Source organism: Crinia signifera, chromosome 11 (assembly GCF_055691185.1).
Source record: "Crinia signifera chromosome 11, ASM5569118v1, whole genome shotgun sequence".
Lineage (NCBI taxonomy): Eukaryota > Metazoa > Chordata > Amphibia > Anura > Myobatrachidae > Crinia > Crinia signifera.
This window is the reverse complement of record NC_139227.1, coordinates 68,270,302-68,540,874: the sequence shown is the minus strand read 5'-3', so window position 1 is coordinate 68,540,874 and position 270,573 is coordinate 68,270,302. Positions and strand designations below refer to the sequence as shown.

Sequence of the window (270,573 nt, the reverse complement as noted above, 5' to 3'; positions counted from 1 at the left end):
CTAGGTGACAGCATGTGTGCCACAGACCGGCGCACTGGCAGCACCCCCGGCCTGACCCCGTAGCACCCCCAGGCCTGCAGCCTGGTAGCACCCCCAGGCGTGAGCCCACAGCCTGGCAGCACCCCCAGGCCTGACCCCGCAGCCTGGCACACTGGCAGCACCATACTCACACAAAGGGGGTGGCCACTACTGTCCCCTTACCCTCACTGAGGAAGGAGATGACCCTGGTGACAGTATGTACAGTGATGTGCAGTAGAAGAGATGCTGGGCTCCTGGAAGTGGCAGGAGGGGCCCCTGTGGGCAGTCACTAGCAGCACACACGTGTCTGCGGTCGGGCCGGGGCTCCCAACAGAAGGCAGGCACACAGCTATATAACCCCCTCCCTGGCCGGTACTCACAGGGCAGCGGACGCTGCGGGTCACACACAGGGATGTAGTGCAGGCCGGATACAACGCTGCTTGCGGGGGATCCCAACTGATCGGACGTGCAGCACGTCCGATCAGTTGATCATACAATCAGTCGAGATTGTATGATTGCATACAATCTCGTTCTGATGTATGGCCTCCATTACTGTGTGAATTGGCTAGGTGGTACTCACTTTAGTACGCTCCGATAACCCCTATTTGTGTATATATATATATATATATATATATATCTCTCAAAGGTCTAAGTAATACCCCTTTTACACCGCCGCAAAACCCCGGGTCTTCTGTGGGTCAGCGGCGGTGTAAATGGGACACGCCATGTCCTTTTACACGGGACTTCTACCCAGGTCCTGACCTGGGTAGAGCACAGCTAGGACCTGGGTAGAGGGTGGTGTAAATGGGTACGCCGGGTCATCCGACAGCGTACCACCCAAGGGGTTACTACTTGCATTAGTAGTTTGTGAATATAATAAAAAGTTAATGAGCAATTGATATGTATCAATATTGTACAAATGTGGATCTCTGGCATTGGTCCCCAGTGTCTTGTAAGGGTCAAAGTACAAATGCCTCCAAATTTACCATCCTTGGTGTAGGTGCGGGCCCACGTGTGGATGGCTGCCCTTTATCAGTCAGAAAACAAGGAAGGATATGCAGCGCTCGGTTAATGATTCACATAATTACATTAAAACATAAATTTATTAAATAAAAAGAAAAACAAATTAGTAAAAATGAAATTAATGTGCAAATATTAAAATCAATGTTGCAGGACCAGATGGATGGGCAGTTATAATGCAATATGCTGGTTCAGGTCTCAGGAATATCACCAACGCGTTTCGCTGTCACTTAAGGAGCATCTGGTCCTGCTGTGACTTTCATCCCCCACCTGGAGCACTTTACATCTCCAAGCACGAACGCACTTTAGAGAGGATCCCTTCATCTTCTGTAGTCCATATTGGACTGGGACACCTCCAGCAGACACTTTGGATTACAAATTGTCTCCAGCTACCACTTCATTTTGGTCTCCACTGGACTCCCCAAGTACCAACATACTTCAGAGAGGATCCCCCCACATTTGTAAATCCCATATTGAACTGGGATACCTCCAACATTTACTTTGGGACACGATTGATTCCAGAGGTTACCATTGGCCTACAAGTGGATTTCACATTGGGAGATTGACTGACCAGAGCAGGTTATATCAATCACAACCAATCAGGTCTCAGTGATACATTGATTTTAATATTTGCACATTAATGTCATTTTTACTAATTAGTTTTTCTTTTTATTTCATAAATTCATGTTTTAATATAATTGTGTGAATCAAGAACCGAGCGCTGCATATCCTTCGTTTTCTGACTGATAAAGGATTTACTCTTAAGGGGTCTGACTAGCCCCTCCTGCAGCTGCTCTGATTGAGTAAACAGCCCTGACAAGCGCTCTATACAGTATTACTGTACATTTTCTCTGGCCTTTATCAGTCAGACTGTCACGACCACCATGTCTGCCACCCATGCCTACCACACTGAGGCGCCATGATGCTGTGAACTCTGCCTGGGCCTTGCTGGACACGCTGCCTGGAGTGTACTGCACACACTTCCTGGTTCTGAAACCTGTCGCCTTCCCTGGCGGTGGCCATCTTGTTGGTTTCTCCAACCAGGCTGCACTACCAATTACCTTCAGCCAATTACAGTGCACCTCTCCTTTTAAATACTGACCAGCTGGGCCAAACAGTCAGTCAGTACAATGATTTCCTTTCCCTAGGCATCTGACTCCCACTCCTGCTGAAAGCGGTGCTGCCTGTCAGCTATCTCCAGACTGAATCCACTCCTGCTCGCCTGCTGTGAAGACCATCCACCTGCAGAACCCTGCTGCCGCCTCTATGGTCCGGACAAGGTTAGCCCCCCAAAGGGGATCACCCTTTCCTCACCTGATGGTTACTTCCACTGCAACTCTCCCTGGTCACAGCTACTCAGGCCTGCTGCAATACTTCCCGGATTCATCCTATCAACCATCCAATCTTCCAAATCTTCCAATCATCCAATCACCCAATCGTGCAATCATCCAATCGTTCAACCATTCAATCATCCAATCTTTCATTCAATCGTTCAATCTTCAATTCAATCATCTCTTCAAGTAAATCCTTCAAATCAACTATTCAAGTGTACGTTTATTCTTCAAATCTACACTTCAAATCATCTTCAGTTTTCAACCTCGTTATCCATCCACTACGAAATTTACAATAAGTTTTATATATCATTGACTCTGGTTATTTCATATCTTCAGTATTACCTTTGTGCCACAGTTCATCTTCTGTATCGCAGTATCTTTATTAAAACTGGTTTTCTTTTATCCAATTGCATCCCTCCCTTCTGTCGTCTATGCAAAAACCTTACATCAAGGCACCTAGCCTCCAATACACTCCAGCTGGTGCTACTGCTAGCGTGACACAGACCTATGGCCACACTGATCACACTGAGGGGCAGATTTATTAAGCTTGGTGAAGTGATAAAGTGTCTTTTTTTTATCACTGGCCAATCAGCTCCAAGCTGTGAAGTTACAGGCTTGGTTTAAAAAAATGACAGGTAGGAGCTGATTGGCCGGTGATAAAAACCAGACACTTTATCACGTCACCGAGCTTAATAAATCTACCCCTGATTTTCTTGTTGTAGCCCTAAAGCGGGACTAAGGATCTGGTTATAACCTATGACGATTGGCCATTTGCTCCCAAACACTGGAAAATGGGAAAAACATTAGTTCAGGCAAATTTTCAACATATCTGCTTGATTTAACCAATTTGGTTGAACTTCCATTTTTTTCCAAAATGTTTTTATTGAGAGTTAGCGTATAAAACACAATACAACAAGAAAAGTGAAGATGAAAATTGGGACAACAATTAGTGATGCTATAATGACTATGATATCTTGACAGCGTATAGTCCTGTGTATGTAAAGCACTAATAAAGTACAATGAAGTTAAATAGTCTCTGTGAGTCTCCTTGGTTGATCCTTGTGGTAGAAAAATTACTCATACACAAGATGTTATATCAGCACGATATCTCTGGGATGTAGATTGCACAGCATATTCTTGTGAGAAAGTGCCCTGTCTACCAAGGGATGTTGATGTGTTCTGATGTAATAGCATAGAAATGTAACATTTTATTTTACTATTAATTCTAACATATATGGACAATAGTTAACCAAACTATACAAAACAAATTAACAGAGAACAAGAGCAACGCATCACCTTCTTTCAGTATCCGGAGGCCATCGGTCCATCCACAGAGAGGCCACTAGCATAGGTTGAGCCAGATATAGGGAAAGGAGTTAGGGTTGGTCAGAGGAGAATGGGGTCGCTATTGGCCAGTAGCTGGTGAGAGTACCACGTGGTGCGGTGAAAACAGTTACGTATTGCTGTTTTAGTTTGAGGGGGTAGGGTCTGTATAAATTTTTCCCAGCATCGAAAGAGAGAAGATGTAAGTTTTTCTTTATGAAGGGAGGTTTCTAGCCAATCCATGGTGAATAAAAATAAAAGCCTTGTCGTGGCCATATCGACGGTGGGGGCGGCAGTGTGAATCCACTGCTGCAGTATGGCTTTCCTGCCCACCGCGGACAGGATCATCACCAGCTTCTTGGTATATTTGGGAATTTGGGGTTGATCAGCTAGACAGCCAAAGAGTGCCCAAGAGATGGTGCATTGGAAAGAGATATTTAATTTTGTTGTGCCATAAGAGCAGAGGTCTCTCCAGAATTTCTGGATGGGTTGACATTCCCAGAAGCAATGCATGAGGCCAGCATTATCTGTAAGACATTTAGGGCACTTAGAGTCTGTTGAAAGACCCATAGCGTGTCTTCTTTTAGGTGTCAAGTATGCTCTATGGAGCATCTTATATGTCATTTCTTGGTATGTACTTGCCGAGATCAGTTTCAGGTTAAGTTGGAATGACCTCACGATTGCCTCCGGGGAGTATGAGGGGATTTCTGTGGCCCATTTGGCAATCTCTGGGATCTCTGTTTCCGGGTCAAGTTCTGTTCAAATACGGGAGTAGATAATGGATGTAGAATATGATGTAGTGCGGTAAAGGGAGTCGAGGGGGTTTGTGAAGTCTTTGGCGTGTAGTTTGGATAGTATGGATCGGAGGTAGTGAGATGCTTGGAAGTATGCAAATCTATGTCTAGGTAGTAGATTATATTTTTGCGAAGCTTCTGCAAATTTGAGTGGGGTATTGGAGGTATCCAGTAGGTTTCGCAGGACCACAATCCCCATCCGTTTCCATTCTATGAAAGGGGATTGAGCCTTCCCATTTTGGAAATCCAAATTTCCTGTTAAGGGTAGGAATAAGGAATGGTAGTGCTGGAGTTTTAGTGATTTCCGAATCTTTTGCCAGGCTTGCACAGTCGAAAGTATAAGTGGATTGTCTTGTGTTAGGGTTCCCAATAGGGAGGGTTTAGCATGTAAAAGGTATGCAAGGGAGTCACCTCCCTCAGGTCCCCCGAAAATAAACTGACGCATAAAGGCAATGAAATTTTGGAAATATTCAACAAATTTTATACAAAACTGTACAGCCAAGATAATATAGATCAGGCCAAAAAAGAGGGATTCTGGGGTTCAGTAGACATACCTGAGATCTCGGACTTACATAGAGAACGTATTAGCGCCCCCATCACTGAAGAAGAGGTCAAGCAAGCCATTGGCATGCTAAAACCCTTAAAAGCGCCGGGTCCAGACGGGTTTTCGGGGGAATTCTATAAGATACTAGGCCCAAAGGTGGGGGAAACGTTAACTAAGGTGTTCAATGCTATCGTTTCTGGTGAGCGGGTGCCATTATATTTTAATTCGGCAGTGGTTAAAGTCCTGCCCAAACCGGGTAGAGACATGGAAGACCCAGGATCATACAGACCGATATCACTACTCAATGTAGACTACAAACTATTGACCAAAATCATGGCGGAGAGGCTAAAATACATCTTGCCAACGGTGATCGACCCGGACCAAACGGGATTTATATGCGGCAGACACTCCGCAATAAATGTCCGCAAGGTATTAGCAGTGATTCAGGGGGTAAAGGGAGGGGAGAACCCAGGTGACCAGGCGATTATATCTATGGATGCTGAAAAGGCGTTTGATTTGGTCACCTGGGATCATCTATTTGAAACACTTCACCGTTTTAAGTTTCCATCACCATTTGTAGATCTTCTTAAAAATTTGTACTGGCACCCGCGCACCCAGATAGCTTGCAACGGATACCTTTCTGCCCCTTTTGAGATACAAAGGGGAACCAGACAGGGATGCCCCCTGTCACCCCTCTTGTTTGCGCTGGCACTAGAGCCATTGGCTATCGCATTAAGGAAATGTCAAGGATACAAAGGAATAAGAGTAGGGGATACAGAGGCAAAGATTTGTCTTTTTGCTGATGATATGCTCTTGTTTGCTTCTGACCTAGAAACATCCATGCCAGCGATAATAAAGGTAATCAAATCCTTCGGATCATTTGCGGGATATACAGTAAATGTGAGTAAGTCCGAGATCTTATGGATAGGGAAACGGGGACCACCTCAGGGGATGCCCTCGACCCTCAGTCAATTTAGGGTTACTACAGAATCTATCAAATACCTAGGAATCCAGATACCGGGAGACTTGTCCAAATTATATCAGTTAAACTTTACCCCTATTGTTGACAAAATTATAAATATACTAGGCAACTGGAATAATGTACCCTTATCTATGATGGGTAGAGCGGCTGCCTTACAATCCATAATATTCCCCAAAATCTCTTATTGTATCCAGATGCTGCCTATAAAACTAACAGGGAAAGACATGGTCAGATTAAATAAAAGTTTCTTTCAGTTCCTGTGGCAGGGAAAGAAGCCACGTATGGCAAGACATAAGACATTTATCAGAAAGTCTGAGGGGGGGTTGGGGATCCCAAATATTGCGGCATTCACCCAGTCAGTATTTCTACGCTACATCCTGGACTGGCTGTTGAACAGTCAGTTATATACACACAAGGCTCTGGAGGGGGAGCTGGTAGCCCCACATGCTCTAGCAGCACTGATACATATGCCAAAGAACTTACTTCCTTCAGGGGCCCTGAATAACATAATGTTTGCTGATACCTTTAGAGTTTGGGTTGATATTAACAAGAAATTAAAAAGAAAACACACTGTCACAAAATTCGCCCCATTGATGGGCAACCCAGTTTTCCCTGCTGGAATTGCTTCTGCAGGTTATCGCAGATGGGCAGAAAAAGGAATAATATCTATCAAAGACGTATTTGATCCTGGGGGAAAAGTAATGTCTTTTCAAGATCTTAAAGATAAATACACGATACCCAACAGTGACATGTTTATGTATTTCCAAGTGCGCCACTTTGCGCAATCACTACCACCCCCCATGTTGAATCCCGAACTTCCAGATATTCTACACTCGATATTTGTACTCAGCACAACAGGACCGTTCAGATTAAAATATATATATAGTGACCTTTTGCCGGCAATGCCGGAAAATATTTGGACCAAGGCAGTCACAGCATGGCAAAAAGATATACCGAGTATTGTGGAAGCTAAGACCTTTATGAAACCGATGGAAAAGACCCTTAAAATACTTAAATCTGCCCAATTGCAAGAAGTTCACATTAAGACCCTGCATAGGGCCTATATTTCCCAGGCGCAGAGGAAACATTTCGTGCCAGGAGAATCGGGAAGGTGTCTGAAATGCAAGGGCATGGGGGCGGACTTCTTTCATAGTATGTGGGATTGTGGACGCATCAGGAAATTTTGGGACAAGGTGATGGGATTCATAAATGGAATATGTCATTTACAATTGACCAAAGACCCTCTGGCAATGCTATGCACAGACTTTACAAACTGGAACCTGCAGGGCAGGAAAACCGAACTTAGGCCCTTTCTCACTCTGGTGGTAACGGTAGCCCGGAAAACGATACTAAGGAGTTGGACGGTGCCCTCTCCACCATTTTTACATTCAGTAAAGCAAAGTTTACTAGACATCCTTCACCTAGACAGGCGATCCACAATCCCACATATAGAGCAGGGAGTCAAAGGATTTATGCGTAAATGGGGGGTATACATAGAGTCACTGGATGGGGAAACCCAACGACGTATTTATTCTTTATATGAAGGCACAACATGGTATTTAATTAGATCTCTTAGCAGAGAATAAATTGCACTCAGGACCTGAAGTGGGGGGGGGGGGGAGGAAGGGAAGGGGTAGGGTGGGAGGGAAGGGAGGTTAAGTTGGGGAAATTAATCAAGGGTATGTTGTTCTACACATATTTGTAGGTCATGATATGTTTTGTGAAAAGAATACAGAAGACACCGAACAACATATCTTGTTAAAATGTCATGTTTTATTTATGTCCATTGTGCTCGTATGTGAAGAGACAGTATATTTCGAGTATATGATGTACATATGCAAAGCGAGATCTTTACTGTTAACAGTTTGTTATTTACCTGTGCTCCGACAAAACCAAATAAAAATGTTTTGGAAAAAAAAAAAAAAAGGTATGCCAGGGAGTAGGGGGGGCAGAGCTGGGAATCCAGTGCTACATCTGTGTAGATAACCGAAGACCGCACCCAGTCCAAGGCATAGCGTGCGAGACAAGCTAGACTGTATTGTTTAATATCGGGAAGGTTAAGACCCCCTCTGGAGGGCATTTGTGATAGTTTCTTATAGCTGATTCTCGGGCGTTTTCTATGCCAGATAAAGCGCGAGATAGCAGTTTTTAGGGATGTTAAGTCCTGTTTGGTTACTAAAAGAGGGGTCATTTGTAGGACATATAATAGTTTAGGGAAGCTTGCCATTTTTACCAAGTTACATCGGCCTAACAGGTTCAGCGGTAGGTCTTGCCATAAGGTGAGTTCTGTTTGTATTTTATGCAAGATGGGGGTGATGTTGTGAGAGTACAGATCCCGGGGGCGCGGAGTGAGACCAATGCCTAGAAAGGTTATTTTAGATGTCGCCCATTTGAAGGGGAAGGCAATGTTCAGCTGTGATTTTACTTTATCAGATATGGCTAGGGCTTCAGATTTATCAAGATTGATTGAAAATCCGGCAAAGGAGGAGAAGCTTTGGATGGTGGATATTAATGTGGGAATGTCGCGATTTGGGTTGGACAAAAAGATGAGCAGATCGTCCGCAAAAGCTACAACTCTTAGTTCTCTGTTGCCTATTGATATGCCAGAGTAATTTCTCAATTGGGTGATCACTCTAAGAAGAGGTTCCAGTGCCAAATTAAAGAGAAGCGGGGAGAGGGGGCATCCTTGTCTCGTACCCCTTTCCAATTGGAAAGGAGACGAGAGCATATTATTAACCAGCACTTGTGCAGTGGGGGTATTGTATAGAGTTGAAATAAGTCTACAGAATACGTCGCCAAAGCCTTGATGTTGCAGTACTCTAGCTAGATGAGGCCAGGCTATCTTGTCAAACGCTTTTTCTGCGTCCAAGTTGACAATGATGTTGCTATTGTTATCTTCCCCATGGAGGTATGTGTGTGAGATTGCGGCAAGTGCTGCTCGGATCCCCTGCACAGATTGTCTACCTTTAATAAATCCTAGTTGTGCCGATGAAATCAATCGTGTCATGTGCTTCTGCAGTCTATTGGCCATGAGTTTGGTCAGGATCTTAAGATCCTGATTGAGGAGTGAGATAGGGCGGTACGAACTAGTTAGGGAGGGATCTTTGCCGGGTTTCGCAATTACGATGATTTTGGCTTCATTGAATCTAATGGGAGCTAGGCCAGTAGAGAGAATATGGTTGTATAATTTAGTCAGTGTGGGTACTAGTTCCGCGCTAAGCATTTTATAAAACTCTGGGCCATATCCATCAGGGCCAGGACTTTTGCCATTGGGGAGCATTTTGATAGTTTCAGTGAGTTCTACTTCAGAGATCGGACTATCTATATAATCTTTTTCCTCCTGGGTTAACGTTGGCAAATTGGCCCTCTGTAGAAAAGAGGAACCTTCCAACTCGTCATCGGCATCAGCCTCATATAGGGTCTTGTAGTAAGACATAAATTCTTCGCATATTTCTGTAGGGCTGGTGATGATTCTGTCGGGATTATTTATGGCGCTAACCCAGGTTTTAGCCTGTTGTCCTTTGGCCAGGTTCGCCAACAGTCTACCCGATTTGTTCCCCCATCGGTGAAATTTATTCTTTTGATAGTTTGAACTTCCATTTTTGACCATTCTACAGAGTTTGAAAGCAAATGGTCAATTGCTATTGGCTCCCATATATTGCTATTCATATTTTAATTCCAACCAGATAGATAGTCTGGCAGATAATGACATATACCCAGCATTAGATTTAGAAAAGGTTGTTGCTAGGGAATACGTATGCAGGATGCTAGCAGCCAGAAGACCGTCAGCGGCACCCTAATAATGAAAATGCATAAAGGGGCTGAGTAACTGTACTTACACCCCCCCTCTCTTTCAGCCTAATCCTATCCCTTTCCCAGTAGTGCCTAACCCTAGCCGACCCCCCAAATTACCAGCATACTTATGGTTGACATTATGGTGTCTGGGTTCTGGCCTATAGTCCGGATTCTGACGCTGGTGTTTCTACGTTGGCATCCCAATTGCCAGGATGGCGACTGCATCCTGTAGTAAGTCCCACTTGGGAATGGTAAATATTCTGGGGTAAATTTACTAAAAATAGGAATTTTATTGAAGATGGGATGTTTCCCATAGCAACCATGTAGATTATATCTATTATCTTATAGAAGGTGCTAAATAAGTAGAATCTAGTTGCTATGGGCAACATTCCATCTTCAATAGAACTCCCATTTAATGTAATTTACCCCTCTGTCTCTTAATACCCCTTTCAGACATACTACCATCGATTTTAGTCCCGGTTCAAACCCGAGTTTTTAAAAATCCCTGGTCCATTGCAGGTGCGCAGGACCCGGGATTTTAGAGGACTAAAATCCCGGGTAGACCCTTTCAGACATACCCTAGTCCCTGGATTGCGCACGTGAAAAATCCCGGGATTTTGCCGTATGTCTGAAAGGGGTATCAAGCGCTATGTCCAGATGGAAACGTGAGCAATATGTCTGGGTGTGCCGTTTGCCAAGATGAGGACGCGCGAGTGTCTCACACGCTTGTGCATCCATTTCCATGAATGGGGCGTGCAAGTGTCTCACATGCACCCGTGTCCCCTCCTCAGCATGCCTTGGTGAATAGTGTGCAGGGAACAGTATATATAAAGGCGCCTCCATCTGTACTGTACAGGGCCGGATTAGGGGCCTAATGGGCCTGGAGCTGGAAATGTTTTTGGGCCTATTATGAGTGGAGGAGGTGAGGCCAATGCCATGTAGGCATGTAGAACACTATAAGCCCCAGTGTCTCCCTACATATATAAAAGTACAAAAAATGGGCCATGAATAATTTAATAATAAACACATATAAAACAATAAAAATATTAAAAAGGGATTCTCAATTAATGAATACTTCTCTACTGCGGTATTAATGTCATGTAGCAAGTGAATTTATCCACAACTTTGAGATACAATGGTGGAAAATTTGGGCAAGTGAGTTCAATAATTACCCAGTATGGAGTGGGAGCAGTAATAAAGGTAGTCCTAAGCAGGAGGTGATATTACCCCTGGCAACGTGACTCCATGAGGCTGCTTAGCAAAATATCCTCGCAGATATAAGATGCAGATGATCAATGGAGAGGGGGTGATGAACGTTCTCCTGAGTGGATAAGAAGCTGGTCCGGATCTTGTGCACAATGTAGGTGCCACTCCGTATCTAAGTGTCAGTGATGATATAATGGTGGCTCAAGGTGTTGGCAAAACCCAAGTCTTCCTCAGGATAATGGGGTTTATTATTAAATTATTATTTATTCATCCAACCAACCAACCAAGCACATGGTATGTCTTCAGTGAACACTAGCGAAATTCTATCAGACCGATTCCGTCATTACTGCTGGGCTGCAAAGCTTTGGAACCCAGCGATCATGCAAACGCCGTCCGGCCAGAGTTCCCCCCTGCACCTGTGCACAGCTGTGAATGCAGTCATAGTTGTGCACACAGGAGGAAATTCCCATTCACTCACCATGGACTGGATTTCCCCGTTCACAGCAATGGCCGTGGGGTGAAGGAGGCCACTGCTGACATCAGCGGCCATCGCTACCAACGGCCAGGTGCCGCTTGTGTTTTCCAGGACAATCCCAGAAAATGTTGGCGTGCCGACCCAAAAATGGCTGACGGCTGTCAATCACCTTGCGAATGACACAAAGGGAGCCAATAATAATAAATAAAAACTTCAAAAGACAAAACTGTGCTGTGGAAAATGTTTATGTAAATTAACCCTAAAAGGTTCCCATTGCTTTGTGCGCATTCTGTCATTTCTGCTTAGATGTTCTCCAGTAAACTTTCTGCTTAATAAGTCTGAATCCCTCTATTACTATCCCCAGATTGTAAGCTTGCTAGTAGGGACTTGCTGCCCATACAGTACTTGCTGACTTTTAAGGTCTCCCGAGGGGCCACTTCAGGTGTGGGGCAGTGCTCTCACGTCACTAGCCCTTGCTGCAAAAATGCAGTTATTTGCAGGTCAGCGAGGAAGAGGTGGGGCTAAAATTATGGTTTTTTTATCATTTATCCCCATTTCCTTCAATAGGATGTGGAAGGCACGCATGTATTATATAACCCTCAGAAGTACTCATGTATTATATAGCTTCACTTCTGGACTTGCAACTTGGTGGGACTGCTATGCTATTACTGGTGCCTGTCCTTGTGTTTCCCTCCTAGATTGTAAGCTTGCAGCAAGGCCCTCCAACCTCTATGTCTGTCAGTTTTACCGTTTGTTCTTTCAGTGTTGTCATCAGGTGTAAAGCACAAAGTAATCTTGTGTGTGTGTGTGTGTGTGTGTGTGTGTGTGTGGGGGGGGGGGGGGGGGGGGTGGGCTAAGGGTGCAAATAGTATAACTTAGCACCGCCCCTTCCTCGAAGAACTGTGAATTATGGGATTTGCATTACTGGGGGGGCGAAGCTTGATGACGTATATATCAAGCCCCGCCCCCAAAGTGCTGCTAACAGTCTCCTCTCTGGTCTTCTCCTGGAGAGGAGTTTTTAAAAGTAGGCAACCTTGCCTATATGTCCAGGGCAACCGAGAGGTATGGCGGCCCCGGTAAAAAATTTTAAAATTGCAGGAGTTGTGGCCACCCCCCCCCCCGCGATTGGGCCACGCCCCCCGAACATTTAGAGGGTGAAAACACACTTTAAAGTCAAGGGGGGAGTGTTATTGTCACCCCCTCTGTACTGTACCTACAGCATGTGCATTGCTGACAGCAGGCTCAGCATAAGCTCTCATGCTGTTAGTGAGACACATGCTGAGCCTGCATGCTTTAGATGTGTGCTGCTGCCCGGAAGAGATGGAGGGGGGAAAGTGGGTGGGTTGGACCAAGGCCCCCGCCAGGCCCTTCCAGCAAGCCTGGGCCCGGGCAATTAGTACCCACTCCCCCCCCAGCGACCCTGTATTGGTCTGCCTGTTATTGCTCAGTATTGTCTTAGTACTGTTTGTTCCCAATTGTAAACAGAATATGCTGCTGGCACTATATAAGTAATTATAGTATGGTAATTATAAATACTACGGTACTCTTTACTTAGAAGGGCGCCCATCATGGCCATCTCGGGCATTGAATGCACTAAAAAATCGGGTGCGATGCGACCGACGAGATGCCCGAGATTTCCCATAGGGAACAATGTTAAATGTCTCAATTGACCCGATTTTCCTGTTCAATGCCTCAATTGACCCAATTTTTCCATAGGAAACAATGTTAAATGGGCCACAGAGGCCAAATAGGCACCCTGAAGTGTATAAAAGCCACCCGAATTGTTAACGCCACCCCACGATCAACGTCAACCCGAAGCGTGGCGAGCGCAGCGAGCCCGCGAGGGGCGGCGGTACGCGTCCTACGACCTTTTCATACCCCCACTATCCACGTCGGCGTGGAGTTGAGAATAGAAAGTGTGGCGAGCGCAGCGAGGAGAGCGCAGCGAGCCCCGCGAGGGGACGCGGATACCTTCACAGGTATCCGCGTCCCCTCGCGGGCTTCACAGCTGTCCGCGTGCGCTCGCCACGCTTCGGGCTCGGTGGCTCGCTGCGCTCGCCACAATATTCTATTCTCGACTCCACGCCGACGTGGATAGTGGGGGTATGAAAAGGTCGTAGGACGCGTACCGCTGCGCTCGCCACGCTTGGGTTCACGTTGATCGTGGGGTGGCGTTAACAATTCGGGTGGCCATTATACACTTCAGGGTGCCTATTTGGCCTCTGTGGCCCATTTAACATTGTTTCCTATGGAAAAATCGGGTCAATTGAGGCATTGAACAGGAAAATTGGGTCAATTGAGACATTTAACATTGTTCCCTATGGGAAATCTCGGGCATCTCGTCGGTCGCATCGCACCTGATTTTTTAGTGCATTCAATGCCCGAGATGCCCGAGATTTTTTACTAACGATGCCCACGATCAAAATCGTGGGCGCCGTTCTAAGTAAAGAGTACCAATACTACTACTACTACTACTAATATTAGTGTTGGTATCTCTGCATTTGTCCACCTTACGCTCCCAACTTTTGTTAATCAACCACACATATATACTGTATGTATAAACATATACTACCTTAGTGCAGTTTTCAGTTCGTGGCTCCAGTGCACTGTGAGTATACCCTTTTCAGACATACCACCCTGGGTTTTAAACCCGGTACAAACCTGTGTTTTTTAAAATCCCTGGTGAATTGCAGGTGCGCAGAACCCGGGATTTTAGTTAACTAAAATCCCGGGAATAGCCTTTCAGATATACGCTAGTCCTGGGATAATGCGTGTGCACATGAAAAAAACAATTTTTTTTTTGTGTACAGTATATCTGAAAGAGGTATTACTGTCACCAGCTGTCCCAGTAAGCTGCTCTCTAGGAACCCCCTCTCAGCATCTAGGTCAAAGCATGCCTTGGTATGATTCAGAAGTAATGAGAGAGACACTGCAAATCCAGACATGTCTATGGGAAACAGTCTGTGTGTCCTCCAGGACAGGAAAGTAGATACTAGTGTATCTATAAGGGCAGGGCAGCCGAGAGGATTGGAATGCTGGGCCCCGGTAACATTTTTGGGTGCATGACCTAAGTGTGGGAGGTGTGGCCACCTGCCACACTTAGGCCACACCCCCAAAATGTTTAGAGGAGGGTGAAAGAAAACTCTAAAAACTCTAAACTCAGCAGCATCACACACCTACAGCATGTGCTGTGCTGACAGTAGGCTCAGCATGAGCTCACACGCAATCAGCACAGCACATGCTGTAGAAGTGTGTGCTGCTGTTGCTATCTGGGAGGGACGGAGGGGGAAGGGAGGGGTCGGACCAGAGCGATGAGCTTTAGAGAGGTGGCGTTCCTCCACAGTAATGTTTGAGAATGCATCTCAAACATTACTGTGGAGGAACGCCACCTCTCTAAAGCCAGTCTGTTGTGGGAGTAGACTCTTGAGCTTCAGATATTCCAGAGTTTTGGAGGAACGCCACCCCTACATAACAATTGGAGGAAGCAAATAAGAGGACGGAACCACAAGTTATATGGGATCAGTACTTTTGGGCCCAAAAGGAAGGGACAATGTACTAATTGAGGTGATATAAGAACCTTCTGTTTTTAATAAAAATTTTCGTTACTTGTTTCCTAGCACGGCGCCCCCGACTTTGATCGAAGCACTCCTGTTAATTTAACGGGAATATCGCATCGCACACCACTAAGTACGGTATGCGATGGGCGCCATGCTAGGAAACAAGTACCCATTTTTCTTTTCTCACTACCCTGGATGCAGCATGTTTATCTTTTTCAAATATTCCAGGCTCAACGTTTTGAGCTTCAATTTTATCCTTAATTGTACTCAAATACCTTTTAATGAAATTTGATTAGGTACTTGTTTCCTAGCACGGCCACACCGATTTACATCGGGGTGGTCGTGTTGGAAAAATCGGGTCGATCGCATGCGATTTGGTCGCATGCGATGCGATCGACGCGACTGACCGATTTTCGACCAGATTTTTTCATTGAATGAAATGGAAATAGGGTCCCTGGGACCCGATTTTACATTGGATTCAATGTAAAATATTCCCAACCCCCCCCAAATTTAACGGCGTAAACCACCACCCCACGATAGACGCCAACCCGAAGCGTGGCGAGCGCAGCGAGCCCGCGAGGGGCGGCGGTGCGCGTCCTCCGACCTTTTCATTCCCCTACTATCCATGTCGGCGTGGAGTTGAAAATAGAATAGTGTGGCGAGCGCAGCGAGCCACCGAGCCCGAAGCGTGGCGAGCGCAGCGAGCCCCGCGAGGGGACGCGTATACCTGTGAAGTTATACGCGTCCGCTCGCCACGCTTCGGGCTCGGTGGCTCGCCACACTATTCTATTCTCAACTCCACGTCGACGTGGATAGTAGGGGAATGAAAAGGTCGTAGGACGCGCACCGCCGCCCCTCGCGGGCTCGCTGCGCTCGCCACGCTTCGGGTTGGCGTCTATTGTGGGGTGACGACTGGGACATCTATAATGTGAAATGGGTCATATTGGCCCATTTCACATTTTCTCACGATTTCAATGTTAAAAAATATTTTAACATTGAAGCCTATGGAAAAATCGGGGGCATCGCGTCGGGACCAATGTTAATGGTCCCGACCGACGCGATGCCCCCGATATTTTACCTTTCCCGACACGATTTCAATGTTAAAATATTTTTTAACATTGAAGCCTATGTAAAAATCGGGGGCATCGCGTCGGTCGCGTTGGGACCAATGTTAATGGTCCCGACCGACGTGATGCCCCCGATATTGTGTCCTAGCCGGCAAAATGGACCTGATTTCAAAGGAAATCGGGTCCATCGTATGGATCGTGTACCTTAACTTAAAGGTACACGATCCATAAGATTGTGGCCGTGCTAGGAAACAAGTACCTTTGATTATTTTATGTATTAATAAATGCACACCCTATTATTATTTTAACAATACAAAGTTTATTATTTAAATATTTAGCGCAACCACACCCCCATTCTTTTCTGTGTGTCTTCCAGGCTGTGACAGCGGACTTCTTTGCCCCATTCACGAGTGGCCCCTCGTACCTCAGTCCTCCGACTAAAATGTCTGGAGCATTTATAAATAAGAAATCCATGTTACAGAACACCCATGAAAATACATGATGGCCAAGGCTCTATGGGCACTATGTAATAGCCTGTGGGGTGCTGGCTATTTGGGAATTTCTGTTAGCCTGCCCATATTTTTAAAGCAGCAATCATTTACAAATCAAAAATTACCTTGTCTTGCTTATTCAGCATAATGGAAAGGCCGGCCCTGGAATTAGTACACAGACTATATGTACACAATCATCAGTAGGGACAATGAGACCTAGTACACATATAGGCCATTGTTCTGGTTCACTCTCAGATGCAAATTCCTTCTCAAATGGACAAAACCATGTGAACTGCAGGGGGGGGGGGGCAGATGTAACATGTGCAGAGAGAATTAGATTTGGGTGAGTTATTTTGTTTCTGTGCAGGGAAAATACTGACTGCTTTATTTTTACACATGCGATATAGATCTCACTTTGAAGAAAAACCCGACCCAATCTAATTCTATCTGCACATGTTATATTTGCCCCCCTTGCAGTGCACATGGTTTTGTCCATTTGAGAAAGAATTTGCCTCTGAGAGTGAACCAGAATAAGGGCCATAGAATGTACATAATAGACAGTAGGTAGAATTAAACATACTACACTTATAGGGTGTATTCATTCCGACTGTCGGAACGTCTCGATCTGGGTCCATTTTCACTCTGTTCGACAGATACTCGACAGGGGGAATTCAATATTCTGTCAAGTGTCGAAAAGTGGTCGCGTCGGCGAAAAATGGACGTGGATTGTCGAGAAACAGCCATGAATTCGACAATCCACAGGTATTTTAGACAAAACAGATCGGACATGTTTTAAAATGAGATCTGTTTTGTCGAAATCCTTCTTCAATGCTGTCGGAAAAAGCAGCATTGAATAGTTGGCAGTGGCTATTTCCCCTGTCCAAAATAACGGCCGAAATCAAAACCCTTGATATATTTAAAGTTTCTATCATGTCCACCCTTTCCCTTCTTTGCTCTAAACTATACATATTAAAGCGGGAAAGGGAAGGGGGGGCAGTAGCCACGCAGGGGGGGGGGGGGGGGGGTTCTGAGTACCCAAAAACCCACCAGGAGTCTAAGGGCCCTATACTTAAAGCTGAGGGTCCCCTCTTTCCATGGATACAAGAATTTAAAAAAATCGGCCCTTGGGAACTGGAGATATCTGAATTCAAAGCAGTGGTCCCCATCCAAGCCTGTTAATTGTTATTCCCAGTCAGATATTTCAGGTTCTGTCTGACATAGAGTTTTTCTGAGGGTATATTCCAAAACCTGGGACTCTCCCCTTTTTATGGACACTAGTAGCTTGTCTCTACTTTTCCCAGAACCAGAGATATCAGCCTTCCAGCAGCTGGTTACTGCTCCAGCTCCATACACCTGGTATGTAGTTTTATATGCTCGTTGGCAAATTGCTCAATTGCGGGGCTTGACTGTGACGTCATTAAGCCCCGTCCCCATTACGGGAAATAGGAGACATGACTGATCTCCATGGAGGGGGCGGGGCTAAAATGACACGATTGTGCCATTTTAGCTCCGCCCCCTCCTCTGAGACCCCCGTATTGCGGAAGTTACCCTTCCGGGGGGCCGGGAGGGGGACCCGATTTTCGGAAGACTCCCGGGAATTCCGGGAGGGTCGGCAACCCTGGGTTAAAAAAAAAGTCTCCTCTCTGCTCTTTACTTCCTGCCTGTGCCTGGTGAGATCACAAGGGAGATAGCCTATCACCCTCTGTGACCTGCTCATGACTTGTAAATACCGTTTCAGAGCCATTCACACTACAAATGGATTGGCTCTGAAACGGGTAGGACACTGCTTTTAACCCGTTTTGAATTACTGGTATTTTAAAACCAGTAAATTCTCTGGACCTTTCACATTACAGCTAGAAACATTTTAAACCCATTTAAAAATCGGCAATATACTGTACCGTGTTTTAGCTGTAATGTGAAAGGGGTAATAGTGTGCCCGCTCGCCATGCTTCAGGCACACTATTATATTCTCCCTCTATGTCCACTTGGATACTAGAGAATGAAAAAAACACATGTTTTGGAAAAAATATGACAAACTCATGTTGTCCTTTCCCATGCGGACCTATGGTATGGGCCGACCTTCTTACCATGTTGACCTAAGGTATGAACACATTCTTCATGCGTTGACCAAAATCTGAGATTTCTGCTGATACTTCATTTCAGATGATACTAAATATTAGTGGTTAACCCCTGAAAACAGGTTTCTTCAGGGAATTAGCTACAAAGTCCTGTTGGAGAAAGTGCGCTATACAAATAAGATTATTATTATTATTGTCATAAGCGTAGATGCATTTGAAATGTGAACATGGCATAGTTGGTACTTGTGCAGGCTTAGTTCCTACAAATGAACAAGATACCCTGCTCAACTGAGCCAGACCAGAATATCTAACATTTGTTCAGGAAATAAATTCATTCCTTTTTAGGTCAATTCTATTGAAAAAAATATATTCTTGAAAACAGGAAATAAATTATGCAACACTGCCATCTTGTGGTTACAGAAGAGAGGTACCATTACTATAGAAAATACTATATGGAAACCTTTAGGATTCATCACCTACATTTCTTTCTTTCTTTATTAAGTAACAGTTTCTTATATAGGACAGTAAAAATGATGTTGCACTTTACAATTAGACACCCAGATAAAACAAAACTGGGTAATAACAAATAGTAATAGAGGCAGAAAGGCCCTGCTCGCAAACTTACAATCCAAATAGTGCCACCCTATTGGGTCCACACACAGAGAAAAATGTGTTGTGACTTTGGGGTCTATTAATCAATAATCGTATACTTAATGCATATTGACCCCTTGAGTGGTGGGTTTTGCTGGGGCAGGGCAGAGAGGTGATACACCAGAGAGAGTGCATGATGCAGGCACCACTGGCGCACACCTTCACATTGGATTGGTGGTTAAATAAGAAAATTGCATTGCAGTATGCGATTATTCCACCAGAATTTACAGTATGACAGAGCACCTGAAATGACAGGGGCTCCAAAAGTAGCTTCTCCCTTCGATGTGCCTGAAGTGGTAGTCGAACTCCTGCACATGTGTGGCCTATTGACCATGCATGGGTGGTTGCCATTACTGGCTAATTTTGTGATCTATAGCTTAAATGTTACAATGGCTTTATACTATTTTCAGATGTTGTGAGCTGCGGGGTGCATTCTGGGGATTCGAAGCTTAGTAAGTCTTGCAGCACTGCATCCCCAATGGACATCGATGGGGGCTGCAGCTGCTATTGGGAATGGGAGGGAAAGCAAAAGATATTGCATATAACAGCTGAGGTCCCTCTGTCATACATTTAGGTGATATATCTGTGGCTATCCCCTGAATCTGGGAGAACCCTCTGCCATCTGATATTGCGATCTGTACAAACAGCATTATTGGTGGGGTCCAATATGGCAGCATAGCATCCCTCAAATGTGTAATATTCTCCATTTCATTCTAATGTCCCCACCTTGCCATAGCAGGTAGACCACTGCTTCCCCTCACGGATATTAGACTTCACCTCATATCAGTCATTCTGTCCCAACACCAGCTGTAAGATGGTGGGGCTGGCAGAACAGTGTTAGACATTGAGGTGCGTAATTCAGCCTCTAATGGGCACATCAGCAAATTAAATTCATTGCCAACTTGTCAAGGTGTACGATGGCAACATTATGTTATGGACAGGAATATTGCACTGCCTTTGATAACGGCAGGATAAATGTTCAAGATGAGCAGCAATCTGGCTGGCCAAACACATCCACCACAGATGACACTACCTCTTTCAGTTCGAGTTCCGCAAGACTTGGTTCTAGGTCCTCTGCTTTTCTCAATCTATACCTCATCTCTTGGCAAACTAATCAGCTCTTTTGGATTTCAGCATCATCTGTATGCGGATGATACTCAGCTCTACCTATCCTCCCCGGACTTGTCCCCATCTGTATTGGGCTGTGTCTCTGAATGCCTTTCTGCTGTTTTGTCCTGGATATCATCTCGCCACCTCAAACTGAATTATATTTCCACCAATAAATAGTAGTTACCAACCAGATATCTCTATCGCTGTTGAGAAGATGACAATCACTCTCACCACTCAAGCTCGCTGCCTAGGTGTCATTCTTGACTCTAAACTTTCCTTTGTTCCCCACATTCAATCGGTCACAAAATCATGCCACATGCACCTAAAAACACATATTAAAAAGTAGTCCGTACCTTACACAAGACACTGCTAAATCTCTAATCCACGCTCTCATCATCTCACGCATTGATTATTGCAATAGTCCCCTTATTGGCCTTCCCCAATACAGACTCTCATCACTACAGTCCATAATGAATGTAGCTGCACGGCTAATCTTCCTAGCCAGGTGTTTATCGTCTGCAAAGCTACTCTGTCAGTCACTTCATTGGTTTCCTGTATTCTACCGTATTCGATACAAAATTATTTTACTCACACAAAAAAGCCATAAACCAAACTACACCAACCTCTCTTCTCTCAAAATATCTTCCAATCCGACCTTTTCACTCCTCATAAGATCTATGTCTCATCTATTATTCGCTCGCATTCCCGATTGCAGGACAGGCTGCCGCAACTCTGTGGAATGCCCTCCCAAGCACAAAAAGACTCTCCTCCAGTCTCCAAACCTGCAAGTGCTCCCTGAAAACTCACCTCTACAGGCAAGGTATTATCAAATGCCAGAACCAGCCACTTAGCCTTCATATATCGTTGCTATCCAATCACAACCCACTGCACAGTCCACACATTTTCCCTCCTCTTGACCCATGGCCAAACTGCTGGGCCATCGCATCATACAGCACGCCATGAACCTTTGCATTCTGGTGGAATTAATGCCCATTTACCTGTAGATTGTAAGCTTGCGAACAGGGCCCTCATACCTTTGACCGCCTGTAAATACCCAGTTTGTTGTATCAGTGTCTCCTATTGTAAAGCGCAATGTAATATGCTGCGCTATATAATAAACTTAATAAATACATTTTTCACTGAAGGCCTGATTTAGGAAGACAAAGATAAATGTGAGTTAGTGATATTGTTGAATAACTGATCGTCTCGGTGGGTACAACATTGCTCATAAGCAACTGGGCTACAGGAAAGCGTGTTCACACTAGGTACCAAAGCAACTCACAGAAGTTCACAAACCCAATTGGATGGGATTGTCTCCTGTGTTCTGGGAGTACAGTTTCTACAGTGTATTGTTACAAGCGATGAAACGTGGGTACTGGGGATGAAGCAAGTACCCATGACATGGAAACACACATCGTCGCCACCTTTTTTTTTTTTTTATAATATTTTATTAGTTTTATAATACGTACAAATACATTTCACATACATTTCAACCAATACAGCAATCATATTACATTATCGCATTTTATCAGGCGTATATCCGTGTCTAGCCCATAAGTACCTTTAGGCTAAACAGTTTGTACCTATGTCTTCGCCATGACTAGATTGCTTAATGGTTAACATCTTATACATAACAAACTACACATTACATAACACCCCAGCTTGCCCAGCTATAGATTTCTTCCCCTACGTCCTAACTTGTTCTGCATGCTCTTTCTTATCGCATGTATTAAGCACTGCCTTTGGACAGCTCTACGACTCATTACCTATACCGAACATACTGCTATCTACCCCTGAGATCGATCCAAAACTGCCGCTCCTACTACCCTAACTAATGCCCCATGGTTATGACAAATTAGTTTGGCTTTCTGTGGGAAACTTCCGAACCTATTCCCCTGACTAATACCCTTTAAGGTTGTAACGTGTTATTTTGGCCTCCAGTAGGTCATATTTGCCAACTCCATCGCTGATGGATTATCTCTTCACATTGTAAATACTGAGTGTGATGTGTTGTTTGTGTTTGTGAAATTATTTATTCTTCTAACTACACTTACTACGTGAGATTTGTGTTATCCCTAACCCCTTACCTTCTCTATTCCTTTCTTATTCTACCTCTTCTTTATTAATAATTTGTGCCCTCTACTGGTTATCTGTATTGCTTTGTGTACCTTAACCCTTCCCCCCCCCCCCTTTTTTTTTTTTTTTTTTTTTAATTTTATTATTATATTGTTTTAAGTAATAAATTGTGCATTTACTTCCATTGGTTTATCTAGGTCTAATAGACTATTTTAGTGTCGGGCTCCCTTACCCCATGTGCCCCAAATCTTTTCATACTTGCATATAGTGTTCCTGTGCATGTATATGTATCTTTCATGTGAAGCCGTATAATCCACCAGCGATTCCCACTTCTTATATTCTGGACCTACATCGGCCAGCCAAGTCCTTGCAATCATTACTTTCGCTAGGGCACACATATTTAAGATCAATGCTTTTGTATATCTACTTATACCACTACTCATAAATATGCCCAACAGGCAGCATTTGACTGATAGCCACTCTTCATTGATGCCCATATCACTCATTGTTTGCTTAACCTTGACCCAAAACTCCTGGACATACGGGCATTCCCAGATCAAATGGTAAAATGTTCCCTGGGTGATTTTACATTTTGGGCATTTATCCGAGGTTCTTCCTCCGAACTTTATTAACCTTAATGGCGTTAGATATGACCGATGCAGCACATACATTTGCACTTGCTGCACTCTAATTGAGTTTGTTGCCTTCGCAACAGCTGCCATCGCCTCGGTCCATTCCTCTATCCCCATCAGGCCCAAATCTCCCTCCCATTTTTTTCTCGTCTCATCCATCTCCCCCACTTTTGACTGCAGCAGCATATTATATAGTTTGGATGTTAGTTTCCGTTTATTATTCTCTCTCAGCATTTTCTTAATTGGGGAGTCCCCGAACACCGGCGGGTGTTCCTTAAATTGTACCTCCATCAAACTTCTTAACTGGAGATATCTAATGGCATAGCCCCTGGGAACAGAGAACTCTTCTTGCAGTTGACTATATGATTTCATCTTGCTATTGTCATAGATTTGGCACAGCCTGGTTATCCCCAATTTTCCCCAGGCCTGGGATATTTGCTGTTCTCTCGTTTCCCTAGTTCCCCGGGGTATGTCCAATGGATACTCCATATCTAACGCCGTAAATTCCATAATCTTATTCGCTTCCCTCCATATTTTCACTGCTTGAGTGAGTATCGTCGCCACCTTTAAAGACATTCAAAACAAGTTCATCAACAAAGAAGGTCATGGCAACCACATTTTGGGACAAGGACACGGCTGTGATTGCTACACTGTGTCATTGAGCCAGTTGTGGAGGGCAATCCATCGAAAACTACCTGGGTTGTTCCAAATTGGCATCTTTTCGCTGCACATAAATAATGCCAGGCCTCACTCTTTGCACATTAAAGAAGCACCTTGGTGGAAGGGTATGGGCAACCGACTGTAAAGTTCCACAAGCTGTCATACCCTGGTCTCACTGTGAACGGGAATCCCTGTGACATTCAGCATAAAAAAAAAAAAAAGGAAAAACTCACGTCAGCCATGTGACCATCGACCACACCCCCGTTGCTCTAATGCTGGCGTCTAACTTCTGTTACTGTCAATCTAGACGCGGTCGACTATCTCTAGGCACCTAGACAGGATCGACTAAGGGTGGGCAACCATAACATGTTCAATCTAGCCAGCTTCGACCCACTATAACATAACCCTCCAAACTGTATTAATTTAGATATTTTAGTCCCTCCGGCTGTTTGTCATGTAGGCCGTGCACCATTTAATTTTAAATTTCTTTGGAAATTGTTAAATATCCTTCTTGTGGACATCAGAACTGAACACCACACTCTAGATGAAGCCGTACCAATGACCTATACAGTGACATACAGATGGAGCCAGCGTTGTCTTTGCAGGGGATGGCAGCAGAATCGCCAGCCGCCATCCCCCACCAGCAGCCATCTGCTCTGAGAAAGGGGACGCGCGCACACGAGATGCGCGCACGTCCCCTTCCGACTGCGCTTCTCCCGGGTCCCCGCCGCCTCCCCTAACCCTGTCCGTCTCCCTGAAGCGGAGACGGACAGGGTTCCCGTCGCCCGGAAACTGAGACGCACGCGCGTCTCAGTCAGATGGACGCCGGGCTGCTGTCGGATCGCCAGCGGAGACAGTCTGGTGATTCGCCAGCAAGAGGGAGCCTGGCTCCATCTGTACATCTTTCTTTTACCATTGCCCACCATTAAGTCACCTGAAATAGTGGCTCCTAGATCTCTTTCCTCCACTGTAGTTACCAGTACAGTGCTATTAATACGATATTTTCCCCTTGATCTAAGACACTGAAGTGCATCATTTACCATTTTCTGGCGTGTCTACCCTGTTGCATACCTCTGTGTCACCTGCAAAATATTCATACTTCCCCTTCAATACCATTTGCAAGGTCACCAATAAAGATATTAAAAAGCACTGGTCCAAGTACTGATCCCTGGGGTAATCCATTGGTGACATTACCCTCCTGTGAATGCACTCCATTTACTACAACACTCTTGTTTTCTCTTCTGCAACCAAATTCTTAACGTTTCAAGTGAGCCTGATGCCCAGTACTATGACTAGTACCTGTAATGGGCATGTGCAGTAAGGGGCCTGCATCGCCAGACCAGCTATACACTTCAAGTGATGGACAGTCTGCAGCCATTTGGGGACAGCAACAGCAGCCTTTTCACAAAACGGAGAGGTTATGTTAAGACAAGATCATTCAATGTGAGTCACTGATTGTGTTGTAAGGGATCCAATGTTACATCCTCATATGCAGCACTAGATCACAAATGCCTGCAGGAGGTGTCTACTTATAACATACTTCTCCTTCTGTTTTCCATATCTGTGCATCACGGATACTTCCAAGTAAGCAGCAGCGATGCACTCTGTCCAATACTGAACTGGGACCAGTGTGCAATGTGGGACTGTTAAAAGTCTTACTAAAATCTAGATAAGCTAGATCAAGCATGTCCAAAGTCAGGCACAGGGGCCAATTGCGGCCCGTGCTGTAATTTCAAGCGGCCCGCAGCCTCCAGCTGGAAGCGGGCAGAGCATCAGATGTGGCAAGCACAGGACACTAAAGGTGGGGCCCCGGCGAGCACGCCTTTACCTTGCTGTCTGCTGCAGTGAGGAGGTGCCAGCCGCCACAGTCAGATGTGTTTGGCGTCCTACCCCTGCTGCTGCAATTGTATACCACCCTATTCCATAATCACAGTGACAGCAGTGTTTTGGGAGTGGGGCAGCAAGGGGGAAGCTTGCTCCTGTAACATGCAGAGCGGAGGAGGGTAGCAGCGGGAGCCCAAGCATCTCCTGTCCTCGCAGTGCCTGCTTTGCCTCTCCTTTCTCTGGCTCACACAAGGGGCTGGGAAACATACAGAGAAGGGAGGGGGCAGAGTGGGGGACATACAGTGAATTGAGGCAGTGATGGCCATTAATAGAAGGGGGCAGGCTGGGGGGCAGAGTGAATGGGTGCACAGTGGGGATCATACAGTGAATGGGGGACAAACAGTGAAGGAGGGGCAGGCTGGGGGACATAGAGTGATGAATGGGGGCAAAGTGGGGGACCATTCTGATGTGATTAATGGTTCAAAGAATGTGAGGCTGAATGGTCGGCCCCCACACATTTACACTTGACCAAATCTGGCCCTCGTCGAAAAAAGTTGGGACACCTCTGAGCTAGATGTATTACGCCCCCCATTTATCACTTTAGCTACCCAGTCAAAAAAAAAAAGTCAATAAGTAATCGAAGATGACTGGCCTATCATTCAGTCTAGAATTGCTAAAGCCTCCATTAGTGTGGTTATCAAAGAGACAAACTGTAAGGTCTACACATGATGGTACCTAGTCCCACCTCGATTACATGCTATATTTCCCTCGGCATCTGACCTATGTCGGAGGAACTGTGGCCAGGTTGGCACATTTTACCACAATTGGTGGGCATGCCCGATAATTGAAACCTTTTGATCTGCAGTATGGTCACTGCTAACTCGACTGCTTGGTACGCCTGTCTCACCATCAGTTGCTACAGCATTACCGATTGCCCCAATCCCGTATGTCAGCAAACTCCAGGATACGCTCATTGTCCATATCTATAATGCGGCCAAATCCCTGATCGCCAGACATTGGAAATGTACAGAGGTGCCGTCCATGACAGTCCCAAATTAATTTTGTATCTTCGGTGGAATACATCACATGTCTACAAAGTGATTCCGTTTCTACCTTCCACAAAATATGGTCCTCTTATTATAACTTCAACTCCTCCTCCCTCCCTGGACTCTGCTAATTACTTTTGTGTTATTGATGATTATTTTTTATTTTTCCTTCTGTGGTTTTGCTTTTCTTACATTTATGCCATCTTTTTTGTATCATTTTATCAGAAAAGGTTTAATCTCTATTACTCTTGTTTGTTTATTCTCAAGACCAGCTATATTTGATGATATAGTTCTCTGTACTTTGAATGGTTTACTAGTGTAAAATTGTTTTATTTTTTTCTCTGCATAAGATTAAAAAAAAGAAAGAATGATTTACATGATTTCTCTCACCCTTCCCAAGTAAAGCCATGCTGTTTGGTATCCTGCAAATTGCAGGGGGTTGAGATATTCTACAAGTCTTAGGAGTGTTCCGATATTTTTCCATACTACTGATGCAAGGCTCACTGGTCAGGCATCTATACTACTGATGCAAGGCTCACTGGTCAGGCATCCATACTACTGATGCAAGGCTCACTGGTCAGGCATCCATACTACTGATGCAAGGCTCACTGGTCAGGCATCCATACTACTGATGCAAGGCTCACTGGTCAGGCATCCATACTACTGATGCAAGGCTCACTGATCAGGCATCCATACTACTGATGCAAGGCTCAGTGGTCAGGCATCCATACTACTGATGTAAGGCTCACTGGTCAGGCATCCATACTACTGATGTAAGGCTCACTGGTCTGGCATCCATACTACTGATGTAAGGCTCACTGGTCAGCAGCAGCTTGCCTTTCTTGCTACTACTTTTGTGTAGTGGGACTACATTCACACTTACATTCTAGCATCAGAATCAGCTTTATTGGCCAGGTATACTTGCGTATACTCACATAGGGGACAGAGTGTGGGCTACTTCTGTACTCATAACTAATGCTGAGAACTGCAGGTTTTGACAGTGCCTGTATTATAGGATATCAGTAGATATCCTACAGTACAGTCAATTGTTCTGGTGTTTGTCCACTGAGGGAAGTGTGCTGTGCCTGTAACGACACATTTTGTGGCAAAAAAGAAGCACAAATGCTATAATAGTCTCATGCTATATGGCAAAAAGGGCTGTTTGGTGTGACTGCAGCAGAGATGTATGAGGACACATTCGCAGGATGGCAATTGTTTTTTTAAAGTGAAGGGTCCCTGAGACACATATTATTTGCTCAGCATGAGGACTACACAAAATAATTATTTCACAGTAACTCATTCCCACCCCAGCCAGTCATCATTACACAATGATTTCCTACGAGAACACTATTAGTGGGTTTGGTACTTATATGTTAGTTGGGCGCCCACTAAGCTATTTGCTTAGTTTTCCGTGTCCCCTCACGGGGATCGCTACGCTTCGGGCTCGCCACACTATATAAAATCAACACCATGCCGACATGGATAGTGGGGGTATGAGCGTACTAACTACAGTGGGCGCCCAATTAACAGAAGTACCATGGGTTTTTATTCTGTGTCCATATGTTGCATTTACCCTGAAAGTCAGAGCATCAGTTTATAGTCATTTCATTTTAATTATTGAGAGCGATAATAATTTAGTAGTGTATAGATATAAGCAAGTCCACAACATACTCGCTGATCTCTGAGAACCCCTGAAAACAGGCATGCTGAGGAGGCCAGCAGAGTGGAGGCAGACTATACAAGCAACTTATTATACTATCCATAAGCAAATTAATATATGTATGGAAATCATAGCTCTTTCCTAAGCGATCTATCTAGATCACTTAGAAATGAAGCACAAATCGGTCCATGCGTACAGGCCATAACGATACACAGTCCCACGTGTCGCCATCACAGCTGATATTTAGTGCATACACTACATACCTAGTCAAAGCGCCAGGGCTAGATCCCTTAGCACACAATTGTCCTGTGTGTATGCCCCCTGATATTATCTAGGTTGAGCATTATGAAAATAAGAAACATGTAATGTTTGGGACTGTGGCTCATGCTGTGTGATGTATGGATCTGCAGTTATACCGCTGATTGTATCGAACATACAGTTTGCCCTAAATGCTGGACAAACCACTTATCACTGTGTACCGGAGACAAGGCTTATAGCACGGTTATCAATCTGTCATCTTTTATTGCAGATTAGACATTGAAAGCGAACAACCAACATTGTTAACAACTATTTTTAAAGGAAAACTTTCACTGTTGTCCCCAAAGATCATAACATTTATTGATTTAACTATTAACGCTTCTAGAACCTGTATTTAAAAAAAAAAAAAAAAGCCTTCTGGCTTCATTTCTTGAGATTTTACGTGTAATAATTGTACTTTCAGGTTAGCTTTAAACAAAACCATGAAACAGATGGGCTGCATCTAGAACATATGACACAGCTGTTCTAAAGGTCTTGATTCAGGTTTGTTAGCATAGCAAAATCCCACAACTGGGCAAAACCATGTGCACTGCAGGTGGGGTAGATGTAACATGTGCAGAGAAAGTTAGATTTAGATGGGGTGTGTTCAAACTGAAATCTTTATTGCAGTGTAAAAATAAAGCAGCCAGTATTTACCCGGCACAGAGACAAACTAAAAACACACAAATTAAATATGTCTGCAATGGATTCAGTACGAAATCCCGGCGGTCGAAATACCAATGCCGGAATCCAGACCGCCGAAATGCCGACAAGGGGGGGCCGTGGATCGCCCCCCCTTGTTGGCTCGCTGCCCTCGGCACACTATTTTATTCTCCCTCTAGAGAAAGAGGGAGAAAGTGCCGGCATTGCAGCGGTCGGGATTCCGGCATCGGTATTTCGACTCCATCCGTTTGCAAGTTACATCTGCCCCACCTGCAGTGCAACATAGCTTTGCTCAGTTGTGTGCTTAATTTGCTTTGCTAATAAAGGTGAAATAGGCACTAGTCAGTCAGTTACATCAATTTGTTGCAACTGTGAGTGCAATAGAAATATTTACCATACACTAATTTACATAGCATACTTAACAGAACATCAGAGCTAAATATGCACTAATATGTCTGTTCTAGCTCACTTATAAAACAATATTATGGGGAGTGAAGTCTATCAGCAATATGTTCCAATTGTTACAGGTGGGAGATACCAATTGAAATTGCATGGAGCTCCATGTAACTGGAGAGGTGCCCAACAGTTGCTGGTGTATGGGTGTCAGCAACTGTTTAAAGAAGGAGCTGCACGGATACTTACAGCCATATCGAATACAGAAGTGGCTGTAACAAAAGTCACCCACTGCAACTACATCCAGTTCTGAATCACATTTTTTTTTTTTCCTCTCTTTTTTTTCATATGGGGTAAAATGTAATAGCCTGTGAGAAGCAGGTGCTACGGAACTTCGTGCGAAGCTGCCCGGATTTTTAAAGCAGCACTAGTTTTCATGGCAAAACCAACCCTGTTTGCCATGCAAATGATTGCTGCTTTAAAATTCTGGCCAGACTCGCACAGAGTTCAGCACCACCAGCTGCTCGCAGGCTATTTAGATCTACCCAAAGTCTGGTTATATGATGAATGTGTATTTTAATTTAAATGACACAGAAACATATATGCACATTTCCGTTGGAATAATATAGGCAGTTGTGTGCTACTGTACAGCATTACGGGAACCTCCCAGAGAGCAGTCCGAGGTGGTCATAATACGAATCTGCAAGAGCAGCCTGAGGCGGTTATAATTGGAACCGCCCAGAGAGCAGCCCGAGGTGGTCATAATACGAATCTGCAAGAGCAGCCTGAGGCAGTTATAATTGGAACCTCCCAGAGAGCAGCCCGAGGCGGTCAATGTTGCGATGTAAAACACTGTGAACAATCCCCATGTATTTGGCCGGGTCTCCCTCTCGAGCGAAATCTCTGCTAAATGTCCCCTTTTCTGCCCGAAATACAAATCTCTGGGGGAAAGGACCATTTTCTCTAACAAATTCCCAGACACTCAGGAGAAGCAAGCGGACCTCATATGGTGCAAGGAGGGAGAGCATCTCATGCATGTTTGTGAGTGCTGGTGGAAGCAGCTGTCCCTCGCCCATGCAGGACACTAACTCACAAGAAGCCATCAGATGCCATGTTGAATCTACAGAGGACATTTCACGGGATGCCTCCCAGTGTGCCAACAGTGTAGCAAGAAGACCTCTGAGCAGCACCGAACAATAGCAGAGGGCAGGACGACCCTGTGCCACAAGATGGAGGAGTTGGAAAAGTAAAGGATTTTTACGGAAGCAGCTATAGATGAGTAAGTCTCTTTGTACTGTGGTGCGCGCATGCTCTTCAGGAGGCCACGCCAACTCACTGTTGGTCACATCAGGGCACGCACATTCAGTTATGGTTACTGCCAGTGTCTTGGCTGCCTCAGGGTCTAATGTAGCCAGCTGTCCATCACCATCATCTTTTCTGGCACAGCAGCAGCAGCATAATAGAGAAAGCAGGCTTTGAGTGTTTTCTGCACATTCTTCCTGCCCGCTCTGTGTGCTTTTCTCTTCTGGTTTTAGCCCTGATCCAATTACTCCTGCATGGAAAACAGACCACACACTTCCTGAAAAGTCTACAGTAGAGCCAAGATGGCTGTTATTCTCCAGAAGCGAAGCCGCCACTCCATCTAATTTTTCAGACACAGCAACGGAGCTTTGCCCTCCAAATAGTCCTGCATTTCCTTGATGCAGAGCCCCTTCCACTAGCTGGTGCAGCACTGCTTTCCTACCAGCAGAAGATACTTTGCAGAGCTGCACGAGTAGCCAGGAGGCATTGCTTATCCCCGAACTGCTGCGTATGTGCATTGACCGAAACAGTAGGTAAGAGGATGAGCGGATAAGGAGGTGGAGCTGGGCTGGGGGTAAAGACGGTGGCAAGGGACAGCAGCACAGAAGTAGACAGGCAGCCTCGCTCACTCCACGGTTGCTGTGTAGTAGCAGATGACCAAAATCGGATAAGTGTTCAGATAGCGCCGCCCCTACTTCCCTCCCCATCCCCCCTTCTTCACTCTGAACCACTAGTGCTAGATTTTGGAGAAGCTGAAGTGCTCGCTGGTCTGTAAGGGAGCCTGCATGAATCTGAGCTACACATCGGGCTACAGCTGCTTGAGCTAAACCTTGCATAGAGGATGAGAGGACAGCATGAAGTTGGACTGCTAGGCCAAGCTCCTCAGAACTCTTAGCCAGGGTGAGTAAAAGGCACAGTGCTTCTGGGGCACATGAGGGGCTGCTATATATACATAACAGGCCCAGTAGTTGATGAAGCCATAGGTGGCGTTTCCTTTCTAAACGCAGCATTTCGGCGCACAGCTCTTTCAGATTTCCTCTCATGGCATCCAAGAAAGGCACAGCTCGCGGTTGGGCATCAGAAGGTCCTCTCACCCCTGTCCGTCCGTACACTTGTTTCTGAAAACTGAGTAGCATAAGCCTCACAATGCGGTCACAGGCTTCCCTCACAGTGTCATGCACTGCTAGGCCTGGTGTGGTTATGACAGAAGCAGGCATCGCTGTATCCAGAAGAAATCGCAGGAGCCGTGGGGCGCCTGTGGAAGTCTGGCATGCCAGATGCACGCACAAGTTCAGCATGTTCTCCAGTTCTTCTCTAGGAAGCGTAGAACAGTGCTGCTGCAGTTGGGCTAATGTGGAGGGCTTCAAAGAATCCACCAAGTCTTGGCAAACAGTCCCCAACAAGGATGGAGATAGAGCAGCAAGTTGCAAGAGATAAGGCAGTGTCGCCCTCTGCTGCTTGCTCCCAGGCCGCAAGCTTTCATGAAACATCCTAAGGATCTCCTGACGAATGCTGTTTCCGTGCCGTGAGCTTAAATGCCCTAGAATGCCCACTACCGAGCCTAACTTTGGCACTCGCTTCTCAGGCGTCTCGGCAGGTGAGCTGTGTGCACAGAAATCCTTCAGGCCACAAGACAACACTCTGCTAATTATGGTGCTTGGAAAAGAATTCCCAATGTGAGCGACCACCCAGTCAAAGTGTGGAGAGTGTTGTACTGACGTATCTAGCAAAGCATCCACACAGGCATCTGGGCAGCTGTCAATCATAGTAGACAGACAATGTGTATAGATGTCCATAAGAACGCGTGTAGCACCACAGGACATCCATAGTTGCAACAGTTCATTAAGGCTTGCAGAGTGTGGCATTCCCTGTCTGTTTGCATGTTTGCTGCTCAACTGCCCCATAAGCTCAATAGACCAGCTAGAGATGAGAGGTGCCCAAGCAGTAGGGTTCAGCCTAATAAACTCCTCTAGCACCTTCTGCACTTCCTGTGTCACTTCATCCAGGCCAGGAGTGGATGGGGGTGGCGGTCCCCGGTGTTGAGAGGATGAGGACTGTGGGAGGGAATCTTGAGAGCCTCTTTCACTTAAGAAAGAAGAGACGCTGTCATGAAAAACAGAGCGCAGGTGTTCCAGTACAGCATGGCGTGCAGGAGGAAGGCAGCGCAATAGTAACAAGGAACAGCGAGCATGATCGCGAGGGCTTAATTTCTGTCCGTGCTGGGGATCTGAGCCGCTTAAGAATGACTTGATCTGAAGGGAGAGCTCCTGTGGGCTGTGATAGGAAAAACAGGGAACCAAGAAAGTGGTTATTAACTGGAGTAGTCTTAAATCATGGTAACATTTGTATACAGTACAGGTCGGGTCTCCCTTATCCGTGTATTCCAAAAACGGAAATATTCCGAAAACCGTGGTTTTTCAGAATATTTGGAGTTCTCCCCACCCCTTTTTTTCATACTTACCTCGTCCCCCATGTCCACGGCAGCCTCCGGGATCCTCTTCAGCGGCATCTCCGGTCCCATGGGTGCATTGCGCGAGTGCACTGGTGATGTCACCGGCGCAAAACACCCCTGGTACTGTAGATGCCACTGAAGGGGACCCTGAAGGCCGCCGGGGGACACTGTGGATTTTGGGGGACCATTGGGGCACCCCCAGGGGACCAGGTAAGTATGGAAAAAAATATATATTCCAAAATCGAAAAAATACCCTTATCCAAAATGTTTGTGGTCCCGAGCACTTCAGATAAGGGATACTCAACCTGTAGTTTAATATAATCCTGATTCAACAAAAGTGCGTGATACCAATGTAGCTATTTATAAATCAGCAAATAAACAGGTTACTTGGCTTTAGATATATATGATTGAAAAAAAGCCATTCACCACATAGGTTGGTATCCAATTAGCTGCAGTAATTTTCTGTAGCTAATGGTTTGGCACAGGGCTATTCAATTACGAGGCACTTATCAGGGATAACGCTTTGGGTTATCTCAGTTACCCGAAGCATAATCTGCGATAAGCAGCTGTCTGTGCCGCGAAAACACATGGGATGGAGAACTGGATCTCATTTGTTATCAGTCATGCGCCTTTTCTTATTTTATTAAACAGTTTAAAATTGAATAGCGTGATAATGACCATCGGTCAAATTTTGCACTATAAGGGCATTTATATTGGTCAAGGGTCGTCCCTAATAGGATACTGCCCATAACTGCATAACAAACAAATATTGGTACTTATGTAGTATCTGGGCTGCCGATTTCTAAATCGGGTCGAATCGGGCACATCGCATCGCATGCGACCATCGATGCGATGCGATGACCCGATTTTTCCATAGGAATCAATGTTAAAATGGACTGAGTCCATTTTAACATGGAATTCAATGGGAAAAAGGGGTCCTTTTCATACCCCTACTATCCAAGTGGGCATGGAGTTGGATATAAACCTGTGGCGAGCGTAGCGAGCCACCGAGCCCGAAGCGTGGCGAGCGTAGCGAGCCCCGCGAGGGGACACAGAATACCGGCCCCTCGCGGGGCTCGCCTCGCTACGCTCGCCACAGGTTTATATCCAACTTCATGCCCACTTGGATAGTAGGGGTATGAAAAGGACCCCTTTTTCCCATTGAATTCCATGTTAAAATGGACTCAGTCCATTTTAACATTGATTCCTATGGAAAAATCGGGTCATCGCATCCGATGGTCGCATGCGATGCGATGCGATATCGCATCGCATCGCATCTGATTGTATGCCTTAACTTAAGGCATACAATCAAAAAATCGGCAGCCCAGATACTACATAAGTACCCAAATATTAAATGGAAGAAATTAGCAAAATTTTCTTAATAAATTTTTTGGGGGGGAAATTATGCACTTTAAGAGACATTGACATCTTAGCAGATATTGAAAAAGAAGTAGAAAAACCTTTACGCTAAGAAGGGAACATTTATTAAATCATTGGATACAATTACACTATATCATGGAAAGGTTTCAAAAATACCACATGGTATTTACACAGACAACTAGCCAGTAATAAAGACTGATTATAAAAGATGGGATGCGGTCAATTTGCCGGCGGTCGGGATCCCGGCGTTCAGAATCCCGAAACTTTCTCCCTCCGTGGGTGTCCACGACACCCATAGAGGGAGAATAAAATAGCGTGCCGAGCGTAGCGAGGCACCGGGCCCGCTGCTGGGCGAGCGCAGCGAGCCCGCAAGGGGGGGCGATCCACGTCCCCCCCATGTCGGGATTTCGGCGGTCGGGATTCCAGTGTCGGGATTCCGACCGCCGGGATTACGTATCGGATCCTAAAAGACTACTAGATAGATAATCAGGTAGGATTGTTATATCTCAGATTTTAAATATGATCATCTGTGTATGTGTGTGTATGCATTCGCATATACCCCAAAATTTAGACACCATGGACCTAATCTTTAATTCTTTGAATATTTAATTCTTGTTCAATTTCTGTATTTGATTTGTATTTAACTTTTTGACAGCTACTAGCTATAAACGAAGAAAATCACACAATAGCTGGGTATATGAATATATTTTACACAGGTTTAATATGAAATCCTTCTTTTATTTATTTTATACCCTAAATCAGGCATTCCCAACCACGGTCCTCAAGGCACACCAACAGTGCAGGTTTTAGTGATATCCAGGCTTCAGCACAGATGGATTAATCAGAATCCCTCAGATACTAAATAAGTCACCTGTGCTCAAGCCTGGATATCTACAAAACCTGCACTGTTGGTGTGACTTGAGGACCGTGGTTGGGAATGCTTGCCCTAAATGGAAGATTTACTATGTCTAGTATGAGCTCCCATGTATATTTCTTTGGAAAATCTAATAAAATTAAAAAAAAAAAAACTGGCTAATAATATGTAAATTGTAATTAGTGGATAATCTTATCTGAAACAGAAAACTCCATCAGAGGTGGAAAGGTGCAAGTACAGTAAACCTAGTCCCAACAAACTACATACCTGGGACTAGCGTTCATGCCTCTGCTCATTAAGGGGGTCATTCAGGTTCATTTGCAAAAACAAACTCCTTCTTTAATGGAAAAACCATGTTGCACTGCAGGTGGGGCAGATGTAACATGTGCAGAGAGAGTTACATTTGGGTAGGGTGTGTTCAAACTGAAATCTAAATGACAGTGTAAACAAAAAGCAGACATTATTTACTCTACACAGAAACAAAATAACTCAAATAACCCAAATGTAACTCTCTGCACATGTTACATCAGCCCCACCTGCAGTGCACATGGTTTTGTCCATTAAAGAAGGAGTTTGCTTTTGCAAACCAACCTGAATCACCCCTAACTCTGGTCAACTATGCTTTCTACACCAAAATCACGCTGCCAGCAATCAGGTTTAAGAGTGATCAGTGGTAGTGGGTACCTGGGACTTGCCAGGTATGCCATATAATGCAACAAATCTACTTTTTAGTTTTGGGTAAAATGATCCTGAGTAACTACAATCCACAATTTGAGATTTAAAGTTAGGCCCTGTGTTTGGCAACTAGATAAAGTTTTACCTTTAATCACACTAAGGCAGGGCTGGGCAACACCGGCCCTCCAGATGTTAATGAACTACACATCCCAGGATGCTTTGCATTAGTTTTGCTATGTGGCCATACTGAAACTGATGCAAGGCATGCTGGGATGTGTAGTTCATCAACATCTGGAGGGCCGGTGTTGCCCAGCCCTGCACTAAGGGATCAACTCAATTAGGAAAGATAAAAAAATGCATTTTGTGACAGAAAGTTGAATGAGGAAGTGTACTGTTGCCAGTGCTCCAATGGCGTCACCCCAGCATTCCTTTCCCCACCACCACCTATTTGAATGGACTCCTAAATAAAATATTTTGAGTACTTTACTATAACCCCTGCAGTAGTAAATATGATCCCTAGAATTATAATATAGAAAGTACAATACCTGAGCTGGGGACTGACCCCCGGTGGCTGGGAAGAAATCATGAGGACAGGTTTCACAAAGAAACTGGGTCATATAGAAGCATCACCTGAGGTAACAAAAAAAGAATACACAATAAAATTGTTCATTCGACTACACGGTGAATATATTCCAAGGACAGTCTGATATCTTATACCCCGTTCACATCGCACTTTTAAAACGGTGTATTGCCGTTTTTTTTTCCATTTTAAAACGTTTAAGGCTGCAATGTGAAAGTGCCAGAGTTGATTTACCGGTTAAAATTAACCGGTATTTCAACACGGTTAAAAAGCAGAGTCCTACACGTTTTAAAGCCGTTTTTTTGGCAGTTTGAACAGCTCTATTTCAATGGCTTGGGGGTTAAACGGGTTGAATGTTTGAATGGTATTAAATGATTTTTAAAACGGTTTTCACCTGCAATGTGAAAGGTCTCAAGGCTCAGACCCGTTTTAAAGTCCCATTTAAGAATACCGTGTCATTACCCATTTCTGCAATGTGAAAGCAGTATAAGGCTGGTTTCACACACTCCGGCTGCTGCCGGACGGTCAAATCCCGCACGGCCAGGGAGCCGTGCCGCACACATTAGTTGTGAATGGACACTATTGTGTCCATTCACACGGGACGGCCACGGCCCGGCCGCACGGTTGCAGCTGGATCCCACCACTGGAAGGGACGGCTGCCGGGCTGTGGCCATCCCCTCCATGATAAACTACTGTTTGCGGCACGGCTCCCTGGCCGTGCGGGATTTCACCATCCGGCAGGAGCCAGAGTGTGTGAAACCAACCTACGAGTCGCAGAATGAGAGCCGCTGTATATAAATACAAGTGTCCTACCAGACTGGTAATACACTCTACTACAGATATTATATATTGGGGACACAGCACACTGATGGGAATAATCCCAATACTCTTCATATGAATGAGAGTGGGCAATATACACCGAATAAAGCTGCACCAAGATCTTTGGATTACGGTATATTCTGGAACTTGTAGTTCCACAACAAATAATAGTCAAGTTACACTAACCTACCGCATTTTTTCCACATAAAAACACTATTAAGTCCATTTGTCGATATTTAAATATGCAATTCGATCTGAGTGCATTATTATTGCCCAAAATTGCATTGCAATATGAGATTCTTAAGGTGCCCATACATGGTATAATTATGGTATGCAATTTTGACTAGACATCTAGTACAAAAAGTATGTATGTGCAGCATTGTGATGTGCGAGAGAGTACGCATCGCACCTGTTAAATTGTACCATGTATGGGCACCTGTACAGAGGGATGTTTGATGGAGCATTCACAGGTACAAGCCAGTTACTGCACGTTCTCTCAGTGCTGACCAGATGACCGCACATGCATGGCGGTTATTGCCGGGGAAGTTCCCAAGAAAATCCTCTGGCAGCTTAATCTGCTTTGAGTAGCCCACAGGCCTAAGTGGGCAAAAGATTTTGTAATAGCTGAATTTCCTGGCGATCCACATGTTTTTGCCAAACTGCCGGCAAAATGGCTCATGTTTTTTGTGTCATTTTACGCCAATGACTTTTCGCTCAAAAAATAAGTGGAAAGGCAGTAGCGAAAAATGCCTTAAATAGCAGAGAAAACTTCTGCAATTGAATAGTTGGGGGGTCTGATTTTTCCTGCTTATGTGTAAAGTGAACTAATTGAATACCCCCAAAATTCCATAAATATAACATTTTGCTCAAATGCATTAACTTGAACTGTATATTAAACAGCTTTAATGCATTTAATGCATCATGGGTCTTCAAACTGCGGCACTCCAGATGTTGTGAAACTACAAATCCCAGCATGCCTTGCCACAGTTTTGCTATAAGGGAGTGTTAAAACGGTGGCAAGGCATGCTGGGATTTGTAGTTTCACAACATCTGGAGGGCCACAGTTTGTAGACCCATGCTTTAAGTCTTCTATACAATGACCATCCCTAATGAGGGGGACCACCCCTGACATGCTTCAATGTGGTCAGAAAAGGCTGCAGTGCATAGATGTGTGCCAATATTTCCGACTGTCAGAAATATCAGGATACATTGAATAACCCCCTAAATGTTGCCATTTTCACCTCCCAGGAAAGAACCCTGTCTTTCAAGATGCCAATGATCCCAACACTTTTGTATGGTACACACCAGGACGATCTGAGTTCAATTCATCGACAATGAACTCAGTTGACCGTTTGGATGAAAAAAAGGGCAGAATCGTACCTGTTTTCAGTACGATTCCTGATCACATGGGCGCCCACGCCAGTCGTAGGGGCGGATTGAGATTTTACCTGCTGCAGTAAGGATTTGTCAATCTTCCTTTGACTGGGTGCAGATCGTGCATTCCAATCCATCGTGCTATTTCAAAAGGAAATAGTTTCAACATTGTCGCATGATCGTCCTGGTGTGTACCCAGCAGTAGTCTACGCAATAGGTGTGGATGTAAATTACTACAGTGTATAGGCATACCGTCAATAGGTTGACAATAAGCATTTAAGTTTTATGTTTCAATGTCGAAAATGAACCACCAATTAGTGTAATGCGTTCACTCGCCATGCTTCGGGTATGGTGCCTTGCTGCTGTTAAAACAGAAATGAAAGCATCAATAATTCTATGCTTTTATTACACTTTGTTTTCTTAAATACTGTTATTATTGCTGCAGATGGCATTAGCTTGTTGCACAAGGTACTAGTCACGGCGGATGAGGCCTACCCTTTGCGATAAGCAGGTGTTTGTCAGAAGCAGCAACCATTTTGTCAATTATGACTGGCATAAAAACATTATAAAATAACTGAAGATTCAGAACAGTGCTGGAAAAGTGATATCTTATAGAAAATTGTTTTTGGTTTTATAAGTTTAAGAATGCAATGTTGACATTATAGTGGAGCAAGGAAAGCCAGCTAGTCTCTACAAGATGAGAAAACATTTGATAAGGCCACGCATGCGTAGACCCCAAGGCCACTGAATCTTTCCCTAGTAACAAGTAAGGTGGGTGTTGGGTGAATGATGACATCATGATTGAAAGCAAAGCTTGCCAATAAGACTCAATGCTTCCGAGTAATTAATTAATGTGACTAAGGTTTAAACATCAGGAGTTAGAGCAGGAAGGGGCAGGCAGTTGAGGAAGAATAGGCAAGCACAGGGGCTAGAGGTAGCTATGAAGGAGGTTTAATGGCTGATCACGGTCCTTGATAGGTTTCCATTTTGATTTGATTTAGAATTATTGTTTAAGTATTAGCTAATCAATTTCATGTTTCTTGTGTTAGTCTGCATTTGCAATACCTGTAATAAAGCTATTTTTTTCAAGTAAAGCTTTGTCATACATTTTTTATAAGTTTGTGTTAGTGTGCAATTATTTCAGCGTTTGCCGTTATATTTAAGGGTTAATGAGTACTTATATATAAGTATGCGTTATCACTGCCATCTGCAAACTTTACTATTGCCAATCATAAAAGGTGTGTGTGTGTGTGTGGGGGGGGGGGGGTTATACTGAGCTAAATAAAAGGTGTGCAGTGAATTTCAATTAATACATTTAATATACAGCACATTATAAAAAATAAAGACAAAATATGGTAATTAAAAAGGTGTGCAATGGCCCTGAGTATAGTCAACCTTGACTCACGGTGGATGGTATTGTAAGTGTCTGTTCCAATAGTGTCCCTCTTTATTCTCTCCGTCCTCCTCTCCCTGGCAGCCACACCGGATAGGACACCCCCCAGCCTGTCAGGTTCCATTTTTTGCACATTGTGTTGCACAGTGTACAGGACAATGATGCCGCAGAGCACTCAAGACATACCTCCCAACATGACCCTCTCCAGGAGGGACAAAATGCTGTGATCCTGGACTTTCCTCTTAATTTATAATTGCCATCACCTGTTTAGAACAGGTTAATTGATCAGAAAGCTGTCTCCGCACAGGTGATGGCAGTCATAAATGAAGAGGATAGTCCAGGAACAGAGCATTCTGTCCCTCCTGGAGAGGGTCATGTTGGGAGGTATGTCAATACCCTGCTTATTTGTGCTGCTTGCTTGTAGGGAATGGAATGAATAGGAAAGCTAGCACTGACATTTTTGTATGTGGTTACTGCTACAGTCACAAACCATCAGTAACTCCTACTAGTATCACCATCAGCAGCCACTGGTATACTGGGGACTATGTAAAAACCGGACCGAACTACACTCCGGACCGCCGGACAGGACATCAAAATCTGCAGTCCGGAGCTTGTAGGGTCCGGTCCGGGGGGTGTCCTGTCCGGGGGGTGTCTTGTCCGGGGGGGTCCCTGTGATAGCTATCACCAGGGACATGGGGGAGGGGAGATTACAGCCTCCCCGTGTGGTCCGGACCGTCCGGCTTTTGCTACATGCCCGGACCATACAGGGAGGCTTTATTCTCCCCCTCCTCCACTACCTAGTGACAGGTGTGACAGGCAGCCCCCCGGACAGGACACCCCCCGGACCGGACTACAAGCTCCAAAATGCAGAGTTTGATGTCCGGTCCGGGGGTTTTGTCCTGGTCCGGTTTTCACCCATACCCCTGGTACTGCAATGATACATGGCTTAATATGGCTAGTGATGTTTGTGCTACTGTATATGCCCAAAGCATTTGCTGATCTTATACACAGCTCCCCACAGTATGTCATCGCTAAGAAAAAAGCCAAAACTAGGATAAAGCGGTCCCCATGGGGCAATGTACCCTACAGTACAGGTGTTGCCAAGTAAAGGAGCATGTACAGGGCTCTATGTCGCCGCAGAGACAGTTGCTTAGTACTGTAGAGTATCCACATTCCCTGAGCAAAGCACAGAGCCCTGCCCACCCGATGGCCATGCTGAATGTAAGATATATATATCTACCTATACACCGGACCCTCTCTCTCACCTCCTCCTACTCGCTTGCACCGCCATCTTGGATCCGCTCTGACCTACGACCCTGCCTAAGCTACACCACTGGCTGACAGCTGCAGCGCTAGCAAATGAGGAAGAGAGAGAAACCCGAGACTGTGATTGGCTCAGAAGCTGAGGGGCCGGAAATCTTCGGATGAGCCGTGACGTCAGGAAGGCATGTGCTCAGCCTCAGCTGCATTTTGTATTGTGAGACACCAGTCCAGCAGTCAGTGTGTGCGTGTATAGGGTGTAAAATACACAGAGCAGAGTGCTGGTTATCGATGGACATCGTAATCGAAAAACACAAACCATCAATGTTTTCTTTTTACAATATGTTTAATGATGTTACAATGATACAGACCCCAGTTTCATTCCCAACCAGCCATGCTGCAGATCTTTGAGCATGCTCAAAAAGAGCTTATTTGCACATACATAAATCATGATTTATTTTTTTGTATAAAATTATTTTGATGCAATGGTCAGTTACCTTCATATCAAAAGATTTGATGGCATTGGCAAAGACCCAGCCATCATTTGATGGTGGGCATCTGACGTGGAGAAGTTTCCCATGGCAACCACTCAGCTGCACTTTATAATTTTAGAGTATGCAAATTATAAATGTTACTTCAATGATGATTGGTTGTCAATGGCAACGTCTCCACTGGCACATTTCTTCACTCTTATCACTGCTTCATACATTTACCCCTATGTATTGGGGACGGACACCGGAAGCCCACAATCAAATGATGGCACCACCGGATCAAAAGAATTCAATAGAAAAAAAAAAATCTGATTGGCCCATGTGGAAACATCTTCAGTGTGGCCACACATGTAGAGAAGTACTGCACCGTGGCTGATTAACGGGTGTGACCGTTGTAAGTAACACCATCAAAATGTTTACCATTCAATGGTGACAAACATTGGAATGCCGTACTGCACTGTTCTCCTCTCGGGTGCCGGACGGCTCCCCGACAGTCGGGATTCCGACAGTCAAAAGAATGTGGTTTGTACTGGCGCTGGTTGTTTAAGACAAAGAAACAATATAGGACGGTATATAATTAATTGTTTGTTTACTGATGAATTATAAAAATAGATAACATATAATCAATACATACATATACAGATACAAATTAATTCACATTTAGTATTTACTTTAAAAAAAGACTATTGGTGAATGGGCTCAGTCTTATCCACCAATGGGTGATATAAATTTGATTAAAAAGTCATATAGCAGTCGGAATCCCGACTGCTCCCTCGTGGGGGTCCACGACCCCCATAGAGGGAGAATAAAATAGGTGGCGAGCCCAGCTAGCCACCGTGCCCGCAGCGTGGCGAGCGCAGCGAGCCCGCAAGGGGCTTCATTGCGCTCCCCACGCTGTGCAGTCGGGATTCCGACGTCTGACTAATGACTGTCGGAATCCCGACTGTCGGGCTACTATACCACACCCCTCCTCTCTCCCTCTGCAGGGTCACTATTCTGCCTGCTTCCAGGTTCAAGCTACAAGCTGTCCTCTTCTCCCATTACTCTCTGGGCTGCAGCTTGTGGAAGCCTGCAGCTTCCACAAGCAAAGGAGGTTTTCCTCTGAGCAGCATTGGCTGCAATTAAAATCTCTTTGGGGGCACAAGAGTACACCAGGGGGTGGACTGCCACATATCTGTGTATGGAGAAATGCACTGTGTCTGTGTAACCCAGATGCTGGCTGAGGACTCATTCTGGAGTAGGGTGGCCAATCCCGGGATCGGGATCGGCGGGATCCCGGGATTTGGCCCCAAAATGTCCGGGATTTCAATCCCGGGATTGGAGTATCCAATCCCGGGATTTCGGGATTAGACTGCGCACGCGCAGTCTAATGCCGAGCAGCTTCTGAGCACCCGCTCAGAAGCTGCCCGGCTGTTCCCGACCCCGGCGTGCGGCCTGCGCAGCGTGACCTCTGACTGTCACGCTGCGCAGGCCACAGCAGCCTATCACAGGTGACTGCTTCCGGCCGCACTGACCTCCCCTCCTGCAAGCTTCACCGTCCGCAGCGCTATGTGCCCCACTCCAGCCCGCCTATGTAAGGTAATCTGCGGGGCTGCAGCAGGCACCCCCCGCAGCGCTGCTCTGTCCACCCGCCCGCCCATGTCGATGCCCGCCCGCCCACCCCCCATGTCGATGCCCGCCCACCCCTTGTCGATGCCCGCCCGCCCATGTCCACCCCCCCGCCATGTCGATTAAACGGGTGGACAGGGCATGTTTTTCTTTTAGGGATGCCAATCCCGGGATCCCGAGAATCCCGGGATTGAGCATTTTTCAATCCTGAAATCCGGGATTGAAAAAATGCCCCAGGATTGGCATCCCTATTCTGGAGTCAAGTTTGCTACACATTTCATTTATTAAGTCTGTGTGCACCGCAGCTAAATCGTTCTGTGTCAGCTTAAGTGTCTGATATTATGGCCAAAGGCTAGTGGGCTCATTTGTTTTAAGGTGCATAAACATGGAACGATTTGGCAAACGATCCAATTTCATTAACGATTTCCTCAGAACTCCTGGACAAATGATTTGGTGTCAAATAGTGAACAATTGTACAAAAGATTACACGTCAACAATCTATCTTTAACAATAGTGGAGGGAAGTGGGAGCCAATCAACTTTTACCAAATCGTTTATCGTGCATACACATGAAACGATTTGAACACATTGCAAAATATTGGTCTATGATCTTTCTGCATGCATGAAAGGTCATAGACCTCTCTTAACAAGCGGCGGGTACGTGCATCGACATTAATATCATTCATCCACACGGAACGATTGGTCGTTCTGACCGATTGGGAATGCCCACATTGTATGCACCTTTAGCTTTTACAATAAATGTAAAAAAAAATAGTTCTTATGTCCAATGTGCAGGGTTACCGGCAGATATGTACATGACAAATAGATTCCATTCTGACACCCTGTTTTGTTAGCTCAGGAACTATGCCCTTGTGCTTTGTCTCATAGAAAGTGGAATTTCTATATACAGTTGTCTTCAAAATTATTCAACCCCCACTGAAATTGAATGTTTTGGCCAGTTTGACATTGATTTTGATCATTCAGTCATCTTGCTTACATTTACATGAAAGAGGCACTTGTAGGTCAGAGAAATATAAACTTAAGTTTATAATGAAATAACCACAAATGTCTTTTCTGTGCTCACATCATTATTAGTTTTTATTCAACCCCCAAGTGACATTCAATCTTAGTACTTAGTACAACATCCTTTTACAGTTATAACAGCTTTTAAACAAGTGTCTTGCAGCGATCTACGGGTATCTTCGCCCATTCTTCATGGGCAAAAGCCTCCAGTTCAGTCAAATTCTTAGGCTTGCGCACTGCAACTGCTTTCTTTAAGTCCCACCAGAGGTTCTCAATCGGATTTAAGTCTGGTGACTGCGATGGCCACTCCAAAATGTTCCAGCCTTTCCTCTGCAACCATGCTCTAGTGGACTTGGAGGTATGCTTGGGATCATTGTCCTGTTGAAAGGTCCAACGTCTCCCAAGCCTCAGGTGTGTGACGGACTGCATCACATTTTTATCCAATATCTCCTGGTACTGAAGAGAATTCATGGTACCTTGTACACGCTGAAGCTTCCCTGTACCTGCAGAAGCAAAACAGCCCCAAAGCATAATTGACCCTCCGCCATGCTTCACAGTAGGCAAGAAGTTCTTTTCGTCATATGCCTTGTTCTTCCTCCTCCAAACATAGCGTTGATCCATGGGCCCAAACAGTTCTAATTTTGTTTCATCAGTCCACAGAACACTATCCCACAACTTTTGTGGTTTGCCCACATGACTTTTGGCATACTGCAGTCGACTCTTCTTATTCTTGGGAGACAGCAAGGGGGTGCGCCTGGGGGTTCTGGCATGGAGACCTTCATTACGCAGTGTGCGCCTTATTGTCTGAGCTGAAACTTCTATACCCACATCTGACAAATCTTTTTTCAGTTCCTCAGCAGTCACACGGGGACTTTTATCCACTCTACGCTTCAGGTAGCGCACAGCAGTCGAAGTCAGGATCTTCTTTCTTCCACGACCAGGTAGCATTTCAATAGTGCCCTTTGCCTTGAATTTGCGAATGATGCTTCCTATGGTGTCTCTTGGTATGTTTAACTTCTTTGCAATCTTCTTATAGCCATTGCCCTTCCTGTGAAGACAAATCACCTCTTCTCTTGTCTTCCTGGACCATTCTCTTGACTTCACCATGTTTGTAACCACACCAGTAAATGTCTAGAAGGAGCTGAGTATCACAGTCATTTTAAAGCTGCCTAATTGGTGCTTATTATGCTTGATTGGTGCTCGGTGACATCCACAGGTGTTTTCAATACCTAATTGAAAACACCAGAATTAACCTCTCTTCTTCAGAGTGGTAGTCTTTAAGGGGTTGAATAATTGTGGCAATGAAGAAACCACAAAATACACATTTACTACTGTGTTATATAAACAATTGATGTCAGTTTAGTTGCATTTGGTTCTTTAAAACGTCCTTGTAGGATTTCATTCTGAATACAATTCCAAATGTACACTATAGTCCCTAAACCCCTTTACAGCATTGGGGGTTGAATAATTTTAAACACAACTGTAGATCTATATTTTCATGTTCAGTAACCACAATAGCAGTGTGAGAAATATAAATGTCATGGTGTTCTTCTTGCTCAGGTATGGCATCTTGTGGAGTTGTAATACTGTATACTATTAAATTCGACATATATTGGGTCAACCACTGATGGTCAACACATGAAAAAGCTTGACTGTGTCAACATTTGGGACAAAACAAAAAAGGAAAAATCCATATCAACCTTTTGACTGTCGACCTTCCCAAAGTCGACCTAATGATTGTCGACCTTTTGACCCCATTGAGCTTTTTCATGTGTCAACTTAAGGCCTGTCGATCTTCAGTGGTCGACCCAATGTATGTCGACCTTAATTTAGTCAACCAATGACCCATACCTGTGGAGTCATTAATTATGCAAATCGAATACCAAATAAGTAGTAATTGGTGACCAGTGGAGGCAGGGCCTGTCGGAGCAGCATGATCCAAGGCTTTTGCATGCAGCCCACAGATGTTAGACAGTTTTATTTTTATCTGCATGTTAGATTTCAGTTGAACCCACCCCACCCAAATCTCTCTGCTACATTTTCCCCACCTGAAGTGCAACAGGGTTTTGCCCATTTGTGTGGTATTTTTTTTGCTTTGCTAACAGCTGAATCAGGTCCTCTCTCAGTATGTTGGATGTTATAATAATTTCCTGGCATTTTGGCCTGAATGCACTTGATATGCGAAGAGTGAATACCATTTGTCCCTATGCCTGTTAATTATATTTAATTTTAAAATTGAATAGTTGGGTCACGTCCTAGTTTGTCTTTAGGCAGAAATGGTCTTTCTCTTTCACTCATCCCGGTGACACAGCTCAACCTTGGGATGTAGGAGGGGTCCGAAGGAGCCAGGCACCTATGCTAAAGTCTTGAGAGGCAGGCTCCTCCCTTCTGCATCCCAGGAATCTTCAGTTGGTTTTAGGTGCCCACTGGAGTGGGTGCTATGCTTAAGGGCTGCTGGAGCAGCCACAAAGAGAGATAGCTAGGGTGTTTTTTTTTTTTTATTAATTAATTTTACACTTAGTTAGACAGGCACAGTGTAATTTTACACTAGTTAGACAGGCACAGTGTGAGTATTCTTTGGGAATCCTCACACTGACAGCGCAGCAGGGGCTGACAGAAGCACGTCCTGTCAGCTTCCTGTGCACTGAGAATAAGGGGAATGTGTGGAAGAGATAGCATGGGATCAGACAGATGAGGATGTCTCTGTCCCTGGTGTGGATGATTTGATCATCGTAGTTAGACAAGCCTTAAATTTATCTGAGGGAGACAAGGCCACTCAACTAGAAGTGTTTAAGAGACAGTGCAGGTATGCAGTCACCTTTTCTTTAGATTGTGTACCAAAAGAAATGAGCAGACACTACTGTGTATACTCTTGGGAGCGCTTGGTGGAGTTGTTACCTCAATTAGGAGCAGCTGCTTGGGTGGGGAGGGTCAGTCCCCATGCAATATAGAAACAAAAACAACACAAAAAGCGCCGCTGACAATCAAAGATGAGTGAATCAGATTTCAAAAAGTTATAACAATTTATTAAAAAACAATTATTAAAAATTCATGTCAAGGCCTTGACAAAGCTGACGTTTGGACAGCGAAACGCGTTGGCCATCTGACACCAGATCCTGGACAAACACTTTGGAGGTTTTACTTGCTCAATCGTCTGACCACCATCCTTCCCTAACAATATTGGAAGTCTACGGCTCAATTCAACTACCCACCTGGATACCTGGCCACGAGGTTGAAGGTAGGCTCACATAACATCAGCCACTCCCTCGGTGAGCCCACAGGAATACAAATCGCCGTTTCTCTGGACTCCATCACAATCTTTGGGACTACCATATAGTGTGGACAGTGCGGGTTTCTTCCATCCTCCACCCTGGATGGGGATATTCATATACACGTGAGATCTGGTCACCTTATATTGATTTTAAATTCAATGTTCATGTGCATCCATTCAATTTGCATTAACGCAAGATCTATTCATATGTTATGAAAATGCTGCAAGGGAAGAGGGAGTCAAGATGGCTTCCAAGGTGTCTGCCACTTCAGTGACGGCCAGGCGGGCCTTATGGCTAAAATCTTGGGATGCTGAAAATGATTCTAAAAAATCTCTGGAGGCGCTGGACTTTAAAGGGGAATTTCTCTTTGGTTCTGAGTTGGAAGCAGTCATAAAACAGGCTACGAGGGGGGGGGGGGGGGGGGTAAAAGTACTTTCTTACCCTTGTCTGCTAATAAACAGGGTTCTTCCAGGTTCGCTGCTTATCTCCAGTCCTTTCATCCCTCCTTTAGAGGGGGTGCTTTTTCCAGAGGTTCGTCAGGAAGAGGGAGATTCAGCGCTGGGAAAGATAGAGATCCCAGATCCCGTTTTGGTGCCTTTTCAAGGAAGCAGGCTGCCAAAAACGAGAAGCACTCCGCATGACGGGCTGGAGGCTCCCTGCTCTGGAGCCAAAGTAGGGGGTCGCCTTTTGCAGCATCGGAGGCGTGGGCCCTGTCAAATCAGGATCTCTGGGTTCTCAACGTAGTTTCCCAGGGATACAGGATCAACCTGAGAGGGACTCCTCCAAGGAGATTTCTTCCAATGTCTTTGCCCCAGGAGGCTCGCTTGAGACGAGCCCTTTTGGGGGAGGCGAGATCTCTCCTCAAAAAGGGTGTGGCGGTACCAGTACGAGAGAGGAAAGAAAGGAGGGGTTTTACTCCATTCTGTTCTTAGTGCCCAAGCCGGATCAGTCTTTCCGTTCCATTCTAAACTTGAAAGCCCTAAACCTTCATTTATGGGTGGATCACTTCAAAATTGAGTCTTTGATGTCAGTACTCCTAAGCTTGGAACCAGGAGAATTCCTGGAGTCCATAGATATTTAAGATGCCTGTTTGCATGTTCCTATTTGCGAAGAACATCAATCTTTGCTGCGTTTCGCAATAGGCGATCTGCACCTTCAGTTTCGGGCTCTACCCTTTGGGCTGGCAACGGCTCTAAGGGTGTTTACGAATATCATGGCAGTAATGGCTGCTGCTCTCAGGCTTCAGGGAATTGTGATAATTCCATATTTGGACGAACTACTGTTCAAAGCAGAGTCGGCAGAACAATTGCAGAGGAATCTGACAATAGCTATTGAGTTTTTGCAAAGCCATGGATAGATTCTGAATTTACAGAAATACAATCTTGGTCCCACACAAAGAATAACATTTTTGGGAGTACTCCTAGACAGTCATCTGCACAGAGTATTCCTTACGGAGACAAAAGCCAGGGACATTTGCCTGCTAGTTCGGACCATTTTTCACTCACAAGGCCCATCGGTGTGGCTTTGCTCGAGACTCCTGGGCAAAATGATGGCGACGTTCGAAACGCTGCAGTATGCCAGATTCCACTCCAGGCTGTTCCAATGGAACATTCTGGCGTGTTTGCCGGGGAATCCCAAAACCATGAAGACAGAGAGGGTTCTCCTGACAACAGACACAAGGACTTCCTTACTGTGGTGGACCGATGTGGAGTCTCTCCAAATGGGGCGCTCTCTCCCGTCGTGGGAGTGGCTGGTGGTTACCACTGATGCCAGTCTCAGGCTGGGGAGCTGTAGTCCTGAGCTCACGGTTTCATGGCCTGTGGTCCAGGGAGGAAGCTTCTCTGCAGCTCAATGTCCTAAAACTGAGGGCGGTTTGGAATGTCCTAGTACAAGCGGAGAGAATGTTGAAGGGTTTACCCATCCGCATTTAATCGGACAACGCCACGACTGTGGCTTACTTGAACCATCAAGGGGGTACTCGCAGCAAGATGGCAATGGCAGAGGTCACCAAGATTTTCAATGTTCCCGCCTTGTCTGCTGTATTTATTCCAGGAGTTTGGAATGTGGAAGCGGACTTCTTCAGCAGAGAGAATCTCCTGGAAGGAGAATGGGCCTTACATCCAGAAGTTTTCCAGGAAATAGTGGTTCTTTGGGGAATGCCAGACTTGGATTTGATGGCGTCCAGACACAAATACCAAGTGTCCAGGTTTTGTGCCAGGACCAGTGACCCGTTAGCGTGGGCGGTGGATGCCATGACAATATCTTGGGATTTCAGGATGGCTCATGTGTTCCCTCCGTCTCCTATGATTGCTCTGGTGCTCAAGCGGAACACAGAGAGCTTGTGTCATTCTGATTGCTCCGGACTGGCCAAAGAGATCCTGGTATTTGAACATTCTGAGATTGTCGACACAGTCGTGGCGACTACCGCTCAGAACAGATCTTCTCAGACAAGGTCCGACACCAGGACCTTCCTCGCTTCAATTTGACGGCGTGGCTCTTGAAACCTGCATTTTGAAGAAAGGATTTTCAGAGGAGGTGATTCATACCATGATTAGTGCGAGGAAACCTGTTTCCGCTGCTAATTATTACAGGGTGTGGAAAACAAACATTACATGGTGCGAGAGACAAAAAGTCCACACGAACAGGTTTAAGGTTTCCAGGTTTATTAGATTTTTTTACAAGATAGATTTGCTTCTGGGCTGAGTCTTCAGTCTCTGAAAGTACAGTTGTCAGCTTTATCTATATTTTTTCAGAAAAAAAGTGGCTTTATTGCCTGAGGTTCAGACTTTTTTACAGGGGGTTACTCGGCTGAAACCTCCCTATAAACAACAAGTGGTTTCTTCTTTTCATTTGAATCAGGAAATTGTTATTCTGGTGTTCACAATAAGGACAAATTAAAAAATTTGGATGTGGTTTGCGCATCTATGTGGACAGAGTGAAAGATGTTCGTAAATCGGATCTTTTACTGGTTTTGTATGATGTCCATAAAAGAGGGTGGCCGGCTTCTAAGCAGACCATTGCTCGGTGGTTGAGGTTGGTCATTGCTTATGCTTACACTAAAGTGGGTAGACCAGTACCTTCCAGAATCAATGCTCATACCACCAGGTCGGTTGCTACCTCTTGGGTGGTGCGCCATGGGGCTTCGGCAGACCAAGTATGTAGGTCTGCCACTTGGTCCTCTGTTCACAAAATTCTACAGGTTCCATGAGTTCGCGTCGGAGGATGCATCGTTTGGGCGAGCAGTGATGAGAACTGCAAACCTGAGCATACCTTCCCAAAGGACCGGCTCTTGAACGTCCCAACTTTGAGCTGTGTCACCGGGATGAGTGAAAGAGAAAAAGGGATTTTTGTAAGAATTTACCGTTCGAATCCCTTTCTCTGATCTCATCCCGGTGACACAGAGATCCCTCCCTTTACGCTCAGTAAGTAATACCGTTTCATGTGTTGTCATGTTTAATGGTTATGTAAGTTGATTGTGCATATTAATATGTTCAGGTGTTGTACTGAATTAATGTATCCTAGTGTGCTTTAGAAGTTGAACTGAAGATTACTGGGATGCAGAAGGGAGGAGCCTGCCTCTCAAGACTTTAGCATGGTTGCCTGGCTCCTTTGGACCCCTCCTACATCCCAAGGTTGAGCTGTGTCACCGGGATGAGATCAGAGAAAGGGATTAGAATGGTAAGTTCTTACAAAAATCCCTTTTTGCCTTTTAGTCCTTTTCCTGCAAAAACATTTTTTTTAGGGAGATGTGTGATGCATTTCTGTGCACAGGCTGAATTGGGTCTGGCACTGGTGTGAATACTTTCTAGCTCCATGTTTGGGGAAGGAAAAAAATGGATGTAGGGTGGGAGTTATTGCTGTAATAGCTTCTGCTGGAGTAGTGATCCGACCTGCAACCTAGCACTCACCATCGACTTCTGGCAAAGACCATGTGGACACATAAGCTACATCTTGCAGAGACCAGAAAATCTGGCCTCTTCTCTCCCCCTAATTGGCGGCTATACACCCCCATTTTGGGAAACAGAGGCTGTTTCTTCCCCTTCCACGCCCCACAAACAACCGCAGGCTATGCATCACTGATGCGTCTGCAACCTGTCTGCTCCTTACATTGCAGGATCAATTTGTGCATGCGCCAAAAGGTTTAAAAGTACACAAAGCCGTTCCAACCACATCTGAATAATGCCCATAGAAGAAAAAAAAACTATACCAGAGACTGCTCCTCTTGTGCAGCAATCTCCAAAGTCACCGCTGTCCTCCAGCATTGGTAGTTAAAATACGAGGAAGTGAGCAGTGAATCCCTGATAGTGGCTCTCAAACGTCCTTTTTTCTCAAATGGACAAAACCATGCTGCATTGCAGGTGGGGCAAATGTAACATGTGCAAAATCGATTAGAAAGTTAGTCTGAATTGCACAGCCACATTCGATGCTGATGTGCGCCCCAATTTAGTCAGTATTGAATAGAAAAATAGACTGTGCAGGCAAGTCTACCTTGGCTATCTTGACCTGTAGAATATATTTGGCCTAGGACAGGGTATACACACGGAGCAATCCATGCTCCTTTTCCAAGTGATCTAGTCAGATCACTTGGAAAAGGGGCCCTAATCGCCTCCTGTGTGTATTCCCTTTAAATCTAAAGTACACCTAAGTGCAGTTAGCCAAAATTTAATCGAACCTAAATCTAACTGTGTCCACACCTTTAGATTTGGTTGAGTAATTTTGTTTCTGTGCAGGGTAAATACTGGCTGCTTTATTTTTACACTGCAATTTAGATTTCAGTTTGAACCCACCCAAATCTAAAAGGCCCATACAGACCAGCTGATTTTGAGCTCAATTCGCCAAGAGTGTATGGGCTGTTTTACAGTCCCAGTGAACCAATTTCCACAGTCTCCTACTGTGGAAAGTGGATCCCCTCCAGGGCAAATCGCTGGACCGGATGAAAATCGCTGTGTGTATATACACATTATATTATTGGCCAGCATTTTTCACATCATCGCTCAGCATACACACTGGGCAAACACATATGTATGCTCTCTGCACATGTTACATCTGCCCTACCAGTATTGCAACAGGTTTTGTCCATTACATAAAAAAGGTGCTTCGTGATCAGGTCTGAATTAGCCCATGGGTCTTCCAGGAGCACTAACAGTTGAGGTTTTGAGGATATCCATGCTTACACACAGGTGACTTATTTAGTAACTCAGTTTTATTATACCATCTGTGCTCAAGCATTGAAATCTTTAAAACCTGGACTGCGAGTTTGGGAAACCCTGCCCCTTGTGATGCATTTTAAAAGCATATCTGAAGATTTAACAGGGATGCAGTTGAAATCCCGGCGGTCGAAATCCCAGCACTTTCTCCCTCTGCGACACCCATAGAGGGAGAATAAATTAGTGTGCCGAGCACAGCGAGCCCGCAAGGGGGGGGGGGGGCGCGGCGATCCACGCCCCCCCCCCCGGTCGGGATTCCGGCGTCGGGATTTTGACCGCCGGAATTTCAAACCAATCCCATTTAACATGCTTACAAAATGCATTCCAAGGAAAGTCTCTCCTTGCTGGATGTATCCAAAAGCTTCTTCTCCTTCAATGCTTATTTTGAAAGTGCAGAAAGTTCTGGAGTGTGAGAAATGACATATGCAGCTCATATCACATGGCCTGAAATAACAATTCTGGTTCTCGATGACAATCTGGCTTGTTTACATTGCAGTGTCTCAGAACTGTTGCATTCCCTGCATACGCTTAAAGGGTACATAAAACTGTAAAATATTTCATGCCTTCCCATGATCTATCACAGGAGTAGGGGACATGTGGCACTCCAGTTATAGTGGAACTATACATCCCTGCACGCCCTGCCACAGTTTTAGTATGTCCAAATAGCAAAATGCTCAACAGCAGCTTGAGTGCCTACCAGGTTGCCTACCACTGACATATAGCAAAAGCGAAGTCTGGATGGGAATGTCATTTTATAAATGGTGTATAACATTTGATTCACCATAGTGGAAAAGCTGTATGTGAAGTGGATTAGAAAAATTGGTGTAAAGTAGAACATTGACAGTAGTTTTCTGCTTTGTGTGATATGTAAGCAGTACTATAAGCACAACGTTTTATAGAAGCATTTCCAAATAAGGCTGGTGCTGTATATGAAGATCTCAACTGATTTATTTTCCCTTGCGATACATATGCAGTTTGGGTAGTGGGGGCAACAGTCTGTGTGATCCTCATAAGAAGATGTCTCTGGGATTTTCCTTCGTGTTGGTCTTGGATTCTTGGGTGTCCTCTGTTTTTGGTTGGGTTACATAATTAAGATTTGGGTGCAGTTTTATTTTCTGGCAACAATTATGACCGCGGAAGGCACCAGACCTGCAGAAAGGACAAGTAGTTAGAGACTGGAGTAACAGAAAACAGCTTGTATTTGTAGCCTCTGCCAACTGTATATCCCTGTCATAGCACATATACACACAGCGGTACCCTATTAGGGAAGGTCAAAATACCAACAGTCATTATCCTGACATGGCCAAAATACCAACATTTAAAATGTCCACAGGTCAAAAAGTCAACATGAGTTTTTTCATGATTTTTTTTCCTTTGAACTGAATTGTTCATACTTTCCAATCCCACTGGACGAGGAGGGGGGGATATAATAGTGTGCCAAGCCAGCGAGGCACCATGCCCGAAGCATGGCGAGTGCAGCGAGTACACTTATATGGTTGTCCATGTTGAACTATGTTGACATAGGCACCCAAAAAAGTCTACTTTTTGACCTGTCGTCATTTTAAATGTCGGAATTTTGACCATCAGCCAATAGCGGCTGGAATTTTGACTATAGGTAAATCATTCTGAACCCTCCTACTAGCCGGAGGGTAATAGGCTCACCCTGATAATCTGTCGCTTGCCATGTCTTATTAGGGATATTTTTTGCAGGCAGAGAAATGTCCTGTATGCCTAGATGTGAACCCGCTCATAAGGGATTTGTGAATGTTGCTAGTGACTAAAGTAGTGAATTTCAACTTTTTTACCTTGTGGCATACTAAATAAGATTTAAAAATTGCCAAGGCACACCATGAGATAAACACAGGGAAAAAAATTGGCCCCTACAGGAAAAAAAAAAAGCCTATTGGCCCCCATGTCAAAAACAAAACAATACAGTTTTAACCATCAAAAAAAAAAATCTGGCAATGTGCTCAGATTAGAAGCAGCCTAGGAAACATGCTACTCTTAAGGCAGAAATCTGGTAACTAAAGGCAAAAGCCTATGCTAATCCCCATAGTGTTGAATATATTATTAGACATGGTATATTAATTAATAAACCCTTAAGCAAAGTGGATAAATGATCATACAGGTTGAGTATCCCTTATCCAAAATGCTCGGGACCAGGAGAATTTTGGATAACGGATTATTCCGTATTTCGGAATATTTTAATATTTCAATGATGTATTTTGAAGTATCTTGCATTTATGCTGTATAAACACATAATATACACACAAATATATTTTATTACCACATAAAATACACACAAATATATTTTAATTGTTCAAAAAACAAGGTTTCAAAACGTGAAACAAAATGTGTGTACTATCTCAGCACTGAATTTGAATGCCAAGCAATCATTGTCTTGCACATATATAGTGCCAGTTACATATCATGTCCCCAGTGATGCTGTTACAAATGTCCCCAGTGAGTTTTTAGCAAAAAAAAATAATTTTTTCACTTTCTGGAATGTCCGTATTTCGGAATAATTCGGATAACGGATATTCGGATACGGGATACTCGACCTGTATCTACCATAACCCCATTTGGAACACTGGGGAATGATAAAATAAAAAAAGATAGACACTCACCAAGTTCTTGCAGTGGCTTCTCCATGTCCTCTTCTGTGAAGACACGTCGAGGGAAGGTGGTCAGGAGGTTAAAGGGTCCTTCCGGGCCTCCAGGCCAATTAAGTTCCACATACAAGCGGACAGCAGCCAGCTGCTCTCGAGCACGAAATGTTTGAGATAGCGATGTTCCATCAAGTAGGCGCACCTGACCGTAAAGAAGAACATAACTCATGCATCTTAATGTTTCATCAGTCCAGTACCTCACATGCTGGGTACTGGAAGCAACAAACGCTACAGTTAACACTGGAGTGTGTAGGTCTGTAAAACGGGCACCCACCAAACAATTCACCCAAAAATTGTAATAAAGACCAAAGTGTTCTAGTTATAGAAAAAACAATTAGGTTTATTCATGCAATATGAATAACATTTCTTTTAAATGCACCCTACTTCTAGGCCATCTGTTTTTGGACTATACACTCAAAGAGATGGGATCAAAAACAAACAAGGTTTTCCACCCATAAATATTTCCAATTTGCGTACTATAACCTTGCACATAATTGGAATATCCTCTTACAGATACTCTCAGTGAATTTGGGCACCCAAAGGATTAAATTCTATATAAATGGGATGAAAGCAGACCATTTGATTTCTTCAAAAACACTATTCAAGATGAATAGACATTTTCAATACTATTGAAGCCATGATCTTAAAAACTGCTGTTCCTGTGCAATTGCATGGCTTTATTCAGATGCCTTGCTGGTAAAAGCACTGTATCCACTCTTGGCTAGTTCCAACTTTGGTTTAATCAACTATACGGGCTGGGTTGGCTAAGAGTTCTCAGCAGTTGGATCCGGACTGTCAGAATACCGACATCAGTAAGTATTTTTACCCTAGCCCTAACTCAGCCTCCCACAGCCTAAACCCCCCTCTTGCAGCCTAACCCTAACTACTACCCACCCCCATATCCTACGACCTAACCCTAACTGCCTCCCTAGTGCTTAACCCCAAGGCCAGTATTTACATCTAGGATTGTGATGTCATTATTCTGACTGTCAGGATCCTGACCACACCCATCACTATCACACTGTGACAGAGTGAAGAAAAGGTGCTGCAGAACTCTCATGATAGCTATTATACCATGGCAGTACTCCAGAAAGGAACACTTACAACTCTGATAACTCATTCCATTATGTCCCTCCTGTACACATCAGTAATTAAAACCAGTACATTAAAATACAAATTATATATTTAGATTTCATAGTACACAGCAATCTTAAAAATTAAGGTTGTAGGTGTGGTAAGGTGCATTTGTATCCCATCCCCTCTAAGCGCATTAGACTCACTGCTTCACCGCAAATAGTCAGAACAGACTGTAAACATTTTTGCTACTTGCCTCATGTTGAACTTTCTTAACTGTACACTTTTTTTTTTTTACTTATTGGTTTTAATCACAAAACATCACACACACCTACAATATAGGGTTATCTCTTTTTTTAACCTAATCCAAAGTCAGTCCAAAATCTGAAACACAGTTTGAGGTATTTTTGTTATGTATCCCATTGTATGCCCTGGCTGCCAAACGCAAGCTAGCCTGCCTGTATCTCTGACCCCATTGCCTGCTGTATGAGCTCCTGTGCCGTCTCCCTCTCTGGCTTCCTACGGTAGTCACTGTCCCTGTGGTCCACAATTGCTGTCCTAGCACTCTGCATGGTACTGTACTTGCTGCAGTCTGAACCTTCCTGGCCTCTGGGTCCTGTGCTGTCCCCCTCTTCATGCCTCCGGTAGTCACTGTCTCTGTGGTCCACAATTTCTGCCCTAGCACTCTGCATGGTACTGTACTTGCTGCAGTCTGAACCTTCCAGGCCTCTGGGTCCTGTGCTGTCCCCCTCTTCATGCCTCCGGTAGTCACTGTAACTGTGGTCCACAATTTCTGCCCTAGCACTCTGCATGGTACTGTACTTGCTGCAGTCTGAACCTTTCTGGCCTCTGGGTCCTGTGCTGGCCCCCCTATCTGGATGCCTCCAGTAGCCACTATCCCTGTGGTCCACAATTTCTGCCCTAGCACTCTGCATGGTACTGTACTTGCTGCAGTCTGAACCTTCCTGGCCTCTGGGTCCTGTGCTGTCCCCCTCTTCATGCCTCCGGTAGTCACTGTCCCTGTGGTCCACAATTGCTGCCCTAGCACTCTGCATGGTACTGTACTTGCTGCAGTCTGAACCTTCCTGGCCTCTGGGTCCTGTGCTGGTCCCCATTCACAGCATTACCACTTAAAGTTCCAGGGGCTGAGGGGAGGGAGGCAGCGTGCCAGAGGCCCTGACTAGAGGGAGAGCCAGTGTGGGTGGTGGTGATGGCAGGGGTGGAAGAGTCAGTGAGGCCGGGGAGAGTCAGTGAGGCCGGGGGAGAGTCTGTGGGGCCTGGAGCCAGAGTTGGGCCCTCTCTGGGAGAGGTAGTACCTGCTCCCATGGGGGCCGCCGCTGGGTTTGCAATATAGTAATGTTATATCCTAGATCTGATGTAGATTCAATTTGGTTTTAGCTAAAGGCCACTAATCTACTCCCTTCTATAGATATAGCTTTAGTGGGATTAAGGTTTAGGGGATCCAGGTATTTTCTAAATTGGGGTTAGGTTATACAGGGTGGGGGGTTATGAGGAGGTTTACTTTGGGCAAGTCTTGGGGGGTTGATTTGCTTTGGGTTTTGGTTTTCTTTTTCGATAGACTGCAGTACTTCTTGACACATGATTCGGTGCAATGTTATTTTATCTACCTTTACTATTAGTAGCTTAACGACACTTTAATGTACAGATGATCCTTACTCCAACCTGAATGGCGCCTTCAGGTGATGGATGGTTTGTTACTCTCCTGTTGTAGAGGTATTAAATGTATCCATATTTGTACTTTCTTTTCACTTCATGTAGTTGCATATTATGATGGAAGGCTTTGCACCATTTGGTATGATAAGTTTATCTTATACTATGTATGTTCATGTAAAACGTAATAAAAAATACTCAATTAAAAAACTATATAATGGACACGGTGGGCAATATTCCTTCGTACAAACGCCCTTGTGAATGGATTCCCAAATTATATTTATTTCAACATCTGTCTGTACTGTCCACTAGGGAGAAAGTACTAGGTCCAGAGGCAGCTGAGAGCCACCTAATAAATATGAGATGTGTCTTTTATTGACACAATGGCAACCTGATTTTCTGAATGTAAGCACATACACAAATCCTCACACATGGATTTACCTGTATACGACACTGATCATACTCTTTCTTAGTGGGTGGCTCCTGTATGGGTGACGATGGGGAGGGTGTAGAAGCTGGAACGGGCGATTCTGCTGGAGGAGAGATTGGCTCAGATGCTGCTCCCCCAAACTGAAAGCAAGATGAAACACACCTTATATGAAAAATGTTCTGGAAATATAAAGAACTGAAAACATTTCTACATGAGGGAAATAATTCCACTAGTCAGCTGTGAGAACTGGCATGCCTCTTTGTTTTAGGCAGGTGAGGCAAATGCAGACTATGGTGGTGATTCAGGTTGGCTCGCATTTGGCCGAATTCGGCCCGGGGAATGATGTTTCAGGTCTGCGAATCCGCTCCGGCGAAAATAAGCATGTGCAGGCTGTGCAAACTCCTTCAGCGAGTGTCACACGCGCCGAGGCGTTAGCACAGGGAGGGGGGGCGGACATTGGCCTAGAGCAGAACAACGCCCTGCATTTTTGGGCATCCCCATGAAAGTGCAGGGCGGTCCCCTGGGGACACAGGTGGGCCAATACTTGGTTGCCGACCATCAAATAATTTTTCTCCGGTACACTCGCATGTGAGTGGAAGGGGGCGTGGGTTCGTTTGCCCGGCAGGCGGCGTCTAACTGCTCAGTAAGCTGCGAATTTACGCTGCTTAACAGCCAACATGAATCACCCCCTATGCTCTTCTTTGAAATGAAGACATGAAGCCATAAGCATAAAATCTGTTTATGGAAAGGGGGAAAGCTTATATTCTGTGTACAGGCTGGCTGCCTCTTTTTCTTCTGTCTGTCATTTTGCTGATGTTCCAACTAGACTCTCCCCAGTAGAAATCTGAATTGTAAGAGGATTATACCATGATAATGAATGACAGGAGGAGTTCAGAGGAAAGACAGATTATTAACAAACTTAAACAAAAGGCGGTTTACGCCAGGGTACATTCTGTAACCAGATAAATAATAGCTGTACTGGACAGTTAATAAAATGTTGGGTACTTGTATACCTTCACGACTCCCATAGCATGCCATATGTAGTGGCATGCGATGCGATTTTTTCGGGGTTTTTATGCATTTGTTGGAAAAATCGCATGCCATGGCATCGCATGCCATGGCATGCAATTTTGATCACAAATGCATCCAAATGCATTTAAATTAGTAGCAAACATGTTAAATGCACCCCAAATGTCTTTTTTCACACTGTACCACCCCCACTATCAACGCCAACCCGAAGCGTGGCGAGCGCAGCGAGCCCGCGAGGGGCGGCGGTAAGCGTCCTACGACCTTTTCATACCCCACTATCCACGTCGGCGTGGAGTTGAGAATAGAAAGTGTGGCGAGCGCAGCGAACCACCGAGCCCGAAGCGTGGCGAGCGGACGCGGATACCTTCACAGGTATCCGTGTCCCCTCGCGGGATTCACAGCTATCCGTGTCCGCTCGCCACGCTTCGGGCTTCGTGGCTCGCTGCGCTCGCCACACTTTCTATTCTCGTCTCCACGCCGACGTGGATAGTGGGGGTATGAAAAGGTCGTAGGACGCGTACCGCCGCCGCTCGCCACGCTTCGGGTTGACGTTCATAGTAGGGGTGGTACAGTGACAAATGACCTTTGGGGTGCATTTAACATGATTTTAACACATGTCAATGATTTCTGTGAAAAATGGCATCGCATGCGATTTTTTCCTATACGATGCCCATCGTGGGAGCCGTGATACTACACAAGTACCATATGTTGTTATGCATTAATCGACTTGGGTACGTTATGTTACACTAAAGATCCCCCATACACTGGGTCTGACTTGTCTTTAGGACAAGTCGGACCAGTTTGCCCGGCAGCTCCCCGGGAGGCTGCTTATGATTTGGCAATTGATGTGCCAAATTATACATGCAATAAATCACATGCGATTTATTGCATGTATATCCCTGGGGAGCTGGAGGGGGGAGGGCAGCGGAGTCCCTCTGCGGCGCTGGTCAGCGGGTCCAGAAGATGGGAACTGAGTAAGTAGTGCTATTCGCCAAACTGCGGCACGGGAAGCGCTGCTGAATTTGAAAACACTGGCCGGACGCAAATTGGCTGAGTATAGCGCTACTCACTCATCCGCCAGAACCGCTGACCAGAGCCGCAGGGCGTCAGAACACCGCTGCCCGCCCCACGCCGCTGCCCGCCCCCCAACCAGCTGGCTGGACCCCGCCCCCGCGTCGGAGGTCCCAGGATGGGTGGTCGGAAGGCCAGCAGGTCCGACCACCTCCTCGGGTCCAATGCGCACTGGATCACGCATCGGACCTAAGGGGACACCAAACCGAGCCGATTTGGGCTAATTTCACGGCCCGATTGGTCGCAATCGGACAAAATCGGCTTGGTGTATGGGCAACCTTTAGGGTTAAATTTACTAAAGTGTGAGTGTTTAGAAGTGTGAGATGTTTCCCATAGCAACTAATCAGCATTGGCTGTGTTGCTATGGGCAACATCTCTCACTTTCAAAAACTCACACTTGTAAATTAACCCCTAAGTCTACTGACATGGCAATGCTGATGCTGGGATGCCAAGAAGAGGGTTATATGGGTCTTCTACCCTTAAACATGCTGCTTAATGGGATGAATAACCTTATATGAAATGACACTTCTAAAATGCTGAAAGTACCATTAACCCTTTGAGGGCAACATCTCTGTGAAAGATGTACAAAATATCCACTTATAATGCCAGCGCCGCTCTCACATTTGTTATAAAAATTCAAATAAAACATGTGTAAAAAGGGGGCGTGGCCTGGCTGCTTAAGGAGCAGGACGTGCATTACTTGAGCTCCTGCTTGGCTGCGACCGAATCTGCGCTAAATCTTCTACCCCAGAAGCCATCCAGACTCCATACCCCATATTCCAGCTAGGGGGGACCCTAAGAAGGGAGTGGGAAAAGCCGCGGAGTCGGGGGACCTCTCTGAGAGGTCCCCGCGGATTGCGGCCTAGTACCCCCTTGGAGCAGGGGACTCGCGTGATCCTGCCGTCCATCGGAGCCACGAAAGACGAGAGGAGACCTCCAGGAGACCTGCTGATCGCCTCCTACCCAGTGGGGGGGACTCTTGGACCGGCGTCACCCGGGACACAAGCGGCAGACCCGGCTAAGAGCTTGTTGTGTTTGGACTGATCTGAAGTAAAACAGTACAGGAACTTTATGGTACTCTGATATGATGTGACAGGAGCCGTGGAGGCCACACGCTTAAGGGCCCACTCTCAAAAGCTTCATTCAAGCACGAAAATGCTCCAGGAATAACCATGCTGCTTTAACAGGCCACTAGGGGGAGGCCATGCGTGAAACTGCCCATCAGTTATGACTTAGCTGAAGGAATATTACCACATGATCTACCAGTCCCGACACACATGACTAAACGTCGCCACAACAAACCTAAAGGAAGACCCCCTTCGGGATCAACACAAGCTCAAGCTTTTTGTTCTTTGTTTGGTGCCTCAACTCGTGACTCCCTCCCATCTACGCCGTGTCCACGCTCTCCTCCTTCACGACCAGAAGATCAAATCCTACAGAATCCCCCTCTCACAGCGCCATCAGAAGAGAGAGACATGGCCTCGCAAGATCTGACCTCCATACTCTCCAAACTCAAGGAGATCCCCACACGGCAAGAGATACAAGAAGACCTCCGATCCTCTGAAAAGAGGATCCAGGAGTCTATGCAGACTCAAATTGCCTCTATTAAGACAGATTTCAAACACCTGGCAAATCGAGTAGTACTACTAGAAGAACAAGCGGAAGAGGTAGATACTCGGATGTCAGATATTCACGACTTGGTGTCTCGGCAATCGAGGGCCCTGACTGAAATGGGCCGTAGGTTAGATGATATGGACAATCGCGGGAGGAGGAATAACCTAAGGATTAGAGGTATTCCAGAAGACATCCTACCTCAAAACATTGAGAGCGCCCTGTCCAAGATCTTCAAAAACCTCATAGAGGCAGACGCAGAGCACCAAATAGTCTTCGATAGAGCACACAGAGCCCTAAGACCCAAAGGAACTCCAACTGAGAAACCAAGGGACGTAATCTGTAGACTACACTATTTCCAAGAAAAGGAGGGGATCTTGAGGGCGGCGCGACTTTCACCGGGTCTTACTTTCAATGGCCACGATATCCAGATCTATCAGGATCTATCATGGACAACCCTACAACAAAGGCGCTTACTACGCCCCCTCACGGACGATCTTAAGAAGAAAAATATTAAGTTCAGATGGGGGTTCCCTATAAGTATACAAGTTGTCCATAAGGGCAAAACATGTATCTTACAGGAGCCCGAGGGGGTGGACTCTTTTTGCAATGCCCTGGACATACAGCCTCCAGTGCTGGCTAACTGGCTGGACCCGATGGAACTGTCGACCAGATCAAGACCACACAAGGAACACTGGCAAGAGGTACACCACGGCAAGAAAAAGAAACCCAGCAACCCTCAGCCCGTGGCGACGAGCGGCGGGATGAGGGACCAGCTACAGAGCCAGCAGAATATGCCGGGGACCTCTTCTCCCAACGCGTAACTATGTGCTAACCACAAGAGAGATTCTCTATTCTAATATAGAGTCAAATAATTTACCTGGGTAAACAAGGGTGCCCACTCTAGAAATGTTTCTCTTGTAACTATATGACTATGTTGGAAGAGGTTTGTGGCGATCTGGGCTGGCAGTGATGCACATGATCAGATGAGGTCTGTGGCCTTATAGTACCTGGTGGTTGGATCCCCCCAGTACTTACCCTACTGGGCTTTAAAACCTACAACAGATGATAATGTTATAAAGAGCCGTAACCGGCTTTTCCATATTACTTGTAGTTTGTGCGTCCTGGCCGGCCCGGATGAAGCTTTTAGCATTGATACTAATATAGGCTAATGTTACATAAATCTACTTGTTTTGTTGGTGGAACTTATAATAGAGTATTTAGTGTTGAGACTAAGGTATTCAATTGTTTCAATGTTTTATTACCTTATTTTATGCTTTATACGACAGGTGGTTCACCCTGCCCTCCCCCACACCCCCTACGCTCTGCTGTAGATCCGTAGCCCATGAGACGACACAGGTCCCTCATGGCTAGAAATGCAGAGTTACACATACTCAAAGTTCTGGTTTATTGCTTACGCAATATTAACTTTCCTTTAACAGTTACAGTTTTTCCCCATGTACTTACCCTCCCCACTTCTTCCCCTATTCCCATCCCTTGGCTGGGGGGCCTAGGAAAACTGACATGCTTCAAGATCAAAACATGGTGGTTAACCTAAAGATAATATCGTTAAACACGAGAGGTCTCAACATTCCTGAAAAAAGATCGAAAATATTACACTTAATGTATACTGAAAAAGCGGATGTTATATTTCTTCAGGAGACACATTTTAAAGGTGACACAGCTCCTAGATTGTATTCTAGACACTACCCGGTAGGATATTTCAACAACTTCTCCGAATCCAAGGCTAAGGGTGTTGCCATATTGTTCTCTAAGAATATTCATCTCTCCGATGTCACAGAGTATCAGATAGGAAATGGTAGAGGACTGTTGGTTAAGGCCACTATTTCCAATCAGGTTTTCTCATTTCCTAATCTCTATTTACCAAATAAAGGCCAGATACGCTTCATGAAAGAGGCCATGGAGCTAGTAGAAGATAGGTTGGGGGGGGTTGTGGTGGCCGGGGGGGATTTCAATTGGGCCATTGATCCTGCGATGGACTCCACCGCATCCGCCAATAATACCTCTCAAAAAGACATAAGACGTTTTAAATCCATATTACATGATTTCCAATTGATAGATACTTGGAGACTATTACACCCTAAGGATAAGGACTTTACCTTCTACTCACATCCACATAAATCGTACACTAGAATAGATTACTTATGTGTGGGCCATAGCTCGCTAGAAATGATTACAGAAGCATCAATAGGGCAGATGGTGGTATCTGACCACGCGCCCATTACCTTATCCTTATCAATACAGAGTTCTCCCACTCGACAGTGGAACTGGAAATTTAATGAACAGTTTTTGAGGGATGACGATTGTAGGAAACAGCTTGGGGATGCTATAAGGGATTACCTTGAGACAAATGTGACTGAAGGGGTGTCACCAGTTACAATTTGGGAGGCACATAAGTGCGTAATACGTGGAAAATGCATTCAACTAGGTTCATGGCTGAAAAAAAAGAAAGCTGAATGTAAGACAGCCTTATTGACCAAGATAAGATCCCTAGAATTGGTACATAAATCCTCTCTGACATCTGACACCTTATTGGAACTACAGGAGGCCCGTCTGGCTCTGAATAGCCTACTTAATGAGAGCACACGTAGGGCGTTTAGAAAGCGTTTAGAAAGTGGTAATAGACCTGGTAAACAGTTGGCAAGGGCTTTAAGGGCACAGAGGACTTTGACCTATATAAAAGAAATGAAAGATACTGAGGGTCAGATACACTCAAGTAACTCGCAAATCGCACAGATATTTCATAAGTACTATACTGCCCTATACAACCTAACCAAAGATGACTATCCGGGAGAAAGATTAAATTTAGAAAGGGACATACGGGAATACCTATCAGAAATCCAATATCCTGTTCTACCAACAGATTTAACAGCCTCGCTTAATGAACCATTCACAGAGGAAGAACTAAAATTAGTGTTAAAAAGTACCCCATCGGGAAAGAGCCCAGGGCCAGATGGCTTCCCGGTGACTTATTATAAAGCTTTTCAAGAGAAGCTCATCCCCCTCTTCCTGCAGGCTTGCAACATGATATCCAAAGAGCAACCCTTGTCACCTCAATCTCTTGCTGCCCATATTACGGTATTACCAAAGGAGGGGAAGGATCCTTCACTTCCTGCAAGCTACCGCCCCATCTCCCTACTTAACATAGACACCAAGTTATTCGCGAAACTATTGGCGAATCGTCTGGCAGCCCTAGTTCCCTTGGTGGTACACGAAGATCAAGTAGGCTTTGTGAGGGGTAGGGAGGCGAGGGAAAATACTATAAGAGTCTTTGACATAATAGCACACGCCCAGGCAACTCGCACCCCAGTCATGTTCCTATCCACCGACGCTGAAAAAGCGTTTGATAGAGTGGATTGGAAATTTATGGAAATGACCTTAAGGCATATAGGATTAAACGGCCAGTTCTTACAAAAGATCTTAGCGCTATATGATTCCCCTACAGCACAAATAAGGATAAATGGTACGCTATCGCCTCCAGTTTCTATCTCGAATGGGACGAGACAGGGTTGCCCCTTATCGCCCCTAATATACGTACTATGTATGGAAGCCCTGGCTAGGGCAATTAGGAAGAATTCCAATATAAAGGGCCTAAGGGTAGGGAAGACCGATCACAGATTAGCTCTATTTGCTGATGATCTCTTAGCGATAGTCTCGAATCCAGTAGTATCCCTACCGAATATTATGGGGGAGTTCTCCAGATATGGAATATTATCTAATTTCAAGATAAACTATTCAAAGTCCACTGCATTAAATATATCCCTCTCTAGCCACATTGTTGACTCTCTCAAGCCTAGTTTCCCCTTTCATTGGGCCTCTTCTCATATTAAATACCTAGGTATACAAATACCAAACTCCTTGCCATCTGCCTTTGCTCTTAACTACACTCCTCTGCTCCGGACTATGCGCCGTGAATTAGCTCAATGGGCAACACAGAAATTCTCTTGGTTGGGGAGGATGAATATTATTAAAATGAATATTCTCCCTAGATTCTTGTACCTCTTTCAGGCAATCCCTTTGAGGATTCCGGCGCAATACATCGGGGAAGCACAGAGAGTTATAAGCCAATTTGTCTGGGGCGGCAAGAAACCTAGATTTAAGCACTCATATTTATATTATAACAGGGACAAAGGGGGACAACGTCTGCCTATGTTGTTAGCATACTATCAGGCTGCAGCCGTGCACAGAGTACTGAATTGGTCAAGGGTAGATGTTAATCCTAAGCAATGGATAGAATTAGAAATGTATTCTTCCTCAGCGAACCTACATCTTATCCCCTGGTTAGCAACAATCCCCCCAATTAGGCATCCCACAATTGAGCCCACCTTGACTCTATGGAAAAATCTTGGGTTCAAGCTGGGCCTCTCGTCCACGAATACCCTAATGTTGCCATTCATCGAGAACCAAGACTTCCTACCTGGAATCTCTGGACCGCAGGCAAATAGATGGAAACAGCGGGGTCTTACTAGAATAATTCATTTACTGTCGGGCGGGAAAATCATTGCTTTTACAGACTTGATGACAGAAAAGAAACTGGTTCAATCAGATGCTTGGTTTTATTTTCAAATAAGACATTTTATACACTCAAAGAGGCCAGAGGTTACCCTAAAAAAAGCTCCTACGCAATTTGAAAAGATATGCTCATGGGCCTCTGAGCCTACACATGCCCTCTCAGCAATATATAAATTACTGATACAGGGCCATTTTCCGGATATCCCTGCCTTTTGTGAGAAATGGAATGGGGACCTAACTCATAGGGGCATAATAATAGACTGGGAGAAACACTTTGAGGTAATGGCAAGATTTCGACGAGTCTTGAGGTAATAGACACCCAATATAAACTTTTAACCAGATGGTACAGGTGTCCAGATTTTCTTCACAAAATTTATCCATCGGTATCTCACTTATGTTGGAGATGCGACAATTCAAGGGGCACCTTGATTCATATTTGGTGGGACTGTGACAAGCTTAGACCCTTTTGGGGCAAAGTTATACAACTTTCCTCAATAATATTAGGTTACCAAGTTCCAGAGGGTCCCGACTTTTGGCTTCTCTCACACTCCAAAATCCCGTTATATAAATACAAAAAATCCCTTCTAAAACACCTGAATAATGCCGCCAGAGCAGTAGTTCCGACACACTGGAGGGATACGAAACCACCAACAATAGGGGAGTGGTTCAGCAGAATCGATTTCTATTGCTCCATGGAAGACATATATTATGATGCTCTAGATAAACAAACCGATTACATGTCGACATGGTTACAGTGGATTGATTTTAAAACATCAGTAAAATATAAAGAACAGGTAAATTCTGACCCCTCTACCGGAAATCAGGGGGATGTAAGATGCTCCTAATTCTGAGATCACACATTCAGGTGACCCTATGCTCAAGATACACTTGGGATGACCTCACAAGTTGAGACAGATTATGGCACCCCCGACCACCATCACACTCCTTTCTTCCATCCCTTCCCATGGGAATTACCATTTGGCCCCTTTACTCTCCCACCCCTCTCCCCTGTTGTGTTAATTTGTTCCCTCCCCAATCCCTCTAGACATACGAATCCTCTCATTTAATCACCATTGTACTGCGGTTGGAGAATCCTATCCGTTAGGCCTAATATATCAGCATTGAATGAGCAGTATACTTCTTTATACTATGAGGATAGGTTGTAGTGCGAAGGATGGTTAGAGACACATTGAGGCTAAAATGAGAATGTTGTTAAGAAATCTGATACACTTGCCTAATGGATCTATGTACTTATCTAATCGCTTGTAGGATCGTATTGTCTGTATATGTGATTTTGTATTTGTTTTTTCACTTGAAAAATTTAAATAAAGAATATATAAAAAAAAAAAAACATGTGTAAAAAAATAAAAAATACTAAAAAAAGGATTACATTTCCTATATAAGGTAAACATTACAGGTCATTACGATAAGTAAAAATGTTCGTTTGGCAATTTTCACACAGATTTTGACTAATTCACTTGGCACACAAAGGGTTAAACTTGTATCGGGATCCTGTGGCCAGCATTATTATGCTGAGCTGACATACTCACTGGGGACATAGTGAGTGCTGACATGCTAACCACATCCCTATTCATATCTTACTATTTCCATTAACAAAATATGAAAAACAACGAGCAGCAATTTTATGCACACCAGGCTGTTTAGCCTTATGGGCCCTACTCACAGAGCGATATTCAGCCACTTTCTGAGAGATGTTACATAATCGCTCAGAAAGTGGCTGACTATCGCTGTGTGTGTGTAGCCCACACAGCGACAGGGAGTCATGGCCCCGCGATACAAAACATGGTTGCTCAGAAGGCCCACACATCTCTGCATGTGTGGTGACCTTCTGAGCTATCGGCAGCCGGAAGCCGCCTGGAGCCCCCATGACGCTGCCCCTCGAGACACCGGAGTTGCCTCCTACCGACGGGTGAGCGCATGGAGTGGGAGCACCCAGAGTCCCTCCCGGCACCCCAACACCGCTGAGTGACCACTGGGAGCAGTGGAGTTCTGGCAGTGATGGCTCCGGTGCGCCGGGTGAGCCGAAAGAGCACTCCCCGGGCAGTGCATGGCTGTCCTGGTACATGGGGCAGAAGGACATGATGCTGCAGGGCATCTTTGAGATTGGTAAGAAGAGCTGTGATGTGCTGCTGACCACCATCCGCCTGCTGTGGAGCCCCATCTGCCCCAAGAGCCCAGTTGAGGAGGGGAAGGGGGGGTGTCTTGGCTGCTCTCACACCTGATGAGTCTGAGTCACTGGGACAGTGAGTCCCAAACTCTAGGACTGCCCAGGTTTGCAGGATGTCCAAGATTGAGCGCATGTGGTTCATACCAACACACTGAGGTACTAATATGTGCTGAAGTATGGCTATCCTGCAAACCTGGATGGTTTACCAGACTTGGGGGAACAATTATCAAAGCTATGTGCCACCCAATCAGCTTCTCTAGCTCAATGATATAAGCAGATTGGTTGGTACGCTATCTCTCTTGAGGTTTGAAACATCTACCCCCTATGTCCTAAATTCATGCTAGTGCCAAACTTGGTTTTCTTCAGGACACACCAACTGTCCAAGTTTTACAGCTGTCCATGCTAGAGCCCAGTACAAGTAGTACATCAGTAGTATGTGTGCTCTAGCATGGCAGTTAAAACCTGGACTGTTAGGGTGCCTTGGGAACAGAAGTTGTGAACAATTTCTCTAGGGCATTGGTAGGCAATGGGCAGTACACCAGCTGCTGTGGAATTACATATTCCGCCATACCCTGCCACCGTTTTGCTGTCAGGACATGCTGGGATGTGTAGTTCCACTGCAGCCGGAATGAAGGACATTGTTTACCCTTAATTTATGGTATAGGGGGACCCCTATACCACCAAGATTTATATGTTTGGGGGGATGGACACATTATATCGCCGACATTTATATATGGGGGAGGGGGGGTACTGTATCACCAACTTTTATTTATTGGGGGGGGGGGGGGGGGGATGGAACACCCACACACAAACACACAAACTATTGCACCAATATTAGGTCACACTTTGTCATATGATACTCACCCAGGCTTTATTCCAACCCATTATTTAGATGCTGAATGTCCCATTATGAATGTCTGCGTGTGTGGGCCCTCTACTCCCATACATATGGAACATCTGGCCAAATACATAATCTCCATGGATAGCACTCACCCTTCTTGCTCTGTCTGCTTTATCACGTGCAATTTTCTCTCTAACGCGTTCTCTGTAAAGAAGGATAAAAGGCATTTACAGCCACATATATAACTGCACCCCAGAAGCAGCACTTCCTACCAGTCCCGTCCCCCCCCCCCCCCCAAAAAAAAATTACCTGGAGAAAGAAAATGCCATTTACTGAACAGACAACTGCTGTTTCACTCGGCCTCTTCTAGGCCAGCATGAGGAATTTCGATGCCTCCCCATGGTGGATGGATGTTATGTGATGTATGTCGACAGTGTCTATATAGAGGGTTTGTGGTACACTAATTGGGGTAATAAGAGATTGAAAAACTGTGCATGTGCCGCATTCTAATGCTCATGATCAATTAGCGAAAGATTATCGTAAATCTGGCCATACATCTACAGATTGTCAAATCTGACTGGTTGGAACAAAAGCCTGGTAATATCTGAATGACAGTTTTGGCACTTTTTCAACATTTCAAAGCAAATGGTCAACTGTCATTCGCTCTCATCTAGCGATGGCCATCGTTGCCTTTGCCATCAATGGCAAAAGTGCAACTGACCATCGATAGTGTCAAAATATGCAATGGATGACCATAGATGTTTTTACATATCGATGGTCATCCATTTTGTTTGATTGACTGGTCTGTGGGCCAATCAAAATGCGAGGGCGGGGCTTGGCGGGTGCCGGGGGCAGAGCTATGCTCTGTGTCCCGGGACTTTGGGGGAAAAAGCAAAAACAAAGCTATTCGTTTAAGCTTGACATCGATGGTGGGAAACCATCTGGTTCTCCCCATCGATGGCAACACTATTCGACATCGGTCATAAACCATCAATGATTTATAATCATCGATAGTTGATGGCCATCCCTACTCTCATCCATCACCAGGTTTTTGCCAGTGTTTAGAGGTAAAACATTGCATTTCCTGGAGGTGTTTGTGAAAACGCAGGCGTGACCAGGCATATTAGCAGTTGGTCACTGACCACTTCCAACCTGGTTCTTGAGCAGATTAGTGAAAGCCCTAGACTGGCGCAGATGGAAAGAAGGACTTTGAAGTTTTGATTTCTGCAAATGAATATTTGCAATGCATTCGCAATTTGCAAGGGGCATTTTTTCTTTCTGTCTGGGCGGCGGATTTCTGCTCACAGCCCACTGCAAATTCTGTGATCCAGGCTGAATTAGGCCCATAGTGCACTGTGTCAGAAAGCTCTGTCTCAGTTGCTGGACTTGGGACCAAACCAGAACCTATTACATTGCAGCGGATGTCTGTGTAAGATCAATGCTGAGGATCAGCAAGGGGACATTAGATGTAGGAGTTTTGTCTGCCATCATGGCAATAGAGAGAATGCTGCTGAATCTTGGTGGACATTTTTACACCAGCTGTTTTCTCCTAAATTTGCACATTTATGCTGATTATAACCCACCTGGCCAACCGTTCCTCCTGCTTCTCCTTTCTCCTCTCTTCGGCTGCTTTTTGCATCTCTTGTTCTTGTAGTTTCTGTTTGATTGCGGCCAACTCTTGTCCTTGTTTCCGTCTCTGTTTCTCTAGCTCTATTCTTTCTCGTTTTTCACGTTCTTCGCGTTCTTGTTGCTTTTGCGCTATCAGTTCCATCATTCTGTTAATATACAGTCCTAGAGATTAATTCCAATAATCTGACTCAAATATCCTTGCAACATTGTCTATTGACAATCATTTTTTTACGCTGTTTTAGCATTTCACCTCTGATTTAAACCTCTGCATTAAACTACTAAAATATTAGGTCTCTGTATAACTATCCCCTCACATAACATGGTACACCACTGAAATTATCAAGCGGATGTTACATACGTTCTATTCAGGGATTACAGCGTGTGTATTCTGTCCATCAGTGCTATAAACACTGATTATAGTATGGCACTCACCTTTTTGTCTGCTTTTCTTTCTCCTCCTCGGTTAAGGGTTGTCTTCCTTTAATAATGGAGACACAAGTGTTATATTATACAAATAAATATAATTATCAGGAAGTTCATGGACCAACAGGTATAGAAGACAGCAAGAAAGGCTTATTATGTATCATACAGTATGTATGCCACACCTTGAAATCTGTTATCATTTTAGGGGGTGAAAAGAGAGCGCTATAGTGATTTTTTCGAGTGACACCTGTGGAAATAAAATATGTTAGTAAAATAATGTTTATACTCCTTTTGGAGGATATAGGGTGGGAGAGGAAGAGAAATTTGCGCTGACCCTACTTGCCCTAACCTTACAGACGCAGCGGTATTCTTCAGCGCAATGCTGTCCGCTGGATGGAATCTTCTGTAATGGCTTCGGTCCCGGGACGCGGCTTGGTGACGTCAGCGGTTGGCGTATCGGTACTTCGGGTAGCGGCAAGATAGCTTCTCCTCTCCTTAAGTCTCCAATGCGTTTCATGCCACGATGGGCACTTTGTCAAATGTAAGATATAGGGGGGTATTCAATCTTTGTCGTGCACCCGCAGCCATCTCCCGACGGGGGAGATGTCTGCGGGGCCCTATTCAATGCTGTCTTCCCTGACAGCATTGAACAGGGGTTTTGCGCAGAACGAGCCTGACAGCACAAGCTGTCGGGCTCGTTCTGCCGAGAAAAGCCGGAAATAGGCGAGCTCCTGGCCGGAGCTCGTCTATTTTCATCATCAACTCGCGGCCACGCCCCCTTCTCGCCGCTCGGCGGCCGGGACATTGAATCCCGACTGCCGAGCTCCAGGAGAGCAAAACGAGAACGGGACAGGGGCACGGCTGTCGAGCTTGCTTGACAGCCGTTCCCCTGACATTGAATACCCCCCATAGAGAGGGGAATCCAAAAAATTGCACTAATTTGTGGCCCCCAGAAATGGGCTATTACCCCGATTTTAGCCTGATGCCCATTATCGGGTTATCTATTCATAGCCCATTTTTTAAATCTACATCTACATGGGATACATTTCTGGACCCATGTATTATCGTGGCAAAATGGTTCTCCTAGGGCTGGTTATCAGGGATTACATTTCAATTGCTTTAGCTATAACCTAAGCGGGGAGGCATTGGGTAATTCAGAACTTGAAAAGGACCTAGGAGTCCAAATAGATAACAAACTGGGGTGTAGTGCTCAATGTCATATAGCAACAAATAAGGCCAACCGGATACTAGCATGTATAAAAACGAAGATTTTGTTCTTTTAGAAGAAAACTTTTTTTTACAGTAAGGGCAGCCAAGGTATGGAACTCTCTTCCTGGAGAGGTGGTGTCGGCAGACACGATAAATACGTTTAAAATAAGGCTGGACAAACATCTATTGGATAAAAACATACAGGGGTACAAGTAATAATCATAACCTGTCCTTAAATATATCAGTATACACTACGTATAACAAGGGATGAAGCTAATACACCAAGGTTGAACTGGATGGACGTGAGTCTTTATTCAGCCTTAAATACTATGTAACTACGTGGAGCAGAATCCCCATATGTGCAGGCTATCGAGAATAATTGGTTAGCCCCCGGGAGATCCACTAGCTACGGTAATCCTCCATATTCAGATGTTCAATATCAATGGAAGGATGAGTGGCTGTACTGATGTGAGGGTTTTAGGTGGGTAAGTTTTTATCCAAATAATGATTATAGATTTTCAGGCTGCTGAAAGCTACTGCTGATTGGTTAGATCTTGCTTTCTGTACTTCTAATTTGCCTGAAAATCAAGTAATGATTGCTATTGATAAAAATATAGGTACTTGTGTAGTTTCACGGTGGCAGTTACGTAGTCAGCGTAGTGTCCCTGTCAGCATCGCAGTCAGCATAGTCAGCGTCCCTGTCAGCATTGTGTTCCCGCAGCCAGCGTAGTCAGCTTGTGTCTGCGACCGGGTGTACGTTTGTGCCTAACTGGAGCTTACGCAGTTAGCGTAGTCAGTCTGTGTTACGCAGTTAGCGTAGTCAGGCAGTGTTGTGTTGGCGCTTATTACATTGTGTGGTAACCATTGACCATTTTTAACCTGCCTGACATGTGTGAATGTGTTCCTGAAACACCCCACTATCCACGTCAGTCCAAAGTGTGGCGAGTTGACGCAGTATGCGTCCTCCCGACCTGTTCATACCCCCACTATCCACTTCGGCGTGGAGTTGATTTTATAAAGTGTGGCGAGCGCAGAAAGCCACCTAGCCCGAAGCATGGCGAAGCAGGGACGCATGCGACCCATCACAACGGATCGCATGTGTCCCTGCCACCGGGAAGGAACCGGTGGCTCGCAGGGTATCAGGTGTCCGTACACTGCAGCGAGACAACGCAACAGTGTATGAGCACCTATACACTTGTGTCATCAACAGCAGATTGGATTTCTTGTCTCGAAAAATCACTTTCAATCTAACAAAACTTGTGTTGTTTAGACAGTCAATTTTAGCCCATAGTGCTCACCCAGATGAGGGATAACAGTAGGCAGAGAGATTATTAATACTGTGTCATAGGTATCTGCTCTATGAACATACAGCAGTATAAAGTGAAGGTCAGATTACAGTACCAGTTCATGCACTACCTTCTGGTATGTGGCTCTTATCCAGGGTTACACAACTGCTTTTATGAATAGAAAGCATGTTCTAGTGCCAGGATCAGTATTGGGTAATACAGCATTTTCAGGTCTATTGTTCCATATGGTATTCATTGGAAAAACATCCCCAGAAAATGCTCATCTGGACCACTTCGCTATAGGAGTGGTTTAATAATCATGCAATAAATGAATGAAAACTGAGAATAATAAAACAAATATAAATTTTGCACAGAAAAACGATGACATCCTACAGCTCACACAGTGGAGCAAATTAAAAAATAGTGTGTTGCATGGCTATGAAGTCAGAGATGATTTGGGGGTGGGGAGTCAGAAGAAATGTACCAATTCTAGATTCAAATAATAGCTTATCGTCTAAATATCAGCAATGGCATTAACATGTGTGCTGCTGGTGGTACAGGTACTCTGTCCCTCAATTAGTACCGCAGTCACTTTGATTTATCCATTTGGGGTGAGTAAATACTATGCAATATTTTAAAGGTTAGGTACTTATGTAGTATCTGGGCTGCCGATTTTGTGATTGTATGCCTTACCTTAAGGCATACAATCAGATGCGATGCGATTCGATACGATGTTGCATAGGATTCAATGTTAAGAAGGTCCTGTTCATTTCCCCACTATCCAAGTGGGCATAGAGTTGATTTTATATAGCGTGGCGAGCGCAGCGAGCCACCGAGCCCGAAGCGTGGCGAGCGAAGCGAGCCCCGCGAGGGGACGCATATTTCTTAAAAAGTATTCTGTGTCCCCTCGCGGGGCTCGCTACGCTCGCCACGCTTCGGGCTCGGTGGCTCGCTACGCTCGCCACAGGTTTATATCCAACTCCATGCCCACTTGGATAGTGGGGAAAGGAAAAGGACCCCTTTTTCCCATTGAATTCTATGTTAAAATGGACTCAGACCATTTTAACATTGAATCCTATGGAAAAATCTTGACCATCGCATCGCATACGATTTGGTCGCATGCGATGCGATACGATGCGATGCGATCCGATCCGATTTCTAAATCGGCAGCCCAGATACTACATAAGTACCAAATGTTATTGCTCATTTGGGTTCTTCTGAGCCCAGTGTTTGCTATGAACAATGCCTGCTGCGGAGGGACAATAATGATCCCCCCTGTCATCTGTCCATGCATCTCAATTTGAAAAAACAGTAATTGACTGCATGTACGATGACATCACTGAACGATATCATTAACAATATCGTTCAGTGTGTATGCACCGCCGATACGATGGTGTGAATGATGGTGGCATAAAAAGATGCACCAATCAAAATTATAGTATGCACAACACTAAAAGTGTCTCAGTCCTTGCACAATCTGTGTTTGCATAAACTCGTAGATGGGCGTTCGCCAATACATGCTTCGGAGTTAAAGGTTTGGTGTACTGACCGCACAGCCCTGGTTGCACAATGGGGGTAACAATTCTGTGAGCTAATGGGGGTCACAATTCTGTGAGCTAAACAATTATTTATGAAACGTACAATTCATAATTCGTTAAAAAAAAAACGAAACAAACAAAAAAACACTTTGTGCCGATATGGTCCAAAAATGTATTCACTGATGTTTTAAATTAATATAGTTTGATGAATAATTGTTACCTAAATATTGCGTGGGCAGCCATTTTGTCAGTCAATTTAAGACTCAGATTACAGTCCACAAATTCATTAGGAACCAGAGCCTTGTGATACTGCATTCTAGGAGGTGGCAGAGATTAGCAATTTTCAGTTTATTGAAGCTGATAAAATGCAACTCATTTTATGATTGTCACTCATGTGATCAGGTATCTCAGTGATGTCACTGGTTCCTAGTGTCACTCAGTGATGTCACTGGTTCCATAGGCTACTTTCTTGTGATTATCAGAGAACTCAAATATGGCTGCAATATGTACAAGTGAATCATGAATTTACAGTTCTGACCTCCATTTGTGTCCATTTCTTGCGGATCCTCTCCACTGGCTGCATCACTAGGAACCGATACAATTGGCTCATCTAAGTCAGGGTCATCTTCATGTTCCATTAGCCTAAAACAACCACAATAAGATGGCATCATGTACAAGAACTTCCTTTAATATGCACACACAGTTTATCCTGCTTACCAGTCCATGGCTGACTCTATTCCTTGATTTCCAGTAGCAGCAACTGCCTTTTCTCTATTAGAACAAAAAATAAAATAAAACAGATGGCATCAAGGCTTATTAGGAAATAGTATGTTGTAAATGGCGGGATATAGAAAATGTGCTATAAGTAATAACAATTACTGCAATCCATGAAATGTATCAATAGTAAGCTATGAGTTGCAGCACATTCTTCCAAGACCAAAAAGTACTTGTTGGGAATAGACTATGGGCCCAAATCAGAACTGTTTGCTAGGTGGGGTTTGATCACAGCCTAGCAAACAGGTAAACCCCCAAACCCCCCACCCCCAGAGGGAAACCCTGCATTTGCATGTGAGGGGATGTGTACGCTTACACATCCCCTCGCATGGTGCACGACTGAAAAGTCATTCAATGGTCAAACGAAAAACGGGCAGACCTTTATTTCCACCGGAGATGGATGAAAAGGGGTTGGGCACTGATGTCAGCCACCCCCCTTAAACAAGCATAGACTCATCCTCCAGTCATTTTCATGGAGACACCCTCCCCTCACAGTGCGAACGCCTCGTGAGTTTGAATTTAAAGAAACTCAGGGAGCCCGAGGTGTGCACCCACCACCAGTGCTGTGCCTTAACACGTGCATAGGGGGTTGAGCGATCGATGGACCTTCTCCCAAATAAGAAGGGCCCCATTTTTCCCCTAACCCCTCTCAGCCATAAGGCCAAAGAGGGGGAAAAAAGGGATCGGTGGGTCCTCTTCGCCAAAGCTTAGAGAGACCTGCTTTCCTCAACCCGCAGAAGGGTTAGGACGGTGGGTCCTCTGCACCCAAAGGTTTGGAGAGACCCACTTTAGGCTTCCCTCCGCCTTGTGGCCTGGGGTCACCCTCAAGGGGACCGAAGCTCTCCCCAAAAGGATGAGAGCTTCGGTACATTGGGGAATGGTAGGCCCATAAGGGTCAACCACACAACCCAAAAAAAGCGTGACACACTACAGAAAACGTGTGATACTCGCCAAATGCATTCGTACAGGGGGTCTGCAAATGTGCATACCCCTACCATCGGAAACGGGGACAAATTTGGCCCTGTAACACTAAATATGAAGAACAAATAAGTCATGATGCATACAATATATTTTGAAATGCTGAATTGGCAAAACCCCAGTGAGCCAACTACAAATGTAATCCCACACTAGGGTAAAACACAGATCACATTTATAGGTGTGTGAACATTTGGTAGGAATATTACAATGGTAGATGGCCATGGTTAGGGTGTGAAACACAGTGGGAGAATACCATGAAGAGATCTAGAGAGATATTAAAAAGTTTAGACATTACGCTCTGGTTTGGGAAAATCCCATCTCTATGAGGCTATCCAGCGCTGAACACTGCGACATTTCTGTAGGAAGAGAAGACAGACATTATTATTATTATTATAATTTTATTTATAAGGCGCCACAAGTGTTTCGCAGCGCCGTACAAAGGAACAATACAGGGAGACAAAACTTGGCATAACATTGAATAAATAACAAAAATACAGTACAAATAAAGAGCACCACAGTTCAATACACATTACAGCTTAAATGTAAGTAGTGAGGACCCAATCAACATACAACTAGAGGCTTGAGGCCAATGATGGAGAGGAGTATGAAGATGGTCACTGAGTGTTGGAGTAAAGGAGAGCTGTGAGTGAAATGTGAAGAGAAGTGGGCTTTGACAACAGGAGGGAAGAGGGCCCTACTCGGAGGAGCTTACAATCTAGTAGGAAGGGGAGACAGACAGATTACAAGAGGTGCAAGCGAGGGGGTGGTGGTTAGATAGCAGGATGTAAACAGGCAAGGGGTCGGAGAACCAGCTGGTTTATGCAGTGGAAGGGTACGCTTTGATGAATAGGTGAGTTTTCAGTGCCCGTTTGAAGCTTTGCAAGGTCGGGGAGAGTCTAATGGAGCGAGGGAGTGCGTTCCACTGAAGGGGTGCAGCACGGGCAAAGTCCTGTACTCTAGCATGGGAAGCAGTGATCAGGGTGGAGGAGAGATGACAGTAGTCAGCTGACCGTAGAGGGCGGGAGGGTGTATGAATGGAGATGAGGTTAGAGATATATGGAGCAATGGAATTAGAGATGGCCCTGTATGTGAGTGTGAGGTGTTTGAAGAGGATTCTGTAGGGGAATGGAAGCCAGTGCAGATTTTGTTGAAGGGGAGTAGCAGAGTTAGAGCGGCGGGAGAGGAAGATAAGCCTGGCTGCAGCATTGAGGACAGATTGGAGAGGAGCTAGTTGGGATTGAGCGAGGCCAGTGAGAAGAGCATTACAGTAGTCGAGCCGTGAGATGACCAATGAGTGGATGATCAGCTTAGTTGCACTCTGTGAGAGAAAGGGCCTGATGCGAGCAATGTTGCGTAACTGGAACCGGCAAGAATGGGCCAGGGCTTGGATGTGGGGTGCAAAGGAGAGGGAGGAGTCAAGAGTGACACCCAGGCAGCGGAGTTGGGGAACAGGGGAGATAAAGACATAGTGATTGGGATATAACCGCACATACTTTCTCCCGGGTAGAGAAGTCATGGAACATTTATTTTATTGCTATGACAATATTTGTATTTAGGGACTCATTCAGACATGACCGCTAATTAGAGACTTTGCAAATTGAGCGATAATTGAATGATTGTGCATGCATACTGTTTGCATCGTGCATGTGCGATGGTAATAATGACAGAAAATGCATATAGATAGTAAACATAATCCTCTTGCAGAGGCTTTCCCTTTCACCTCGCAGTACACTGCAAATTCTCACATTAGCGGTGAAGTCTGAATCAGGCCCTTAGTGTATTGGTTTGGACTGTTTAACCTGCAATTACTTGGTGTCTGTTAGTTAATCTGCTCACATTGCCATTCATTAAGCAGCCGAGGGACACTGGTTTGGGCAGGACATAGAAGTCTGGGTCTTGCAGTGCACCCTGACAGGGGAACTAAACGTAAACCACAGGGAGGTGCAAAATCAGCACAGGAAGCTCTATACGATGCTCACACACACAGAAATGGCCACTGTCTCTCACTGGAGGAGACCAACACAAGGACCCTGCTTGGCACACACTCAGAAGATACATAGCCCAGCAATCCTGTGAGCGCGCATGTACTTAAACCCGGGTTACGTTACGTTAAATACACAGTCTAGTAATAACAAAGCGCAAAGTGAATTATTGCAGTGAGAGCACATCTATGTACAACACATGCAGCAGTGTGCGCGGCTATGAGGACGTAAGCGCAGTATACAATGCCCACACACTAAATTATATATGTCTATAGATATATCTATATATATAGATATATATAAAGAGATAGATGTGTGTGCAGTGACGTCACGTGATCTCACTTACCGGCGGCTCTGGAATATCACGTGACACAGCACGCTGGGAGGGGTGGAAGTGAGCACTTCCGGTGTACGAAAGGCCGGATGGGACAATCACGGCTGAATGTGTTGCGGGGAGCGGTTGCCGTAGAGACGTCACTGTGCGCGTCACTCGCTTACATAGAGTGCGTTATCATGGCATTCGCCTCATTTATCTTTCTCTAAAGTTTTCCATTTGTCGTTTTACCCCAGTAGCAGATTGGTAGCACAGTGAGCAGTGATTAATATGTTAATGACGTTATTATTGTTATTATTATTAGCCTTGCAGAAATGATGTTCTTAATGTGTAATAAGAACGTACATGAAGTAGGCATGGTCGTCAGTAGTTCATGGTTGTCGATATTATGTTACAGTTCTGATGGTGGTTTAATTCCACCCAATGCTGGGATTGCAATGATTACCACACGCACATGGGATGTGCGTCCAGGGGGATTTTTTGTGTGCTTGATCGGGGGATATGGAACAAGCCTAAAGCTGGGTACACATATATACAATCGTCGGGCCGTTCTTCCAATCTGGGGGCAAACGGCCGTTCGATTGTATAGGTGTGTACGCTGTCCCAATTGCTGCTGTGCGATCGATAAACGGCCAAAAACGCTCTTGGCCGTCCACGGTCGGTCGGTCGAAGGTTCTTTGCTGCTTTATATTTCATCCGACAGGACGGCTCCATATCGGAACAAAAGTGAAGTGTGTACGCATGTTCGATCGATATGCTTGACAGTTTGACAAAGCACGGTGGTATGCTGCATTATGAGAGACCCTGTAACCCTTTGCCTGCTGTTTTAACTAATGTGTGTTTAATGCCTCACTGCCCAACACTTTAGAGGCATCACTTTAAGACATTAATCAATGTTGAAGTTTTAATAGAGTGTGCTGGAAGCTCTTTGCAGGGCACCATAACACACTATTAAAACTTCAACATTGATTAATGTCTTAAAGTGATGCCTCTAAAGTGTTGGGCAGTGAGGCATTAAACACACATTAGTTAAAACAGCAGGCAAAGGGTTACAGGGTCTCTCATATACTTCTTCTTGCGATTGTTTGGACGGGAGTACATCGGACGTCGCAAGTAAAATTGTACATATGTGTACGCGCAGAACGGTCGTATGTTTTGGACGGCCGAACGTGTATTCGGTCGATCGAACGGTCGCAAGAAAAATGAAATTGTACATATGTGTACCCAGCTTAAAGCGTGACGTTAGATGCCTATAGCAACAAATCGGCTCCTAAATATATTTTATATCATGAGCAATGAATATCCCCAAATCCTCTGACATGCTATTTCTTATGCTATTTCTCATGCTAGCTGACATGCTATTACATACCATAGGTTCCCCCTGTGGATGCCGTTCCTCTGTAACCCCTGCATACTTAGGCTTACAAATAATTCCCTATAAACAGGGACATTCCTGAATTATGCAGGTTCTGTGACTGGTTCAAACCATGTGAAATTTGTTCTTGAATTCAGCCAGCCACAGAACTATAAGTATCCTGGTTTAAGCCTGTACTTACCTACCATCCTGGAAAGTCAAGGCAGCTTTTGAATTTGCAGGGAGTTTCCCGAGCCCATGGAAAACTGAATTAACGTTTTAGTGAAGTGAGCAGGAAGGGGAGCATAATTCTATAAATGCATGTGAAGAGACAATTTTGTGACATTAGACCTAATGACCAGAGGTATCCCTGAATCTGCTAAATCTCTCCTTTTGGTCTCTGCGTAGGTAAGTATGACCCCATGTTAAGGGGGCATTGCACAATTGGGCTGCTGGAATTGGCCCTTTATCAATGGCATGTAGTCATTACATACAAACTTTTCAATATTTTATCCATCAGTGATCAATTAGTGTGCATGGTTGGGGGACACAAGAAGTTTGGGCATGCACAAAGGAGTTCTTTTGCTGGAACTTGGCATCAGAAGAGAAGGCAGCAGCCATTGGATTAAGATCTAAAAAAAGCATGCATTAGTTGGCAACCATCCCAATCCCAGCATTGGATGGAAAAAACATCTCAATCCAATCCCTTTTTCAAGTGGGTTAATAATAATATTACTACTTCATGACCTTAGACATTGACAAAGCTCTATTACCTGCCAACGTGTACCAGTAGTCTGTGTTATAGTTGTACCATGCCAAATCACCCTTATAGATAATGCACCTGGGGTTTTTTAATTTGCTAAATCGCTGTAAAATTTTGTCTTATGCTGTGCCAAAGGCCCAAGATTGTAATTTCTTAAAACCTCCACCATAATGTTAGAATGTGTTTGCATTGCTTCTCAATGACAGCAATGAAAAGGTGTTGTTGTTTGAAACACACCGCTCCTGACTTGATAGCTTTTGTGGGTTGATGAATTCCACATCCACTCCTGAGATTTAGCACCTACTATGCATATCTTTTTTGTGTTCTGTGTGTTTGTTGTACTGTTTCTTTGTATGTGTTGTGTATATCTGTCCAATGTTTAAGTGTGTCAGGTGCGCTACGTATATATATATATATATGTTTATAGTGTGCTGTGTGTGTGTGTACAATGTGTGATGTGTGGTATATGCAGGGCTATTTTTCAGCAGGCTCCAGCAGGAACTGAGGCCCTTATTCTAGTTCACTCTTTCTAACAAAATATTTCTTAGATGGACAAAACCATGTGCACTGCAGGTGTAAAACCCCACCCAAATCTAATTATCTCTGCACAAGTAACACCTGCCTCACTTGCAGTGCACATGGTTTTGTCCATCTAAGAAATATTTTGTCAGAGTGAACTAGAATAATGGCCTCCGTTCCTGCTGGAGCCTGCTAAAAAATAACCCTGGGTATATGTATATTTCTTCTTAATGTATGATTGGCGTCATCTGTTTTGAACAAGTTAATTAAAAAGAAAGGGGTTGAACTTCCGGTTCCTGTAGCATGGTGTAGGCTGCAGGGAGAACGATACCCTCCCTCCAATAAAATTATATCAGCCCTCTTGGATATGGCCTACCGTCTAAAATATGCCAGACCCTAAGCAGCTCTGCTGTAGAGGCCGGCTGGAAGGATGCTAGAAACTGATATGCACGACTTTATAGGTGTCTGGGCAGCTGAGCGAGTGGAACCCGGCGTACGGGGAATACAGCCATACCGGGATTGCAGAGCTGCCTATAGTGTGACCCGGAAGCTGTGTCGTTGCCCTGCGACTAGCGTGGTGGAGTTAAAGGCGTGGCAGCTGGTGTAGTCGTGTGCCTCCATTCCCGGGACGGAGCCTCTGGTCTCCCGACCTTTGGAGCGACGCTGTGACACAATAGCAAAAAAACAGTTTCCAAATAACAGTGCGCGATTATAAACACAGTGCAGCTTAATTAATCATCACCAAATAGGTATATATCCAAGAAGATACCTGAGATTACAGATAGAGATAAAAGGGTGGTGTGAAAAATAAATAGCGCTCAGTGTTTAACCATAGTAATATAAATATCACCAATTTATTGTAGGAATATGACCAATTTTCTATGCACTTTAGTTCCAGCAGATCTGAAGCTGAACCTGCAAATACAGACCCCCCTTTTCCACACAGATGTGTGTTCAAGGGGTGACAGAGGAATACGAAAATAGTGCAAATTATCCTTTTTTAAAAGATATTTAATGAAAAAGGTTCACACTTACAATATGTAGACTAATATAAAAGCATGGTATGTTCCACAATGGCATAAAACAGCAGGGTCCAGATGGAAGTAAGCGGATCCAAAGGTAAGTCCAGAAAACCCGTCCGGAACAGGGAACCAGAAGCACCAGGGGGACACCGAACCGACAGCTGTTCTCCTCCAGGGAACCGTCCACGTCAAAACACTCAACGCGTTTCAGGATTTTCCTTCGTCAGGACAATCCTGAAACGCGTTGAGCGTTTTGACGTGGACGGTTCCCTGGAGGAGAACAGCTGTCGGTTCAGTGCGGTGTCCCCCTGGTGCTTCTGGTTCCCTGTTCCGGACGGGTTTTCTGGACTTGCCTTTGGATCCGCTTACTTCCATCTGGACCCTGCTGTTTTATGCCATTGTGGAACATACCATGCTTTTATATTAGTCTACATATTGTAAGTGTAGACCTTTTTCATTAAATATCTTTTAAAAAAGGATAATTTGCACTATTTTCGTATTCCTCTGTCACCCCTTGAACACACATCTGTGTGGAAAAGGGGGGTCTGTATTTGCAGGTTCAGCTTCAGATCTGCTGGAACTAAAGTGCATAGAAAATTGGTGATATTCCTACCATAAATTGGTTATATCCATTTCTTTATTTTACTATGGTTAAACACCGAGCACTATTTATTTATCACACCACCCTTTTGTCTCTATCGATGCTGTGACAGGCAGAATTGCGGCCCCGCAGCAGAAGAGTGCCCGGTCTGGGAAGAGGCGAGATGAATCAGCTGACGATGTGTCCCGCATAGAGTCTGCAGCCGGCGCGGCAAGATATAGGTCATGGCAGATTGCCAAGAACCATGATCCCACACACCTAGTCCCCCTGGTCCACTGTGCCCCCCCTGAGACACTTGGAGAAAGTAAGGATGTCCCGGCAGTAAAGACCTTCTGCCCCCTCTTCTCAGCTGAGGCTGGGGACGACGAGAGGAGCACCTTTTGGATACTCTGGGGAATGGCAGCCGGTAATCACCAGACGCTGACTCCCGGTAGGAAAAAAGATCTCTTATATCTGTGGCTTCTACTCTGGAATTACTAATGGAGCTCCCTTGTTACATGTTTGCTGTATCACCTGGGGGTACAGGTGGGATTGGGAAGCCAGTGCAAGCCAATCATAGGATGCTGACAGTAAAAATCTGTACATTCCCCTATAAGCATAAGTGAAGTGCTGCCAGCACTTAGAGGCACGTTGAAGCAGCTATATGTGGAACAGTGCACCCAGATTATAAAGATATTGTTTTACCTTACTAAAGTAGTGCGACTTGTGTCCAGGCTATGAAGCTGAATGAAATGCAAGACTGTCTGCAAGGTGTATTTAAGCCAGCATTTCTCCCTGCTTGCCCAGGCCAAGACTGAGACTAAACTGTGAACCCGGTAAAATCTTTAAATTGCTCCCAGTTTGTAAGGGGCATAAAATGTATACCACAGATTTGAGAGCCCTGCTTGATTGATTGGAGCAACTTGATCTCCCTCGAATAGAGAAGAAGGGAGTGAGTGAGACACCTCAGAGACCATAGAACCGTGAGGGGGCCATACGTGCTCTATCTTTTTTTTTTGCCTTGCTGCCATCCTCTAATATTCTCCCTTGGCAAATATAATTAAACTATTGAGTGGAAAGATCAATACCTTTGGGCAAAGAATATAAATATTAATCAGCTTAGCTGCTGACGCATGGAGAAATTTCTCTCACCAACTATGCCATCAACATCCCAAAAGGTGCGTGCGGAACGCATACGTCAGACAGCAAATAATGCTGCAGCTACTGCCAATCCTAGTAAAGCAGCAAGGAAATCTGGTTCCTTTAGCAATAATAGTAGCCAAGAAGAGGGCCCTTCCATAACCCCAACGCAAGATAGAGCCGGGGAAGAGTATCAAGCAATGGTGCAAGTAATTAAGCAAACTCTGGAAACCTTACTACAGACCCAGGCGGAAGTTATGAAACAGGCAGTAGATTAAATAAAAGGCCAGATAAAACAGGTCACTGATCATGTGCAAGAAACAGAACAAAAAGTTGGAGAAATATTCCAGGATACAGCTCTTTTACAAAAGCAGATGGCGGAAATGCAGAAAGCCCACCATCAGATATCCTTAAAGCTAGAGGAGATCGAAAATAGGTCTAGAAGGAATAACCTCCGACTGATAGGACTGCCTGAAACTTTGAGAGGCCCCCCACTTTACCACTTTTTGCGGAATACTCTGCCAGAGCTGCTAAATATCCAAGCAAGCTGTTTGTTTAGACCTAGTAATTTAAAGAGCCCATAGACTGGACAAACTCAGGGATGGAGATCCCGGTAAACATCGCCCAAGACCGATAATTTTCAGATGCCTAAACTTCCTTCATAAGGAAGCAATTTGGACAGCATCGCGGGGAAAACATGATCTAAAATGGCAAGAAAATCATACTCTTATATTTCAGGACTATTCCTCTGAGGTGTCAAGGGCCAGAAGGGAATTCAGTCCGATTTGTACAGAGTTAATAAAAGCTGGAAGAAAATTTACACTTATATATCCAGCTCGCCTTCGGCTCTTTGATGGAGAAAAATATAAGAGAAGGAAAAGAAAAAAAATAAAGGGAAAAGAGAGGGGTATACATAGCAGAGAGAAAGGAAATGTCTTTTTGGTAGGGCCTTGTCGTTATGACTGCAAGAAAATGGAGGGATAAGGTTAAAAGCTTTACCTCCTTAGGACGAGGGTGAGCTAGCGAGGAGGAAAGCAAGTTCATCTGTGCTAAGTCTTTCCTCGCTCCTCTTCCTTCGCCCTAAGGAAGTCTTCTTTTGAAAATTGTATGTATTGAGAGGGAAAACCCCTAGTCGCCTAAATGGCTACGTGGGGGACCCCATCTTATTACTGTTTAAATGTTGTTATTGTGATTCCCTGTGTCTTTGTAATCCTTATGTGTATTCCCCCCCCTTACCCGGTTAGGAAACAAAGAAACCAGAGACGAAATACATTTAAAAAAAAAAAATCAGATATGCCGGATCTTAAATTTGCTACATGGAATGTAGGGAATAAACTCCCCAGAAAAAAAGGAAAAAGGTCCTGACATATCTGAATAAGCTACATGTAGAGAGAGCCTACTTACAAGAAACACATTTAACCGAAAAATAAATTGGGAAGTTAAATATGATGAGGAGAAAGGTGATAGCAGCTGCTCCTTTTTACTCAAAAGCAAGAGGTGTAGCAATATTGATCGCGTCCCACCTAAGTAAATTCAGTGATCAAAGACAAAGAAGGAAGATACGTTGTAGTAGATATATGTATAGAAAAACTTAGATATGTACTGTGTTCCCTATATGCTCCCAATTTCTTCAATAATATTTTTTTTCCTGAAGGTAGTAGCAGTGCTTAGACCATTTGTTACATGTAATCTTATAATCAATGGAGATTTTAATTTGGTATCCTCTAATTACATGGATAGGAATGCACAAAATCTAAAAAGACCCTCTCTCCCTAGATTTGGAGTAAAATGGCTCTGTGAGCAATTCAAGTTGGTAGAATTGACTATATATTATGTTCTGACTCCTATTTTCAAAAATGCTAGTAACAGAAATTGAACCGATAGTAATATCGGATCACGCATTGGTAGGGACAAAATTATCAGTAACACAAGATAAAGGCCCTTATAGACAATGGAGATTTCCAATTCATTTGGCTAAATCAAGTAAATTCAGGGAACAACTTAAATCTTACTGGGTAGACTATAAAGAAAACAATAAATTACAGGCTAATGCAGCCCACACACGCGCCGATGCCGGCGGTGCGATGCTGTACGATGGGGTGCGCGCTCCCGCGGCACCTCATCGTACAGTACAAAAAGTATGTGCTGCACATACTTTTTGTACTAGCTTTTTCTAGCACAGCATCGCATCGCATCGCATGCACATCGTATGCACAAGGCATACAATGCGATGCTGTGTGTGCTAGTTAAGCCCACAACGCACGCTGGAATCGGTGCGTGTGTGGGCTGCATAAGGAAGATCCCCAAAATTTCTGGCAGGCAGCCAAGGCCGTTATAAGGGGAGCAGTAATGGCATATGAGGCACAGCTGAAGAGAGTATTTAGAACCACATATAGGGAAGTTCAACAAACTCTCACAGACACCTATCAAAGGTTTAACTTAAACCCCAGTCCACAAACAAAACTAGATTTTGCAGTAGCAAAGCAACAATTCGAGAATAATTTACAATTAATAGGAGACCGCTACATATTTCGAAAGGACTTCAGATTCCACAAGTTAGGGAATAGGGCAGGCAGAATATTGTCAAGTCTGCTTAGAATTCCATACTCACCAAAAATAATATCAGGACTAATGGGACAGGATGGAATAAAAACAAATAATAAAGAAATAGTAGAAATATTTAGCTCATTCTACGGAAAAGTATACACAGAGGTAACCCCTGATAGTGCAGCTAAAAGCTCCTTCTGTAATAAAATAAACTTATCCCAGATTTCTCAAGAACTTACTGAAAAAATGTGCTCTTCCCATAAGTACAGAAGTTCAGACAGCCTTAAATACACTTAAATTAAATAAGGCACCCGGCCCAGATGGATTTGCGGGAGAATTATATAGGTTTCTAAATAATGATATCTTAGAATGTCTCACGAGGTTCTTTAATTCAATATTAAAGTTACCACAATATTTTAATGCAGCCCTGATAAGGGTGCTACCCAAAAAAGGTAAAGATCCAATTTTACCTGGATCATATCGTCCAATTTCATTGTTAAACGTGGACTACAAAATTTTCCCAAAAATTCTCTCAGAATAAAAACGTATCTACGAAGCTTGATAAATAAAGATCAAACAGGATTTATCTGGGGGAGGCATTAAACCTGTAACATCAGGAAGGTCATGGCGGTGGCACAGTGGCTAGAGCAAACACAGAATAATAAGTCAAATATATTAATGGCTATAGATGCTGAGATAGCATTTGATATGCTTTCATAGGACCACCTTATGGAGACCTTAAAAAGATTCGGCTTTCCAGAGGCGTTCTGGGAAATCTTGAAGGCGACCAGATCTTATGCAACTGATATTTATCAGATCCCATTAAAATATCTAGAGGGACAAGACCGGGCTGCCCTCTGTCCCCTCTATTGTTTGCCCTGGCGATTGAGCCACTAGCCATGGCCTTGAGATCTAATAGGGACTACCATGGTATAAATTGTATAAACATGAACTTAAAATCTCATTGTTTGCCATGAATGGAATAATCTTCTGTTATCTCTCTTGGGCCGTGCTGCAGTAATAAAATCCAGTAATTTTCCCTAAGCTGTCCTATCTGATTCAGATGCTGCCTATGAGGATCTCGAATGGGGATATTCAAAATTGTAACAGGGCCTTCTCGAAATTCTTATGGACAGGGAAAAAACAAGAATTGCTTTAAACAAATTACAGCTGAAACGAGGAGAAGGTGGATTAGCAATTCCAAATATAGAACTGTTTTCTTTAGATACATATCAGATTGGATATTACGGAAATCGATATATACAAATTTTGAACTAGAGGAAACCTTAGTGGCACTATATGCATTAAGCAAATTATTACATACTCCAAAGAACTTGGTTCCAACTATCGTAAAATCTAATAAGCTATTTGCACCTGCCCATTTAGCATTGGTAAGGATACATAAATACCTGCAAAGCTCATACACCAGATCTAAATATATATCAATCTGTAAAAAACCCTCTTTTCATACCAGCCATGGAAAATGTAATGTTTAAAGAGTGAGGGAGGAAGGGCGTCATGGATATCTAAGATGTGTATGACTCAGGGGGTGCAATTTACACATTCACGCATTGACAGAAAAATATAACTTGGGGAATGTACAATTTTACATGTATTTACAATTAAGGCACTATACTCTACTGCAGGCTTTCCCAACCACGGTCCTCAAGGCACACCAACAGTGCAGGTTTTCTAGATATCCAGGCTTGAGCACAGGTGACTTAAATAGAATCTCAGGGATTCTGATTAAACCATCTGTGCTGAAGCCTGAATATCACTAAAACCTGCACTGTTGGTCTGGTTAGGAATGCCTGCTCTACTGCAATCACCACTTATAATAATTCCATTAAATGAATGAAAGTAAGAAAATAGAGACTCTGGTACTTATGTAATATCTGGGCTCCCGTTTTTCTTATGAGACCGCGGGGCTCGCTGCGCTCGCCACACTATATAAAATCAACTCCATACGTAGTTGGATAGTAGGGGTATGAAAAAATGGGGTGCATTTAACATGGGAGCCCAGATAATACAGAAGTACAGAGACTATTTTAAAAATGAATATTCCTTATAAACCTAAATTTCTATATTGGGACTTGTTCCCTCGTAATACTCAAAAATGATGGGCTTCACAGCTCTTGGTTAAGCGATTTCCCGGATGAAATCCTATTACCAAATATATTTGCACAAATAGGAAAAACACAAAAAATATTGCCCTCTGCAATGTTGCAAGAGGTTCACTTTCGTATGGTTCATAGAGCATATATTTCACAGGGTCAACGTGAGCACATGGTATTAGAACAGGGGTGTCAAACTCAAATTCATCGGGGGCCGCATCAGCAGTTTGGTCACCCTCAAAGGGCCGGTTGTATCTGTAGGACTATGTGTCCACTCTTTATTATCATAATAGTGTCCTTCATACAAGTATGTCCCAAATAATACCACTGTAACTCAGCAGTAGCATTTCCCTCCTGCTATTGCTGTGAACTGCAGTGCATTAGGGCACACGCTGCCTGCACAGGGGGGCAGCACTCAGTCTTAGGGCATATGTCCTGCTTATTATCATGGGACACAGCAATTAATGATGGGCTGCAATGTGCCAGTGCGCACACACACACACACATAGGCAGAGAGTTTGACACTTACCCGCTCTGATGTGTCCACTGCAGTCTGAGCTGCTTCACCACCAAGGACACAGCTGCGCTCTCACACAGGCACATTTCCCCCTCCCTCCTGTGAGTAGCGCTCCTCGCACTATCTATCCAGGAGTGGGGGGCAGCGTGCTCCCGGTCACTGTGCAGTGCACTCTCAGCAGTAAGTGACCTGGAGCGCACAGCAGCAGCAGCACCATTCACCACGACGGACCTGCTCTTTCCTCTCTCTGGCTCCTATACAGCAGGTGGGAGCGGAGGAGGGGTTGACGACCGGCGGCACTGCGCTAGAGGGCAGACATTCTCTGGCTTGTAGGCTGCCGCACATACGCTGAAGAGGCGGCTTTCTTGTTTAAAAAAAAAATCGAGAATAAAAGGTGAAGGCTGGCGGCGGCTGCGCGGGCCACATGAAGAGGTCTGGCGGGCCGGATTTGGCCCGCGGGCCTTGTGTTTGACACCCCTGTTTTAGAAGGAAAGGGCACATGCCCCAAATGTAAGACATCCAACGCACTTTTCAAGCACAATTTTTGAGACTGTATTAATATTTATAATTTAATTATTGGGATAAGGTGGTACATTTTATCAAACACACATTTGGAATACTTAAGACCACTATGCATTAGAACTGAGAAAGTTTTATTCGTCTTGATGAGAATTGAAAAATCCCTTGATTATAAAATGTACTTAAGTTTCCTTTCCCCCTTTCCTATTGTGTCTGTACTGTTTGTCTTATGTCTGTCTTAATGTTATGTTGTTGCATGGATATCTGAAGTATATCCATATATATGTATCTATGTCAATTTAGACATATAAATCTGCGAATAGCTATAAATACAAGAAGACTAGAACAAGAACGTTAATAAGGGTAATTTCCCATACTCTTGACGTACCTGCAGAGAATATGTCTTTCTTAAGTTTCATATGCTGTATATGTATGTGAAATATTCAATACAAATTTAATAAAAAGCGCACACATATTCCGCAGTGCTTAGGTGTTTCATTACAGGTGACTGAAACCATAAATTAAGAGGGAAGTTCAGAAGCAGAGCATTCTGTCCATCCTCGAGACGGACACGTTTGGAGGTATGGGATACAGAACAGAGGTGGCTGATAAATAACACCTCTTTCACACTCACATTAATATATTGGGTTACTGCACGTGAACGTGCAATGTGAAAGCACCCAGTGAAAATATGCCGGGTCAAGTGAACTGGAATTTCAACACAGGGTTCAACATGGCTGGCGGTATAGTGTGAACAGGAAAGCTAGGTAGATGCGAACTGGCACCTGTTCACACCATAGGAAGTGCCAGTGCTTGGAGATTATCTTTTGCTGCATTCTCCACACCTTCTACTCTATTAAGCATAATTCCTGGTCCAATCCCAAAAAATAAGTAGCTGGGGAAAATCACCCACTATTTCCTATTTTTGCAATCACTTTCCTTCACATATTATGCAGGTATAGGAAACTGCTGCTCAGTGGCAATAGTCTCCCTTTACCCACCACAGCCCATCGCACAGCAGTGTGTACTAGATGTCATGACACTGCTGTGTACTGGGTGTCGCCACACTGCAGAGTGGGCAGCGTAAGCACCAACGTTACCTGTCAGGGCATGTCTCTATCACTAAGCCAGCATTGGCTGGCAGTGTCCATTGGTTGGGGTCACTCTGCAGCCAGCTCCCAGAAATGGGCACTTCCATGTTGCTGAAGTCACGCAATTGAACTTCAGCTAATCTGGTTTCATCATTGCGATCAGCTGTCTGCATCAGCCAATTGCTTGGTTCTCATTGCTATTTAAGGGGACTCCAAGAACTCCCGAATGCCTCAACAACATTTGCTACCTGTGCCTGATGTCTGTGCTCTGTAGTGTGTATCCTTTATTATTTTGGTCACATTGTGTTCTATATAGCCGGCCTAGTTCTTTGTGCCTTCTTCTGGTAATTTTAGTTCTCATCCGGTATCCCTGGTCCAGTGCTCCCTGTCTCCATCCGGTATCTCCTATCCAGTACTCAGTGTCTGCATCAGGGATCCCTGGTCCAGTACTCCATGTCTGCATCCGGTATCCCTGGTCCAGTACTCCATGTCTCCATCCGGTATCCCTGGTTCAGTGCTATGTGTCTCCATTCGGTACCCCTGGTTCAGTGCTATGTGTCTCCATTCGGTACCCCCGGTTCAGTGCTCTGTGTCTCCATTCGGTATCCCCGGTTCAGTGCTCTTTGTCTCCAACTAGTATTCCCGTTCCAGCGAAAGTTCTATGCCGATTGCTTCCCAGCAGTATATTCCTGACTACAACCTAGGGCAGGGGTAGCCAACTCCAGTCCTCGAGAGCTACCAACAGTTCACGTTTTCCAGCTCACCTCGTAGGTACAAAGGTGCACTCATTACTGACTAACACATTTTAAAAGATCCACAGGTGGAGCTAATTACTTCACTTGTGATTCTGTGAGGAGACATGGAAAACATTAACTGTTGGTAGCTCTCGAAGACTGGAGTTGGCTACCCCTGACCTAGGGTATTCTCTCCCATATAAGAACTAGCAGTAAGTAACCCAGGCAGGGGGCCATGACCTGCTCATCCTATGCAGCAATTTCAAACCTCCTTATGGAACTCCTTGGGGCAGACTCCGCACTCTTGTTCTCGGTTTTTCATCAATTAATTACTCTATTATCAGTATATATAGAATAAGTACATCCAACCAGCTACCTACTGAACCTCCAGCTCTAGCTCCAGATCAAACCTGGAACCAGGTTTCCCACTAAATCCCACTAAATGACATGACACGGGGAAAGAGGCTGCTGCTGAATGTAAGATGTGGTTAGTGTCAGAACAAGCTCCGCCCAGACCTCTTCAAACGTCTGTCTAATTAAAGCTAATCTTTCCCCCACTCTCCATTCTCCTCTCTGCACTCCTGATGGAGACTGGCATTTACGTCTTTATGATTGCTGAGGTTTGCAGGTCACGTCAGTTATACCTTTTTAGCAGTGCATTGTTTGTTTTTTAATATATTGATCTAAGGCAGTGGTTCCCTTCCATCTTACTGTGTACTTTGGCACCCTGGGGTGCCTCAGGACACTTGCAGGGGTGCCCTGGGTTGGTGGTCCAGGACTAATTAAAATGATTTATGGTCAGTAATAGGAAAGAACAGCTATGGTGGCTTCCTATTATAAAATATATAGACAAACAGAAACAAATGTTGTCCCTCAACACATAACTGAACCTATGGAGGACATTTTTTCTGTATTTCTCAATAAGAATATATTGGCCTATTGGCACGGTGAAAACAATTTACTCCAGTGCGCGTTTCAAAAAAGTTTGGGAAACACTGATCTAAGATGAGTTTCTTTTTTTTTTTTTTTTTTTACTACACACAGGCCTAATGCATACACATGGTGTGATATGTATTTTCTTTTTTGACTATACAGCTTGCAATGCCTGCAAGGTCGGTATCGCAAGTAAAAATAGACTGTGCAGCCAGGTCAGTTTTGATAATTGTATACAAATACTTGTTCTAGTATAACTAAAATCAACTATAGCCAAAATCTGTAATTCTGGGCTACAGGGAGTTCAAGGAAAATCGCAATATTGTCCATAGCCAAAGCTGCACCTTGGGATTAGATTTCATTAGCAACATGATTAAGTCTGAACCTCATGCGTGATATTAAGGCAGGACAACCTTATTATTATTATTATTATTATTATTACTACTAGTCAATGTCCTTGTTCATACTCCTTTGTTTTGCTTTGAATGCAATTGTGCTGTTTTTTTATCAGCAGTCACATTTTCTATTCAGGCTCTAGAACTTGCTAAAATAATGCAGGTACCATAATCTCTGCATCTATTACATCCATGTTGTATTTATTTGTTGTTGCCATGGAGGTTTAGCCATTACTTGGTGACTTTGGGGCACATTTATCATGATCGCATTTACAATGCGATCTGGGCGTAATATTACCGCCCAGGATCGCATTGTAAAATGCGATCATATCGGGGCAATGTATCAATTTTAAGGGCACAGGGACAGGGCTCCGAAAGGAGCCTGTCCCTGCGAAGCCCTAACCCGGAAGCCGGGGGGTCTGCGCATACGCGGTTATGCGCTGACCCCCGCCGACCCCTCTTACCGCACTGCCCTGCTCGGGCAGTGCGATGTGTAGCCATAGGCTACAATAGGCTATCGCCATATCAGAATGGCGATAGCCCAGGGGTGTGATGCTGGGCTGCCCAATGTTGATACATCGGGCAGCTTCGCATCCCCCATAGAAACCTATGGGGGATGCGGCTGGCGGCGCTGCAGGGAGGATCGCAGCAGGGATCGGAGATTCCTGCTGCGGTCCCCCTATGATACATTTAGGGGATACTTAATTTAGCCGCAAATATGGTTTGATAAATGGGCCCCTAAATCTTATACAATAAAACTGAGTGAATTAGCAGATTGAGCCCTTATTAACCGACTGCGCATGTGCACACATCATAGCACGCATTGCTCAGAAGTGACAGAAATTGTGTATGTATCATAAATGCAATGTGGGCCGAAGTTGACTGGCAGGAAGCCGGCTTTTGGGGGTGGTAACCGGCTGTTTTCAAGGACAGAAACTGCTTGCCCATGCATTTGCAGGGTGGGTCTCTGCCATCTGCTCCGGCCTCAATCAGCCAGTCTCTGTTGCATATACCCAGTATTTGCACACACTGAAAAAATAAGTTTGATGGTTCAAGAATTGAATATGGATTTGCGATAATTTTGCAACTCATCAGCAGATTTGCACTAGATTGTTTTTTTCTGTTTGGGTGGCAGCTGTTTACTCTCATTAGCGAGCAGGTGTGAATCTTCCCTATAGTTCCTTGTAGTATGTGGATGCTATGAGGGAGTATAAAGCTGTGTACACACAGGGGCGATATATTGCTCAGCAATATATTGCTCAGTGTCTCCTTTTCATCAGCGACCAGAGATGGTCGCTGATGAAAGGGAACCTTTGCCGGGGGAGCCGCAGAGGGAACCAGCAAGCTCCTACGACCAGCGATCATAAGGGGGCTAAAAACGGGAGCGCGCACCCTGCGATTTATCACCGGTGCACACTCCAATCGCTGGTTATATGGTCGCTCAGCGACCATATTGCCAGCAATTTATAGCTCGTGTGCACGCACCTTTACAGTAATAGTACAATATAAATAGGTTGTTACAAGAAATATGTATTTAATTTACTTTTTTTTCTTTTCACAGGCAAAGTTCTTTGCATTTACATCAGCAATAAATAAATGTGATAATTAAAAATTGTCCTCTTGATGACATTTTCTATGTGAAAATATTCCAATACTCAGCGGTGTTTGATAAATCGTTGAATCTGAAGCCAGGAATGGATGTTCCAGAGTCTGACTCTGTACGTGAACATGTACAGGCAAATTCATATGATGTTAATATGTATACTTCTGCAATAACACAGAGTAATAGAGACACCACATCATACAGTCACAGTGGGAAACCACAACATTATGCTACAGTATTTACTGTAAGTTTAAACTATTTTTTTCTTTGATGTTTACTGTTCAGGGGGGTATAAAAAAAATGTCAAAAAAATATGCAATTTTCGTCTGTTTTTAGGGCCATGTAGGTCAATGAATTAGTCGTCAACCTACCTGTTTTCAACCAACTTGAAGTTGGTTGAATTTTCGACCGATTTGAGGTAAATTTTTGCCCGTGCCAGATGAAAAGTACTCAAAAGCTGGTGAAAACAACCGCAATTTAATACTGTGAAGATGAATTAGTGCATTTTTTTCGGCAATCCGGAAAAACAGAACTTAATTGAGTACTCCCTTAATCCCTACTAAAATGAAAGCCTGTAATGTAGTATTAATAATAATAATAGTTCAGTGCTCTACACAGCAGGGGTCTTCAACCTTTACGACAGTGTGGGCCACATTCAAAAATTCAACGAAGCCCAAGGGCCACTAATCTCTACTGTGGTATTTAGCACAGCTCTTCCTAGACAGACATCACAGTCCCCATAAAGCACAGCCCTTTATAGATAGACAGCAAAGCCCCCGCATACATAGTTGGCACAGCTGCCCATACACATAAACCCCACCTCCAAAATATAGTCAGCGCCAGGGCTATTTCTAGACAATTAGGGTCCCAGTGCGAACAGAAAAAAAATGCAGCTCCCCCATACATAATATATTGAAGAAATTGCGCGCCCCAAAAAGGTGTGTCCTAATTCTCAGGGGCATTGTCTAATTATAAGAGTTTGAACTAGCAGGAAAAGCATTACCTGACATCTCACTTTTGCAACCAGCATGACCAGACATTGGTTACAGCAGGAATGGTTGTTGTCTTTCCTCGCTTAAGTTGGATGGCTAAAGGCCGCACAGTGACATAAACATGAATGCCCACACAGTGACCTAGTACGCCTCACAAATCAAGCCCAAACAATGACAGGCTACTTAAATCAATATACACTGTTTATCCGTAATGCCCATTACACATTATGCCACACACCATGATGCCCATTACACATTATGCCACACACCATGATTCACCTCTGGCGTGTCCCACGTGCAAAGGGGACTAGCGCGGAAGGTTTTTTTTTACATGGCAATGACAGGTGGCGGGCCACTCAAAACAACTCAGCGGGCCACTTGTGGCCCGCGGGCCATGGGTTGAAGACCCCTGCTCTACAGCATGGGGCTGTGATCAAAATAGGACATACTGTACAGTACATAAAGGAGCAGATAAAAATGCAGGAGTAGTAGAGGTAGTTTCCAAATGCATTTTAGTTTGAGTTTAGATAGATAGCATACGAGGAGGGCATAATACAGTAGCACATAACATGCTATAGTCTGCCTTATACAAAGTGCACTCTGGTGCAGATGTATAATGCCCCTTTCCCTTCAGCTCAAAAAACGGTAAATTGCCGATTTTTCAGTGCAAAATACCGTTTAAGGCTGCAGTGGGAAAGTGCCAGAGTTGAAATACCATTTAAAGTTAAATGGTATTTCAACCCGTTTTAAAAGCAGAGTCCTACACACTAAAATAACGTTTTTGAGGTAGTGGGAATGCCTCTTAAACGTTATTTAGTGATAACAACAGGCTACAATTCAGTGATAGGCTGTTGCCTGTGTTCTGACCCTCCCCACAATCAGGAAGTTTGTGGTGAGAAGATTGTAGAAGAGTGCACACGTTTTTGGAACATTGCTGGTGATATTTAATTAATCAAACCGCAGAATGTAAGGAGCTGCAAGACCCTGAATCAATCAGCATTACAGCAGAAACAATGACAAAATCCACAGAGACATGTGCTCTGCCAGCCATGGTGATTGTAGGGATGGCCATCGACCATCGATGATTCGAAATCATCGATGGTTCATGGCTGATGTCGAATACTTTAGCCATCGATGGGGGAGAACCAGATGGTTTCCCTCCATCGATGTTTTGCTTTTTTTTTTAAGTGTCGGGACACTGAGCATAGCTCCGCCCCCGACACCCGCGAATCCCCACCCCCGTGTTTTGATTGGCCCACAGGCCAATCAAACAAACATAATGGATGACCATCGATATGTAAAAATATCGATGGTCAACCATAGCATAGTTTAGCACTATCGATGGCCAGTTGCAGAATTGCCATCGATGGCAACCATCGATAACAATGGCAACGATGGCCATCCCTAGGTGATTGCTGCACTAATCCGTCCTGGCCCCTCCCCCTCCTTTTATACTGTGGAAAACCTCATAGGTGTGTGCCTTTTTAACCCTGAAAAGCCCATTTAAAATGACAGGCACTCATTTCTGCTGTAAAAACGTTTTGAACAGCTTAAACGTTTTACCTGCAATGGGAATGGTACTTAAATGGTATTTAAAACGGTAATCTGCTGCAGTGGGAATGCTGATACCGTTTTAAATACCATTTAAGATTACCAGTACTTTAAATGGGTCTGCAGTGGGAAAGCAGCATTATTGTGGCTATAACACTTCCTGCCCCCTCCCCCAGCGGGCTCTTCTGGGCATGCGCAACATCTTGCTGCTCACATGCGATCTCCTGCAAAGTCCCAAAATAGCAGCAGGGACAGCGCTGTTCCTGCAGTGGGCATAGGGCACTGTCACTCTGCAGCTGTCAAAGTCGATAGCTGCAGGAGGAGGTATGGTTAGCGCTGAAGAAGCCGCTGAGACCCGAAAAAGAAGCGGGGAAACGCATAATCACTATCTACTTTCCACCCTGAGAACTAGGGAGGCCCTCTTCGACACCTATCTAAAAATCAAACCCCCAGCCTGCACTGTGCCACCCGCACAATTGATTGCCACAAGGGGACACCATTTGAATAGGTCCTTGAGGGGAACCTTATCTGTCTGGCAAGACATGATACTAATCAGAGACTGGTAAATACAGTTTTTTATTTTTAAACAAAGAAAAAAATTTTTTTGCATTGTTTTTATATAATTTTTGCACTTTTGTTTTTTCTATTTTTTTCTAATCTAATTTTTACACATTTTTGCTAACATATCTAATATTTGTACTGCCTTAAAAATATGTATATTCAGTACTAATCCGGAACAAGCACAATGGACTCACACTATTAATTATTAAGAATTGTGATATCACAAAGTGCTGCTCACCAAACTAAACAAGTGTTTTTTATGTAAGTCGTTCTGTCTATATCTGATTTTATTTGTATTTTTGATTTTTAAACCTAAATTTACTGCCCAGTGATTTATAACCAATTAAATGTAAATTATAAACAAGTTGGTTCCTAGCGCAGTTTTTCTATGTGTGTTCTGTTATGTTATTGTCTATAAAGGATTAAGCATACCTTTAAAAAGACTGCTGCAAGGGATATTGGGCCTTATTCTGGTTCACTCTCAGAGGCATATTCCTTCTCAAATGCACAAAACCATGTGCACTGCAGGGGTGGGGGCAGATGTAATATGGGCAGAGAGACATGTTAAGGCCATTTTTGCTCTAGGGTTAATTTTTATTGGGAGCCACTGAATCTACCAGTATATTTTGGGGAGGAAACTGGAGCACTTGAAGGAAGCCCAAAGCAGTATGAGGAGAATATAGGCAGGATCGGGGCTCGCCCATGGGGACGCCCAGTGTTTTATGGGCGTCCATATGAAACTGTACCATACCTCCCAACAGTCCCGATTATTAGGGCCTGTCCCGCTGTCCCACCCGCGGGCGGCAGTGTCCCGCGGTGAGGGGGGGCTGTTGGGAGTCCCCCCTGTCGGCTGCTAAGCAGCGGGGAATAAACGCTGTGCGCATGCGCACAGCATCTATTCCCGCAGCCAGGGGGCTGGGGGCATGGCTAGAGGCTCACAGAGCCTCTGGGTCATGCCCCCATAGTGGCAAAATTTCCGGCGCGCCTTCGGCGTGCATCAGCAGTGTCCCGGGTCCGGCGACAAGAAAGTTGGGAGGTATGCTGTACAGTCCTGCTGGCCTGGCTCCCAGCTGCTGCTTCCTGCTGGCCTGTCACTTTCACAAAAGAATGCTGAGCACTACGAGCAGGCAGGGCAGGTTGTTCACAGATCGCGGAACAGATGACCCGCGCATGTGCAGGAGCCAAAGACTGAGGCCATAGTGCCCGCGGCAGGTAAAGCTGTGCGCCTGGGGGGCCCCAGGCCGTGTGCACACAGAGTAGGTGACTCTGAGCACAGACACAATAGATGGCAGTGGCACACAGTGAGTCAGTCAGACTCAGCCACACACAGATGGTGCACAGTAGACGGCCGGGCCGCGAGGGTCACTGACAGGCCAGCTAGTACAGGCTCGTGGCCATGTGGGCATGGAAGCTCTGGGGTCCTTCAGATCGCTGGGGCCCATCACACTTGTCCCCCTTGACACCCCCCCCCCCCCCCTGTCGCTGGCCCTGAGGGTAGGCAACTATGCTATTGATTATTTGTACATTTGGCATAATTATGCACACTGTTATTATTGGCACTCATTAGGGATGCAATTTTATTGAACTATCATGGTAGTCTTAAGTTTGGTTTCTCTATTACAGGATCTCAGGCCATACCCAGCTCATTATGGTAACATTCCATGTCCAGATGCTAACTACACACAACCATGTATGGGGCTTCCTAGTTACTATGATGGTAAGCACTCACTAAAAGTCAGTGATACTGCTTGTAAACCCAAATGTGGGTTTGGTATAAAAGTAAATCTGTGAAAGTTAAATACATTTTTATTCATAATACATTTAGTGAATGTCATTATCACTGGGCATTTTTGCGATATGAACATTTTAGTGTGGCGATAAAATGAGCTCTGAGGATTTGTTGGATTATACACTTTGGGGGTTATTCTGATTCCCTCGGAAAGGCACAATCACTCTCTAATGGACAAAACCATGTGTACTGCAGGTGGGGCTGATGTAACATGTACAGAGACAGTTAGATTTGGGTGGGGGGTGTACTTCAAACTGATATCTATATTGCAGTGTAAAAATAAAGCAGCCAGTATTTATCCTGCACAGAAACAATAAAACACCCAAATCTGACTCTCTGCACGTTACATCAGCCCCACCTGCAGTGCATATGGTTGTGTCCATTAGAGAGTGATTGTGCCTTTCCGAGTTAATCAGAATAACCCCCTTTGTACAGTCACACACTGGGCAAGGATCTAATGGAAGCATGGGCCTGATCCATCATTTTTATGCAAACCCGAAGGTTTGAGTACAAATACAATGTATATAACTGTATAGTAAAGAAAGTAAACTTGTTTTTTTTTTTTTGTCAACAGAAAGTTGTCAGGCCTCATACAGATCTACTGCTGCAGAATATGTAAGTCCTTGTTTAGACCTTCTCACCTTATTTACTATCATAATCGCACTGAGATTCTATTTTCAGGTTTTGGCTTTGTGTGTTCTGTCTGCAGTTTCTTAGCTTATTTATGAGTTCTGGAACGTCCCGTTTTTTTTGGGATGTTCCCATGTCCTGCCCGGGGCTGAGTCCCCCCCCCCCGTCGCCCATGAATAGATGCTCTGCGCATACCCACAGCGTCTATTCCTGCAGCCAGAGGGGCTGGGGGCATAGCCAGCTACTCACAAAGCTTCTGGGCATGCCCCCACAGCAGCGAAAACGGGGGCATGACCTTGCGGCATCACTGCAAGTACAGGCCACGCCCCCTTCCCACTAGGCCATGCCCCTAGAATTTAGTTGCGCACCTACGGACACTTTTAAAAATTGTCTAAGTTCAGCCAAAAACCTGCACCACCAGAACTGTTAACGGACACTGAAGACCAGGTTTGGACTATAGTGTAGGCTGCAGGAGGGATAGTCTTTAAAGCAAACTTATTTCTCCTATATAAATGACATACTGTAAGTGGTCTGAAAAAGATTAATTATTGCATAATGTATACATACATTGTATAACCAACTGGAGACAGAACTGAGGTTTCTAAGCACACATTATCCTACCTCATGGTAAGAAATCTGCATCTTCTTGCTAGCAGCACTTCTGGATTCTCTGACACAGTGGGCCTTATTCTAGTTCACTCTTTCTGACAAAATCTTCTTAGATGGACAAAACCATGTGCACTGCAGGGGGGAGCAGATGTAGAATGTGCAGAGAAAATAATACCCCTTTTACACCAAAAACCCTGGTCGGACCCTGGTCTTTGAACACTGGAGTTTCCAGGAGCTGACCCTGCTTTATACCCCATTTACACAGCACTTCGACCAGGGTCGGACCTGGGTCTGCATCATTTACACTGGACCTGGGTCAGCCCTGCTTTTTCTTGTGGATGTCATAAAAAATGCTTGCTTCATTGACCCTGTCAGCTGGTGCCTGCGGCGGGGTCAGCAGTGACTGACAGACGCGTCGGGGTTGCCGTCATGTAAGGTGACGTCAGCGGGGGTATCCCCTGTAACCCTTGCCACTTTGTATCTGAGTTTCAAAATTGATAACAACGTTACATTTACTCCCTTCATTAGCAAAATATCCAGCTCATCCAGACCAATTTATGTCTATATGTTACATTATCAGCAACAAGTGTCTCTGCTTATTGGACATACAGCTTCACTTTAACATCAGCAGACACTGGTATTCTCATTTTCTCCAAGTCCCGATAGTCGCACAGTGCAAACCACTTGCATACACAGCACCTGCCCGTACTGCACAGACCGGAGCTTCTACTGCGTTCACTTAACATAAGATAGCCGCGCACATACATAGAGTTACAGGGGATACCCCCGCTGACGTCACCTTACATGACGGCAACCCCGCACGGCGCGGCTGTCAGACACCGCTGACCCCGCCATAGGCACCAGCTGACAGCGTCAATGAAGGAGGAACTTGCGCCCTTTCTTAAGGTATTTATATGGAGGGGATGCTGGCTGCGGCTGCTGCTGTAACTCCCCGCTACAGCCGCGGGGTCCCTGAGTCGAATGGGCTGTCACTGGCAGAGTCCCTGCGGCGGATGGAAACTACTAGTTTCCGTCCGCCTTAGGGACCCCCGCCACTGACATCCCATTCGCCGCAGGGACCTTGTGGCTGCAGGGGGGAGTTAAGCGTTACAGCAGCTGCCGCCAGCACCCCCTCCGTCTCCCCCCTCAGCAGCCTGACAGCTTCTTCCCCCCTCAGCAGCCTTACCGCTTCTCCCCCCCTCAGCAGCAGTAGACATCCCCCTCCTCCTGCAGCAGAGGGGACAGCGCTGCACGCCGTGGAAGGACCCGCTGCGGGTGCTTCAACCCGCAGCGACCATTTACACCGGTCTCTACACGGGTCCTGACCATGTTCTACCCAGGTCAGGACCTAAGTAGAGGACCCGTGTAAATGGACACGGCTTCACCCCATTTACACCGCCGCAGATCCGGGTCTGACCCGCCGCTGACCCGGATTTTTCGGCGGTGTAAAAGGGGTATTAGATTTGGGTGAGTTATTTTGTTTCTGTGCAGGGTAAATACTGACTAGTTTATTTTTACACTGCAATATAGATCTCACTTTGAAGTAAAACCCCACCCAAATCTAAATCTCTCTGCACAAGTAACATCTGCCCCACCTGCAGTGCACATGGTTTTGTCCATCTAAGAAGGATTTTGTCAGAAAAAGTTAACTAGAATAAGGCCCAGTGTTTGCTTATGATGACCTTGTCCAAAGAGCTCATTGGCTGGTTGTGAAGGTTGTCCCATAATGAGACTCAATCTATGGTGTTTTATGCTGTATTTTGGGTTTTGACAGTGTCTTGGCCAATGTTATGTTTATTAGAAAGACAATGGGCCAGATGTATCAAGCTTCAAAAATGGAGAGTGATAAACAGCCAGCCAATCGGCTCCTACCTGCCATGTCACAGGCTGGGTTTAAAAAACGATAGGTAGGTGCTGATTGGCTGGCTGTTTATCACTCTTTATTTTATCACTTTTTGAAGCTTGATAAATCTAGCCCACAGTCTCCCTAAACTCCTCCCTCCCTATGTGTATCCCCTTCCCCTGGCAGGGGGATAGAGTCATTGGGTCACCAGCAAGTTGTTAGACAGTCATTAGCGCGCCTGTACACTGCTTCCTGCTTCTTCCTCATGCTGTGGACACCATTACTGCAGCAGAAAGGAGAAGGAGATTGAAAATGACTCTCAAGGGTCACAGCCTCCCATTCAAGGCACAGAGAATCTAATCCTACCTATTAGAGAGGTATTAGATCTACCTCTGGCTGATCCTGTAGAGGGGAATCCCTTCTTTGTTTCATATAGGAGGCAGGACATAGAGTTTCCAGAACTGGCTGATTTGGAAGATGTGTTCAAAGTAGCCTGGAAAAACCCTGAAAAACGTTTCCAATTGTCAAAGCGTTTTAAATCCAACTTCCCTTCGATCCTTCGGGTAGGAAGGCGTGGGAGGAGCCTCCAGTGGTGAATGCTTCGGTGTCCCATTTATCTAAAAAGGTAGTACTCCCGGTTCCCGGGACTTTAACCTTAAAGGATACAGTCGATAGAAAGCTAGACGGCACAGTTAAGGCTATTTACATGGCCAGTGGCACATCTCAACGCCCAGTGCTCGCTAGCTGCTGGATGACTAAGGCTGTATTTACATGGGCTACCCAGATACAAGAAGGGTTGCTGGGTGACATGGACATGACTACGGTAGCTGATAAGCTGCGTCACATCCAAGATACAGCTAAGATGTTGTGAGAGGCGCAAAAAGAACTTTGCACCATTAATGCGCGTAACTCAGCCATGGCAGTGTCGGCGGACTCCAAGCGCAGTGTGGAGAATCTTCCCTTCACAGGGGAGAGATTATTTGGGAGTGAATTAGATGACTTATTCTCGAAGGCCATGGCCAGCAAGTCCACCTTCCTCCTGTCTGCTTCCACACCAGTAAGACGCCCCTTTTCAGTAAATACCCAGTGTCCATCGACGTGAAGGATGGCCTACCTTCACGTACCGGTGTGGGGACCACACCGGGCATACTTAAGGTTTGCCATACTGGACGAGCAGTTCCAGTTTCAGGACCTACCCTTTGGCCTGTCCACCGTTCCACGCGCCTTCACCAAGGTAATGGAGGAGATGATGTTCCTTCTGAGGACCCAGGGGATAAATATAATTCCATAACTGAACGACCTGCTCCTAAAAGCAGTGTCAGAGACGAGTCTGCTTGGAGCAATCAAAGCCACCTGATGTGTGCTGTCGGACTACGGGTGGATACTGAACATACACAAGTCTCTAGTGCCGACCCAGCGTCTCCAATTCTTGGGGATGATATTGGATACGGTGGAGAGGAGGGTGTTTCTCCCAGAGGACAAAACAACCACACTCCAACAGTTGCTGGTGGAAATGCTGACCCCAGAGAAGGTGTCAGTTTACCTATGCATCGGGTTGATGGGAAAAATGGTGGCTTCATTCAAGGCAATTCAGTTCAGGAGAATCCACTCCAGAGTATTCCAATGGGACCTGTTGAGCCAGTGGTCCAGATCACTCATCCACATGCACAGGTTAATCCACCTGTCAGCTCGGGCAAGACATTCTCTACAGTGGTGGCTCAACTCCCCAAACCTCCTTGCGGGACGGAGATTCAGATTACAGGACTGGATTCTGTTGACAACTGACGCCAGTCTCCAGTGCTGGAGTGCGGTGACACAAGGGGTGCAGTTTCAAGGAAAATGGTAACCCTTGGAAACTCAGCTTCACATCAACAACTTAGAGCTGAGAGCAGTCTATTACGCTGTATTGCAGGTTCATTCCCTCCTGGAACATCGGGCGATTCAGGTCCAGTCGGACAACGCAACGACAGTTGCATATATAAACTGGCAAGGAGGGACAAAGAGCAAGGCCTGCATGAGAGAAACCACTAAGATCCTTGCCTGGGCCTGTGGCAATATCTGCTATCTTCATTCCTGGGATGGACAACTGGGAAGCGGACTTCCTCAGTCGCCATGATCTTCACCCCGGGGAATGGGGATTACATCCCCTGGTTTTTGCGAGCATTGTAGATCTGTGGGGAGTGCCGCAGATAGACCTGATGGCCTCCAGGGTCAACAAGAAGGTCGACGGGTACTGCTCGAGGACAAGAGATTCCCAGGCAGAGGCTGTGGATGCTCTGACTACAACGTGGTCATACAATCAGGTGTACCTGTTCCCTCCTCTCCCGCTGTTGGGAAGAGTATAAAAGAGAATCCGAAGTCAAAGGGTGGAGGCGATTCGGATAGCCCCAGACTGGCTTTGAAGGGCATGGTACTCAAGTCTGCTAAACATGCTAGTAGAAGACCGTGGCGACTGCCTCTTAGAAGGGATCTTCTGGTTCAAGGCCCTTTCGTCTACCAGGACTTAGGGCGGCTTTGTTTGATGGCCTGGAAGTTGAGCGGCCGATCTTAGCTCAAAAGGGATATAAGTCTTCAGTCATTACTATGATGACTCAGGCCAGTAAGTCGGTGACCGCATCACACTATCACAAGATTTGGCGTAGATACATGGCATGGTGTGAAAAGTTGAGTTTTCGACCAGCGGATTTCAAACTGGAACGGTTTCTGCATTTTTTGCAGTCGGGCCTAGACTTGGGCCTCTGTCTGGGGTCCTTAAATGTTCAGGTGTCGGCCCTTTCTATCTTCTTCCAAAATAAGTTGGCTGCGTTTCCAGAAGTCCAGACCTTCTTACAAGGAGTCCTGCGTATACAGCCCCCTTTTGTGCCTCCAACAGCACCTTGGGACCTGGAAGTGGTTCTAGCCTTCCTTCATTCTTCGTGGTTTGAACCTTTGGATTCCATAGAGTTTAAGTACCTCACCTGGAAGATGGTGACGTTGTTGGCTCTGGTTTCGGCCAGGAGGGTGCCTGAGCTGAGTGCTCTTTCCTGTGAGAGCCCGTATCTGATATGTGATCAGGATAAGGCGGAACTTCGGACAAGACAACAGTTCCTGCCAAAAGTTGTTTCGGCGTTCCATTTGAACCAGCCGATTATGTTGCCTTCGAGGTTAGGGCATCAGGATTTTCCTGAATCCTCAGGACCCTTCGGACTTAAGTCAAGAAGACTGCCCGTGTTCAACAGAGTGTCTCTTTGTGCTTTATGACGCACAAAATAAAGGCTGCCCGGCTTCCAAGCAATCAATGGCTAGGTGGATCCGGTCCACCATAGAGCATGCCTATGGGGCAGCACAATTGTTGATACCAGCTTTTGTGAGAGCTCACTCCAAAAGAGCGGTGGGCACATCCTGGGAGCGGCTGCTCGGGGTGTTTCAGCATTGCAGCTATGTAGAGCTGCTGCTACTTGGTCGGGTAAACATACTTTCGTCAAATTTCACAAGTTTGACGCTTTGGCCAAGGATGATATCCAGTTTGGGCAGGTGGTGTTGCAACAGGCTCCACACGTTCCCCCCCCTTCTGGAAGCTTTGGGACCTCCCCAATGTATTGAGACCTTAGTATCCTATCTGAATGATAGTGAAAATAGAATTTTAATACCTACCGGTAAATCCTTTTCACTAAGTTCATATGGGATACTGAGCGCCCGCCTCAGTGCGGTGTTCTGATTGCAATTCTTTGTGATCTTGTTCCAACTGTTCTTGCAAGTTGCCAAACAGTGAGTTCAGTATTCTGGTTTTTACCTTACAGGTCTGAAAACCTGAGTTGTAGCATCTGAGTTTTGGTGACTTGTTGCTTCTTACTAATCACAGTAGTGATTATTGTTATGTTAAATGTTACAATAACAGGGTTAACTAAATTTAGTTAAGTATGTTGTTGTGATTGTTGTGGTGTGCTGGTGTGAATCTCACCACATTACTTGTTCATGTTAATCCTACCTCACATACATTCATCCTTCCTTCGGGCACAGTTTCCTTAACTGGCGAGTAAGGGGGAAGTAGAGTGGAGGAGCCAGCACACCCTGGTTAAAGGAAATGTATGTGCCTGTCGGATGACCTCTATTCCCCAATGAGACCTCAGTATCCCATATAAACTTCGTCAAAAGGATTTACCTTAGGTAGGTATTAAAATTCTATTTATTCAATGTAATCCCGCATCCCCTGCTGTTACTGTCCCTGTGTCCCCTGCTGTCACTGTCACCACATCCCCTGCTGTCAGAATCGCACCTTTAATAAAACTCACACATTCCCATTGCTAAAAAATCACCAGAAATCGCAAGTGATTTCTGACTTTGTCTAAAATATCACACTATTACATCTCGTCCTATATGTCTATTTACTAAAACTGAGTTATAAGGTGTGTGTGTATATATATATATGTATGTATATATGTGTATGTATGTATGTATGTGTATATATATATATATATATATATATATATATATATATATATATATATATATATATATAGGCCACTAGATGTCAGCATAGGACAACTAAAGGTCTCTGCAATATAAAAGTATTTGTATTTATTTGTTATTATTTTATCTGCACATTTTAGGGGGTATTCAATGATGTCTGGATTTTTGGCTTGCCATACCTATTCAATGCAGTCGTTTTCAGATATTTTATTCGCCGATGCAAGTTTGTCTTTGTTAAAAAGTCAAGGGTGAAATTTATTAGGATGAGAGATTCAGAAAGTGAGAGTATTGGTAAGAAATCTCCCATTTTCTTTAAAGCGGCAATCACTTACACTGCAAAAAAAAAATGGAGATTTCTTCCCAAATCTCTCACTTTCTGAATATCTCATCCTATTAAAATTCCCCCCCAAATCTACATGGGAAGAAAATAGTCGAAAACTGCAGCATTTTCATCTACAACACGTGGATCACGAGTAATTTGCTGATCCGTCTGTTTTCCGACTGCTGACTGCATCAAAAATGATAATACATCTCGGCAAAGCAGCACGTATCGTGCTGGTATAAAACCTTTCCCCCCTTTTCCACAACTGTCCTTTTTATAGAATTGGTTTGGGGTTTTTCATTCTGAACTCTGTTGAGACATTGTATTCATCCCAGCATCTGGCAGCAGGCATGTTTGATAATTCCATATCCAGATCTCTCTGAAATAGTTTGTGCAGACACACTGAAATTTTTGTCACGCAGCATTCCCAACTTCATTAAACTTTCCTGGCTGGCTGGCAACTTTTAGCCTATTGGGCAAGTCCAAAGCACTGGCCCATAAGTAACAGCACATCGTAAAAAAAAATTTTTTTATTTTTTTTAAATATGTATTAATAAAAAAAAGATTAGGCCTGGAGTTGATTATACCATAGACACTTTATTATTATAACTTTGACAGGCTGCTCCCCCTGCATAATAATACCAGCACAACACAGGCCGCTCCCCCTGCATAATAATACCAGGACAACACAGGCCGCTCCCCTTGCACAATAATACTAGGACACCACAGGCTGCTCCCCCTGCACAATAATACCAGGACACCACAGGCTGCTCCCCCTGCATAATAATACCAAAACACCTTAGGCTGCTCCACCTGCATAATAATACCAGGACACTGCAGGCTGCTCCCCCTGGATAATTATACCAGGACGCCACAGTCTGCTCCCCCTGGATAATTATACCAGGACGCCACAGGCTGCTCCCCCTGGATAATTATACCAGGACGCCACAGGCTGCTCCCCCTGGATAATTATACCAGGACAACACAGGCTGCTCCCCCTGGATAATTATACCAGGACGCCACAGGCTGCTCCCCCTGCATAATAATACCAGGACGCCACAGGCCGCTCCCCCTGGATAATTATACCAGGACGCCACAGGCTGCTCCCCCTGCACAATAATACCAGGACACCGCAGGCTGCTCCCCCTGCATAATAATACCAGAACACCGCAGGCTGCTCCCCCTGCATAATAATACCAGAACACCGCAGGCTGCTCCCCGTGCATAATAAAACCAGGACGCCGCAGGCTGCTCCCCCTGTATAATAATACCAGGACGCCGCAGGCTGCTCCCCCTGTATAATAATACCAGGACGCCGCAGGCTGCTCCCCCTGTATAATTATACCAGGACGCCGCAGGCTGCTCCCCCTGGATAATTATACCAGGACGCCACAGGCTGCTCCCCCTGGATAATTATACCAGGACGCCACAGGCTGCTCCCCCTGGATAATTATACCAGGATGCCACAGGCTGCTCACCCTTGCATAACAACAAGAGGACAACACAGGCTGCTCCCCTGCATAAAATGAACAGACACCACAAGCTGCTCCCCCTGTATAATTATACAAGGACACCACAGGCTGCTCCCCCCCCGGCATAATAGTACTAGGACACCGCAGGCTGCTCCCCCTGCATAAGAATACCAGGACACCGCAGGCTGCTCCCCCTGCATAATACCAGGACACCGCAGGCTGCTCCCCCTGCGTAATAATACCAGGACACCGCAGGCTGCTCCCCCTGCATAATAATACCAGGACACCACAGGCTGCTCCCCCTATATAAATTTACCAGGACACCACAGGCTGCTCCCCCTGTATAATAATACCAGGACACCGCAGGCTGCTCCCCTTGGATAATTATAAAAGGACACCACAGGCTGCTCCCCCTGGATAATTATACCAGGACACCACAGGCTGCTCCCCCTGGATAATTATACCAGGACACCACATGCTGCTCCCTCTGGATAATTATACCAGGACAGCACATGCTGCTCCTCCTTGCATAACAACAAGAGGACACCACAGGCTGCTCCCCCTGTATAATTATACCAGGACACCACAGGCTGCTCCCCCTGTATAATTATACCAGGACACCACAGGCTGTATGTGTCCTGGTAATAATTATACAGGAGGAGCAGCCTGTGGTGTCCTGGTATAAATATACAGGGGGAGCAGCCTGTGGTGTCCTGCAGTGCTCCCCCTGTATAATTATTACCAGGACCCCACAGGCTGCTCCCCCGCATAATAACATCCAATAAATGTCACTTCACCTGCCTGTCACAGGCACTGCCAGTGCCTCTTAAGTTTCGCCGGCCGGGTCCGTGCTGCAATGCTGCGGCTCCTGCCTGGCTGTCTGTCCTGCTTTCCCGCGACGCGGCACGCTCATCCTCCGTCCTCCGCCCCTTCCCCCTAGATGCACAGGTGGGTGGTGATTCAGAAATTAATGTGATACAGGTGGCGTAGCCACCTACAGGACAGGACTGGAGGAGGAGGAGGCCTGCAACATTACCTGTTAGAGCAGCCCGGGGAGCACATGGCCCCCTGACCCCCGGCCCAGCCCACTCCTGGATCTGAGGAAGCAGAGGATGGGACCTTTGTGCACACCTACAGTGCACATGTTGAAAGGGGTCCTGGTGATGCAATTGCATCATCGTGGCCCCGCCTCTGCTATCCAAGGCCATAGAACAGGCATTGTGGAGCAGGGGTGGAGCTATGATGAAGCGATTCTAAGGCATGAAACCTGTCGTCATGTCCCCCTTAGATCACCCATTTGTGCTCTGTAAGTCAGAACCGGGGATGGGATGCTGAACACTTGCCTAGTTTTCTGGAGGACTGGAAGGGTCACACAAATTTCTGGAGGCTCCCAGCCATTCCAGGAGGGTTGGCAAGCATGAAACAAGCCCAAAGTGTCTGCTACTACCTTAAAATTGGTGAACCCTAACTGGTAACATGTACAGGTTGAGTATCCCTTATCCAGATATCTGTTATCAAATTATATTTTAATACGCTAAAAGTACTACTGGGGACATTTGTAATTGGCACTTTTGGCACTATTGGGGACATCTTTAACCAGCACTACTGGGGATGTGATATGTAACTGGCACTATAGGGGACATCTGTAACTGGCACTATAGGGGACATCTGTAACTGGCACTATTGGGGACATCTGTAACTGGCACTATTGGGGACATGATATGGAACTGGCACTATTGGGGACATCTGTAACTGGCACTATTGGGGACATCTGTAACTGGCACTATTGGGGACATCTGTAACTGGCACTATTGGGGACATCTGTAACTGGCACTATTGGGGACATCTGTAACTGGCACTATTGGGGACATCTGTAACTGGCACTATTGGGGACATCTGTAACTGGCACTATTGGGGACATCTGTAAATGCTACTATTGGGGACATCTGTAACTGGCACTATTGGGGACATCTGTAACTGGCACTATTGGGGACATGATATGGAATTGGCACTACTGGGGACATCTGTAACTGGCACTACTGGGGACATCTGTAACTGGCACTACTGGGGACATCTGTAACTGGCACTACTGGGGACATCTGTAACTGGCACTACTGGGACATGATATGTAACTGGCACTATTGGGACATGATATGTAACTGGCACTATTGGGACATGATATGTAACTGGCACTATTGGGACATGATATGTAACTGGCACTATTGGGACATGATATGTAACTGGCACTATTGGGACATGATATGTAACTGGCACTATTGGGGACATCTGTAACTGGCACTACTGGGGACATCTGTAACTGGCACTACTGGGGACATCTGTAACTGGCACTACTGGGGACATCTGTAACTGGCACTACTGGGGACATCTGTAACTGGCACTACTGGGGACATCTGTAACTGGCACTACTGGGGACATCTGTAACTGGCACTACTGGGGACATCTGTAACTTGCACTTTTGGGACATGATGTGTAATTGGCACTACTGGGGACATGATATGTAACTGGCACTATTGGGACATGATATGTAACTGGCACTATTGGGACATGATATGTAACTGGCACTACTGGGGACATGATATGTAACTGGCACTATTGGGACATGATATGTAACTGGCACTACTGAGGACATCTGTAACTGGCACTATTGGGGACATCATATGGAACTGGCACTACTGAGGACATTTGTAACTAGCACTATTGGAACATCATATGGAGCTGGCACTAAATATGTGCAAGCTAATGATTGTTTGGCATTCAGTGCACAAACTTTGTTTCATGTTTTTCATGCACAAATAAAATATATTTGTGTGTATTTCTTGTGTTTAGTGTGTTTATACAAGATAAATACATTTTGTGCACTCATTAGGTATGCAATTTATTGAATTATCATGGTGGTCTTAATGTTCTAAAATATGTTATTTTTTAATTACAGAATCTCAGGCCATACCTAGCTCATTATGGTGACATTCCATGTCCAGATGCTAACTACGCTCAACCATGTATGGGATGTCCTAATTACTGTGATGGTAAGCACTCACTAAAGCTGGGTACACAGAGTTATCTGTCCAAACTGTCTGGTGGGAACAAAAATCAAGTATTTTACAGGAGCAAATGACAATCAGCCACTCTTAAAGGAAAGAGCTGTAGATCATCTCAAATTCAGCAATGTACAGTGGACTTTATTTTGTATTTTGATTAATTCGGTCCTCCGTGCATTCGCACGGAGGACCGATGTTTAGTGTCTGCGCACGCACAGGCGCGTTTCTGCGCATGTGCAGACACAGGGTGCGTGCACCCACGGCGAACTTTCGGTTTGCCGGGTGCACGCACCCTACACACCGAGGGGGGTTGGAGAAGGGAGGGGGGCGCCGGTCAGCCCCATTAGCATATGGGACCACCCAGCGTTCCATGGGCCTTCCCCATGGAAAATCATCGATGGTTTATGGCCAATGTTGAATACTTTTGCCATTGATGGGGGAAGAACCAGATGGTTTCCCTACATCAATGGCATAGTAGAAACAATGTTTATTTATTTTTTCCTTCAAGGTTCCGAGACACAGAGCATATCTCCGCCTCCAACACCTGGAAGCGCCGCCCCCACATTTTGTTTGGTACTCCGGCCATTCAGTTAAAGGTGATGGATAACCATCGATAGCGAAAACTATCGATGGTTATCCATCACATAGTTTCTGACTATCGATGCCTGGGTGCAGAATCACCATCGATAGAAACCATAGATGGCGACTGCACTGATGGCCATCACTAGGCTGATGCTGTTCCCCCCCCCCCCCCCCATCAAGCATCCCACTACTGATGAATCCCCCCTTCAGGCACCCAGACCCTACAGCTGTGTCCACATCATCCCTCCCCCACCAGTCAAGCACCCTGTTGCTTTTATGCAATTGTTTAAATACCCACAATCAGAACCAGACTTCTTTACTGTGATGACTAAAATACAATCAGTGCTTGAAGTGGGCTGGTATACACCAGTGAGGCATATCGGCACTTCGAGCACTAAATGAAAAACCCTGGCACTGTCATTTCAGATTCAGTGCTATTCATTCAACCGGTAGCTAATGAGTAACTGCATGTCCGCTCATGATTGGCTGCCAGTCCGCAGGCAAATTTAAAATGATGGAGACCATAGGCGACTGTACACAGGGGGCCTCACTGCCGATGCCCCCGTGATTTTGGGCTCATACCGTGTGGCATAATGGGAATTTTGGCTCATACCGTGTGGCCACTGGAGGGTCGGCAGTTCACCCCTCGCCCCCGTGCAAAGGGGGTACCTGCTGCGAAGTCTGGGGAGCGGGTGCAGGCGGGTCCATGCCGGCTTTTGACAGGAGCCTGCAGTGGTGTCCTTGCCACGCGCTGTGTTTAAAGCTGGCGGCGGTGGGAGGGTCCCTGCAGTGAATAAGAATTAACTAGCGCTATCTGCCGGGCTATGCAGCGGCGCAGGAAGAGCTGCCGGGATTGAAAACACTGGCCGCACGCTGATTGGCTGAGATTCAGCCAATCAGCGTGTGGCCAGTGTTTTCAAAACAGAAGCGCTTCCCATAGCGCTAGTTATTTCTTATTCACTACAGGGACCCCCCACCGCCGCCAGCTTTATACACAGCGCCGCAGGTACCCGCGCGGCAAGGACACCACTGCAGGCTCTTGTCAGACGCCAGCATGGACCCCCCTGCCCGCTCCCCAGACGGCGCAACAGGTACCCCCGGCACCGGGTCGCCCCCACCCCAACTCGCCTTGCACCGGCCCTGCGTGTGGCATGTGATTTTTGGCTCATACCGTTTGGCATAATGTGATTTTTGGCTCACACTGTGTGACATAATGGGATTCTTGCCTCATAATGTGTGGCATAATGTGTTTTTTGGCTCACACTGTGTGACATAATTTGAATTTTGACGAGATTCGCTCCATCTGTGTGTGTGTGTATGTATGTATGTATGTATGTATGTATGTATCTTGTGTGTGGCTTGAGAAAGGGGTGCGAGCCCCGAAACGTTGCTTAATAAACCACAGTTTTTTCATGCTAATTACAAGTCTCCGAGTGCCGCGCCCAACATCAAAAAGGCCCAACAGCGCCTGTTCTTCCTGAGGCAACTCAGGAAATTCAACATCCCACAGGAGCTGCTGTGCGTATTCTACACCGCCATCGTGGAGTCTGTCTTATGTTCCTCGATCACAATCTGGTACGGTGGCGCAAGCGAGAACGACAAACAAAAACTGCAGAGGGTAGTGAAGACTGCGGAAAGGATCATAGGGACCGACCTCCCCCCGATAAGGGATCTGTTCTCATCCAGGGTAAGGAAACGTGCTGAGAAGATCGCAAACGACAAGCTGCATCCTGGTCACAACCTGTTCGACATCCTACCATCCAGAAGACGGTTCAGGTCCATCCCCGTCAAAACGTCCAGATCCGCAAGAAGCTTCTTTCCGTTAGCCGTCCATCACCTGAACAATCCAATCAAAGCGAATGCAATCCCAATATCAACAGCCAAACAACGTGTCCCTACTTGGCGACCTGACCACCATAGTCGTAGCTAGAAATTAAATGCTTGTAATGTCTTTATGTAATATATGTAATGTCTCCCTCCCCCCCTTTTCATCCCTGCTTGATGCTGCACTGTAATCCACAAAAAATTCCTAGTGTGCGCAAGCACACATGGCCAATAATGTTGATTCTATTCTATTTTCTATTATATATATATATATATATATATATATATATATATATATATATATATATATATATATATATATATATATACGAAAACTGTGTATCCTTTAGGGTACAAATGGAACAGCACTCCTCTTTAAAGTGAAGAAAAAAGTTCCTTATTTATTTTGATTCAAGATTCAATATTCAATATGGTTTCAGGCCACCAGCATGACAACAGTCAAAATAAACAGCATTGTTAGGAATAGTGGGACATTGATACATTCACCCATCCATATTTTGGCTGTAACGGCGTCAGCCAAAATATGACCCGCACCGCCACCCACACCACGGGTCACGCTGCGCTCCACGTAGTAGGCCAGTGACACGGCACGATGTGTGGCGCACACTGGCGTTGCCATGGTGTTGAGACGCTAGAGAGGCGGAGTAGGAAGAGGCCGGAGACCACGGCGTGAAGTGCTGTGATCGTCTGTCGGCTCACCCTCGCCCTAAGACCCCCGCTAAACACCACATGGAGACTGAGGTATGTAAACACTTAAGACACAGATGTACTATATGAGTGGGCTGTCAGATATTTCTAACTGTGGTAAAGCAGTACATATTTATTAAGTCCATATATGGAGATCCGGGAGTGTGACGCTGTTGATTGACCCCACCTGATTGGCTAGCATACTTTACCTACACAGGTGCTACAACTCATTAGACATATGGTGGCTTTAAAAAGGCTTGTTGGCAAGTTCATTTGTGAGTCAGTCTGGAGGAAGGCAAGTTGTGCCGAAACAGATTCGTCGACTGCTACCACTGACACACAGCCGTTACAGCCAAAATATGGATGGGTGAATGTATCAATGTCCCACTATTCCTAACAACGCTGTTATTTTGACTGTTCTCATGCTGGTGGCCTGAAACCATATTGAATATTGAATCAAAATAAATAAGGAACTTTTTTCTTCACTTCAAACAGGAGTGCTGCCCCATTTGTACCCTAAAGGATACACAGTTTTCGTATATACTTCTCTCGGTCCGGCACCCATACCATACAAACCTATGTTTAGTGCGTGAGTTGCTTATGTTTTCATATATATATATATATATATATATATATATATATATATATATATACCCCCCCTTATATCTATCTATATATATATACAGTATATATATAGATAGATAGATAGATAGATATATATATCTATACAAGAAAAAAGAATTTATCGGAGAGCGCTGGACTTAGTACCACCTAGTCAATTATACACTGGTTACTGAATGAAACACCAATCACATTTAATTTGACAGTTCTTTGTCCCCTTCCAGAATGATACGTGAGATTCGTTCAAGATTGAAGTTCTTTATTAAAAACCCAACGCGTTTCGTCAGAACGACTTCATCAGGGGTGTGACAAAAAGATTTAATTATTAGGCCTGCACGGCAATTAATATTTCATTCACGACAAAGTAAAATAAAGTAATGTGGTAGATTAGAGAGAAGCCAATCTGGCTTAACCCCTTCCCGCCGCAGCCTGTTTTTGCCTTCCTGACAGAGCCCTTTTTTTCAAATCTGACAGGTATCACTTAAGTGGGGATAATTTTTTTTTGCTTTTACTTATCCCAGTGATTTTGAGATTGTTTTCTCGTGACACATTGTACTTCAAGTTAGTGGTAAATTTTGGTCGATACAGTCTGTGTTTTTTTGTGAAAAATATCAAAATGTCGTAAAAAAATTGAAAATTTTGCAATTTGCAAAATGTTAAATTTTCTGCTTGTGAGACAAATAATCATACCACTCAAAATAGTTAATAACTAACAAAGACCATATGTCTACTTTATGTTGCCATCATTATTTCAACCTCCTTTTAATTTTTTTGGACACTAGGAGGCTTAAAATATGAATAGCAAATTCTCAAATTTTCAAGAAAATTTCAAACACTGATTTTTTTAGGGACCAGTTCAGTTCTGATGTGACTTTGAGGGACTTGTATGTGAGACACCCCCATAAATGATGCCATTTCAAAAACTGCACCCCTCACAGTATTCAAAACAGCATTTTGGAAGTTTGTTAACCCTTTAGGTGTTTCACAGGAATTAAAACAAAGTGTAGGTGAAATTTCAAAATTTCATTTTTTTTGCAGAACACAGTAGATTTTACTAGAGAAATGTGACTAAAAATTGATTCCCCCAATTCTTTTGTTTTCATAAATATCCTATATGTGGCCCTAGTGTGCACGTTGACCAAACCACAGGCTTCATAATAGAAGGAGCACCTACTTGATTTTGGAGCCTCCTTTTTTATGAGATTATTTTTTAGGCACCATGTAGGTTTCTAGGCACCATAAGATGCTAAAAGTTAGGAACCCCCCCACAAGTGACCCCATTTTGCAAACTACACCCCTCAGGGAATTCATCTAGGGGTATAGTGTACATTTCTAACCCCCAGGGGTTTCACCAATTGTGGTACAACTGGGCTGTGAAAATGAAAAATTACATTTTTTTACACAAAAATGCAGTTCTGGCTCAAAATTTTTCATTTTCACAAGGAATGAAGGAGACAAAGCACCCCAAAATCTGTGCCCCAATTTCTCCCGAGTACGGCAATGCCTCATATGTGACCAAAAAATACCATTTGGGTGCATGGCAGGACTCAGAAGGGAAGGAGTGATATTTGGATTTTGCAGCACACATTCTGGTGGAATGAATGGTGGGTGCTATGTTGCATTAGCAAGACCCCCGAAGCACCAATACAGTGGAACCCCCCCACAAGTGACCCCATTTTGCAAACTACACCCCTCAGGGAATTCATCTAGGGGTATACTGTACATTTCAAACCCCCAGGGGTTTCACCAATTGTGGTACAACTGGGCTGTGAAAATGAAAAATTACATTTTTTTACACAAAAATGCAGTTCGGGCTCAAAATTTTTCATTTTCACAAGAAATGAAGGACAAAGCACCCCAAGGACAAAGCACCCCAAAATCTGTGCCCCAATTTCTCCCGAGTACGGCAATGCCTCATATGTGACCAAAAATGGCAGGACTCAGAAGGGAAGGAGTGATATTTGGATTTTGCAGAACACATTCTGGTGGAATGAATGGTGGGTGCTATGTTGCATTAGCAAGACCCCCGAAGCACCAATACAGTGGAACCCCCCCACAAGTGACCCCATTTTGCAAACTACACCCCTCAGGGAATTCATCTAGGGGTATAGTGTACATTTCAAACCCCCAGGGGTTTCACCAATTGTGGTACAACTGGGCTGTGAAAATGAAAAATTACATTTTTTTTACACAAAAATGCAGTTCGGGCTCAAAATTTTTCATTTTCACAAGAAATGAAGGAGACAAAGCACCCCAAAATCTGTGCCCCAATTTCTCCCGAGTACGGCAATGCCTCATATGTGACCAAAAATGGCAGGACTCAGAAGGGAAGGAGTGATATTTGGATTTTGCAGCACACATTCTGGTGGAATGAATGGTGGGTGCTATGTCGCATTAGCAAGACCCCCGAAGCACCAATACAGTGGAACCCCCCCACAAGTGACCCCATTTTGCAAACTACACCCCTCAGGGAATTCATCTAGGGGTATAGTGTACATTTCAAACCCCCAGGGGTTTCACCAATTGTGGTACAACTGGGCTGTGAAAATGAAAAGTTACATTTTTTACACAAAAATGCAGTTCTGGCTCAAAATTTTTCATTTTCACAAGGAATGAAGGAGACAAAGCACCCCAAAATCTGTGCCCCAATTTCTCCCGAGTACGGCAATGCCTCATATGTGACCAAAAAATACCATTTGGGTGCATGGCAGGACTCAGAAGGGAAGGAGTGATTTTTGGATTTTCCTGCTTAGATTCTGGTGGAATGAATGGTGGGTGCTATGTGGCATTAGCAAGACCCCCGAAGCACGGTGAAATGATGAACCTAATAATCCATAGATGTGTGGTATATTTTAAAACACTCCTTTATACATAGGCCGGATTTGTCGGGGCAAGTTTCACAGTGGAAAATAGTATCCTTTCTTATTCCCTTTTTATAGCAAACTTTGCACCTTTTTTGTGTCCTGCCCTTTTTTGCAGTGGAGGGGATTTCGTTAGGAAAATGCTGCCCTGGTACAATACGGGGGCCAGTACTAGAAGTACTGGGGCCCTCTGCCTGCTGGTTCCCAAATATTAGGCCCTTTATGACTTCCTCTTGAAAGTGCATAAATGTCCCCCTCTGGCTGGTAGAACGGAATAGCACGTAAGCGTTATACAGTGCCATCTGGATGATATACACGGCCAGCTTCTTGTACCAGATTTTTGTTTTCCGCAGGGCACTGTACGGCTTCAGTACCTGATCTGAAAGATCCACTCCGCCCATGTACTTATTGTAATCTAGGATACAATTAGGTTTTGAGGTGTGGGTACTGGTACCTCGTACAGGGACGGAGGTGGTACTGTCTCCATGAATTGTTGTCAGTATAAGGACATCCCTCTTGTCCTTATATTTGACCAACAACATATTTTCGGTGGATTGTGCCCTGCTTTCACCCCTTCTCAGTACTTGGGCAATGTGCGTTTTTGGGAGGCCTCTTTGGTTCTTGCGCACAGTACCGCAAGCTGCTGTACCTCTTGAACCAAGGGCCTTAAACAGGGGGATGCTAGTGTAAAAGTTATCCACATAGAGGTGATAACCTTTATCCAGGAAGGGGTGCACTAAATCCCAGACAATTTTTCCACTAACACCTACGAGGGAGGGGGGGGCATTCTGGCGGTTCAATTCTTGAATCCTTCCCTTCATATACCCTAAACCTGTGGGTGTACCCTGAGGTGCTTTCACACAGTTTATACATTTTTATGCCATACCTTGCCCTCTTAATGGGAAGGTACTGGCGGAATTTAACCCTTCCTTTAAAATGTATAAGGGACTCGTCGATACAAATAAATTTTTCAGGGATGTACATCTCTGCAAATTTGGCACTGAAATGATCAATGACCGGCCTGACTTTGAATAGCCGGTCAAAGGTGGGATCATCTCTGGGTGGGCACTGTGCATTATCGGTGTAATGTAAAAATGTAAGGATTGTCTCAAAACGAGTCCGAGTCATGACCATACGGTAAAGTGGGGTGCTGTACAGAACATCTGTACTCCAATATTGCCTAATTTCTGGCTTTTTTACTATGCCCATATGTAACACCAGACCCCAAAACGTCATCATCTCTACTGCATCTACAGGGGTCCACCTAGCAAATGATGACGTGGGGTTTTGAGCAATAAACTGCTGGGCATATAAATTACTTTGGTCCACCATTAAATTTATAAAATCATCAGAGAAAAATAATTTGAAAAAGTCAATTTCTCTGAGACCTGTTGAATTAAATTGGATTCCTGGGATGGCCAAAAACTCAGGAACCTGGGGCTCAAAATTGTCTGGTGGTGGGGTCCATACGGGATCAATCATTTGGGGGGGGGGTCTCAGCTGCTCTACGGGGGCGTCTTTGAGGGGGTCCCTCATCACTAGAGGAGGAAGATGAGGTTGAGACGAATCCTTCAAATTCCCCGCTTGCATCACTGGCTGTGTCAGAGGCAAGCATGGCATATGCCTCCTCCGCTGAATACATTCTTTGGGATGACATTTGGGATGACATTTGGGATGCCATTTTTATTTTTGTGTTTCTGTAAGTGTAATGTTTCAACACGTGTATAGTGTAGGGGGGGTACAAACTTTATTTCAACACGGGGGGTATGTAGTGTGTAGAGTGTATGTAGTGCAGAAAAAAAAATACTTTATACAGGAATTTGATCCCAATAAAAAAAAAAAAAATTAGATCAACCCTGTGGCAAAAATGCTGATCTGTGATGTATTTCACTCAGCAACTTCAAGGCAGCTTTTGGTACAACCTTGAAGGGGTTAAAAAAAAAAAAAAGGTCCTGCGCCAAAAATTGAGCACAGATGTTGGTCAGTAACGTCCGTCACTGAACAGCGCTCAAAGGCAACAGGAATTTGATCCAAAAAAATAAAAAAAAATAGATCAACCCTGTGCCGAAAATGCTGATCAGTGATGTACGTCACTGATCAGCGCTCAGCGGCCACAGGACACCCACAAAAGCAACGTGGGTGTAAAAACAATTTAAAAAAAATAAACCACAGCACTCTCCAAAAAAAAAACAATTTAAAAAAACTGCAGAAAAAAAATTATATCAACCCTGTGCCAAAAATGCTGTTCAGTGATGTACGTCACTGATCAGCGGCCACAGGACACCCACAAAAGCAACGTGGGTGTAAAAACAATTTAAAAAAAATAAACCACAGCACTCTCCAAAAAAAAAACAATTTAAAAAAACTGCAGAAAAAAAATTATATCAACCCTGTGCCAAAAATGCTGTTCAGTGATGTACGTCACTGATCAGCGCTCAGCGGCCACAGGACACCCACAAAAGCAACGTGGGTGTAAAAACAAAACCCCACTGCACTCTCCAAAAAAAACAAACTGCAGATCAGTGATGCAGTGATGCAACACTGATTAGCAGTGAGGGGCAGCAGGCACACAACTGTGGGTGCAACCTGACAGGGTATAAAAAAAAACAAAAAACTTGCACCCCCAAAAAGTTGCTGATCAGTTAATTTATACTGATCAGCACAAAAGGGGGGGCAGCAGGGGGGGGCAGCAGTCAGTTGCACAGGCAGCACAACCTTTGGTGCAACTGACAGGTATATATATATATATAAAAAAAAAAAAAACCTGCACCCCCAAAAAGTTGCTGATCAGCACAGATATACTGATCAGCACAAAAGGGGGGGCAGCAGACACAAAATATAGCACTCTCTATCACTCTCTGTCACTATCTCTCACTATCTCTCACTATCTGTCACTCTATGACACTGCAGCAGCAGCACACAGGAAGTCACAAGATCCAGGAAGCATCCAGCTGCTGGCAGCACGCTACCAGCGGTGATCAGGTAAGTATCAGGCAAGGATCAGGTCAGTATATCACGACAGATTGGCACGGTGACCGCTCTGCACGCAATTCCAGACCGGAATGACGTCTGCAGCGCAGTCACCGTTAGTTTAAATCACGCGCCATGGCTGTGATTGGTCCGTCGGTCCGACGGACCAATCACAGCCTTGGGGGCAGGTGGGGTGAGGTGTGGTCATCACCGGTGACCCCCTCACGCCCCCTCACACCCGGCGGTGATTGATCCCTGTGTTACCGAGCGTCTGATTCGCCGGTAACACAGAAAAACGCTGCGATTGGCTGTTCACATTGAACAGCCAATCGCAGCGATCGCCGACGGGGGGGAGGCATCGCCGCCCCCCCTGGGCATGCTGGGACATGTCTGCTGTCAGGGACAGCAGACATCGTCCCTCTGTCACCGCGTCCCTAGACGCGGTGACAGTTTAAAGTCATGACGTATATATAGGTCATGTGTCGGGAAGTACATCCCGGCCATGACGTATATATACGTCAAATGTCGGGAAGGGGTTAAGATAATAAATAATTCCTGTGGGGATACGGTCCTTCAATGGTGGGCTCACAGGGCCAATCCGGTGATAGAGGAACCCAGTCTGGGTTAGTTTGTCTGACAATTACTGTAGTACACAGGGCCAATAAAGAGATGGATTTTAGGGGAAGCCAATCCGGCCTATTTTGTCTGTAAGCGTGAAACCATTGAATATTAGGCTCACCAGGCCGTATTCATACGGATGGACTTTTTAGATCCAATAGAAAAAAGGGGAGGGGTCCAGATGTGATTGACACCTCTCAAAATCACCACATTGTAGTATAAATCCCAAGCTCCTTCACTGGCTGATAGTAATACTATCAGCCAGTGAAGGAGCTTGGGATTTATACTACACTGTGGTGATTTTGAGAGGTGTCATTCACATCTGGACCCCTCCCCTTTTTTCTATTGGATCTAAAAAGTCCATCCGTATGAATACGGCCTGGCGAGTCTAGGGTTAATTTTGTTGGGAGCCAATTAACCTACCAGTATATTTTGGATTGTGGGAGGAAACCAGAGTAACCGGAGGAAACCCACACAAGTACGGGGAGAATATACAAATTCCACACAGTTAGGGCCATGGTGGGAATCGAACCCATGACCTCAGCACTCTGAGGCAGTAATGATAACCAATACACCATCCGTACCTACAATACAAAACTTACCCGGAGAAACCAAAAACTCAATATTTATAGTTTGGAGCTGAGAAGGGAAAGGGAAGACGGGATAGAAATGATCAAATATAAGACAAAAGAGCGATGGGATAAGCATAAGGCTATCCTTACAAATAACTAAGGATGAAATAGGATTTGAGAGAACTAGGTATGCAGTAAGTAGTCTGTAGGATATACTACTTTCATGTTTTACTAGATTGTCTTCTGACTTACCTCAGGAGTTCCTGTAGGTTAGGATATCCTGCTTTTCCAAGTTTCAAACCTGCTCAGCAATCAAGATTTAGTGTACGCATGAAGCCCTGTACACATGGAGCCGGAGGTGCTGAGCTTAAGCAAGGTTGCTCACCCCACAACGCGGCACACATATGCGGCGCACCCAAGATATGTGCTAAGCGATCTGCGCAAGCTTAGCAGGAAAGACAGTGCAAGCATTGTCTTTTCCTGTGAGCGATGGCGACATGGGGGACTGCGCATCACCATAGCTGGTGAGCACACACACGGAGTGATCAGATCGCTTGGAAATGGGGCTGAAATTGCCCCATGTGTATGCCCCTTTAGTCTGTGTTTCTTAGGCTTGGTACGCGCTACGCTTTGCCAGTCTCCTGGCCATAGTCAGGATGCCAAAGGCGGTATTGTGATGCCTGCATCCCCACCGTAGACAGGATGCTGAATGCATCTCTTATCCCTTTTCATCCCTTATATAACTGAATGTAGGCAACATGGACTATTATACAGTTTCCTGTATAGGAAAGAGTGTAAAAGTTGTATACTGTATTGCAGAGAAATGAGAACTTGTCTTTTTACTTTTGTCAACAGAAAAGTGTCAGGTCTCTTACAGATCTTCTGCCGCAGAATATGTAAGTCCTTGTTCTGACCTTCTCGCCCTATTTATGCTAGAAATCTCACTAATACTGTATTTATCGGTTTTGCCTGTAGTTTCTTAGCTTATTGATATGATTTCTGGGTTACTGTACCCACCGACCGTTTATCTGCAGCCCTGTGGGTCGACCAAAGGCTACCCACACAACCCCCCCCCCCCCCTCCCCGCAGCCTTCCTCTGAGCACTCAGGACAAAGAACTCCAGGACAATTATTATAATTGTCCACGGGGCTGCGATTCGTTATCGAATTGAAATCAAATTTTAGATTTCGCTTATAAATATAACCAAAATTGGATATAAAAATAGATGAAATATAACCATGTGTACACCCTATCACTCAGGATTACCCCTCCCTTTCATGCACCTAATTTATATCCCTAATCTGTGCGTCTGCCAGTGTGTATTTCAGGTTTTCACTCAGTCTGTGCGGCGGCTAACAACAGTCATCTGCAACTTTTGCAAATGAGTGACCAGGTCTGAATTAGGCCATTTGTCCACTGGATTTAAAGATAAGGATTGGATTACACTAGTTGGGTCACATTTTGTAGCCATCCTTCTCTTTGACCTTACACTGTTTACTATGCTGATCCACACTTTTACTTTTTTCAGTCAGAACTGAGGAGAGCTGTTGCAAGCATATCAGATAACGCTTATGAAAGAAACTACTTCCAGAATGTCAATGAGAATAGCTCTAGATCAATGCCTGCTCTTCTGGAAGAGTTTCCATGTGTTCAGCAAAGTGATTGTAGCTCAATGGTAATTATGTGTTCATTTACTGTATAGTTTATTGGATAAAACATTTACATTCACAGTCAACAATCAAATATATTAGTACTAGATTATGGCCCTTATTCTGGTTCACTCGCAAAGGCAAATTTCCTTCTCAAATGGACAAAACCATATGCACTGCAGGTGGGGCAGATGTAACTTGTGCAGAGAGAATTAGATTTGGGTGGGGTTTTACTTCAATGTGAAATCTAAATTGCAGTGTAAAAATAAAGCAGTCCGTATGTTCCCTGCACAGAAACAAAATAACTCACCATGGAATAGTGGGGTCCAAAATCACTGACTTTTCCTTGTGCTGAGGGAGGGGCCTATTGATGTGACAGTCCATCCCCACACAGAAGTGGCCTGCATAGTCTTCTCTCTTGGATTTTCCTGGAGACAAAAAAGTAGGTAATTATAGTACTGTAAGTACATACAGGTCGAGTATCCCGTATCCGAATATCCGTTATCCGAATTATTCCGAAATACGGACATTCCAGAAAGTGAAAAAAAAAAATTTTTTTTGCTAAAAACTCACTGGGGACATTTGTAACAGCATCACTGGGGACATGATATGTAACTGGCACTATATATGTGAAAGACAATGATTGCTTGGCATTCAAATTCAGTGCTGAGATAGTACACACATTTTGTTTCACGTTTTGAAACCTTGTTTTTTGAACAATTAAAATATATTTGTGTGTATTTTATGTGGTAATAAAATATATTTGTGTGTATATTATGTGTTTATACAGCATAAATGCAAGATACTTCAAAATACATCATTGAAATATTAAAATATTCCGAAATACGGAATAATCCGTTATCCAAAATTCTCCTGGTCCCGAGCATTTTGGATAAGGGATACTCAACCTGTACTAGTTATTACATTAAGGTGGCAGAGCCCTGGACAATTACACTTACACTAGTAGGAGTCCCAATAAATATTGATGCATCAATTAACCCCACACTGGTGCATTCTCTGCCATGAAGAAAGAAGGTAAAATACATCAATGTTCCATGGCATTGTACTGCAGCCATCTTAAACAGTAACGCATTAACTCCCCACTGCACTCCAGACAGCTATGCTTCTCTATATAAGGCAATGCACTGATTTCATGTGAGTCATAAGGCTGAGAATGCAGTGATTTGAGATCATCTGTTCTATATCTCCCATCTGTTCCGATATTAGTGGACTGTCCCACGTACCACCTATGTCCCACAGTGGAGGGGGTAATAGTTTGGAGTCCCCCCTTCCCATCACATGTGCACAGCTTCTATTAAGGGGGTAGTGACATCCCATGCCCCCACAGCAGGAAAAATTGGGCGTGGTGCAGAAGTGCTGCGATCATAGCTCATGCTCCTTGACCGAGAGGCCATGCCACTTATTTTCATATACTCCTTTACTTCACAGAAAGTTGGGAGGTATGCTGCTTCAGATGCTGTGCATGAATCCTCCAATCCACACAAAAATGTCTACGAACATGTTACTTCCTTGCATCCCTCCCGTGGTGTAACTAGGAATTTTGCCCTGCCCCCCCCCCACCAAAAAAGTTCCTCACCAGGTCAGTGGCCTTACCTAACCAGGGTCTACCCATGGGCGACAAAACTTCCTGCAGAGAATTCATTGACCTCACCTGATCTGTTAGAGATAGCTGTAGTGCTAGTTCCAGGAGCAGCTCCACTTCAGCCTTTAGACCGTTAAATACCTACAGAGAATCCAGCACCAGGAGGTTGGAACCTGGAGCCCGATTCAGACCTGGTCACTGGGCTGCGAATGTTCAGAGCCCAGCGATCAGGTAAATGCCACCCGCCTCACCCCGCCCCTGTGCATGGCTGCGATTATGTTTGCAGCCGTGCACACAATTAGAAAACCATTCGCAATCTAATGTTTTTCCCCCTGTTCACTGCAATCATCGAGGGGAGATGTAGGCCACCCAACCCACGGCTGGATTCGTAAGCATCACTCCCAGAAAGTGCTGGGGTGCCTACAAATTCCCCAAAGCTGTCAATCCTCAAACAGCCAGCGATGGCATGTGCGGTCATTACATAATCGCTCAGGCTGCAAATTTGCAGCCCAGTGAATGGGGCTGAATCAGCCCCTGGTCCCTCCCTTATCCCTCAGTCACAGCACCACACCAGAATGTTGAAGCCTGCCGCGGTGACTCAATGGATGATGTGCTCTTTCTTCTTTTAAACCCAACATGGTTGGGTGGATTAGGGCATAATAAATTAAGGGTAGGGCTTATTTTCATATTGCCATATGCCTGTAGATATAGGCATCACATCACTTCTAATAAAATACCCTCCAACATGATCCATTGCATTCGGTACAGAATGCTCTGTTCCTGAACTTCCCTCTTAATGTATGAGTGCCGTCATCTGAGTTGAAATCCTTCTCGTCAATCACCTAGTTCCACACAGGTGATGGCAATCATACATTAAGAGGGAAGTCCAGGAGCAGAGCATTGTGTACTGAATGCAATGGGTCATGTTGGAGGGTATGTAATAATAGCTTGCAGATGGTTGCTGGGATTATAATATATACATCCAAACTGACCAATATAGTACATCCTGTGCTGGGACTGTCAGATGGAGTCTAGAACTCTACTTTATAAGCAGGGAGAATGAAACATGGGTGGTAATGAGGGTTTCCCATGTTGCCAAGGTGCATTCCATAATGTATGTAACATGTAGGTAACCTGCAGATTAGAAATTGTAACACCTAGTCTAGGGCCACAGGTTACTCCCTAAACCACTGCAATTCTGTATAATTGTGTGTACAGGCGGGACAGCATGTGACTACATGACCTATGACATACGCCTCTTTGTCGCCATCCTGTAGCTTGGGCTGCAGGTGAATATATGGCCTTTTCCATCAGTCCCTGTCCCAGTGGAGCTTACAATCTATATTCCCTACCACATTCACACACACCTAAACACTAGGTTCATTTTTAACCTAACAGTAAGTTTTGGATTATGGAAAGAAACTCATGCAAGTAGCTTGAGAGGGATGCAGTTAAAATCCCGGCGGTCGGGATCCCGGCGTTCAGAATCCCGACGCCGGAATCCCGACGGCCGAAATGCCGACACATTCTCCCTCCTGGGGTGTCCACGACACCCCTGGAGGGAGAATAAATTAGTGTGCCGAGCGTAGCGAGGCACCGGGCCCGCTGCGTGGCGAGCGCAGCGAGCCTGCAAGGGGGGGCGATCCACGTCCCCCCCTTGTCGGCATTTCGGCTGTCAGGATTCTGAACGCCGGGATCCCGACCGCCGGGATTCAATACTGAATCCGCTTGAGAACATACAAACTCTACATGGCTAAGCGTGTGTTGTTCATTGCGACTTATGCCTGGTACACACCAGAATGATCCTGATTGTTAGTAGATCGTTAGCAGATTGTGCGATGGTCGCATGATCTGTTGGAGCACACGATCTGCTAACGATCTGCATCCAATCCCAATCCGATCTGATTCTGTATCTTGTTGAATGGGTCTTTTACAGATCCTACCTGCAGCAGGTAGGATCTGTAAAATGAGTAAACGACAGCGGGGACGCGCATCGGATTGGAATCGGATCTAAACATGCAAAAACATGCCCAATCTATATCCAATTGGTCGGAATTGTATCCAGATTGATGGGAATGAGCCCTATCGTTCTGGTGTGTACCCTACACTAGACCTAAGTGCTGTGTAATGCTAACCACTACACCAACAATGCTACCCATTGTTTACAATTCAGATGGAGAGGGACATTGTGCTTTGTGTTGTTTTTTTTTAGCTGCATGGTAAATGTGCCATAGATGTAGCACTGTCAATTCTATGATATTATTTGTTAAGTTGCATTTTGATAGCTGACATTTTAGAACAAACAATTGTATAATTGTATAAGACTGGAATAAAAAGGGAATTCAGTAAGATAATAGTAATAGTAGACCACAGATTGTGTATCCCTTATCCAGATATCCCAAAACTGAAATCCCCCCCCCCCCCCCCCCCCCCAGCATCTTTTTTCATACTCACCTCATCCACGGAGGCTATCGGATTTGTCTTCAGCTGCATCCCTGGTCCCAAGGATGCAATGAATCCATGCGACTGGAGATGCCGCTGAAGATGAATCCGATGGTCACGGTGGACGCCAGGGGACAACCTGACACCGTAGATGTCGGGGCAGTAGCGCACACAGGGGGGGGTTCTGAGTACCCAGAAACCCCCCAGGAGTCAAAGGACCATAGCCTGAAAGCTGATGGTCCCCTCTTTCCATGGGTACAAGAATTTAAAAAATCGGCCCTTGGGAACCGGAGATATCTGACTTCAAAGCAGTGGTCCCCATCCAAGCCTGTTAATTGCTCTTCCCAGTCAGATATTTCAGGTTCTGTCTGACTTAGAGTTTGTCTGAGGATATATTCCAAAAGCTGGGACTCTCCCCCTTTAATGGACACTAGTCGCTTGTCTCTACTGTTTCCAGAACCAGAGATATCAGCCTTCATGCAGCTGGTTACTGCTCCAGCTACACACACCTGGTATGTCGTTTTATATTCTCGTTGGCAGATTTCTCTGCCTCCTGAATTCTGATCCACTAGTCCCCAATACCATTTGGTAGGTGGGATTCTCTAGTTTTTAATTCCATTAAAATCTAAGAAATCTATTTCCGGGAACTGGAGATATCTGCAGTCAAGCAAGCTGTCCTCCCACCAGAAAATTATGAATAATAAGCCCACTCCACTATACACCCCTCCTCTGCATATTAAACATCCTCTACCACCCTGGAAGTTATGTATCAGGGCCCCTTCATTCAGCCCAATGCCCCCTTCTCCCACCATCTGTGCAGTAAAGGGGTAATTAGTGGAAATTACTGATTCAGGCCCTACATGCTGAGCGATTGATATAATACCCCCTACTACCCGCAGGACATCAAAGCTTCCCCCCACCCCTACCGCTGGAGGATCGGTAGGGGCCCCAATACATTGCTATGCATAGGGGTCTACACTGCTGTTGATGCCCCTGTATGTATATGTATGTATGTATGTATGTATGTATATATATATATATATATATATATATATATATATATTTTTTTTTTTAATTATTATTATTATTATTATTTATATACATTTGGTCTATCTATAATACTTTAACTGACCCAGCATATACTGGGTCACCTAAGTGTCCATCTCCGTGCTTTGCTCCGCCCCTCTGGAAACCCCCTTCTGAAAATCCTGCGTTTGCCACTGCGGGGGACCACCAGGTGACAAGGTGAGTATGTAGAAAAAAAAATATCCAAAATGTTTGTGGTCACGAGCATTTCGGATAAGGGATACTCAACCTGTAGTAACTTTGAGCTGTTAATGCTTTTCAACAATTGATCTCCATTCATTCATTTACCTATTCATACTGTATTTATATTTGCACTGTTTCAGGTAATATGTCAGAATGGAAATGATAGAATCCTGTACATGAATAATCCTGACACAGGAGAAATAAAAACCTATCAGCTTTTGTCTCACCCAGAGGAGCAGTTTCGTTATAACTATATAAATTCTAATAGATGTGAAAATATAGCACAATATCCAGGTATCAATTTATTAGAGGACATTTGTATTGTTTTGAAATTGCATATTTTTATTTAAATTTTCCAACCAAAGCAGAACATATAATGCAGAACAAGAAGGAAGCAGTACATAATGGGTCATAGCATATACTGCAGGTACATCACTGATTTTTCGGCATCTGATGGTCCTGCACCTTTTTATCCAGTCACATCATGTGCCGGGGGAGAAATTAGACTTCGGTAGGATAAAGGCTGTGGGAAGGCTTAGAGAGCCGGCAGGAGGGTTTAGTGACGCAGTCATGTGGCAGGTATGAGCGGTACTGCAATGCGGGAGATGAACGGCACTGCGGGGGGAAACGTGAAGCCAGAGGGGAAGAAGCTGGAGCAGCACATTAGTTTTGAATACACAAAAATAATGGATGTGTAGTGAATGATCTTGTACAAATATTTATCAAAACATATAAAATAAAAGCAATTGCATTATATAAAATAATAACAATCTAAGGGCACTCCAACTCTCGTCAGTTGCTGCTGGAGAGTCCGTTCCTATGATACCCCTGAAGATGTAAATGGCATGAATAGAAATAGTTACCACCCTTATAGGCTATGGGTGTCCTCCACCAGATCTCCGTGTGGACAGTCCAGAAATTACACAAATGATTGTATTTCACCGGATGAACTGGTACTCTTGTATGCTGAAGTGGAGTAGATAGATGCTTTCCAGATGGAGTGACAACTGATGGGTGGTGGTTGGTGGAAGTCCTGTATTTGGAAATGGGTTTGTAAATCCAGAGGTTGGTTCGGACTGCAATCCAGAACTGTTTAACAAGTGGAACTGGTGTCCAAGCAGCCCGCTGACGCGTTTCACCACTCTAGGCGGCTTTGATAAAGCCAGATGGGATTTCTATTAGTCTTGATTGGTTTGTGTTTTGGGCCTGATTGCTGGGCTGTGAATCTTCAGAGCTCAGCAATCAGGTAAATGTTGCCCCGCCAGAGCCCCCACACGCCCCTGTGTATGACTGCGAATACACTCACAGCCGTGCTCACAGGGGAAAAACCGTTCACAATCACTCACCATCAAATAGTTTCCCCCCTGTTTGCAGCACTGAGTAAGTCTAGACTTTGTCTGTGCTGCGATGGCCATGGGGAGATGGCGGCCTCTGCTGATGTAAGCGGCCCTCTCTCCGCAAGGCCTGGCCCGCCTGCTGTTTTTTTCCTGCCGCACTTCCAGAAAACGCCAGCATATGCCCCCGGCTGTCAATCAACTTGCGAACAGTCAACGGTGGATAGCCATCGGTGACTATGATCGCAACCTGGGCTGAATTAGCCCCTTTATCTCTCTCCACTTTATCTCAGTCCACACTTTGATAACTCTCATAGGAAAATGTCACTTATAAGTTTTCTGCTGTTATAAGTAAAGATAATTTTTGGTACTTGTTTCCTAGCACGGCGCCCGTCGCAGGTGATCGCATACCTTAACTTAAGGTATGCGATGGACGCGACCAACGCGATTTCAGGGCTATTTTTAGCCTTTTCCCCGACAATTAAAAAATCGCGTCCATCGCATACCTTAAGTTAAGGCATGTGATGCGACCGATGCGATGGACGCGATTTTACATAGGGAACAATGTTAAATGAGCCAATGGACCTGACTTTTCATTGTATACCCACCCTTATGGGTATTTTACATGTGAAATACCCCCCCCCCCCCATTGTTAACGCCACCCCACGATGAACGCCAACCCGAAGCGTGGCGAGCGCAGCGAGCCCGCGAGGGGCGGCGGTACGCGTCCTCCGACCTTTTCATACCCCCACTATCCACGTCGGCATGGAGTTGATTTTATAAAGTGTGGGGAGCACAGCGAGGCGAGCGGACGCGTAATACCTGTGAAGTAATGTGTGTCTCGCCACACTATATAAAATCAACTGGATAGTGGGGGTATGAAAAGGTCGGAGGACGTGTACCGCCGCCCCTCGCGGGCTAGCAGCGCTCACCACGCTTCGGGTTGGTGTTCATCGTGGGGTGGTGTTAACAATGGGGGGGCATTTGACCCATCAGGGTGGGTATACAATGAAAATTGGGGTCTGGGGGGCATTTAACATTGGGCCCAATGTAAAATCGGGTCTCGGACCATTTTACATTGGTTACGATGTAAAAATCGTATCGATCGCGTCGATCGCATCGCATGCAATTTGGTTGCATGCGATGCGATCGACGTGATTTTAGGACTCAATGGATACAATCAAAATCGCAGGCACCGTGCTAGGAAACAAGTACCGAATTTTTTATATAGCGTCCTGTCCACATGAGTACCACTAGAAGCTATCGTACCTTAAGCTAGCCTGTTCCTTGTGCTTTTAACAACGTATGTCTTTTTCCTCTATCCAGGTTGTGAGCAGACCTTCCAATATCCTGTGTTCCAGTATTCTACTGGTATATAACTTCATTTTACAGTGCAAATTAGAATATCATTGTCTAATGGGGCCTACATACAAGGAGATTTGAGCATGAGATATGTTCTGAGCAACCTAGTGTGGGCGATTTCCCATAGTCTAGATCTCCCATACACACTTTATACACGTAGCAATGTCAGGCCATTTTCTGAGCAATGTTACTTAATTTAACTACATCATTCAGAAAATGCCCCTACTTCACTCCGTGTGTAGCGGCATAGCGTTAGCGATGTGCAGCCCCGCATTTCACTATCGCCCGGACGATCAATACCCAGAGTGCTGGATAATAATCTCTGATCTCCGGGAAGGGCAAGTGTTCTCAGCGGAGAGCACCAGCCCTGACAGATCGCTCAGCACAAAGTGCTGGCACATTACTGTGTGCTGAGCCATCTAGCATCGCTCAGAACGCTCAGCATTGTCGCTGCGTATATAGGCCCATTGAGAGATGTACACAAGAGATTTGTGCTGAGCGATATAATATAGGAGACAGGTAGGGGCATTTTTTAAGTGTAGTCAAATTAAGTCAGATCACTTAGAAAATGCCCTGAACATGCATGAGTTTTATAGATTTAGCCTCTTATCTAATTTCAAAATTAATTATACAAAATCAATTGCCCTTAATATTTCCACCCCTAGCAACACTGTGAAAGGACTTAAAGATTCCTTTCAGTTCCTTTGGCATTCTTCCCATATCAAATATTTGGGGGTGTTACTATCCCCAAACCTCACTAATCTTGTCAAACTTAATTTTCTTCCCCTTCTTGCAAGGTTTAAGGTGGATCTTCAGAAGTGGTCTCTTTTGAAACTTTCTTGGTTTGGTAGGATTAACACTGTGAAAATGAATATTCTCATTAAGGTTTTGTATCTTCTGCAGACGCTGCCAATCTCAATCCCAGTCTCCTATTTCAAAACATTATAGGGTCTGGTAGGAAAATTTATTTGGGGTTCTGGTAAGGCCCGACTTTCCCAAACGACTTTAACTCAAAACTGTACTAGGGGAGGTCTACAACTTCCCCACTTTTTAAATTACTATTATGCGGTGCATGTGGCTAAAATAGTGGAGATGTCCCGAGTCCCTGCTACTAAACAATGGATTCATATTTGAAATCATGCCACTATACTACCTTCATCCAACCTCCCATGGACCAATAAACTACCCCGTTTTTCACATCCTACATTAGGTCCTACCATTAAGTGCTGGCATAAATTTACAGTATAGTCCACAAAGACCAAACGGGATTTAGGAGGAATAAGTGTACAGCAATAAATATAAGTAGATTTTACGGAAATATCCAAAATACACAAACAGCAGGTGAGAGGGCGGCGGTTGCATTATTGGATGCAGCTAAAGCCTATGATAGTATCGAGTGGAGATATCTGTGGCTGGTACTAGGCAAATTCGGGTTTGGATCCCAGTATATAAAATGGATCCAACTACTATATCAGGCCTGTAGAGATTGTGGGTGAGTCAGATCGCACAGGACGGAAGTCTCAGTATTTCGACAGTTATGTATTAAGGAGAGGCCCCCCGTTAGCTCTATATGGAGAGTTTGTGTATGACGCTAGGGGGTGTGCTACCACTGGGACAAAAAATGAGATAATTGGAGGGGAAGAAAGGACAGTTTGTCACGGTAGTGGTGCACCGTAGTAAATAAGAACAACTTTAAAAAGTAACTTTTAATAGTAGATCACATAAAATAGAAAATGCTGCGAAATATGACAAACTACATAAAACAAATAACAAGGACAAGTGAACAATTAGTGCTAATTAAAAACTTGGGCTCATGCGGCGTCCCTTATCGCTTAATTCCTATTATTGCGAGTTAGAACATCTCCCTCCTGTGTGTCGGCTAAAGTGCCTGTTGACACCAGGGGGATGTGATGTGTTGACGTAAATCAATCCTGTCTGTAAGTTTATTCTGTTGTATCACAATGTTGCCGTATGCACATGTTGGTGTTTTTGTAACAATTTTTATTTAGATTTTAACAGAGGTGTAGCGTGAGTAGCAATTCTCGTCCACCAGTCATATGCTGGAATGAGGACTAGGGATAGGCTAGAGGGTGTACAGCGGGCAAAAATGCCTAATATATGCTGCTTGCTCTAATACACAAGATAACAATCAAGTTTATAGTATCAAGATCAAGTGATTGTTCTTTAATAGGAAACCCAATTACGACCAAGCGCCAAAGTTAATAGAGATATGCCGTATGGAACTCTACAATATAGATTCCGCAGTGAAATTGCGGTTGGTTCTCTATCCGGCAATTCAGGGTGTGATGAAAAAATAGCAATTTTCAAGTGTGCCGCTATGCCCTCCTGATGATTGTAATCAGACTTTAATGGGAGGTATAATTCTCCTGAGGGTGGCTGGCTATGTTAAACTGCTAACATGCGGGGGGATGGTAGGGCCTGTATAGGCAGCAGGTATAGATCGCCTGGTGTGTACCACACTTTGATCCAATAAAGAGGTCAGCTGCTACATGTACATAAAATAAGTACCATCATGAGATAGATGCTCAGTATAGGCGATGGTCAGATATGGGAAATTAGCGGTTAAAGCCGTATGGAACTACACACCCCGCACTTAGCATCGGGGTTGTGTGTAGTTCTCTAGCCGGCTACTTGAGTGTACTTGTGTCACGCTAAGACACCTAGTATGTGCACATTGATATATATCAGTTAAACGCCAGCAAGTGGTTAGTATGAGCGTGCCGCTGTGCCCTCTTGTGTGCTGACACCGACCATACGGGTAAACCCTGTGGTTAGGTTCGGTTCTCACGGGGCGGCTGGCTACGCTCTAATACAGGTACTGCGGCGTCACTGTGAACAAACAGAGATAAATTTTTAAGCTAGACATTAGAGTCCTTAAAAGGACTAGTAAGAGAGACAGGAATGAGGAGGCTAAGGGAGCGTCCGCACGGCTATGGTGGCCGGCGTACGCTTCGCAGGTCTTCTTCAGGGCAACGAAGAACGTTGCCCTGAAGAAGACCTGCGAAGCGTACGCCGGCCACCATAGCCGTGCGGACGCTCCCTTAGCCTCCTCATTCCTGTCTCTCTTACTAGTCCTTTTAAGGACTCTAATGTCTAGCTTAAAAATGTATCTCTGTTTGTTCACAGTGACGCCGCAGTACCTGTATTAGAGCGTAGCCAGCCGCCCCGTGAGAACCGAACCTAACCACAGGGTTTACCCGTATGGTCGGTGTCAGCACACAAGAGGGCACAGCGGCACGCTCATACTAACCACTTGCTGGCGTTTAACTGATATATATCAATGTGCACATACTAGGTGTCTTAGCGTGACACAAGTACACTCAAGTAGCCGGCTAGAGAACTACACACAACCCCGATGCTAAGTGCGGGGTGTGTAGTTCCATACGGCTTTAACCGCTAATTTCCCATATCTGACCATCGCCTATACTGAGCATCTATCTCATGATGGTACTTATTTTATGTACATGTAGCAGCTGACCTCTTTATTGGATCAAAGTGTGGTACACACCAGGCGATCTATACCTGCTGCCTATACAGGTCCTACCATCCCCCCGCATGTTAGCAGTTTAGCATAGCCAGCCACCCTCAGGAGAATTATACCTCCCATTAAAGTCTGATTACAATCATCAGGAGGGCATAGCGGCACACTTGAAAATTGCTATTTTTTCATCACACCCTGAATTGCCGGATAGAGAACCAACCGCAATTTCACTGCGGAATCTATATTGTAGAGTTCCATACGGCATATCTCTATTAACTTTGGCGCTTGGTCGTAATTGGGTTTCCTATTAAAGAACAATCACTTGATCTTGATACTATAAACTTGATTGTTATCTTGTGTATTAGAGCAAGCAGCATATATTAGGCATTTTTGCCCGCTGTACACCCTCTAGCCTATCCCTAGTCCTCATTCCAGCATATGACTGGTGGACGAGAATTGCTACTCACGCTACACCTCTGTTAAAATCTAAATAAAAATTGTTACAAAAACACCAACATGTGCATACGGCAACATTGTGATACAACAGAATAAACTTACAGACAGGATTGATTTACGTCAACACATCACATCCCCCTGGTGTCAACAGGCACTTTAGCCGACACACAGGAGGGAGATGTTCTAACTCGCAATAATAGGAATTAAGCGATAAGGGACGCCGCATGAGCCCAAGTTTTTAATTAGCACTAATTGTTCACTTGTCCTTGTTATTTGTTTTATGTAGTTTGTCATATTTCGCAGCATTTTCTATTTTATGTGATCTACTATTAAAAGTTACTTTTTAAAGTTGTTCTTATTTACTACGGTGCACCACTACCGTGACAAACTGTCCTTTCTTCCCCTCCAATTACTATATCAGGCCCCCAGAGCGAGGGTGCATGTAAATGGGTACACTACAGCCACATTTGAGCTGGCGAGGGGGACGAGACAGGGGTGTCCGCTGTCCCCGGCCCTGTTTAATCTTGCGGTGGAGCCACTTGCATGCATCCTGAGGTCCTGTGAGAGGGTCTGAAAGGGATCGGGCAGGGCAGGGAGAATAAACAATTAATATCTATGTACGCGGATGATATGCTGGTATTTTTATCAGATTATGTAGAGGAACTCCCCAGAATGCTGTCAATTATAGAAGAATTTGGCAACTACTCAGGTGTAAAAATTAACTGGGACAAGTCGAACATAATTAAGGTGAGAGGGGCAAGTCCCCATAGCAGGGAAAATACAGAAGCATTAAAATGGGTAGAAAATATGAAATACTTGGGGATTAAAATATCTAACCAGCCCAGTGAATTTATCAAATTGAATATTGACCCCCTAATAAAGTGGTATCAAGAGAAATCAAGAACATGGTTAAAGCTCCCATTAACGGTCACTGGAAGATGCAATTTAGTAAAAATGGTGATTCTTCCCAAATTTTTGTACGCTTTCTTTCAATCCCCTATATACATCCCAAATAGAATATTCAACAAAATAGATTGTATAATGTCATTGTTTATTTGGGGTGGGAAAAGGGCAAGAATAAAAATAAACACCCTGACCAGAAACAAGAAACAAGGCGGATTGGGGCTCCCGCACTTTAAACTATACTATATAGCCACACAGCTATGGCATGCAGGCAGGTGGATAAGAGGGGAATGTGACGAGAGTATAGTAGAAATGGTAGGGCAGGATGAAAATGGACTATCCCCAAGACAGGCGGTGCTAGTTAAAGGGGGGCAGAAGGTAAAAAGCGTAATGACTAAACGAATTCAAAAAGTATGGGCATATGCAAATCAAGTAATGGGATATAAGGGGGTGGATCCGGAAACACCTATTTGGGTAAGATCTAGGAAAAAAATGAAAAGAAAGACAGGAAGATCGAATATAAAGAAATAAAAGCTGTTTGGGGTAGGTTTGGTATTAAAAATATAGGACAAATATATGTAGAGGGAAATTTAAAAACTTTCGGGCAGTTAGAGGGTGAATTTGGAATACCAAGAGAAATGTTCTATCAATACTTAATATTAAGAAGCGGCCTTAATGAGACATATGGGCAAAGAGATGTGGATATACAAGACTCCCCACTGAAACTACTTCTGGGAGCAGAACTGAAAGTGAGGGTAGCAAATATATATAAAGTATTGATGGGAGAGGTAAAATACCCGCAGATAGACAGAGTTAAAGACAAGTGGCAACAGGATGTTGGAGAGATATCCGACTTAGAATGGGCAAAGGCAATAGCATCCCCCTCAAGAGCAACACAAGCAGTAAGATATCAGCAAATATAGCTGTATATAATATATAGAGTGTACGTTACACCGGTGAAGCTACGAAAATTTGATAAAAACAAAAATGACCTATGCCCAAAATGCAGCATGACTCAGGGTACATATATTCATGTAATATGGCAATGCTACCAGATAAAAGCACTATGGAGTAAAATTGGGGAAATGGGAATTAGAATAAACATGGATGAAAAAGTATGTTTGTTGGGAGTCATGCCACATGGGAGCATAAGTAAGCACGATATATGTTTGCTGGAAAACCTGGTAACAATGGCTAAAGTAGTTATAGTAAGAAAATGGCTAGCAAAAAAATGCCCAAATGTAAAACACTGGATCAATCTTGTAAATAGCACACTGCAACACGAAAGGTATATGTACACCAGACACCAAAATAGGAATAAGTTCCATCAAGTGTGGAACAAATGGATGCAATCCAAATATTATGAACCTGAAAGAGCACAGATAATAAATGTAGTTAGATCACACACATGAGTGGAGAGGAAAATATAGATAAACAAATGCACCGCGAGGCGCAGATAGTGTAGTGGGCGCTTCCTGAAGGATAAATATAGTTTTTCTAAGCACACAAGCACAGTTAAGATAGTTCACAATAGTAGGCAGCACTGCCATAATCGGGCAATAAGTAACTCACAACAAGGAAAGGAGACTAAAGAGAATACAAGAGAACAACAATATACCTTGGGCCGTGGGGGGTGGTATGTATGTTCTGGGTGTGTTTTTAAAATAATGTATGTGTTTAATGGTGAAATGTATACTATGTGAGATGTAATGCGTAAACACATAAATGCTCAATGATGTTAAATGTTTTTGTTTGAACTAAAATAAAGGAAAAAAAATACTGAAGTAAAAAAAAAGTGCTGGCATAAATTTAAACACCATGCTCTATTTAGTCCTGGACTTTCACTCCCTACACCCCTCTTTGGTAACCCTGACTTTCCTCCTGGTCTCTCCGCCTCCTCCCTGATGAACTGGTCTTTAGTTGGGGTCTCTCGCATATACCATTTAATATCCAAGACTGGTTTATGTTCCTTCACGGAGCTCCAACAGACTTATTCCTTACCCTCAAGGTCGTTTTTGGCTTATCTACAACTCCGACATTACATTCTTTCCTCCCACACTACCTTATCTAGATGGACCCCAACCAAATTTGAACAATTGTGTCTGGATAACATCACACCAAAACATCTAGTGTATGCCATTTACCAGCTATGTTTAGAGACCCTATCCACTGACTTCCCTCCTTTTGTTAAGACATGGCAAAATGAATTAGCGAATGACATACCAGATGACCAATGGCCTAAGATATTCCAATATACGTTTGCCAGCTCGTCTTCGGTTCAGGTCCAGGAGACTCAATATAAAATCCTTTCCAGATGGTACAGGTGCCCAGTAAACATACACCGGATGTACCCTACTATCCCTGCCACCTTTTGGAGATGTCACCACTTCCAAGGTACCCCACTGCATATCTGGTGGCTGTATCCAGAGCTAACTGAATATTGGAAGACGAGGAGATTATTCATGTTAGTTACTGACCGTTACTTGCCACAAACTCCAGAGTTCTAGCTGTTAAACTACATGGATATCCCTATGTTGGAGTTTAAGAAATCACTACTTCGGCATTTGATGAATGCTGCAAAAGCAACAATACCCTGTAACTGGAGATCCCCAACACGCCCGCCGATCTCCCGTTGGTTCTTAAGACTTGACCGTTACATGCTCATGGAAGACCTTACATCCTCCTCTAAATTACCCTTGTCTGTCTTTACCACTACTTGGTCCCCATGGTTGAAATTTAAAGAATGCCCTGAATATGCTTCATATATTGATACACCCTTATCTACGTCTGCACCACAAACCTAAAAAGACACTGGTAGACTTTAACTGACTCTTTTCTTTCTTCCTTTAGGATTATTTCCTACTCTATTCTCTATCTTTCTCCCATTCGTTCTGCTGATTTTAGTTGTGTTTCTGTATAACACTTATACAACGAACTACGTTACATTGTAATTTTGTATTATCTGTACATACATCCTGTTACCACTCTTGCATGGGACTATATAGTTCTTCTGATTTGAAATCCTTTATATTTTTGATGTCCCTGTAAAACTGTGTATTGGTGTGCACACACAGAGGCGATATGCCGTGCTATACGAGTGCCGATGCGATCGCACGGCATGCATGGAGGGGCACAATTTAGACTATATAGTGCAGATCTGCACTATATAGTCTTGCCTGCCCTCTCTATTTGGCTGCCGATTTGCGCTCACACAGGAGCATGCGATTTGCATGCGATATGGCTTCCGATGTTCACTATATCGGCAACATCGGAAGCCATATCTTACCGTGTGTACACACCATATGTCACACTGTGTTTGTTGTTTCACCTTAATAAACACTGATTGCATAAAAAAAGAAAATGCCCTGAAAGTGATCTGACTAGATATATACCGCTTGCTTGAATGATCTATACAGGGGATAGCGACATCTCCATCGCATACATACTGAGTAATTTGTGCTTCATTTCTTAGCAATTTAGCCAAATCGCTTACAGATTAAGCAGAAATCTCACCTTGTGTATGCCCTGTCTAACTAATGTATGTTTAACTTTTGTCATTGTCTAACTAATGCATGTCTAACCTTTGTTAATGTCTAACTAATGCATGTCTATCTTTTGTCGATGTCTAACTTTCTCAATGTCTAACTAATACATGTCTAACATTTGGTGTTGAACTATTGATCGTCTGACTAGACATTGTCTATGATCTATACCACACCCCAGCGCCCTTTAAATATCAGGAAAGTGCTAACATTTACATAATTTTTCCATATGCTCTTACCTCCAAGTCTGTCTGTTGTTACCCAGTTTGTTTTATCACTGTTTACAATTGTAAAGCGCAACGGAATCTGCTGCGCTGTATAAGAAACTGTAAATAAATAAAATGTACTGTTTTCAGGAGCTAGGTTGTGCCTTGCGTACAACTCTGATCCGTACACCAGGTCTTCCCTGGCAACAGCTGTCCGCTAAGCTAGAGTCTGCACTATTTGAAGCATGTCAGCAACTGTAGCAAGATCAAATGAGAATTCTATTGTTTCATTATTTTGCAGAACTTTGCCCAGTTAGTGATACAAGCATATATGCTAATGCAGTGTTTTTCAACCACTGTGCGGTGGCACACTAGTGTGCCTTGAGCTGTTCTCAAGTGTGCCCCCAGATCTAGAGATGCCCAAACCAGTTTACAGCCACCACCAGTTCAAATGTTATTTACTGAGCTCTTCTTTTCATGTAAAGGGCCAATGTATTTTATTTTTGATACCTGTGGGGACCAGTGTGATTGCTTTTTTTTATATAGGGGCCAATAGGTTTGTTTTCTCTCCTGTGGGGGCCAATGTGTTTTACCATGTGGGGATCTCATGGTGTGTCTTGGCAATTTTAAGATCTTATTTAGTGTGCCGCAAGGTAAAAAGGTTGAAAATCACTGAGCTAATGAGTGTAAACTATGGATAAACTATAAGCAATTATGTTAATTGGCGCAAACATATTTATATTTCTAGTTTACAAGTTTAGGACATAACCTGGTATTCTCTGACTTTTTCTTTTTCAGATCCAGCAAATCCATCACCAATGCTGAGAAGTATTTTACCTGTTGCCCCAACGTCACATAGCTCAATAAACAATGTTAGTGCAGGTTGAATGCTATTTAAATTGTGTGTGTGTATATGTATGTATGTGTGTGTGTGTATATATATATATGTATATATATATATATATATGTCTAGTGTCCATTTGTGTGTGTCCGAAACACTGCCATCTGTTGGTAGCGAGTTAAACTACATTTCTTTTTCTCTCACACATGCAAAAACACAGAGGCAATCCAAAAGTAGCAGACTAGCTTTCGAAACACTTGCTTCGAGAGGGATTACTAGTCTCCTATATGAAATATTTGTGGATTCATGTAATTCATGATTCTCTGATGGAATGCTGGGAAAACCCCTCTCTTCAAAACCATAACTTGCCAAGTATGATATTGACAAGTTCTGAAGAGTTCTCATCTTATCTCAAACCTGGTCCACATTCACATGCTCAAACCTAAGGCGGCGAGCTAATTGTGCTCCTCCTGTTTGGTGACAGGGTGGGTATTGCCACCAGTATATACAGAATGGACCTGTATAATCACGCTTTATATCAAGCATTCACTTCATTTTGAACAATTTGAATATGTATATACAGTATATGTCTTCAGAAGTGTGAATTGCTCAGTGAAATACAATGGTGTTCTAAGGTATCCGTTCCCAACCTTTTTGTCTCTCCCATACCCCTTAATTAGGCTTTTAATATATGAGTACTCGCTCCTCTCAATGTCCTTATATTAAGGAGTAGTGTGTGGTCAGGAATCGGTCCCTCTGTGTCTGGTTGCTGGCTGTGTACTGTCTCCAGGGTTCCTGCTAACACCTTTAGGATTAATGCCGCTGCTTTCTCCACCTGTGTGGGGCAGATGATCGCTGATGTATGAGGGCAGCACAGGGAGCTCCCAGAGGATTGCTGGTTGAGCAAAAGTACACTGAGATGCTGATTACACTGCAGGCAGAACCGGAAGTGACACAATGTGGTTCGTTTCCACAGCAGCGGGAGACGTATTCTGCCTTCGGGAGACTTCTTCCTCTTTGGTCTGCAGCGTACCCCCAGGGGTACACATACTCAAGGTTTGGAACTACTGTCCCGAGGGAACACTCATTGGCATGTATTCAATGCCGCAGCGAGCGGCCGGCGAGGGGGTTAAACAGCGAGGATTGCTGAAAACCAGCGATCCTCGCTGTTTAACCCCCGCGCCGGCCGCTCGCACTATTCAACCTGCTGGGGAAATCCTCGCCGTCACAGGACGGCAAGATTTCCCCAAAACAGCGAGACCCGCGGCTGCTGCAGAAAACTCGCAGTTTTTAGCCACGGGTCTCGCTGCTTCTGGAGCCGCATCCGCCAATTCCCCCTCGCTCAAAAAACGGAGCGAGGGGGAATTAGCGGATGCGGAGGGTGTGTTGAATGCTGTCAGGGTGAGTGGTGACAGCGAGCAGGAAGCCCTGCTAGCTGTCACCACTCGCAAACAGCATTGAATACATACCAGAAAGACTGTAGTACTATATGTTACCGAAAAGCTTTGAAAACACAATTCTAAAACCAGGCAGGGCTGGATTAAGGGTCTCATGGGCCTGGAGCTGAAAATGTTTAAGGGCCTATTATGAGAAGTGGTGGATGTGAGGCCAATGACATGTAGAATCCATACACTATACACCACAATGTCTACCTAAGTATATAAAAGTACACACATTGCATAAATGTGTAAAAGAGGAATGCAATTTTAATACTTATGATTTATGGCCTACCATATGATTAGCTATAGCTTATTATGTTGTCATGGTGATGGGCCTATTTTGATGTGGAGGTCTGGAGCTCCATCTGCCCCACCCCATTGGTAATCTGGCCTAGCACCCTTGTGAGCTTGGGGTGGTGTATGTGCTGATCAGCAATGTTTTTCGCTATATGTGTAGTGCTGGTATGAATGGCTCACTGTCAGTATGATGAGAGCGCCCAATATAATATAATCTTGCTTATTTATTGTAACAATATAATATATAATAGCATCAAATGACAACTATGTAGCATAGACCAAACAACACAATGATTGGTCTTTAGGATGAAATAAAACAATAAATGTGAGCGACTAAATTAAGATGAAATTTTAATGAGCTTTAATATACAGTAGGAGTCTGCTCCTTGAGCGTGACTGCGTTAATCTGGTAGGCCGATGTAGTCACATGACTGAATCCAGGATGGAGGCACTAATGCTCCTCAGATAAAGTACTACCAGATGGAATTTGTCAGGCCCATGTGCAGATGTTACACCAGGCATGTCCGTGAGGGACACAGCAGAATGCAGGAATCTGGTAGTACGATGTAGCCCTGCCCGCCCCTGACAGAGGGTTTGCACATGCGCGTATGCAGAAGCAGCGTTATTTTACTTTCCTCGGCAGGAGTGCTCCCTCACTTTGCGGATTACTCCGCCACACAGCTCTACGTGGACAGCCCACCAGCTGGAGGTAGTGGAGGGAGCGTGATAAACCATCTTCTCATAACAGAGGCTTCTGTCGCACTGCCACAAATGGGTCCTCAGGGCTTCAAATGTGATCTAATTAGATAGTAGAAATAACATAAATCATAGATCCCAATCTCCACATTATACATACAGATGGTGATAGCATTTTAGTGATTGCATGAGAAATGTAACATAATAACAGGCAAATGAGCTCTGAATGGTGGGGTACACATTCCTGAGTAACATACTTGCCTTCCATCCTGGAATGGCAGGTAGGGTCCCTCACCCCCAGAGAAGCCCATGCTGCCCACACTGCTTAACCCACTGACCAATACACTATTGAAAAATCCTATGGAGTGCCGCTGCCTGCTTCATCTTCTTTCTCTCTCTCTCTCTCTCTATATATATATATATATATATATATATATATATATATAGCCACTGTACATACATGTGTATCTCAACCTACCTTGGGGAAAGATCAGTTCTCCTCCAAGCTCGTTTTTTTTTTCAGCGGTGGCAGGGTAGAGCCTTCGGTGACATCGCTGCATAAGCGGTACAGCAGGGAGGCCACAGATGGAGGTAGTACGCGGCTGGAGATGAGAGGAGGGAAGCAGCCAGAGCTATGAGGTTGGGTCCGTGGCCGGAGATTGGCGGGGTAGAGCCTTCAGCGACATCGCTGCATAAGCGGCACAGCTGGGAGGCCACAGATGGAAGCAGTACGTGGCTGGATATGAGAGCAGGGAAGCAGCCGGAGCTTTGAGGTCGGGACCGTGGCCGGAGCTTGGTGGGGGGGAGGGGGGGGGATAGCGGCCGGAGCTGAGAGGAGGTACGCGCTTCCACGGCCGGAGCTGGGGGGGGGGAGGTGGCAGCCGGTTGGGCAGGAGAAGCCGCCTCCGGGGGGGGGGGGGGAGGGGGCACCACACTATTTTGTTGTCCAGGGCCCCCACAGACCTTAATTCTGCCCTGGCTACATATATTGCTGCAATAACTGCAATGAGGTGTACAGGCATCATCCTCAGCCAAACATTATTTTAGCACCAGGTGAGTGCAAAGGCTTGCAGTATCCAACCAATCAGGTGCTGCAGACAATATTAATAAATGGTATTAATTAGGAATATCATATAATAGACTGATCTGGCAGTAACCGTACTCACCGATTCAGCCTATTGCTTCACGCAACATTGACATTAGATAATGTCCCTCCAAAATAAGCATGATTGAACTCATTAAAGAGTTTGTGGATATCAGGATTGGGGTCGATGTCCTCCCAAACCTCATCCACTATCGACATATCTATCGATAACTTATCACTGAAAGTATCGCTACTCTCATCTGTGCATTGCTGCACTCCCAGTTCATCACCGGCACCCATCATCATGCTTGCCTAGAACTGAGTGATTAGTAATACCCCTTTCACACCAGAAGCAAATTACCGGGTTAAAGCTTTTCAACCTGGGAATTTGCTGAAAAACCCAGGTTTTCCTTTGGTGTGAAAGGGTCAACACGGTTATCAAATCCTAGCACTCTTGACCCTGTTCTTGACCTCATTTGCTCATGGTGTTTCATCATCCACATAGTCACGCATTTGCAAACCCCTAAAAAAAAACAATTTAGCCCACTACTAGTGGGTCTGAATTGCCCCCTTTATTAGTTGGGCAGCACAGATGGTGTAATGGTTAGCATTACTGCCTCACAGCACTGAGGTCATGGGTTCGATTCCCACCATGATCCTAACTGTGCATAGTTTGCATATTCTCCCAGTGCTTGCGTGGGTTTCCTTCGGGTACACTGGTTTCCTGCCACAATCCAGAAATATACTCAGGGGCGGCGCCACCACTAGGCAGGTCTAGGCATTTGCTTAGGGCGCTGGCCACTGGTGGGCGGTAGTGAGCTGGAAAGCTCTACTACCGCAGGAGCAGCGGAGCAGGAGGAAGGAGCAAGTGTTCGGTGAGTAAACACTTCCCCCTCCCCTAGCAGTACAGCGGCCATATCATAGCACCCATCCACCCACTCCCCCTTCCCCCCCGGCGGCCAGGAAGACCCAACGCGCACACACACCCCCCGCGGCCAAGCAGACACCACGCTTTCCCCTAGCGGCCGGGCAGAGACACCGCAAACCCCCCCGGCGGCCGGCAGAGACAGCGTGCACACCCCCCCCCCCCGGCGGCCGGGCAGAGACAGTGCGCACCCCCCCGGCGGCTGGGCAGAGACACTGCAAAACACACCCCCGGCGGCCGGGCAGAGACAGCGCGCACACCCCCCCCAGCAGTTGAGCGCCGGGGCACCCCTCCCGCCTGGGGCGCTCCGGTGCCTAGCACCGGCCCTGAATATACTGGTAGGTTCCTAACTGAATGAACCCTAGAATGAATGTGTGCGCATGTACATGTGGTAGGGGATATAGATTCTAAGCTCGACAGGGACTGGTGTAAATGTTGTGGAATATGGGTGCAATCTCTTATATATTTGGCTACATCTGTCACTCAAACTGTGTGACACATTGCTCTGTTTCTGGACTTCTCCCTTAATTAATGATTGCCAGCACCTGTGTTGAAGCACCTTTCTAATCAATTAATAACATGTGTGAAACAAGTGATGGCAATCATACATTATGAGGGAAGCCCAGAAACAGAGCAATGTGTCCCTCCTGGAGGGAGGTATGTGACTGACTCACATGACAGAGAACCAGCCCAGTGAGCCCACAGTGCCAGACATCCTCTGCCTCCCTATGTTGCCCAGCAAAGACACTGCACCAGGTGAGCGCCCCCCGCCGCACCCCCCCCCCACGATTTGCACCCCTCTGTGACCCCCCTCCCGCGATTCGAGGGAAAAACACCCCCCGCGACCCCCGGCAACCCCCCCCCCCCCCGCGCGCGATTCGCGGCAAAAAAACCCCCCACAATTCACCGCACCCCCGCGACCCTCCCTCCTCATGGCTATGGTCGACAATGAAAAAGGTTGACATGACATTTTGAGATTTATTTTTCATTTTTTTAATGTTCTCATATTCATTCTCATGTGTCGACATGGACACCAATGAAATGCCACACTTATGTCAACATTTACATGTGTTGACCTTTCTGTGTTGATTTTTTTGTGGCGATTCGCGGCACCCTCTGCGACCCCTCCCGCGATTCACGACACCCCCCCTGCGACCACCCCCTCCCGTGATTCGCGGCACCACCCCACCCTGTGACCCACCCCCTCCCGCGATTCGCCGCCAACCCCCCCTCCCACGATTCGCGGCAACCCCCCCCCCGCGCCCTCCCTCTTGCGATTCGCAGCAACCCCCCTGCCCCCGCGACCCCCCTCCTGCAATTCGCTGCAACCCCCCGCGCCCCCCCCTCCCGCGATTCGTGGCACCCACCCCCAACCCCCGCGACCCCCCCTCCCGCAATTCACGGCACCCCCCGCGACCCCCCCCCCGCAATTCGCAACCCCCCCTTGCGCGATTCACACCCCACTCCTGCGCTTTGCGGACCCCCGCCCCCTCCCGAGATTCACCGACACCTGCACCCCCCCTCCTGCAAATCTGCCCCCTCCCTCGATTCACGGCACCCCCCGCGTCCCTCCCACAATTCACGGCACCCCTGCTCCCCTCTTTAGTCCCCTGTATGCCCAAACACCCCTATCACTACCCAGCTTCCTGCTCTCCTGAACCATAACTTCCACCACTGGCAAGTCGCTGACGCTGTGTTGCCCACATACCCCTATCATGCCTCATAGCCCAGCTTCCTGCTTTCATGCACCCTAACTCCCACCCAGTAGGAGGAGACACTGACTCAGGGCCACCGTCCTGTACTCCTGTACTGCCACGCTGGACCCTCACCCACTGGCAGAAGTTGCACTGTGTCTCCCACCCTCCTCTTTAGTCCCCCTTATGCCCACACACCCCTATCACTACCCAGCCTCCTGTTTTCCTGTGTTGTGACCTCCGCCATAGGGGAGCAGCCATATATATACCCTACTATACTATTGCACACACACACCCACAAATGTCACTGTACCATCCACACTATCAATGTACATCTTACTCTGTAACTGCTTTTTAATTAAACAAAACAATACACACCCCCTTCCAAATCATATGCTCTCTGTTTAACACATTTCACCTATAACTCAAATTGCAATACAGGGCATCTTTCATACAATTCTAACCATATTTCTCACAATACAAACGTTCACAAATTAAGGGGGCGCAGCCCCTTACGACGGTGTGAAGAGCGCCTGTAGGGCGCGATGAATCACCTAGTATATAAATAACTGTTAATAAATTAGTAGCAAAAAGCAGTTCAGTGCTAGACTAAAATGATACCATTTGTAGAGCTGCCTGGATCGTGGTAATACCGTACTAAATGGAAACATAACATTTTATTAACGTTTATCACTTTTACCTTTTGCTTAATGTAACAATATCTATGGGAACACCTTCCAAATATATCATCGCTTTGTTTTTAACAGATGGCGAACAGATCAGTATATGCTTCAAATGATGGGGAAATATACCATCCAGAATCTCATATGCAAAGGACAGGCCATTTAACCATTTCAGAGTAAGCAAATACATCATATATTATACATTCAATTATAAGCACGCTCTTCAAATAACTAATGTCATATCATTGATAATGTCAGGAGTGTGAATAAAGGGGGTTATACAGGTTGAATCACAGAAGTCATCCAACCGTCAGTTTTCGGATTATCACGCATGTGCAGAACCGGTCTTGCAATCACATCTCAGAAATGCTGATTGAAAGGCAAAGCCATTTATTGGGAGGGATGGGGCCGTAGGTGAATGGCATACAGAAAACGTGGGTGAGTTGCCCACATTTCACAGGCATGATGAGGCCAAGGACTGCATTGCAATACCCTCTGCAAGTGCAAGTCTTTGTAAGGTCGGACTTACTTAGACTGCGACTCAGTGGCGTAACTACATATTCAGCGCCCCCCCCCCCCCCCCGAAAAAAATGAACACCCTCCTTACCCCGTTGCCGCTGCCTCTAACCCGGACACGCAGATCTGTCGGGCCCCCTGCTCTCCCGGCTCCGGCTGCAGTGCTAATATAATAAGTGGCACTCGGAAAATGGCGGCCCACATAATGCAGACAATTTTTGAGGATGCTAGAGGAGGCGGCGGCCTCCTCCTAGCAACCTTAAAAATGGTCTGCAGTAAGGGGGCAGCCATTTTCCGAGTGTCACTTATATTATATTAGCACTGCAGCCGGAGCCGGGGACCTCTGACAGATCTGCGTGTCCGGGTTAGAGGCAGCGGCGCCGGCGGCAACGGGGTAAGGAGGGCAGGAGTCGGACCCGACAGAAGGTAACTATACCGGCCATATCTAGACAGAATAAACGTAAGTCCAGCCTTACTTTAATTTACAAAAAGAAGAAAAAAATAATTTGATGGTGAGCTACCATAAAAGGATTTCTGTTCCGTGCGCCCACATGAGAGCAGATGTGTATGCGAAGGCATCTGCTTGCATGCTAGTGAGGGTTTTCGGGGGTGGGGTGGGCGGGCGTTCGGCGGGGTGGCGTTTACCTTCTCGCTAGGCATCGAATATATTCTGCTTAGGGAACAGGTCAGAATCAGGCCCTATATTGTGAAAGAATATCAGCACTGAAGCAAACATTTAAATTTTTTGCTTTTGCTTGTCCAACCCTAATAAATTCACACAATGCATTAGAATAAGAAGGTCATTCTGGTTGACCCGTAAAGCTGCGAAATCCGCAGCTTTGCATGTAATTTTAACACCGCCCCCCGCACGCCAAATATCTCCGCACGCATGCGAATGGATGTTTTGCATAAACATTTATTCGCAGCTTGCGTGCGGGGAGGAAATAATTTGATAGTCGCTACCATCGAATGATTTCTACAGTGCATGCAGATCTAAGACACTTTCTGGTGTCTTAGATGTGTGTGCTCCCTGTACCGGATGTCAGCTGCCTGCACCCGCTTCATCACCAAATTACCATGGGCGTTCCCATAGGCGCAGCCCCTCACCGCTACGCCATGCCCTCCACCTATACAATTCGCCATGTCCGTTTGCCCAGAGACCCTGCACATGCGCATACATACATATGCAGATGGAAAACTTCGCTCCCCTGTGCATAATTCAGAATGACCCCCTAAGTGTCATTACAGGTACTTTGGAATATTGCATTCAGAAATGTTATTGCTATGTATAATATGTTAGAATGGCACACTACCTATCCCTTATGTGTTACCAGTGCAATAGGTAACTGAACATATTAAGCACAAAGAAGACACTGTAAGAACACATTAATAAAACACATAACAAAGGGCACATTAGCATTATTCCCATTTTCCTAGTTCCCATTGTGAAGAAGCGTTAATGTTGCAATGTTCTTTTGTCCCAGTAATGTTTCAGCGAAGCACTAGTCATAACAAGTGAATCTATTGCTTCTGTCGTATCTAAAGTTGTTTCCATTGATTTCAAGAAAATGAAATGTCTAATTGTTTTCATGTATCTTCCATATTAAATCACTATGACATTTTATACTACTTCAGGCAAAAATGTAATTTGATATACACAGGTTACTAAAAAAAGAGGTCTCAAGAGTGCAAATATATTTATCATTGTCTAATTAGATTATGAAGTCAGCTAATGTTGTACTTACTGAACGTATGTACTTAATAAACCTGGACACAGGAATAGAAGCTGTGTTACTGTATGTATGGTACCATACCTCCCAACTTCAGAGGGGGCGGGGCGTATGCAAATGAGGGTGCAGCTTATGCTAATTAGCCGCAACCTCATTTTCATACGAGAATAGACGCTATGCGCATGCGCACAGCGTCTATTCTATTAGATTGGGGGGTCTCCAAACTGCCACCCCCCGCAGCGGGACAATGCCTGCCGCGGGTGGGACAGCGGGACAGGACCCGAAAATCGGGACTGTCCCGCTGTAATCGTGACAGTTGGGAGGTATATGGTACAAATATCACGGAACCGACCCACGTTAATAGTCGGGTTGCTGGGCAGTGTAAATGGGTAACCTGGGTCGAGTGACCCAGGTCCCATTTGCACTATAGGTCCCATTTGCTCTAAGCGCTGCCTCCCCCTTTCCCCCCAATGATGCACCGCCACCCTGCCCACAGTATGTATGACATCAGCTTATTGCCGGTTTGCTGAGGGGAGCTTCACTCTTTTAAGCAAGTAACATTGTACTTGGTTAAAACTAAGCATGTACTGTAGCACTGTAGATGGGGCAGATATAAATGTGCAGAGTTTATATAAATGTATCAATACTGAAATCTAAATTGCTGTGTAAAAATAAAGCGGACCAGCATTTGTGTGCTACATGCACACGCAGCCAGGAAGTCTTTGCACCATTTGTATAGCATCACGGTTTGTCCAGGTTATGTTCCTTGCTCTTGCTTCCTTTATTCCCTAATCAGAATCAGGTTCACAGTACTTTGAGAAGATTGTATGTGAGAATACAGTTAGCGATCGCTTTATAGTCAAATGAAAATAAATACTTTATTCGGACCAAAGAACAAAATCTTCCATGAAAACAAATATGTTCCACAAGTTTCTGCCTTGTTATTCTTATGACCCCGACTTTCTGCCTTGTGCTATTTAATACCTTTGTTGCCAGCTGCTGCCCTGACCCCGGCCTGTATCCAACTTCCTTTGACTGGTGATGCAACGGGATGCAGTCAAAATCCCGAATGGGTCATAATACCGACAAGGACAAAATCCCAACAAGGACAAAATCCAGACAAGGACAAAATTCCGACAAGGACAAAATCCCGACATTTAAAATACCGACAAGGACAAAATCCCGACATTTAAAATCCCGACAAGGTCAAAATACCGACATATAGAATGTACAGGTGAAAATGTGAACATGACTTTGGGTCGACAGGCCGCGAGGTCGACATGGGTATTTTCATTGTTTTTTGACCCGACATGTGCCAACAGGGGGTATTTCATGCCCTACCATCCACTAAGGCGTGGTGGGAAAATAAAATAGTGTGCCAAGCGCAGCGAGGCACCGTGCACGAAGCATTGCGAGCGATGCGAGGGGCTGCCGTTAACCTCCAACTGTGTCCATGTCGACATTCGGGTAAAAAAAACAGTGAAAAAACCCATGTCGACCTCGCGACCTGTCGACCCAAAGCCATGTTAACAGTTTCACCTGCACATTCTATGGGGGAGTATTCAATGCAATGGCGAGCGCATGGCAGCGAATCCTGTTTTTGATTCGCAGTGCGCTCGCCATGATTTTTCGCTCCCCTGCAATTCGCCGCCAGCCCTGACTATTCAATGCGTCAGGGGCTCGCTGCCCCTGACGGTGAAAAATATCCTCAGTGACGAATCCCCCTGCGCAGATGCTCCATGCCTGTCTGGAGTCTGCAGGGGGATGGGAGGGACTGGTGTCGCGGCGGGGAGCGCGCTGATGCAGGCGGGAGCCTCCGCACAGCCTGGGGACAGGTCCAGCAGCAGCAGAGCCTCCGGCTCAAGCAGCCCCGGAGCTGACATCTGCTATCACAGCGCTGGGGCTGCCAGAGGACTGCGACTGCTGCTGCTGCTGGACCCGACTCTCCCTAGTGACAGCTGCTGCCGGAGCCTTCCCCCCCACACACACTCGGTGCGCGACGACCACGGCACCGCTCCCCCTGTCACCCGGCTGCTGGCTGCTCACCTGACATCCGCCGGCGGCCTGTGCGTGAGCAAGCCAGCAGCAGTCCCAGTACAAACAGCCGGGAGCTCCTGTCTGCATTACACGTCCCCATATGTTGCCTTCCAATGTGACGGCACCCGCATACCTACCCGAACCCCCCCTCCCCCCGGCGCAGCTTAGCTGGCTGTCAGTTCAGTGAGGGGAAAAAAATCTAAATAAAATAGAGGTGCTTGTAAAGGGGGGGAAAAAGCAAGAACCTTCAAAAAAAAATAAAACCTGTTTTTTTAATGACATAAAAAAAAAAAAACATTAATTTTACAAGTACACATCACAGTTCACCTAAAAAAGATGACGAATGCTAAACGGAGAATCATGGCGAAAATCAATGGAGAAAGCAGTTCTCCATTTGAGCATTGAATACACTGGGCGGTATTCAATGAGCCTGATTCGCCATGTTTTTATGGTGAATTTGTGCTGTTTGGCGAATTTTTGACAAAAACGGTGAATCACCCTATTCAATGACCACATGGCGAATACATTTGAAGGTTTTTTTCGCCATGATTCACCGAGTAGGAATCGCTATCTTTTTATGGAGAAGTGGAATGTGAACTTTTAAAATAAAGTGTTTTGTTTTTTACATTTGGTGTAAAAAAATCAGGAATTTTATTCTGAGGAGGGGCATGCTACTTTTATTCATGTGCTTTTACACAGCAGCCAGCAGGGGGCGCCGGAGCCGAGCCGCTCATTACATATTCATATATTCACTGCACCCGATCATTACGATCGTGTGTAGTGAATATACGCTCCCCTGCTGGCACCCCCGGGGGGGCAGCCTGTGCTGCCTGGCACCCGGGGAGCCCACCTGCCCCCCACAAACGTTCAGGGGCAGGCAGAGAGACTTCCATCTCTCTGCCTGGCACCCTCCTCAGGCTCCCTGCGGCATTCGCCGCAGGAGCTCATATTCGCCTGTCAGGGTCAGCGAGCCCCTGACACGTTGAATACTGGAGCCCGCTGGCTCCGGAACGTGGCAAATGTGCAGCGAATCCTAAAAAGGATTCGCTGCACCTCGCAGGTATTCACATTGAATACCGCCCACTGTCGGCGAATTCCACTAAAAACCCCATTGAAAATCACAGGCGAATTGTGGAGAATCATTTACGGCGAATCGGCAGACATTCGCTGTTCATTTGTGGCGAATTGCCTCCATTGAATATGGCGAATTGTTTTTTCTAACAGAAAATTCGCCGTTAACCCAGCGAATTGCCAGATTCACTGAAAAAAAAACGGCGAATCTGAGGCATTGAATACTGGCCATGATGTCAGTATTTTGACCATGTTGGGATTTTAAATGTCGGGATTTTGTACTTTATCTGTATTTTTTTTTTTTTTTTTTATACTATGAAAGTTATTTATTTACACAAACAATTTAAATACAAAGTTCTGTCAAACACTGGTGCATTGGTATGTTATAAGCTGGTGCAGTAACATTCAGTGTCTGGTCAGTGAGACAGTCTTGCTAGTGTAACTGGTTTCATCCTCAAACAAACCATTCTGTGTGCTTGAAACCTGTTGCAATGCGTTTTATAATCTCCTCGCATTCCTTGTGGTCTAAGGCATCAAATTCTGCGCAGCGAAAAGTCGTCAAATCAAGGGCTTCTTTCTCGGCTACACATAATGCAAACACTCTTCTATTATCCACTCTTCGCCCCACACTGGAAATCTCTGGGTATGGATAGTGAAATAGGATCTCTGATGAGTCCTTGTCCTTCACAACTACTTCTGTTTCTCTGATGTCAAGCAACACATTCCTAGGTAAACAGTTAAGCTTTCGCACTTTTGTGATGCCAATATCCAAGATTTCTTAACTCCAAACATTCCAACATCTGTTTGTCCCAGATACTGCACCGTGTACAGGAGTCTGCCATCCTGTTGGGGACACTCCTGGCTGTTGTCCTGGCTTCTGGGCTTCTGCTGAAGTTGAAAGTCAGGGACTCTGTCCTGGATGCCTTTAAAGTATGGTATGAGAGGGCGAAACATTTGCCCATCCTTCCAGCACCAGCGGATCATTTGGAATTTCAGTGGTTCCCCTTTCAGTTTATTTAGTACTATGCCAGCCTGTCCATTAGGTGCATTTCTCAGTGACACTCCATTTATTTCATCAATGATATCATTATCTTCTGCCAAAACTACTTCATCTACTTCAGTCTGGCTATCCGGTAGCACCTCTATCACAAACACTCGGCCCTCCTGATACCTTAACACCATTCCTAGTTCTCGGCATGGCACAGTTTCATAAACGGTACACACCGGTAAAAGCCAGCTTTCATCTAGGAAACTGGAATTCTGTAGATCTAGGGCAAAAGTGCTTTGTGAGACCACTAGAAGCATGGACAGGAAGGGCTCAAAGTGTTCCTCATTTCCTAGTACAGAGAACAACGGATCGTACCACTCAAGCATTTTTGGTGTATGCTGCAAGTGTTGGAATGCGACCACTAAGGATTTCCTATTGAGAGCCAAGCGTAGGAAATATCTCCCCCTCCCTTGTGGAGTTATCACCTTGGGACAGGCCATGGTCTTCTCTATCATGACAGATAGTTGGGATAACCTGCCACAGGAATCATGTTTAGGAAGCTCCTCTATCCAGTGCCAGTAATCTCTCCTCTTCAGCCCTAATGCCCCACTCCTAAGTCCTTTGCGCACAATCATTTCTATTATATCACACAGTGGAATGACATGGGGAGAGTCATCTGTGATTGTTTCGGAACCAGCTTCTTGCATTCCCAGGACACAAGCTTTCAGGGTGCCCAGCAGAGGCTCCTTCCCTGCCATGCTTCCTCTGTTTTTTCCGCCAGCAGCCGGGCTTCTGGACAGCAGGACAGCCCTGCACACAGCAGCTGATGAGCGGCGGGCATAGGGACCGCTCTCCGGCAGGTGCAGGGCAGGGCTGGGGCGTGCTCCCCTTCCCATGTAAGAAATGGAATGCCGTACTTATCTGTATTTTAAATGTCGGGATTTTGTCCTTGTCGGTATTATGACCCATTCGGGATTTTGACCGTCGGGATTTCATACCGAATCCAAGGCAACCTGGGGTTTCCACCAAACTACATTCCCTGGACTTAGCATCTCCAATCACTAGTGACATACTGGGTCACATCCGGACTTGTCGGGACAGTTTCCTCACACCGTGGATCCTAATAATTCCACTACCAGTCACTACTTTATACTGTAGGATATCTAATCATGTAAAAAAGGAGAAAAAGAAACAGGCTCAGCTTATACATTTGCCTTTCTTGCAGCATAGATTTGCCTCATACTGTTGCCCCAAATCCTAGAATTTCCAGTCCTAGCATTACTCCGACCCCTGCACCCGTGACTCCTATGCACGTCATATCTAAACTGTATTCCACTGTCATCTTGTTATGCAGGGGCTTTAGCAATCAGTTCAATACAGTATGTATATCAACTGGGTAATTTAGCTATTCATAAGATTAATCATTTCATTATTATCCAATTGGCCCTATTGTGGTCTTTGGGGGTAGGGGTATTCAATGTAGGGTAACGACTGTTGGGCTCATAACTTTTTCATCTTATGATTCCCTTGCATTGGAATCTTCTTCGCTAACACACAAGTTGTGGATTTGTTATAGGCAATAAATAAGTGTCAGTCAATGTTTACCAATAAAATATTGTCAGGCTCTCTGGTATTAGAGTCCTGTCTTCTCTTTAGGTGCAGTCTGTACTTTTAGGACTTCTCCTCACTGCTGAAGAGGTCCTGAGCTGGTGTGCAGTCTGTAGTTTTAGGGCTTCCCTTCACTACCGAAGAGGTCCTGACCTGGTGTGCAGTCTGTAGTTTTAGGGCTTCTCCTCACTACCGAAGAGGTCCTGACCTGGTGTGCAGTCTAGTTTTAGGGCTTCTCTTCACGACCGAAGAGGTCCTGACCGGGTGTGCAGTCTAAAGTTTTAAGGCTTCTCCTCACTACCGAAGAGGTCCTGCCCGGGTGTGCAGTCTAGCTTTAGGGCTTCTCTTCACGACCGAAGAGGTCCTGAGCTGGTGTGCAGTCTGTAGTTTTAGGGCTTCTCCTCACTACCGAAGAGGTCCTGACCTAGTGTGCAGTCTAGTTTTAGGGCTTCTCCTCACTACCAAAGAGGTCCTGACCTGGTGTGCAGTCTGAAGTTTTAGGGCTTATCTTTTTTTTTTTTTTTTTTTAAACACATTTTATTGTTGGAACATGTCAGAATACAAACAGATGAAATCTCAGCGACACGGTGCACACAAACAAGGGATGCAAACAGTATACAAATCTAGTTTTCCGCGTTGTCGTGTTCCGGGGTAGAAGGGGAGAAGGAATTTTCTGGTTTTTATAAGAGACGGTATGAAAGGAGAGAGAGGGTGATAGGAGAAAGAGGCGATAAAAGAAAAGAGAAAAAAAAAAAAAAAAAAAAAAGGAAATAGGAAAAGTAGAAAAAAGCAAAAGAGAGAAGGGTAAAGGGCGTCCTCCCGGTGGCAGCGGGGCACCCTGTCCCTTCCTAGGGAGCCAGGTGGTGTCACTGTGGGGCATGGAAGGGGGGTGGGCGGGGAGGGTTAGGGGGAGGGGGGGGGAGGGTTGGGGAAGGGGGTGGATTTCCGTTAGTCTATATCATATGGTGGGGGGGCGTTCTGAGATGTCATCCAAGGCACCCACACCTTATGAAAGGATTTGAGAGAGTGGCGTATAGTTGCGGTCATATACTCCATTCTATATGTATACCATATACGGGCAAGTATTGCCTGCATTGGGGCCGGATCTGGTTTTTTCCAGTCGGCTGCTATTTGACAGGTCATTGCAGAGATAATATGTCGGAATAGTTTATGCTGGTGTAGGGTAAGCATGGGGGGTTTAAGCGGAAGGAGAAAATATTTGGGGTCTAGAGGGACAGCAATTCCCATCAGGTTAGAGAGTAAGGTTTCCACCTCTTTCCAGATTGTAACTATCTTTGGACAGTTCCACCAGATATGAAGGAAGCTACCCTCTGCCGTACAGCCCCTCCAGCACCTATCCGACGTGCTAGGAAACATCCTATGCAGTCTGGATGGGACATAATACCAGCGGTAAAGGAGATTATATATGTTTTCTTTAATTTTCACGCATATCGAGCTGGAGGCCGCGTTGTCGCGAATTTCCTCCCAGTCCTCGTCATCTATGGGGAGACCTAGGTCTCTCTCCCAGGCCCTCTCATGTGGAGCCCGAGAGGAGGCCGTGCTGGTTTCCAGAAGGGAGTAAAGTGTTGAGATTAGGCCCGCGGAGGAGGTTCGCTTCCAACATATGTATTCATAAGAAGTTAGAGGTCTAGATATAAGAGTTGGGGTGGTTTTAGAATGAAAGTGCCGGATTTGTAGGAAGCGGAAAAAGTCCATGTTCGGGATTGCTGTACCCTCTCTTATTGCGGGAAACTGGCATCGACTGAGATGTCGTTAAGGTAATAGATATTATCTTTTAGCCAACTGGAGAGGGAAGAGCTGCTCATGCCTGGAGGAAAGGCTGGGTTATGAAATAGCGGAATTAGAGGGGAGGGGAGTGGAGCCAAATTGTATGTTTTGTTAACCTTGTCCCAAACCGATAAGGCTCTGGAGACCACCGGGTGGGATGCAGCTGTGTGAGGGCGCTTGTTTTTAGGTAGCCATTGCAGGGAAGACATAGTGGACAATCCCACATCGTCCGCTTCTATTTTTACCCAAACTTTCTGTGTGCCCCATGGGTTGCACCATTGGACATTCTGGGACAGCCGTGAGGCATAATAGTATCTCCGGAAGTCCGGGATGCCTAGACCTCCTTGATGGGAGGGTCGTTGTAGAAGTTTTAGCCTTATTCGGGGGCGTTTCTTGTCCCAAATGAACTGAGTGGTTTGGTATTGTAGTGATTTGAATACATAAAGGGGGATGTATATTGGCAAGGTTTGGAATAAGTATAGGAGGCGCGGGAGGACACTCATTTTAACTGAGTTAATCCTACCAATCCAAGAGATGTAGTGGGAGGACCATGTGGATAGATCTGTTTTAATTATCTCTAAAAGACGCGGATAGTTGGCCTGAAAAAGTTGGTGATAGTGTTGAGTCAGGTATATGCCGAGGTACTTGATTTTCTTTCTGTTCCAGTTACATGGAAGCTGTTTCATTAGCTCGGATTTGGAGGATCCGGGTATGTGAAAATCAAGGACCTCCGTCTTTTCCACGTTAATTTTGTAGCCAGAGTGTTGTGAGTATTGCTGTATTTCAAGGAGTAGGGGAGGGATTGAGCTGATCGGGTTTGCGAGGGTCAGAAGTACATCAACCGCATATAACGCAATTTTATGTTCCGATGGACCGGTTTTTATGCCCTGAATAGTGGGGTTGTTGCGAATCCTTGCCGCCAGGGGTTCCATAATGAGGGCGAAGATAAGCGGGGATAAGGGGCATCCCTGACGTGTACCATTCGCTATTTTGAAATAGTCTGACATGACTCCGTTGACAGAGACCCGAGCGGACGGTGTGCGGTAGAGTGCCTTGGTGCCTTCCAGGAAGGCCCCCGAGAAGCCCATCCTTTCTAAAACTGCAAAGGCAAAGGGCCAGGAAATGCGGTCAAATGCCTTTTCCGCGTCCAAGGCTAGGACCAAGGCGGGGTTTTTCTGCTTTTGAATGACGTGGATAAGGTCTATTGCTCGTCTCGTGTTGTCCGACGCCTGGCGACCAGGAATAAAACCGACCTGGTCTGGATGAACCAGGAGTGGGAGCAAAGAAGCAAGCCGGCCGGCTAAGACCTTCGCGTATATTTTTAAATCTACATTCAAAAGCGAAATTGGTCTGTAGTTTGCACACCCGGTCGGGTCTCTGTCAGGTTTTGGGATCACCACTATGTCCGCTTGCGTGGCCTCTGGGGAAAAAGAGGCACCCTCAAGGATGTCGTTGAACAACACCACCAGTTGGGGGGCTAGTTCCAGTGCGAAGCGCTTATAGTATTGGGCCGTAAAGCCGTCGGGACCCGGGGCAGCAGAGGAGCGCATTGAGCGTATCGCCGATACTACCTCCTCCACCGTTATCTTTGCGTTCAAGAAGGAAAGATGAGCATCTGAAAGTGTGGGTAGGGGAGTGTTGGCTAAGTAGGTAGACAGATTGTCTGTATCAAGTGTGGATGCGGGGGAAGACTCACTCAGATTGTACAGAGCTTCATAAAATGCTCGAAACTCCTCCGCTATTTCTTTAGGGTTATAGGTGTGTGATCCCCTTGTTGAGGAGTATATTTTATCAATAGTTCTCGACGCTTGTTGGCGCCGAAGCTTGTTGGCCAGGATCGAGTCTATCTTATCCGCTTTGTCATAGAACCGTTGTTGAAGTCTTTTAAGGATATTGGCTGCTCTATGGGACAGGAGTGTGTTCAGCTGACCTCTGATCGAGTCTATCTGGGAGAGTAGGGCAGATGTGGGTGTGATTTTGTGTTGCTCTATTAGCGATGCTAATTGAGTTTCTAGGGTGTGTATCTGTGCCTTCATCTTTTTCCGGATAGAGGAAACCTTGGAGATTATCAGGCCCCTGATAGTGGCCTTATGGGCTTCCCAAATGGTGGTGGGGGAGAGGTCAGGGGAGGAGTTTTCTTTGAAGTAGTGAGTAATAGCAAGTTTAACTTCTGCTAACGAGGAGGGATGTTCTAGTAGGGAGTCGTCTAACCGCCATCTATAGGTCCTCGGGGGGCATTCATAAAGATCAATGAATATATAAATACCTGCGTGATCCGTCCAGGAAAACGGCGTTATGCCTGCCTCTTTAACTCTAGGGATCAAAGGGGAAGAGATGTGGATCATGTCTATCCTAGAGTAGTGTTGGTGGGGGGCCGAATAATGGGTGTAATCTTTAGAGTGTGGGTGTTTTAATCGCCAGGAGTCACTCAGTCCATTATGCTTTAAGGCTGCAGTAAGGGTGCGGGAAGCTTTGGGAATAGTCGATGTTGAGGTGTGTGGGGGAGGGGTGGATCTATCTAGCAAAGGGTCGATAATAGTGTTGAAGTCTCCTCCGATAATTATGTGGCCTTGTGCCATTCTACCTAGGCGTTTAAAGAACGTGTCAAAGAATTGAGATTGGTCTTGGTTGGGAGCGTATAAAGAAACCAGGGTCACAGTAAGTGAACGAATGGTTCCGATTACCAAGATAAACCTCCCGTCAGGGTCAGCAATTGTTTTAATTGGGACAAAAGGCACACCCCTACGAATCAGGATAGCCACTCCTCTTTTTTTGCAGTCCGCCGATGCAAAATTTTTTTGAGAGAAACGGCCCTTGAGTTGGGAGTGACTGCCAGAGAAATGTGTCTCTTGCAAGAACACGATGGATGCGTTTTCTCTTTTGCAGGCTCCCAGGAGGATCGTTCGTTTTTTAGGCGAGTTCAGGCCGTTAACATTTATGGACAATAATTTAAGGGCCATCGTATGATATGTCACAACAAGTTATTTTAAAAATCAAATAACAAGTGTGGGTAGACTGAGGGGGAAAGGGGGACCTCCCTGCGGGGGAGGAGGGAGGGAAGGCAGGAGGAGGGGGAGCGCCACCGGGAGGACACCAGAGAAGAAAAAAAGGTAAGTGATAGATGAGAGGAAAGAGCCCAAAAGGGCTAGTACCCTGAAGAGAAGGGTCCCATGTGGGGACCGCTACAAGGAAACAAATTATTACATATAATCTAAACATTTGTGAAAGGGAATTTGGGGGGGGATAAAGAAGCATAGTGCTGGCGTGTTGGAGACCGCCAGGACCGATTGCATCCCAGGTTATAGGGGTCCGTAGGGACTAACTAAGCTAGCATACTATAAATCTCTACACATTGAATTATTAACTCTACACTTTAAACTAAACAGAATTAACATTACCACAGAGGTGTATCTCACCCATAGAGGGTCGGAACTGTAAGCACACATGTGGAGCTTACTATTTGTAATTCAATTTTGGTAGTGATGAGAGAGTTCAGTTGGGCTCGCCGTTTTCCACTCGGTGGCGAGAAACCCTTGTCCGTTTTAGGGCTTATCTTAACTACCGAAGAGGTCCTGCCCGGGTGTGCAGTCTGTAGTTTTAGGTAGGGCAATCTTTTTTTTTTTGGATAATAATTTTTCTTGATTTTGTATAGAATCAAAATAATAACAAAACATACATTGTAGTATTGACAAGGCACAAATGGTATTAAGATAATTTAGGATTTGTTATAGGCAATAAATAAGTGTCAGTCAATGTTTACCAATAAAATATTGTCAGGCTCTCTGGTATTAGGTCCTGGCTTCTCTTTAGGTGCAGTCTGTACTTTTAGGACTTCCCTTCACTACCGAAGAGGTCCTGACCTTGTGTGCAGTCTGTAGTTTTAGGGCTTCTCCTCACTACTGAAGAGGTCCTGACCTGGTGTGCAGTCTAGTTTTAGGGCTTCTCTTCACGACCGAAGAGGTCCTGACCGGGTGTGCAGTCTGAAGTTTTAGGGCGTCTCCTCACTACCGAAGAGGTCCTGACCTGGTGTGCAGTCTAGTTTTAGGGCTTCTCTTCACGACCGAAGAGGTCCTGAGCTGGTGTGCAGTCTGTAGATTTAGGGCTTCTCCTCACTACCGAAGAGGTCCTGACCTAGTGTGCAGTCTAGTTTTAGGGCTTCTCCTCACTACCGAAGAGGTCCTGACCTAGTGTTCAGTCTGAAGTTTTAGGGATTCTCTTCACTACCGAAGAGGTCCTGACCTGGTGTGCAGTCTGAAGTTTTAGGGCTTCTCTTCACTACCGAAGAGGTCATGACCTGGTGTGCAGTCTGTAGTTTTAGGGCTTCTCCTCATTATCGAAGAGGTCCTGACCTGGTGTGCAGTCTGTAGTTTTAGGGCTTATCTTAACTACCGAAGAGGTCCTGCCCGGGTGTGCCGTCTGTAGTTTTAGGGCTTCTCCTCACTACCGAAGAGGTCCTGACCTGGGTTGCAGTCTGTATTAGGTAGGGCAATCTTTTTTTTTTTTGGGATAACAATTTTTTTTGATTTTGTATAGAATCAAAATAATAACAGAACATACATTGTAGTATTGACAAGGCATAAATTGTATTAAGATAATTTAGGAGCACTAAACACTATTGAAACACAGGCTATCTATGTGCGGCTCTGAACAGAAAACAGATGTATGACAAGAAGTGTCCATAATCAACAAACACATTGATAGGTCTTGCAAGTGTCCCTATACAAAGGTCGCAATCTCCTTGTCCTTATAAACACTAAACATTTAGCAGTGGGGTCTAAGAAAGAAGAAAGACAGAAGATAGAGTGGGGAAGGAGTATTTGGTGGTGGGGGGGGGTGTTTACATAGTTTCAAGAAAGCATCATGTCCAGAGATAGCATAAGTCAGATGACGTTTCATGAGACTTGTGTCTAATGGGGTGGCGGTTCGATGTCTATAGACTGTCTGGGGTATAAGTTTACCAGTTGGAGGGGGCGGGATGAGGTGGTAGGCTGTGGTCTGTATTAAGGGTCAACTTTAGTAGGGACCAAGATTGAAATTCGGTAAACTGAAGTATTTTAGATTGTGTTTTGGGGCCCAATGTAGATATATATGGATCCCATTTCTTATGAAAGGTTTTTCTGCCCATATTAGTGATTTGAGAGGTTGTTTTACGATCATAGTAGAGTTGGTAGAGTAACATGTTATGTAGGGCCAACACGGAGGGGGCAGATCGGGATACCCAGTGTTTCAATATTAGTTTCTTTGCCACCGTAAACAATACAATGAAGAAGGTAAACAGATGTTTCATGGGTGTCTGCAGCTGGTCCCACACGTCGAAATTTATACATAGACAGACAGGCCACTGGTTGGGGTGTCAAGGAAAGTTGAAAAGATGCGTTGATGAAAGAAAATATTTTATTCCAAAACCTTCTTATTTTTGAGCATTCCCAGAAACTATGAAAGAATGACGCTTGCGTTTTACTGCACTTAAGACAACGGTCATCAGCAGGAGGTGTGAAGTTGGCCCTGATCGAAGGAGGCAGATAGGCCCTATGTATGTATTTAAAATGTACCTCTTGTAGATATACAGAATTTAGAGTTGACATAACAGAGGGATAGTATGAGAACAATGAGGATTGAGAGTCAACCTCAGGGATCTCGCGCCTCCAGGACTCAGCCAAAGTGGTAAGGAGGGGTGAAGGGGAATAGTTTATCAAGATAGAATAAAGCAATTTAGTTTTGTATGAGTGGAATTCCCAATGACGTAGTGCTTTGGTGAGATCTGAGAAGGGCCGATGTGAGATAGGAAGTTAGTTTCAATGCACGTAATGACGTGTCTGGAGATGCATATAAAAATGGGAGTTGGGGAGAGAGAACTTATCTCGTAAAACAGTAAAGGTCTGAATGTGACCTCGAGGGTCAAACACCTCCCCCCGCCATTGTAAGTAGGTGGAGTTGTGCAAGGAAGGAAGGAAGGATGGGTTGCCCCATAGAGTTACGTATGGGGATGCTGTATGGTCAAGTTTTAATCTTTAGTTTTAACCAATTAAGGTAAATGTCGTGAATAAGAGGGTGGTTGAGAATGTCTGCCGGTATAGAAGATTGTTTTGTATGGAGAAGCGCACAGAGAGAGTAAGGGTAAGCTATGGCTTCTTCCAGAGGTAGATCAGTGTATGTTCCCCGGCGGAGCATCCAATCAATTGCATAGCGTGAGTGGATAGAGGTAGGGTAGGATGGGAAATCAGGTAGCCTAGTTCCGCCATTCATTTTATCCATGATCAGTGTGGAGTAAGCAATTTTCGGTTTCTTACCCTGCCAAATGAAGTGTGTCATGGCTTTTTTCAGACGAGATATGTCTGCTGTGGTTATAAGAAAGGGAAGGAGTTGTATTATGTAAAAAAGTTTGTGAAAGACCATCACTTTCAAAACTGTGATCCTGCCCAAAGTCGAGATGGGAAGAGCAAACCAGCCCACCAGCTTAGCAATTATTTTGTCTACAGTGGCTGGAAAATTTAGCTTGTAGATGTCAGAAATATCTCTCAAAATCTGAACTCCTAAATATTTAAAGTGGGAGTGGGTTAATTTAAAGGGGGAGTAGGCAATGAGAGTAGAGACTGTATTTTGTGGGCAATTCAAGGGAAGTAATTATGATTTAGTGATGTTAATCTTATAACCGGCGAACCCTCCGAACTCAGATATCAATTGCAAAATCACTGGGACGGAGGCCAGAGGGTCAGAAACAAATAAGAGCATGTCGTCAGCAAAAAGAGCTACTTTAAGCTCAACACCGCTCAGTACAATCCCCTTAAAGGTAGTAGAAGATCTAAGGGCCATGGCTAGAGGTTCAAGTGCTAATGCAAACAAAAGTGCCGAGAGGGGGCAGCCCTGTCTCATCCCCTTCTTGATAACAAATGGATCTGAGAGAAAGCCATTGCAAGATATCTAGATTCGGGGGTTTTTATACAACATTTTAATAGCATTAATAAAAGCTTCTGGAAATTGAAATTTGGGCAATGTTTGATTGAGGTGGGACCATTCAATAAAATCAAAAGCCTTTTCAGCATCTAGGGAAATTATAGCAGAATGTCCGAAAAGGGGGTTAGTCTTGCATTCAGATAGTGCCGCAATGACTCTCCTCACGTTTTTGGCCTGACGGAAATAAACCCAGTTTGGTCGCTGTGAACAATGTGAGGTAGAATCGATTTAAGTCTGTCGCCATACATCAACCACTCCTAGGACCCTAGTGAGAAGGGGCACACCCAACTTGGGGAGTTTTCAAGAGCCCAGGGAAGGGCGCGATTTGTCTAGCAGGGATGAGGAAATGAGGTTGAAGTCTCCCCCAATAATAAGGTCAGTATTAGCATAGGGTGTGAGAAGAGCTATTACATTTTGGAAAAAAAAACATTCCCAAATATTGTGGCACAGGTCAGAACGTATCTGCCTTCCTAATCAGTAACCACCTTTGTTACCACCAGTAGGAGAGCCCTCCTGGAAAGAATAGCGACACCATGTGCCTTGGAGTCATATGAGGAAAAGGCAGCCACAGACCAGCCGAGCATCTGGAGTTTCATAGTCTCTGGGGATGTTAGCTGAGTTTCCTATAAGAAGACCAAGCGGTTTTAGATTTGTTAAGGTACAATAATATTTTCCTCCGCTTGGCCGGGGAATGTATACCGCCCACACTCCACATACCAGTACAAAGATCAGACATCATGCAGTATACCAATGGAAGATGCATAACACCCTATGAGACTCAGTCTTATGTCTCCACATTGGGAAGTGGAACAATGGCTTTGCGTACCATCTGGAATTTAAATGTGTTTAGTAAGGGAGGGGGGAGGGGGGCATAAACAGTTGGAAACGGCAATAGAGACATAACTGTATTAATATAGTATAGTAAATATATATAAACATCAGTGCTATTTGTACTCGCATCCTCCATTGCCTCATCTCAGGTAAGGGGGGGGGGGGGGGCTGGAGGAGAAAGGGAAAGTATTTCAAATTACATAAGAAATTATGGAAATAGTATAAATCAAACTATACAATCATACTATCATTTTATGAGTCAATATGGGAATAGTAACTATATAGAAATCACTTGTTAATGAGAAAACTGATTAGTGAGAGCAACATGGTAAATATGAATTACAATAGGCTGAACAGCAAAGAGGAGACGCAGTAACGGCTCAGCCACATTATCAGGGAGCACTGTCCGTGATGTCGGAGGTAACCCAGTGTTGCAGCTCTTGGCAATAAGCAAAGGCATCAGCTGGCGAGGTGAATTCTTTGAAGGTAGATCCGTCATATATGGAGTTTCGCTGGGTATAATAGGCCAAATGTTCTGCCTTCGGTAGCCAGCTTGGAGCAAAGGGGGCAGACAGCTTTTCTAGCCCTGGAGAGTTCAGCGGAGAGGTCCTGGAAAATATGAAGCTTATGACCCTCTCAAAATAAATTTTTGACCTTACGAGATGCAGTCCATATTTCTACTTTGTGAAGGTAGTTGAGGCATCGGAAAAGGGTGACTCAAGGGCATGGTCTGGAAGGTGTGGGAGTCGGGCCAACCCTATGGACCCTTTCGACAACTAGGTCCTGGCAAACCGATTCTATTCCCAGTACGGAGGGGAGGGTATTGCGTACAAAATCGGAGAACGCTCCCCCTTTAACAGATTCGGGTAGGCCGACCAGACGGATCTTGTTCCTACTTCTATATCCTCAATTTTGTTTCAGTGTTCCTGTGTGAGTTTTTTAACTTGTTTTGTGACCTCTGCAATATCGTGGAAGTGAGCCCCAATTTGATTTTCGGTGATGGTGACTCTTTGTGTAAATTGCTGTATTTGGGACGTGATATCCGCAAAAGGTGGCTTCCACCACTTCTCTATAGGTAACTGGGGATATAATACTGCGGTTTAGGTTTCCCAAGGGGCTAGAATCTTCGCCAGTGGCCTTTTTGTGAGCAGGGAGGGGGCTCTTGCCTGCCTCATCGGGTGTCATGTTGCCTGCCCCTCTTCTTCTCTCCTGGCGCGGTTGTAGAGGTGTAGATACAGGAATTTTTCCATCTGGCTGTGAACATGGGGTCACAATAGGGCAGTAGGGAAGTTAGAAAGGATGGGGAATTGTGAGGGTGGTGCAGAACTGAGATGAGGAAGGGGGGGGGGGAGTGGTGCCTGTTATAGAAGGGAGGATGCAGGGGTGTGAGGAGACAGTTGCGATGTCTGTGACACACACGTGGTGCCTTTTAAAGAGTAGTGGGAGGTACCCTGAAATATGTCTCCCAGCCTTATAATTTCGGCGGGGAGACTGGAAAAGCCCAGCGGAGGGAGAGAGCGCAGGAGGTCGCGGCAGGTGCCGGTGAAGTCACACCCGCCCACACCTCAGTACCTCCGTCTTGCCATGTACGGGGAGAGAGGGGAGAGTTGTCCCTTTGCTGCAGCGGGTCCCGCTGCTGTGGTGGGGAAGCAAACGCAGCCCAGGAGAGAACGTTTGTAGGGATTGCGGCAGGCGCCGGTGACATCCCGCCCGTTCCCAGCTCTGCACCGAGAGCCCACCTGGTCCAGGAGGGGATCCAGCTGCTGCGATGAGGGGCAGCCCGGTCTTTGAGAGGCTCCAGGAGCCTTGTAAGTATGTTTGGAGGCAGCGGACAGTGGAGCAGCACGGAGTTGTTGCTACTCCATTCACCCCGGAACCCGAAGTCCGAGGTTGGGCCATCTTAACCTCATTGTAGGCCCTGGGCAAAGCAATGCACTGGAGCCCCTACTCACCTATTACCATGATTAAATGGGTGCCTTCACCAACAGGGGGCCATGAAGACATGGGGAACCCTCTCCACATGCTTACATACAGTGAATGACTGTAAGCACACTGATTGGTGAATAAATCTAGCTATTCACCAATCCGCTTTCTGACATTTATTCACTGTCTGGTTGCAGACTAGGAGGCAGGTTTAGGGCTTCACTTCACTACTGGGGTGCAGTGATGTGTTACTATGGCCATCTTTGGAAAAAGCAGTTTATACACATGTTTTGGCGCAATCCCCATAAAAATGTTCAAGTACACCCTTTATATGGGAAAATGACACAGTCTTTATTATTAAAATGACATGAAATAACATAAAGCATTAAAATGAATGAAGCAGCATACAAAGATTTTTTTCCATGGTTTTAGCTGATAGATGGCTGGAAAACAAAAGATAGTTCTCACCCTGTTGCTGTACTGCGGTGGAATTATGCTCAGAAAGCAATGCCTCAATTGCTCGGCACCACCGCAGTAGATATAGGTCTATAGGTCTTTAAATCCAGGGGATTGTCTCACCAGTCCACATCCAGTGAATCGCCACAAAGTGCAGATAATAGTGCAAGGATAGAGTCCTCCAAAAGACGCGTTTCAGGGATATATCCCATTCCTCAGTTCTGGATGAGCTCTATCTCCCATAATTGGGTTTAAGTACCCCTCCTAATTGCAGTCATTCAGCCAAAAATGGTTCGATTTTCGGCAAGATTCCCGCCGGAATGCTATATAATTATTCCGCGAGAAGTCGTGCGGTTCACAGCTGACTTCTGCTTGCGTTCCAATGTTGCATACTTCCTGTTCTGGTATTTGATCATTTACCGGAAGTGGCTCGCGGCTCACTCTCACGGGCATGGCAGTCAGAACTCTCTCTCCCACTCCTAATCCCACGTGATGTATTATACTCCTGCTTGATACTTCATTGATCCTTATTTTGCTTGTGGGAAAGAAGGTCCAAATCCATTGTTTGCTATGCCCAAAAATAGAGAATGCTCTCCTCAAATACCTCCTATACCGTACCTTATATTTCGGTAGAGTCCTTCCCTAAATACCGGGAGAGTACTCTCTAATTGAGTTGTTGCACCAGTCCGATATTTCATAATACATACAAGATCTAAAAGATAATAATAACAATATTAGTAAAAAGTTTTAATTCTCTAAAAACCACTTTAACTCGAAATCAGCGTTAAGACCTTTGGGAGTCAGTGTATCCAAATTGAATATCCATTTTATTTTACACTTTGCTAGCCTTGTTTCTAGGTCTCTATTTTTCCAGTTTGATTTTATTTGTTGTATGCCGAAATTTTTTAAAGCCTCTTTCACATTTTTCATGTTGTTTTGCAAAATGTTCCGATAACAGATGGGTTTAGAGGCCTTTTTTAATATTGTATATATGTTCGGCAGTTCTTAATTTTAAGAACATTTTGCCTACATAAAACATACCGCATTTACCTTCCAATACGTAAACCAAATTTCTAGAGTGACAGGTCAAAAAGTCATTTATTTTTTATTTTTGGCCATTTACCTCAAAATGTGTTATTTTTCTTTCGTATGGGGCACTATTTGTGCTTTTGCACATTAAGCAAGTTCCACACCTATGGAACCCCTTATTCCTTTCACAAAGTGCTTTTTACTAAAAGGTTTTTCAGGGATGGAGCTCTTCTGTAGATGACCTTTGGTTGCGTGGACATAGCTACTCCCAATATTGGGTCATCTAACAGAATTCTCCAATTGTTTTTAACAATCTTTTCATATTTTTTTAGGATAGGCTCCATATTGTAAGAAATGCAACATCCCATCTTTAATAGCTCCCATCTTAGTAAATTTACCCCACAGAATAAATTTGTTATGGCAACATCACCTCTTATCATTTTACCCCATAGTCTCACAGATAGCACTCCACAATAATGCTAGGGTTTTTTTTATATTAAGGTTATCAATACAGCACCAACACCCAAAGTAGTTTCCTGAGTCATCAGTCCCTGGTCATTCACAGAAGTCCTTGCTCATTCACATTAGTCTCTGGTTATTCAAATCAGTTCCCTGTTCAATCACATCAGTTCCCTGTCATTCACAACAGTCCCTGGTCATCCACATCAGTCCATGTTTATTCGCAGCAGACTCTGATTATTCACAGCAGTCCCTGCTAATTCACAACATCCACATTGTCTTTCACATCATTCACTGGTCATCCCTATTTGTCACCAGTCATTCATGTTTGTCCCCAGTTATCCACATCCGTTCCCGGTCATTCACATCAGTCTCAGGTGATTCACATCAGTCCCTGTATATTTACATAAGTCCCTGGCCATTTAACCCCACAGCCTCAAACCTGTGATAGAAAATACACATGAAAGTGCACCATCTATAATTTAATAGGGAAACCCATTTTCTGAGTGATTTAGGAAAATCGCTCAGAAAATGCCTGAATGTTGCCCATTAGCCTCCTTGGCCTATCAACCTATTAACCCTTAATTGTTTTTGGAAATGTTTTAGCTACAGTAAAAACTAGAATGCTAATTTATTTATTAGAACACCTTGTTTTTTAAAAGAAAATACAAAAACATAGAAATACAAAAAGAGTAAACTAATAACGTATAGATTTGCTTTGCAGCATTCCAGTTTTCATGTTGGATAATAATAAAAAGTCTACAAGGCCATGTAGCTGCACCAAGTCACAATGCTTAAAACTGTAAGTAGTTTAGTAAATGTAATTGTTAATAGTTTCATTGTAAATTCTGCCAATTATAATGTTACTAATGTAATATGAAAGTGGAAAGGCATAAAATATGTAGTCTTATTATGCGGGCCAGTGCAAGATTACTGGACAGCCTATGGAAAACTTCAGCCTGTACCTCCTTTCCCAATACCCACTTGTCAGGACCCTCATAATGTTACCTGCTCCTTGCTGATGATGCTACAGTGCAGATACATGTATTTGTGATGCACAACACTAAGCAGGGACCACTGCTGATTAGGGGCAACTGGTGGAGTGTAGATAGAGTAGTGTGGGAATCGAAATGTTAAGTTTCATAAAATAGGAACAATTTTCTGTATTATGTTTTGGTTATATTTGTATTTTTACCCATTACTTCTTAAGACACTGCTTCAATTCAGTTATAGTTAAAGTCCCCAGACAGCATTTTAGCGAACTGCCATCCCAACACATTGACTGTTTTTTATTCAGCTTGTAAATTAATTGATGCAGAGATGGACACAATTAGATTTTGTATGCAGAGGAGCATTTTTTGGGGGGCGGAGGAGGTTTTGCCAGTGCGTTTGCATCTTAAATTGCATTGCGCATGTTCCTTGATGTTCTTGCAACGGCGGACACAGTGAGAAATTAGGCTCTTATTCAGATTTGATCGCAGTACAAATTTGTTCTCAAAATTGGCAAAACCATGTGCACTGCAGGTGGGGCAGATGTAAAATGTATAGAGAGAATTAGATTTATGTGAGTTATTTTGTTTCTGTGCTGCATTATTTTTACACTGCAGTTTAGATATCAGTTTCAACACACCCCACCCAAATTTAACATTCTCTGTCCCACCTGCAGTGCACATGGTTTTGACCATTTTGAGAACAAATGTGTACTGCAATCAGATCTGAATGAGGGCCTTAGTCCCAAAGTGATTGACAGCAAAAGACCAAGGGCCTTATTCTGGTTGGAGCGTCCGGGCCGTACGCGTACGTCCCGGGGTTTTTCACGATCTGCGCATGTGCAGATACGCTAATGCGCCGGCGCGAACACTCCACAACGCTTACGGCCGGGCTCTCAACGTGCGAAAAAACCTGTACGCGAGTGTACGGGTAATGGGGCGGCATAGGGGCGTGTTGATGGGAGCGCCCGAAATAATGAGGGAAAATGGGCGTAAATATGGGCGTACACGGGGGTGTGCACCAAAAATGAGCGGTGCTACTACCGCACGATCGACTAAGGCACCGTTCATTTCGGACACCAAACAGGCGGCCGCCAACCGCCAGCTCAAACCACCCCTACAGATACCGCATGCCAGCGTGCGCCTGAGTTGGCTAATTAACGCTGATTACTACTCAAACACATACACCTGAATGTAATAAGCAATGCTGCAGTCTATTAACTCCAAACCATGATTTCACTGCCTGCAAGCCACAGATACAGCACGCAAACACATTGGAAGCTTATGTTTCTATACTTCTCCACATTTAAAGGTTTGTTTAATTTAAGGTAAGAATCTTTTTATACGCTAAGGTAGGTATTTGCTAAACAGTTAGACACATTCACTACCTGCTTTCATAGACTTTACGCAGTAGCACACTCAATCTACACAAGTCGACATGTGTCAACGTGTTCACTCTAATACTAACATAGGTTTTGTATTTAGGATACAATAACATAAACCACATCTAACACCTACAAAGGATGTTTCAGCAATGTTTGAAGCCCATGACCACTATTTTGCACACAATCTTTGTATAGTACCCAAAATAATGACCTGTACCACTATCTCATCTGCTATGATTTGGATTTGACTACACTCTGGATGTAAGATGCCACCAATCACATTATTGCACTCTCATCTCTCTAACAAAGGATTCCTACATCTGCTTATGACACTGTCAAATCATATATATTTAAAAAGTTATGCATGTTTGTTCACAAGCTAATTTATCATGTTTGGCCCATTCACACATCTTTTTTTAGGGAGGACACATATGCATTCCTACACAAATGTACCTTTTCACCCTTGTTTGTCTGCCTCACCCACTCCATGAGGAAAGCATTGTTCTGGACCTGCTTTTACCTACTACTGTAGGAGCTACCTCACCTGCACACAAACTGCTTTCTCACCTATTAAGTTGCTCTGCACATGTGCTGACACAAACTAATTAGCAGGGAAAAGTTGGATAGGAACATGGGAATGGCCATGGAGAGGGTTACACATGGGAAACTTCGACCACACTTCAACAAATGTTCAAAAATACCCTGGTCAGTAAGTACACATAAATCTAGTATTTGTTTCACACAAGAAATGACACATACCACAATTTAGATTTAATTTGTAAAATAAATTTATTTGCTGTTCAGCATCACAGCTTGACACTTTAATGTGAGAAATCAAATAAACAAATAAAATAGACACACAAATAATAAAACAGCCAGAACAAGAGGTTGCATATCTCCAAACATGTGTTACCCTGCAAATGCAATGGTGAAAGAAATGGGGACACCAGAATACGTACTGCAACAACCAGGGTGAATACTAAGCAAGATACACACCACCAAAAAAAAATATCCTGCATTTGTAGAGGTCAAAATACGAACTTTCATGCCCATGGCACGCAAATGGATCGATGGGCAACTCAGGAAGCGGATGTCCAGTGCAATTTAAACCTTTGGGCTACAACCACAGAGGAAGTGAACCAGGTCTCATTTGGGCCCTTTTTTGCCCCTTTTAGATGGGGCCTTGGGGACAGGGGCCTTTGGCTCAGCTGGCTTTCGGCGTCTTCCCCTAGTCGACACAGGAGGGTCAGCCGAGGTGGAAGGTTGGGGAGCAGCTTGGGGTGGGGCAGCAGATGGGGGATTGTCCCTTAGGGACCTGGCGGTGGACAGCTGCTCCGCAAGAAGTTCATTCTGGCGGCTGAGGTGTTGGCCAATGCTTAGCATGCCAGCCGCCAGAGTTTCATTAATGCGGTTCAAGGCCTCAACCTGCAGCTGGTTTGTGGCCTTCCACTCCGCCAGAAAATCCGCCACCTGCTGCTGACGGATCGCAGCATCCACCCCTTGCTGCTCGATCCTGTCCAGCGTCACCAACAGGCTCTCATTCCATGTCTCCTGTGGCTGGGGCTGGGGGCGACGTCTTGGTGGAGGCTGGACCACTCGCTCCACCTGTGGCTCTGCAGAGGAAGATGCTGCCGGTACATCCTGGCTTTCTGCTTCAGCTAGGATAAGAATTGAAAACAATGTCACCATCACATACGCAATAAAAAATATCTTTCTAAATACAATGCATTACTGTGACTTACCATCAAACGCAGCATCAAAGATCTCCGCCGGGAGCTCACTGTCCATATTGGAGATCCCCCTGATCTCCCCCACATCGATCACGTCACAGGAGTCCAGCTCCAGGGGGGTATACTCCAAATGGTCAGGCATAGGACCTCTCCCGGTGGACATGCTGTGGTTGTACCGGTCAGTCATCTTCCTCTTCAGTGCACTTTTGAAGTCAGTCCACCTACAAGTTTAAAAATACAAATATCACCATGAGATATGTGCACCACTGTGCTACGTGTAGGGTTACCACCTAGTCCCTTTAATTCCGGACACATGTTACTTACACAGGTTCTGTGGCAGTTTAAAATTAGGTGAAGTGGAGTCTTGAAGTCAGCCAGCCACAGAACCTGTGTAATTAATATGTGTCCGGAATTAAAGGGACTATGTGGTACCCCTAGCTACGTGACATTTCCTAGTGTGGGTGATCTTATGTTTTTTGGCCATATGTGTCCCACACACACATTCATGTCTCAATTAGGAGGCATTTCAGTGTCTCATCTCATTCATTAGGCCACTAAATGCACATACATACATCACTATGCAGAAATGACATCATCCATGGCCAAATTAGGCACCTCCACCTGGTGTGAAACTACACATTCCACCATAGCTTGACAATGTGGTTATTAAGGAGTAATTTAACTATGGAATGGCATACTGGGATGTGTAGTTTCTCACCAGCTACATGTGCACAGTTTGCTCATTCTTGTTTCATTAGCATCATATGGAACATGTTACAACAACTCTTTCAAAAACACACTTTCTCTTGTCCCATCACATACTTCACATGAGCAGAACTGTGCCCATAACCTCACATCACACCAATGGTGCATGTTTCATATATCAATGTGGGTTATTAGACATGGTTGTGTTCACATGTGACATTGAAGTGTAGCACTATCTACAAACACACCTTTCTATTAGTCTCAAAACATACATGTAACATATGTACACACATATGACATTATCAGGGGGACAAAGACCAGGGCAATTTTTCAGCAGTCTCCAGCAGGAACTGAGGCCCTTATTCTAGTTCACTCTTTCTGCCCAAATATTTCTTTGATGGACAAAACCATGTGCACTGCAGGTGAGGCAGGTGTAAAACCCCACCCAAATCTGATTATCTCTGCACAAGTAACACCTGCCTCACCTGCAGTGCACATGGTTTTGTCCATCTAAGAAATATTTGGCCAGAAAGAGTGAACTAGAATAAGGGCCTCAGTTACTGCTGGAGACTGCTGAAAAATTGCCCTGACAAACACACTAACCTTTTCTTCACCGCGTCCCAAGTTCTGACCACTGGTGACACCTGGTTCACTTCCTCTGTGATCTTGTCCCAAAGGTTTCTCCTTGCACTGGCACCCGGCTTCCTGGTTGCCAATTCAATCCATTCGCGTGCCCTGGGCACTAGAATTCGCATTTCGGCCTCTACAAATGCAGGGTTTCTCTTTCTGGTGGTGGTATCCTGCTCAGTCCTCACCCTAGATGTTGCAGCCTGTTTTCTGGTGGCCCCAGTTCTCTCACCATGCACCTGCTGGGTCACACCTGTTTGGAGAGATGCAACCTCTTGTTCTGGCTGGTTGGTTGGCCCTTGTGGAGCTGGTGGAGGTTCACCAGGGCCTGTTACTGAGGAGCCCGCTTGATCTTGCAGGCTACTCCTCTCTTGGGCCCTCCTTCTCCGCTCCTGTTCCCTCTTGTTGAGTGCATCAAGCAGGGATTGTGCTGTAGCTCTCTGCAGAGCGTCCTCAGCTGCGGAATCGTCTGAGTCAGACATGTTTGCAGCAATTGTGGGCTGCATCTGACTGAATATTTATATGTTAATCTCCCGCCACGAACAAGGGGGCGTATATTTTTTCCCGCAAGGTAGATGCAAATTTACGCCGATATTTCCCGCCGATAATTGCCGCTTAAATTACGCAGGTCTCAATGCACCTGATCAATCACCCGTATATGTTTATACACAGGTTGTGGAGCATTGTGGGCTACATCGTGAAATGTGTGCACCTGTCATTCCAATGATGAGTGTTGTCAGCTGGTATCTGTTGGAGTTCGTGTATGCCTTGTGAGTCACATTTCAAAACATCACGTTACAATGCTTTCCTTACATATGTAATGTGTATGAAATTGTCATACAGCAACATGTCGCATTGTGGCCCTTTAAGCAGCGTAGTTATAAGTAGAGGGTTGCGTGTATTATTTTGCGCCTACTGTATATACAGTACTCCTCTCCATGCATATCGGTGCATCGTGCCCCCTTTAAGCAGCGTAGTTATAAGTAGAGGGTTGCGTGTATTATTTTCCGCACACTGTAAATACAGTACTTCTCTCTTCATTGAATTTATGCTGTTGGTTGTGGTGTGTGTATATCGGAACGGTCCGCGTAAGTTTCTATTCGCATCCAGTTTGTTACTGTAAGAGGGATTAATAAAGTTAATACCAAACAAACAATTTTTTACACCAATCAGCAAGCACCAAAAGTGATATATGTACCTGCAATTAATAACTGCGCCATTGCCAATATGACTTCCAACAGAGCTAGGCCATTTTCCACCCCTGAGCTGTTGGCCCTGGTCGACGTTATGGACCGTCACCTGGGGCCCAGGGGCCCATATGTTAGCAATGCCGACAAGCGGCGGGCGTATACTGCTGCCCGCCGCCTGATCTTCTCTACGACCGGCGTCCGCAGAAGCCTGGGGCAGGTTGAGCGGCGCTGGTCAGACCTGCGCCGGCGGCAGCCGGTTCTTCTCAGCAGCCTTCGCCGCCATATTGCCCGATGTAAGTTTTGATTACTAGTATGTCAGCGTTTTTTAGCAATGTTTTGTGTACTTTTTATAAATATGTTCCTGAGTATGGGGGTGTATATGGGGGTGTATATGGGGGGTATATGGGGTGTATATGGGTGTATATGGGGGGTATATGGGGTGTATATGGGTGTATATGGGTGTATATGGGTGTATATGGGGTGTATATGGGGGTATATGGGGTGTATATGGGGGGTATATGGGGTGTATATGGGTGTATATGGGTGTATATGGGTGTATATGGGGGGTATATGGGTGTATATGGGTGTATATGGGGGGTATATGGGGTGTATATGGGGGTATATGGGGTGTATATGGGGGTGTATGGGGGTGTATATGGGTGTATATGGGTGTATATGGGGGTGTATATGGGTGTATATGGGTGTATATGGGGGGTATATGGGTGTATGGGGGTGTATATGGGGGGTATATGGGTGTATAGGGGGTGTATAGGGGGGGGTTTAAGTAGTTGATCAGTTTTTGGGTGTAGGATATCAAATAGTTTGCATGATAAATGTCTGAAATATCACAGCAATGATAATTTTGAAGGTTATGAGCATGACTAATGTGAATTTTTCTTTCCCCCTTTTTTATGAAACCCAATCTTCGATTTCTATGCCATCAACATGAACATTTCAGCACGGGCAAGGGCACGTATGGAAGCCCGGGAGCAGGCAGCCCGGGACCAGGCAGCCCGGGACCAGGCAGCCCTGGAGGAGGAAGAGGAGGAGGAGGAAGAAGAGGAGGAGGAAGAGGAGGAGGAGGAGGAGAAGAAAGAGGAGGAGGAAGAGGAGGAGGAGGAAGAAGAGGAGGAGGAAGAAGAGGAGGAGGAAGAAGAGGAGGAGGAAGAAGAGGAGGAGGAAGAAGAAGAGGAGACACTGGGTGCAGTTTGGACCCACACCATTTCCCCATCCCCTTCCCCCTCCACAACCCCCACCCCCTCCACAACCCCCACCCCCTCCACAACCCCCTCCCCAACCCACACCCCCTCCCCAACAATGGAGACAATGGGTTCAGTTTGGACCCACACCATTTCCCCATCCCCTTCCCCCTCCACAACCCCCACCCCCTCCACAACCCCCACCACCTCCACAACCCCCACCCCCCCCCTCCCCACCCCATTTCCTACCCCCCTACACCTCTCCACCACCCACCCCCAAACCTCTCCACATTAGTGGTGTGGTAGTTATGTGGCTCCAGGTGTTGGGTAACTCCAGTTCCCAGCATGATGTGCAACACAGGGCCGGATTATAATGGAGGCGCAAGGGGTCAGTGCCCCTGGGCCCCCCTCTAGCTAGGGGCCCCCTGTGGTTGTCATGTATTTTTTAAAAATAAAATGTTTAAGTTATGTTTTTTTTTTTTAGCTAAATGTTTTGTGCATGGGTGGGGTAGTGCTGCAGCTTCACCTATCTGCCAATGTGACAATGATTTATGGTGCTGAGCATCGGGAGCCAAGGCACACTGATTGCACAAGTGTGCAGTGCATTTCTGGGAGTTGACTAAGTCCCATGACACTTTGCACCAGAGGACAGAGGCTGAGAAGTTTGTGCTGAGCTCTGATTGGTGGAGCTCATTACATGCTTCTCAGGTCCATGGAGAACAGCAGCAGCAGCTTAGTCATAGGAGGGTTTTTAATCAGAGGCAGCACTAGGACTGTGAGGTCTCCTCCAGAGTAAGGGGCAGAGGGACAAACACAGGCTTTTCATGTGGTGTGTGTATATATATATATGGGGTCTATTATTATTCCGAGTGCCGCCAACCCCCTGTCTATATATATATATATATATATATATAGAGCTTCTGCGGCCCGGCACTCCTCTTTCTCGGTCAACTGCCCCGGTGCCCTTCCACAGGGGGATGGATACGAAGGGAATAAAGGATGGCACTCAGGAGACTTGCAAAACGTGCTGTATTAAAACGTGCAAAAGGAGACCAACGTTTCGGGGTGTATACCCCTTTGTCAAGGTGCTAGTGAGAACAATAACATTTGCAAAGTGCTTACCTTATAAAGGAGTGCATAGATTAGGGTTCGCGCCATCCAGCGCCGATCACCTGTGGCCGCGCCGTCTCCCCGCTGGAAGGGCAGGGGCTCAAGCTGGAAGTGCGTCATGCCGGCATCTAGGAAGGGGCTGTGTGGTACGCAAGCCGTGTGGTTGCCATGGAGACCGTTATGCTGTAAAGCTGCGGCTGCGGCTGGCGGTAACCGGGGGCTGGATTTTGCGAATCCTGTACAAGACATATGAAAAAACAATAAAATAATCAATCAGAGACTGTGTGCCAATTGTTGTGTACATACTGCGCTATGTATAGATATTTTTGTGAATTGCCGTGTTGGAAATAATCTGACATAGAGTGCCGTGATAAGGAAGCAGGGACCAATTATACTGTGGCTCCTGCTTGTGTAATCCACTGGTGAATAGTGTCACCTGCATACTCGCAGTGTGTGCTGTACAGTGATGGTGAGTGTGTATGTCCGGGGGGTTTTGAATGTTTGGACTGTAGTACTGAATCGTCCATGTTTGCTCCAAAACTCATTTCTCCATTAATTTGTATCCTGGGATATATGTCTCTCGCAGCTTAAGATATGCCAGTGGGGCTGTCAGGGATTAAAAGCTCCCTGCATGTGATGGTACTTAGGGTTATATATTGCTGAGGGCTGGCTTATACTCGACCCCTCACCTCTGTGTTATTATAAGGGCTACTAGGTATGAAGTCAGTGTGGGATCCTTCTGGGTCCCAGATTACCTCCGTGACACTATGGTGGTCGTCTAGAATACATATTATAACACTTGGAAACAATGGAAAGGGATAGTAAGAGAAAAGAGGAGAGGAAGAAAAAGCACTCTCGAGTGGCCCTACCTGGGTCAACCATATTAAGTCAGCTGCCATCAACTATTTTGTCATATTGAATGGAAGGAAAAGGCTGGATTCGTCTGGATTACACACAATATATAAGACATTCAGAAAAAATTGAAAGAGACAGAAAGATGAGCGGAGAGGAAGAAAAAGCACAAAATCAGACGCCCTATTTGGCACCTGTGTCCAGGGTCACAATACTTCGGGCTCTATGGGTGCACTGCACAACCGATGGAAGAAAATTTAAAGGGACAGTGAGAAGTAGCAGAGAAGAAGAAAAAGCACACTCAATCAGGCTCAATTGGCCTGGGGGCCACCCGCAGTTCGCGTGGCTTCCGACCCTATACGTGGCCTCAAATGTGGCCTCGGTGGATGGGACTTCCTGTGGTATGTCATGTCCTGTTGGGTTATTTGTATGCTAACTAACCTGTGATAGATGCGGGACAGGAAAGGAGGGAGGGGAGAAAAAGGGATGGGAAAAATAGGGCTGAATGGGAAAAGACCAGAGAAAATATAAAGGCAAGAGAAGAAAAAAAAAAAAAAAATATAAAGGCAAGAGAAGAAAAAGGAAATAGGAAGAAATGGGAGAAAACAGAAAAAGGGGGAGAAAGAAAGGTACTCTTTACTTAGTGCGGCGCCCGTCGCGGGCATCGCGGGTACATTAATGTATGGCCGCGACGCGACCGACGCGATGCCCGCGATTTGCCATTGAAATCAATGTAAAACATAAAAATCGTGTCGGTCGCGTCGCGGCCGCACATAAACGCACCCGCGATGCCCGCGACGCGATGCTCACGATTTCCCATAGGGAACAATGTTAAAAGTCGCGATGGACCCGATTTTAGTGTTAAATGGCTCAATCAACCCGATTTGGCCATAGGAATCAATGTTAAATGGGCCACAGAGCCCATTAACCCTTAAATGTCCCCCCAAATTTTTAACGCCACCCCACGATCCACGCCAACCCGAAGCGTGGCGAGCGCAGCGAGCCCGCGAGGGGCGGCGGTACGCGTCCTCCGACCTTTTCATGCCCTACTATCCACGTCGGCGTGGTGTGAGAATATAATAGTGTGGCGAGCGCAGCGAGCCACCGAGCCCGAAGCGTGGCGAGCGCAGCGAGCCCCGCGAGGGGACGCGGATACCTTCACAGGTAGACGCGTCCCCTCGCGGGCTTCACAGGTGTCCGGGTCGCCACGGACACCTGTGAAGCCCGCGAGGGGACGCGTCTACCTGTGAAGGTATCCGCGTCCCCTCGCGGGGCTCGCTGCGCTCGCCACGCTTCGGGCTCGGTGGCTCGCTGCGCTCGCCACACTATTATATTCTCACACCACGCCGACGTGGATAGTAGGGCATGAAAAGGTCGGAGGACGCGTACCGCCGCCCCTCGCGGGCTCGCTGCGCTCGCCACGCTTCGGGTTGGCGTGGATCGTGGGGTGGCGTTAAAAATTTGGGGGGACATTTAACGGTTCATTGGCCCTATTTGGGCTGTGTGGCCCATTTTACATTGATTTATATGCCAAAATCGGGTCCATTGAGGCATTTAAGTGTCAAATCGCGGTCAATCAGGCTTTTTAACATTGTTTCCTATGGGAAAATCGCGGTGATCGCGGTAATCGCGGGCATCGCGACCATCCAATTTTACCCGCGATGCCCGCGATTACCGCGATCACCGCGATTTTTACCCGCGATGACCACGATTTTGATCGGCGGCGCCGTTCTAGGTAAAGAGTACCGAAAGAAATAAAAGGGCGAAAAGAAAGGGGAGGAACATGAGGGGGAGGAGCATAAAGAAGTGTGGGGAAATGGAAAATACGGTCACAGGAATACTGCCAGTGGTAGTCTATCATTGAGTCCGTTGGGCTTCACTGATTTTAGGCGGTGAATCCACCGGGCTTCCAATCTCAGTAACTTGCCCGCTCGATCTCCCCTTCTCAATCCTTCTGGGATGTGATCCACTGCCATATGCTTCAGTTCTGAAAGTTTGTGGTTCTTGCTCTTAAAATGCTGTGCCACTGGTTGTTCTATTCCTTTCCCTTGTTGTACTTGCACTATGGCTGATCGATGTAAGGCCATTCTTTCTCGCATCGTCCGGATCGTTTTGCCCACATATATTAACCGGCATGGGCATACGATGACATATATGATATGGGTCGAAAGGCATGAAAGAACATGCTTGATGGCAATTTTTTGCTGGTTGTCAGGGTGAACAAAGTTGGGGCCTGTAATCATATGCTGGCATGTCGTGCACCCCAAACATTTGTAACATCCTGGGGGACGACTGAGGAAATGGGCATCCCTTGGTGTTGGAGTGTCAAACCCTGTAATGTCGCTGTGGACTATGATGTCTTTGATGCTTCGCCCCTTGGTATAGCACATCATAGGTCGTTTAGTTTTCAATCCGGGGAGGCTACTGTCTGTTTTTACGATGGGCCATAGTGCTCTCGTGGCTCGAGGTAGTACAGCACTTGCTACATTTAGTTTGGTTACAAAGGGCAGAATTGTGTCTTCACTGGCTGTGGTGGATTCTCTGTTGTTTTTAGGTAATAATAGATCTTTCCTTTCAATGGCTAAGACTTCCTCTTTCTGTATTTCAAGGTAAGGTCTTCTGTATCCCCTCTCTTCGAATCTAGAGACAACCTGATCCAGAGCTGCTGGTAAGTTGTTCCGTTCGCTGGTGATCCTGGCCGCTCTCACCATTTGGGACTTTGGGAGGCCTCTTTTCAAGGGTTTAGGATGGAAGCTGTTGTACTTAAGAAGCGTGTTACGATCAGTTGGCTTGTGATACACTTCTGTGCTGATCTTCCCATCTTTGACCATGACCAATACATCCAAATAGTTGATATGCGTGTGGGATGCTGCAGACGTCAGTTTGATTGGTGAAGGTCGCTCATTGATGTTTTGTATTAGTGCGTTAAGTTTTTGTTCACCACCTGACCATATCATAAATAGGTCATCTATGTATCTTGTGAAACTGATTATGTGCCTGCTGATGTTGGGGTCTTCAAAGAACATTGCTTTTTCTTGATGGAACATGAATACATTCGCGAATGAAGGAGATACACAACTTCCCATGGCACACCCTGTTTTTTGGCAAATCAATGACATCCCTTGATCTAGACCTGTATATGGAACTGCTGAGTCTAACGTTACCTAAAAACTATTTTCTGTTCAATGGGAAATTTTTTCGCCAAAAAACAGGGTGTGCCATGGGAAGTTGTGTATCTCCTTCATTCGCGAATGTATTCATGTTCCATCAAGAAAAAGCAATGTTCTTTGAAGACCCCAACATCAGCAGGCACATAATCAGTTTCACAAGATACATAGATGACCTATTTATGATATGGTCAGGTGGTGAACAAGAACTTAACGCACTAATACAAAACATCAATGAGCGACCTTCACCAATCAAACTGACGTCTGCAGCATCCTACACGCATATCAACTATTTGGATGTATTGGTCATGGTCAAAGATGGGAAGATCAGCACAGAAGTGTATCACAAGCCAACTGATCGTAACACGCTTCTTAAGTACAACAGCTTCCATCCTAAACCCTTGAAAAGAGGCCTCCCAAAGTCCCAAATGGTGAGAGCGGCCAGGATCACCAGCGAACGGAACAACTTACCAGCAGCTCTGGATCAGGTTGTCTCTAGATTCGAAGAGAGGGGATACAGAAGACCTTACCTTGAAATACAGAAAGAGGAAGTCTTAGCCATTGAAAGGAAAGATCTATTATTACCTAAAAACAACAGAGAATCCACCACAGCCAGTGAAGACACAATTCTGCCCTTTGTAACCAAACTAAATGTAGCAAGTGCTGTACTACCTCGAGCCACGAGAGCACTATGGCCCATCGTAAAAACAGACAGTAGCCTCCCCGGATTGAAAACTAAACGACCTATGATGTGCTATACCAAGGGGCGAAGCATCAAAGACATCATAGTCCACAGCGACATTACAGGGTTTGACACTCCAACACCAAGGGATGCCCATTTCCTCAGTCGTCCCCCAGGATGTTACAAATGTTTGGGGTGCACGACATGCCAGCATATGATTACAGGCCCCAACTTTGTTCACCCTGACAACCAGCAAAAAATTGCCATCAAGCATGTTCTTTCATGCCTTTCGACCCATATCATATATGTCATCGTATGCCCATGCCGGTTAATATATGTGGGCAAAACGATCCGGACGATGCGAGAAAGAATGGCCTTACATCGATCAGCCATAGTGCAAGTACAACAAGGGAAAGGAATAGAACAACCAGTGGCAAAGCATTTTAAGAGCAAGAACCACAAACTTTCAGAACTGAAGCATATGGCAGTGGATCACATCCCAGAAGGATTGAGAAGGGGAGATCGAGCGGGCAAGTTACTGAGATTGGAAGCCCGGTGGATTCACCGCCTAAAATCAGTGAAGCCCAACGGACTCAATGATAGACTACCACTGGCAGTATTCCTGTGACCGTATTTTCCATTTCCCCACACTTCTTTATGCTCCTCCCCCTCATGTTCCTCCCCTTTCTTTTCGCCCTTTTATTTCTTTCTCCCCCTTTTTCTGTTTTCTCCCATTTCTTCCTATTTCCTTTTTCTTCTCTTGCCTTTATATTTTTTTTTTTTTTTTTTTTTCTCTTGCCTTTATATTTTCTCTGGTCTTTTTCCATTCAGCCCTATTTTTCCCATCCCTTTTTCTCCCCTCCCTCCTTTCCTGTCCCGCATCTATCACAGGTTAGTTAGCATACAAATAACCCAACAGGACATGACATACCACAGGAAGTCCCATCCACCGAGGCCACATTTGAGGCCACGTATAGGGTCGGAAGCCACGCGAACTGCGGGTGGCCCCCAGGCCAATTGAGCCTGATTGAGTGTGCTTTTTCTTCTTCTCTGCTACTTCTCACTGTCCCTTTAAATTTTCTTCCATCGGTTGTGCAGTGCACCCATAGAGCCCGAAGTATTGTGACCCTGGACACAGGTGCCAAATAGGGCGTCTGATTTTGTGCTTTTTCTTCCTCTCCGCTCATCTTTCTGTCTCTTTCAATTTTTTCTGAATGTCTTATATATTGTGTGTAATCCAGACGAATCCAGCCTTTTCCTTCCATTCAATATGACAAAATAGTTGATGGCAGCTGACTTAATATGGTTGACCCAGGTAGGGCCACTCGAGAGTGCTTTTTCTTCCTCTCCTCTTTTCTCTTACTATCCCTTTCCATTGTTTCCAAGTGTTATAATATGTATTCTAGACGACCACCATAGTGTCACGGAGGTAATCTGGGACCCAGAAGGATCCCACACTGACTTCATACCTAGTAGCCCTTATAATAACACAGAGGTGAGGGGTCGAGTATAAGCCAGCCCTCAGCAATATATAACCCTAAGTACCATCACATGCAGGGAGCTTTTAATCCCTGACAGCCCCACTGGCATATCTTAAGCTGCGAGAGACATATATCCCAGGATACAAATTAATGGAGAAATGAGTTTTGGAGCAAACATGGACGATTCAGTACTACAGTCCAAACATTCAAAACCCCCCGGACATACACACTCACCATCACTGTACAGCACACACTGCGAGTATGCAGGTGACACTATTCACCAGTGGATTACACAAGCAGGAGCCACAGTATAATTGGTCCCTGCTTCCTTATCACGGCACTCTATGTCAGATTATTTCCAACACGGCAATTCACAAAAATATCTATACATAGCGCAGTATGTACACAACAATTGGCACACAGTCTCTGATTGATTATTTTATTGTTTTTTCATATGTCTTGTACAGGATTCGCAAAATCCAGCCCCCGGTTACCGCCAGCCGCAGCCGCAGCTTTACAGCATAACGGTCTCCATGGCAACCACACGGCTTGCGTACCACACAGCCCCTTCCTAGATGCCGGCATGACGCACTTCCAGCTTGAGCCCCTGCCCTTCCGGCGGGGAGACGGCGCGGCCACAGGTGATCGGCGCTGGATGGCGCGAACCCTAATCTATGCACTCCTTTATAAGGTAAGCACTTTGCAAATGTTATTGTTCTCACTAGCACCTTGACAAAGGGGTATACACCCCGAAACGTTGGTCTCCTTTTGCACGTTTTAATACAGCACGTTTTGCAAGTCTCCTGAGTGCCATCCTTTATTCCCTTCGTATATATATATATATATATATATATATATATATCCCCTGCAGGTAACCATTGACCAAGTTTATTCTGCCTTTACTCTATGTTTTGACAGTATAATATTCGCCCATGCAGTGTGCGGCCAGTAATGACAAGTGCAAGGGGGCCCCCCGCTCTAAAGTACCCCGGGCCCCCCAAAGGCTTAATCTGCCACTGGTGCAACTTAAATGTAGAGATTGTTTTGGTAATAGTGTGTGAGGCCATGCGGATGCATGCTTTACAAACATAGCTGTAGGCCTATAATTTGTACAGCAATGTCCTAAATTTAAAATACTAAGGAGTGCTTAAGCCACAACAATGTCATAACCCTTAAATAGCACAGGCTAATTGTGAGGTTAGAGGACAGTCCCCCAAAACCAAAGTACCAATTGGGATACAGCATACATTCATTGATGAAGGAGTAATTGAATTAATGTTATTTACTATGTACAGTATGTGTGTGTTAACATATTATTTTTTAGTACTGTGTTTACAGCAGACCCATCTTCAATGTAGTTTCTAAATGTATGTGCCCTTCACACATAACTCTGAACTTTTTATTATGTACAAATACAACAAACATTTGTGTATGTTATATATTAATTTTTTGTTTTATCCCTTCATTACAGACACTGAACAGCAGCAGGAGGAGGTGGCAGCCCTAATACGGGAGATCATGCTGACCCTCGTGTACCTCCAGCTCCTTTTTGGCCTTCTGGAGGCCCGCCTTTAATTTTTTATTTATCCCCCCCCCCTTTTTATTTTTGGATAAAATAAAAGTTTGATTACAGTTCGAAATTGCCTGTGTTTTTAATAATAAATATGTTAGAGGGCGTGTAAGGGTAGGTACATACAGATGTGTACTGTAAGTTATACTTGTCATTTGAGGTGAGGGGTAATGATTGATGTGTGAATGTGTGTGTTTTTGAGTAAAATAACACATAGTGAAAATGCATGAATGTTTAATGTTGTTCGATTAAAACATCACACATAACATCAGGGTAGGTATACATGTTACACATTTTGGACAAACTAATTACGGACATAATTTAGTACATATACAGAAACACCAACATAACTTGATTTAAAAGTAACAGCAATATGGGGACACATAGATAGTGATTAAAATGCCACATTAGAACATAACAAATATACATGTAATGTGGGTTCAAATGTAGTTTTATTAGGTCTTTATTAAGGTAGACAATTGAGTTAATAGAAAACAATAATTGAATAACAAATAGATTAATTAATCAATTATCAGATTAGTAGTTGAGAGGCAAGATTTGCAGGTCCATATATGTGAAGGGTATGCCAGCGTGCACGGACGTACGCTCACTCTCACGAGCGGTGACATAAGCTGAGTTTTCCATTGAAAACAATAGGGACCCGTCCGTGCAAACTGGCGTACGCTTAGATCTCCGCAAGAAGTCGGTGGGGAGACGGAGGAAAGACGGCCGTACACGGCGCCGTACGCTCAGTTGTACGCCTGTTGTCGGAGTGCAAGGGCTGGCCCGTCCGCGTACGTTGCCGTACGCTCATTTGTACGCCACTCCCCTTCTACGGTATTTCTGCCCGTACGTAAGCGGCTGATTTGTGGGTGGACTTAACCCCAACGGCCGCGTACGGCTAGCGTGCGGTAATAGTGAACGTACGCACGTTTGGCCGCTCCGATCAGAATAATGCCCCAAGTGTGGGAAGTTAATTTAGGAGTGGCAAATAAAAAGCAGCCTTGTTGTAGCTTGCCACTGCAATCTTGTTAGCAATTAAAATAGCTCCGGTGTCTTACTTCCAGCAGTCATGGATGACCATAAGGTTCCTCAGAATGGGCCTGATTCTCTAAGCTTCAAAGGAACATTTTTCAAACACAGTCTGTGACATGGCAGGTAGGAGCTGATTGGCTGGGTGATTATCACTCTCCATTTCATCACTTTTGAAGTTTAGAGAATCTAACCCAAGGTCATTAATCGACCAATTGTGTCCAATGGTTGTGTCTTGGTACGCAGGTGGTGTCAGAGACGCTGCTAGTGGGCATCTCCATACAATTTCCGGCAGCTTCGACATTGCCTGTATTCACACAGCCACTGCGTACACAAGGATAAACAATAGAGAAAATCAAAGGTAGAGCTGTATCAATGTATACATTTTTAAGCATAGGGTTTAATATACATATCAAGGTAAAACATGCCGGAAAAATGCATAAAATAAATCACATATTGTATGTCCCAATGTATCACCAACACATTCGTTGTACTGTACTAAGACAACTTTTTCCTTGAAGTACAAGGTAGGCAGGCCAAAGTGAATAGTCCTTGGTGTGGAGGAGCTGGTTCGAGGAGTAAATGACAAGTCTTCTGTATGTCCCAATGTGTCACCAACACGTTTTGTTGTACTAATACAACTTTTTCCTTGAGTACAACGAAACGTGTTGTAACATTGAAACGCGTAGCCAATGTTATTACTAGGTTATTGCCTAGGGGGCCTGGTTATTAGTGTACATTGCTTTTTTTGTGTGGTTTTGATGTTGAGAATAGGGACTTTTTCCTCAGTAGCCTATAAAGAAAGCCATACTTCTTCAGTCTCTTACCTAGAAGTAACCAGTTGGCAAGAAAGGTGGTGTGCATTAGCAGAGCAAAGAGAATGGGTGGGGTGTAAAGGGAGATAAGGTCAGAGATGTAAGTCGTAGAGGAGTGGGTGAGGGCTTTGTAAGTGAGTGAGAGAAGCTTGAATTGGATTCTAAAGGGGAAGGGAAACCAGTTAAGGGCTACTAAGAGAGGGGAGGTGTAGAGTATTTTAACAGCAAAAGCTTCGAAAGTTAGTGTTCTACCTTCTGTGTTTGTGCATGTGTGAGATGTAGTTTCACTCTTTGCCAGAAGATGGCAGTATTTCGGAGACTCACGGACATTAGACATCTATAAAGATGATCAAGGTTTGTTTTTTCTTCAAATACTTTTTTTATTTGGTTTAAACTAAACACCACAAGTAATAACTGAAACATTTTAATGCACAATCAAGAATAAGCAAGATGTGACATATGTATAATAGATAAAAGAATACCATCCAAACAACACAGTATTACTAATTCAAAGATATAAAGCTTTTATTAAGAACAGATGCTCAATAATACCATTCTTCTTATAGTCAAAAGAGATTCTGTACATTCAACCATTAATGAAGTTGACACAGAGTAACCATGTTATCCATCATGTATATTTTAAGTATTTCAAATTCAAATGCAATTTCTAATAAAGGAAAAGGGGGAAAAATGTATCAGGTGAGGGGATTACAGGGGGGGGGGGGGGGGGGGGAGCCACACAACACAACCCAGTCATTAAGATCTCCTCTGAAATTTTAAGGGAAATTATAGTTTGATGTATTTTATATATTGTAAGGAAAGTCCTAAGTCTTTATCACTGTACCCAGGGCGCCATCGGGCCCTGGTAAAATGAAGGGACGTAACCAATGGGAGGGCCAAGAACATACATTAAAACTATAGGGAAGTAGTTGTAAAGCAGTGGTCAGGGAACAGGGGTAAATTACCTCAAATCGGGTAAAAATGAAATTCCTGGGGGTATATGCATTCTATATGCATGCCCAATATGTTTTTTAAGCTTATCCATAGAGCCTACTTCACCCCAGATAGGCTGCATAGGATTTGGCCATCGACCTCTAACTTTTGTTGGGCAAAATGTGGAAACATCTGGAATATTTATCATTTATTCTTGGCGTGCCCTTCTCTGCAGCCTCTCTGGAAGGAAGTCTTTCAGATGATGGGCTTAATTGTAGACCAAACTATCCTCCCGGACCCAGCATAAGCATTGCTTCATATTTTCCCGTCACATCTCACAGTAGCTGACAGATACATCTTAGGACATGTCCTTATTGCCACTCAAGCCGTTATTGCCAAACTGTGGAAAACCGATACAATTTCCTCCATTGAGCCTATTCGCAACAAAATACACAGTCATTTTGTATACGAGACCACTGGTGCCAAATACTCTTCCTCTCCAAACTCTATTGTCATGAAATGGTTTGGATGGTCTCTTTTCATTGATAAAATGGGCTTCTCGACCGTTTACAGCAGCCCTCCCGACTTTTCTGTACTAGATTCTCAGTGAATACCTGACTCTTTTGGGGCGTGGCCACGGCGGTGCGGGAGTGAGGTGTGTGGTAGGAGCTCCCTGAGAGACTATCCGGCATGTATCTCTATTCCCCGATGTGGTGATGTTTCTGGGAGTGAGGATCCCTGCTGTATCCCTACCGGCGGTGCGACTGAGCAGGGCCTCAGACCTGTGATGCGTGGTGTGGACCGAGAGAGCTGGCGCAGGCTGTGACGCACAAGTGAGACACGCTGGTGCGCGACGAGCGGCGCCGGACGCCGTGACAGAACACAGGCCGCGGCGTGCAGCGGCGTCTGAAGGGGAAGCGGAGACTGTTCCCCCGCTGCTCAGTGGATCTGGTGTACCTGGCCACCCGCAAGCCCCCTGATATTCCCAAACACAGATCTAAGCGGTGGTATCGCGGAGTGGAACACGCCTGGCTGCTGGTGCTCTTTGAGGAGGCGTCTGGGGGCAGTTGGAACCTGGTGTGCTGGATGCGCCCGGGGTGTCAGAGGATCGATAAAGGAGAAGTGATGCCAGTGAAGGCATCAGAGCAGCAGAGTACTAGAAGACCATAAGCCCCACGATTAATTCTCATTAAAACAAGGTACTTTTCTCCCTTTTGCTTTATATCAATCTGGCTGTGCCCCTCTTGAAGTGGTGGGAAGGAGGCAAAAAGTGAGTCTATACAACGGCTGTGATACTGGGCTTTATATCAAGCCCTACTTGCTTTCTCCTGTGAGCCCCTCATCTAGACAATCCAGCACAACAGCATACTTTGAATGAGGTGGTGGGACTGGGGCTATATTCCGGAGGAAACGGAGTATTAGTTGGAGCTTGTGTTACTGCTCCTTGCCAGTCCCTCTGATTGGACTCCAGCGCAATACGTATTTGCCCATTGTCGGTATTATTTACTGTGGTGTTTTTTCTCTACGGCTAAGATGGGCAAAACTGGGAACACCAACGCTGCAGCCAAATTAGAAAAATATGCCCGGTCAAAAACATCAACTCCTGCGTCCACACCCCTGTCAACACCAACTAAAGGGACTGAACAACAGGAGGTACCAGACATATCTCTACAACAGCTTATGGAAGCAATAAAAAGCTGCGAAGGGAAGTTGTTAGAGAAAGTGTCAGATCTCCAGTCAGATGTGGCACTTATGAGACAAGACATTAAAGTCGTGAAAGAACAAGTCAAAGAAGCTGAAGGCCGTGTCTCTAAGCTTGAAGATAGCAACATTACCCTGGTAGAGAAAGTGGAGTCGCTATCCAAGCAAATGGTGGAATTGAAATTAAAGCTTAATGATCTTGAGGGGAGAGGACGAAGAAATAATGTCAGAATCGTGGGATTGCCTGAGAAAGAAGAAGGGACTGACCCCATAAAATTTATTGAACGCTGGCTAATAGATAAGTTTGGACAACAAGCTTTCTCTAAATTCTTCTCAGTTGAGCGAGCGCACCGGGTTCCTCTGAGACCTTTGCCACCTGGCGCTCCGCCAAGAACAATGATTATAAAAATGTTACACTTCCAGGACAGAGACTCAGTATTGCGATTGGCTCGAGAAAAAAACACCATTGAACACAATGGGGCAAGGGTCTCCTTTTTTCCGGATTATGCCATTGAAACGCAAAAAGAAAGAACTAAGTTTATTGAAATTAAACGAAGATTGCGTGAAAAGGGCATTAAATATGCCATGCTATATCCTGCTAAGCTCAGGGTGATGGCAGGTGCAGAAACAGTTTTTTTCACAAATCCGAGAGATGCCGCTTGTTGGTTGGATAAATGGGCTCCTGGCCCATATCAGACGGCAGCAGGGAGAGATTAAGGGGAAAGAGAATTTGTTATAACAATGAAGTGAAATTTCTTTCAGGGAGCTCACCGCACTATGGTGGCTTAAATAGTTAGAGCCCTCAGGGTTAGATCCTAGTGGGGAAGGGGGAGAGGAGACTTAGGTATGCCAGGGGAGGGAATGGTATACAGGGAGGGTGGCGGGGGGGTGGGATGGCGGGTGAATGTTAATTGTTGTATTGTTTATGTTTATGTGAGTAGGCACTTGTTAATTCTATGCTCTTTATGGAATAATATACCAATGAGGCAGTGTCCGGCCTCCCAGTCAAGAAGTGATAAACCGCCATGAGGCCTGAGAATATCAAAGCCCTAGCTTGGAATATACGGGGGGCCAATGACAAAATTAAGCGCTCATTGGTGCTGCATAAGCTGAAAGAATATGGGGCAGATATAATGTGCTTATCAGAAACACACCTGGCGGGCAAGAAAGTCATGGCCCTAAAAAGACCGTGGATTGGGCACTACTTCCACGCCCCTTTTACCTCATCATCTAGGGGGGTATCGGTATTAATTAAGAAATCACTTCCATTTATATGTAACAGGGTATTGATAGATCCCCAGGGCTGTTACGTATTTCTTGACTGTGTGGTTGGACAAACGCAATTGATTGTCCTGTCAATATATATTCCTCCTCCGTTTGCATATAAGATTCTCAATAAGGCCATCGAGTTTATTTCTATTTCACCTCAGTCTATGGTTCTATGTATGGGAGATTTTAATAATGTACTTAACCCCATGCTCGATAGATGGAGTAACACGCTGAAAAGAGGTCACGGTACGAGCACAAGTTTCGCTAAATTTATTGACGATATAGGGTGGGTGGACCCGTGGAGGTTCTTTAACCCGAATAAAGAACAGTATTCTTGCTTCTCCCAGTCCCATATGGCGTTATCAAGGATAGATTTAATTTTGGTCTCCAAAGAGTTTATGCCTTTGATCCGTGACATCAATTATAAAGCCCGGGGAATCTCAGACCACTCACCAGTGAGTGTCGAGTTCGACGGTGCTGCGGATCAGGGCAATAGATTCTTGAGATTTAATCCCAGATGGCTGAACAAAATTGACCCGAATGATGAGTTAATAAAAAATTGGAAGGAGTTTTGGGAGCATAATAGTGGCACTGCCAGTATATATGTTGTATGGGATACTTTAAAAGCATATATCAGGGGTACCCTTAAGAAAAAAATTGCCGAGGTTAAAAAGAACACTAGAGATAGAATTCTAGAGAAAGAAAAGGAATGCTTGAACAAAGAAAAACAGTACTATAGGGATAAATCAGAGGTGATATTTCAGGCATGGCAGGCGGCACAATCTACATGGTTGGAAGAGATCAAACAGGTCAATATTAATATATTGGCGCATAAAACCTCACAAAGATACCAAGGGGAAGACCGAATAGGGAAGTATTTAGCTTTCATTGCTCAGTCAGAAAAACCTTCTAATATAATTATGCAAGTCAAAAATCAGGCTGGCAATATGGTTAAATCATCTTCCAAGGTGGGGGAGGCATTTGTCACGCACTTTAGCCAATTATATGCTAGTCAGCTGCAACACAGTAAACAGGATATAGGAAATTATATTAATAATATCCAGCTCCCTAAATTGGATGAATCAGATCAGCAGATGTTAGATGCCCCATTGACACTGACAGAAGTATATAAAGCCATAAACATGCTCCCTAAAGGTAAAGCTCCTGGACTAGATGGATTACCTGTTGAAATCTATAAAAAGTATAGTAAACTATTGGCTCCAGTGTTATTTGAAACGCTTAGAGATAGTTTCGATCAAGGGTGTCTCCCAAAATCACTCTCAGAGGCTAATATTATATTGATCTTAAAATCAGATAAGAATCCGACAGAATTAGACTCATACCGTCCCATATCTTTAATATCAGTGGAAGCCAAGGTAGTGGCAAAAATTTTGGCTAATAGATTAATTAAATGTATTAATAAATTGATCAATCCGGATCAAACCGGCTTTATGCCAGGTAAGACCACTAGCATAAATATTCGGAAATTATATACACATCTCCAACTGGGTGGGGTAAAAAATAGTAACGAGGCCGCTGTCGTATCACTTGACGCGATAAAAGCCTTTGATGCGGTAGAGTGGCCATTTCTATGGGCGCTGCTCCAAGCCTATGGCTTCGGGCTTAATTACATCAGATGGATTCAGCTTTTATACACTAACCCCTCTGCTAGAGTCTCAGTAAACGGGTGGACTTCATCGGCCTTTGGCTTAGCCAGAGGCACTCGACAAGGGTGTCCCCTGTCTCCATTCTTATTCGCCCTGGCGATTGAGCCCTTGGCAACGATAATTAGGCAGCATCCGGGTATAATGGGTTTCACCACTAAAGATCGGATAGACAAAGTCTCCTTATACGCGGATGATCTGCTAATATTTTTAAATCAATGTAGTCATTCACTCCCGTTGGTCTTACAACTGATCAGTGAATATGGGGACTATTCAGGATTGAGAATAAATTGGGCCAAGTCAAATGTCCTCCCAGTAGGTGGGCCAGGCAAATTGACATCAGATGCATTGTTCCCCTTAAAAAAAGTTAAATCCTTTAAATATTTAGGAATTATAATATCTAGTGTACCAAAAGAATACATTGAATTAAATATAAACCCGTTATTGGTATGGCTTAAAAAAAAGGTAAAAATCTGGAGCAGGCTTCCGTTAATTGTCGCCGGTAGGGTAAATCTAATAAAAATGTCAGTATTACCGAAAATATTATATATAATTCAGCAGGCCCCGATATACTTACCCAGTTCCCTATTTAGGAAATTAAATAGTATTCTTGGTTCATTTATATGGAATGGTTCTCGGCCTAAGATCAAGCTGATCCATCTGATGAGAGACCGAACAGATGGGGGTTTAGGCCTCCCTGACCTTCGCAATTACTATCTAGCTGCTCAGGCAATGCAATTAAAGTCTTGGTTCAGGGAGCAGGATGAGGAACATTACTTAGTCAAGGCCTTGGTAGAAGTATCTACGCCAGATATGTCACCAATGAATAGACTAACACAAGGCAGGAAGTACTCCTTAGATCTACCAATAGTTACACAGGCAGTGAAAACATGGCTAGAGATTAAGAAAATATTAGAGGTGGATTACTTGGATGAAGAACTTAGGATAATAGATGTACTAGAATTAAATGAAATAAAATCTCTGCAAATTCTTGAGGTGTGGCATTCCCACTCAGTGATATATGTTTCCCAGTTTTACGATTTAAATGGGATAAAAGCATTCACCCAGTTAAAAGAAGAATACGATCTCCCAAGATCTTACCTCTTTAGATATTTTCAATTAAGAAGTGCTCTGATAGCGAAGATTAAACAACCATTACCCATGTTTAGCGAAACAGACGTAAAGAGGATTCTTAAATCTAACAACAATAAAGGCCTTACCTCTAAGATTTACAACTTGCTAAAAGATGGCAAATTGGGACAGGACCTGGTACATGTTAGGGAAAAATGGGAAGGCGATATAGGGGCTTTGACCGATTTAGAATGGTGCTCAGCTAAATCCGCAGTGGCTATGGCCACAAGTTCATTGCGTATCCAACAAACACAACTGTTTATATTGCATCGGTCATATATAACCCCCAGCAGGCTGAGTAAATTTAAGGGCAATGGTCCAACTACTTGCCCCAAATGTGGAGCTATATCTGGCACATTTATTCATCTAATATGGGAGTGTAATCTTGTAGCTGAGTATTGGGATAGTGTTAAAAGGGTTATATCTACTACGGGAATTCCAAGTGAACTGTTATCGGATAGATGCTGTATATTGGGTATAGTCCCAGGAGGAATTGACAGGAAGGATAGAACCTATATTATTAATGTACTATCGATTGCAAAGGTTATTATTGGGAGAATGTGGATGTCAAATATCGCACCGGAAGTGGAAGCATGGAAAGCACGAGTAAATTTTATTGTAGAACAAGAAAGACGTCTAGCACATAGAAATCAAACATTAAATAAATACCACTTAATTTGGGATCACTGGATACAATCCCCTTATTACAATAAAAGTTAAATGATAAATGATGTGCACAATAGGTATTTTCCTTGTTAGTAGTGTATTATGTAAATCTTAGTTTTTCTTTTTTTTTTCTCTCTCACTTTGACACGTTGCACTTTGAATAAGGAACTGAACTAAATAAGAGTCACTAAAAAATAAGGTTGTACACTTGAGAAACGATTAAGGGTAACACAAAAAAGATAGAGTAGTAATATCATCCATATTCTCTCATAAGGACTAGGGACCAAGGGTTGAGCAAGTGTGAAATTAAGGTCGGGAGAGACTGGAAATAAAGAGCATTGTCAAGGGTATATTGTGAGCCGGTTAAAGCAGGTGCCTACTAATAAAAATGTAAATGTATGTATGTAATTGTATGTATGTAAATGTCTTTTGTCCGCTTTTTCTATGGATGTTATAATTGCAAAATTAATAAAGATCATAAAAAAAAAAAAAAAGAAAAAAAAAAGAATACCTGACTCTTTTTGTTCATTAAGGTGTGGGATGAGCGCTAAAAGAATAGATAGAAGAATAGTGCAGATAAAAGTTGGAAAAAAACACCTGAAAAAAAAAATTTGGGTTAAATGAATGTAAACAGCTCTTTTGAAAAGTTGCTGACAGGTCCGTGGAGGCTGCTATGCTAACCCTACCTCTAAGCCCGAGGAACGGGTGGGAGATTGGAATCAGTGCGGCTGGATGTTAAGAAGCCGTCTTCTCCGTCTCCGTCTGCCGGGTGACGTCACTTAACTCCGTAACGAGCGGCGGGTGCCGTGACAGCTTGGAAATCCTTATAGAGGAGGAGGCATGCAGGAAGGAACCACGGTGTAGTCTACAAGACAGACGGAGACGGAGAAGACGGCTTCTTAACATCCAGCCGCACTGATTCCAATCTCCCACCCGCTCCCCGGGCTTAGAGGTAGGGTTAGCATAGCAGCCTCCACGGACCTGTCAGCAACTTTTCAAAAGAGCTGTTTACATTCATTTAACCCCAATTTTTTTTTTCAGGTGTTTTTTTCCAACTTTTATCTGCACTATTCTTCTATCTATTCTTTTAGCGCTCATCCCACACCTTATTGTTCTGTAAATTTCATTGAGCTGCTTTCCTCCGTTTTAGCGCAGTGCCCACTTCCATATATTCTTTTTGTTCATTGCTTTTACTGTTCTTTGTAGACTCAGTCAATATTAAAGGAATAGCTTCTGGTCAGATACGATATATGTGATAATTGTTATTTTTTTTTAATTTACTGTTTTTCTTCTTTGTCCCCCCCCCCCCATTTTTTTCTCTTCTGCACCCCCTATTATTTTGACAAAAAACTTGCAATAAAAACTTAATGTTTAAAAAAAGACTTATTTATTTTCTCCTATTGCATAAGTCATGTCTGTCTGTTTGTCTGTTTCTGTCTTGGGGGGAGAATGTAACAAGTTCAAAATACCGGTAAATATCTTTTCTGAAAATGATTTGTCTTCTATTTCTGATATGAAGCTATTGAATTCAGTGGGGTCAGTGGGGCCTCAGTTTTTAGAAACACATTAAAATATGCCATCAATATCCACTGTGTATGTGCTATGGATCTGGCAGCTTCCGAGACATGCACACATTGTAAGCAGTCTCTTTGTTAATGATGGTCTGGACTGGCCGTTCTAGGAGAGGATCCCTTCTCAGGGCCGTCTTAACATTATATTGGGCCCCTGAGCAAAAAATTCACTGCCCCCGCCCCCCCCCCCCCCACCTCAGTCTGGGATGGATACAGGGGGAAGCAGGTGGACAGCGTGAGCAGTGGTGAAGCAGGCAGTCCAGGCAGTGTATAGTTACCCTATACACCCACCCAGCAGAGTACAGAAATATCTCCCCTGTGGCAGTGGCAGGTGGCGAGCAGCGACACAGCGGGGATCCGGTCAGACTCATCGCCGCAGCAGGAATCCGGGCAGCGGCGGGTGGGAGCTTGTAGTCCAAAGACTGTAGTCAGCGGTGGCAGAATTTGAAAAATTTAAAAGATAGTCCGGCCACTGATTGGCTGAGAGAGAGCAGCCAATCAGCGGCTGGCCTAACTTTAGAATTTTCAAATTTTGCCAACGCTGTCCGCAGTGTCTGATGCTCACTCAGCACTTCCAGGACACTGCAGACTACTACAAGCACCCAGCCGCCAGCGCTGCCTGGATCCCCACTACAGCACTGCTTGCCACCCGCCACTGCAGCTCCCTAGGGGGGATATGTCTGCACACTGCTGGGCGGGTGTATAGGGTAACTACAGCCTGGAGTGTCCTCATCTGCTCCTCTGCTCATCCCTGCAGCCTGTGGCACAGGGGCATTGCCAGTGCTGCCACAGCCACACCGACCTGTGCGATTCCTGCGCCCGCACCCCGGGCTGCATCTCCCTGCCAGCAGGAGGAGGATGCAGCCTCCGGGGGAGTGACCGGGACCCGGAGCCGCTTCAGTGTCATCTGTCTGCAACCACTTTCCATTTCTACTAGCCACGTCCTCCCAGCCACTGCCCCCGTGTCATCTTTCCAATTGGGGTGGGCCCCTAGAACCCTTGCCCATTATGCCCAATGGGAAACACAGCACTGTATAGGTGCAAAAGATTCATCTGAAATGGGTGTCCAATTTCCATCCACCCTACAATCAGCATGGAGGCTAGCTTACAGGCCCAAGTATTTCCATAGTTGTCCTTGCATAATGTGCTGGGACCACACACATTGAGGAAACTATGAAGCTCTACAGCCAAGTCTAGTAACTACATTTTATCTACTTAGTTTACAATATTATTTATCAGAGAGCACAAAATCAAATGTATGTATAATACTAATATTATAATAACAATGCTATTGACAAATAACTTTTATATTTTGTTTGTTTTATTTAAATTCATTTTTTTGTATCTATTTAGATACTGTGATTGCTTTGCAAATGGTGAATTCTGCTGCAACTGCAACTGTAACAATTGTTATAACAATATAAACCATCATCATGACCGCATTAAAGCTATAAAGGTAATGAAATATCACTAAGATTGTACAGCTTACACCTTACTTGTGGAAAATAATAGTAAACATTCTGAACCTCATTCAAAGTGGGCTCAAATTAGCATTTAATTTGCACCCATGAATAAAATCACATTTTGCTACCTCTACAGACTTGACCGCAAATGTGAGAAGCATCCGACAAAGTCCTAGAAATAAATATAACATTTTTACTTCTCTTTGGGGGGTCCATTTATTAAGGATCACATATACAATGAGATCTGGGCAGAATATTACCACTCAGGATTGCATTTTAATATGCGATCCTAACGTGGGGATGCATTATTCTGAATACGCAGGGACAGGACTCCGAAAAGAGCCCAGTGAAGCGCTCAGCCAGATGCCGGGGGGTCTGTGTATGTGTGGTCAGTGCTGACCCCTCGCTGACCACACTGCCACCAGTGACAGTGCAGTTTGTAGTCCATAGGCTACAATGAGCTACCTCCATCTCAGAATAGTAACCTATGGGGGTTGCGGCCGGCGGTGGTGCAGGAGGGATCGGAGATTTATTGCTGCAGTCCCTCCTGATACATTCAGGTGATACTTAATATTTACGGATAACCCTTTTGGGGATTTAGTAGCAAATGTTAAATGATAAATGGGCCCCAGAGTCCACTCTAATAAACATCTCAGCAGCCTTCCTGTTATCTTTTAATAAACATGTGCTCAGTGCACTGTACCTCTATTATGAGGTCACAGAAGTTGTACTATATTTTAATCATTAAGTGTATCATAAAAGTGCCCATACACTAGTGCGATTTTGGACGATTTCAACACATTGGGCCAATAAATCAGATAAAAAGTGATCAAATGCGCTGTAAATTGCATCAAGAGCCAAGCATCCGCAAGTCATCCCACATTGAAGATGTGCCATTTGCAGTGGTGTAGCTAGGTGCCACGGTGCCCGGAGCAAGGGTATGTTTTGCACCCCCCACACACACACACACACATTTTTGCGAACTTTGTAATACCCATTACACATAAACAACATGACATAAGGCCCATTACATACTCCGTAATGCCCATTACACATTTGACACATAGGTGCCACTTACCTACATGCTTATTGCTAGGAAGTTCATGCTCGATGCCAGGGGCTTCATGCTTGATGCCAAGGGGGACTGAAATTGCTCATTGCCAAGGGGGACTGAAATAGCTCATTGCCAAGGGGGACTAAATCCTGCACCCCCCGTTTGCTCCCTGCTCTGCTCGGCTTAGCTGTGGCTGCCCTGTCCGCCGCTATTATCAATAATATAGATAGATAGAGAGATGTTTCATATGTGTGTGTGTGTAAATTAAAAAGTGGACGGGGGAGAGGGGGGCGGTAGAGAGAGAGAGAGCGGCGCTGCTCACCGCTCTGCAACTGCCGTCTGCACTGCATTCAGCGCGCCTAGTGGCAGCGCTGTCTCTCATTCGGACAGACAGGCAGAGCAGGGACTCGGACAGTGGCGTAACTATAAATTTTGCTCCCCCGAGCCCAAAAACGTTTGAGCCCCCTCCAGCTTATATCATGTATATGACTGTGGGGGGTAAGTGTGCTATATATATATATATATATATATATATATATATATATATATATATATATATATATACTGGAAATGAACAGGCGGCACTCGGAGACGTCCAATAACGGTGAAATCAGTCAAGCTTTACTTGGGCACAGTTTAAAGTGCTCGCAATGCTTTGGGCACGGTGCCTCGCTATGCTCGCCACACTATTTTATTCTCCCACCATGCCCTAGTGGATGGTAGGGCATGAAATACCACCTGTCGGCACATGTCGGCTCAAAAAAACAGTGAAAGACCCCATATCGACCTTTTGACTGTCAACCTAGACCCTGTCGAAAAAATAATGACCTTTCGACCTAGAATCATGTCGACCTAGACCCATGTCGACCTAATGGTGTCGACCTAATGACTGAAGACCATCATACTGTAGACCAAATGACCGCATCCCGATCAGGGAATCAATCATTTGTCCTGGATTCTCTTTGCTAATTGGACAGCCCCAGAAATTTAGGCGTAAGGCTACCTTATTCACACCAGTTAAATTAACAAGACAAATTGAATTTCCCCATTAATGGAGCTCTTTCACTCGTGTTTATTCCCCACACTGTAGATTACACAATTTTTATAGGTATAAATATAAATATATAATTTTCACATTTAAATATACTTTTATTTTAGGCTTGTCTAGACAGAAATCCAGACGCCTTCCAGCCTAAGATTGGTAAGGTAAAAACTGGCGATTCTCAACCTCGTCATACAAAGGGATGCAACTGCAAACGCTCTGGTTGTCTAAAAAATTATTGTGAATGTTTTGAGGTAAAACCCCTCTGATAATGAATCTTTTATAAGCTTTAGTGATCGAGGCCCTCTCACATTCTGTTGCTTTCATTTCTATCGTATTCCTAATCATTCAAAAATATCACCTCTGTAATTGGACACTAGGCCCAATTCAGATATGTTACGGTACTCCAAAAGGGTGGCAGGGCCCAAAAAAGTCCCTTGCGGATTCACTGTGCTCGCCACAGGTTATATTCCTCCTCTATGGGGTCAATTTCGCCCCCCTGCCCTGATGGTCAGGGTTTGCGCATGTGCATGTCTGCGCATATGCAAACCCTGACTGCAAATGGCTGCGGTGAGTTTCTCACTTGCCAGACAGTTCGCAGAGGGTCTGACAGGGGTGGAGAGGGGCGGTGGCAATGCTGGGCCATGGGAACGCCCAGTATTTTATGGGTGTCCTCATGCAAACGCTGGGCCTTCCCATATGCAGGCGGGCCGATGCCTGGCGGGGCAGGTGGCTGATGTCACATGACATCAGCCTCCCGTCCTGTCTTCATTCCGGGGCCGCAAATATCAGTCAGTTGAAACTGACTGATATTTGGGAATGCAGGAAACCATCAAATAATTTCCCCTGCAGCGGCGGCATGCGAGGATGTGTCTTCGGTATGTGTCTTGGTGGTTGGCTAGTCAGGGAAGAGGGTGGAGTTTAGTGGTGTATGTGCTCAGGGTGGGGGGGATTAAATTGCCAGATAAATCGATCTTGCCTGGCCAATTTAGGGCCTTATTCTAGTTCACTCTTTCTGACAAAATCCTTCTTAGATGGAAGAAACCATGTGCACTGCAGGTGGGGCAGATGTTACTTGTGCATAGAGATTTAGATTTGGGTGGGGTTTTACTTCAAAGTGAGATCTATATTGCAGTGTAAAAATAAAGCAGCCAGTATTTACCCTGCACAGAAACAAAATAACTCACCTAAATCTAATTCTCTCTGCACATGTTACATCTGCCCCCCTACAGTGCACATGGTTTTGTCCATCTAAGAAGGATTTTGTCAGAAAGAGTGAACTAGAATAAGGCCCTTAGTGTGGAAGGTGCCACACTTTACGCAACAGGATCTCAAACAAAAGTGTTCAGTACCCCAAAGAGCAGTGAGCATTTTTGTCTAATTCCGTATTCGGGTGGGCTGGTAAAGGATGTGAGAGAAGATGCTGTTGCCTGCATTTAAACACTGCGGTAACAGAAATTCACACCCTTTGCCTGTAATTGAAACCATTGTGGGTCAGATTCAATTGTTTGCACTGCTTAATGCAGCTATTCAAATGTAGTTCCATTTGGGTCCATCATGCTGCCGGCGCCGACATTTCAACTCACCCCTCCCAGGGGGTGGCGAGCTAAAAGTCATGACGAGTCACCCGTTTGAATGTGCTATGTGCGGCTAAACCTGACCTTTAATGGGCACGATCAGCTTGAAGAAATACATCAATTGCATATCGCCCACGATCTCCCTCCTGAGTCTATCACAAAATTAAAGATGACTCAGAGAGAGGCAAATGGCAGGTGTTGAACTTCACAAACGCCAGCTCCACACTTTCACCTGAGATTCTGGGACGTCTGTTGATGTGTGGGTGGTGGCGGGAGCAGCAAGCTGAAGTTTTACCTAGGGTTCTGAAAAAAACTTGTACCGCCCCTGGCAGGGCTGTATTTCTACAAATATTTGTTTATACAAATAACAAGTAGCCATTGAAATGTGTGTTCTTCATCATAGGGTAAAATAATGTGCTCTTCTATATGTAAATGCCTCGACTGCAAAAACTGCAAAGAAGGTCCAGAGCATAAATCTCTTAGGAATATGCAGCACGAAAGAGATGCAGGAAGGTAGGAATCAGCAGAATATAGCACACAGGCACAATGGTAGCTTTGCGAACATGGAAGCACTTACGCAATGCTTTGCTGTTCTTATATCCTTCAACATTAGGGCAGGGTAGTAAATATATTCCCTTCATGGTGAGGACCCAGATGTGACATCAGGTGAGGGCGGAAGCTGCTTGATGCCCTTACAGCTTTTTTAAATTTGGAACCAAATTCACTCACCATGTTTTGTTTGGCACGAATCACGATTCAGGCCAGGTTACTATTCCCAATAGAAGATGATGTGGACCTAGTGCATGATGGGAAAGGTCTCTCCGGTGAAGGGAATCTAGGTGCTACCATATGCACCCTGCAAGGGCTGAAGGAAGGATTTGATGGTGTTAGTTCACACAGTTAGTTCAATTGGCAGAGTTTGATGGTTCTTCACTGTATGCACAAGATATCAGAATCGGCTTTATTGGCCAGCTAGACACAGAGAGATATGGTGCCAATCGCACAGGACATTAATCAGAACTGCGGACCCTCAAGGAATTTTGGACATACCTAAATTGGCATATTGGATGAGGGTGTGCTACCACAGGACAACACAATATGAACACAAGCTAGAGAGTAAAAGTTTGTCCTTGTTGTGGTGCACCTAAAATCAGTTTAAAAATGTACTTTTATTGAAAAACCTATACAAAATCCTGCAAAATATTTTCTAAGAGACACACAACATGTAGTGATATACACAAAGACAATAACAGTGTTTTAAAAGAATGAGTTGGTGGGCATGTGTGTTACCAGGGGTTAACTTTAAATTTAAGTAGACCCAGATGGGTGGATTCCCAGAAAAGTACTTCAACAAATCATTAAAATATGAATTTATTAAAAAGTATACTTATCAGCGGTTATTATCAGCAGAATTTCCAATATTTATTTTATTATTTATTAACAGTTTCTTATATAGCGCACACATATTCCGCAGCGCTGTACAGAGTATAGTTGAACATCAGTCCCTGCCCCAGTGGAGCTTACAATCTTTGGGGCAGATGTATTAAGCCTGGCGAAGAGATAAACTGGAGATAAAGTGAAAGGAGATAACGCACCAGCCAATCAACTTCCAACTGTCATATTTCAAACACAGCTGATTGGCCGGTGCGTTATCTCCTTCCACTTTATCTCCAGTTTATCTCTTCACCAGGCTTAATACATCTGCCCCTATATTCCCTAACTAGATATATACACACACACAGACATTTTAGGGTTAATTTGTTGGGAGCCAACAATATATTAGAAACTAAAATAGTCTAAATCAGCTTAAGGGAACATATATATGTATATATTCCCTTCTTGTCCTACCACCATTTATATTCATATGACAAACACCCACTATACTTCTAAATACTATATTGTATACTAAAGCAATAATTTATACATATTATATTATATGGTATATTCCTACCACGTTAGATTACAACCCTTTCTGACATAGAATTGAATTGTCAGTATACAACCTGACATAGAATGATTAACTACTGTGTCGGACCAGGAGCACGGACACCAGACCCCGGGACCTACCTACGGGCTCAAGATAGGTAAGTATCAGTATGTGTGGGCTTTGGATGAAATAAAGTTTTATTTTCAATGTGTGTCAGTGTGTTTATTTTACTATTTTTAATAATGTGGAATTACAAGTGTCAGCGGGCCCTTTAATGCTCTGCATGCTGGGACTTGTGGTTATCCAAGTCCCAGCATGCAGGGGAGGTGTGCTGGAACTCATAGTTCCACAGCATTAGACAATAGTTACTTCTATTTTTGACACCATTTTATCAGCCCGGTGGCCACCACTCCAGATCTACCGGGGACAGCACCAGGCTTCAGCCTGGCCAGGTAAATCCTGGAGGGGGTAGACCCCTTTATTGGGGGGGTCCCCACTACCCCAGGACCCCTGGCCAGGCTGACTGGTCGGTAGGGCTGAATGCTTTGGCCGGGGGGACTTGTATAAACAGTCTCCCCCTGGCTGTGGCATTACCCTGCTGGCTGGTTAGGCCTGGGGCTGGTTCTTAAAATACAGGGGACCCCTTGTCATTTTGTCCCCCGTATTTTGGGAACCAGTCCTGGCCCTGGGGCTGGTTTTAAAAAATTCAGCGGAGTCCTACTTGAATGGTTTCCTGATTTTTTTAATACCAACCCGACTCTTTCAGCCTGGTGCTGGTTACGGCCGTGGGGAAGGGGACCCCACGCTGTTTTTATTTATGTATTTTTCTATTTTTTACACACTGCAGCCTGCACAGATCTGATTTATCCGTGCAAAATGAAGTGTATTTTCCAGCGTATTTGACCAGCAATTAGCGGAATGGTGATTCCTATTCGTATTCTGTCGATGGTGTATTTTTTCATATTTGTAAATACAAATACGAATGTCCCATCAATACGAATACGAATAATAGTATTTTTGGCATAGTAAATGCCAAAAATACGAGTACGCCCCCCAAAAAATCGTAGTTTACTATGAAAATATGAAAAAATTCCCCCATAGACTCTGGCATTGTGCCAGCATTTACTCTGCATGCACCGTGTATCCGTGAACACATGTATTACTCCCGAATTCCGTTTGATGTTCTTTATGTTCTTAATGTGACACCGGTATTAAGCAGACCTCCAAAAGACCTAGAGCCTGATTCATATTTGTATACAATGCCAATGTTCATGCATCTGTGCATTTATCAGCAGACTCTATCCATGCTGCCTGCACTATGCTGCTAGTACTATGGATTGTTTGAGGATGTCCCAGACCGGTATCTTACTTAGTGGGGTGGTGGTGGTGGTGGGGGGGGGGGGGGGGGGTTGTCGTATGTAGGCAGGGCAATCCCAGGTAATTTTTTTGGTCCTGGGATTGAAAAACTGTAAATTCTGGGACACCACAAACTGCTTAAAAGCAATCCTTCAGCGAGCTGATTTGGAGGAGTGGGTGAAAGTAGCGGCCAAAGGCAGGCAGCGGAAGCGGTGGGGAGACAAACGGGGGAGAGAGAGTGGTGAAGGCCGGCGGTGGGGATGGCTGGCGTGTGGCTGCGCAGCATGATCTCTAACATCACGCTGCGTAGCCGCACCACATGTTTTCCAAGGCAGCATCTAAGCAGAGCGCTGCTGGTGCTCAGCACTGCCTAGCACAAAGGGATGAAATGTGCATGCACATTTCAATCCCGAAATCCCAGGATTGGAGGACCCAATCCTGGGCAAATATTGCCCTAAATCCCAGTATCCTGATGATCCTGATCCCGGGAAGTGCATCCCTAGTCATATACTAATTACCTGCCACTGAGATTATGCCCCAATCTGAGAATTGGATCCCTCTTCCAAAGATTTATTTTTTAAAATATATAATTTTATTTGATGGAAAATATGGGCATGTACGCCCCTGTTTGGGCCACACCCCCTCTGGCAGTACCTGGGACCATCGCTGCTCTCTACGACCTGCACATGTCCACATTAGGAATAAATCAGCAACCTACAGTATATACAGTAATTGTAGCATTGACAATCCTCTCTTGTTTACTTTCTCTCTAGTATTGTACGAATTTGTACTTCCATGGAAGTAGTGAGAGCGACCTGTGCTTGTCTTCTAGCTCAGGCTGAAGAAGCAGAAAAACAAGGATATTCTGCTTGCCTGGCAGAGCAAAAAGTAATTGAAGAATTTGGAAAATGTTTAGCACAGATATTACACCCAGTTGTCCAAGGAAAAACCTGCTCATGAGGGTTATACAGTCTATCATTTATTCAATTACTACTTTCGTTTTTCTCTACTGTTGTATACGGTATACAAGGGGCGAGTAAGTGGGGTGTTTATGTTAATGTTCTGGATTAATTGAAATAGTTGTTCTTTGTTGGCTATATGAATGGAAATGATGCGATAGGGATTTCTTGCAAGGATTCCATCAATAGCACTTGGAAAAGATTAGGCGGGAAATGTAATAGGGTGAGAGAATCAGAAAGTGAGAGAATTGGTAAGATATCACTAGTTTTTTAAAGAGGCAATCATTTTCACTGCAAAGCCAGTTGGATTTTGAAGTGTAAATGATTGCCGCTTTAAAAAACTGGAGATTTCTTACCAATTCTCTCATCCTATTACATTTCCCCCTCGATTTCCCAATAGCAGAAGTCATGCACAGGGGGCAGGATATTAAGAAATACATTTTAGGGTTGAGTTTTGTTAGATTACAGGTTTACATGTTCATCTATTGGAGAACTTTACAAAATATATGAAATACAGCATATTACAGTAAATACAGTATATTAGTAAAGGTAAATGTGTCTGTGGCATATTTCTACATTCTAGGAAAGAGCAGTGATGCAACTAGCACCATGTTACTAGATGCTGTGGGGGAAATCTACTGAGATGGGATTTTGCTGTGGGCAACCAATCAGATTCTACTTCTTATTTATTTTGCACCTTCTAGAAGATAATAGATAGTCTCTGATTGGTTGCCCATAGCAAGATCAAATGTGAAATAGAACTACCATCTTAGTAAATTAGTTTGTGCGGCACCCCTATGTACAGTAGCGCACACAGGGGGGGTTTCTGGGTACCCAGAAACCCCCCCCAGGAGTCTAAGGGCCCTAGGTTGAAAGCTGAGGGTCCCCTCTTTCCATGGGTACAAGAATTTTAAAAATCGGCCCTTGGGAACCGGAGATATCTGACTTCAAATCAGTGGTCCCCATCCAAGCCTGTTAATTGCTCTTCCAAGTCAGATATTTCAGGTTCTGTCTGACTCAAAATTTCTCTGAGGGTATATTCCGAAAGGACTCTCCCCCATTGGTGGACACTAGTAGCTTGTCTCTACTGTTCCCAGAACCAGAGATATCAGCCTTCCAGCAGCTGGTTACTGCTCCAGCTCCACACACCTGGTATGTAGTATTATATACTCGTGGGCAGATTGCTCTGCCTTCTGAACTCTCATCCCCTAGTCCCCATTACCATTTGGTAGGTGGGATTCTCTAGTTTTTAAATCCATTAAAATCTAATAAATGTATTTCTGGGAACTAGAGATATCTTCAGTCAAGTAAGCTGTCTCCCACCAGAAAATTATGAATAATGAGCCCACTCCACTATACACCTCTCCTCTGCATATTAAACATCCTCTACCACCCTGGAAGTTATTTGTCAGGGCCCCTTCATTCAGCCCAATGCCCCCTTCTACCACCCCATCTCCCACCATCTGTGCAGTAAAGGGGTAATTAATGGAAATTACTGATCCAGACACTACATGCTGAGCAGTTGATAAATACCCCCTACCACCCGGGGGACATCAAAGCTCCCCCCACCCCTACCGCTGGAGGATCAGTAGTGGCCCCAATACATTGCTATGCCCAGGGGTCTACACTGCTGTTGACGCCCCTGTATGTATATATATATATATATATATATATACATATATATATATGTCTATCTATAATACTTTAACTGACCCGGCATATACTGGGTCACCTAAGTGTCCATCTCTGTGCTTTGCTCCGCCCCCCTGGAAACCCCCTTCTGAAAATCCTGCGTTTGCCACTGATGTGCGCACATCTCTTTATGCATACTGCTAATGTGTCTGGGCCTACACACTTGGAGCATCTACCAGAGTTTCTGAGGTGTTGCTCCTCACTGATGACTGGGTATGTGTTACTGGATGGCAACTCAGTGACAACACGGTATGTGCATGTAGGAGCGGCATCCTATGGGCATTCCATGCTGGGCGTGTAGACAGAAATGCATACTATATTAAGCTGTGGGCATGCACAGGTCACTAAGATTCCTGTCAGATCTTCTGCACGAAGCATGAGGTAGGGGAAAGGGACATTGCTAGTCACAGAGTAAAGGTGGCAGAGCGATCTCATTGAAACGCCACCTACAGAATACTGGCAGGCCAGATCTTCACATAGGTCTTCTGATCATAGGAAATGGGCAGACTTGCAACCACATTATGTGCAACTCATAAATAGCCCCTGCATGTAACAGAGCTCCTGTCACAAAGTGGCTACATAGACCTGCTTACACTATAAGTAGTGGCTGATTCAAATGTTTGCTCAGGTTAGCTGGCCAGTAATGTCAGTATTCACCTGTAGCTGGGGTTCAGCACAGCAAGGTTGCGTTGCAACCATATTACGTAAGGTCAGCTGAGCCATTTTCAGCCATATACAGCATTCTATACTCACATGATTCACAAAATCAATCCACTCCTAGAGCATTCTATTTGAACAGCTTTTGTCCACTTTTCCTGCATCTGACCGCACTGTCTGCAGAGCCGGCCCTAGCCCAAATGACGCCCCTGGCAATATTTTGGCTGGTGCCCCCTAGCACCGCCACTAGTTCCGCCTCTGACCCTGCTCCCCTTTCCCAGCACCATCAACACTCATCATAGCAGTCATCATTTTGGCGCTCTTACCCACAATATTTTAAATAGAAACAGTGCACACATTCGGTGCACAGCCCAAACAAGGGTGTGTTCTTGCTGGGAAGGGGCATGGCCACACAATAGTAACCCCAATTCAAATTATGCCACACAGTAGTGCAACTTTATTCACATTAAATCATGCGATGGTGTCCCTTATTCACGTTACATCACACAGTAGTACAACTTTACCTTATGTACATTACTCCTCACATTATTCACATTATACCCTTAGAAAAAAATCCTGAGAAAATATTGTATTTTAAGCACCTCCATGGCCACACTGCAACCCAGCACAAAGCAGTGTAGTAGTAGTATGTTTATTTATAAGGCGCTGCAAAGTGTCCGCAGCACCGTACATAGCAAACAAAAAACAAATGACAAGGTAACGTACAGAGTGTGTTGAAAAATACAGTATAAATAGGGGTATAGCTGGTAGAAATAAAATCAGCATCAGTTCAGAAGTAGGTGTCAAAATTGTCGAGGAGACTGAAGATGAAGCAGAGGAAGAGAAGAACAGGAAAGGAGGACAGGTGAGGTAAAGAGGTAGGGTGAGTACGTGAGGCAGTAGGACCCTACTCATAAGAGTTAACATACTAAAAATAGGTGGGTGGACGAACGAAAAACAACAGGATAAGTGGGAACGGAGGCAGGATAGGAGGATCAAAAGAGGTTAGGAGGAGGGATAGGCTAGTCAAAAAAAGTGGGTTTTGAGGGAGCGCTTGAAGGAGGTAAGGGAATCAGAAAGCCTGATGGGTGGCGGGAGGTTGTTCTAGTGCAGGGGGGCAGCGCGAGAGAAGTCTTGGACACGGGAGTGGGAGGAGGTGATTAGGTGAGCGGTCAGTCGGCGGTCAGCGATGGAGCGAAGAGGACGGGAGGGAGTGTGGATAGAGATCAGTGAAGAGAGGTAAGGAGCGGTGGAGGAGGAGAGAGCCTTGTAGGTGGTGGTGAGGAGTTTAAAGAGAACTCGGAAAGGAACGGGGAGCCAGTGAAGAGATAGACAGAGGGGGGAGGCGGAGTTAGAGCTGCGGGAGAGGAAGATGAGCCTAGCAGCAGCGTTAAGAATGGTTTGGAGAGGTGCGAGGCGGGTGGGAGGTAGCCCAGAGAGAAGGATGTTGCAGTAGTCAAGGCGGGAGATGACAAGAGAGTGAATGAGAATTTTGGTCGCGTCAGTGGAGAGGAATGGTCTGATGCGTGAGATGTTGCGTAGGTGAAAGCGGCAAGACTGTGAGAGAGCATGAATGTGGGGGGTGAAAGAGAGGGAGGAGTCAATGATGACACCGAGGCAGCGCGTTTGGTCGGTGGAGGTGATCTCGGTTTCACCAATGCTGATGGAGATAGTGGGAGAAGAGGGGATGTTCGGGGGATGGAAGATTAGAAGTTCAGTTTTAGCCAGTGTGTGCTGGGCAGAGGAGAAGAGCTGCAGCTGCTGCTGTCACTTAAGGGGAGGGGGCCCAGGGCCCCCACTGGGCCCTTCCATCAGACTTTGGCCTGGGTAATTTGTACTCCCTACGCCTTTCTGTCGGCACCCCTGGCAATACCACACAGTAATGCCCCTTACATATGGCACACATTATTAATATCCTTATAACTAGGGTGGCCAATCCCGGGATCGGGATCGGCGGGATCCCGGGATTTGGCCTAAAAAAGTCCGGGATTTCAATCCCGGGATTGGATTATCCAATCCCGGGATTTTCAGGATTAGACTGCGCATGCGCAGTCTAATGCCGGGCAGCGTCTGAGCACTAGCTCAGACGCTGCCCGGCTCCCGAATCCTGACCCCTGCGTGCGGCGATGCGTAGCGTGACAGTAGTGGTCACTCTGCGCAGCCTTCTGCTGTGCACGGGGCTTCTAGTCTCCTCCGCACGTCGCCCGCCTGCCTCTGCCCGCCCGCATCCTTTCCGGCCTGCGGCCTGACTGCTAAGAAGGAGGTGCACGAGCCTGGAGGCACCGTGCACCTCCGAACCCACTCCCGGCCGGCCGCCCGCTAATGTAAGTAAATGTGCGGGTCGGCCGGTGTGGGGGTGGGTATGTATGGAGCAGAACTGTATTAGGGATGCCAATCCCGGGATCCCGAGAATCCCGGGATTGAGCATTTTTCAATCCCAGATCCCGGGATTGAAAAAATGCCCCGGGATTGGCATCCCTACTTATAACCATAATGCCCTTTACACATTATGCCAACCTTTATTAATGCCCTTCATACACATAATAACACACATAATGCCCCTTACACATATGTTGCACATTATTAATGCACTTATACACGACACACATAATGCCTGTTACACATATGTCACACATTATTAGTGCATTTATACATGACACACATAATGCCCCTTACACATATGCCGAACACTATTGCACAACCAACCCACCCGCAGACAGCACTCGCACAGCTGCTAACACTGTGACCTCTGCCTCTGCTTGGATACAGATACATCAATCTTGCCTCAATAGGCCATGCAGCTCCTGGCCAGTTCTGCTAACGTTGGGTGCATTTTTTGCTGAAAATTCATCTTATTTGCATTGTTATGTGACCAAGACACACAAGGAGCTTCCGATTATTAAAATGATATGTGGCATGAATATATTCTGTGTGCAACTGTGGCTGTACCTGCATACAGAATGCTATGTTACAGTGATTTCCATGGATACACTTTCATATGCAGATACAGCCTCACTCACACACAGAATATATGCATGCTGCATATCATTTTAATCAGCAGAAGCTGATGATGCTGGTGCCCCTAGGCATTACAAATGCCCTAGGCAATTGCCTAGTTTGCCTATGCCTAAGGCCGGCTCTGACTGTCTGCATTTGTTTCCCAGCATCTGATACAGTTACCTGAATTTGTTTCCTGAGTCCCAGCATCTGATACAGTTACCTGAATTTGTTTCTTGAGTTCCAGCCTCTGATATAGTTGTCTACATTTGTTTATTGAGTCACAGCATCTGTTACCTACATTTTTTCCTGCATGTTTCTTCCCTTTGGATCAGTCTGCCCCTGCTGTAATCCTTGCTACCTCCTAACAGCAGTGTGCTGTTTGCTACTGACTATCCAAGTTATTAGCTGCTTCCACAGATACACGTGGGGTATATTCAATGTGTTTTATCAGTGCCAATTGCTTGCCGTCATAGCTGGGGGTTCAGTACTCAACTGACCCCCTTTGCTCACCTTTTCCACCTTGCTGGTTCTTTTCAGTGAGTTGGAAACGTCGAGTGCAACCATCAAAACAGCGAGGTTTGTCACTATAAGCAGCGGACTCGCGGCATTAGCGGCAAACCTTGCGTTTCGGGGGAATCCTTGCTGTCCTCTGACGATGAGGATTCTCCTGGAACATAGAATAGGGTGAGATGGCAAGGATGGCTTGTTTTCGTCGAGCATCATCGAAAACAAGCCACCCTCGCCGCAGAAACCCTCTGGCCAGTAGCATTTAATACCGCCCATGTAGTAGTCTGTACATGCTGTTCTATCCTGTAATCACTAAGTACTCATGTGTATTGTGTTATTAGGTATTGCTACCACTGTCCCTAGTGCCTAGTGTGTATTGCTCTGTGGGCTAAAGAGGAGAAGGCCCAGACAGAGAATGCACACCGGCCTCCTCCTCTCTTAATGTGCCTTCACGTAAGACAGTGATGATCCCAGAGCCCTGTGCTTTGTGCCACACACTTCAGAGTATGACTGACCCACAGGGGAAACCAGGCCAAGCACTCTTTTTTGGTTACTGGTTAGCCAAACCTCTGTGGATTTTGGCCACACCCCTACTGGAGCCAAGCCAAACACTTTAGAATGGTCCCCTACTGTTGCATTCCTATGATATCCTGTTTATGCCCCACTCTGACACTGATTAGACTCATTCTGTACCTCGCATGCGATACTCCACCATCTCACCCGGCAGCTACTAGGTGGCAAGATAGCATACAATACGGTCCTTTTGCATACAATGTATCCTATGTCAATCTTTTTCCTGGCTGTGGGATCTTGGTGTAGCAGTGACGATCTCTGGCTCTAAACCGATGTGTATGGAACCGTGCATCCGAACAGAACTGTAGGTTAAACACGGGATTTGGGCCCTTTTCATCTGATTCCTTGGCCCGATCCCTGAGAATTGGATGAAAAGGGCCGAAATATTACTAATGAATGAGGGACTTTACTGGTTGTCTACTAGTACTAATTTATATGTTGAATGCTAAGGGAAAATATTAGGTCAACTGGGCCATCTTAATGGATAGGCAGACTGGGTCAGTGTAACCAATATACATGGTTGGTTTATATCTCTGTACGAGGTCAGTTCAGGATGCAGTATAATTTATCAAGTGTATAGAATGCACATCCTTTTAGCATTTGCATACATTAATAATACAGGAATGCTTATTGCAAATGGCTCACAGGAAGCAGTGCTCAGGAAGCTCTGTACTGATAAATCGCTCACTGTAAGCACTGTACTGGTAAATGGCTCCCATGACGTGGTGTACCGGTAAATGGCTCCCAGGACGTGGTGTACTGGGAAATGGCTCACAGGAAGCTGCTCCTAGGACGCAGTTTAATCATAAGTGGCTCCCAGAAAGCGCTGTACTGGTAAATGGCTCACAGGAAGCTCTGTACTGGTGAATGGCTCACATGAAGCTTTCTACCTGCACATGGATCCCAGGATGCGGTGTACTCGTAAATGGCTCACAGGAAGCAGCTCTGAGGATGCGGTGTATTGTAATTGACTCCCAGGAAGTTCTCTACATGCAATTGGATCCCAGGATGCAGTGTACTGGTAAATGGGTCACAGAAAGCAGCTCCCAGGATGCGGTGTATTGGTAAATGACTCCCAGGAAGTGCTGTACTGGTAAATGGCTGGCAGAAAGCTCTGTACTGGTAAATGGTTCACAGGAATCTCTGTACTGGTAAATGGTTCAAAGAAAGCACAGTACTGTTAAATGTCTCTCAGGAAGCGCTGTACTGGTAAATGTCTCACAGGAAGTACTATACGGGTAATGGCTCACAGGAAGCTCTGTACTGGTAAATGGCTCACAGGAAGCACTGCACTGGTAAATGGCTCACAGGACGTGCTGTACTGGTATATGGTTCATAGGAAGCACTGTACGGGTAATGGCTGACAGGAGCACTGTACCGGTAAATGTCTCCCGGGAAGTGCTGTCCCTAAAAATGGCTCCCAGGAAACGCTTAACTGTGTTCAAGAAATGTCATTTGATTTGATATGATATTTATTAATAATCGCTTACAAACAATGCATATATATCTGTCCAGCCATATAAAGTCATACAGTGGAACGTATTGCTTACCTTGTGAAACAGTCATGCTCTGAGTACACTCAGTGGGCCCCTTTACTTCCCAAACATAATATCAAAACATATGGGGCGAAATGTAATAGGCTGCGATTTTTGGACGAGTTCCAAACTCGCCAGAAATCGCACCTTTAAAAATCGCATTTTTTTACGCTAATTCGCATATGTAATGAGATGCGAATTAGCGGCAAAAAATGCGATTTGCCGCGATGTAGGTCGATTTTTAGTCATGAAAATGTGCGCATTTTCAGTCCTGAAAATGTGCGCATTTTCATATATGCGATTTTGGTTTAAAAAAAAAAAAAAAAAAAAACGGCGTGCGGTCCCCCCCCCCCCTAAGCATAACCAGCCCCGGGCTCAAAAAGCCGGTGCTGGTATCATAAAATCAAAGGAACAATCAAGTTGGGGTTCCCTGGATTTTATAAAACCAGCACCAGGCTCAAGGTCCGGCGCTGGTTCCCAAAATACGGGGGACAAAATGACTAGGGGTCCCCCGTATTTTAAGAACCAGCACCGGACACAACCAGCCAGCAGGGTAATGCCACAGCCGGGGGAAACTTATTATATAAGCTCCCGCGGCCAAAGCATTAACCCCCTGGCTGGTCAGCATGGGCAGGGGTCCTGGGGAAGTGGGGACCCCCCCAATGAAGGGGTCCCCCCCCTCCAGGACTTACCAGCCCATGCTGATAGTCCGGGGCTGTCCCCGATGCCCCTGGCCGGTGGGCATCGGGCTGATGACTTGTGTAAAAAAAAGAATGAAAACTATTGTTTTACACTGGCGAACTATGAGTCCCAGCAAGCCTACCCCGCATGCTGGGACTTGGGGAACCACAAGTCCCAGCATGCGGGGCATTAAAGGGCCCGCTGGCACTTGTAGTTCTGCAGTGAAAAAAATAGTGCACAAAATCACACTGACACCCTGTAAAATAAAACTTTAATACACACAAAACACACACACACTGATACTTACCTACCTTGAGCCCGTAGGTCGGTCCCTGGATCCTGGGTCCGTCCTCCGGGGCTCCAGGGCAGAAGAGTCCGGTTCCGGGGCCTTGGTCCTGGTTCCGGGGCTGGTCCTGGGGTTCCAGGGCTCCTGGCGTGAAGAATCCGGGGTCCGGGATCCGTGGTAGTCCCCAGGGGTACCTAAGGAGGCAAATCCTACTCACCTGCTCCCCAGCGGCGACCTCCGGTGACAGCGCTGCTCCAGACTGGTACCCGGCTTGAAGGACTTTGCCCGGCGCTGAGATGTTTCCTCTTCGCCGTCTCTGCACAGAATGATTTCTCGGCCAATCAGGAGCCGACTTTTCTTTTCTGGTTCTTAAAATTTTGGGAACCAGCGCCGGACCTTGAGCCTGGTGCTGGTTTTATAAAATCCAGGGAACCCCAACTTGATTGTTCCTTTGATTTTATGATACCAGCACCGGCTTTTTGAGCCCGGGGCTGGTTATGCTTAGGGGGGGGGACCGCACGCCGTTTTTTTTATTTAATTTTTGATTTAACTATTTTTTTTACAACAGAATCATGCACAGATCTCAATGATCTGTGCATGTTTCTGTAAAAATCGCCAGCAAGAAGCTGGTCTATTTTTTCTGCGGGTTTTGGTAAGTTCCCATATGCGACTTTAGAACTCGCATCCTATTACATATGCGAGTTCTATAGTTTCCTATGGGAAAACATCTGGATGCGATTTTCAGTGTGACTGAAAATCGCATCTTTTAAATGTGCAAATTCACGGGAAAAAATGCGCTTTTTCCCACGAATCGCACCCTATTACATGTGGGATTTTTAGATAAATTGCGATTTTGGCCGTTTTGGACCAAATATCGCAAAAGTCTAAAAATCCCACCCTATTACATTTCGCCCATGATGTCACATGGGGATTCCCAACGTTTTCTGAGCGTGCCCACAAAAATGGTGGGTGCACTAAGGAAAACGTTAGGTGACCCCATGTGAACACAGAGGGGTGCCCAGTGCTTGGACCTGGACGCCTCAAATATGGGTCAGTCAAGACTGCCCTATATTTTTTTTTTTGCATTAAAGTTTTTATTGAAGAAACGTGCATAAAAAAAGGAAACATAGGTTACATATAAACCGACGCAAGACTGCCCTATATTTGCGAACGTGAAAAAATATTTGATATAAAATACATGGCGACAAAAGCATTTCTTCTTTTGTATCAGTAAACCGATGTTAGTAGCGCTATATATTGGACCTGTATCTCTATAACACCCCAATACGTATCTATGTTGGGTCTGTACTCTGCAGTAGATGGAGTAAGATATATATATATATGTATACAACATAGTGTATTGTCTATGAACAATCTCTGAGTCCATGTGACTGAAATTGACTAAATCCGGGAGTGACCTCTCACATCCTCCTCATAGACGGCATTGGTGTAAGAAAAACCCAGCAGTCCTGCAGGTCTTTGTTATTGCGCTAATATGCTGTACATTGCAAGAGAAAGTCTTTCATTTATTAACACAGCTGAAGTCATATAGACGTTAGAGTTTATAAATATGCATTAACATGTAACAGCAGCTTCTAACAGATCTATCTGTTATATTATAAGAATGATATTCCCGGCACACGAACTGACTGTATTCCATATTAATGACATTGTTATTGCGTTATACAGAACACATTTCATTCATTTTCAGTTTCCACTGAAAACTACTAAGGAAATACATTATGCAGTGTTAGTAATATATAATAATAATAATAAAAGATGAAAGACTTTAGAAATACAACATAGAAAAGAAGAATACATATACTGTCTTTCTATTTATTTATTTATTTATTTATTTAGTCCATCATCACTACAGATATATATATTTTTTCAAAAATGTTTTTATTAAGGCACTGTATGTTCAACAATAAAATACAGATTATAGGTATGCTGGTTGTACAGTGTCTTCATTTTCTGTGAAATAAAACTGATGTCAAAGATGCATGCATAGATATGATTTAGTGTTTAACCTTAATATTGTGGTATATCATCCATAAGTTTAACAATAACAAATTCAGTATTCGAGATAATGAACAATATAAAATATGAGTGACGATTAAGATGGGATCCATTGTTGTACAATAACAACCTGTGTCCATGGTAGAAACATATTAAACAAGATATTACAGTAAAATATTTCACAAAAATAAAGACAAATACGTTAATAAATAATTGAAACTAAAGTGTGACTCTCTCTCTCATCTCATGACTACCCCCCCCCCCCACCCCGCGGCCCAATCTGTAAATAGTGAAATGATGTCGTTATCTCATCAAATGTGATGGGAGGGTCATTAGCTACTAGGCGTAGTAGATACCAAGATGTGTTCTGCAAGCTTTGGTGAATTTGTTGTCTCATATTTACCGACAATGTGGCAATATAGCTTTCCCATATTGTAAAGAATTTTAGGCAAACATTTTAATATTAAATAAAATAATATGATATTTCAATAGCAGGCTGCTTGTACAGTGTGGAAGATCAGGTCCAGATATTGCTGTTCTATAAGAAAAAAAAAAAAAAAAATATATATATATATATATATATATATATATATATACAGCACTATTCCCTGGGTACTGCTACACCAAAGAATCAGGCGGCACTCGGTTAGTTGTAAATCAAATAGAATATATTGTGCAAAATTCACATATTCATGCCATCGATGGCATGAATATGTGAATTTTGCACAATATATTCTATTTGATTTACAACTAACCGAGTGCCGCCTGATTCTTTGGTGTAGCAGTACCCAGGGAATAGTGCTGTATAACCCTACCGAGGAAGGCACCAGTGCATTTACCCCATTGAAGAGAGTGCCGGACAAACAGACCTATATATATATATATATATATATATATATATACAGGTATTTGGACCACCACTCTCCTCGAGGTCTGTAGTGAAGCTGCGTGCCCTTGCTAGAATGTATAGCGGTCTGGGTCTCCCCTCCAGGCAATGAAGTAGAGACAGCTGCAGTGACGTGCTGTCTCTACTTCATTGCCTGGAGGGGAGACCCAGACCGCTATATATATATATATATATATATATTAGGGCGGAGTGAAAAAACTGAAATTGAGAAATTCAAAATCGGCTAGTGTGGAAAAGTTGTGACTTGACTTAAATAAGAAACGTGCAAAAGCATTTTGATCTGAGTCAACATCTTCTGTTCTGGCAAGAGGCCTGAAGTTTCACTTTTTTGGTGAAAATGACGAAAACTATGAAGATGCTCCGATCTAGTTAAAATTATGTCAGGATGTCATAGAGTGGTTCAGTAATATACTTTAGCATAGTAAAAGAGAGTACGAGCTTGTCCTAGTGCAAAGTGACTGACTGGCGGGAGAAAAAATCCCTAATAATTGACCCCGGTCAATTGGGCCGGTTGGAACAAACAGCTGGTAACATCTGAATGACAGTTTTTCAGCATTTCAAAGCAAATGGTCAACTGTCATTTGCTCTCATCTTTTACCAGGATTTTGTTCCAACCAGACAGATCGGACAATAAATCTGTAGATGTATGGCCACCTTAAATCTCTCTGCACATGTTACATCTGCCCCACCTGCAGTCCAGCATTTTTTTGCCCATTTTGAGAACAAATTTGTACTGCGATCAGGTCTGATTAAGGGCCATTATGCAGTGTTATATTTCACACAGTGTCACTGAAATACATGAAATTGGATTTATGCTGCTCTCTTTGCAGTGCATATACAAAGATAGACAATCCTGTGTATATAAATAAGAAACTGTTGCAGTCTGTTATTGAAAAACAGTAACTGTTACAATAAGTATTACAAGTAAGTGTAAACTGTCTAATGTATCATTTTACATATCACTTCTGTTTATTGACAGAAAAACAGTGTTGCATCCCCTTTACTGGGAACATGATTGGGCTGCATTACAGCATATAATTATGCCAAAGATAAGCCAATATATTAACTGTTAAATACGTTGAAGTGTATTATGATGTAATAAATTGTAAGCTTGCAGCAGGGCCCTCTAACCCCCAAGTCTGTCTGTCATTACCCAGTTTGTTTTATCACTGTCTACTATTGTAAAGCATAAAGGAATCTGCTGAGCTATATAAGAAACTGTAAATAAATAAACAAATACATCTAATGTTTAGGGGGAAAAAAACAAGAACATTGATTCAAAAAATAACAGGTTAATCATTCTATGAGTGGTGTCCTGCAGTACATATATGCCAATCACTGTGTTCATTTCTAGGCAGCAGCACCGTCTTAACAGCAGTGTGGGCACCTGGGCAAAGCAATGCACTGGGGCCCTTACCCATTCTCCCCTCCTAGGGGTGGGGGGTGGTATCAGCAGCAGCTTTGATGTCCCACGGGTGGCAGGGGGTGCTCTATCTTCCATTCAACATGTAGGACCTGGAGCAGTAACTTCTGCTAATTACTCCTTTACTGCACAGGTGGTGGGAGGGTGAACACTAACGTGTGGAAGGGGGCACTGAGCTGTATGAAGGGTCCCTTGTAAATGACTTCCTGGGAGGTAGGGGGTGTTTTATACACAGGGGACGGTTGGATAATGGGGATGCGGTCAATTTGCCGGCGGTCGGGATCCCGGCGTTCAGAATTCCGACACTGGAATCCCGACCGCCGAAATCCCGAAACTTTCTCCCTCCGTGGGTGTCCACGACACCCATAGAGGGAGAATAAAATAGCGTGCCGAGCGTAGCGAGCGCAGCGAGCCTGCAAGGGGGGGCGATCCACGTCCCCCCCATGTCGGGATTCCGACCGCCGGTATCCCGACCGCCGGGATTACGTATCGGATCCGGATAATGGAGTGGGCTTAATATTCGTCATTTTCCGGTGGAAGGGCAGCTTGTTTGACTGCAGATATCGCCATTATCTGGAAATAGATTTCTTAGCCTAGTATAAAAACCTAGAGTCTCAATTTTCAGGAGGTGCTGGGAACTTGGGTATCAGAGATCAGGAGCCAGAGCAATCCATTGACAAAAATATAAAACTACACCAGATGTTTGGAGCTGGAGCAGGGACCGGCTGCTTGAAGGCTGATATCTCTGGTTCTGGGCATGATAGAGACAAGCCGCTAGTGTCAGAGAGAACCTGAGAAATATGACTGGAAATTGTAATTAACAAGTCGGATGTGGACTGCTGCTTTGAAGTTGGATATCTGCAGTTCCCCAGGGCCGATTTTCAAAATTTTGGTATCCCTGGAAAAAGGGGATCCTCAGCTATCAACATACAGCCCTTATACGCCGGGGGCCCCTGGGCAAGTGCCCATTAAGCCCATACAAAAAGACAGCCCTGCTAGGCAGGATTGATCAGCAATACTTATTACAGCACAATGCACTTTAATGTATTTAACTGTTAATATATTGGCTTATCTTTGGTATGATTATATGCTGTAATGCAGCTGCATGTGGGGCAGGTGTAACATGTGCAGAGGGAGTTAATGTGGCCATACATCTACAGATTTATTGTCCGATCTGTCTGTTTGGAACAAAATACTGGTAATGGATGAGAGCACTTTGCTTTGAAATGCTGGAAAACTGCCAAAAACTGTCATTCAGATATTACCAGGTATTTGTTCCAACCAGCCAGATCTGACAATCGATCTGTAGATGTATGGCCACCTTTAGATTTGTGTTGAGTTATTTTGTTTCTGTGCAGGGTAAATATTTAGATTTCAGTTTCAACACACCCCACCCAAATTTAACTCTCTCAGCACGTTACATCTGCCCCACCTGCAATGCAGCATTTGTTTTGCCCATTTTGGGAACAAATTTGTACTGAGATCAGGTCTGAATCTATTATGCAGTGTTATATTTCACACAGTGTCAATGAAATTCCATTTAGAGTATTTGTGCTTCTTCTATTATAAACACGTTCAGGAGAAAACACACAAAATTCACAATTGTGACCATGAAAATGGGTCAATTATTAGGTATTTTTTCTCCCGCCAGTCAGTCACTTTGCACTAGGACAAGCTCGTACTGTTTTTTTACTATGCTAAAGTATATTAATGAACCACTCTAAGACATCCTGACATAATTATAACTAGATTGGAGCATCTTCATAGGTTTCGTCATTTTCACCTAAAAAGTGAAACTTTAGGCCTCTTGCCAGAACAGAAGATGTTGACTCAGATCAAAATGCTTTTGCACGTTTCTTATTCAGGTCAAGTCACAACTTTCCCACACTAGCCGATTTTGAATTTCTCAATTTCAGTTTTTTCACTCCGCCCTAATATATATATATATATCAATCAGGCTTGCCTACCCTCCCGAAATGGCCAGGGATCCTCTCAAAAATCGGGTCCTTATGCCGGCCCACCGGGAAGGTGGGCAAGTCTCCCGCTTTCGGGTGATAGCCCCCGTTCCCCCTTGTTCGCTGGTTTAATTTTGCGTCATTTAAGCCCCGCCCCCCTCTCCGCGACCCGTGAATTACAGCGTTTTCCGGCATGCCAAGTGATGTCAGCCTTGCCCCCACCCCCCTGGTGTGTTGCCTCTCCGGGCTTCTCCCAGAGATGTGAAATCTAAAGTAGGCAAGTATGATACATACTTGCCTACCTGACCCTCTCCATGAGGGAGAAAATGCTGTTCCTGGACTTCCCTGTTATTGTAGGATTACCATCACCTGTGGTGAAACACCTTTCTTATCAATTACCTAGCTCCCCACAGGTGATGAGCATTTTCGCCCTCATGGAGAGGGTCAGGTAGGCACACAGTGTGATCATTGAGATTGTAAATTTAGATTTTATGGAGAGGGTCAGGTAGGCAAGTATGGTATGATATATATATTTTTTTATCATTATTTTTTTTTATTAATCTGTGCCAGTTTAGCCTAATTTTTATCTTTGTATTTCAATTTGATTTTAGAATTATTTTCTGATCTTCATACAGTGAAACGTTTTGATTTGTACAATATTTTTGAATATTCCTTCCTGTTCTATACCTGTATCTAAAGCTAGTTACACACTCTTTCCCAACCACGGTCCTCAAGGCACACCAACAGTGCAGGTTTTGCAGATATCCAGGCTTGAGCACAGGTGACTTAATTAGTACCTGAGTGATTCTGATTAAACCATCTGTGCTGAAGCCTGGATATCACTAAAACCTGCACTGTTGGTGTGCCTTGAGGACCGTGGTTGGGAATGCCTGCACTATACCACACTATCCTTTGAAAAAGCTAGGTTCTCCAGCCAAACCTCAGAAGCAGACTCTCATTGGAATATTTTGTGACCTCAGAAGCAAACTCTCATTAGAATATTGTGTGACCTGGGAAGCAGACTCTCATTGGAATATTTACAGTACTTTAAATTTGGATTTCAACTTTGGACTCTCTTACAGCAGTGGACCTTTCTTACCTGGACCAGGCCTTGGGAACAATCAAGGTGTATTATACCTACCATGCTACACTCCAGGGACATTCATTCCACAGCAAGTGAGTTGCTCTACATTGGATCCCACAATTATTAGTATTTATATACTGTGTTATTTGGAACATCTACTGCAATTTCCACCCCCTAACCAGGCCACAATAGGAACCGGACTATACACTGCATAGTGCTTTCCCAAGAGAGTTTCTGCCCCTACCTTGCCACAGTTTGTCATTATATATTATCACTGACTATTGCAATGTTTTCAGATAAATGTTTTTTTATTGTGTCTATATTAAATGGTTTTAATAAATTTTCATCACTTGAGTTGAATTATTGACCTCCCCTTAAAAAAACAGTGTTGTGCCCCCTTTTGTGTCACTACTTGTTTATTGGGGTTGACTTCCCCATTCTCACAGCTGCTGGAAATTAGGTTTTAAGTATTCCGTGCTTGGCCACAGGTGACTTAATTAGTACCTCACCATTTTTGATGAGTCATGGATACACTTAAGCCCCGTACACATGGGGGAGATATATTGCTCAGCTTCTCCTTTTCATCAACGACCAGAGATGGTCGCTGATGAAAGGGAACCTCTGTCGGTGGTGCCGCAGAGGTAATCAGCTAGTCGCAGGAGCAAGCTCCTGCGACCAGCGATTAGAACGGGGCTGAAAACGGGAGCGCCGGGGCACACTCCAATCACTGGCAATATGGTCACCAGCGACCATATTTCCAGCGATTTCAGCCCCTATCGCCCCCGTGTGTACACAGCTTTAAACCTGGAACATTGGATGTGCCTTGAGGACTGAATTTTGGAACCTCTGCACTATAAAATTATTGGGCCAATTTGCAATAATCAGGTGATTATAATGTAGTGTGTAGATATGAGAGTTTTGGTCAAACACTCATAAAACAGTTAAAAATGGCCAGAAGTTTTGGCTACAATTATCTGGCCGGTCAACCATGACAGAAAAAATCAGTCAAAATGTCCCAACATTGGCCCTTATGCAGATCTGATCACAATACAAATTTGTGAAATGGGCAAAACCATGTGCACTGCAGTTGGAGCAGATGACGTAACATGCCGAGAGAGTTAAATTTGGGTGGGGTGTGTTGAAACTAAATTGCAGTGTAAAAATAATGCAGCCAGTATTTACCCAGCACAGAAACAAAATAACTCACACAAATCTAACTCCGATTATACGTGTTACATCTGCCCCACCTGCAGTGCACATGGTTTTGCCCATTTTGAGAACACATTTGTACTGCGATCAGATCTGAATAAAGGCCATTGTGCAGTGTCCGTGCATTCTCAATAATCTGCCCATATTTCCTGCTTTATTATATATTTATTATTTATTAACAGTTTCTTATATAGCGTACACATATTCTGCAGCACTTTACAGACATTCACATCAGTCCCTGCCCCAGTGGAGCTTACAATCTATATTCCCTACCACATGTACACAGTCATTCTAGGGTTAATTTTTGTTAGGAGCCAAATAACCTACCAGTATATTTTTGGAATGTGGGAGGAAGCCGGAGTACCTGGAGGAAACCCACGAAAGCACGGGGAGAATATACAAACTACTGATAAAGCAGATATTTATCTGATAAGCTTAGATATGATAAATAACCCAAACCAAATGTATTTACTTTATTACCTTTAAATATAACGGCAACGCTGAAATGATTGCACACCCACACAACCTTGTTATAAAATGTATGGCAATGCTTTACTTAAAGAATAGCTTCATTACAGGTATTTGCAAATGCAGACTAACACAAGAAACATAAAACTGACTAGCTAATACTTAAACAGTACTTCTAAATCAAATCAAAATGGACACCTTTCAAGGACAGTGATCAGCCATGATTAAACCTCCTTCATAATTACCTCCAGCCCCCCGTGCTTGCTGGTTCTTCCTCAACTGCCTTCTCCCTCATTCTATCACTCTGATATTTAAACCTTAATCACATTAATTAATTAATTACTCATAAGCATTGAGTCTTATTGGAAAGCTCTGCTTTCAATCATGATGTCCAGGGGCTGGCTGGCAACTCTCAGCCTGGGGGGCAACACAAGCAAGTGGCCCATCACCATCGCCATCGTTTTACCACCCTACCCTCTCCCCTCTAGTATGCAGCAAGGATTTAACAATCCTTCCCCACCATACACATACACCAGAAACGGGGACAGTGCGCGCCAAAGGCGCGCTGCAAAAATTTACACTATAATGCCCATTACACATAATGCCACACACCGTAATGCCCATTACACATAATACCAACACCATAATGCCCATTACACATAATGTCACACACCGTAATGCCCATTACAAATAAAGCCATCACCGTAATGCCCATCAAACATAATGCCAACACCGTAATGCCCATTACACATAATGCCAACACCGTAATGCCCATGACACATGCCACACACCGTAATGCCCATTACACATAAAGCCATCACTGTAATGCCCAAACAATGCCAACACCGTAATGCCCATTACACATAATGTCACACACCGTAATGCCCATTACAAATAAAGCCATCACTGTAATGCCCATCAAACATAATGCCAACACCGTAATGCCCATAACACATAATGCCAACACCGTAATGCCCATGACACATGCCACACACCGTAATGCCCATTACACATAAAGCCATCACTGTAATGCCCAAACATAATGCCAACACCGTAATGCCCATTACACATAATGTCACACACCGTAATACCAATTAAATATAATGTCACACACTATAATGGCCATTAAACATAATGCCACACACCATAATACCCATTAAACATAATGCCACACTGTAATGGTAATTAAATATAATGCCACACACCGTAATGCCCATTGAACATAATGCCACACCGTAATGCCAATTAAATATGCCACACACGTAATGCCCATTACACATAATGCCAACACCGCAATGCCAATTCAATATAATGCCACACCCCAATAATGCCCAGTACACATACTGTAATTCCAACAACATAATGCCCATAAATTATGCCACACGCCGTAATGCCCAGTACACATAATGCATAGGCTGCTCCCCTGCATAACAGGAGGACACCAATGGCTGCTCCTCCTGCATTGCAACAGGAGTACATCACAGGCTGCTCCAAATTCAGAAAAACAGAAGGACACCACAGGCTGTTCCTCCTGCATTACATCAGGACACAACAGGCTGCTCCTCCTGCATACCATCAGGACACCACAGGCTGCTCCCAATGCATAAAAATGGGAGGACACCGCAGGCTGCTCCCCCTGCATAACATCAGGACACTGAAGGCTGCACCCCTTGCATAATAACAGGACTGAGGAGTCAAGACACCACAGGCTTCTCCGGAAGCCTGTGGTGTCCTGACTCCTCAGTCCCATTCTCCCCCTGTAAAGATGCTAATACTGTAGTACTTGCGGTAGTGAGGCTGATCTCGCCGCCGCCGCCGGATTAAAACAACGAGGCTGCAGGCCTGCAGCACTAGTATGGAGAAGTACATACGCGCAGGCCGGCCGCCGGAAGCATGGTGCCATCCATGATGGTCAGAGGCAGGATTCCTTCCTTGTGTTTGCTCTGGCCTCCCTCGTCCCGCCTACATTCAGCCCACAGCCCAGCCCACAGCCCTGTTTGTTGCTGCCTCCTGCACTGTTTATACATGTCCTCAGTGCAGGAGGACAGCAGCCATTTTCTAAGAGCCGCGGCCAGCACGGATGACAGTAGGAGCCGGAGGGCTACTCACTGGACCACCAGGCGGCCCTTACTGCCCCGCAGCGCTAATTAATAAAGTGGCCCGGGGGGCACATGGCACCCTGCCCCCCGGCCCAGCCCGCCTCTGATGATGTCATAATTAACCCAACACCCAACTTCAGTGGCCTTGTGGGTCTACGCATGTGTGGCCTTGTTCCCATATTATTCAGTTTGTGGAGACTAGGTGTCTGTCCTTGCTCCATTATACTGTCAACATCACATTCTTAAGCTTCTAAAACCAAAAACAATTCTCTATAAGAAATCACTTTTACAGCTCTGTTCTGAATGATCACCCATTTTATAATATTATTATGCAAGTCATGGTTCAACAAAATGGCTGCCGCTTCTGACATATTATAACTGTTTAGCGCAAAGGGAAGGCCTCATACGCAGTGAATAGTACATGGTGCAACAAGCTAAAGTCATCTGCAGCAATAATAACAATATTTGAGAAAACAGAGTATAACAAAAGTATATAATTATTGATGCGTTATTTCAGTTTTAACAGTCCATCCTCTGAACTTCTCCAAAGCAAGTTCATATCTCTTGCAAAACGCATCATTTGTTTCTCTCTTAATACATCGGAAAACCTTCTTGAAGCATTTCACTAGTATACAGAAAAATCAATAATATTATCTTGGCAAAGACATTAAACTTCTTAAAGCATATATAACATTGACTTATGCGAACCAGTTATTGGGGTTCAACCAAATAAACCAACTGTAGGGAATCACATCACTCACACCTGTTCAATAAACTAATTTTTAACCCAAATAATTTCATTCAACTTTCCTTTTAACGTCATCATCCGTTTAGTACCATATTTTAATTATATTCACAAATTCAAACACAATTTTATGAACTTGGGATAGTGTAAATAAGTGTGTTTCTTTAATATACCATGTGTTACTTTCAAATCTTCATGTTGAATCACCACTGTATTAATTAGTAAAAGTAAATTTTATTACAATAGATCTTGTTTGTAACCATTTAGAAACCTTATAATCCTTGTGGTAATGTCCATGGCTTATGAGACAGTATGTTTGAGAAAACATCATAAGAAACAATTCAATGAGTACCCCTTTTTTTTATCTAGATGTTATACTAGCACACCCAACTCTGTCACATAACTACATGTTTTGTTGTACTCCAAAATATCTCCTGTTATTACACTCTTTACCAATTTTAAACCAAGGGAGAGTCAGTAACCTTATAAGATTCACTTGTGTAAATCCTACATAGAAAATGAAGTGTTGTTTGATTTGACTGCAAATATAAGTAGCCATTAACCCAACATTACCGGAGTGATACCGTAGATGACAATATAACCAACAATCAGTTTACCTTATTGTTCTTTTTATCAGCTCATGATGAGCGTCTTAGGAAGAAATGTCAGTTTGCATCTAGATATTATGTTTGCACCATTGTTACCATCCTTACTTAGAATGCCTCTTCTTTACTGATACCTTACTAGATGTATTCTATCAATGGTTCTGGTTTGGATGTTCTTAGTTACTTTTATGTTATTACTCATATATTTATTTTAAACCTTCTAATTAGTTTAACATATTGGCTATCAGTATTTTATTACCATCCTCTGATGCATACCGAAACCTGGGAGCATCAGTAGTATGATGTATATGTGTGTCTGTTATGATTATACTTGTGGGATTAAAATTAAAAGCAGAAGTAGAATACACCACCATGACTCTAGTAATACCTCTTTGATAACTATACACACTGTCCTTGCCAGCAACCAATCCCTGGTAACCCTCATTCACTATAAAAAGATGAAAACTTAAAAAACAAAAATGACTTCTTCAGTTAGTGAGTGTATGGGAAACTTGGTCACTCATGGGGATCATTGTTTTACACCTTGTCCACAACCCGCAGGGACACCACTAAGGGTATCCCCCGATTCCGTGGACCTCTTCTTGCCCACAACCCGCAGGGACACCACTAAGGATGCCCCCCGATTCCGTGGACCTTGTCTTGGTCTGTGTGGGGGCCCTGGACAGGCCCATCATCAAATAAATTTATTAAGTTAGAATCAAAGTCACAATATTTATCTGCATCAGTTTCTATTTCTTTCAACTGATATCACCACCAGGTCGGAAACCTTCTTGCAGTGAGACGCATTAATTCAATTGGTTAGTTTCACAGGGACGGGTCTTGCCTTTGATCTACGAGACATTTAATTGTAAGACTTTTCTCACCATTGCATAGTCTCCAGACTGGACCTTATAACAACATCCCTTCATAAGCTTGTTTGCTTTTCTGGTAAAGTATTTAGATGATGTGAGAATTAGAGTGACAAGTCTGCTGCTGGATGTTGAATAGGGATTGATGGTCTCTCAAAAATAAAAAAATGTATATATAAATTAAAATAATGATCTTATAAGGGGACAGGTTCAGTGGCTGCTGAGGAGTAGTGTGAATGTCATACAAAACCGAAGACAAAACTTCAAGTCAACTCATGGTAATTTCCACACCCACCCTAAATTATGTGTTCTCAATATGCATTTGTTAACATGTTCAATTTTGACTAAAACCTTTTAGTGAATGGTGAGTGCAACCAACCTTCAATAACCATACATTGATTTATTCCTTAGAATACCTTTCCTGTCAAATATGTACCTCTATATTTTTTTTAATACCATATACCTTATGGGATAACATATCTGAACACAAATTTCTCAATAAATTACTTTGCTGTAAAGGATGCTGTACATGGGACAGCTGGGATGTTCCTTATAATCAAGATAACATATCAGATACCATTTAAATATAATGACAATTTTATATGCATGTAAATTCAATACATTTATTTTTAACCTTAGGAATGGACCAGTGGTAGGAGGGATGTGAGATGGTTCTATAGGAATAATTTTCCTGAGTTCATTCTTCTGCAGATGAGTTTGGGACTCCTTTTCTGCATAAGATGAAATCAACATACATGCCCTCTCTCTCCTTACATGGGTCTTCCCATGGGCAGCTTCCGCATATGCCAGGAGGAGGGGTTTGGGGAGCTACTGGTCTGCCCCCACCATCTTTACATAGGCCATTAGCCTTTTGACTGCATCCATTCATCATCCATTGGCACATTCCTTTTAAATACACAACTCTTGATGTTTTATGAGATTCTGCTGGTCAATTGTAAAAACATTAAATTGTATAGTGGTGTGATTCACAACAGTGGCCATCTTATTTTTGTTACCAAGTGCAACAAGATCACTTTATAACATGTGAGCTTGACACTTAACAACTACTGCCTTTGCAGGGAGTTGCACAGCCTCAATGAGCTCCTTTACTTGCTGTGATATTAGCGTATTATATCATAGCAAAATCACGATGGAAAATGAGGATCTCTAAGTCCAATACTACCGCATATCCCGTATATGGCCATCCTGAGTCTCCTTGTTGGTGACAACTACAATCTTTGTAGATGGTAGTGGCGTGTCAGAGATATCAGGTCTAATTGGAGAAATTTTGCTTTAAATATTCCTCACAATCATGTTCTAAATCCTGCCTCTCATCCATCCTCTGGGACTCCCGGGTCCCACCAGGTAGCAGAGTAGCAGGATTTAGCATACCACACCTGACAATGGTCAGGTCATGTGGCGCTGGGAGCAAAAGTTCCCAACGAGAGAACCATGCACTGGAAATGTGTCTTGTCCGTGAAGAGTTCATTAGAAAAGATGTAGCATTAGAGACACATAGTGTGCGGTGTTCTGTAATTTCTATACAAAGGCTGCAGCAGCCGCCACAGTCCTTAAACATGTTGGTAAAGCGGATGCCACTTGGTCAAGTGTGCAACTGTAGCACCTGATGGGTCTATGTGAACCCCCATGTATATGTGTTCAAACTCCCAAGGCCGCTGCTTGTTGTTCATTACAGTAAAGACAGGTATATGATAAATCTAATATATCCAGTGCTGTGGCTTCTGTCAGTGCGTGTATCAGAGCCTCAAATGAAGCAATTATGTCAGTATATTGTACTTTGTCAGCTCTGTGTCAGTTAGATTTAGTAGTAGTAATAGAAAAAGTGTCAGTAAGAGAATCCTGTAAAGAATTTAAACACATCATTAGATCATAAACATATTGAATCAGCATTGTGGTAGCAATCATGCAACTCATTGTGGGACATAGTGGGGCTGTCCATAAAACTTTGGCTTAATTGAGTCCACGTATATTGGACTGTGCTGTAAAAAAATGTAGTAAGTCCTGACTATCTGCTATTTGATAGTAAGAGGTATGCAGATCATAAATCAATGATTAGATGACTGTAATATTTCCATAACTGTAAAGTGAATTGATTTACACTAAAAAAATAATAAGAATAATCACATTGGGCAGATAACCTGCAATAACAGAGTGTTGCAAATACTATGGGTATTAGATAATATGCTTTGTTGTAAAATCTGGAAAAAACTATTTCTTGTTGTCCATAGATGTTCAGAAACTTGTGACAGGATGAGTAGTTGAAAACTCATCAAAATACTAATTTCTAATGCCCTATGAGCATCACTCGTATCCTCTAACCCCATGAGGGTCCTCATATCGGTTAGTGCCTTCTGACAGCAGTCTCTCATGGATTCCTGTTAATAATACACAATTTCTTCCAAACCACTCTGAGAAAAAAATAATCATTAAATCATTACAAATATTTGAGAGAATATCATGATTAGTTGTGCAGCAAATGTGATTACTAATAGCTGTACCCAGTAGTGCTGCACCTAATTGTGACCTCCATTCCTTATTTGTGGGCTCATATGCATGACCAATGGATCTAGTAAAGTGGCAACATGCAATCAGATAAATAAGTAAACTCAACTCAATATGCATCTTATAATAATCACTATAAAATCTGTATTTTCCAATAAGGGCTTTGATAAGGATTCTGCAGAGGTACCTGCAGACTCAATATTATTTTCTAAAGAATTTCTAGTGGCTCAGTAATAATAATAATAATAATAATAATAATAATAATAATATTTTATTTTTTTAAACACTTGCTTTTTCTGTGCAAAATGAAATGCATCACTTTGTAAATTAATCTTTTCTCTGGAATGGTCACACCTCTATTGGCTGGGATTTAATTTAAATAAAACAAGCAAAAGCAATAGCATTATTAAGCTCAGACATCATATTAGCATTTGTCAATTGGAAAAAAAGAATGGCAGTTTTTAAACAGATGTTGACAAAACAACATTATCACATGAGGGAAGCAGAGGGGAGGGGGCTGGAGGTCATCCTTGGGTATGGCTGATCACTGTCCCATACAGAACATTGCAATAACTTTAATCTATTCATTGTGCTTTTTCAAAAGGGTAAACAATATCTTCAATTCTAAGATCTTTCAACACATAATTGTTTTAGTGTCCTTGTTATGGAAAACAATTCTGTAACACTCCTTGGATATTTCACATAATTTAGGAATAAAACTTTACTCTCTTATCAATCTCATTAACCATTTCCTGCCTTTAATCTCCTACAGAGTTATTTCTGATATTACTCTCACCTCATCACTGAAAAAACTTATTCCCTTCTGCTTTTTCAAAAATAAACAAAAATTTTTTTTTCTAAATTATTATTTTTTTCCCCCATTTTTCTTTTCTCCCTAAGGCTCTAAAAGACATATCACCTCTCCTCACTTCTCACTGAACAGAATTAACCCCTCAGTGGGACAGTACAATCTTTCCAAACATATGTGGGTTAGTGGGATATACTATCTCAATTCTTGAAGCTTTCACCACCTGTCACCAGACCATTACGCGTCCACTCTCATCAAATAATCATTACCTCACAGGTGCATCATCATCGCCAATTCCAACTAACTATGACCAGCATAGTATTTTCTATTCCTTCTCACTTGCTCACACTAGTCACATACTCAGAGAACTTTCTGTGATCCCATAGAAATGCTTAAAAAGGTGTTACCTCTTTCAAAGACAAAAATGTAAATAAAATAAATGAAAAATTTCCCCCCCAAAAAACCTAACCTTGCGTTATGTGTCTGTCACTGTTATCACACCTACGCCTTCCACATACTGTCCTCTGTTATCAGTATAGTGGGCCACCTACTGTCCATCTCTGTTATCAGTATGGTGTTTCATCTACTGTCCTCTGTTATCAGTAGTCACGTGTCCCACCCCCACCCTTTTTTTCTCAGTATATTCTACCTTGCACGTAGGTGGCAGATACCCCCTGTGAATCTCGCTACCGGTCAGCACTCTCACAGGACAAAATCAACTTGTTAACAGACTGACATATTGCATATAATTTTTTTATCATATCTGCACATTGTCTAAGCGATCATTACACGCTTAGATCACTATCTCCCTTGGTTATCTAGCTAACTGTGGCCACAGTTTTAACCCCTTAAGATACTCTATCAATTTAGTACCCTCCCCCTTTCAAAACAAACAAAATTAAATTAACACAAATCAAAAACAAAACAAAAATTGGCTTAAAGAAAACCCCACAGCCTTGAGTCAGTTATCACTGATTACCTTCCATTCATAAGAATAAAAATAAACCCAGGATTTATCTGCGCATTACTCAAGGTATATCTGATTCAATATATGTATCCAGATCAAGCAAATAGGCAATAGAAATTGTCAACAGAAAACATGGTCTAATATATCAATATGAACCTTTAAGAATAGATGTTATATTGGACTTATATCTCATCGATATATATCGCTTTTCTTATCCAAAATGTATTACTCATTAAATGAAAAAAACATTGAATTCACATTATCATTTCCTGTTTCTTCACCTAACATGGACAACTCCTTATCTCGCATTACATCAACTGAATCCATCACTTTAGAGTTTCCAACTCACAGCTGCTTTGTTTAATAAACCAAAAAAATTAAATCAAAAACCCATAGCAGAAAAACATCAGTCCTACATTACGTACTTCATCTCCGCAAGACAGGAGACCAAAAAAACTTTACAATGAGATAAACTCGATCTTACTTTCTTTGTTATAAACAATATTCCAATTAACTTTATTTATTCTGGTGGTAAAAATGAACTGTTACTTGGCTTACAATATTAGCGTCTACTCCTTTAAACTCTGTATTTTAACGGACCTCTGTCTATGGATATAAAGAAATGAGCTCAAACTGTTATTGTAATCAGACTGCTTGCTAGCTCTAACAATGCAACGTATACTTAATTATTTATTAACATTTTCTTATATAAACCATATACAGTAGACAATCCGGGGGTTTCCAAACAATACAGATTATGGATAAATCATGCATTCCATTTCTTCCACATGTTGCTGGCCAGTCAACCAGAAAGAAATGTAAATACACAACCTCCTATCTCTAATCACCAAATTATAAGCACGGGAAAACCTACAACAAATATATGCAACTTCTTTAAAATTTATAGATTGGACAAACAAAGAAACTCTAATTATCAAAACAACCGCTACAGATTAGTTACTTCAGCAATATCCTCAGCAGACAATATACACCAAACAATCCAACCACGGTCAAAAAATAAAAACAAACAAAAAAATACTGTCATTTAAAGAATATTTTTTTTTAAAAAAGTAGAAAATTATTGCCAGCATAACCTTTATATCAATATGCTTGCTATAGTCTGCATGCTTTGCAAATAAACGAAAGGAACAAGCAAGGTTGTTTAAAACTTCCTGCCAAGTTTCTCGCTGCTCTCCTTATCTATTCTCTGACACAGAGAAGAAATGGGCGATGCGGGGGGGTTTAGCAAGCTGACAGTCTGCAAAATGCAGCGTTGTCTTTCCATGCCTTAAATTACGATCTATTTGTTTTATAATTAAAGTAAAGCGAAGTTGCTTCAAGTAATTTTGGATAAGCACACTTAACAGATGTTGAGAAAGATAAGGGTACAAAAATGCACCGACTTTACAATTTTTTCTACACATTTTTTTTTTTTTTTTTTTTAAATAGCTAATTTTTTTTTTCAAACTTTGATTTTCTCAATAACTGATAAAATGTAAAAACCAACATCATTGGATCTCGCTGGGGCCTCCAACTGATAAAGCAGATATTTATCTGATAAGCTTAGATATGATAAATAACCCAAACCAAATTTATTTACTTTATTACCTTTAAATATAACGGCAACGCTGAAATGATTGCACACCCACACAACCTTGTTATAAAATGTATGGCAATGCTTTACTTAAAGAATAGCTTCATTACAGGTATTTGCAAATGCAGACTAACACAAGAAACATAAAACTGACTAGCTAATACTTAAACAGTACTTCTAAATCAAATCAAAATGGACACCTTTCAAGGACAGTGATCAGCCATGATTAAACCTCCTTCATAATTACCTCCAGCCCCCCGTGCTTGCTGGTTCTTCCTCAACTGCCTTCTCCCTCCTTCTATCACTCTGATATTTAAACCTTAATCACATTAATTAATTAATTACTCATAAGCATTGAGTCTTATTGGAAAGCTCTGCTTTCAATCATGATGTCATAATTAACCCAACACCCAACTTCAGTGGCCTTGTGGGTCTACGCATGTGTGGCCTTGTTCCCATATTATTCAGTTTGTGGAGACTAGGTGTCTGTCCTTGCTCCATTATACTGTCAACATCACATTCTTAAGCTTCTAAAACCAAAAACAATTCTCTATAAGAAATCACTTTTACAGCTCTGTTCTGAATGATCACCCATTTTATAATATTATTATGAAAGTCATGGTTCAACAAAATGGCTGCCGTTTCTGACATATTATAACTGTTTAGCGCAAAGGGAAGGCCTCATACGCAGTGAATAGTACATGGTGCAACAAGCTAAAATCATCTGCAGCAATAATAACAATATTTGAGAAAACAGAGTATAACAAAAGTATATAATTATTGATGCGTTATTTCAGTTTTAACACTTCGCACAGTTATCCTGATTACCTCATTCTCCTAATGGGTAGATATATGTATATTCATAGGCTGATGTTTCAAGCAGTGAAAAGAGTTGCCCATTAGCAACCCATTAGCTTTGGCGTAGCATTTATAAAGTACATTGTATAAACTGATAGGTAGGAGATGATTGGTTGTTATGGACCACTTCTCCACTGGTCCATTTCTCAATCTTTGCACTGCTTAGTACACCAGCTCCTCAGTATGTGCTGTGGTAGAATATCTAACAATGTTTTTAAAAACAAAAATCACATAATGTAGCGCAGATTATCTTCCAGTGGCAGAACATTCAGTCTGTGTGTCCATTCAACCAAATAAACTTGCATAGGGTGTACGGGGATACGGTCATTGGGTCTACAGCAAGTTGGTTGACAAGCATTAGGTCGACATGGGTTTAGGTCGACAGTAAAAAGGTCGACATAGGGTTTTCACTGTTTTTTTATCCGACATGTGCTGACAGGCTGTATTTTATGCCCTACCATACACTAGGTGGGAGAATAAAATAGTGTGCCAGGCGCAGCGAGACATCGTGCTCAAAACATGGAGAGCGCAGTGAGCGATGCAAAGGGATGCGGTGCACTTCAAACTGTGTCCATGTCGACTGTGTTGACATTCGGTTAAAAAAAAGGGAAAACCCCCATGTCGACCTTTTGACTCTTGACTTAAACCCTGTCGAACTAATGCTTGTGTCGACCTATTGACCTGTCAACCTAGAACGATGTTGACCTATCAGTGTTGACCTAATGTTTGTTGACCAACTTGCTGTAGACCAAACGATCCCAACCCAGTGTACGGTAGGTATACAGAAGGAAATAAAGAACTATGAAACTATGTAGGGGCATTTTCTATATGATCTAGTCAGAAAATGGGCTGAAATTGCCCCGTGTGTGCCCCTTAACAGTAGGTTACAGCAAGTTTAAGATATTATCTCTGTATAGCCGTGTACACACGGCAGCGATATGGGCTGATGACCATATTGCCAGTGATGGGAGTGTGCCCCGGCGATAAATCATCGGATGCCTGCTCCCGTTGCCTGCTCCCGCCTCTGGTTGCAGGAGCTTGCTCCTGCGACCAACTGATTCCCTTTGGGGCTCCCCCGGCAGAGGTTCCCTTTCATCAGCGACCATCTTTGGTCGCTGATGAAAAGGAGACACTAAGCAATACAGTATATCTCCCCTGTGTGTACGCGCCTTAAGTTTTAAGTTGTGCAACTTGGTTATTGTAGAAACCAGATGAGTAAGTGCTAATTACTGCTGTTGTTGAGTTTGAGGCTAAACTAACAAGGAGGACACTGAACACAGGACAGGATGATTCAGTCACCCTACCCGTCATTCATTTTTTTCCTTTAAAAAAAAAAATTAAAAATTCAAAATATAATTATTAATATTGGCACTTTCAATTACAACTCTCACAATTCTATGAATGTATTCTGTGCTGCTGTCATAAAGAGCAACATTACCCACCATTCTATGCTTCAGAATCACATTGTATAGTGGTAATTAGGTTTGTTACAGTTCATTACAAAGCAACCTTATGTTCCAATCCAAATCAGCATAATTAGTCTACACAGCAGCTCCACGTAGTTTATTCAGATAAAGAGGTTGTAACAAGCCACATTACCTTTAAACGTCTCTATTACACACACATTAATGGATGATGTTGTTACACCAATTCGCAATTATTAACATTCTGTAAATGCTAAATATTTTATGTAATGAAAAAACATTCATGTTTTTGTGTTGTTGCACGCATTGAATTTCCTTGTAGTTGTCATAGCATCCTAAGGATACCAAATGTGTTTCTTAAGGCAGTTTTTGTACAATGTTGCTGACTATGAATAGACTACAGAGAGTTTAAATACCCCCCTATAGCTGATAGAACTGCTCAAAAATTGTTTTTCATCCGGATGACAATGGCTTGGTCGACATTGGGTTTTTCACTGTTTTTTTGAGCCGACATGTGCCGACAGGCATTAGTTCATGCCCCACCATCCACTAGGGCATGGAGGGAAAATGGAATAGTGTACTGAGTGTAGCAAGGCACTGTGCCCAAAGCATGGCAAGTGCAGCGAGGTGACATGGTGCACCAATATGATGTCCATGTCGACATTCGGGACAAAAAAGGAGTGAAAACCCCATGTCGACCTTTTGACTGTCGACCTAGCCATTGTCGACCATCCATGTTGACCTAAGGCTTTTTGACCTATTTGAGGTGTCGACCCAAGCCATGTCAACCTTCAGTGGTCAACCCACTGCGTGTCGACCTTTGGCTGGTCGACCCAATGACCCATACTCAGCATTTATCCAGGTAACACCTTCTTTAGCTAATTTTTAGCCCTTCTCATTAATAATTGGAAAGTTTATTTGCTAATTCTTGTTTTTTGATCTTGAACTGGCACATTCCTCTCTCCTTATTTTCTTTAAATATAAATCCAAACTAAGCAATGTGCCTACAATTAATGTAAAACGTTTCTGCAACAGGAGACAGAGCTGAGGAATTTTTGTCGGTTGTGGTATAAAGGGTAGACAAAGTCTAGGTCGACCACTAATGGTTGACAGTGACTAGGATGACACCTAAAAATGGTCAACATACCATAGGTTGACATTAACAGAAGGTCAACACAAGCTTAAGGTCGACATGAACATGGGCTACAATCAAAACGTCAACATGAGTTTTTCATGTTTTTTTGGTGTCTGTGTCGACATGGACACCATACTCACCATACTATTATCTTCTCACTCCATGCCCACTTGGATTGTAAAGTATGAACCAAGTCTGTCTAAAAAAAACCATGAAAAACGTGTTGTGTCGATCTTTTGAGTGTTGACCATGTCCACCTTTAAGCTTGTGGTGACCTTCTGTCTTTGTCGAACCTAAAGTAGGTCGACCATTCAATTCAGGCCTAATGACTGTCGACCTAGACATTGTTGACTCAGGGACTGGATACTTTTTTGTCCAGGCTGTTGCCTGTTCAGGCTTTCTCCAGGTGGTTACCCAGGGCCATGGGCTATCACTCTATTATCTGTGTGGAGGGTTCATTTCTTTTTTTAAATGGGAAAATTGGATTAGATGGTGGCGTCATTACAATATTAGAAGTTTACGGGCCAATTCTTTGACACATGGGAGAGCTACATTGACACTCTCTTACCCATTCGCTCAAGCAGCAACTCTATAACTGTTTCTGCAGACCCCTCTGGTATAAACTCAGGTATACTGTAGTCTCAGAACCCCCACTTTTTTCTTAGCAGTTCCCAAGTCTAAAAGGGTGTACACACAGCGCAATTTATTTTCTGATTCAATCCAAGTGGGAATAGAGTGAGAAGATAATAGGGTACTTGTTTCCTAGCACGGCCACAATCGCATTGATCTTGTGCCCTTAATAGTGGTATGCGATGGCCCCCGACGTGATGGACCCCATTGAAATGCATTGAAAAGTTAAAAAATCGCGTTGGTCGCGTTGGTCGCGTCGCATGCGGCTAAATAAGCATTAAATGGTCCCGACGCGATGCCCCCGATTTCCCATAGGGAACAATGTTAAATGGCTCAATTTACCCAAATCAACAGGGAACAATGTTAAATGGTCCAGAAACCCCCAAAAACACCCCTGAACAGTGAAATGGCCCCCCAAAATTAGTTAACGCCACCCCACGATCAACGTGAACCCGAAGCATGGCGAGCGCAGCGAGTCCGCGAGGGGCGGCGGTACGCGTCCTCCGACCTTTTCATACCCCCACTATCCATGTCGGCGTGGAGTTGAGAATAGAATAGTGTGGCGAGCGCAGCGAGCCACCGAGCCCGAAGCGTGGCGAGCGCAGCGGATACCTTCACAGGTAAACGCGTCCCCTCGCGGGCTTCACAGGTGTCCGCGTCGCCACGGACACCTGTGAAGCCCGCGAGGGGACGCGTATAACTGTGAAGGTATCCGCGTCCCCTCGCGGGGCTCGCTGCGCTCGCCACGCTTCGGGCTTGGCGGCTCGCTGCGCTCGCCACACTATTCTATTCTCAACTCCACGCCGACGTGGATAGTGGGGGTATGAAAAGGTCGGAGGATGCGTACCGCCGCCCCTCGCGGGCTCGCTGCGCTCGCCACGCTTCGGGTTCACGTTGATCGTGGGGTGGCGTTAACTAATTTTGGGGGGCCATTTCACTGTTCTGGGGTGTTTTGGGGGGTTTCTGGACCATTTAACATTCTTCCCTGTTCATTTGGGTAAATTGAGGCATTTAACATTGTTCCCTATGGGAAATCGGGGGCATCGCGTCGGGACCATCGCATGCGATTTTTTAGCACGCATGCGATGCGACCGATCAGATTTTTTTACCTGCGATGCCCCAGATTAGAATCGGTGTGGCCGTGCTAGGAAACAAGTACCGATAATAGTATGGTGAGTATGGTGTCCATGTCGATGAAAAACTCATGTTGACCTTTTGATTGTAGACCATGTTCATGTCGACCTTTAGCTTGTGTTGACCTTCTGTTAATGTCAACCTATAGTATGTTGACCATTTTAGGGAAAAATAAAAAAATAAACTATTCGTTTAAGCTTTACATCGATGGTGGGAAACCATCTGGTTCTTCCCCATTGATGGCAAAACTATTCAACATCGGCCATAAACCATCAATGATTTCTAATCGTCGATGGCCATCCCTATTTAAAAGATTCCCCTCAGATGTAGCAGTACACAGCCACGCTTCTAGGGGCCATGTTCACAATCTCTTTTCACAATCTCTCCATATATGGAAGTAGACACGCCCTGTGGGTGGAGCATGACACGCCCCCTCAATGGGGTGCTGTGCAAAATTCAATTACTAACTATAATCTCCCTGAAACTAGTTTTCAAAAGTAGGCAAGTATGATCCAGGTTTACCTATTTTCTGCCATTTTTACCTCATCCTTTCTTTGATGTTGATTTGGACATTAATATGATATTACTTTTATCATACAATAGACAGTTTATGTTTCATGTGAAATGTTAAGTTTATATTGTATTTTCACGTTTTGTATTGAGCATGCTTCAATAAAGAAAACATTGTTTAAATTTTTTTTATAATTCCCTCAAGAATTAAACGGCTAAATGATCAAATGCTAGGTTTTCTTTTGCTACTTATTTATGACAGTATTTATTGTTTGTCTTATGCAAAAAAATTTAATGTGTTTCTAAAAACTGAGGCCCCACTGAATTCAATAGCTCCATATCAGAAATAGAAGACAAATCATTTTCAGAAAAGATATTTATTTTGAACTTGTTACATTCTCCCCCCCAAGACAGAAACAGACAAACAGACAGACATGACTTATGCAATAGGAGAAAATAAATAAGTAGCAAATCTGCTCCTTGGCAGAACCATTCTGAACAGGGGATATAAATGAGCAGAGAGATTTAAAGTTGGACATTTATTGTTGAGGGAAGGGCGGTGTCCCAGCTTCATTCTAATACAAAGTTGTCTAGTATTCGACAGATAAATGTATTGTTGTATTTCCCCTGCATTTAAAACAATAATTATATTTTATTTGCCCCCCCCCCCCCTGAACTAAATCTTTTTTTTCTTTTGCAGTGTTTGTAACTCGAAGCAAAAACCAAATATGTTTTTATTATATAAGATTTGCTGTGCATTTTTTTCCATGATAAATGTCTGCACTAACTATAGAGAATTTAGTAGGCTATTGGTAAGTGTGTTACACTAAACCAACTTAGTAGAGCAGAGGTGGAACTACCATTGGTGCAGCAGGTGCATTGCACCAGCAATGAGTTATCCCCCCACCCCCCCCCCCCCCCCCGCAGACCATTTTGAGCAATGTCAGATGAGTGGCACAGTACAGAGGGAAGTGTGGCCCCCACTACCTTAAGGGACATGCCCCTTAACTTAGAACTGCAGGGCTGGCCTTTTCTAGCTGATATGAGTCCTACCACCCATCAGCACTATTAATCACAGCCATATACTGCATCTAGTTAAGAGACTGCAGGACATTTTTTTCCATTCACTGTTGTCTGTGAATTAAAGGCAGCTCACACCTGGAAAGCACAAAGGGCGGAGACCCCTGTCACAGGCAGAGTACAGACCACTGTGTTCCTGCCCCCACCAAGGTACATTCCCCCTGTACTCCACACAATGCAGTACATTGTGCTTGTACCTCTGCCACCCACTGCCTCTACCTGTCACCCCATCACCCTCTGACTACCCCTTCATGCTGCGGTCACCCTCTGCCTCCCCTTGCCTATTGTTATCACTGTCTTCCTCTATATGTCAACCTAACGCTCTGCCATGGTCAACATAGGCAAGGGTCGACAGGTTGACATGAGTTTTTTATGACTCAGTAATCGTACATCGACATGGACACCATACCGCATCCCCTTGCATGACTCACTATGTTCGGCACACTATTATATTCCTACTTTATACCCACTTGGATAGTAAATTATGAATAACCACTTTTTTCTTAAAAAAAAAAGTAATGAAGAATTCAGGTTGACTTTTTGACTGTTGACCTTGCCTATGTCGACCATAAGAGTATGTTAGTCAGTGTCGACCATTAGTGGTCGATCAACATTGTCTATCCACTGACTGCATACCCTGCCTCTCCCTGTCACCCACTGTTGAGTATTTTGAACTATGGTGGAGTGGAGGAGAAGGGCCCAAATGATATTTTTGCACCTGGTCCAACCACAAGTTCCGCCACTGGTGCCTGCCTTTGGGCCTACTTCAGCTTCAAACTTCAACTAATGCCTCAGCATCGGGAGGTGCAGAAAGTGGGCATCTCAGTGTCCAGATGTCATCCCGCTGAGTGAGTGATAAGTGAATCAAAAGTGCATTCAAACTGCTAGACAGGACTCCAGTGCCCGTTCCACCTCTCTTTCCTCAGTACACAGTATTAACATTGCAGTATATACAGGTATATGACATTATTCAGTGGAATTTGTTAGAAAGCAGCTACAATATTGATGAGTTGTAAAACATCTGCATCAATAACCATGTAAATAAAACAATTTTGGAGCCATCATATATAAGTAGTACGTATGTTTACATTGTATATTAAGCTGCAAATATTCCATGAGTATATTTTCCAGCTCAAAGTAAGATTTCTATATTAATGTGAGTTGTGGGATACAGTTATGTGGGGTACACACCAGGAAGATATGGCCCAAAACGAGCCAATTTAGATACAATCTCGACCGATTGTATGTAAATCGGCCGTGTTTTGGGCCATTTCGCTGCCCTTTTGATGCAATGCCGATCAGATGCGCGGCCCCGTGGGTCGGTCAGTCTTTTCTGAGAACCTACCTGCTGCAGGTAGGATCTCAGAAACAATCATTGTAGTGGGTGGGGGGCGCGATCGGATCGCGATCACATTAGAGGCATTTTCGCGGCGGGTCGGCGGCACCGTCAGCGGGCCGAACGTTCCTGTGATGACCCGCTCACGAGCTCCATAGCCCTGGTGTGTACCGGGCATAGGTTAGAAGTAGAAGTCTGCAATACTGAGCGGTCCCAGGGTATTCTCGCTGGGGATGATACACATGTGCAATGGCCGAGGTGTTCACATGGGTAGTTGAGGGAAGGGGGCAGGAAGGGCGCAGAGCAGGGGAACACCAAGTGTTTTATGGACATTGCCATGAAAACGCTGGGGGCTCCCATGGGGACACAGGTGGGCCAATACATTACCTGCGCCGCCCCCGCTGCGCAGAACACCACCACTATCAGTTTAGACTGACTTTAATTTCGTAAGGGGAGAGAAATCAGACAAGCTGCTGAGCAAGCCTTGCTGAATCAGGCCCTATGTTCACATGCTGCAGCTGAATCACAACGTTTGAGTAAATGAGCATCAAATGCACCATGGGATTTGATCACTAGGTCTACAAGCATTAGGTAGGCAAGCATTAGGTCGACACCACTAGGTCGACATGCATGAATGTCAACATGACTGAAGGTCGACACGGGTAAGGTCTTTTTTATTATTTGACATGTTCCAACAGGTGGTATTTCATCCCTTACTATCCACTAGGGCATAGTGGGAGAATAAAATGGCGAGCGCAGCGAGCTAAGGGACGCGGTGCTACGTTTCAGTGTCCATGTAGACGGTGTCAACATAGCGACAAAAGAGGAAAACCCCATGTCGACCTTTTTACTGTCAACCTTCCCCATGTTGACCTAATGCTTGTGTTGACATAATGTTCCAGTCGACCTTCAGTCATGTCGACCTTGCTGCTTGTCGACCTGGTGTCTATCCAATGATCCATACCCTGCACCATGGCTAAACATGTTATTATATCCTTACTAAACAGCCTAATGATATTCTAAGCACACTCACAATCTGTCATCTTTATTAGGGAATGTTATGGATCACAGTCTGTTAAAAGAGCAGTAAATTTACAATGATGAAATGATAACATAACACTGTACGTATTGGATTCCTATCTTCTTAGAGAGATCCACGTTTTTACCGAATCAAATTCTTCTAGCAAACTTTCACAGGTATATAGCTTTTGTAACCTATGGGGGAAAACATATCATTACATAATTCTTCACACATTTTCCATAATACATACAGGCCCTCATTCTGTTTCATTCAGTTTAAGAAAGAAATCAATAGACCAAACAGAGATATAGAACAGCGCTTCTGCTATTGTATACACGGCTAGGTATAACAAGGATCTTTTATGAAAATAGCACAAAATAATAAAATTGTATGCATCAATTGATAAATAAAAACAATAAAAAGGAGCCTTATACCCCTTTCACATCGCACTTTTAAAACGGTATATTGCCGTTTTTTTTCCCATGTGAAAGTGCCAGAGTTGATTTACCGGTTAAAGTTAACCGGTATTTCAACACGGTTAAAAAGCAGAGTCCTACACGGTTCAAAGCCGTTTTTTAGGCAGTGTGAATGGCTCTATTTCAATGGCTTGAAACGTGTCCCTTGGGGGTTAAACGGGTTGAATGTTTGAATGGTATTAAATGATTTTTAAAACGGTTTTCACCTGCAATGTGAAAGGTCTCAAGGCTCAGACCCGTTTTAAAGTCCCATTTAAGAATACCGTGTCATTACCCATTTCTGCAATGTGAAAGCAGTATTATATTTAATAGTGGGTCTATTTGTTTGTATACTGCACCTCCAAAAGTTCAATTGAAGATATAATCAAGGTGTATTAGAGTCCCAGTCTAATGTCCAGCTAGTGGGATTGAATCCAGGCAGATTTTGTATCCGTAATAGCAAACTCTTTGGTAGTATGCAAGGGGTCCACAAAACAGATTGTACTGGGGCCACTTCCTTTGCCGAATTGAATAACGGTGCCTTGAGACATTCCAAAGGGGGGGGGGGCAAAAAAGTGCCATGGGGCAGCCTGACCCCTAAATCCGCCCCTGCCCCCCCTCTCAACGCCGCTGGGCACAGCAAGAGAAGTGGCTGACCACCGTCACATTCAGTGTTCACAGGGCAAAGGAGTGGAGCGATCTCACCTCAGGTGGCTGTGGGTCAGCGGACACCTAGCTGGCCATGCAGTGTGGCATTGTCGCACATCATCGAATGATGTTTCTCCCCTTCGGTAATAAAAATCAGTCTAGCCTGACTCTTATAACGTCCCCTATCCACCCAATTTGGGGTAATAAAAATAAAAAATATAATAGAAATAAAAATAAGTTTATAAAATGAATAAAATAAATGCGGCATGTTTACAATTCCTTTGTAGGAAAAGGTTGGAGGATATCAGTCCCGGAATTAATTGTATTCCAAATGCTAGCTGACCCTATCTAGTCCTACCTGGAGTCCGTTTGGACAGGTACTCCAAGCGGCAGTCAGGCGGAATGGTTCCGTCGCTTCAGCACAAGGAGATTCTGCGGGAGTCTTTGTGATGACGTCATGGCTCCTTCGTCTGTTCAGACCTCAGCAGTGGCTTTTCTCCTGATATCTTCCTTAGTTCCTTCCAACGCGTTTCACAATGGTTAGATGCTTTTTCAAGGATGATTTGTTTTTAAAAGATTTTTTATTTATATAGCAAAACTTAAATCTGTAATGATTAATTCGGCGGCAACCACATGGCTTCACAGATTCTGTTCTTTCTAAAAGATTTTTTTCTTTTGTTCATGCACACAAATAAAAATGAAATAAAATACAAATCAATAAAATCAAATATAAAAATAAAAGAAAAAGAAAAATAAGTAAAAGTAAAAATAAAATAAAAATGAAAATAAATATAAATTTAAAAGTAAAATAAATAAAAATAAATAAACATAAAAATAAGAATAAAAAAGTAAGGAAAAAAAGAAGAAGCAAAAAGAGGTCAGGGGGGGGGATGCCTTTATAAGAATGCTTTTAGTTCAATGTCAATATTGAAACCTTTTGGTTCTAGGGTGTCGAGAAGGTATATATTTGGTCTCTGTTCTTTTCAAAGTGGATACCACATCTTCTCCTCTCCAGTGAGGGGTTACATTTTGGATTCCCATGAATATCAGACCTTTTGGGTCTTTATTTTGGCTTTCCAGAAAATGTGCTGAAACACTGTGGGTCTTTAGCCCTATTTTGTCAGTGAGAGGAAGTGCACAATGGCAATTGAGTTCAGGAGGTGAGTAATGTGGGCACCCTGATGCACTGGGTAATAGGCATCCCTCCAGAGCAATGGCTGCAGCATTGTGCACCACAGTACATATAAGCAGCAGCGATAGCTCTAATATATACACCTCCTGCTTAGGAATGAACCATGGGAGACAATGGAGTCAGTTTCTGCAAGGCTCCAGCCCTGAAGGGGGCACTTCCTCCATTGTCCCACGTTCTTCCTGTTAGAGGAGCCGTAAAGCGTTAGAGCATTCATCATCATCATCATCATCAGTGTGGCACACCTCCCCCGTAACCTGAACTCTCTTCTGGTAACCGCAAATGTCATATAACAACCTACATTGACCTGGGTGGTCGGATGCATGGAGGTGCTGGGAGACAGTGTGGTGTACGTGTATCCAGAGATGAGGGTTTTGCAGCTGTCAGCCTGTCACAGGAGATTGGGGAAGTGAGAGCAGCAGCAGTGTTAGAATGCAATAACTTTCTAGTAAGTGCAAGCCCTCTTACAGGTGGTGTGGGGCTCGAAAGGGCTAGTTGTGGTTGTGGAGGGTGTTTGAGGAAGTTGTGGGGGGATTTAGGTCCAAGGGATACTATTTGTGTAGATATTATATGTTAAATAGTTGATACTACTCCTAGGCAAGGCAGTATACACTTACTATGGACCTCTCTAAGAAACTGTGCATATATGCCATCTATGAATTTTGAGAGAATGTTATCACCACATTGGGTTGTGTGTGTATGTGAAATCATATGGTTGCTATAAGTCTAGTGCTGATATACATTTTCTGATGATGTCTGAAAATGTTGGTTCTCTCAGCCTTATCTTGGTACTCCACCTATAAGAGGAAATCACCTTGTTGAAATTACATAATACCATAACTATCTATTTAAGGAATATGATACTAATATTCTGTGACAACTACCATAACATCTGGTATAAAATACATGTTGCATAATATGTAAGGGGCATTACTTTTTGGAATGTGTTAAGAATACTACTCTGTGACATAATATATAAGGGGCATTACTGTGTGGCATAATGGGTAAGAGAATTACTGTATTGCCTGTGTAAGGGGTATTACTGTGTGGCATAATGTGTTAAGGTCATTATTGTGTGGCAGAATGTGTAAGGGGTATTTCTGTGTGGCATTATGGGTGAGAGGCATTACTGTGTTGCATGTATAAGGGGCATTACTGTGTGGCATAATATGTAACGGGTACTACTTTGGAATAAGGGACATTACTGTGTGGCATAATGTCAATACAGGGAAATACTGTATTGTGTAATGTAAATAAGGGACACTACGCTGCGGTTTAAAGTTAATAAGGCTACGCTACTGTGCACACCTATTCTCAGTGAGGTTGCCAAACATCTTAAAGCATATAGACATCAAAATATGAATAGAAAATTAATAGTATATGTACCCTTCATTTGGTCTCAATGTTATATTAATGGATTATAATGTTCATTTGCAGTTCTGGTATTTATTTCCACTTACACATATTCTGTCCCCGTTCTGCAATTCCCCCACAGAAAGTGTGGGACACATGTCATCATCACTTCCGGGGATTGTGCATTCCACATAGGTGAAACGCCTTACCTACTTCCTTCCTGACAATCCCCTGGAGGTGAATACATAGCGGCTAAGCGGAAAAGTGTCTCTTTCCCGCGACCACATTTTCGAAGATAACTAGTGTCGTCTTCGGCATTTTCCAACAGATATGGGTGCGTTCCACCTGTGTGCAGATTTGATTTTGACAAGAGGACAAAACCGCCTATAGAGGTTTTAGACCCGCTATCAGTACGTATTTGAATATATGTTTATATGATTTTCACAGCCACTTCCAGTGCACAAGTAAACACTCCCCCTAAAGGAGTTGTCATAATACACAGTGGGCCAAATGTAATAGGGTGAGAGTTTCAGAAAGTGAGAGATTTTGGGAGAGTTTTCCCATGTTTTTTAAAGCAGCAATCAATTACATGGCAAAATCAACCTGGGTTTTGCAGTGTAATTGATTGCTGCTTTAACCCCTTCCCGACATTTGACGTACATTTACGTCATGGTCGGGAAGTACTTCCCGACACATGGCGTAAATGTACGTCATGGCATTTAACTGTCACCGCGTCTATAGACGCGGTGACAGTTTCAACATGTCTGCTGTCCCTGACAGCAGACATGTCCGTGCATGCCCAGGGGGGGCTGCGATGCCGCCCCCCCGTCGGCGATCGCTGTGCTTGGCTGTTCAGTGTGAACAGCCAATTACAGCGTTTTCCTGTGTCACCGGCGAATAACGTTCGCCGGTGACACGGGATCAGAGGTGATTGGTGCTGTAAAGTACAGCACCAATCACCGCGGGGTGTAAGGGTGACACTGGTGTCACCCCACCGCACCCCGCCCGCCCCCAAAGGCCGTGATTGGTTCGTCGGACCGACGGACCAATCACAGCCAAGGAGGGGGATTTAAACTAACGGTGACTGCACTGCAGACGCCATTCCGGTCTGGAATAGCGTGCAGTGCGGTCACCGTACCTCCCTGCCGCCATACTGACCAGAACCTTGCTCCATAGCTTGCTCCATACTTACCTGATCGCTGCTTCATCACTGCTTCCTGGATCCTGTTACTACTTGTGCCTTCCTGTGAAATTGTGCTGCTGCAGTGTACTAGCTAGATAGATAGAGAGATAGAGAGATAGATAGAGAGATAGAGAGATAGAGAGATAGAGAGATAGAGAGAGATAGAGAGAGATAGAGAGAGAGATAGTGTCAGAGAGTGCTGATCGCTGCTTCAACACTGCTTCCTGGATCCTGTTGCTACTTGTGCCTTCCTGTGAAATTGTGCTGCTGTAGTGTACTAGCTAGATAGAGAGATAGATAGAGAGATAGAGAGAGATAGAGAGAGATAGAGAGAGATAGAGAGAGATAGAGAGAGATAGAGAGAGAGATAGTGTCAGAGAGTGCTATATTTTGTGCTGCTGCAGTGTGATATAGTTATAGATAGAGAGAGAGAGATAGAGAGAGAGAGATAGATAGAGAGGCCTAGTGACAGAGTGCTATATTTTGTGCTGCTGCAGTGTGATAGTTATAGAGAGATAGAGAGAGATAGAGAGAGAGAGATAGAGAGAGATAGTGACAGATTGTGCTATATATTTTTGATATAACTGACTGCTGCCCCCTCCTTTTGTGCTGATCAGTATAAATTAACTGATCAGCAACTTTTTGGGGGCGCAGGTTTTTTTTTATATATAGATATACCTGTCAGTGCTGCTGCTGCAGTGTCATAGAGTGATAGATAGTGAGAGATAGAGAGATAGAGAGAGATAGTGACAGAGAGTGATAGAGAGTGCTAAATTTTTTGTCTGCTGCCGCCGCCTTTTGTGCTGATCACTATATCTGAGGTGATCAGCAACTTTTTTGGGGGTACAGAGGTTTTTTTTTTTTTATATATACCTGTCAGTTGCACCAAAGGTTGTGCACCTGCTGCACCTCACTGGTAATCAGTGTCGCATCACTGATCACCTTTTTTTTTTTTGTGTGTGTGCTGTGGGGTCTTTTTTTAATTTTTTTTTTACACACACTGTGATTTTGTGGGTGTCCTGTGGCCGCTGTGCGCTGATCAGTGACGTACATCACTGATCATCTTTTTCGGTACAGGGTTGATCTATATTTTTTTTTTTTTGATCAAATTCCTGTTGCCTTTGAGCGCTGTTCAGTGACAGACGTTACTGACCAACATCTGTGCTCAATTTTTGGCGCAGGACCTTTTTTTTTTTTTTAACCCCTTAAATTTTTTATTTTTAACCCCTTCATTTTTTTTTTTTTTATTGGTATAAAGTATTTTTTTTTTCTGCACCACATACACACTACACACTACATACCCCCCGGATTGAAATAAAGTTTGTACCCCCCCCTACACTATACACGTGTTGAAACATTTCACTACCAGTAACACAAAAATAAAAATGGCATCCCAAATGTCCTCCCAAATGTCCTCCCAAATGTCCTCCCAGTCATCCAGGAGAATGTATTCAGCGGAGGAGGCATATGCCCTGCTTGCTTCTGACTCTGACACAGCCAGTGATGCAAGCGGGGAATTTGAAGGATTCGCCTTAAGCTCCTCTTCCTCCTCTGGTGATGAGGGACCCCCTCAAAGACGCCCCCGTAGAGCAGCTGAGACCCCCCCCCCCAATAATTGATCTCGTATGGACCCCACCACCAGACAATTTTGAGCCCCAGGTTCCTGAGTTTTTGGCCATGCCAGGAATCCAATTTGATTCCACAGGTCTCAGAGAAATTGACTTTTTCAAATTATTTTTCTCTGATGATTTTATAAATTTAATGGTGGACCAAACTAATTTATATGCCCAGCAGTTTATTGCTCAAAACCCCACGTCATCATTTGCTAGGTGGACCCCTGTAGATGCAGTAGAGATGATGACGTTTTGGGGTCTGGTGTTTCATATGGGCATAGTAAAAAAGCCAGAAATTAGGCAATATTGGAGTACAGATGTTCTGTACAGTACTCCATTTTACCGTATGGCCATGCCCCGGACTCGATTTGAGACAATTCTTAAATTTATACATTACACCGATAATGCACAGTGCCCACCCAGAGATGATCCCACCTTTGACCGGCTATTCAAAGTCAGGCCGGTCATTGATCATTTCAGTGCCAAATTTGAAGAGGTGTACATCCCTGAAAAATTTATTTGTATCGACGAGTCCCTTATACATTTTAAAGGAAGGGTTAAATTCCGCCAGTACCTTCCCAGTAAGAGGGCAAGGTATGGCATAAAAATGTACAAACTGTGTGAAAGCACCTCAGGGTACACCCACAGGTTTAGGGTTTATGAAGGGAAGGATTCAAGAATTGAACCGCCAGAATGCCCCCCCTCCCTCGTAGGTGTTAGTGGGAAAATTGTCTGGGATTTAGTGCACCCCTTCCTGGATAAAGGTTATCACCTCTATGTGGATAACTTTTACACCAGCATCCCCCTGTTTAAGGCCCTTGGTTCAAGAGGTACAGCAGCTTGCGGTACTGTGCGCAAGAACCAAAGAGGCCTCCCAAAAACGCACATTGCCCAAGTAATGAGAAGGGGTGAAAGCAGGGGAATATGCACCGAAAATATGTTGTTGGTCAAATATAAGGACAAGAGGGATGTCCTTATACTGACAACAATTCACGGAGACAGTACCACCTCCGTCCCTGTACGAGGTACCAGTACCCACACCTCAAAACCTAATTGTATCCTGGATTACAATAGGTACATGGGCGGAGTGGATCTTTCAGATCAGGTACTGAAGCCGTACAGTGCCCTGCGGAAAACAAAAATCTGGTACAAGAAGGTGGCCGTGTATATCATCCAGATGGCACTGTATAACGCTTACGTGCTATTCCGTTCTACCGGCCAGAGGGGGACATTTATGCACTTTCAAGAGGAAGTCATAAAGGGCCTAATATTTGGGAACCAGCAGGCAGAGGGCCCCAGTACTTCTAGTACTGGCCCCCGTATTGTACCAGGGCAGCATTTTCCTGATGAAATCCCCTCCACTGGAAAAAAGGGCAGGACACAAAAAAGGTGCAAAGTTTGCTATAAAAAGGGAATAAGAAAGCAAACTATTTTCCAGTGTGACACTTGCCCCGACAAACCCGGCCTATGTATAAAGGAGTGTTTTAAAATATACCACACATCTATGGAATATTAGGTTCATAATTTCACCGTGCTTCGGGGGTCTTGCTAATGCCACATAACACCCACCATTCATTCCACCAGAATCTGAGCCGCAAAATCCAAAAATCACTCCTTCCCTTCTGAGTCCTGCCATGCACCCAACTGGTATTTTTTGGTCACATGTGAGGCATTGCCGTACTCGGGAGAAATTGGGGCACATATTTTGGGGTGCTTTGTCTCCTTCATTCCTTGTGAAAATGAAAAATTTTGAGCCAGAACTGCATTTTTGTGTAAAAAAATGTAATTTTTCATGTTCACTGCCCACTTGTATCAAAATTGGTGAAACCCCTGGGGGTTTGAAATGTACACTATACCCCTAGATGAATTCCCTGAGGGGTGTAGTTTGCAAAATGGGGTCACTTGTGGGGGGGTTCCACTGTATTGGTGCTTTGGGGGTCTTGCTAATGCGACATAGCACCCACCATCATTCCACCAGAATTTGTGCTGCAAAATCCAAATATCACTCCTTCCCTTCTGAGTCCTGCCACTTTTTGGTCACACATGAGGCATTGCCGTACTCGGGAGAAATTGGGGCACAGATTTTGGGGTGCTTTGTCTCCTTCATTCCTTCTGAAAATGAAAAATTTTGAGCCAGAACTGCATTTTTGTGTAAAAAAATGTAATTTTTCATTTTCACTGCCCACTTGTATCAAAATTGGTGAAACCCCTGGGGGTTTTAAATGTACACTATACCCCTAGATGAATTCCCTGAGGGGTGTAGTTTGCAAAATGGGGTGACTTGTGGGGGGGTTCCACTGTATTGGTGCAACATAGCACCCACCATTCATTCCACCAGAATATGTGCTGCAAAATCCAAAAATCACTCCTTCCCTTCTGAGTCCTGCCATGCACCCAACTGGTATTTTTTGGTCACATGTGAGGCATTGCCGTACTCGGGAGAAATTGGGGCACAGATTTTGGGGTGCTTTGTCTCCTTCATTCCTTCTGAAAATGAAAAATTTTGAGCCAGAACTGCATTTTTGTGTAAAAAAATGTAATTTTTCATTTTCACTGCCCACTTGTATCAAAATTGGTGAAACCCCTGGGGGTTTTAAATGTACACTATACCCCTAGATGAATTCCCTGAGGGGTGTAGTTTGCAAAATGGGGTGACTTGTGGGGGGGTTCCACTGTATTGGTGCAACATAGCACCCACCATTCATTCCACCAGAATATGTGCTGCAAAATCCAAAAATCACTCCTTCCCTTCTGAGTCCTGCCATGCACCCAACTGGTATTTTTTGGTCACATGTGAGGCATTGCCGTACTCGGGAGAAATTGGGGCACAGATTTTGGGGTGCTTTTTCTCCTTCATACCTTCTGAAAATGAAAAATTTTGAGCCAGAACTGCATTTTTGTGTAAAAAATGTAATTTTACTTTTTCACTGCCCACTTGTATCAAAATTGGTGAAACCCCTGGGGGTTTGAAATGTACACTATACCCCTAGATGAATTCCCTGAGGGGTGTAGTTTGCAAAATGGGGTCACTTGTGGGGGGGTTCCACTGTATTGGTGCTTGGGGGGTCTTGCTAATGCGACATAGCACCCACCAAAATTCCACCAGAATCTGAGCTGCAAAATCCAAAAATCACTCCTTCCCTTTTGAGTCCTGCCATGCACCCAACTGGTATTTTTTGGTCACATGTGAGGCATTGCCGTACTCGGGAGAAATTGGGGCACAGATTTTGGGGTGCTTTTTCTCCTTCATACCTTCTGAAAATGAAAAATTTTGAGCCAGAACTGCATTTTTGTGTAAAAAATGTAATTTTTCATGTTCACTGCCCACTTGTATCAAAATTGGTGAAACCCCTGGGGGTTTGAAATGTACACTATACCCCTAGATGAATTCCCTGAGGGGTGTAGTTTGCAAAATGGGGTCACTTGTGGGGGGGTTCCACTGTATTGGTGCTTGGGGGGTCTTGCTAATGCGACATAGCACCCACCAAAATTCCACCAGAATCTGAGCCGCAAAATCCAAAAATCACTCCTTCCGTTCTGAGTCCTGCCATGCACCCAACTGGTATTTTTTGGTCACATGTGAGGCATTTCCGTACTCGGGAGAAATTGGGGCACATATTTTGGGGTGCTTTTTCTCCTTCATACCTTCTGAAAATGAAAAATTTTGAGCCAGAACTGCATTTTTGTGTAAAAAAATGTAATTTTTCATTTTCACTGCCCACTTGTATCAAAATTGGTGAAACCCCTGGGGGTTTGAAATGTACACTATACCCCTAGATGAATTCCCTGAGGGGTGTACTTTGCAAAATGGGGTGACTTGTGGGGGGGTTCCACTGTATTGGTGCAACATAGCACCCACCATTCATTCCACCAGAATCTGTGCTGCAAAATCCAAAAATCACTCCTTCCCTTCTGAGTCCTGCCATGCACCCAACTGGTATTTTTTGGTCACATGTGAGGCATTGCCGTACTCGGGAGAAATTGGGGCACAGATTTTGGGGTGCTTTTTCTCCTTCATACCTTCTGAAAATGAAAAATTTTGAGCCAGAACTGCATTTTTGTGTAAAAAAATGTAATTTTTCATTTTCACTGCCCACTTGTATCAAAATTGGTGAAACCCCTGGGGGTTTGAAATGTACACTATACCCCTAGATGAATTCCCTGAGGGGTGTAGTTTTCAAAATGGGGTGACTTGTGGGGGGGTTCCACTGTATTGGTGCTTGGGGGGTCTTGCTAATGCGACATAGCACCCACCAAAATTCCACCAGAATCTGAGCCGCAAAATCCAAAAATCACTCCTTCCGTTCTGAGTCCTGCCATGCACCCAACTGGTATTTTTTGGTCACATGTGAGGCATTGCCGTACTCGGGAGAAATTGGGGCACATATTTTGGGGTGCTTTTTCTCCTTCATACCTTCTGAAAATGAAAAATTTTGAGCCAGAACTGCATTTTTGTGTAAAAAAATGTAATTTTTCATTTTCACTGCCCACTTGTATCAAAATTGGTGAAACCCCTGGGGGTTTGAAATGTACACTATACCCCTAGATGAATTCCCTGAGGGGTGTAGTTTTCAAAATGGGGTGACTTGTGGGGGGGTTCCACTGTATTGGTGCTTGGGGGGTCTTGCTAATGCGACATAGCACCCACCAAAATTCCACCAGAATCTGAGCCGCAAAATCCAAAAATCACTCCTTCCGTTCTGAGTCCTGCCATGCACCCAACTGGTATTTTTTGGTCACATGTGAGGCATTGCCGTACTCGGGAGAAATTGGGGCACATATTTTGGGGTGCTTTTTCTCCTTCATACCTTCTGAAAATGAAAAATTTTGAGCCAGAACTGCATTTTTGTGTAAAAAAATGTAATTTTTCATTTTCACTGCCCACTTGTATCAAAATTGGTGAAACCCCTGGGGGTTTGAAATGTACACTATACCCATAGATGAATTCCCTGAGGGGTGTACTTTGCAAAATGGGGTGACTTGTGGGGGGGTTCCACTGTATTGGTGCAACATAGCACCCACCATTCATTCCACCAGAATCTGTGCTGCAAAATCCAAAAATCACTCCTTCCCTTCTGAGTCCTGCCATGCACCCAACTGGTATTTTTTGGTCACATGTGAGGCATTGCCGTACTCGGGAGAAATTGGGGCACAGATTTTGGGGTGCTTTTTCTCCTTCATACCTTCTGAAAATGAAAAATTTTGAGCCAGAACTGCATTTTTGTGTAAAAAAATGTAATTTTTCATTTTCACTGCCCACTTGTATCAAAATTGGTGAAACCCCTGGGGGTTTGAAATGTACACTATACCCCTAGATGAATTCCCTGAGGGGTGTAGTTTGCAAAATGGGGTGACTTGTGGGGGGGTTCCACTGTATTGGTGCTTGGGGGGTCTTGCTAATGCGACATAGCACCCACCAAAATTCCACCAGAATCTGAGCTGCAAAATCCAAAAATCACTCCTTCCCTTCTGAGTCCTGCCATGCACCCAACTGGTATTTTTTGGTCACATGTGAGGCATTGCCGTACTCGGGAGAAATTGGGGCACAGATTTTGGGGTGCTTTGTCTCCTTCATACCTTCTGAAAATGACAAATTTGGAGCCAGAACTGCATTTTTGTGTAAAAAAAATAATTTTTCATTTTCACTGCCCAGTTGTACCACAATTGGTGAAACCCCTGGGGGTTTGAAATGTACACTATACCCCTAGATGAATTCCCTGAGGGGTGTAGTTTGCAAAATGGGGTCACTTGTGGGGGGGTTCCTAACTTTTAGCATCTTATGGTGCCTTGAAACCTACATGGTGCCTAAAAAATAATCTCATAAAAAGGAGGCTCCAAAATCAAGTAGGTGCTCCTTCTATTATGAAGCCTGTGGTTTGGTCACCGTGCACACTAGGGCCACATATAGGATATTTATGAAAACAAAAGAATTGGGGGAATCAATTTTTAGTCACATTTCTCTAGTAAAATGTACTGTGTTCCTTATAAAAATGTATTAAAATTGCAAATCTGCAAAAAAAAAGAAATTTTGAAATTTCACCTACACTTTGTTTTAATTCCTGTGAAACACCTAAAGGGTTAACAAACTTCCAAAATGCTGTTTTGAATACTGTGAGGGGTGCAGTTTTTGAAATGGCATCATTTATGGGGGTGTCTCACATACAAGTCCCTCAAAGTTACATCAGAACTGAACTGGTCCCTAAAAAAATCAGTGTTTGAAATTTTCTTGAAAATTTGAGAATTTGCTATTCATATTGTAAGCCTCCTAGTGTCCCAAAAAATTAAAAGGAAGTTGAAATAATGATGTCAACATAAAGTAGACATATGGCCTATGTTAGTTATTCACTATTTTGAGTGGTAAGATTATTTGTCTCACAAGCAGAAAATTTAACATTTTGCAAATCGCTAAATTTTCCATTTTTTCACGATATTTTGGTATTTTTCACAAAAAAACACAGACTGTATCGACCCAAATTTACCACTAATTTGAAGTACAATGTGTCACGAAAAAACAATCTCAAAATCACTGGGATAAGTAAAAGCAAAAAAAAGTTATCCCCACTTAAGTGAGACATGTCAGATTTGAAAAAAAGGGCTCTGTCAGGAACGCAAAAACTGGCTCTGTCAGGAAGGGGTTAAAAAACATGGGAAAACTCTCCCAAAATCTCTCACTTTTTGAAACTCTCACCCTATTACATTTGGCCCAGTGAGTATAAAAGGAGATCTGGAAGATGATACAGGGACACCTTGACAGATAAATGTTGAAACGTGTTGGTGCTTTTCAGGAGAGGGTTCATATTTAACACTTGAGACCTACATATGGTGAGCTTGTCCGGGTTCATTTTCACCTTTGTAGATCTTTTTGCATGTTACCATCTCAATGGCCCTTATTCTGGTTGGTGCGGTAATATCCGCGTGCGTTCGTGCCGCCGATGTTTTGTGTCTGCGCATGTGGAGAGGCGTCTCTGCGCATGTGCGAGCGGGACGCACGGCCACATTCCGCATGAAATGTGTACACTACGAACAGGGGGTGGAGAGGGGCGTGAAGGGCTGTTTGGGCTCATTACCATATGATTACACCCCGCGTTTCATGGGCGTTCCCATGCAAACGCTGGGCGTACGTATGGTAATGCGGCCGTGACGCACCTGTAGGGGGCGGACATATGACATTGCCGGATGTCAGCTGCCCGCCCAGATCCCTGCTTTTGCACAGAGAAATGCCCCTGTGGTCTGAGGTTGCGGGAGCTGCCTGGCCACTCGGTCCTGCATTCGATGGTCTGCGACCATCGAATGATGGGGGAGGTTCCCTGAGATGGAGGAGGTGTATTCATGAGAAATACACGTGCGGTCCGTTCGGACAGCTTCTTACCGCGTACGGACGGAGTTGGCGATCCGTATGGAAGGCGGGGTTTAGGACGCACGGTGCTGGCCGCATATTCGGATCCGGCTGCACCGATCAGAAAAAGGGCCAATGTGATAACCTGCCATTTTTATTAAGTTCTTTTATAAATAAATGTGTTACATTTTTGAAGTGCTCAGAGTATTTGAGCCAGAAGACTTCTATATAAAGAGGCCTTCATATGAGGATACTCAGCGGGACTGTGTGAGCATCCCCCTGGGTCCTTTTTGGTTGCATGTTTGATGGAAAATATACCTTTATGTGTATGGTACTTCAGGGATGAATGTAAGTGTAGTGCTAGCAGACCTTCCTCCTTGACACTACGGTGACCCTATAGAGAAAATAATTTCCACCACCCATATCGGAGGGTTCTTTATCCCCAACATTGGAAACCTATGTTTTATTACACTTAATTGGATTTACTACACTATGGTATTTTTTCCCCTCTCTATTGTTTCCACATATCCTAAACATCTGAAAGGAGAAGAGTAGAAGAAAAGGAAAGACTTTAAGGACTATATCACTATAATTTGCTATTCATAAGGCTTGGTGGTAAGAGTCCAATAAAGGGGAACTTCATATTTTGTTGTCTATATTCTCAGTGAGACCACAACTCTTTTTGGGTGCTGTCCCTTTTCAGATTGTGTGGAGGGGGGCACCAACATTATTTTTGCCATTGAGCAGCTGGAATGACATTACACCACTGATCCTGCTGCGTTACTGATCCGAACTCTATCCAAGGATGTAGTATAGGATCTTCATCCTGCATGGCTCATGGGATTTTGCAAGCTTGCCACCGCAAATCCTATCTAGAGGCCAGAAGATCCTCCTCCTTCCTGTAATCAATATATTGATAACCATCGGGATTGTTTACAGGTCTATCACGTCAGCTGTCCCAATATATCTAAAGACATCGTTCTGTGTGTACGGTGAAACGGCTGAGTGCCCGTACAGCCGCTGCAGGAGCTGCTGGGGATGACAGCTCAATGGACTCGCCCAGCTTTGATGTCAGTCCCAATGGATCAGGCAACATGTTTGGAGAACTGTCTTTTTGTCTGTAGATATATGTACTAGTGTGTACCCAGCTTAACTCTCTCTACACATGTTATATCTGCCCCACCTACAGTGCACATGGTTTTGTCCATTTGAGAAAAAGCAATCCGGTCTGAATAACCTCCATACTTGCCTACTCTCTCATAATGACAGGAGGCTCTCAAAAATATGTGGTGTTCCTGATTGTCCAGAAGAGTGGGCAAGTCTCTTGGAACTTGCAGCTACACACCACCCACAGAGTGAAGTTGGCAGTCCCACTGCTGATGACAATCAATTGCCTCATTGCAGCCATGCCTCCCACTGTACAATGGTAACCTCAGCATTGTATGGTGGGAGGTGGCCATGATGATGCAATAGTGGTCACCACAACCGTGTGAACTCTCCTATGCTGCCTCAGTCCCCCACAACACCCTCTGTGCCGCAAGATGCCCTTCACACAGTCCCCCACTATGCCAACCTGGCTTTTTGTAGTGTGAATGGATAATAGATCATTCAGTGGAAGCCTGTGCAGACAGAGAAAATATAATGCTCCACACAGATAGAGCCTTGTTGGAACTAAGCCTATGGCCCCATCTTCTCACATGTCTAACCTTATTTCCTTAATATCAAGTGCCACAAGAAAGTGCCTTAACCACTTCAGTGGTATGCCCGTAAATTTTCCGGGCTCAGCTGCGGCCATACCACTAGAACTAGTGCCTTAGTGGTTCCTCCAGCTGTGCACCACTGGCGCACCACCTCTAGCAGCACCCTCCTGTTGTCCCCCCTCGTGTTGCTCCCCCCTGACCTTGGCGCTCTGGGGATCGTACGCCAGAGCTCCCCTGCCGCTGCTCCCGGCGTTATTAGCACTGGATCAGTGACCGGGTGGCAGGCCTCACTCAGGGAGGTTCGGGGGGAATTGGGAGTTGGGGCACTAGAGTCCCCCTACGAGCAGCCCCGAACCTCCATGAGCGTGGCCTGCCACCTGGTCACTGATACAGTGCGGATACGGCGGGAGCTCCGGCGTAAGATCACAGGAGGGCAGAGGTCAGGAACAGGAGGGGGGGCGGAACAGGAGGGGGGAGTCGGGACTGCCTTATGCCCTTGAGTGGTGAGTATTGCTGGGGCAGGACAAACCTGCCCTGGTAGGTTTGTCCTGCCCCAGCAAATCCCACGACTCAAGGGGTTATATAGCACATTGCATAGTATCACATTCATCCAGCAATAGTATCTACAGTCAAGACAAAATTTACAAAGGATACGGATTAGGTCGACCCTATTAAAGGTCGACATGCATTGTGTCAACCACTGAATGAACGACATGGCTAAGGTCAACAGAATAAGAATGTCGACACAATCATTAGGTCGACAATGGGAAGGCCGACAGTCAAAAGGTTGACATGAGTTTTTCACAATTTTTTTAGCCCTACAATCCACAACAATGTGATGGGAGAATAAAATAGCGTGCCAAGCGTGACATGGCTAAGGTCAACAGAATCAGAATGTCGACACAAGCATTAGGTCGACAATGGGAAGGCCGACAGTCAAAAGGTTGACATGAGTTTTTCACAATTTTTTTAGCCCTACCATCCACAACAATGTGATGGGAGAATAAAATAGCGTGCCAAGCTTAGCGAGGCACTGAGCCCGAAAGCATGGCGAGTACAGCACGGTACACTTAGACAGTGTCCATGTCGACATTCGGAACAAAAAAAAAACACGTGAAAAACTCATGTTGAACTTTTGATTGTCGACCTTCTTATGTTGACCTTCTAACCCTGTTGACCTTAGCCTTGTCGACCTCTTTCAGATGTGTCGACCTAAGACCTGTCGACCTTCAATGGTCGACCGAATATAGTCGACCCAATGATCAATACCCGAGTACAAATGCTAGAGCCGAACTGATTTACCTTATCTATGACTCCTATTGGGGTTTCCCTCTTGAACCCTAAATTCCACAGAAGCCTTGTGTACTTGTTTCCAGTTCCAAAAACAAAGAGACACCCTTTTAAAATAAGAAAAAGTTTGGTTACTGTCCAGTGGCGTAAGTTCGTCCCAGTTGCCCAGAGGCAAGATATAAAATAATACTGCTATAAATATATATCTATACCTTTACGCTTGCTCTAAGCCAGGGGTGGGGAACCTTAGGCCCAGGGGCCGTATGCGGCCCCCGTAGCCGGTCTGAGTGGCCCGTCCACCCTTGCCGCTTTGCCAGGAGTCAAGTACAGGGGAATCCTCGCGAGAGGTCGGTAGTTCTTGCGAGATTCCTCTTAATCAACAGCAGCCAGAGACTGTCAGTCCTATTCAGCATCAGCCGCCGGAGCGTGGGAAGGCTGCAGCAGGACTATTTGTAAGAGACATTTTTACATATGGCCCCTGAAGGCTTTTTTCCCCATACAAACGGCCCTTGGCACAAAAAAGGTTCCCCACCCCTGCTCTAAGCAAATGCTTCGAAAGCTAGTCTGCTACCTTGTGATTGCCTCTGTGTTTGTGCATGTGTGAGAGAGATAGAGATGTAGTTTCACTTGCTGCCAACAGATGGCAGTGTTTTGGAGACACACAATCAGACACTAGACATATATAAAGTATAGAATATATATATATATATGCTGTGTATATATATATATACTAGGTGATTCATCGCGCCCTACGGGCGCTCTTCACACCGTCGTAAGGGGCTGTGCCCCCTTAATTTGTGAACGTTTGTATATGAGAAATACAGATGGAGCCGGCCTGGTCTTTGCAGGGGATGGCGAAAGAATCACCAGCCGCCATCCCCCGCCAGCCACCATCTGATCTACAAAAGGGGACACGCGCGCACGAGAAAGGGGACACGCACGCCTCTGAGACACGCGTGCGAATAGCGGAAGGGGAGGGTCGCGAGGGGGGTGCCGCGAATCGCAGGGAAGGGGGGGGTGTTTTGCCACGAATCGCAGTGGGGGGGGAGCTCACCTGGTGGCTGTGGAGTAGGTTCCTGGGCAATATGGGGAGGCAGAGGGTGTCTGGCACTGTGGGCTCACTGGGCTGGTTCTCTGTCATGTGAGTCAGTCATGTGAGTCAGAGGCTCCACCCAACGTTACAGACACACTCACACACTTTGAGTGACAGATGTAGCCAAATATATAAGATATATATATATATATATATATATAGGTGACGCCAAGTGCGCCTCCAATATTTAAGCAGGTACTCCATGAATCCCCCCTGTTAGTGGGAGATAGATAAGAGAAAAGCCACAAAATAGGGTCTGTCAGGGGAACTCCAGAATCAGCATGTGTAACTTCAGGAGTTCCGCTGACAGACCCTATTTTGTGGCTTTAAAAGTCGGCTTGAGCTTCTTGTGCTCTCATTGCTGAAGTCCCATGTGACTTGTCATCTGTATATTGATTAACGGAAACATAAGGTCTGTCTGAAAGGACCATTTGTTTCATACTTTTGATGTATTACCCATTCATGTAACCCCTGATGAAGTCTTTGAGCTGTCAGGAGCCATATTATGAGGTGGGAGAATGTGAGCTTAGAAAGTGCAGTACTGGTTATATCAGGGTTGCCGACCCTCCCGGAATTCCCGGGAGTCTCCCGAAAATTGGGTCCCCCTCCCGGCCCCCCGGAAGGGTGGGCAACCCTCCCGGAATCTGGGGGACCCCCCTGAACCCACCGAATCGCGGCATGTAAATGCCGCAATCCGCGGGTCTCAGAGTAGGGGGCTGAGCTAAAATGGCACAATCGCGTCATTTTAGCCCCGCCCCCTCCATGGATAGTAGTAATTTCTTCTATTTCCCGTAGAGGGGGCGGGGCTTAATGATGTCACCGTCAAGCCCCACCCCCGATCGGGTAAGCAAAGTCTCCTCTCCGGGCTTCTCCCGGAGAGGAGCATTAAAAAGTCGGCAACCCTGGGTTATATTGTGTCTGTGTTTTTATTTATTATGGCATGTTTAACCTTTCCTGACCACTTATCTTATTTAAATGTTTGAAACAGCCAATACTATAGACCATCTGTACTGTTAAATATTAATACTGTATTCCATACTGTATCCAGTGTACAAAAAACTCTGTTTCAGGGCTATTACCACTCCCCCAGAATCCTGTACTTCCTCCAATGTGCTGCATAGTGGGACACTTTGGATTGCATTTAGAAACCCCTCTCTAAAAATCCTGTTTGCCACTGGGTAGACAGCAAGTAGGTTGATAAGCATTAGGTCAACACCACTAGGTCGACATGCAGGAAGGAGGAGGACTGCATTGTATGATACACGTGATTATAGGGACTCATACCATATTCAACCAGCAGGGGACTCAGTGTCATGCGTTATTAATTCTCATACTCCATGAACGGTTGAAATATTGTTATGATTGTTATCATTATTTACATATCTTTGATGAATACCAGTATACATGACTCATGGAGTAATTATTTCTCTCGATTATTTCGCACTTGATCTTTAAATTGTGACAATTTTATTCTTTATCTAAATATTTTGGTGATTTGTTTGATGTATAAACTTTATTACGTGTACTAATTTTTTAGCAAAGCCATTTAATAAAAGTTATGTTTTAGAATCTCTTTAATGTATCATCTGTAAAGTGTGCCCCCCCAAAAAAACCTTTTTTGTTCTTCCTTTGTGTCACCCTTGTGACTAACCTTTTCAGTTATGATGCTGAACAACTTTGGGAGCACCGCCAACCAGACACCGCTGATCATTTTAGTATAAGCGGTACCTATGTTGGTACAATAAATTTAAGTACTTAATTATTACTATTATCATTATCCTGCCAGTGCCAATCCCACCCCATATTGTGTACAAACAACATGCAGAAAGGTTGACATGCAGGAAGGTCGACATGACAAAAACCCTATGTCGACCTTTTTGACTGTTGACCTAATGCGTGTGTCGAACTAATGACCTGACAACCTAACCCATGTCGTCCTTCAGTCATGTCGACCTTAATGCATGTCGACCTAGTGGTGTCGACCTAATGCTTGTAGACCTAGTGACTGTATCCCTCCCAAACTTGGTGCACTGGGCACTTACAGTGGTGCCACAAGTTGGTGGCCTAGTATCAAACTAATTATTTATGGTCCACGTGATTAGCAATACCCGAGAGAAACAGAAGTGCAATCTTGTCCGCCACCAAAAAAGCGGAACCTAGGGATGATAAATAAGCACAACTTATAGTACGTCATTTAAAAATCTTTTTTTACCAACTGGACTGTTGGGGGTACAGACTCTTGTATGGTCATGTAATGCCAAATATAAAGCCAATTTGTTGAAGTGATTATTCTTATTAAACTTTGGGTTTAATTTGAATGTGTACCCTATACAAAGTAGTTGAAAATTCCCTTGCACTATAGACTAGTAATAAAGCGAAATAAATATATAAAGTGTGGTGAGATGATTTTTAATTTCGAAATAAAAATTGTTATTTATTTTTTATTTTTTTTAATTTATGATTCAATCTTAATTTTCATGTTGTGGTTATGGATTGTAATTTATCTATAATTTAAAACTGTCACCTTTCCAAGTCATTATTCCAAACATGAATACAACAAACATTCTATAAACATTTAGATTGTGTAACAGGTAGAACCAATACTGTATCTTCATGTCGGAGTTTCTTAACCCTATTGATCTATGAAGCAGGTCAGCCTAGAGCAGTTTTGCCCCTTTATAGATTATAGAGACACCTAATTGGCCAATCTATCTTACTTACACTGTTTACGTCAGCATTTCAATTGATCTAATGCCATTTTCATGGCAATTCCATAATGCAATCTATTCAGCGTTTACCACTCGCTGAAGACACATTTGTGTGTGTAGGAGAGTTCTACCGCAGCTTGACCCACATTCTGTAAAGCAATTGGAATCAGACATAATCCTTGGGCCTAATGCTAAATCCTGCTCATTGCTAGGAACTTCATGCTCGATGCCAAGGGGCTTCATGCTCATTGCCAAGGGGGACTGAAATAGCTCGTTGCCAAGGGGGACTGAAATAGCTTGTTGCCAAGGGGGACTAAAATAGCTCATTCTCAAGGGGGACTGAAATAGCTCGTTGCCAAAGGGGACTGAAATAGCTCATTGCCAAGAGGGACTGAAATCCCCGCTGTGCCTGGCTGAGCTAGTGTCCGCTGCTATTTTCAATTCTCAAGTCTCCCCCTGGACCGTTAGCCAATAGACGCTCGCAGTCCAGCAGCCAATGCTGCTTCTGGACCTCAAGCGCCTATTGGCTAGCGGTCTAGTGGGAGACTTTAATTGAAAACAGCGGCAGCCGGCAGCCGGCAGCCAAGCACAGCAGGGAACAGGGAGCGGGGGGAAAAGGAGAGCGGGCGAGCAGGGCGGGGGAGCCGGCGGCAGAGTACATGGCTCCAGCGCCCTGTGATATTTCGGTGCTCGGAGCTCGTGCTCCGCCGGCTCCACCCTCGCTACGCCCATATATATACTGTATATTGAGTGCATGTACCAATCAAATGAGGATTGGTAAAACTGAGAGATGTGACGTAATGAAGCAAAAAAAGCAAGCAAATGGTCTCCATTTTGCACTGTAGGTTTCTGATTGGTTGTTAAGGGCAACATCAACTATTATCCTTTTTAAATGTTTTAGTAAATTTACACAACATTTCTGTGCTTTTTTTTTGCTTTACTTACAAATCTGAATCAGGCCCCTTGTTATCAAAGCCACCAAATAATCCTCCTAAATTACATGTAATTTCTTTGTCATCTGTGGTTTTGCTTTACATCCATATCAACATCAAATATTCATAGAATATTCATAAATACATAGATACACAATTCACATACTTTTAATAATTGAATTCCAAGAATCCAGATTAAATTTCTGATATTGTTCCTCATAGTCGGAGACAAATCTTCTGCCATCTGTAATAGAACATTGCAAACTGAATTATGATATGCTTGTCATATAACCTAGATAGAGGCATAGCCATAAAGCGGGTAATCCTTTATAATCCTGTATCCATCTTCCAGATTATAAAGAGAATTGGTATTTTTTTATGGTTCGAGTGTGACATTAAAGATAAGGTACCCCTGAAGAAGTCTTGCATAAGACGAAATGCGTTTAATATTTGATTCCAAAGTTCACACTGGAAAGATTGAGGACTCCAGCCCAAGGGGGTAAAATTTGTCCTATGGGACCTCAATAATGATGTTTTGAATTGTTAGTAGTACTGTAATTGAATGCTTTGTAAAGAAAAACTTGTAAGGCCAATTGTTTTAATAAATTGTTATTATATTGTGAACATAGGCCTGCGCAGCACATTTTATTAGGGGGTGCACAACCTATTGTGCATGTCTAACAACACCCATTGGGTGCGTCTAACATCACCAATCAGGCGTCTACCATCATCTATTGGCGCTCACTACAATATAAAAGTCTCTCAGCCTAAACATAATCTCCGGCCTATTTCAGTCAGTTTGTAATCTCCTTATTACTCTCTGTAACAGTTCATGCAAATAAAGTCAAAAACATATATGGATGACACACGTATGTAGTGATATGACAATGGTCTAGTACAATTAACAATGCAAAACACACATAACTGAATGATGGGCTCTTTTAATAGATTACAGTTCTAAAAAGCAAAAGTCTTTGGTAAAAGGTATTGCTGGTTGCTAGCGGCAGGGAGGTGTTTATAAGGGTGGGCACAGCATTAGGGGGTGCCTGTGCGCCCCTAACACTCTATGTGCGCACGCCTATGATTGTGAACCAAAAGATTTATTTATTATTTATTTATTAACAGTTTCTTATATAGCGCACACATATTCTGCAGCGCTTTACAGAGATTATTTGAACACTCACATCAGTCCCTGCCCCAGTGGAGCTTACAGTCTATATTCTCTACCACATGTACACGCACACACAGACATTATAGGGTTAATTTGTTGGGAGCCAATTAGCCTACCAGTATATTTTTGGATTGTGGGAGGAAACAGAGTACCCAGAGGAAACCCACGCAACTACGGGGAGAATATACAAACTCTGCACAGTTAGAGGCATGGTGGGAATCAAACCCATGAACTCAGTGCTGTAAGGCAGTAATGCTAACAGTGCCATACAATAACTATGCAATGACAAATCAGAAAGGGTGTTATTAAGCACCTTCCTAATACCCACACACTATACTAGTTATATGTTCCTGTCCCACTGTCAGGACAGACATATACAACTGATGACATCCACTTATACTTCAATGTTTCTTCCCTTTTTATAATGAGGAAAGAATTTTTAAGAATATTTTAGTTGTTCAGAATATGATTGATCCAACTCAATTTATACAGAAACATAGAAACATAGAATTTGACGGCAGATAAGAACCACTTGGCCCATCTAGTCTGCCCCTTTTTAAACATGTTACCTCCAACCATATTTGATCCTTATTTTTTTGTAAGGATATCAATATGCTTATCCAGACTGCCTTTGAGCAGCTCTAGAAAACATGCAATAACTTGAACGTTGAGAAACACCATTCAATGTTTTTAAAATGAGTTACATTCTAATCTTCAACATAAAATCCATTGACCATTAATACAACATTCCCCAAACATAACATTAACCCTAAATCTAGTCTCTATGTACCTTTTTATTAAATAAATTATTTCTCTCCTTAGACAAATACATTAAAAACACTATAATCAGACAAGAATTTAATTGACGTAGTTTAGAAAAATACTGAACTTACGTCTGCCTTTGAGATACAGCATTGACTGGGGACCCCAATTCCTTGCCATTAACTTGTTCTGCAAGTTTAAACAAAGTAAAAAAAAAAAACCATAACAAACACAATACGTAAAGTTTAGTAAAGAGAAAGGTATCAAATTAAATTAAATATACATGACATTCTCTGTGTATCCCCAGTGTTACCTTAGGAGCAGACATTGATTCAGACAAAATAAACAGGAAGGCAGCGCAGGTAAGGAACAGCACACTTTTCCTGGTCTAAGAAGGAAAATAAGAAAACAGAATAAAAATATAATAAAATATAATAAAAATAGAAAATAAAGAAACAGTAAGATACATTTTGTGCAATACAATGATATAAGAGTTTCTCTTACCATTATGGGTGTTCTTGTAAACTAAGGCTATGCAACAGGTTTTCCCTCATCAGACACCAAACAGATGCTTTGTTGTGTTGATAATGAATATAAGTCATGCAAAGCCTTGGTATAGTAATATGAACGTCTTCTAGTCATGTACTTTTCATTCACCTATTTGTTGAACAACAACACTGCATAGTATGAGGGAATTAAGTACATTTATCCCCCAGTAATGATCAAAGTGATTCAATGTGTCAGTTTATTCAAGAATACATAATGACGGTGATGTCCTGTTACATCTTGAAGTCGCGCACATACAGAAAAGACATGAAGACTATTCCATTCAGTGCTCCACTATCCCTCTGTGAATTAGATGGCCGGTAATATTTAATGACAACTATTATTTTAAATTGACTTGATTTCATTTGTCTGCTACTTGTTAAATGAAAAAAGAAAGAAGGCTTGCATTGTTTGTAAATGTGTGGTATAAAAGTGACGTAAGATCCTAAAGATGTACTATTTTAACTGTCTTTCAGCAACAGGCAGTTAGGATCTGATTGGATGGTACTTTATCTCTCTCCAAAGCTTAGTAAATAGATCTCCTAGTCCAAAAATGC

At 44.4% G+C, this 270,573-nt stretch overlaps 4 protein-coding genes across 19 annotated transcripts; 1 reads left to right on the top strand and 3 right to left on the bottom strand.

Moving 5' to 3' along the window:
* Positions 1-28,845: 28,845 nt before the first annotated feature.
* On the bottom strand, positions 28,846-41,944 carry INTS5 (integrator complex subunit 5). Of its 4 annotated transcripts, XM_083165409.1 has the most exons (4): positions 41,811-41,903; positions 39,405-39,514; positions 36,925-37,009; positions 28,846-33,272 (listed from the first exon to the last, which is right to left on the bottom strand). In XM_083165409.1, the coding sequence occupies exons 3-4, from the start codon at positions 36,963-36,965 to the stop codon at positions 30,491-30,493; spliced, it is 2,823 nt and encodes a 940-aa protein (XP_083021535.1). In that variant the 5' UTR covers positions 36,966-37,009; positions 39,405-39,514; positions 41,811-41,903; the 3' UTR covers positions 28,846-30,490. The 4 variants fall into 4 exon arrangements, with proteins under 4 accessions (XP_083021535.1, XP_083021534.1, XP_083021536.1 ...); XM_083165408.1 differs by lacking the exon at positions 39,405-39,514 and having other exon boundaries at positions 41,811-41,944; XM_083165410.1 differs by lacking the exon at positions 39,405-39,514 and having other exon boundaries at positions 41,786-41,878.
* Positions 41,945-54,335: 12,391 nt separating this feature from the next.
* Positions 54,336-80,819, bottom strand: UBXN1 (UBX domain protein 1). 4 transcript variants are annotated; one of them, XM_083165020.1, is made up of 10 exons: positions 80,688-80,819; positions 78,655-78,715; positions 77,325-77,378; positions 77,146-77,249; positions 72,584-72,629; positions 72,106-72,297; positions 70,675-70,726; positions 59,261-59,389; positions 56,033-56,216; positions 54,336-54,554 (listed from the first exon to the last, which is right to left on the bottom strand). In XM_083165020.1, the coding sequence occupies exons 2-10, from the start codon at positions 78,711-78,713 to the stop codon at positions 54,514-54,516; spliced, it is 861 nt and encodes a 286-aa protein (XP_083021146.1). In that variant the 5' UTR covers positions 78,714-78,715; positions 80,688-80,819; the 3' UTR covers positions 54,336-54,513. The 4 variants fall into 4 exon arrangements, with proteins under 4 accessions (XP_083021146.1, XP_083021145.1, XP_083021148.1 ...); XM_083165019.1 differs by lacking the exon at positions 80,688-80,819 and adding an exon at positions 80,159-80,270; XM_083165022.1 differs by lacking the exon at positions 80,688-80,819 and adding an exon at positions 80,196-80,217.
* LOC146045897 (tesmin-like) lies at positions 80,754-225,311 on the top strand. Of its 9 annotated transcripts, none has more exons than XM_083165015.1 (16): positions 80,754-80,844; positions 96,465-96,621; positions 101,234-101,327; positions 101,974-102,014; positions 113,678-113,771; positions 125,395-125,435; positions 126,068-126,214; positions 131,643-131,796; positions 134,163-134,207; positions 143,606-143,679; positions 150,551-150,642; positions 172,581-172,658; positions 200,679-200,781; positions 203,001-203,138; positions 204,865-204,974; positions 225,021-225,311. In XM_083165015.1, the coding sequence occupies exons 2-16, from the start codon at positions 96,598-96,600 to the stop codon at positions 225,235-225,237; spliced, it is 1,452 nt and encodes a 483-aa protein (XP_083021141.1). In that variant the 5' UTR covers positions 80,754-80,844; positions 96,465-96,597; the 3' UTR covers positions 225,238-225,311. The 9 variants fall into 9 exon arrangements, with proteins under 9 accessions (XP_083021141.1, XP_083021140.1, XP_083021136.1 ...); XM_083165014.1 differs by having other exon boundaries at positions 96,465-96,750; positions 203,001-203,048; XM_083165010.1 differs by having other exon boundaries at positions 96,465-96,750.
* A 17,964-nt stretch (positions 225,312-243,275) lies between these two features.
* Positions 243,276-270,122, bottom strand: LOC146046441 (spexin prohormone 2-like). 2 transcript variants are annotated; one of them, XR_014465890.1, is made up of 7 exons: positions 269,975-270,122; positions 269,784-269,858; positions 269,602-269,659; positions 267,704-267,781; positions 262,817-262,911; positions 245,999-246,231; positions 243,276-245,939 (listed from the first exon to the last, which is right to left on the bottom strand). XR_014465890.1 is itself a non-coding variant. In XM_083165736.1 (6 exons), exons 1-6 carry the CDS (start codon positions 269,975-269,977, stop codon positions 246,208-246,210), a joined length of 333 nt encoding a protein of 110 aa, XP_083021862.1. In that variant the 5' UTR covers positions 269,978-270,122; the 3' UTR covers positions 243,276-246,207. The 2 variants fall into 2 exon arrangements, 1 of the variants encoding a protein (XP_083021862.1); XM_083165736.1 differs by having other exon boundaries at positions 243,276-246,231.
* Between the last annotated feature and the right edge of the window lie 451 nt (positions 270,123-270,573).

Excerpts from the sequence above, each read along its gene's own strand:
- LOC146045897 (XM_083165010.1), top strand. The coding sequence starts at position 96,598 with ATGGATGTTCCAGAGTCTGACTCTGTACGTGAACATGTACAGGCAAAT. Across the intron at positions 150,643-172,580 it reads GGCCATTTAACCATTTCAGA|CATTCCAGTTTTCATGTTGG; the intron begins GTAAGCAAATAC and ends TTTGCTTTGCAG. Across the intron at positions 172,659-200,678 it reads AAGTCACAATGCTTAAAACT|ATACTGTGATTGCTTTGCAA; the intron begins GTAAGTAGTTTA and ends GTATCTATTTAG.
- UBXN1 (XM_083165019.1), bottom strand. The coding sequence starts at position 80,207 with ATGAATGGCAATGTGAGCAGATTAACTAACAGACACCAAGTAATTGCA. Across the intron at positions 72,630-77,145 it reads AGAAATGGACACAAATGGAG|GAAGACAACCCTTAACCGAG; the intron begins GTCAGAACTGTA and ends CCATTATTAAAG. Across the intron at positions 72,298-72,583 it reads AAAGAAAAGCAGACAAAAAG|AATGATGGAACTGATAGCGC; the intron begins GTGAGTGCCATA and ends GTATATTAACAG.
- LOC146046441 (XM_083165736.1), bottom strand. Across the intron at positions 269,660-269,783 it reads AATCAATGTCTGCTCCTAAG|AACAAGTTAATGGCAAGGAA; the intron begins GTAACACTGGGG and ends TTAAACTTGCAG. Across the intron at positions 267,782-269,601 it reads GCTGTATCTCAAAGGCAGAC|ATGGCAGAAGATTTGTCTCC; the intron begins GTAAGTTCAGTA and ends GTTCTATTACAG.
- INTS5 (XM_083165408.1), bottom strand. The coding sequence starts at position 36,965 with ATGATTTCTTCCCAGCCACCGGGGGTCAGTCCCCAGCTCAG. Across the intron at positions 33,273-36,924 it reads GGGGTCAGTCCCCAGCTCAG|CCCACAGGAGCTCTCCCTTC; the intron begins GTATTGTACTTT and ends TTCCTATCACAG.